Source organism: Mesoplodon densirostris, chromosome 1 (assembly GCF_025265405.1).
Source record: "Mesoplodon densirostris isolate mMesDen1 chromosome 1, mMesDen1 primary haplotype, whole genome shotgun sequence".
In the NCBI taxonomy this organism is placed as follows: Eukaryota; Metazoa; Chordata; class Mammalia; order Artiodactyla; family Ziphiidae; genus Mesoplodon; species Mesoplodon densirostris.
Window position 1 is genome coordinate 235,741,137 of NC_082661.1, and position 253,665 is coordinate 235,994,801.

General features: G+C 43.1%; 1 protein-coding gene and 1 pseudogene across 5 annotated transcripts; one reads left to right on the forward strand and one right to left on the reverse strand.

Moving 5' to 3' along the window:
* Positions 1 to 120,344: 120,344 nt before the first annotated feature.
* Positions 120,345 to 241,712, forward strand: TRIM2 (tripartite motif containing 2). Of its 5 annotated transcripts, none has more exons than XM_060116524.1 (12): positions 120,345 to 120,442; positions 183,930 to 184,114; positions 188,595 to 188,832; positions 200,437 to 200,588; positions 201,979 to 202,159; positions 202,967 to 203,690; positions 217,437 to 217,540; positions 217,779 to 217,946; positions 225,353 to 225,521; positions 226,585 to 226,655; positions 231,323 to 231,463; positions 237,325 to 241,712. In XM_060116524.1, exons 2-12 carry the CDS (start codon positions 183,981 to 183,983, stop codon positions 237,475 to 237,477), a joined length of 2,235 nt encoding a protein of 744 aa, XP_059972507.1. In that variant the 5' UTR covers positions 120,345 to 120,442; positions 183,930 to 183,980; the 3' UTR covers positions 237,478 to 241,712. The 5 variants fall into 5 exon arrangements, with proteins under 5 accessions (XP_059972507.1, XP_059972503.1, XP_059972508.1 ...); XM_060116520.1 differs by lacking the exon at positions 120,345 to 120,442 and adding an exon at positions 138,216 to 138,725; XM_060116503.1 differs by lacking the exon at positions 120,345 to 120,442 and adding an exon at positions 147,407 to 147,424.
* Positions 181,197 to 181,295, reverse strand: LOC132501533 (U6 spliceosomal RNA; annotated as a pseudogene).
* Positions 241,713 to 253,665: the final 11,953 nt, after the last annotated feature.

Sequence of the window (253,665 nt, forward strand, 5' to 3'; positions counted from 1 at the left end):
GTTGTGGCCTCTCCCGCTGCGGAGCACAGGCTCCGGACACGCAGGCCCAGCGGCCATGGCTCACGGGCCCAGCCGCTCCGCGGCATATGGGATCCTCCCAGACCGGGGCACGAACCCGTATCCCCTGCATCGGCAGGCGGACTCTCAACCACTGCGCCACCAGGGAGGCCCATTTGTTCCTTTTTTTATTTTATTTTTTTATTTTATTTTATTTTATTTATTTTATTTATTTATTTATTTATTTTGCTGTACGCGGGCCTCTCACTGTTGTGGCCTCTCCCGTTGCGGAGCACAGGCTCCGGACACACAGGCTCCGCGGCCATGGCTCGCGGGCCCAGCCGCTCCGCGGCATGTGGGATCTTCCGGGATAGGGGCACGAACCCATGTCCCCTGCATCGGCAGGCGGACTCTCAACCACTGCGCCACCAGGGAAGCCCTGTTCCTTTTTTTAAAATGAACATTTTTCTTTTTCAGTTGTAAAAGCTCTTTATGTCTTAGAAATATAAGTCCTTTGCTGTCACATATTTTTAGAATATATAATTTTTCTTTCTGTTTTGGTAGTTATAGAAGCTGTTTAATGAGGTAAAATTTACTAGTATTTTGGGGAACTAATTTAAAATGTTATAACCATGATATGATTATTATTATAGTATATTATGGTTCCTAATAAAAATGTAAATCTTTGTTCTACCAGAATTTCTTCTTTTGTGTAAGGCATATAGTAGGGCTCTAGCTCCTTGACACACAGATAAGTTGTCAGTTGCTTCTGTATCATTTATAGATAATTCATCTTCTCCCCTTTTGATTCGAAATGCCTCCTTGATCACATATTAAATTTTCATTTATTATATGGGGCTGTTTTTAGACTTTATTTTCTTCCACTGATTTGATTGTCTACTTCTGTGCCAGTAATCACACTCTTCTAATAGTTTTATAATATATTTTGATATTAGGTAGGTAATCACTCATTATCCATCTGCCTTCCCCACCAAATCCTTCACTATTCTTATATGTTCTACTTTGACTTAATTTTAAAATAAATTTTGTTTTTGGTTTGCTTGAAGCATGTAGAAAGGTACACAAGTCAAAGTATATAATTTGATTGATTCTCAAGACTAAAAACACTCATGTTCTTACTACCCAGATCAGAAAACAGATCATCCTCATAACCCCCAAACTTTCCTTGTGACTTCCAGTCACTAGTACCTCACCAAAGGTAACTGATGTTCTGATTTCAATCATCACATTCATTTTATGTTTATTTTTTAATAAAAAATTTTAATTGTGGTAAAATACACATAGTATAAAATGTACCATGTTAGCCATTTTTAAGTGTACAGTTAACTAACATTAAGTACAATCATATTATTGTGCAACCAATCTCCAGAACCCTTTTCATCTTGCAAAATTAAAGCTCTATACCCATTAAACAATAACTCTCCATTTCCTGGCCTCCATAGCCCCTGGCAACCAACCATTCTACTTCCTGTCTCTATGAATTTGACTACCCTAGGTACCTCACATAAGTGGAATCATACCATATCTGTGTTTTTGTGACTGGCTTATTTCACTTAGCATAATGTCCTCAAGATTTATCCATGGTGTGGCATGTGTCAGAATTTCCTTCTTTTATACTGCTGAATAATATTCCATTCTATGTACATGCAGCACTTTGCTTACCATTCTTCTGTTAATGGGCACTTGGGTTGCCTCCACTTTTTGATTATTGTAAATAATGCTGCTATGAACATGGGTGTACAAATATTTCTTTGACACCTTGCTTTAAATTCTTCTGGGTGTATACCCAGAAGTGGGATTGCTACATCATACGGTAATACTATTTTTAATTTTTTGAGGAACCGCCACACCACTTTCCATAGTGGCTGCATTATCTTTCATTCCCACCAACAGTGAACAAGAGGTCTAAATTTCTTCACATCTTCTCCAACACTTGTATTTTTCTGTTTTCTTTTTTTAAATACAGTAGTCACGTTAATGAGTGTGAGGTGGTTGCCTTTGTTTTGAACTTTATAGAAATTGAACCATTCAGTATGTATCATTTGTGTCTGACTTCTTGTTATATATTATATATGTAATATTAATTTTTGTATCGTCCATGTTGTTGCATAGAACAATATTTAATTAATTTCCAATGCTTTATAACATTCCATAAGTAACTTTTTAATAATTTATTTATCCACTCTAATGTTGAGGGACTTTGGGTTGTTTTCAGTTTTTTACTACTCTACTACTACTACCATGAACATTTTTAATATCTTTCTGGGTACAAATATATGCACGTCTGTTGACTATATACCCAGGAGTGGAATTGCTGGGTCATAATGTATTCATGTATTCAGCTTTAGTACATACCGCCAAACAGTTTTCCAAAGTTGTTGTAACAATTTGCACATCCGCTAATGGTATAGGAGTTCTCTAGTTGTTTTACTATTAGTCATTCTGGTGTGTAAAAAGTGGTATCTAGTTATGGCTTAAATTAGCATTTCCTTAATGAATAATGAGGTTGACCACGTTTTCAGATGTGTATTAGCCATTTGGATATTCTCTTGTGATGTACATGCTAAAATCCTTTGCTCACTTTTCTGTAGCATTTTTTTCCTGTTTTTTTTTCTTAGTAACTTAAAGGACTTCTTCATTCATTCTGAATGAGGCTTTTGTTAGAAATATATATTGCATTTCTCTTTTTTCAGTCTGTGGCTTGCCTTTTCACTCCTTCAAATGGTATCTTTTGATGAACAGAAGCTCTTTATCTTCATGTAGTCTCATTTATCTATGGCTAGTGTCTTTCATGTCCTGTTTAAGAAATTTTAGCATATCTTAATAGCACAAAAATATTTTCCTGTGTTATCTTCTAAGAGTATAATTGTTTTACTTTTCACATTTAGATCTACAATCCAGCTGGGCTTTTGTTTTGTTTTGTTTAGTGGGCTTTTTTTTTTTTATCATGTGAGGTAGAGATTAAGCTGAGGTTTTCTCCATATGGATATCTGTTGACCCAGAATCACTTATTAAGAATACTATCCTTCCCCCCACTGTACTACAGTATCATCTTTGTTATAAATCAAGTGTTGGTTTGTTTCTAGTTTCTCAATTCTGCCCACAGATCTATTTTTTTTCTCATGCCAATACCACATTGTCTTAATTACCTAGCATTATAATGTTGTCTTAATTACCTAGCATTATAACTTGTGATATCCAGTGTGAGTTTTTCAGCTTTGTTCTTCTTCAAGATTGTCCTGGCTATTCTTGGTCCTTGGCCCTTTGTAGTTCCACATATAATTTAAATTCTTGTCAAGTTCCACGTTTAAAAAAAACCTGCCAGGATATTTTTGAGGTTTACATTAAATCTATGGATTTGGGGGAAATTGATGTCTTTACAATATTACATGTTCCAATTCACAAACATGGCATATCCCTCCATTTATTTAGATTTTATTTACTGTCTCTAAATAATGTTTATAGTTTCTGTATAGATATCTTGCACACCTTTTGTTAGAATTATTCCTAAATATTTGATTTTTTATCCTGTCGTAAACGACATCAAGTTTTGAATTTAATTTTCTAATTACTTGTAGTGGATATTTAGAAAGACAATTGATTTTTGTGTATTAACCTTGTTTCCAACAGATTTGCTTAATTTGCGTATTTTTTTTTTTTTTTTTTTTTTGCCGTAAGCGGGCCTCTCACTGTTGTGGCCTCTCCCGTTGCGGAGCACAGGCTCCGGATGCGCAGGCTCAGCGGCCATGGCTCACGGGCCCAGCCGCTCCGCGGCATATGGGATCCTCCCAGACCGGGGCACGAACCCGTATCCCCTGCATCGGCAGGCGGACTCTCAACCACTGCGCCACCAGGGAGGCCCAATGGGTATTACTTCTAAGCAGTCAGAATGGCAAACTGTTCAAAAAGCAATCTGTCTGAACTTTCTCAGCACAAATCCAGTCCTTGCAATTTAATTTCTATCCCCATTACTCTATATAAACTCTTTTCTTTTTCTTTTCCCCCCACCAAAAATCAAACCCACACCCCGTGCAGTGGAAGTGCGGAATCTTAACCATTAGACCACCAGGGAAGTCAAAGAAACTCTTTTCAATAGCCTCCTTTGACGTAAATCCTAAATCCAATGGCCTCTCCCCAGTGTTCATTTTCTTTGACTTCTCTGTAGCGTGGTCGAATGCTTCTTGACTCTCCCTCCCCTGGGCCTCTCTGACGTTTTTACTTGGGTTTCCTACTTCTCTAACAGATCCATCCAGCTCCCTTTCTACATCATCTTTCTTCTTCCATTCTCTGTAGATGTTCTCCTCATCTCTGTTCTAAGCTGTCTCCCTCTTTCCTTCTCTCCCTGCTCTTTCCCCCTTTCACTGCCGCATTCACATTCACAACTTCTTTAAGGTAGATGACTTTCCCCAAACTATTTCCAGTTCCATTTTTACTCTTGATTTTTAATTACAGCTACCTACTCAATGTTTGTCGCTGCATGTCCTACCAACCCCTCAAATTCAACATTTCCAAAATGAGCTCATTTCTCCCCAGATCTTCTTCCTGACTATCCTCTCTCTGTTAAAGGTACCAAGAAGCTCCCGGTAACTCAAGCCTAAAATTCTATAGTCATCATTGGCTCCTTCATCTTCTTGTTCCACCCTCCAACAAATCAGACACTATGTTCTCTTACTCTCCAAAAAGTCTTTCGCATGGATTCCTTTCTTCCTTCATCACCACTCTAGGTTATTATTTTGCAATAATCTAATGTACTTTGGTTCTTGTTTCTACATCTTCTAGTCTAGCTGGCTTGCTGCCACTAGACTAATGTTGCTTAAAATATGCTGAATCAATAAATGAATAACTGAAGCACAGTTTTAATTATGCTTCCTGACGGTTATTGTTGACTAAATGAAATTCAGACATCTTAACCTGAATTCCAAGCTCTCTGAATCTGGTCTAGAATCTATCTCTGTTTTTCCAGCTTTAAATCTTTCATATACTCTGTGTTTCAGTCAAATATACCATCATTTTTCAAGCTGTGTCCTGCAATACAATAATACCCTTCAGGAGGTTAATACTTGCTTGTTGCTTTTTTTTTTTAAAGTTCTTTGATAATTAAATTTAACCAATGTCAAATAGTTTTCCTGAACAATCTCTCAAAGCCTTTAGTATCCTAATATACACTGTGAATTTCCAATTGAGGGGAAAAGTATGTGGTATTTCTCAGTTCTATTTGACCATGAACCCTATTTAAGGGACCATCAACTATCTCACTAGACACTAGTGTTCCCAGGAACACATTCTGAAACAGACTGATACAGATGCTCCTTTATTCCCCAAACATACCCCCTTTCTAACATCATTCTCTTAGATTAGAACAGTGGTTCTCACCAGGGTTGATTTTGCCCTCCAGCAATGTCTAGAGAACAATTGGGAGGGGTATCCAGTGGGTAGAAACCAGGGATGCTGCTAAACCTCCTGCAATGATATGACACCCCCCACAGCAAAGAATCACCCAGGCTCAAATGTGAATAGTGCCAAGGTTGAGACACCCTGATCTGGAATAGCCTCCCCTCACTTCCCTTGGCCAGGGAAAGCTGTATCCATTTCTTAAAGTCCAGATCAAATATATTCTCTTCAATGAATATTTGATTTTACTGCCTAGATTTTCTCCCATCTAACTATTTACAGCCCTTTGTCTATTGTGCTCTTGTAGTATTTATCTAACTCTTTCCCATATTATACATATTTATTCACATTTATAACATCTTATACTAGACCTTAATGTTTTTACATGTAGGGACAATATTATAATCATTTTTTTCCTTTCTTCAAATAGCTAGCACAGTAGTAACTGTAAGTTCTCACTTGAAAAACAAAATGAAGCTTGATTTAACTTCCATTTCAGTCACCTCCTAAACTTAATTGTTCACCCAGGCTTGTCAGTATTTCCTTCACATTTCCCCCACATCTTTCTTTTTCCTTCCATGTCCATTGCCACTGCACTGGTTCAGGCTTTATGGCTCCATGCCCTACTTCAAAGACAGGGAGGGGAACGGTTGTCACGGAGAGGGCTCCACGGATTTCCCTGGAGGTCCAGTGGTTAAGACTCCGAGCTTCCACTGCAGGGGGCACGGGTCGATCCCTGGTTGGGGCACTAAGATCCTACATGCTGCATGGCACGGCCAAAAAAAAAAGAGAGGGCTCCTTGGGCTCCACCCTGAAGTCTCACAGGCCTTGAGTTGACCCCTGGCCCTGCCGCTTCCCACCTGCATGACCCCAGGCAGAGTACTTGCCCTTCCCAGAAACAGGCTCTTCCTGCCAGTGTGGAGGTGATTCTGTCTGCCTCGCAGTGTTTCTGTGAGGCTCACAGTATAGGAAGTACCTGAACCACAGTGGGTGTTCAGTAAGTGAACTCTGAGAGTCAATAGCTTCTGAAGGCAGCTTCTGACTCCCAGGCTTTGCTCCAAAGTCTTTTCTTTGATTCTCCATCACCCACAAAAGCCTACACTGCTGGAATTCAGAGCTCTGAACATTCATTACCAATTTACTCAAAAAAACTTTCCTCTAATTCTGCTTCACAAACCTTCAACCTCTGACAAACTGGTTCATTCACTGTGCTTCAAAAAGGCCTGAGCATTCTCACCTCCACATGCTGGTTTGTGGGGCTCTCCCTCTTGGAAAATGCTCTTGTCCTTTATACAAATCCTACCTATCCTTCCATCTCAGCCTTACCTCTTTGTTCCATAAAGTCTCCTTGACCCTCTCCACCAACAGGGATCCTTTTCTTTTCTGAATATTCGGAGTCCTTACAGTCTTCCCTTAATGAATCAATTAATTTCCAATTGCCTGGTGGTTTCTCATGTGGGGAACTATTACAGTCAACTTCTATGATTACCTAGCTTTTTGTGTGTTCTCTTGCTTTCTTTTCTTTCTTCTTTTTTTAAAAATAAATTTATTTATTTATTTTTGGCTGCATTGGGTCTTCGTTGTTGCGCGCGGGCTTTCTCTAGTTGCGGCAAGCAGGGAGCTACTCTTTGTTGTGGCGCACGGGTTCTAGGTGCACAGGCTTCAGTAGTTGTGGCACGTGGAATCAGTAGCTGTGGTGCATGGACTTAGTTGCTCCGTGGCATGTGGGATCTTCCCGGACCAGAGCTCGAACCTGTGTCCGCTGCATTGGCAGGTAGATTCTTAACCACTGCACCACCAGGGAAGTCCCTTGCTTTCTTATTTTAGATTGTAAGTTGTTTGAGGACAATAGCCATACCCTACCAAGTTGCCTTGCACACACTAGAGGTTCCAAAAATATTCAGTCCAAAATATTTGGTGTCCTCGTAACTTTGAGCATGTCTTAAAATGTTTCTTCTCTTAAACCTTGTGCCCACTTTTAGAGGGTTCCTCTGGTATAGGCAGAAATGGAGAGTGATTTAACATGGATTCAGCAGGTGAGCCAGGAGAGGGAGGTCAATGCACCCAGGCTCTGAGAAAATTCTTATAAACAAGTACAAAGGCAATCAGACACTAACATTTTAATTAATAATTTTTATGGCTTATCCAAAATAATCCTCCTGATTTGGAAGGATTAAGTTCCACTTGACAAAACTACCAATCCATGTGGAAAAATGTCTCACGTGCTGCTCTTATAGTCACAGCAGGGTCTGGTGGGCCAGGAGGGGTCATCCAGCAAAGTGATCCAGCAAAGTGCACGGCTGGTGGGAGCCTTGTCCCCAGGTGAGTGAGGGTGTCCCTAGCCCTGCACCAGATGCCAGCATCCTGAAACCAACAAAAATCTGGAAATAACTCCAAACCTACAGAGAAGTTATGAGAATAGGAATAGTACATGGTACACCTCCATATACCCTTTAATTAGATTTACCTTTTTTGCCCATTCTATTATCTGTGCTCACTCTCTCTCTATTTTTTTTTCCTGAACTATTTGGAGAGTAAGTGACATATATTAAGCCCTTTACTCAATACTTCAACATGTATTTCCTAAGAATAATGCTGTTTTTGTGCATAAAACTCAACAGAAGAGTTATCAACTTCACTAAATTAAACATTGATATGATTCTTTTACCTAATCAACTATCTGTTCTCCAGTCTTGTTAATTGGCCCAATAATGTTGTTTATAGCATTTTCCCTCCATTATAAGATGCAATATAGGGATTGTTTTTAGTTCTCATGTTGCTTTAGTCTCCTTTATTCTGAACTACGTCCACAATTTTTCTTTCTTTTATAAAATCAACAGTTAAAAGGAATTCAGTCCTTGTTTAAAAAATAAAATGTTTGCAAGATGAAAACCCTAAATAGTCCACAAAAAACTTATAACCAATGAATGAATTCAGTAAAGTCAGGATACAAAGTCAACACACAAAAATCAGTTATGTTTCTATACACTAACAATGAATAATATGAAAAGGAAATTAAGAAAACAATTCCATTTACAATAGCATCAAAAAGAATAAAACACTTAGAAGTAAACTTAACCAAGGAGGTTTCACCAAGGAGGTGAAAGACACTGAAAACTACAAAACATTGTTTAGAGAAATTAAAGACACAAATAAATGGAAAAACACTCAAAATTCATGGATAGGAAGACTTAATATTGTTAAAGTGTCTATACTAGCCAAAGCAATCTACAGATTCAGTGAAATCTCTATCAAAATTTCAATGGTATTTTTTTGCAGAAATAGAAAAAAAATTAAAATTTATATGGAATCTCAAAGGACCCCAAATAGCAAAAGAATCTTAAGAAAGAAAAACACAGCTGGAGGCCTCACACATCCTAATTTCTAAAAACATATTACAAAATACAGTAATCAAAACAGTATAGTGCTGGCATAAAACCAGACATAAAGACTAATGGAATAGAATAGAAAACCCAGAGATGACATATATAGGGTCAACCGATCTTCCACAAGTGTACTACGGCTACACAATGGAGAAAGGATAGTCTCTTCAACAAATGGTGTTAGGAAAACTGGATATTCACATGCAAAACTATGAAGCTGGACCCTTACCTTACACCATGTACAAAAATTAACTGTGCCCTGGTGGCACAGTGGTTAAGAGTCTGCCTGCCAATTCAGGGGACACAGGTTCGAGTCCTGGTCTGGGAAGATCCCATATGCTGCAGAGCAACTAAGCCCATGGCCACAACTACTGAGCCTGCACTCTAGAGCCCACGAGCTGCAACTACTGAGCCCATGTGTCACAAGTACTGAAGCCCGCGTGCTGCAACTACTAAAGCTTGTGCCTAGAACCCGTGCTCTGCAGCAAGAGAAGCCACCACAATGAGAAGCCTGCACACTGCAATGAAGAGTAACACCCACTCTCCACAACTAGAGAAAGCCCGCATGCAGCAATGAAGACCCCCACAACCAAAAACAAATAAATAAATTTATTTTAAAATATTAACTCAAAATGGATTAAAAACCTATATGTAATACCTGAAACCATGAAACTCTTAGAAGAAAACATAGAGGAAAGCTTCATGACATTGGATTTGGCAATGACTTCTTGGATATGACACCAAAAGTAGAGGCAACAAAGATAGACAAAGGGGACTACATCAAACTTAAAAACTTTTGCATTGCAAAGGAAACCAAACAATCAACAGCATGAAGAGACCACCTACTGAAAGGGAGAAAATATTTGCAAACCATATACCTGGTAAGTGGTTAATATCCAGAATATATAAAGAACTCATAAAACTCAACAATAAAAAAATCCAATTAATATATGAACAAAAGACTTGAATAGACATTTCTACAAAGAAGATATAGAAATGCTCAACAAGCATATGAAAAGGTGCCCAACAATACTAATCATAAGGGAAATGCAAATCAAAACCACAATGAGATATCACCTCATACCATGAAGATGGCCACTATGAAAAAAACAAAAACAAAACAAAACAAAAAACAAATGAAAACCCCCCCGACACAGCCCAGAAAAATAGCAAATGTTGGAGAGGATGTGGAGAAAAGGAAATTCTTGTGCAGTGTTGGTGGGAATGTAAAATGGTTCAGCCACTCTGAAAAACACATGGAGTTTCCTCAAAAAATTAAAAAGAGAACTACCATGTGATCCAGCAATCCCTCTTCTGAGAATATAGCCCAAAAAATTGCAAGCAGGATCCTGAAGCAATATTTGCACACCCATTTCCATAGCAGCATCATTCACAATAGCCAAGAGGTTGAACCAACTTAAATGTCATTAATAACCATGAATGCATAAAGAAAATGAAGTATATATGTACAATGGAATATTATTCAGCCATTAAAAAACAGGAAATTCTGACACATACTACAACATGGATGAGCTTTCAGGACGTTACGCTAAGTGAAATAAGCCAGTCATAAAAAGACAAACACGGCACAATTCCATTCATACGAAGTATGTAAAGGAGCAAAACTCTTAGAAACAGCCAGTAGAATGGTGGTTGCCAGAGGCTTTGGGGATGGGAAGCAGGGAAGTTGTTCAATGATGAGCACATATGGAAAGTTCTAGAAATCTGTTGCACCACAATGTGTGTGTAGTTAACACTACTGTACTGTGCACTTGAAAATGGTTAAGAGGGTACATTTTACGTTATTTGTTTTTTACCACAATAACTAAGCTATTAAAACGGTCTCTGTTTGGGGTTTGTCAGATGACTGCTCATTATTAGATTCTGTTTATGGGGGTGGCTGGGAGGGGGAACTCTCTAAGTCGTGTCCTCCTCAGGGCGTCCCACCTGGAGGCACGTGGTGTCCACCTGGCCCTCCCTGCTGTTGTTAGTTTTAATGAAGACGTGGTCATATTCCTCCCCTGATAGTTACTCTGACGCCCTTGGCAACTGATGGGCAATCTGTGGGGAGATACTTTAAAGAGACTATAAAAACATCCTGCTTCTTATCAAAACTTCCCCTGAAATTAGCATCCACTGATCCATTCTTTACTACATAAGTCTTTATTATGATGGCTCAAAAATGATGCTTTTTCAACATGAAAAATCTTCAAACATTTTCACCCATGGTTTCCTTCACATTTATTGACCAGCACTTGACATTCTGCTGCAGAAAAGCTCTTCCTTCTCCTTCATTCACTCATTCATTCTTTGATCTATTTATTATTGGTGTGGACTCATAGTTTCCTCTTTTCTAATGGTCTGTAATTCACTACTGCCCTCCATTATTTTAGTGCTCTAATTGTCCCAGAATTGGCCAGTGAGAGCCCCTGCCAGCTGCTCCTCCATCTTTGGGCCCCATCATTGCTGGAGCTCTCGTTTACTTTCTGGCAACACAAAATATTTGGCATCTTTTAAAATCCTGGGTAAAATCAAGAGAGAGGGAGGAGAAAAAGAAAGAAGAGAAAGAAAGCAGAATACCAGGGGAAGAGAGAGATGAGCAGGAGCATTGTAGCAGAGACTCAGACCCACTGGCCCCTCTGTGAGGGGTGGCCCGACCCCTGGCTCTTCCCAGAGAACAGAGCTGGGCCTCTGGGAGACCAGGTGGACTCCGTGCGCTGGGCCTGTGGCGGCAACAGGCTTTGCGTATTGCTCGTGACTCTGTCAGGTGCAAATGACAGAAACCCAACCCAAAACGGGAGGAGAGACAAAGATTGAGAATTTACTGTCTTATATGCCTGAAAGTAATGGGGTTTCAACGCAACCCCATTCAGTTTGAAACAAAGCTGGGTCTGGATGCTTGAACGGGCGCCAGGGATCAGTCTCTCTCTCCGTCTCCCACCTCCCTCCATCTCTCTGTTCCGCTTAGCTTCAGCCTGTGTTGCCCTTATTCTTGGTCAGCCTCTCCTCCCAGGTTGGCAGAGATGCCCCTGGCCATGCTCGATGAACCCTACTTGCTTAGCAACTCCAGCAGAAAGAAAGCACCTGTCTCCCGATGACAGTGACCGCAGCGTCAGCGGGAGTGTCCCTGACTGGCGGGCGCCTGTGCTGGGAGGGGCAGTGCTCTCATTGGCCAGCCCTGGGCTACACGCTCCCCTCTGGGGCCAGAAGGGTGGATGAAGTCCCCCAAACACGTGGGCTGAGAATGGAGGGAGGGGGGTTCCTCAAAGAGACCGTGGTTGGACTTTTACCCACAGGGAGGAGAGGGGTGCTGGGAAGAGTGACGCGAAGATTCACTGTGTGTGGAACAGGGGCTCTTGGTCCCGAATTCTGCCTTTGAGATGCACGGATACACCGCAGCCCAGGCTCTTTGCTGTGACAACCTCTCTCCCCTCACACGAGGCCCCTGACTAGAAAGACAACCTTGAACTCTCCCCCTGAAGACTGAGGCCTCTGTCCACCCGACTTGCCCCTGGTGGCCATTGCTCACCAACAGGGATGAGGGCACAGCCTCTGCCCGAGGAGCGCAAAGGAGGGGACGGGCCCCAGCACCCCGCGGGGTCCTCTCCCCACCTGGACCAGCCTTGTTTCATCATTTCTCCCTGGGCTCCAGGGGCCCCAAGGGGCAGTGTCAGTCAGGGTGGTGGGTTACGTCACATCAGATGGCAATCAAGTGCGCAGTGCACATAAGCTGACAGGACGGCTCTAGCAATCTGCTCATCTGGATGCCACCCTTGCTGAGTAAAGGGTCATTATCAGAATTATTCACGCAGCATTACAGCAGTGGGAAGTCTGCAGAGGCTTCACTGCATCGCCCTCATCTTAGTCACTCAGCACAGGCTGAACCTCAAAGAAGCCTGCCCTTCCCCCTCCCCCCCCTCCTCCCTCCTTCCCCCTTCTTCCGGGTACCTCAGAGGCTTCTCCCTTCCCCCACCCACTAACCAGGAGGGAGAAATTACATCAGGTCCCCCTCAGGCTTGGTCTTTCCTGCTGCCTGGCATCTGTTTTCTGAGCAGAGTTACGCACCTGGAGGCCTCTGCCAGGGGAGGGCTTGGGATGCTTTGCAATTAAACCCATTCCCAGAATGGTCCCACCACCGACTTTGGTATCAAAATGTGAAAACAAGAGCTTCCCTGGTGGCGCAGTGGTTGAGAGTCCGCCTGCTAATGCAGGGGACAAGGGTTCGTGCCCCGGTCCGGGAAGATCCCACATGCCGCGGAGCGGCTGGGCCCGTGAGCCATGGCTGCTGAGCCTGCGCGTCCGGAGCCTGTGCTCCGCAACGGGAGAGGCCACAGCAGTGAGAGGACCGCGTACCGCAAAAAAAAAAAAAAAAAAAAAAAAGAAAGTGAAAACGAGCGATTTCTTTGACCTGTTACATTTCAGGTCTGGTTCCCACAGCTGCTGCCTGCTTAGTACCTGTCTTGTAAAGAAAAAAAGACACAAGCACTGAGAGGGGGAGGCACCTCCAAGAACACGTAGACCCACCAAAATGTTCCCCAGCTTGCTCAAGCGCACCGGCCTGGGTCCCCACCCATGCCACACCCACCCCTCCTGCATCTCTTCACCCAGCAAGCCTGCACTTGCAACCCAAACACACGCAAAGCCCGCCCGGCACACACAGATCCCCGTGCAAAACCCAAGCAGACCATGAAGGAGCTGTGGGAAAGAGGCGGGAACAGCTAGTGTGGCCAACGAACGAGGTGGGTTCAGAGGCACGGGCGTCTTCATCACCGTCGTCCAGTGAAGACACCTAAGAACCACGGGCCCTGAACCTCAAGGCAAGCATGGCGAGCGGAAGATGAAGATTTACACTTCAAATGCTTCAAATGCCCAGCTGGGTAGACGCTCCTTTAAACAATGCTTTAGAGCCGAGCCCCACTGCCCGACCCCACCCCCATCTCTGAACAGAGCTGCAGCAGCTAGCAGCATCTCAGGAACGTGGCGATCATGACCTGTTGCCCCAAAGCAGGGTCTTGGTTCAGTAATTTCTTTAGGTTCCAAGTGGACCAGATGCCCCCCTTGTTCTCAGGGGCCCGGAGGCCAGAGCGTCAGAGTGATGGGCCAGTGAGGGGATTCTGGACTGTGTCCGGCCACCTTCTAGTTACCCAGAGGAATGGAGGGACCCACCCAAGGACACCCAGGGGTCCATCCTGTGTATTCACTTCCCAGGGCTGTAGTAACAAGGTACCGCAGGCTGGTGGCTTACACAACAGAAATGTATTGTCTCCCGGTTCTGGAGGCTGGAAGTCCAAAATTAAGGTGTCCACAGGCTTGGTTCTTACTGAGGGCCGTGAGGGAGGCATTGCTTCTGGCCTCTCTCCTTGGCTGGTAGACGGATATCTTCATCTTCCCCCGGCATTCTTCTCTTGTGGGCTGTGTCCAAGCTTCCCCTCTGTACAAGGACATCAGTCATTATTGGATTAGGGCCACCCTACTGACCTCGTTTTAATTTGATTACCTCTATAAAGACCTGTCTCCAAATAGGGTCACATTCTGAGGTACGTAGTGGGTAGGAAGCCTATATTTTGGCAGGGGGAACCCGTAACGCCCTGGCTCCCTTGGCCTCTCATCCAGTTCTGCCTCTGCTCTCAGGGTGGTGCCTTGGCACTGACACCTCGTAATTTTTCCGTCAAACCTTTCAGTGGCTGAGTACTTCTGGCAAATTCTCACATCCATGGCTAATGGGGAGTTCTTAAAATCTGACAAGTTGTGAGATCAGAAACCTGGGCTTTCTTTCCCTCAAGATCTCAGGGTCACTGGCTACCCAAGGCTGGCAGGGGTCTGGAACCGCCCCTGTACTGGGGACCCCAGGCTGCGGCGTCTTCCTCCTCGGGTTCCCCTCAGCCTGACTCCAAGCCGCTCTGTGGCCACGGCCTCGGTGTCCCGGGGGGAGCTCTAGACCAGCAGGTGGCTGTGAGCGTGTCTGTGCTTGGGGGCTTAGGGGTATCTGGTTAAAAGGCACAAAGTCATCGTGCGGGACCCTGTCCGCTACTCCTCTCTTCACCCCCAGTTACCCGACATCCAGGGGCTCCTGGCAGGTTGTCCCAGCTTTTGGCCTTTGCAGATGGGGATGCACTGGGGACTGCCGTTAGCTCTAACTACCGTCCGAGCCAGCGAGTGCTGAGACAGTTGTCCTCCTTTGTCCCTTTGCTAGTCCCCGACCAGGACAGGCAAACCGACCTGAGCTTGAGAACGCTGACCAGGTCAGGTGCAGGCCATTTCCCCACCCCTCCCCCAATCCCTCCTCCTGCTCTTTGAGGTGAATGGCTCCTTCTGAGCTGGGTTCTGTTTCGTCTTCTTCCTGTTAATTGAAGTGAAGTTCCTGTTTCTGAGCAGTGCCCAAATATTTATTTCAGAACAGGCAAGTCTGAACACGGGCCTCCCAGCCACAGGGTGGGAGAGGTGGTAAAGGCACTGGGCTCCTTTGGACGGGAGCCGTGGGTGCTGGGTTCCGGCAGCAGGGAGGGGGGGGTTCATTCTTAGAACACCAAGTTCAGGGTCTTAGAGATCCACTTGCCACACGCAAGGCAGGGGCTCGCTAGGGGTGGAGGGGCCGCTGCCTGCGGTCACACTTACAACATTGGAAATGACTCAGAGCAGGGGAAGGACCTACCCAAAGACATGGCCCATCCAGAGAGTACCCAGGGGGTGACCCTGTTGTTTGTTGCCCAGGGCTGCCTTAACACTGGTAAGTAGTAAAATTACACTGTTAGAAATTCTTTCCTTTGGCTCATGCAGGTTTTGTGAAACCTCTTTAAAAATAAAAATACTCTCTGAGAGTTTTTTACCTTAGCAAGCAAGACTCTTCAAGATTGGGACACAAAGCTCCCACACTGGTCAGGATGGGCTATCGTGGGCAGTTAGGGAGAGAAGTGGTCCTAGGACGGGATGAGCCGCCTGCTGAGTGGGTGTGAGGAGTGCTGGGGAGGGATTCTGCTCAGGGAGAGCCTGTGGTTACCCATCAATAAATGTCAAATTCAGGGCACTTTAGTCACTGCCGTCTACAAAAGAGGACAAAGGCCAGCTTGTGGTCAGGGGGCCCACGGAAGGAGGCGGACTTGGGGAAGTTTCAGTCTGTAATTCGCTCGTCTTGAAAAAATGGTCTTTAGTCAGTGAAGGAAGTTTTCAATGAGAAGGAGAACCTGATAGGCTCTTTTTTTTCTATTTTACTGCAGAACATTCATGGGAAAAAAATCAGCATTTCACAGGCATGTTTCTCCCTTCAAGAACTCTCACAACCGACAGGGTAAAACATCACAACCCAAGTGACACTTTCTTTTTCTCACTGTGTGAAAGTCTTCAAAGGGGAGTTTGCCTCTTGTGCTGCGGGGTTAAGATGTTATTATAAAACTTGGGGCCAAGTACTTAATTTTTTTATTGAAGTAGAGTTGATTTACAATGTTGTGTTAGTTTCAAGTGTACAGCAAAGTGATTCAGATATATATATATATATATATATTCTTTTTCAGATTCTTTTCCATTATGGGTTATTACAAGATATTGAGTATAGTTCCCTGTGTTTTACAGTTGAGTATTTTGAATTGGGAAAAAAACTGAAAAGAGGGCTGCCCACTTTGGAAGTTTGGGTGTTCCCAGGTAATAGAGACTTCCTGCAGCCTACAGATAACAAGACCGGGCTCCTTTGTGTGAGGAATTTGCATTCGAGGCAAAGATTTATAGTGAACGGCCACCAGATGGCGTCTTAGTTCTCCTCCAGCTCATACTCTGGCTTCCTTTGTTCTCTTCGCTCATGAGAGCTGACATTTCATGGGAAGAACAGTCCATGCCAGGGAGAAAAGTGGGACCGAAGGAGTCACAAGTATGATTCTATTGATTCAGCCTGACAAAACTTCCAGCTCGTAATGTGGGGAGGCCACAGCCAGTGACCAAGAGCAAAGATGAGTGCATGTTTCTTCACACAGGGTGTGCAACGATGAAAAGTGTGTCAACTCCCAACATGTACTTGGCCCTGACTCAGTGCTAATTGCTCCCCCCAGAGTGTTGACGCTGGATGTGTAGCTGATTTCTCGCTCCTGGGGTGTTTGGGGGACGCAGCTTGGGGGAGAGGGAAATGCTGTCCTTGTAGAACCGTCTTTACAGACCACACTGACATTCTAAATAAATCAAATCGGTTTAATTTTTTAAAATGATCTCTTTGGAGACTGAAATGACTTTTTTTCTTTTCCACCAGGAAGAGAAAACAGGAATCCAAGTTGGTAAACTCAGTTCTAAATGAGCATAGTGACCTTTATAATTTTCTTCTCTTTAGCAGACATTTTTATGCTTTTCCCAAAAACACTTCACAGTCTGTCAGGATAACTGGTTTAACTTTTCTGAGTTACTAGATCTGCTACAGATGCTTCCAGAATCTGGAGAGGGGATGTGCAGCAACTATGACTTTGGGACTTGGGATCCTGTACTCTCATGAAGTAACTCTGTCCACCTCCTTGGAAACACCTCCATGCTCTCTCCTTGGAAATGTTTGCTGTCTGGCTGTCACTGCCAGTTTTATAACTTAGCACACAGGCACACCCATGAACCTCAGGCAGAGCATTAAGAAGGAAGAATCCTTGTCTCCATCTTTTTCCTTTCATTTCCCAAGTCCGTAGGCATTCATGCCCCATTTCTATTCTCCAGGGTTTATCTCAGAGCGTGGAGACAAAGCAGGCCAAGGTTGGGCCAGCCAGGCCACCAGCAAGGAAGAGCTGACATATGGAGGACAATTCCTGTAACTTCTCAGTGCCTGAGGTTGTTAGAGCAGAACGTGGTCTTCTGTAACTTAGAAGATGCCATTTGCAGACTTGAAATCCATTTCCATGGGTAGCAATTTCCGGGCTGTGCTTGTGCCACAAACCACGTCTCCATTTTTGCCAGCCACGTTCAGCCTATTTTATGTTCATGCATGCATATGGGGGTACTGGCCAGAGGCCTCACAGAGATTTCTGAGAGTGGGTTTGGGTGTGCTATAAGCAGCAATCCTCTCCTTCATTGACTGAGAACATCCACTTTGGTATGGCATGCATCTACTTCTTAACCTTTATTCATTTTGAAAGTTGAGTCTACCATGCCATTTGCAGGAAAGTTAAAGGTGCTTCAAAAGAGCTAAGAGGGGCTTCCCTGGTGGTGCAGTCGTTGGGAGTCCGCCTGCCGATGTGGGGGATGCGGGTTCGTGCCCCGGTCCGGGAAGATCCCACATGCCGCGGAGCAGCTGGGCCCGTGAGCCATGGCTGCTGGGCGTGCACGTCCGGAGCCTGTTTTCCGCAACGGGAGAGGCCACAACAGTGAGAGGTCCGCGTACCGCAAAAAAAAAAAAAAAAAAAAAAAAAAAAAAAGAGCTAAGGGGTCTTCGTCTTACCTGTCCCCTTGAGAGTAGCAGCAGTGCAGCTGATGGACATGTGCCCAGAGGAGTCAGACCAGTTGGTTAAACTCTTGGCTCTGCCATGTGGACGCTGTGTGGCTTTGCAGCGATCACTGCTGGGAACAAGTTTGCGCTTTATTCCCACACCGTGGTCAGAGACCGTTCAGGGGGCAAGCAGCTCTTGGCCCTGGAGCCCTGACAGCGAGGTCGTACGGTTAGCTCTGCACCCCCTGGTGGCTGGTAGAGGTAAAGCAGCCTCCTCCGAAGAGCCCCGCGTTTGGGAGCGAGAGGCACTTTTTTTTTTTTTTTTCTGGAATTCAACTTTATTACTTATAAAGGGGAAGAGTAACCAAGATAAGTTTGAATCAAAATACATAAATGTCGGGCTTCCCTGGTGGCGCAGTGGTTGAGAGTCCGCCTGCCGATGCAGGGGACGCGGGTTCGTGCCCCGGTCCGGGAAGATCCCACATGCCGTGGAGCGGCTGGGCCCGTGAGCCATGGCCGCTGAGCCTGTGCGTCCGAAGCCTGTGCTCCGCAACGGGAGAGGCCACAACAGTGAGAGGCCTGCGTACCGCCAAAAAAAAAAAAAAAAAAATGTGTAGGTCAGTTCCTCCAAATCAATCAATGAGGGCTAGGGAAGACACTGATCAATTTGCATGACACAGAGAACCACTCAGTGACTCAAATGCCACAGAAGATTGTTAACCTGAAAGATCTTGGTTGATCCTTCCCATACCTAGCCTCATGAAAAAATAGTTCAGTTTCCTATTTTATTTTATTATTATTTTTTTGCGGTACGTGGGCCTCTCACTGTTGTGGCCTCTCCCGTCGCGGAGCACAGGCTCCGGACACACAGGCTCAGCGGCCATGGCTCATGGGCCCAGCCGCTCTGCGGCATGTGGGATCTTCCCGGGCCGGGGCACGAACCCGTGTCCCCTGAATCGGCAGGCGGACTCTCAACCACTGGGCCACCAGGGAAGCCCCAGTTTCCAATTTTAAATGATTTAATCTTGCCTCTTTACCCTCAGTGGAGGAAATGCAGGCTTAGGGAGGATGACGGGCTTGTCGGAGTTCTCACAGTAGTAGACTGTGGTGGTTAAGAACAAGCGTTCTGGCGTCTCTGTGTCTGAATCCGGCCTTGGCAGTTGGGAGCTAGTGTAACCTTGGGCAAGTTTTGTGACTTCTCAGTAGTCAGTTTTCTTATCTGTGAAATGAGGGAAGTAATGTTCACCACCTAACAGGTTTTAAGATGACATTAGCCAGTGCATGTGGAAGTGCTTAGCCCTGCCCCTGACCTCAGCGAGGGAGATGTCTCCAGAGCATTCTCCCTTACAGCGATTCATCTGTGGTTATAATTTTCCCTACGATCGATAACACTCATTTGACCTGAAAGTAGGAAAATGAAGGCTCTCAAAGACCACAGAAGGAAGCAGCCACAGATATTTGGCTTTCAGACAGAACATCTGACTCTGGTCGCTGAGCAGAAGGAGAGCGCTACCATGGCTCAAATTCATTACCAAGGATGAAAGGTCCTGGGTCCTCTAGAAATATTTGTTAGATGAGTGAAGGGAAAGGGGCCTGAGCACAGAGCTTGTGAGCAGGGGTGGCCCTTCTCTCAGAAGAGAGAGGTAGGAACTCAGAGAAAGTCTCAGTTTGCACTATCCACCGTGGCCCAAAGTCCAGCTGGGACCACTGAAGTCGCCATTTCTCTGGCTTCCTCCGTTCCTGTAGCAGTGACATTTACAAAGCCCACTCACTTAATGCTGCAGAGACCACGTCCTTAAAATAATTGCAGAAGCCTTCTTCCCTTCCGGGACTGGTCTGGCAGTTCTGTTGAAAATAGGACAAGTGAACTTTGCCAGAAGCCAGGCAGTAGAAGGGAGAAAGGAAATGAATACCTCACCCTCTTTCTCCTCCTTCTCTCTGATCTACTAATGATGGCTCCCATGGGCCTGTCCCAAGTCAGGAAGCCCGGTGGATGCAGTCTGGACACATCAGCCTCCCAGGACAAGCAGCAGGGCAGAAAATGGAGCTGAGGGCGCAATGAACACACCCGGCCAATGGCGTCTACGTGCACAGGAAGTTTACATTTTTCTGATATTTATATATTCAGCAATACCTCTCTCAGTTTGAAGTGGTTCTTTATAATTCATCTTATGGGACTGTATTTCCACTGCTACTACCCAAAAGTAGAGGTTCTTTTCCCCCCTCTCCTTTCCCAATCCATTCCCCTCTCTGCTCTAGCTCTTGTTGTGGCTCATACCCATACCTAATGTGATGGGGGATGTTAGGCGCTTAGTTGGAAATGGATAGTGAAACTGACCAGTGCACCTTTCTAGAACGTTCCTCCCCTTGCGCCACCTTCAGTGTGTTCTCAGGGGCCTGCCCACGAGGCTGGTGCCTATGGAGAGTCAGGGAGGGAGAGGTGGAAACAGAGGGCGAAGTGGGAGACTCTCCTGAAAGGAAAAGGGGAGGGCTCCACCATGTCTTGGTTTGCAGTAGACAGCACAGCTACTGTTCCTGCACTCTGTTTCTATAAGACCATGGATCCATTCACTTAATCAACTAATATTTATTGAATATATAATTTGTGCCAGACACTGTGCTGAATACTGTTGAATGGTGGACAGCCCTGCCTACAGGGATCTCATTGTCTGTATCCTACTGGTCCTTATGAGATACAGGACCCCCCCACCTTTGATAACACAATGAGATAAACTTCCTGAAAGAGACATGCCTGGGACACGGAGGGAGCCCAGGGGAGGGTGCTGAGAAGTGAGGGAAGGCTTCTTGCTGACTTCTAGGAACTGAGTGTGAGGCCAAGAGATTAACAGATGCGGGGAGAGGAGGGAGGGAGGCCACACCTGGCAGGAGGAGAGCTTGTGCAAAGGCATAAAAAACAGCAAGATGGGTTTGGGGCAGATTCTGGAAGACTGGACCCAGGAGCATGTAGGAAGCCCTGGAGAGGAGGCTCAGAGGAGAGGCAGGTCCCAGAGCAGGGGAGCTCTGAAAAAGATGGAAATTTTATTCTGAAGGGCATCAGAGCGTTCCTGTGAGGGAATCACCTGGAGAGCACCATTCACAAACAACCGTGCTGGCCGTGGTGCGGAGGCTGAGAAACAGTAGTAGAAGGTTCCTAAGGTAAACTGAGCACCTGATGGCAGCAGCTGACCGTCGCCAGGGGCAGTGAGGAGCGGGGAGAAGGGGTTCCTGGACTCGAGAGCCAGGCAAAGGGAGACGGCTTCCAGGAACGTCCGCTTCCGCTCCTGCCTCAGGTCATCTGGGCCTTCTGTCTACACAAAAGTGCTCTGTGAATTTTACTACCTATTTCAGTTAAATTCAACATGGCAGGGAACGAAAACCCTTCTAGACGAATATCTCTTCCTTGGGGCATGGGATCTCTACTGTCTGCCTTGGACACAAATTTCTGCTTGATATCAGAATGATGACACGCACCTCTGAGGCCTTGTTCTTGGCAACAGTAAGTCCTGGGACAACTTTTGCTGGAACGAAATGTAGAAGCAGCCCTGAGGGGCCTCCGCCCCCCGACCTCAGCTCTGGGGGCTATGGATGACTCTGCCCAGGCGCTTTTTAATGTGGGCACCAATGCAGAATTCATTAAGTAGGCGAAGGGTATCCTGGCTGCTTTGTCTTAACCCCCTTCCATCTTTTTTGTTTGTTTGTTTGTTGTACACGGGCCTCTCACTGTTGTGGCCTCTCCCGTTGCGGAGCACAGGCTCCGGACGCGCAGGCTCAGCGGCCATGGCTCACGGGCCCAGCCGCTCCGCGGCACGTGAGATCCTCCCGGACCGGGGCATGAACCCGTGTCCCCTACATCGGCAGGTGGACTCTCAACCACTGCGCCACCAGGGAAGCCCCCCCTTCCATCTTTAATTAGATGACTTTTTAAAAAAATCCTCCTGCTTGTTGATGTGGAGCAGCTAAAATTAAAACATGTTCCACAGACTGGCTCAGCAAGCTTACCTGGTTTGTCAGTGACTGGCTATGCATCAATCCCTGAAGTTTATCCCTATGCCCTAGAGGGTGGACATGGCCTCCATTTGTTGTAAGAAGTAGTTTGGAATCCGTGTTCCTGATCACCACTGTCTTGGGAGCTTCCTCCAAGCATCATGAGACTTCTCAGGTGGGCCGGCCCCATTCAGGAGGGCTTCCCACATCTGTAAACTGTGAGACTCAGTTCAGACGAGCTGACCTTTGAAGCTGGAAGGTTTGTTTTGGAAGCACCGATTTCATTTCTGTTCTGGTTATAAATAGTAAGGCTAAAGCATGTAGCTGAGGATTCGGACAAGACATCTTCGAAAACCTAACTCACAATGAAATAGCATAATACAATAGTAAATTTCTTTGCAGGAAGTATAAGAAATGTAAAATCATTAAAGAAAAACTGCAAGATAGCATATAAATACAGTATGCATTTGTTAAAGTGTGTTTATGCTGGCAGATGGCTATTTTAATGCAATTCCAACAAATTTTGTATAATATAATCATTGTAAAAGGCAATTACAATACAGGTGCTTTCAAAATGAGAAATTTTGGGCCTCCCTGGTGGCGCAAGTGGTTGGGAGTCCGCCTGCCGATGCAGGGGATACGGGTTCGTGCCCCGGTCTGGGAGGATCCCATATGCCGCGGAGCGGCTGGGCCCGTGAGCCATGGCCGCTGAGCCTGCGCGTCCGGAGCCTGTGCTCCGCAACGGGGGAGGCCACAACAGTGAGAGGCCCGCATACCGCAAAAAAAAAAAAAAAAAAAAAAAAAAAAGAGAAATTTTGCATTTTTAAAGAATGGAGTTATTCTTCTTTAGGGGTCTTCAGAGAGACAGGCAAAGGAACATAGGTGCCTCTGCTTGAAGCAGTCAGCTGCTGAGTTAGAATTTGCAAGTCAAAAACTTGCGGGCTTCCCTGGTGGCGCAGTGGTAGAGCGTCGCCTGCCGATGCAGGGGACATGGGTTCGTGCCCCGGTCTGGGAAGATCCCACATGCTGCGGAGCGGCTGGGCCCGTGAGCCATGACCGCTGAGACCGTGCGTCCAGAGCCTGTGCTTCACAACGGGAGAGGCCACCACAGTGAGAGGTCCGCATACTGCAAAAAAAAACCCCAAAACAAAAAACAAACTTACTTGTGTCTAATTCTCAGACCAGAGAAGAAAGTCATGAAAGATTGCTTAGAGAAGAAATTTTTAAGATTATTAGACATTTCTTTGAGTAAACCAGCAGAAGGGAAACAAAGTGAGACGTATGTAAATGTGCAGACATATCTAGAGCAGTTCTGATAAAGGTGTACACGAGTCATCCCAGTGAGCACGTTTATAGGAGGCAGTCCGTGTGCTGGGTACTACGATGGAGACAAAACACGCATTAGATGCGGTGCCTGCTCAGTTACCATGTAGCTGGGGATCTAAGACGCTGCGACACAAGACAGGCATACACACAAGGGCAGACACATAATTACCACCCCAGAGCAGCCATTGCACGTGCTTGAATACATCCTTTTCCTCTTTCAGAACTGAAACAGCCCAATAAGGCAGCTCAACTAACTCAGCAAATGGGCGACCGAGGCGTCACAGGCATGGCTTTAACGTTATCTAAAAATAGCTTTTGTATTTCAGCTTCATTTTAATTTAAGCAGAACCAGAACTCCTCCCTCCCCCCGCCCCTGACATATGTCTTCTCTTTGCTTTCTCTAAGTGGGGGAAACAAAGTTGGCTGCCTTAGGTGCATTTGGAGGCAAAGAATCTCTGTGATGATTCAGATTCAAACAAGAGTGATTACGACTGTGGAGAGAAGGGTCTCTCAGTTGAGGCTAAAATCCTGAATGGCAGTGGTCTCAGGTAAGGAAGACCAAAGGTAAGCAATCTGTGCCGAGCAGAAGGCTTCAGGGATCCAGTCTCTCTTGCACCTCCACCACCCTCTACAGGAGGCTTCCACCTCACTGCTTCAAGATGGCTGCATGGGCTCCAGCCATTATGTTGGGATTTTCACCAGCTGGAAAGAAGAGAGAGAGAAGGGCACGTCCCACACTTTAAGTTTGTGTCTTAAAAGTCTCACACATTTCCACCTACATCTCATTGGCCAGAACTTAGTTTTATGGCCCCACCTAGTTGGAAGAGAGGTGAGGAAACATGGTCTTTCTTCTGGGCAGCCTTTTGCCCAGCTACAACCAGGGCCTCTACTGGGAGGCAAGAAGAGGGGAACAGATACTGGGAGTCTCTGCTGTAAGGAATTAGCCAAAGGGACAAATGCGTGAAGGAGGCTGGGCAGCACTTTTCTTCGAGTGGCACACTTTCCCCTGCTTGTCTTGAGCTTGTGTCTGCAGAGCCCACACCAGTGTAGAACACTAGCTCCCCCTTTAGCCTCCTACCTGGTCCCAATAGGTTTGTATTCATAGCTTTATAAAGGAAGAGCCAAATTCTGACATCTGTTCTCATTTCTTCTTCCCAGGATCATATATAAATCTAATTCTCATGACATTTCAGCCCAGACCAGAACCCACCAGAAACCTCCAGGTGCTGCAACTGGGGAGTTGCACCCACTCTCCGGGGGTGCTGTCGCTTCTACCAGAGTGCTGGTCTCTAGAGGACGTGGACCTCGAGGGATGACTGCCAGCGGGCAGGGTGACCTTCTGCAGCACACCAGGTCTGTACGGACCACGGAGACACCAGTGCCAGGGGATGGTGGCTAAACTGTGGGGAACACGTGGCCAAGGTGGCACTGAAGGACCCCCTACTGCCCCTGGGGCAAAGCTGCTCACATTAGGCACAAAAGCAGGGTCCTGGCAACCATTGGGTACCGTGTCCTCTCAGCAGTAGGCAGAGGCGTTCAGAGCCCAGAGACACCTGATCTGGGTCCAGATCAGGCTATGCTACTCACCATCTGGGAGGCCCAAGCAGGTCACCTAATCTCTTTGTGTCTCTGTTTCCTTATCTGTAGAATGGGGATATACTAGTTTCCTGTGGCCGCTGCAACAGATTTCCAGTTTGTATAACAAATTACCACATACAGGATGGCTTAAAACAACAGAAATTTACTCTTCCACAATTCTGGAAACAAAAAGTCTGAAATCAGTATCCCTCCAGAGCCTCTAGATAAGAATCCTTTCCTTACCTCTTCCAGCTTCTGGTAGCTGCCAGCATTTCTTGGTTTACGGCTCCATCACCCCAATCCGGGCTCCATGGGTCATGTTGCATTCTCGTCCTCTGTGTGTCTATAATTTCCCACTGCCTTTCTTTTATAAGAACACGTGATGGCATTTAGGGCTCACCAGATAACTCAGGATAGTCTCCCCACCTCAAAACCCTTAACCCAATCACATCTGCAAAGACTCTTTTTCCATATAAGGTGATATTTACTGATTCCAGGGATTAGGACCTGATAGCTTTGGGGCTGTTATTCAGTCTAGGCAAGGAGTAATAATAGTACTAACGTGGAAGGGCTGTTGTAACATCAAATGGTTCAACATGCACAAGGTGCTTAGAACACGGACAGGCACGTTGAAACTGCTGTGAAGGTGTGGGATTTTACTATCCTTTTACACAGGTAAAGCGACAGGTACGACGGTAAAGAAAGAATGGAGGGCTTCCCTGGTGGCGCAGTGGTTGAGAGTCCGCCTGCCGATGCAGGGGACACGGGTTCGTGCCCCGGTCCGGGAAGATCCCACATGTCGCGGAGCGGCTAGGCCCATGAGCCATGGCTGCTGAGCCTGTGCGTCCAGAGCCTGTGCTCTGCAATGGGAGAGGCCGCAACAATCAGAGGCCTGTGTACTGCACAAAAAAAAGGAAGAATGGAGCCTGGGAACTTGGGTCTGAACCTGGTTCAGAGATTCTCCACTAAACCCAGCTCCTCTGTAAAGCCTTTTTTTGAGCTCTGGGTTTCAATGAAGACCTCAAAATCAGGACTGTAATACTTCCAAATCAAAATGCCTGCTCTTCTGCTGTGCTTTCTTTTCACCTCCAGCCTGCTCTCGCCACATCTTTACCTCAGTCTGTGTTATTTCTTTTTTCCTCACAAAGAGCTAGATCTATTCATTGCAAAAAAGACAGTATCATGAGAAAGTGATGACAGGACCCAAGATGTACTTTGTTTTTTTTAATTTGGGAAGTGTAGTCCATTGTGCATACAATCTTATATATTTATTGGTAGGTATGGTCGTCCCTCTATATCTGTGGGTTCTGCAACCACAGATTCAACAAACCTCAGATTGAAAGTATTTGGAAAAAATATTCCAGAAAGTTCCAAGAAACAAAACTTGAATTTGCACCTGTAACTATTTATATAGCATTTACTTTGTATTAGGTATTATAAGTAATCTAGAGAGGAATTAAAGTATACAGGAGAATGTGTGTAGGTTGCATGCAAATGCTATGCCATTTTGTATAGGGGATTTGAGCATCCTCAGATTTTGTTATCCGTGGGGGTCCTGGGATCAATCACTCATGGATACTGAGGGTCGACTGTGTAACTTTCTGCCTTCATCAGAATGGGCTAAGTTATGCCTACTTCTCATTGTATCCTCACATGGTGGAGAGCAGAGAAGGAAGCAGGCTCTCTCCTGACTCTCACAAGGGCACTGATCCCATTCATGAGGGCTCCACCCTCACGACCCCGTCTACTCCTAATCACCTCCCAAGGACTCCACCTCCTGACACCATCACCTGAGGGGTAGTGTTTCCACATATGAACACCGGCGGGGTGGCGGGGGGGAGGGCACGAACGTTCAGTCCAGAGCATACAAAAAATTTAAATGTGCTCCTTTTCTATTCTCAAATGGCTTCACATGGGAACCAAGGTCTGGGCTGTAGGGATTCAGAATAGCAGAAACTTGACTGAATTGGCTTTCAGTTCGATTTTTGTGTCCATTCACTAAATGTAAAAAATATCATTAGACTTGCATTGCCTTTTACGTTTCTCCCTTAACTACTTTTCTTCCACCTATATTCTGATAGTTTTTTAAAAAAAAAGAAAGAAAGCACTTTTTCTCTTTAATTTCTTCATGAAACAGTAAGCAGTTACCGGCGCTGCAGGCTTTATCCACATCAGGGCAAACAAAACGTGAAAGTTAAACAGCTCCCCTCAGCCCGCTGGTCCACCCCATCCCGCCCCCTGGCAGCCCATTAGTGCGTATTCAGTCCTGAGCAGAAATCTGATAACTGGGTTTGCAGTTCTTTCTTTGAAAGAAAGGTACAAAAAAACACTAAACCTGAAACTTGAAAGTAAAAGAGACTTGAGTACGTCTGCCACCTCAAGCTGCTTGCAAATCATGTCCCAATATCCTCCTTTACCTCCAATTTATACAAAGTCCCAGTTAAAGCAACTCTCATGTGAGCATTGAGGGCTTGGTAAAGTGACTCCCAGAGGTAGTGGAGAAAGCTCTGCTCTGCATCTAATTTGGGCCAAAGGAGAAAAGTTTTGGTGACTCTGGCAGGGTGGGGGAGTGGTGCCTTGATTCCGCAAGGACCCCAGACATAGTCCTGGAATAAATAACAGAGCAGCCCTCACACGGGGGTCTGCAGGAGGTCTGACATTTTGGTTAGAGATTACTGACTTTAGAATGGCAGATTTTAAGATCTGAAATTCTGAAAAAGAAAATAGTCAAGAAAAAAGGGAGCTTCTCAGAAGTAAAATTCCAAGCAGAGAAGTATGAAGGAACCTATTGTTAGAGAAAGAGGCCGTGTCTCTAGAAGCCCGTTGGCCTCCTCGCAGACCCAGGCTGCTTCCCCCTGCTGTCAGAGAGCCTGGGATTTGGTCGGTTTCCCTTCCTTGTCAGCTATCAAAGCTGCAGCCACCAACCCTCTCCCCAAATCACCTCTGAGTAGACAGTCTTAAGGCTCAGCTTTTGTCTTGTTGCTTCCACAGATCTGCATTTATTCCCGTTGGGTTAAGGCTTATTATTGGCAAATCACCGAGAAAAACAGATGAGGGTCAGACATATGCGATTATGGAGAAACTCCAGAGGCTCCAAACATCTCAGGGGCCTTTGGGGCTGCCATCCTCACAGGGTGCGCTGAGCCACTGCCCTCCTGCATAGCCCCCTCTGTCCTCCACGCCCCTCAAAGCCTCCCCCTCCTCTGGGCACCCAGGCAGGGGATCTGGGATTCTTTAGTAGTGGCTCTTCAGGCTCTGGAGGCAGAAGTGATGACACAGGTACCATAGAAGTGCCAGCCTATACCCATCACAGATTTCACGTTTCCAGGGAATTTCAGATGAATGCTTTAAGGTCAATGAAATATTTTCTCCACAAAGGAGTCACCTTCGGTTGCTTTCTCACAGGACCTCAAAGGGTAGATACACTTCACAGGGGGATCACATTTTAAAGATGAGCAGAAGGACTCAGAACAGAATGGTCCCATGAGGGGGACATGGGATCTCCAGTCTAAGGGACACTCGCCAACTCAACTGCCCAGGGCAACCCAGGGGACTGAGCAGGGCCGCCTCAAGCCCATATGGCATCTTTGTCATTCAGGAAACGGGGACCTGTCTTCTGGGGGGTGCACCCTCACTTCAGGACCACAGCCTGCTGGGCAGAGCCTGGGTACATTTCAGTGGCCCTCGCGCCCTGGTCAGGCCCGCTGGCACGGGGCACACCTGTCCTCTGTGGGTGGCACCCTGGTAAGGCAGTCGGGAGAGATGTGGAGCTCGCTGGGGCTGGCTCTCTGCCCAAATCCTGGTTGCCACACGGAGATGTGGGCCCAGTGTTTCCAGATGGTACAGTTTTTCAACAGCAGCTAAGGATCCAGACTCTAATGGGAACTCTCCTAATTTATACATGTAGGCAACTGTTTCAAATATTTTAAAACACCACGTGGACCCAACAAAATATCGATAATTAATGCTCTCTGAAGCAGAAGGTCAGGGAGGTAGGCCCAGATGGTCCTCACGCTTGAGAAGACAGCTAAAGGGGACAACAGTGGGATTTCAGAGCAAGAAGGTAAAAGGGGGAGGAACAGGTCTTCACTTGGGAAGGACCACGAAGAAAACAGAATGTGGGAATGCTGCGCTTTTATTTTGTTCTCTTTTTGTTTTGCCTTCTGCTAAGAGGAGGGCTGGAAAGAGTGGACCAGCACAATGAGAGTGAAGTGAAGGTTAGCAGACCTCTGGCCCGGCGAGTCCAGCAGAACTAGCGCATGTGGTGCAGGCCAATTGTCAGGCACGACGTCTTAGCTCAGTTAATCTACCAATAACCCTGTTAGATGGGTGTTGTTATAATCTCCAGTTTTTAGATGAGTAAACTGAGGCACAGAGAGGTTCAATCACTTGCCCAAGGTCACACAGCCAGCAAATGGAAGAGCTGGGATTTGAGCCCAGGCAGTCTGGCTCCAGAGTTCTCACCACTACCTCCCTTTGGCAGGAGAAAAACAGGCAGACAGAACTCTCGGCTTCTGGGGTCACCTGTGAGAATCCTGGAGAAAGGGAGGGAACCAGAAAACTGGAGACAGACAGAATGTATCCTGATTTTTTCATAAAAAGTTTTCAATAAAACATTTTACTTACACAAAAATATAAATACTAGTATAATACTAGACCTGTGTGCTCATCACCTAGCATAAGAAATGAAAGGTTACAGGTGTGTGGTTTCCTGTGCCCCTCTAAACCTGTTCCCTGAGGCTCTGCACCCTGACGCATATTTGTTTGCTTTTGCCACCTCTGTGTGTATCCGTAAACAACTTACCCAATTGTTTGGCAAGTTTTTAGACCTTATACTTTATGTCACCTTCAGCGATATCTGTTTCTTTAACCCTGGGTTTTTTAGATCAATCTATACAGATGCGTGTAGTTCACGTTCATTCATACTTGGTACACTTTTTTATTGAAGCGTAACAGCCATTCAATAAGATTCACAAATCTTAAAGGTACAGCTCAAGGAATTTTTTACAAAGTGATAGCATTTGTATAACCATCACTTAGCTTGAAAAATATATGCAGAACATTACTAGGGTTTAGATGCCTTCCTTATATGCCCTCTCTTGTTCATTCATTTTCATTGCAGTATAGAATTCCACTGTATTGATATACCACAGTTTTTAAATCTATTTTCTCTTTGATGAACATTTAAGTTGTCTGCACTTTTTCTCCTAATAAACAATGCTGCTGTGAACATTTTGGTCCATGTCTCCTTGGGCGCGTGGGCAAGAACTGACCTCGAGTCTACACTGAGGTTCTGTCTTGCTGGGCAGGAGGTGAGGGTGGGGGGATGGGAAGCCTGCATGCCTCCAGCTTAACTAGATGTCACCAGTTGCTCTCCAGAGCCACCCAATCCCCACCCACTGCAGTGTGAGAAGTTCCCATCCTCCATGTCCCCACAGCACTTGGAATCGTCAGACTTTCATATTTCCTGATCTAAAGGGTGAGAAATGGTTTTTCAACATGATTTGAATTTGCATTTTCCTGCTTGCAAATGCGGTGGAGCATCTTTGGTATTCGGGTTTCCTCTCCTGTCAATTGCTTATCCGTGACCTTGTCAGTTTTTCTATTGGGCTGTTTAACTTTTTCTTACTGGTTCATTGGAGTTCTCTACATAGTCTGGAAACTACTACCATGTCAGTGACACATTGGGGTATGCAAGTTTACTTCAACTTTCAAAGGGGGAAAAGGATTCCTTTTATGAGCTATAGATCATTGAGTTTGATTTTTTAAAAATTGCTAGCAATAGTCTACAATAGATTATTCAATGGATGATTTGTGAGCATTTAGAAATCAAGATCACTGGGAGGGGCACAGATCACCAAAAACAAGTCACACCGGCCTCTCAGCCTTGTCTCGGTAGGGTTTCAACTGTCAACTACCACCATTTGGGTGACACTCATAAATTGGGAGCCACTAAGTGCTTTCACATATGCGCTCTCACTATGGCCTGAGACCAGTATTACCACTCTCCTCACTGTACAGACTGGAAGGGTGAGGCTCTAAGTCCATCAGCAGCAGAGGGATTGAGGAAGAACTATGGCAGAACTATGGATTTCGGCAAGGCCCTTGACCTTGGACTTGTCAAAATGTAGAGGAATGAGGGCCAGACCATCGATGTTAGACGGGTTCAATTACTGGGTCCTATGGGAATTTTCTAGAGACCTGCCCCTGGGCTCTGTCCTGAGCGCATTCAACAAACGCGTCAATGTCTTTTAAGAGGGCAGAGACAGGGACTTCCCTGGTGGTGCAGTGGTTAAGAAGCTGCCTACCAATGCAAGGGACAAGGGTTCGAGCCCTGGTCCAGGAAGATCCCACATGCAGCGGAGCAACTAAGCCAATGAGCCACAACTACTGAGCCCGTGCGCCTAGAGCCCGTGCTCTGCAACAAGAGAAGCCACCACAGTGAGAAGCCCGGGCACAGCAACGAAGACCCAATGCAGCCAAAAATAAATAAATAGATTAATTAATTTAAAACAAGAGGGCAGAGACAACATGCAGATCATATTTGTAAAGGGCTTGAAACTGAATTAAATTAAAAATTCTGAACAGATGGGCCAATATGAACCAAATGCAAATTACTAGAGACACATAGCAAGAGGTCCATCCAAATCTTCTTCCCTCCTCCTCTCCCTGATTTCACAGACCCAACTAGAGAGGGGGTGAGAGAGATTGTCCAAAGGGGTCCAAGAGAGGTGGGAGCATCTTGTTGGGGCCGAGTGGAGCAGAAAGAGCCAGAGGCTAAGTCCAAACCCAAGAAGAGTTAATACTGGCTGAGTCCCAAAGGCAGGAGCAGTGCCAGAAAGGGCATCTGAGGCCAAGGGCCGGGATGGGGGAGCTGGAGAGGAGTGGGAGCCGGGGTGGGGGCAGGGGAGGGCCCTGGGAGGGTCACCGCCACAACTCAGAAGCAGCCAGGGTTACCGTCAGAGGAATGAAGGTTAATAGCCTTAGCCTTCACTCTTAAACTTAAGGGAGTTAAGGGTCCTGAACTCCCTTAAAGGTACCAGATGAGGGCGGGCAGGTCTCAGAAGAAAAAAAATTGGCTGCACATGTGGCAGGTGTCATATCCAAATGGGAACAGCTCCTGTCCAGGAGGCCACTCACCTGGGACACTGTAGAAACGGCCCACAGATCCAGAACACTGTGGCCATTCCAACTCCAGGTCCTTTGATCCCGTGTTGGAGGGATAGCTCAAGATCAAGTTCAAGGAGCACCTGATTTGGGCGTCAGGTACGAGGGGTAGCTGTGATAGGAAGAAGTCTCACGTTCATTGTGAACCAAAGGAACCTTGAAAATTTCTTTTTGTCTTTTTTTTGAAAATTTCTTTAAATATTCCTCTCAGAGAGAGAGAGGAGAATACATTTGAACATGCTATTAGGACAAATTTTCTTCCTTTTTCCCTCAGATCACAAAAGTGATAAACATTCATTGTCAGTTTTGGAAAATACAATAATGTAGGAAGAAAATTAAGATTCTCATACTCCTCTCCACAGAGAACTATTTCTGCTGTTTCTGTGTATAGTCTACTTCCAGGCCTACGTATGCTCGTAGGTAAACTTCTGTTTGTTTGTTTTGCCAAACTGGGATCATATTGTATGTTTTGTAACCCAATTTTTGCACTTAACTATTTATTGTATTTTCCCATATTCTTAACCACATTGTAATGGTTGCAGAAGTTTCCATCGTGTGAAAGTACCATGATTATTTAACAGACCTCTCACTGTTAGGCATACATTAATATAAATCTTGAGATACAATCTGGGCATTCATCTAGACAAGCGAGCCTGAATGCTTCAGCTCTGTGCTTGGGAAATGATGGTGAGAAGCTAAGGAGCCAGCTTGCGTGCTGGAGAGCCCCCAAGGTCCAGAGTCACGTGCTCAGAAGCACGGCCCCCGACCCACAGCCCGGCGCCCTCTCAAGGCCCAGGACTCCATGCTGCCGGCCTCCGGGCACTGGTCCCCGACTTGCCCCTGTTCCCCCTCCATCTCCCCTCAGTGGACCCATCGCCCCCTCACCTCACCCCTGCTCTGCTGTGATTGGCAGATCCCACACTTCCAGCCCCTCCTCTCAGTGTTCCTGCCATCTCTGTGTTGACTGAAACCAGACTGTGTCCCCCCGGACCCTGCTTCCCTTGGAGGCCTCCCCCATTGCTATTTCCAAGTTATTTCTCTCTCTCTCTTTTTTTTTTTTCCATTAAGAACGCCAGCTTGTGTGAAGCTGTGTCATGCAGCGGCATCACGGCCCGCCTCTCCTCACCGCCGTCTTTACTGACCTGTGGCCGTGCACACATCCCTTCCCCCTCCTCCTCCTCATGCATAACTCCGGCTCCGATGCGCTAACTGCCCCTCAACTACCACCCCGTCATCAGCCTCAGTGGCTTTTATACCCACCTGGAGGGCAAGCAGCACCATAGCTGCTAAGTCCTGTATCAGTTTCCTGGGGCTGTTGGAACCACAGACAGGACAGCTTAAAAGGACACAGACTGATTCTCTCACAGTTCTAGAGGCCAGAAGTCCCAAATCAAGCTATGGACAGGGCCAGAGTCCCCCCGAGGGCCCTAGGAGGGACCCTTCCTTGCCCCTTCCCACCTCCGGTGGCTTCTGCTGTTCCTTGACTGTGGCTGTGCCCCCATCCCTTCATATGGCCTCCTCTTGTGGGTCTGTCTCCTGTTCTTTCTGGTATCAGGACACATCTTGGATTTAGGGCCCACTCGGATAATCCAGGATCCTTAACTTAATTACATCTGCAAAGACTTTCAAAATTCGGTCACGGCCACAGTTTCCAAGGCGTGAACATGTCTTTTGGGGGTTACCATTCAACCCCTCGTGTGTCACGGGCACACCGTAGACCTGGCATAAGGAGCATCCCCCCGCCTCCAAGACATCAGTCTCAAACGTCCTCCTCCCCGGCCGCTATCTCCCATCTTCCTGGCTCTCCTCTGTGCCCTCGGACCTCACCCCGAGGACTCTTTCAGTGAAGACCCCACCTTCCCTCCCTGTGTCTTATCCGTCTCCCTCCCTCATCAGTGTCCTGCTTACCTGCTCAGATGACAAGGTCCATCCTTCCAGCCTCTCCCTGGGAGGCCTCTTCCACTCCCATGCCCCTCTGTTCTCTCAGCCATACTCCTGTGGCAAAAGCCCAACCCTGAGTGGTTCAAACATGGACCTTCTACCAGCCTGCCCTTGAGCAGCTGACCCTGACAGAAAAAAAACCACACAATCAACCAGGCTGACTGGTTTCACTGTACATCCAGGACCACACACCTCCCATGGGCACTACGTGGCTGCCCCACTGGTTTTCACTGAGTTTACTTTCCCCAGGTGGTGGTGGCACATTTCTCCTCGCTCCTCACAGCTCTCATGTGACCTCCTCCCCCACCTTTAATGTCAGCTCATGACCTGCCTTATCCTTAGCTGTCAGACGGGAGCTCAGTTCTCTTCCCATCCCTACCCTGCAAACGTACCCACATCTACACCTGTCTCACACCTGTCCAAAGCCATCCCTTCACCTGAACTCACCCCAGAATGGAAGCTCATGGGAGTGGCAGCCCTGTGGGGGTCATTCAGTGCTCTGTGACCTGCACACAGAACAGCACCTGACATGTGTGAACACTGAATGCTTGTTGAATGAAGGGAACTTCCTTCCTCTGTTCTCTCTCTTTCTTGTACCATCAATCTCCAATGATCTACTGGATCATTCCCACTAACATACAAATATGGGCTGGAATCACCCATTATTCAAGAAAAGTGGTCTTTCCTTGACTCCACAGGCCCTCAGCTTTCCTCGCCTTTCTCTGTTCTGCTTCAGAGCAAACTTCTCCACTAAGTTGTCTACAACACACTGTTACCTCTACGTTGTCACCTACAATTAACTCTCCAATACGCTCCAGTCTGGATTCAGGCTCCATCACTCCCCTGAAACGCCTCTCATCAAGGTCATCAATGACTTCCGTGTTGTCAGTTCCAACGTCCATGTAGTATAACCATCCTGGAAGGTGCAATATACACAGCTGCCCACCTCCTTTCCTTGAATCACTCTCCTCTCTTGTTTTCCCCTGATCCAATAGCCTTCAGCATTTGCTCCTATCCCACCAGACACTTGTTACCAGTCTCCTTCATCGGGTCACCCTCTCCCTGATCTCTGCATAAGCCCTGTCATTCTTCTCTATCAATTTCTTTTTCCTAGGTGTTTTCATCTATGGCTTGGAACCTCATCCATTTACTGATGACTTCCAAATTTATTCCTTCATTTGAATACCTCTAACGTCCAGACTCTTACACTCATCCAAGTACCAGCTTGGTACCTCCTTCAGATACTTCAGGGGCAACTCAAATGACATTTCCTAAATGGCACCCTCGATTGCCACCCCCTCCACCTACCCTATTTCCTCCATCAGGCTCCAGAAAATGCTACCACCATCATGCTTGTGTAGGTCAAGCCCAAAAGCTAGCACCGTCTTTGTGGGAATGTTTCTGGAGATAAAGTCTTAGAACAGGAGTCAAAGGCTTTATACCACTTCCTAAATGTGTAGAGATCTTTGACATGTATTCATCATGAATAACAAACGAGGCTTTGAAGCTCCTGACTTTATCATCTCTGGGGTCAGTTATGGTGATTGTTTTTTAAGTAGGTGGTTTCCTTTACTTGGAACTCTTCTCATCTCTGAAGCATTGGTTGAATTCACCAGGGTTCTTAGATGTGACCAATGGACACCAACACCAGCTGATTCACGTAGAAAAACAAAATGTACCGAAAGGACTCTGGGTAGCTCACGGAGAGCCACGTGGAGGAATGAAACCTGTGGGAACATGGGCACCCCAACGCAGAACTCAGCCACAGTCGTGCCCTAGAAACTGCCTGCGAAGATTCCGCCCACACCACACTCTGGACATGGTCACAGCTCTGCCGGCATCATGGTCATGGCCTGGAAAACGGTCTCCTCATCCCTGACTCTTTGCTTCACTAACTCAAGTTTCAAGGCCCCAGGCAGATGGATCTGCCTGGCTGAGCCTGGGTTGGTGCCTGTGCCCTGGCTTCCCAGCTGCTGGGTTTCCCATGTGGGTCATTTCAACGGCCTCCCCCAAAGTTCATCAGTCTCCAAGGTGACAGATGCCACCAGCCATGGCAGCTAGTTACAGACCCTGTCTGAGACTTTGGAAAAGGAACGTGGCTTGGAGGGTGGAGGGTGTGTCACATAAGGCTTAGTTTATATCATTCTGGAGTTCTGGCCACCAGTCTGTCCTTCTGTCTGTCTATCCTGCTAGCGAGTTCTGCCTTTGGGGTGTCAGTGGCCATCTTCATCTTCATGCTGGGCCTCTCCTACAATGTAATAATAATGAACATGTTGCCGATATTTTGTCCCTTTTTTTATCAGAGAGTCTGAGAGCAGTTTGCAAACATGAATTAGTGATAAGACAGCAGTACCCAGCTGTGAATAAATCAGCAGGAACTTTCTCAGCTGGTTTCTTCCTCATGTTCTCCCTCCGCCCATCAAGAAGGTGGGGGGGGGAGACCAGACTCCCCTTTCTTTCAAGCATTAACTTACCACCCTACCGCCACCCTGGCACCTACAGTGGAAACTTGCTGCTTCCATTTCTAACTAGATATATAATCTACTTTCATTTTGGCGACTAGTCTGTATTTTTTTTTTCCATGAGGTTGGGTGATGAGCCTTGCCCTGGTTTCTGAGGTCTCATGTTCACCAGCAGTAAGCCAGGCCTCCTTTTAGCCCCTGTTTTTTTTTTTTTTTTTTTTTCAAAGAAGAGGAAACCAAGGCAGGTACTTGGCAAATGTGGCCAAAAGGCTGGAGCTGTTGTTCTGCAGGCTGCCGCCCCATCGACGTGGTGCACGTTAAAAATAACCCATCACCAGCCCCCACCAGCCCTGCCCCCCCCCCACCCCATCAGTGTCTTTGGCAGCAAAGCCAAGGGAACTGCATGTTTAGTAATTTGGAGATGACAGTTGACCACTCTAATTTGTAAAGCACACCCGGACTAGCCGTGGGAAACACGGCAGGGACAGGATTGGAAGTCTCAGGCCTCAGTCCATACACGTTCCTGGGAACTAATGATAAAACAATGCGCAGCAAAGGAACCTTCATTGAGGGCATTTCCCATTTATTTCACAGTATCTCGTAGTCACCCCTAATGGGCAAAATCCGTGCCAGAAAATATTCAGATAGTTCAGTTTCAACACTGTATTAGCCCCACAGTTTTTTCTGTCTTCGAAAATAAGGGAGCCAGGGCTTCCCTGGTGGCGCAGTGGTTGAGAGTCCGCCTGCCAATGCAGGGGACGCGGGTTCGTGCCCCGGTTCGGGAAGATCCCACATGCCGCGGAGCGGCTGGGCCCGTGAGCCACGGCCGCTGAGCCTGCGCGTCCGGAGCCTGTGCTCCGCAACGGGAGAGGCCACAGCAGTGAGAGGCCCGCATACCGCAAAAAAAAAATAAAAAAATAAATGAAAAATAAATAAAATAAAATAAAATAAGGGAGCCAAATAGATGGAGACGGAGGGTCTTCTATTCCAATTTCCTACAATTTATCAAGTGGATGGATTTAGCCATGACTGCTTCCTAGACACTGTTCAAAAAAGTTTTCAAACTCACACAAAAAAGGCACAAAAAATAATTGAACAGATACCCACATGCCAAACATTAGTACTGAACACATTTTAACATTTTGCAATATTTCCTTCACGCATTTTTGGAGAGAAAGAAATTTTTATAAATACAACTGGAGCCCTCACTGCCATCCCACTTATCTCCTTCACTTCCTTCCTCCCCAGAAGTAATGACCTTGAAACTGGTATGCGTCCCTCACCCACGGTTTTATAACTTCAATATATATATTGTTGTTTAGTGTGTTTATTTATATACCATACTCTATGGTATTTCGGTTCCTTTTTAGGTACAAAAAGCCCCTTGCACATTTTATTTGTTTGTTTCACATTAAGTATTTCCAAATATATCTATATTAATACATCGATTTGGTTCATCTTATCTGATACGTGGTATTCCAGTGTATGAATATTGCCACAATTTACTTAGCCACCCCAACGGATGGACGTTTTCCGTTTTCCACTCCCTCTGTTTGGATAACAAATTGCTCTCCCCTGTGGTGGTGACTTGTACATCCCCACCGGTGCTGGCTGAGGCTTCTGACCTTCCCACAACCCTGCCAATATTTGGTTTTAGCATCTTTAACATTTGGTCAATTTGATAGGTATGAAATGCTAGGCCCTTGTTATGTAAATTTGTATTTCTTTGATTACCAATGAGGTAGAGTTTTCCCCCCCATTATTTAATGGTCATACATACTTCCTCTTCCGCAAATTGTTAATTCCATACTCTGCTCATTTTTCCATTGGATTGTTTGTCTTTTTCTTATTGAGTTGTAGGAGTCTTTATTTTTCTGGGCATTCTCCCAATCTGTGACTTGGAACCTGGAACCTGTTTGTCAGAGAAAAAATGTTAGCCTCTGCCCGGGGCCTAGGACTTCACTGGTCCAGGAACAATTTTTATAGTAATTTTTGACTTGTAATCCCCTCAACCTGCACATAGTATGAGTTTGGACCTCACATCCACACTGGACACAAGCTTGGGATTTTGATTTCTCATAAGAGACCAAAAAAATTCTGCCCATATCTCTGGAAAAAAACATAATCCAAAAAGATACATGCACCACAATGTTCACTGCAGCACTATTTATTATACAATAGCCAGGAGATGGAAGCAACCTAAATGTCCATCGACAGAGGAATGGATAAAGAAGATGTGGTGTATATATACAATGGAATGTTACTCAGCCATAAAAAAGAATGAAATGATGCTATTTGCAGCAACATGGGTGGACCTAGAAAATACCATACTAAGTAAAGTCAGACACAGAAAGACAAATATCATATGCTATCACTCACATGTGGAATCTAATTTTAAAAAATGATACAGGGCTTCCCTGGTGGCGCAGTGGTTGAGAGTCCACCTGCCGATGCAGGGGACACGGGTTCGTGCCCAGTCCAGGAAGATCCCACATGCCGTGGAGAGGCTGGGCCCGTGAGCCATGGCCGCTGAGCCTGCGCGTCCGGAGCCTGTGCTCCACAATGGGAGAGGCCACAGCAGTGAGAGGCCCGCATACCACAAAAAAAAAAAAAAAAAAAAAAAGATACAAATGAACTTATTTACAAAACAGAAACAGACTTACAGACATAGAAAACAAACTTATGGTTACCAAAGGAGAAACGTGTCGGGGGTGGGAGGGAGCAATAAATTAGGAGCTTGGGATGAACATACACACACTACTATATATAAGATAGATAACCAACAAGGATCTACTGTATAGCACAGGGAACTCTAGTCGGTATTCTCTGATAACCTGTATGAGAAAGAATCTGAAAAAGAATGAATACATGTATATGTATAATTGAATCACTTTGCTTTTCACTGGAAACTAACACAACATTGTAAATCAACTATACTCTAATAAGATTAAGATTAAAAAAAATCTGCCCAGGCCTGAGGCATGCTTCCTTGCCATTACTTGGGCTGCTGGGTCGTTTTCTAATCTCTTTACAGAAAGGGGCTGCCCTCCACGGCCCCTGTTTAACACTGGGTCTCAGTTATCTTGCACACGCCCAGACATGGCTGCCGTCCCCGTTTGGGCATTAGGTCCTGCAACCCTGAGGGTTTGACGTCCCCTGGCCCTTTGGCCCACTCTCCTATTTCTAGCTCACTCACCACTCCAGCTCCGGCTCCAAGTTCCCTTTTTGTTTCTAGCGCCTGTTATAGTTGATATGTTCTAGTTTAACCAGCATTCCCATGAGTTTTAGTTTAGGGCAGTGGCAGTGGTGTACTGGAGTTGGTCTGTATCAGTTCATAAGAACCGATTATTAAATGTTTAGGAATTTTATGAGCCAGTCGCTAAACACAGCCATTATTAAAAATTAAATTATGGAAACTCACAATTAAATATATTATAATAAAAACACAGGTAATAAAAACTCAACACTTGTCATTTGCAAAGTATTGGACAACATTTTACTGTTCTCTATGGTCTTGAGGCCATTTACGTCTACTGTATCTGTATGGTTGGATTTCTGTGTGATGGTTTCTACTCAGCAATTCTTCCCAGCTCTGCATTCAGTGACGTCTCGTTGGTAGCTTGAAACTGACTGCGGTGGGAGTACCTACATCATGGAAGCCTGTTAATACCACAAATCAGGGCTTGATTTATCATTTGTTGATCCTCTAGATCAAGGGTTGACAGAATTGTTCTCTAAAGGTCCAGATAGTATTTTCAGCTTTGTGATTCACACGGTTTCTGTTGTAACTACTCATCTCTGCCCCTGCAGTGCAAAAGCAGCTACAGATACTATGGAGACAAATGGGTGTGGCTATTTTTTAATAAAACTTTATTTACAAAATGGGCTTCGAGCCAGATTTGGCCCATTGGCCATAGTCTGTCAATCTCTGGTCTAGAATTAAGAAGGTGATGAGAAAATGTTAATAATGCAGATTAAACTTAAAAGTATGTCATATCTAGTGCTGAGGCTGAAAGAGGTTTCAACTTAATGAATATAATCTGTTTAAGCATGAGAAATAGTTTAACTGTGAGTCACGTACCAGATTTTATAACAATAAATCTATTAGGAAATGAGTTAGCAGGTTACAATGCAACTCCAGTTGTCAAATCATGACTGGACTGCCAACAGAGATTGGCTACAGATATACGTGGCCTGCAAAACTCAACAAACGCATTCTGTGAGAGGAGTCAAGTGGTGATATGAAATCTACTGTAAGGAGTCTATTTAATTATTATTTGTAAATTGTATGTTATACACACCCTTTAAATCAAGAAAATGTGTGATAAGCTTATATACACACACAGCATTTCGGAAGAGCTGGTTGTGAAACATTTACCAGCACATCACTGGGGAGAGGTCACCTCAGCCCAGGCTGTGGTGTTTTCAACACTGCTCTCCAGATTCTACTGACTTAAAATTCCACATCAGTCTAACTCCTACAGCTAAAATGCAAGTCTTTAGACGTGAAATAGCTGGATGTTTTAAATATTGTACTTTATTTGGAAAATGTCTCAAATCTAGTTTCATTGCTTTGTGATGCACACTGCTAGGACTTCATGAGCTGTGCCCTCCTGAGCCAGACATGGGAATGAAATGCTCACCTCCCACGCTTCATCAGCACGCAGACAGCAAAAGAGAGAGTTCTCAGGGGTGACATTGTACAGGTGGGCAAGATGCAACTGAAGGATATTTTGTACTTTGAGACATATTGGTTTTTTTTTTTTTAATAAATTTATTTATTTATTTATTTTTGGCTGCATCGGGTCTTCGTTGCTGTGCACGGGCTTTCTCTAGTTGCCTCGAGCGGGGGCTGCTCCTCGTTGCAGTGCACAGGCTTCTCATTGCGCTGGCTTCTCTTGTTGTGGAGCATGGGTTCTAGGGCGTGCAGGCTTCAGTAGTTGTGGTTTGCAGGCTCTAGAGTGCAGGCTCAGCAGTTGTGGTGCACGGGCTTAGTTGCTCCGCGGCATGTGGGATCTTCCCGGACCAGGGATCGAAACCATGTTCCCTGCATTCGCAGGCGGATTCTCAACCACTGCGCCACCAGGAAAGTCCCCATATTGGGTTTTATAAAGCATCCCTCTGGACAAATTTCCTTTTCTAATTTGTAATCTAAAATTCCACAATGTGCTAATCTTATGATAATTACAAAGGAAACTTTCTCTCCTCCCCCCCCCACCCCGGTTTTCCAAGTTCAATTTGGAAGCACTGGCCAGAGAAAGGGGGAGAGCAGGGAGTTTCCTTCCCTGACTTTGGGTTTTTCCAAGTTTGCTGTGGTTAAAGTGTCAGAATTTATAGCCTGATATGGGACACTCATATCTCACATTTTGCTAGAGAAGAAATGGCACAAATTTGAAGTGGCCCAGTGCCTCACCATGCCCAAAGCACTGACTTGGTGTCAAGTTTAAAGGTGAAGTCATTGAAAAAGCATACATTTTGACCCAATATTCACTATATTTCCTTATGGCAAAATATCAAGTGAATCTGGCATTTCTTTATGAAGGTATAAGGGAACTCTTGAGCCTTAGGCCATACATTCCTTGAGGACTGGGATTATGTTCCTGGGCCAGTCAGCATCCAAGAAATGCTTTTAGGGTACAGGAAGGAATGAACAAGAGACAAGCCCAGAGAACTGAGTCTGGAAACTTCCGCATCAGGATCCTTAGTTTGAACTCCCACTCCTGAGGAAGGGACTCACAGCTGCTGTCTGATGGTGAATAAGACAAATATGCATTTCTGTTAGCACGTTACATAGAAGAGTCGTGTTCATCACGTGACATGACATGGGCTTGGGTAAGTTCAAGGTTTAACACAAATACACAGGCTCCTGCCTCCGTGGGTGCTGGGCTCTCTGGGCATCAAGGTCTGCCAGGGAACTTGAATTCCTCTCTTCCCCAGTCTTGTAGGCTCAGGCAGAATTCCAGAAGCAGAAACTTGATCACTGAATAAACATTTGTTGAGCGCTTGCTGTGCGCAGTAGGTGGAGTGAAGCTAAGCCCTTGGGGGTCCAAGGATGAAACACAGGGTCGGGAGAATAAACATGGTTACAACCCAGAGCTGACGGGGTCATGGGGCAGGCAGAGGGCACCGGCTCCACAGGGGACACTGGCTCCACAGAAGGACACTGACTCCACAGGGGACACTGGCTCCACAGAGGGCACCGGCTCCACAGGGGACACTGGCTCCACAGAAGGACACTGACTCCACAGGGGACATTGGCTCCAGAGGGGACTCTGGCTCCACAGAAGTTCACTGATTCCACAGGGGACACTGGCTCCACAGAGGGCACTAGCTCCACAGGGGACACTGGCTCCACAGGGGACACGGGCTCCACAGAGGGCACTAGCTCCACAGGGGACATTGACTCCACAGGGGACACTGGTTCCACAGGGGACACGGGCTCCACAGAGAGCACGAGCTCCACAGGGGACATTGGCTCCACAGGGGACACGGGCTCCACAGGGGACCGGGACATACTCTTGGCACAGGACCAGGAGCATCTTTGCAGAGGAGGCGACAAGGTCACCGAGAGTTGGAAGAAAAGGTTCAGATTTGCTAGGATTTTAGACTTAAAAGGCTCTCCTTCCCTCTGCCTTCACGTGGGCTTACAGCCTTTGGTGAGTGTTGGCGTCAGAGGGTGTGATGGTTCACTTTGTGTCAAGTCGGCGAGGCTGTAGGACCAACGGCGCCCAGTTGTGTGGTCAAACTCCAGTCCGGATGTTGCTGTGAAGATAGTTTCTAGATGTGATAAACATTGAAATCAGTCGACCTGGGGAAAAGCAGATTATCTTCCCCAACATGGTTGGGCCTCGTCTAATCAGTCAAAGGCCTTAAGAAAAAAAACAAAAACAAAAACTGAGGTCTCCCGAAGAGAGACCAGGTGGCAGCAAAGAAACTCTGCCTGAGTTTCCAGCCCTTGGACTCACGACTGTATCCCCAACTCCCATCTGAGTGTCCAGCCTGCTGGCCTGCTCTGCAAATTTCAGACTTGCCAGCATCCACAGTGGGATGGCCAATTTCTTAAAATAAATCTCTTTCTGTATATACACGTCCTATTGGTTCTATTTCTCAGGAGAACCCCAACTAATACAGAGGGCTTTATACTTAACCCAGAGGGTTGGTAGGCTTGGGGTCCTGGCCACATGCCTTCAAAAAGGATCACAGAATACACAGCCACCATGGAGGAAGTCAGCCCAGCTCTGCTTGTCTTTGTCTTTGCACCTGTTGGCCATCAGCTCTGGGCTGTAAGTAGATCCCAGGATGTTCTGGCAGCTGGTGCAGCATCTGGTCCTCACGCCCGGGTTCTCCCCAGCCCATGGCCCTCACCCCCAAATTTGCTGCTTCATCCAATCCCAAACTGCCACCCAGAGCTCCTGTCAGCCCTGCCCCTGATGTTTGCATTGGTATATGGTGTTCCCTCATCACTCCAGGATCCCTTGGTAGGTAGATCCACAGAGCAGACTGTGGTTTACCTGTGTAGGTTTGCATTTCGAGTCTCAGGAAAAATGTAAGACATTAGGTGTTGGTGCCCCTCCCAGTTACCAAGGGCATAGGGCCAACCACTATCGAGGAGGCTCTTGTCACAATGCATTTTAATTAACCGTGGTTCCCCCACAATCCACCCCTGACTGAAGGGAATAAATTGTGTCTTTGTCTTGATTAGTATCGTTAGTATCTCTTATGATGCTTCGAATATAATAGGTGCTCAATAACAGAGGAGGATGAGACCAAGTGCTTGACACGTGTCAGATCCTTTTCTGTATACATGGGATATATGCTCATTTAACCCTCACAGCAGAATCTTATATGGTGCGTGCTACTATTATTCCCACGTCGCAGGCACGTCGAGTGAGATAATTTTCCTAACATCACATAGAGGAGGCAGGGTTAAGACTCACACCCATACTCCAGAGGCCACGCTCCCAACAACATGCTGCTTATGTAAACCCTGTAAAGTCGGAACGGACCTTGATGATGTGGGAGGCCATCTTTCTCCTGCCACGTCTCCCCACAACTTCCAGGATCACAACTAGAGGAACTTGATCATCCTGAGTGGTATTATGGAAGGAGCTCCCCAGGTGAGAGTTAGGGACCCAGGTATTGGCCTAGGTCCACCCTGGGTGACTTTGAGACTCAGTTTCCTTATTTATGAAATCAACGACTTGGATGGGATGACTTCTGAGGTCCCTTGGTCTCCTAGGCATCGTGGGATGGGAGGCTCTGTCAGCTCTTTGGGGCTCTTCTGCCTGTCAAGTCCCTGAGTCAATGCGGCTTCTCCAACCTCTGTTCCCCCACAGTCCCTCTGGGGTGATTTCCATAGCCCTTCAGGAGCTATAAATCCCTTTGAGAAGCCAATGAAAGTTTAAGCTCATCCTCTAAGGAAAACAATGCACATTTTTATGTTTTAATTTATTTTATTTAAGTATAGCTGATTTACAATGTTGTGTTAATTTCTGCTGTACAGCAAAGTGATTCAGTTATACATATGTATATTCTTTTTCATATTTTCCATTATGGTTTATCAGAGGATATTGAATATAGTTCCCTGTGCTATACAGTAGGACCTTGTTGTTTATCCATCCTATATACAATAGCCTGCATCTGCTCACCCCCAACTCCCAATCCATCCCTCCTCCAACCCCCTCCCCCTTGGCAGCCACAAGTCTGTTCTCTATGTTTGTGAGTCTGTTTCTGCTTCATAGATAGCTTCATTTGTGTCATAGTTTAGATTCCACGTGTAAGTGATAGCATATGGTACTTGTCTTCCTCTGTCTGACTTCACTTAGTATGATAAGCTCTAGGTCTATCCATGTTGCTGTGAATGGCATTGTTTCGTTCTTTTTATGGCTGAGTGGTATTTCCATTGTTTATATGTATACCACATCTTCTTTACCCATTAATGTCAATGGACATGCCCATGTCTTGGCTATTGTGAATAGACAATGTACAGCTTTATAACCACCCCTCTCACATATGACTCCAAGGCATTCCAGACCCTGAAATCATCCATCCTTAAGGCCCCAAGATAAAACCTCCTGTACTAGAAAAAGAGCGGGAAGTCACAGAAGTTGAAAACGTCACTGATGGAGGATGTGACCTGAGGGCAGGGCGAGCTCTGGCTGAACGGGCTTCGGGTCTGCAGGTGGTCGTCGCGGGGTGCCTGGGCGCATCCAGAGAGGAAAGCAAGAAGGACGGGGAAGGAAGGCGGCAGCGGGCTCCCCTATGTGCCGTCTAGTTCTTTTCCTAGAGACCATCCTGGAAGGGGATGAGCCCTTTATCCAGTCTGCACATAATCAACAAGGACCTACTGGAGAGCACAGGGAACTCTACTCAGTACTCTGTAATAACCTATATGGGAAAAGAATCTGAAAAAGAATGGATTATATATATATATACATCAATTTATCGCTTGAGGGAAAATGACTGCTGACAGCAAACACTCTCACCTCCTCCCCAGAGCACCTGGCCTTCTTCAGATGTGTTCCAGCTTGTGAGCTGCAAGTGTAGCTGATGTCTTTCTATATAGAAGCTCTTGCTTTTTAAGAGGAAACTCACTTAATTCAATACCTTAAGGTCCCTTAGGCCAAGAGATAGCCGTATAGATAAAACTCCAAGGAGCTCAAAGCTTTTAACATAATTGCTTCTAAAAATACCTTTTGGAGAGGCATGCTGAAGTTCAAGGTAATACTTTCACACAGACCCTAAGAAAAAGCTGTAGCTGAATCCTTCTCAGACGCTGTAATCTTCCGATTGTCCGTCTCTTGTTCTGGGTCATTATCCTGCATTCTGTAATGCATCGCTATAGCTTATGCAAAGGAGCTTATTTTGCTAATCGAGACTTCTTGCCCGTTGCTCCCAATAACTCAGCCTGTCAGCTCTTCCGAACTGTTTACTTGTCTTTTGTCCTTGGGGGGACAAATAACGCATCTTTCTGGAGCAGCAAAACCTGCCTCTTTATAGATTCAAGCACTCTTGTTTGCTATAGAAAAGAACATGCACAGGAGACCTCAGGAACTAATGTCAATATTAGGAGCTTAAAGACCTGTAAGTAAACAAGGGACTGGGTTTCCATTTGTTTGCTTTGAGTTGCTTACTCTGAAATATTCCTCTCTTTGTGTTTGCTGAGGAATGCTTACTGCTTTCTTAAAAACGGACCATGAAATTTGCTCTAAGTTTTTAAAAGCATAATTATTTGAGGAAAGCTCTTCATGTGGACGGGACGTGTTTTCAGTAGTAAACCAGAAGGAAGCCAGGGACACCACGGGGCCTGATTCGGGGGAGGCTGAGTGTCTGACCACTATCTTACCAAACAGAGCACCTATATTTTGTCCCACCAAATGCATGATTCATGTTTAAGTCTATTGGTTTTGGATTCAGCAATGTCTGAGTGCATCTCATTCTGGGAAAACACAAGTCAGGCAACACCGGCTGTTGAATACATAGGTGTTACTAGGATGGAATTTATTACACTAAGCAAACAATATCATTAAAAAAACCAGGTCTTTTCTAGTTTATTTTTATAACTCAGAATTCAGCCTGTCTGTGACAAGCTGTGGCCTAGTTCTGGGCTGTTTGTGGAGATTACAGGAGGCAGCATTAGATATTGAGTTTCTTTTGCTTTTAAAAAATGTTCCCTTTTGTTCTCAGTCCTCTGGGTGGATCCTGTCTGTTTTGTTCTTAGCCGTTCTGCTTCACCCCGTCAAGCGTCCTTTGAGTCGCCTGGGGAACGAGTGCCCCCTTCTGGACAATCCACTAGTTGCAAATTCAGGAAGCCGTGGCCTGGTTATCAAACAGGCCCTGTGTCTGAATTTTCTTGGTAGAGAACACAAAAGAAATTTAATAAGTCCTGTGCATTTAAAGGGTCTGCTTTTATCTTAGAAGATAAAACATTTTGCTTTGTAATTTTCAAAGGGATTTGGAGAGACAAGAAGACACCTTATTTTAATAGTTTTTCTTTAAAAGGTATGGCCTCAACAGGCACATGAAAAGATGCTCAACATCACTAATTATTAGAGAAATGCAAATCAAAACTGCAATGAGGTATCACCTCACACTGGTCAGAATGGCCATCATTAAACGTCTACAAATAATAAATGCTGGAGAGGGTGTGGAGAAGAGAGAACCCGCCTACACTGTTGGTGAGAATATAAATTGGTACAACTATGGAGAACAGTATGGAGGTTCCTAAAAAAACTAAAATAGAGTTACCATAGGATCCTGCAATCCCACTCCTGAGTATATATCCGGAAAAGACAAAAACTCCAATTGGAAAAGATACATGCACCCCAATATTCATAGCAGCACTATTTACAATAGCCAAGACGTGGAAGCAACTTAGATGTCCATCAACAGGTGAACGGATAAAGATGTGGTACATATATACAGTGAAATATTACTCAGCCATAAAAAAGAATGAAATAATGCTATTTGCAACAACATGGATGGACCTAGAGAATATCATGCTAAGTGAAGTAAGACAGAGAAAGACAAATATCATATATCACATATGTGGAATCTAAAAAAAAAATGATACAAATGAACTTATTTACAAAACAGAAACAGACTCACAGACATAGAAAACAAACTTATGGTTACCAAAGGGGAAAGGGGGATAAAGTAGGAATCTGGGATTAACTGATACACACGACTATATATAAAATAGATAAACAACAAGGCCCCACTGTATAGCACAGGGAACTGTATTTTGTAATAACAAAACTCTTGTTTTGTTATTACAAAAATATTTTGTAATAACCTATAATGGAAAATAATCTGAAAAAGTATATATATATGTATTACTGAATTGCTTTGCTATACACTAGAAACTAATACAACATTGTAAATCGATTATACTTCAATAAATAAAAATTTACATTTAAATTTAAAAAATAAAACAAAATTTTTAAAAAACCTGACGTCCAAGCCACACCCTAGAATAATGACATCAGTGTATCCAGGGAGGTACCCAGGCATTTGTAGTCACTTGGAGTCCCCAGTGATTGCAATGTGCAGCCAACTTTTTTTTTTTTTTTTTTTTGGCAGTACGCGGGCCTCTCACTGTTGTGGCCTCTCCCATTGTGGAGCATAGGCTCCGGACACACAGGATCAGCGGCCATGGCTCACGGGCCCAGCCACTCCGCGGCATGTGGGATCTTCCTGGACCAGGGTGAGAACCCGTGTCCCCTGCATTGGCAGGCGGACTCCCAACCACTGCACCACCAGGGAAGCCCTGCAGCCAAGTTTTATTCATTCACTTAATAAATATTCATTTTATTTTTTAAAAAAGTGTATTATTATACATCAACATGGATTACTGATTTAAAATTAAGCTGCTTGGGAAAATGGATACTGTATAATTTTCAAAGCTTGCTTTCACTTTTTTGATTCAGATACTGGCTTAAAAGTTGAGGTATTTCACTTAAATGAATTTCATTCTCACGAAGTATAATAAACCTGTGGCATTAGGTTTCTGGGATTTAGACTAAGTCAGGACCCAATGTCCCTTTTTTTAAAAAATTTATTTATTTAATTTATTTAATTTTGGCTGTGTTTTGTCTTCGTTGCTGCGTGTGGGCTTTCTCTAGTTGCGGCGAGCGGGGTCTACTCTTTGTTGTGGTGTGTGGGCTTCTCATTTCTGTGGCTTCTCTTGTTGTAGAGCAGGGGCTCTAGGTGCATGGGCTTCAATAGTTGTGGCACACAGGCTCAGTAGCTGTGGCTCACGGGCTCTAGAGCTCAAGCTCAGTAGTTGTGGCGCATGGGCTTAGTTGCTCTGCGGCATGTGGGATCTTTCCGGACCAAGACTCAAACCCATGTCCCCTGTATTGGCAGGCGGATTCTTAACTACTGTGCCACCAGGGAAGCCCCCAATGTCCCTTTTTTAAAAATGTCGTAATTTCTATAATCTCTTATGCATAATAAAAGATTAACAAACTTGGAAAATAAACAAACAAACAAACAAATAAATAAATAAATGGTATGGCTTCACTTTATAGCCAAAATTTTATTTTAAAAACCAAATCACTTATTTTCTTTCTCTATATAAATTTTTTAAGCATATGATTTAAAACTCCTTCCCTTTTAAAGATTAGAAACAGAATGAATAATAAGGGTGTGTAGGACGTTTGCTTTCAGTAAAGGTAGCTGGATATTTAAAACCATGATAAGAGTAAATTACTTTTTGTAAATCTCAAATCGAATTATTATCTTGTGTATCAGTAACTTATCACAAGTGCTTAGGACAGCTTTACTCCCCTAAAGTGCTATTTGCCAAAAATAAAGAGTACATTTTACAATCGCTCCCTAATGGATATCAAAGAGTAAATACTCTGTATTCCACTTTTTTTCACTCAGCAGAGGAGGGGAGAACAGAGCATGGGGATGGCCTTGCTCTTCCTTAACTTGTGAGAATATTCGGTTTGTGAGTCGTCACCAAATTTTAGGTGTACCACTCACTAACTTAAGGCCTTGTTGAGGTTACTTAACTCTTGTAAACCCTTAGTTTCACCATAGGAAAAATGGAGGTAATAGTGGTGATAATAGAATTAAATTAGATAATCCATTATCTAATTAGTAAGTGTGCAAGACATGTTAGCTGCCAGGACCAATACCACTACCACCACCATCAAAATCACTCTCTGTCTTCCTCTGTTCCCCTCTCTTTGCACTTTTTTATTGTAAAATCAAGCATATAGAACCCCCCCCCCCAAATAAACACAGAGCTTTAATGAGTCATCATAAGGTGAACACTCATGTGACCAAAAGTGCTGGCCTCCCAGACACCTTGTCCATGGCACAGTTCCAACCTCAGTTCTTTCCCTTCCCTGGAAAGTAACCACGATGCTGACTTTTGTTGTAATCACTTCCTTGTTTCTTCATGGTTTTATCAACCAAATGTGCATGCCTACCTAGACACGCTATAGTTTAGTCTGTGCGCCTCCCCCCTTATTTTTACATTTTACATCTTTTGTTTGTTTGTTTGTTTGTTTTTTGCGGTACGCGGGCCTCTCACTGCTGTGGCCTCTCCCATTACGGAGCACAGGCTCCGGACGCGCAGGCTCAGCGGCCATGGCTCACGGGGCCAGCCGCTCCGCGGCATGTGGGATCCTCCCGGACCGGGGCTCGAACCCGTGTCCCCTGCATCGGCAGGTGGACTCTCAACCACTACGCCACCAGGGAAGCTCTATTTTATATCTTTTGATATAAACTTTTGAGTTTACTTTAACCTACAGGCTCCGCTCTGTTCCTTTTGTTACTGACCAGGGTTCTTGGCCTCCTTAATCGATAGAAATCGATCAGAGGCCAGACAAGAAATTCAGGGAAGGCTCTACAGGGGCCCCTGCTACAGCAGTGGGGAGCGAGAACAAACACCAGGTTCCCTTGCTCACTTGCTCCCTAAAGCGGGGTGAACTGGTTCCTTATATGGGGTGAGGGTAGGGGCAGGTCCAGGGGTCAGGCCAGAGGCCTGGCTTAGGTAGTTTGCCCACCCCTTGGTGTTGGTGTGTGCAGGGGACATATGCAACACCCTGCTATTGCTCCTTCTGCTTCAGAAGTGGCAGCTGGGTTTTTTGGTCTTTTGGTATCTTGTTGTCCAGAATTCGCCCCAACTGCACATGCGTGCAGTTATTTTTAGTCCCTTATAGTTTCTTTGCATTTTGTTGCTCAAGGAGATGTTTGTCCAGGTGCAGGCACTGCAGCAAAGGGTCCCAGGTCCCAGGTCCCAGCTTGTCTCACTTTATTTCCTTTTCAATTGAGCTGTTCACCTAGGGTATTTGACCTACAGAACACCTCAGAGTCTGTATTTCCCCGACTGCAGATTTGTGGGTACAATCCAGCATCTCCCCCGTCCTCTGTATATCCTGCACATTTGTAGCTGGATCCGGAGGCTGGATCACACTCACGTTCAGTCTCTTCTGCAGGACTCCAGGTGGTGGTGTCTTCTTTCATCACAAGACAGGTTATCACTGCTTGTCTCTCTTTTTGTGAGGTTACCTGCTGTTGCTACTCAACATCTATCTCCATTAATTCACTGAGGTATGCAAAGTTGTGATATTCTTATTTAATCATTTATTTTTTATTCATTAGTTGGACATTTTCGTACAGGGTGGCTTCCCTTCTTTTGTATTTGCTCTCTCAGTGGCACCATTCACATAGAAATAGCTTAATTTTCTTTGCTTTAATTACCAGTTTCTGAGAAAATGAATTCGTCCCTGTGATGGTTTTAAAACGTGGCTGCGAATTCTCTGGCACTTCCGAGCTTAAGTGGTGGGGTCTGTGTCCCCTCCCATTGAATCTGAGAGGGCATGTGACTGCCTCAAACAATAGAGTACGTAGAAATGACCTACAAACCCCTGAATTGAAAAATATTTCATGATTTCAGTTGGTCGCCTTTATTATGCTTTTTGATTCTCAAATTGTCCCTTATTTGGTCAATGGTGCCCCTTCAAGTTGGTTTCTGAGTCCTTCTGACGTGACTCTAGTGGCCTTTGCTAGTTGAGTCCTATTTTGTATGACAAGAGGGTCCAGGCTAATACTGTACCGGATTCAAACATTGCTCCAGGAAGTCTTGGTTTCTTTGAGTGGAAAATGGTATTTCAAGCCACCATCCGGGTATTGGAAATGTTCACTGCAACTGGATTGGGTGATTGTTTCTAGGCCCCTTTCAATAGATAGGTAGATACATAGGTATCAATACATAGATTGATAGATAGAGATAAAATATCTCATGAATTCCTACTGATATTTCCAGTTCAATTCAGGACTTCAGGTTTTTTATAATCTCTTTTCTGTTATAGTTGTATCTCCTTGAAAATGACAATCCTGGTTCTCAAGGGACGATAGAATTCGTATATCCATAATACTCATTTGCTTTAGTCCACATTACATATATAACAGCCTCAGAATAACATTACTACCATCACCAATAAAATTATTGAGAATAGTCTAAAATTTTTGCATGCATTCTTTCTATTCTCCTCTATTATTTTTTATACTTGTTCTATAGTCACATTGTCTGCACTTTCAGCCATGACACACTATATACTCTCCTTTTTAACCCTCACTTAGTTTTAGTTCTATATGTCTAATGTTCCCCCCTCAGTCCATATATCAATGTATCTCTAATCATTCTGGCTTTTCGAGTCTTTCTCTAATCAACTCCTCAGGAAAAGCTCATGGAAACAATATTCTCTGATGTTGATAACAGTTTGTACCTTTTACCCAAAAGCCAGTTTTGCAGGATATAAAATCTTTGCTCACATTTTATTTTCTTGAGTATCTTAAACATATTATTCTGTTTTCTTCTGATGAAAATCTGATTTTCTTTCTCTTATAAGTCTCTCATCAGTTTTGCATGGACAACAAAAGGGTATTTTTCTTTTCTTTCTTCCTTTTTTTCTTTTTAACTCCAGTAATTTTACTAAAATAGATCTTGGCGTCGATTGTTCGGTCGATACTCAAGATGTGTGTTCTCTCTCAATACATAGTTTCAACTCTTTTTCATTTCAGGAAAGTTTTCTTGAATTATAGTTTTCAGTATTTCTTCTTTTCTCTTGCTTTGATATTTTTCTTTAGAAACTCCTACTATCTATGTGTTTGATCTTCTTCGTTTCCAATATTTGTCACTTTCTCTTGAATCCTTTTAATATCTTTCATTTCTTTTTGATTTTAAAAAAATGTCTTCCTTTTCACCTTCTATGTCTCTTAAAACATTATCTATTGTTTTTATTCAATCTGTTGTTTCTTGTAGTTTAGTCCTCATTTCTGAAAAGATTTTTTTCTTTTATTTCTAATTCTTTCTGAATTCTATCACCTCATTTCTGAGTTTTGAATTCTGGTTTATATTGTTCTTTTATGTCTTTTATAATTTTCTTCCCTTAAACAAGTGCTTTATGAAATAAAGTTCTCATACCATACAAGTCACTTATTTAAAGTGTACAGTTCATTGGGTTTTAGTTGTATTCATGTCATCGAACCCAAGTTCACGTGCCTGATGCACAGTGAGGCCAAACAAACCGAAACGTTGGAGTTTGGAGCAGAGAAAGGTTTATTGCAGGGCCATGCAAAGAAAACGGGTGCCTTGTGCTCAAAATACCCAAACTCCCCGATGGTTCCTGGGGAAGAGTTTTTAAGGCAAATTTGGGGGTGAGGGCCGCAGAGTGTGTGATTTTTTTCTAATTGGTCAGAAGTAAATTGGTGGTGAGGTAACAGGGTGGTGCTCCAGGAATCCTGTGCTCGGCCTGAAGTTACCATCCTCCACCTGAGTGGGGGCCTTAATTGCTACAGAAGAACACAAAGATATTGTTCTGTATATTCCTTGAGGAGGAATTAGGACTCTGCTTTACTGCTGCTCTATTGTTTGACTGCTTTTCCTTTGTTTCTGCATTCCCTCCCTTCCCTAAGCACTAACGCTTCGAATCTGCCCTTTGGAACTCAGGGAAGGTCTAAGAGGTTGAAGACTTTTTCCTATAAACAAGATATGAGGGACACATAAAGGATTTTGTGCTCAGGAGGGCCCCACAGTGTCCTGCTCAGTTTCAATCACCCCTTTTCTTTGATACTCCTCAATCTTCAGGGGAACATGTTTTGGACAAAGAGGGAATAACGTTTTGCATAGAGAGGTTAATTATAGACTCGGCAGAGGAACTCAGTTTTAGGGGAACTCTGTTTCATTCACAGAAAAGTGCAACCATCAGAGTTTTAGAACATTTCATTGCTCCAAAAAGAAACTCTATACCCATTATCACTCCCCATTTCCCCCCAACTCCTGAGGCAACCACTAAACTACTTTCTGTCTTTATTGATCTGCATATTTTGGGCATTTCATAGAAATGAAATTCAATATATGGTCTTTTGTGCCAGGCTTTTTCACTTAGCATATGTTCATCCATGTTGTAGCATGGATCAACACTTCATTCCTCTTTATGGCCAAATAACATTCCATTGTATGGATATACCACAATTTGTCCATCCATTCATCAATTGATTGTCATTTAGGTTGTTTCCGCTTTGGGGCTATTATCAACAATGCTGCTGTGAATATTCACGCACAAGTTTTTGTGTGGATGTATTTTTTCAATTCTCTTGGTTAAGTACCTAGAAGTAGAAATGCTGGGTCGTATGGTAATTCTGTGTAACTTTTTGAGGAGCTGCCAACTATGTTCCAAAGTGGCTGTACCACCACCAGCAGTGTATGAAGTTTCCAAGTTCTCCACATCCTTGGCAACACTTGCTATTGTCTGTCTTTTTGATTATAGCCATCCCAGTGGGTGTGAAGTGATTTTTTATTGTGTTTTTGGGTTTTTTGGGGGTTTTTTTGTTTTTTTTTGTGGTACGCGGGCCTCTCATTGTTGTGGCCCCTCCCGTTGTGGAGCACAGGCTCCAGACGCGCAGGCTTAGCAGCCATGGCTCATGGGCCCAGCCGCTCTGCGGCATGTGGGATCCTCCAGGACCGGGGCACAAACCTGTGTCCCCTGCATCGGCAGGCAGACTCTCAACCACTGCGCCACCAGGGAAGCCCTTTATTGTGGTTTTGATTTGCATTTCACTGGTGGCTAATGATGTGGAACATATTTTGATACACTTATTGGCCACTTCTATGTTTTCTTTGAAGGAATGTCTATTCAGTTGTATCGTTTTCTGAATGTATTTTAGCTCACTTTTAAAGAGAAAGTTATAACTGTGATCTTTCCTGTGAACTTTTTTTTCTGGTATACTTTCAATGTCTGTATATTGTTATTCGGCTCTTTTATTCCCCCTTAAGAACTTTATATGGAATTTGACTTTTTATATTGTTTGTTTATAGGAAAAATTAATTTTTCTCCACTTTTAGAAGGAGGTAGTGTAGCTTTTCTATCTTCACAGAACTCCCTCTTGGTTTTTGATTGTGTGTGTGCGTGTGTGTGCGTGTGTGTGTGCGTGTGTGTGACTTGTGTTCTGAGATTTCCTGGCTCTGTTTCCCTTCATTACCTTTATCTGGACTTTCTCTCTCCTGTCTTTCTTGTCCATGTCCTGCTCTATTTTGATGGCATAGTTTCTCCTCCACGTGGAGCTCTGTGCCTGAAGGGGGCTCTGGATGGATTGCTTCGGGGGTTCATAGGGATTAGGCTGAGCTTACCACAGACCTCTTGGATTCACCCGCTCTTGGACAGGATGGACCCCTTCTGTTCCATCTGCCCCTCTCAACCTGTTCCATCATGCTCTCCAGTGAATACTTGATGATACTTTGAGATTCTCCTGTGCAAAGGTCTGTCAGGGTCTCAGCTACTTGTAGTTTGGGGTTCGTGGGGATGGTTTAAATTCCAGTTTCCTTGTAAAGATTGTTCATGGGGTTTTGGTTTTGCTCCTTTGTTGCTTTTTATGAGGAAATTTGATGTGATTTAAAAAACTGTTCTTTCACCACTGCCATCTTTCCAGAATCTCTCTCAGACCATTTCACTGCCAGTGAAATTTAATTTGCCTTTCAATTTGCTATTTGCTTTGAACTTAATTCATCTGTATAGTGCAGATTCAGGTCGAGGTTGATCATCATAATGGGGATTGTGAGTTACTTCCAATGGTTTATGTTCATCACTATGGTTCATTCGAGCTGAATGCTATGTGAGTTCTGAGTTTTTCAAATCACATTCAGCCATCAGCAGCCCTCAAGGCCAATGATTCAGCAAGTCTACCTTAGGCCTCTGACCAAGAGCTGAGCTGCAACAACTCAAGTTGTGGCTCATCATTCCTCGTGCCTTTGCATGTCTACTGTGCATCTGGCAGATTACATCTTACTGAGAACTTACTATGGGCATGCTTTTTGAAAATTTCAGGATGCCCCCTCTAATCCCATGTACTAAATGTCTAGGATTCCATGGACTCTGGACTCTGTACAAACTCACAGCCCCCGGAGCAAGAATGACCTCAGTCTAGACTAACCTCCTCAGATTGCATTGTGCTTGTTATCAGTCCCTTAACAGGTACTTATCAGGTGCCAGCTGTGTACCAGGCACGCCATGCTGGATGCTATGAATGTAAAGATAAATGGGTCCCGCTCTCTCCCCTCTAGCGACAGGAAGGAATGATACACAGATATTAATTGTGGTTTAGGGAAATAATTGCTAGACTAGAAACGTGGATTACCTGATGTGCTCTGGGGGAGGTGCAAAGAAAGAAACCACTGTCGATAGGAATTCCTTTGTCACCAAATAAAACTGTATGTTTTCTGTGATCTAACATATAAGATGTATGTATTTGGCAAAGGTGGGAATGGAATGCACAACTACAAATATATTTTGTGTGTTAGTAGAAGAATAATGGGTGGAGTTTTGTTAAAATGCTTTTATAGTTTTACTGTTCAGTAATGATACATGTACACACACACACACACATGCACAATATGATCCCTTGCTATTTTCTTGATGCACGTTCACATGAGTCATAAGCAAAGTTCTTGGCACAGAGGGTAGACACCATGAGGGTTTTTATTCACTTTCCCTCCTCGTGTGTACTAGTGGGATTTCAAAGTGTCACCAGCATTATGATTTTCAAAAGAGAAAAGTAGAAAAAACTGACTAGGAAAGTGATCGTGACATAAAACCCTGACAGAATCGTTTTGAAGCAGAAACTAAAGCAGGGAAACGCCAAGCAGGTGTTTCCAGAATCATAATGAGACTTCCAGCAAGCACGGCAGGAGCATCTTTGCGGATTGAGAGACGCCCAGGGAACAGCCCACGGTGGGGGCGGGGCAGCAGCGGGGTATTCACAGGCCCTTCGTGGGGGGTGGGGGCGGTGCAAGAATGACAGATGTAACGGCCCCAGAAGTTCACCAAGGACGAGGTGTGCCACACGTGGTAGAGCGTGGGATTTTAACACGGGTGGAAGTAAAGTTGTGATTTCAAGAAAATGGGGGGCTTCCTGGGGGCGCAGTGGTTAAGAATCCGCCTGCCAATGCAGAGGACACGGGTTTGAGCCCTGGTCTGGGAAGATCCCACATGCCGCGGAGCAACTAAGCCCGTGCGTCACAGCTACTGAGCCTGCGCTCTAGAGCCCACAAGCCACAACTACTGAGCCCGCGCGCCACAACTACTGAAGCCTGCGCACCTAGAGCTCGTGCTCCACAAACAAGAGAAGCCACCGCAATGAGAAGCCTGCGCATTGCAACGAAGAGTAGCCCCCGCTCGCCTCAACTAGAGCAAGCCCGTGCACAGCAACAAAGACCCAACACAGCCAAAAATAAATAAATAAAATAAATAAATTTATATAAAAAAGAAAAAGAATATGGGCCATTTGCACTCTTCATTCAGACAGAATAAGAGAGTGCGAGCTATGTAAGAAAGGGAGAGACATTCACTTGATCTTGGACTTAATCTTGGATGACTGTCAGCCAGGGCGCCAGCAGATACATCTGCTTCTGGTTGTTGTAGCATCACCAAAAGTGCCCTAGAGCCCGGCTCCTAACTTCCAGCACCTGCTCCCCTATCCAGCCCGTGTTGAGACACACAGTCTGAGCAGTGCCAGGAGCTGCAGGTAATTTCCTCCCTACCCAGCTGGACTATATCCAAAAACCATAAATGAAAGTCTGGAAGCTTCCTGAGTCTGAGACTCTCCAAACCCTGCTCTCCTGGCTTACGTCCCCAGCCCCTCCCTAAACTCCAAGGATGAAGAATCACAGATGAGTCACAGGATTCTCCAGCGACTGCCAGACAGAGCATGGTGTCTACTCGGCTTCAAACCTGCCAGATGACAGACACAACATTTCTATGTGTCTGAAAAACTGAATTTTCCTCAGTCAGATTCTATTTAGTATGTCTTGGGGGAGTTCTCTATTTTTTGTAAAAATGGTTTCAACAGGAGAAAGCAGGAAGGGAAGGTTTCAAAGGGGGTGGTTTCCTCCCTTTACTTTATTGAACTTTTTAAAAGGTATTCCCCTTCCCCCCATGGATTCAGTAGCAGACGCATGGCAGGTGCTTAACATCAAAGATCCTTCAGTCTGAGTTGTTGGGAAGGAGCATCTCAGGAGTGAGGGTGGAAGAATGCTGGGGTAGGGGGTGGGGTTGAGGATGAGAGTGAGCCCTGAACCCACAGCGTTAGGGACGGCCAGAGCCTCCTGAGGGCAGAAGCTGCTCCCCAGGTGCCGGCTCCAGCCCTGGACTCCACAGACCGGCAGCATCACCTCTAGAACAGCCCACGACCCAGTTCCAGACAAGAATCACTGACTGCAAACATCATGGGATCAAGTGTTCCCAGGAACCTGCAAAAGCTGGTGTTGGTTGCAAGGGAGAAAGTACCAAACAATCTCATCAGCATCAGCATCTTTCTCATCACCCTCAGAACTGCATTTCGGGTTTTATTTTATTTCCTACTCTGGTCATGTGCAGCCTTTATCTGAACAAGGACGCCCGCCCCAGGCCCGTGGGTTCTGGTTGGTCAGTGGCTGGCAGCTTATCTAAAATGACAGAAGGCTTCTATGACTCAGAGAGCTAAGTGCCTCTTTTCTTCTTTTCAACAAAAGGCTTTGGTAGCAGAAATGTTCATTTCTCTCTGATTTTCTACAGACTGTGTTATATAGGCTCCTCTTCCAAGTTCTAAGGATTACCATATTTGGATTGTTGCCTTGACAATGAAATGTTAAATGTGCCACAAAACATCTTAGGTGAACTGTGTGAAAGTATGTTACACTTAAAATCTGATAAATGAAAGTCTGAATGTACAGAATGGAAAGAACTATGGTCCAATCATCTTCAGGGCGGAATCTTTCTCTTCTCCCTGAAAGGGTTTATCAAAAGCTCTTTTATAGGTTTTTACAAGGTTCCTTTGTACTTTGGTGATAAGAAAGAGCTCTAACATTAGGTAGGGCTCTGATCTTAGGCCACCTGAGCTCAAGTCTGGCTTTGCCATGTATGCCCACTGGGATCTGGGGTGAGCTAAGGAATTGCTTTGTGCCAAACTTCCTCATTTGTGCCCTGAGCATAGGGCTGCCTAGATGATTCCATGAGACAAAGCATGGGGGGAAAGTTAGCCCCGTGCCTGGTGCAGGGAAACACTCAGGAAAAGTTAGCTGTCATTGTCACGCGCAACAATTGATGTCCCCCCACTCTTTGGGAGTATATCTGTAACACAGAATCACATCTATAGCACTTGAGTACTCTGGCCTCTTTTGAGTCCATTTCTGAATTTTACAAACCAGTGAATGCAGATTTAGGAAATATGAATGGGGATCTTTCTCATGCCTGATGAATTAAAAGAAGAAACTAGATGCTATAAAACACGGAATCTGAAAGGTGGCCTCTGTCTTCACCCTGAGGGTTGTTTCCTACCACGCGCTGGTAGAACACAGGAAATTCTTTGCTTCCAGCACCTGCAGGGAAAGGGATTTCGTGCCCAGTATCTGCCTCAGAGATGCCCCTTCTGACAGGAGCTCAGTCTATGCGCGGTGCATTCGTAGGCCAGGGACTGCTGAGCCTTGACGTACGTTGTTTCTAAAATCGCAGACACAGGCAACAAGGCTTCACCAGGAGGCACGAGAGAGACCCACACCTAACTATCTCCGCCTGTGCCTGCCCCCTCGGACTGACGGGGCTTGCAGGGTAGGACGGGGGTGGAAGGGACTGATGCTGGGTGGAGGGCAGGCAGGGAACACTTGGAGGAGGGAGGGCACAATTAATAGCTCAGGCTCCGGACGATTTGGGCGTGACCATAAAGCCACAGGGCCTAAACAGAAGTTGGTGAAGAGTTTTGGTAAGCACTTGGTAATCACATTTTAAAAACTGTGATAAAATAGACATAACATAAAATTTACCATTTTAGCCATTTTTAAGTGCAGATCCACGACACTAAGTGCATTCACTTTGGTGCGCAACCATCACCACCCCCCACCTCCAGAAAGGCACATTTTTTGTTGAGGTTGTTGAAGGCAGGGAATTGAGGATGAAGTTTTATTAAACAAAATGTCATAAATCCCTGTAATGAGTGTCCGTGCAATCAGGAGAGACTGAGGTTCAACAGGAATTTGGAGGAAGGTCCTGCTTCGTAGGAAGCAAACTGCTCAGTCAAGTTCCAAGAACCCATGAGACTGATTTTCGTCCTCTGTAGCAGTTAGCTCCTGCTGACTTTATTCCCAGTTAGGGCTGTGGTCACTTTGGGCAGAATGGAGGGAAAATGAGTTTGCCTTTGCTTCTGGCCCTTTGCCACATCCCTGGTCTCCCACCGCCTTCCCTCTTGTTTCTCACTCTAGGACGTGGTCCCCTCAGCCTTCCATTAGGTGTCATGTGGGGGCTTGACTCCCGCTCCAGGGTGAATCCCAGCAGCTTTTGGTACCCACGGTCCAGCATCTTCTCGCACTCTCGGTCGCCCCCTGGCTGCAGCGCTGGCTTTTCCCTGGGTGTTACAGGCCAAGCCCCATCTGTTTCCCCCTCCATAAAGTGGGAACAGGTCCCGCCTCCCAGAGTGCGGCTGGCTGCAATACAGGACCTGCATCCAGCGCCTGGAGTAGGTGCTCCAAACATGCCCACGCCCCTTGTTGACCCATTAGCTGTGGTGCAGCATGCTGCCGTCCACATTTTTTCTTTCTCTTTCTTTTTTTCTATTAAAAAATGACTGACTCAATACATTGGGCCGATGCTATGCACTCTGAGTTACAACAGTGAGAAAAGGCAATATTTTCATGGAAAGAATGGGACAAGTACACAAAGAGTGGTGCACACAGTAGGTGTGCAGTCACACAGTAGGTGTGTATTCTCAGTTCTGGAGGACAAATGGAAGGGAGGTGAAGGGCTCTGAGCCTCCCCAGAGGGAGCTGTTTCCTTCGGTCTGAGGAGGGTGGTCTCTGGCGAAGGGTGCGTAGGATTTTGATGGATGGGGTGGGAGAGCTAAGTGTGATCTTCAGAACCCACAGCTTTCCCACCTCTGCAAGGTGTTTGTTTACTCCTCCCCTCCTGTGTGTCCCAGCCCTGAGAGAGGACTAGTGGAGGAGGATGGTTCACGCATAGATAAGAGAATGCTTTCATGATAGAGTGCAGCAGGGAAAGGTGATAAAGACTGGCTGTTATTTGGATGAAATGCTGGAACGATCTGAACTGAGGTGGACAGGCTGAACTGGAGACAAATATGGAGAACTGGTTAAAACAGAGACTTTGGTTTCAGACCTGGATTTGGGCCCCCGCTCCGTCACACATGTGCTGTGTGGTCTCTTACTTAGCCACTCTGAACCTCAGTCTCCTCATCTGTAAAATGAAGCTGCAACTTTATAAGATTATCTGAGGATCAAATGAGGTGAAGCATATCACGGTGTCTGACATACAGTCAGCAGTGATAAATGTCAACTACTTTCATTTGAGAGCCATAAGATGGAAAAAATAAACTTATGTTTGCTCAGTAAAAGAAGTTTTCTTCATATCAAATCACTAATGAAACTTTTAAAATAAAGGTGGTACATCAGACCCTGAGGATCTGTCTTTGATCACAAGTACCATACATTTTTCATGCTACTGATGTTCTTCAGAATTACTGTTCGCATTTTGAGGATCCAATCTTCTCAGGTGGATCAGACAAAGTAGCAACGATGCCTCTGTTCCTTTGTGCCTCTAGTTTTTCTCCTTGGCCTTTTCTAGGCTTTTGCTTCAAGAACTAGCACATACATTCTATGTTGCATCGCAGTAGAAAAGCCTTACAAAGATCAGGGAATTACTGAGTGTCAGGACGTTGGGCAGCAGTCAACCTGGTGTCTGCGTGTTAGAATTCTGAAAGTTTGAAAAACAGTTGTGAAACTTTTGTGAAAGATTTATGAAAAATCTAGGCAAAATAGAACTTTCAGGCAATGTCTAAATGACACTGTAGTTTTAATATGAGCATCCTCAAACTAAATGTCACATCTTAAAATTGTAAATGACAGAAAACTGAAATCAGTTTGCCTTATAAGACAAAGGGAGTTTATTGATTCAGTGGTAACTGGAAATCTAGAGGTGCTGACTTCAGGTGAGGTTTGATCCAGCAGCTCAACAGACGCCACCTGGGGCCAGATTTTTCTCCTCCCCACTCTGCCTTCTATGGTGTTGGTTTTATCCTCAGCCTCCATAAGGTGGCCACAAAGGCAGCTCCAAGGTCTCCCTTAATGGAAAAATTGCTACAGCAGCTCCAAAGTCACATTCTTTTTTTTTTTTTAATTTATTTATTTGTTTTTATTTTTGGCTGTGTTGGGTCTTCGCTGCTGTTCGTGGGCTTTAGTTGCGGCGAGTGGGGTCCACCCTTCGCCGCGGTGCACGGGCCTCCCACCGCCATGACCTCCCCCGCTGCAGAGCAAGGGCTCCAGGCGCACGGGCTTCAGTAGTTGTGGCTAGTGGGCTCTAGAGCACGGACTCAGCAGCTATGGTGCACGGGCTTAATCGCTCCGTGGCATGTGGGATGTTCCCGGGCCAGGGCTCGAACCCGTGTCCCCCGCATCGGCAGGAGGACTCCCAACCACTGCGCCACCAGGGAAGCCCCAAAGTCACATTCTTATACCATACTATCCAGAGTAAAAAGGATAGTCTGTTCTCCCAGAATCGCTACAAGAAAAAGAAGGTTTATTTTCCCCCAAAGTCTCAGCAAATATCTTCTTGTGGCTCACTGGCTCTGATTGGGTTAGTGCCAATCCAGGTGACTTGGGGGCACAAGTGGGTGTGCCACTGGTTTAAGATTATGGGGCCCACTCCTGGAACTTAGTTTCAATCTGACCCAAGCCAAACTTTCTCTGGAAATTCAAGCATCTGTTGCCAGGCTGGGATGATAAATGCTGGGTAGCAAATAGCCAATGTGCACTATATTGCATCTTCAAAAGGGAGCGCGAAATTTGTGCTTACAGATTTGTATACTAAAAGCAAAGGCAAGGGAAATACCTGTTTCTCACCTGACTTTCCCTGTTGATAGATCACAATAACCAGGAAGCATTTGAGCACTTGGCAGTTTTGTACCTTGGCTCTGTCCTGGAAGCGGGTGGTGGGGGGCAGTGGCGGGGTGTGACATTTACAAATAAGTAACCAAAGACCAAGGTCAAGTGAATGGAGGCCCTAATTAGTTCCTAAACAAAGAAATATGTCTGGTGCCTTCCTGGGCCCTGTTCTCCTCTGAGGGCGCTGTAGGCTCCAGCCCAGAGGGCTCTGCATTCTTTGGTTTCTGTTCATGTTACTGAGATCACCTGATCTTAAATAACATTGCCCTCTGACTAATGCTAATATACATATATTTTTAAAGTTTAGATGAATCATGTGTACCTTAAAGAGAAAACGGAATTTAAGCCTTGGAGTGAAATAGGGTGCTTAGTCTGCCGTGACCAAAGAGGACTGGAAATGACAGGAAATCGGGAGGGGGTGGGGGTGAGGGGGGGGTCCAGCCAGAGCAGCCCACAGACTCAGCCTCAGCTGCTGTACTTCTCCCCTCTCAGCCCATGTGGTGACACTTGGAGTGCACCCTGGGCTTCCAGCCCAGAAAACAGAAGCCGGGATAAGTGGTTTCTATAACGTAATGGGGCTAAATGAATGGTTTCTAACTCCAACTTTCAATTACAGTTTAGAAAATGTTTTAGTAATAGATTTGAAGGTAACAAGAGATCAGCTGGAAGAAAGATGTGGAATCAGATTTTCCAGTGTTCCAAATAGCTCTGGGGGAGGGGCTATTCATTTAATTAACAAATATTTTTGTAATCCAGCAAATATTTATCCAAGGGCCACTCTGGGCAGGTCCTGGGTTACAGTGGTGAACATGACCCTGTCCACATGGGGTTTATGGTCTAGCCCAGAGGAGATAAACAATAACCAAGTGACTGTGCAATTCCACTGAGGGTAAGGGCTAGGCATGAAACATACAGGCACATTTATACACAGTTAAGAAAGTCTTAGATGAATTTTGTGGATTAAATGGATAGAGAAACTCCCAGTATGGAACACCTTAAAATGCTGGATAAAATATAAAAACCTTAGTCTTTTTTGTCCATTCTGTTCAGGTATTATTTACATACAATGAAATTCACTGATTTTAACTGTACCATTCAGTGAATATCGACAAATGTATAGAGTCACGTAACCAGCACCATAACCACGATACAGTACATTTCCATCACCCCACAAAGTCCCCTGTGCCCCCTTATTGTCAGTCCTTTCCCCTCCCCCTCACCCCTGGCAACCACTGATCTATTTCCAATTACTATAGTTTTGCCTATTCTAGAACTTCATATAAATTAAGTCATACAGCATGTAGTTTCTGTGTTTGTTGGAGGAGGTCATCAAGAGGACATGACCAGGACTTCCCTGGTGGCGCAGTGGTTGAGAGTCCGCCTGCCGATGCAGGGGACACGGGTTCATGCCCTGGTCCAGGAAGATCCCACATGCCGTGGAGCGGCTGGGCCCGTGAGCCATGGCCGCTGAGCCTGCGCATCCAGGAGCCTGTGCTCCGCGACGGGAGAGGCCACAACAGTGAGAGGCCCGCGTACGGCAAAAAAAAAAAAAAAAAAAAGAGGACATGACCAATAGCTGACCCAAGAGCTGGGCAATTGAAGGCTCTTTACCTCCTCCCCGTCCTTGGAATGTGAGCTTTGCCTGCCTTCCCTGTGCTAGAAACCACCCAAAGACACAGCCTGGAGATGGTGATGTGGTGCTGAGGCCATGGGGACAGTATACAGGACTAAACTAAGTTAAGGCCTCTACATAAACTTTTAAGATTCTGGCAGGCAGGTGTGACGATCGACCCATCTTGCAGCTGCCCCAGACAAGCCTCGTAAGTAAGCTCCCTTGGTGATTAAACCTGCCACCTTCCAATACGAAGCGGGTTGCCTCTTTCTTCTGTCTCTCCCTGCCCTCTGTGTATGGGAGCCAGTTTCAGGTTTCAGAATAAAGTAGACCAACAGTAGTCACATTCTTCCACTGACCGCCATGATTTGGCGATTTCTCCATGCTGTTGTGCATGGCAGGAGCCTGCTCCTTTCCTATTGATGAGTGGTGTTCCACTGAATGGATATACCACAATCTGTTTTATTAAGTCACCAGTTGATGGATATTTGAGTTCTTTCTGGCTTTTTGCTACAATGAATAAGTGGATATAAATATTTACCTTTAAGTCTTTGGGTAGACACATATTTTCACTTCTCTTGGGTAAGTACCTAGGAATGGAATGGCTGGCTCATATGGTATGGTAAGCAGAATTCTGAGAAAGACTCCCAGTGATACTCACCCTTGCCTAATTCCCTCCCCTTTGAGTGTCAGTGGGACACGTGAATATGATGCGCTATCGCCCCCATGATTATGTTACCTTACACGGCAAAGGGAGATTAGCTGGGTGGGCCTAATCTAATCATGTGAGCCTTTTAAAAACTTTCAGACAAAATAGAAAGTCAGAGAGATGTGAAGCACAGGGGAGATGCAATGTGTCCTCACTGACTTGAAGACGGAGGGGACCCCTAAGAAGGAATATGGACAGCCTTAAGAGAGAAGACCTCACCTGACAGCCAGCAGGAAATGGGGACCTCAGTCTTGCAACCACAAGGAACTGCATTCTGCCAACACCCTCACTGAGCTTGGAAGTGGATTTCATACTAGAGCTTCCAGAAGAGGACTCAGTCTGGCTAACACCCTGACTTCAGTCTTGTGACACCATGAGCAGACAACCCAGCCACACTGTCCCAGACTTCTGAACTTCACAGCTATGAGATAAAAACCAAATGTAGTTTTAAGCCACTAAATTTGTGGTTTTGTTATAGCAATAGAAAACAAATACAGGGCTTCCCTGGTGGTGCAGTGGTTGGGAGTCCGCCTGCCGATGCAGGGGACACGAGTTCGTGCCCCAGTCTGGGAGGATCCCACATGCCGCGGAGCGGCTGGGCCGGTGAGCCATGGCCACTGAGCCTGTGCATGTGGAGCCTGTGTTCCACAACAGTGAGAGGCCCGCATATCGCAAAAAAAAAAAAAAAGAAAGAAAACGAATACATATATGTATGTTTAACTTCATAAGAAACTGCTAAGTTGATTCCCAAAGTGGTTATACCATTTTAAATGCCCATCAGCAACGTCTGAGGTTTGCAGTAGCTCCATGTTCTTGGCAATACTTGATATTGTCAGTCTTTCTCATCTTTTAGCCATTCTTGTGTAGTGGTATTTCATAATTTGCATTTCCCTGATGTTCTTATTTGTTATCTATATATCTTCATCAGTGAAATGTCTGTCTAAATCTTTTGCCTATTTAATAAAATTGAATCGTTTGTCTTACTCTTTCAAAGCACTGCGGAGCTGGTGGTAAAGTAAAGGGAAGGCAGAACTATGAAAAAGCTTGATTGTAGAGGGGAAAGCAGGCCGTTGCTGAGAGGGATGAAGGAGATGGGGCACTGACCAACCCCAGAGTCTCAGTTTGAATGAGCCACATCCAGGAGGCAGGAGATGAAAATCAGTGGGCTTGAGCAGGGTGGGAGGCCAGAACCCCTGGAAGACAGCACAATGGCTATACCAGAGCACCACCTGCCTGCATAAAGAAATGTTACCTACCTCAGTCCTGGCACTGGGAAGAAAACTCTGCCAAAAGTACTTCCGATTTTAGGCTTCCACTCACAAGTGTTTTGAGCCTGAAATTTACATCTCCTACATGGACCTGAAAACTTTAAACATAAAATTTATTTTAAAGTGGTCCCATGTTGGTAGTGCTCCCACCTCTCCAGTCCATCTACCTGGGCATTTCACTTTAACACAGGACTCAATGAGGTCCCACTGATAAAGTTCAAAGGTATGTGAATTCACAATAAATAAAAATCACTAAATAAATAAGGAAATGAGAGTCTTGTGAGCCAATAAACTGTAAAGGCTATGAATACTGGATGATTGGGCATAGAATACTAAATAAGTGTGTTTAATATTTTTAAAGAGATAAGATAATGGAATAAGAGCATAACAAAGAACAAAACATTCAAAGTTGACGGATATCCTAGAAAAAAGTGAAAATTACACGACAGCTATTCTTCATTAGCAACAGTGAAGCCAGGAGACAGTGGAATATCTTCAAAGTGCTGACTGAAAATAACCATGAACCTAGAATTATATGTCAAGTGAAACCATATTTCAAGAACAAAATCAAAAGAAAGACATTATCAAACCCAAACTGGGAGATTTCAATAACAAATATCCTCACTATGAATGTTCTTAGGGATGTACTTTAAGGAAAAGGAGATTAATCCCAGAGGAAGTTCTGAGATGCAAAAAGGAATGATGAGAAATATAGGTAAAAACTGTGGACAAATGTAAACAACATTGCATATATGAAACAATAATTTCTAAATGAAGTTTCAAAACTATTCAGTGTAGAATTAAAATCCTGGGAAAAATAGCCTAAAAACTGGGATTCATGTATTTGCTATAATGAACACAGTGCCAGGCCCTGTGCTGAGGCCTCATATTACTTAATCCTCCCAGCCACCTTAGGAGGAAGGTGCTATTCTTAGCCAAGTTTTTCAAATGAGAAAACACACATAGCCAGGAAGTGTCAGCTGGAACTTAAGCCAAGGCTATTTGATTCTGAGCCTCCTCTCTCAAGCAGCCTACCGCACTGCCCTCACTGGTAATATTTGCTGTGGAAATCATAGGCAAGTGTAGAGAAAATATAGGCAAGTGATATAGGCAAGTGTAAAGCCAAGAATTCCCCTGCATCATCACTGTCGTATGTACAGGTACACACACACATAACTTTGAAAAAAATTGGGATCATAACTATCTACTGTTTTGAATCTCAGTTAATCTTACCTATGAATACGTTATTTTAAATATAATCATCTTCCTCTTAATTATTTTTTGGAGCAATATTTTTAAATGGTTCATTGCTTAGTATTTTTTAACTCCTTTACCCCTATTCTTCTGTCTTCTACAGTATTCACTGTTAAATTTTGTTAGACGTGAAGATAATCTGCTTGATACTTTTATTTTCTCAGACTTGAAATGTAATAAGAGAGAGAAGTGGATGACTATTCTATTGCTGGCTGTACTTTTTTGTTTTAGAGATCTTCATTCGCAAATAAACATCACGTCACATGATTCCAAAATTATGTGCTTCAAAGCAGATTCAGGATACAGCATGTGGATTTTCAAAACATGTAAATTAGATGGTTCTTCTTGATGAAAGTCTTTGCTTTATGACAAAAATTTCCTATATGTTTTCTTTCACATAAACTGTTTTCTTAAAATATAGAAATATCACTTCCTTTATGAAAATTAGGTGCATGTGGAACTTAACAGAAATGCATTTATGACTTTTAAAGAGATGAGTTTGTGTATACACACACACACACATACATACAAATATATGTATTTCAGTCTCAACCCAGAGGTTAATTAAAATCATCATATTATTATAATGTGTATAGTAAAATCTTCTCAATTCAAATATGCCATTGATTTTAAACTTTCAATAACTCAGATACGAAACATACAATTTAGAGTAAGGAGAAACCAATATGGGGTATGTGTGTATTTGTCTGCAGTCCTATTATGCCTTGCACAAAGCACATTAAGTTGTTTCATTTTACTTGTGAATACCGACTTGTTTGACGAGTATAAAATGCCCGTATCCAAAAGTAACAAGATAGCATATGAACGTTGAACCTTTTAACAAATATGGATAGTCTCATCCACCCTTCTCCTTTTCCCCACCCAAACCAGCACATGAGTTTAATTTTGTAGCCATGTGTTTTCCGTGGCCTGATAGTGCAGAGAGTGCACAGTCAAATATTATTCACACGAGGTCTCCCCTCGGCTTCACACATCTTTGTGGGCCTCTCCTCACTTCTCCCGGGAACTAGCTAGTGCTCCGTCTGTGCAAAATAAGTTTTATATAGTATCTTAAGCAGAATAGAGAAAAGTAAATATGCTGAAGAGAATGAGGGAATTTGTTCTAAAACCAAGTGTAAACTCGCTTAGTGGGGCGGTAAGGGGCCCCGGGCCTGCGATGTCCACTATCCCCACCCACAAGCAGGCTCCCGCGGCTCCGCCTCCATTCCCAAATATCACTCACTGCCCTCCTGTTTCTGCCCTCCCAGCATCGAGAATCTCTCTGAACCTGTGATTTAAAGCAGGCATCCATTGCCATCCTTCCTGGGCCGCCTGATGCTAGGTCGCAGTTGTCGGGGTAACAGCGTGTCCGAAGGGAGGACTGGCTCTCCGGAGTTTCCACGGAAACCACTCCCCGCAGAAGCAGGTGCGGCGGGCGCAGCGGGTGGCGCTGGGAGGAACCCTCGGGGCGGGGCGGGGCCCCTAGCGCCCTGTACGGGTTATATATGTACTATATTTTATCAAGTACTACCTTCGATGTGGTATTTCACATGCAAAACAGAACCACTAATTCCTTCCGGCTTGATAAAAACCCAGTGGCTCTCGAGGCGCTGCCCGCGCTTTGGAGATGGTCCAGGTCGAGGAGGAGCTGCAAAGGAGCCCCCCACCCCCCAAACAGTAAGGCTCTGCTGTCCAGTGTCCTCTGGAGAGGCTGGAGCATTCGTGTGCGCGACAAAACGTGAGCGAAACCCAGTTTGATGAGCTTCTTGCGCTTTGCATAGTGCCAGGATATTCCACCAGGGCCCAGAAAATCAAGTATTAATAGGTTTGAGGCTGGCTGCGTTCCTCTAAGTCCCCTTTACATGTGAGACGCAGGTTGGGTTAACTGGAAAGGCACTCGCCCTCTTGCTTTGTTTCACGAGTATGGAAGAGTATCAGTTTTATGCTCAGAGCGACTAGGAAAGAACTGAGGTTTCTGGAGAATTCCTGGGTCAAGGCTGGAGTCTGAACCTTTTCCCGGTCCGTGCCTGCGCAGTCATTCCAGCTGCGGCATCGCTAGGGATGAGGCAGGGTGACTGCGGTCGAACATGCTCTCCTTGGTCCCCAGCCTGTCATCTTTGTGTCTCTTTTTTGGGGGAGGGGCTGTCTGACACAGTTATTAAACCTGGCAGCTGCGTTGGCGGCACCGAGGCGCATTTTGAGGGAGCTTTTGCAGAAAACCAGGGGCTTTCAGCGGGGCGCCAGCTGGTCACTTCTCGCGGCCTGAAAGGCGGCTCTCAGAGCGCTTTCTCTGGCTTCTATTAGTGGCCGCGGGGAGTGCGCGCGCTTCACGAAAACAATTGGAAACGTGAGTATCTGTGGCTCCGCACTGCTTGCAGGCGGCTCGGCTCCTAGGGCTTCCAGCCTAGTGGCGGGGACGCAAAGGCAGCGGGAGGAGAGGCCGGCCCGCCGGGGATCGGGCTGCGGGAGGGCCTCGCGACGCGCGTCGCCACGCCTTGTCTGTAGGTGGTGCGCGCTGGCGCGACAAGGAGGCGACAGCCGAGCTGGCTGCGAGAGGAGGCTGGATCTGGTCTTGTGCTTTGGGGACGGATGCACAAAGAAAAGACCTCGGGCCTAGGCAGCCGGGGTAGACAGTCCTGTTCAGCCCCCAGTACCTCGGGTCCTTTTTGAGAAAGGGGAGAAGCTGCATTTTACGGTTGGCTCGAAACAATGAGATTAGGCCTCCCGCCCGGGAGGACCCTTGTGCAATGGCAGTGACCACCGCGGCCAGGCCTGCGGGGACCCGGGAGTGGCGGGGCCTCCGGGAGCATCGAGCCTCCCGACGGCGGCCCGTCCGGATTCTTTTGCGATTTAAGAGCCTCTTGGGCCTCAGGTCCCAAACCCGGAGCTCGCTCCTTCCCTTCGCCTCCTCTCACACTGTGTTCTAACAGGGCAGATATTTTATGAACACCATGCGTAAATAATTCCCTTTTCTCCCCGAAGTATGAGGGTGAAGGGGTGTGCTTTTTCTTACTGTTGGTTGCTAGAGGGAATCTTGAAGTTAAACTTCGGTTTTATATGTATTTCTGGACAAGACTTCCAACATTCCAGAGCTGGCATCATGCCAGGGTGGCTCCGTGGTTTATGTATTTCTTAAAGAACCTTGGCCTTCCCCTAGGGGTTCCAAGGAGCGTTCAACAGCGTCAGCTGGCTCCGGAATATCATGTTCAATATTTCGTGTGCGTTTCCATGTCAATCTGGTTCAGGCCCGGATGTGCAATACCCAGACATTGTATCGAAAGCCTCACTCTTGTCATCTCTGAGGCTGGATTTCTTGCTGTGCTGTCTGATATCCAGCGTCAGGTAAGGTTCAGGGGGCCTGCCAGAGCCAGGACTCCTCCGATGTTGGGTGTGTGGGCAGTCAGCTGTGGGGTGGGGGAGCCTTTCCAGGCCTCAGTTTCCTCATCTATAAAATGAGCACAACAAAATGTTAGAGAGATGCTGGTGTTCCAATCCCGTCTCCCACTAAGCAACTTTTCTGTTATAACCTGATAGTTGAGGATTATGTTAACGAAAACAAAAAGGAAAGAAAGGAGAAGCCTACAAAATGGAAAAAAAAATTAAATAACCCTAAGAAAAGCAGTTATCAAGTTAGCTTGGAAATTCCCTAAAAACAGACTAGCCTGTTGGGAGGAAATTAATGTATAGGTAAAGAAGTAAAACTGTCGTGGACACGAATATGGCCTATTTATTTATTTATTTTTGGCCCCACCATGCCTTGAGGGATCTCAGTTCCCTAACCAGGGACTGAACCCCAGCCATAGCAGTGAAAGCCCGGAATCCTAACCAGTAGGCCACCCGGAAGCTCCCCATATGGCCTCTTTAATTTTACATGATCAGTTTGTGGCCCTTGAGGAAGTTTGATGTCCCTCTAGCAGGGAAATGAGGATTGATATTCGGTGCTTTATTTGCCCCCAAACTTGGTTTTCCATCCTGGAGTGTGGTGTCTCAGGTTTTTGCAAACGAGTTCCTTGTTAACAAAAATCATATGATAATGAAGTTAAAAAAAAAAAAAAAGGCATTGTGAAAAGAAATTAATGTGGTTCTGAGGCGTTAAGTATGATATGATAGAACCAGGAATAAATGCCCCTACTGAATTCCACTCTAGTAAAATAATGGTTAGGGTATTGTTTCTAACTTTGTCCATTGTACTTTAAAAAGAATGTGGAGAAACTGGAGGAGGGGTTCAGAATGGAGCAACCAAAATAACAATGTAGCAGAAAGAGGTGAAGCTTTCAAAAAAAAAATTTTTTTTTTAAATCCTGAGGCTGGGTGAGGTTCTGAAAAGAATGGAATAAGAGAAAAGCAGGTTCACTAGAACAGAATGAACTTCTAAAATGGTGAAAGAATAAAATGAGGCACTGAGGAGCTTCAGAAAGAGAGTAATTTACCACCTGCCCTTCGTGGTCTAGCCCCAGCCCTGCATAAACCTGGCTGCCTGTTCGCGTCATGTAGGGACTTTAAAACTCTTCTAAGCCCCAGGTCCCTCCCTAGGCCCAGATTCTGCCTTCACTCGTCTCCGCGTGGGTGTGGATATTTTGTCAGAGCTTCCTAGGCGAAACATTAGGTAGGGAAACATTGGGCATGCCTAAGAGGGCAAAGTCCATGGCTGCAGGGGCCAGCAGGGAGCATAAATGCCGGAGGAGGACCAGGGGCCGCCGGGGCTTAAGGAGGGAAGTCAGCTGTGATGCACACGGGGGTGTCAGCCAGCTTCGCCAGATCTTCCGCTTTATCAAGCATTTCTGGAAATCCAGTTATCTATTTATTAATATGAAATCTTCAGATCTTTAAGGGTTGCAACTAATTAAGAGTAAAACATTTAAAAGTAAGCTGTGCTTGCCAAACAAAACACATCCCACAGGCCAGATTAGGCAACCTCAGCCACAGACTTGTGCCTTCTCTTCAGGGGAGGAGCAGGGGCTGGACTAGGGCCTATCCCAAGGCCTCTTCTAGTTTGAGTTCTGTTGTTTTGCTTTGTTTTGTTATTTGTTTTAGTAAATTTATTTTATCTGTTTATTCTTTTTTAAGTTGAGATATAGTTGATTTACAATGATGTGTTAGTTTCAGGTGTACAGCAAAGTGATTCAGTTATACATATATGTGTATATATGTATCTATTTCAGAGTCTTTTCCCTTATAGGCTATTATAAGGTATTGAGTAGAGTTCCCTGTGCTGTACAGTAGGGCCTTGCTGGTTCTCTATTTTATATACAGTCGTGTGTGTATGTTAATCCCAAGCTCCTAATTTAACCTTCCTCCCCTTTCCCCTTTGATAACCATAAGTTTGTTTTCTGTGTCTGTGGATCTATTTCTGCTTTGCACATAAGTTCATTTGTATCATTTTTTAGATTCCACATATAAGTGATATCATGTGATATTTGTCTTTGTCTGACTTAATATGATAATCTCTATGTCTATCCATGTTGCTGCAAATGGCATTATTTCATTCTTTTTTATGGCTGAGTAATATTCCGTTGTATATATGTACCACATCTTCCTTATCCATTCATCTGTTGATGGATACTTAGGTTGCTTCCACATCTTGGCTATTGTAAATAGTGCTGCTATGAACATTGGGGTGCATGTATCTTTTAGAATTATAGTTTTCTCCAGGTATATGTCCAGGAGTGGGATTGCTGGATCATATGGTAGCTCTATTTGTAGTTTTTTAAGTAACTTCCACGCTGTTCTCCATAGTCCTGCACCAATTTACATTCCCACCGACAGTATAGGAGGGTTTTCTTTTTCTCCACACCCTCTCCAGCATTTATTATTTGTAGACTTTGATAGATCTCTCTAGATTATTTGAATGAAGAAACATTCTCTGTTCCCTAAGCTTCCCCTGACTGTAAGTTAAAGGGGCTGGCCCTGGGGATTGGGATAGTGCCCACAGGCCCCTGAGGTAAGAAGTAACCAGCATGCCCCCTGCCCAACGCCTACCACTCAGAGTTTCTGGCTGCCTCTGCTGATCACGGAGATAAGGCGAGTGAGGATTGAGAAGCTTGATCCGTTCTATGGGAGGCCTGGGAACTGTCCTGAAGCTGCCTTCTGCTGTCACTGGGTTAGGGGGAGGGCATGGGTACCATAAATTGTCCATGCATATAAGCAGCACTGATGTTGAAATGTGATTTCAAAAGTTCCCAGTTCACACATCTTTTAAATTTCCCTCAAGCCTTCCCTAAGCTGCACGCACAAGCAACGGAAGAAGGTGTGTCTCCACGAGCAAAGAGGAGGCATTCAACACCACTTTCCACAGATAAGAACTTAGCCAGAAGTAGAAAAACTCAGAAGACCCTAAAATGCGACTTGGCTGGATTCTCCCTGCCTTTTCCCTCTGGTTTAGGGCTGCTGTTATTTTGTTCGGATGTGGGGTCAGGTGAAGTAGCAGGAAGGCGGAACACCTGCCTCTCTCTCGCTGTTCCTCCCACTGTAATGCTGAGACCAGGGTGGTACCTCCCTCCCCAGACACAAGGCAGCCTTGCAGGCTGACACAGAGACCTGGGTGTGCACAGTGGCAGGGATTCAGCACAGAGGAGATGACCACTTACCCCAGGGCAACGAGCAGATGCCAGCTTTGTTCAAAACAGCTTTGTCAAGTAAGGCGGCACAGTACGTAAATGAAAAAAGCACTCTTTAGCAGCTGCCATTTTCGCTTCCCATAGGCTCTGGGTAGGCAGGCAAAACCAGAGTAATTGAACAGATGCCTGGTTTCCCTCTACAGGCTGTGAAAAGCCTCCCAAAGCCATGGCCATGTTGTCTTCAGTCCTTTTGCCAGCTCCCCGGTTCTCCAGTCAAAAAAGCAGTACCCGTAATCAAAGATTTCACTATCAAGGAGAAAGGAAGGAGAGTTTTGCAGCTAGAATGTGGAAACAGCCCTGAGAAAGGGAAGGAAATAGGATCCAGGTGTTTGGTTGGATTCGGGATGCCAAAACCCAGAAATTAGTTTCTTGCAGGGGGCAGAAATCACATCAGCCCTAATGTTGAGCTGCCAAGGCCTTAGGCTGCGGCAGAGATGCTCTCCTCTGGTGTAATCTTCGTCTCTCCTAATGGCTGCCTGAAAAACAGTGGTTGGTTCCCCCATGGGAATCCTAGATGACCACATTCTACCCCATCAGCCTTTGCCACTAGCCGGGGACCAGCTTCGGAGGACCAGGGTGTAAGGTGCGGTGCTGTGAGGACCCTTTGAGGGTCTGACTCCCTTCGCAGCACCGTGCAGCCTCAGGACTGTGGCTCAGGACTGGGCCGCATACAAGACTCCTCCCACTGGTGCCCCTTTTAGTCCTGGGACCAACCTTCAGGGTGTTCTTTGGAATCGGCTTCCCTTCATGTCTGTCCTTCTTCCGGCCATAGCCCAGGCTGATGGTTAAATATACTAATTGCCTGCCCTCCAATGCCTGGAACAGCAAGTTCCGTCCATTTCTGGCTTGATAATGACAGGTTGCCTATGGAGCATCCTGGCCCGTGAGCTGTCTACCAGGGTTACGCAAGCAGCTTCTAGTTTCTCTTGAGGTAGTTTATCCAGTTGCCTTTCCATTCTATAAACTTCCGGTTGGCTCTTTTTAGTAAATTACTCTTAACAGAAGATCTCTTTATGTGTGTCCAGGGACAGAGAGAAAAGGTAAAACTCCATTCCACTTTTTTGAATTTCTTCATGATGGTGGTAGAAAAATTGATTAAGGGGAAATTTGATACTGTTGGCTAAAATGCAACTATATATTCATGACTCTTCAATTCATCTCTGTCCTGCATGATCAAATATTCTTGTTATATGAGATTAATAAGAATATTAGTAAAGTTCAATTATGCAGTGATATGAACTATGAAGGGTTTAAAAAAACAACAATTCCACTGAAAATTTTATTTTAAAGTAGATTATTCTCATCACCATATAGTGGTAAGCCAAAAAGTAAATTATCCTAATGTGTAGTTATATATAGTGGGTAACCAAAGTGCAGAAAATTTTATTTTTTAAGTTTTATTGAAGTATAGTTGATTTACAATGTTGTGTTAATTTCTGCTGTACAGCAAAGTGATTCAGTTACACATATATATTCTTTTTCATACTCTTTTCCATTATGGTTTATCACAGGATATTGAATATAGTTCCCTGTGCTATACAATAGGATCTTGTTGTTTATCCATCCTACATATACTAGTTTGCATCTGCTCACCCCAAACTCCCAATCCTTCCCTCCCCGGCCCCCCTGCCTTGGCAACCGCAGGTCTGTTCTCTGTGTCTGTGAGTCTGTTTCTGTTTCAGAGATAAGTTCATTTGTGTCCTATTTTAGATCCACATGTAAGTGATATCATATGGTATTTGTCTTTCTGTTTCTGACTTACTTAGTATGATAATCTCTAGGTACCTCCATGTTGCCAAAATGCAGAAAATTTTAAATTAAATCTATGAAATAGTTACCCTGTTTCTCCCACTAAGTATGAGAAAAGAAGGAAGCATATGACCATTTTAAAAACTAGCTGTTGCCATCATGTTTAGAAGAAAGATTTACACACACAAAAACAGATAAAGAGTATAACAAAGAAAGTGTTAGGTGGAGAGCTAGACTGACTAATCAAATGTGGGAGCAAGTGACACAGACAGTCTGTTCTATGCCAAAGCCAGAAAGGGGGACACTGATGCTTGCGGGTATAATCAGGTACTCTGTGGTGGCTCCAGGGCTTTGAGGAATGGTCTAGAACTGGAAAGGTAAGCAGAGAAGGTGGAGGTATTTTTCACCTAAAGGCAGACAGCTTAAGCAGTGGCTCAAAAGTCAGGGATTTAGGAACTTAACTTTTTTTTAAAAATTGAAGTATAGTTGCTGTACAATACTATATAAGTTACAGGTATACAATATAGTGATTCACAATTTTTAAGGGTTATACTCCATTTATAATTATTATAAAATATTGGCTAGGGCTTCCCTGGTGGCGCAGTGGTTGAGAGTCCGCCTGCCGATGCAGGGGACACGGGTTCGTGCCCCGATCCCGGAAGATCCCACATGCCGCGGAGCGGCTGGGCCCGCGAGCCATGGCCGCGGAGCCTGTGTGTCCGGAGCCTGTGCTCCGCAACGGGAGGGGCCGCAGCAGTGAGAGGCCCGCGTACAGCAAAAAAAAAAAAAAAAAATATTGGCTATATTCCCCACATTGTACAGTATATCCTTGTAGCTTATTTGACACATGATAGTTTATGCCTCTTAATCCCCTACCTCTGTCTTGCCCCTCCCTTCTTCCCTCTCCCCACTGGTAACCACTAGTTTGTTCTCTATTTCTGTGTGTTTCCTTTTTGTTATATTCACTAGTTTGTTGTATTTTTTAGATTCCACATATAAGTGATATCATACACTATTTGTCTTTCTCTATCTGACTTATTTCACTCAGCATAATGTCCTCCAAGTCCATCCATGTTGCTGCAGGTGGCAAAATTTCGTTCTTTTTTATGATGGAGTAGTATTCCATTGTATATAAATACCACATCTTCTTTATCCATTCCTCTGTTGATGGACACTTAGACTGCTTTCATGTCTTGACTATTGTAAATAGTGCTGCTATGAACCTTGGGGTGAGTGTATCTTTTCGAGTTAGTGTTTTTGTTTTTGCTAGATATATACCCAGGAGTGGAATTGCTGGGTTATATGTAATTCTATTTTTAGTTTTTTGAGAAACCTCCATACTGTTTTCCACAGTGGTTGCACCAATCTACATTCCCACCAACAGTGTATGAAGGTTCCCTTTTCTCCACATCCTCACCAACATTTGTTGTGTGTGTTCCTTTTTTTTTTTTTTTAAGGAAAATAGTTTATAATCATTGGAAGGAGGAGAGTTCTTTCTTTCTTTTGATGAAGGCCATTCTGACAGGTATGAGGTGATATCTCATTGTGGTTTTGATTTGCATTTCCCTGATGACTAGCGATGTTGAGCATCTTTTCATGTTGGCAACTCACTTTTGATGGTTAACAGAGAGAAAGAAAACAGACCTTCTCTCTGGAGGCAGATGATAGGTGTTTGTATCCCAAAGGTGTGTGACCTTGAGCAATTTGCATAACACATATAGATGAGTTTCCTTATCAGTGAGTGGGGATGACCATTTCATTATTTTAAGGAATAAAGGGAATTGATGTAAAGGGTTCAGCATGGTTCATGGCACCCAGATTATTAACCTATCATGAGTATTGTTAACAAGAAAGACATACGGTAAGACTCTACCCAACTTCAATATTCTCAAAGAATGAGGAATTTGAACTTGTTCTTAAGACAATATGGCACCATCGTAGAATCTTTAGGAAAAGGAAAATGTCTTGTACCACTTATAAAAAAGCTCATTAAATTTTCACAAATTTCTATATGACCATTTGAATCTCTGCTTGGATTTGTTTTCTCTTCTTTTTTGTGTTTGTAATTCAAACTTTAATACTTGGACAAATTAACCAGAATTTAAATACACTCCTCTTAATCTGTGAGAAGATTGCCACTCAAGGTGGTTTGTCAGGAAACTGTGATCTGTGGTCAGTATTGTATTGGCCTCCAGCCTGTCTGGAGAACTAACAGTAGCTCTGGGTTTAATGATGTGTTGAACTCTAACTGCCAGTTCCTTTTTTGACAGATGAACCTTGTGAAAATTCACTACTCAAAAATTTTTATTAAATATATAGGATTGCCTCATTTCCACTAGCATATTATTCTTCTTGGACTTTTCCCCACAACCCTTTATTTTTAGCTCTTTTAAGTAAAAGTTACAACTTTACTATGCTTTTGGTTTGGCAATGAGCAATGTGTTTCCATTGTTATATCTCTATTTTACAACTTTCCAGAATTGTTTGGTGTTATTTTTAGAAGATGAGTGCATTGCAGTCTTCACACTGTGGTTTTGAGAGTGTTTTTATAACCCTTCTGAGCGAGATGTTTCTCTGAAATTTTTCTCCCTACTCCTCCCCTCCCTCCTGTCCTTAATTCCTTTGAGTTTGTCTTTATTAAACATAATCTTGAAGTGGAGTAAACTATATCTGACTCTCGCCCCCCACCAAGTTCCTAAGAAAAAGCATTTCTGAGATAATCCAGCAAAAATCACTGATCTCATTAGTTTCCCCAAAGGAAAAGAAATCAGTCTTGTGAGGTAGTGTCAGGATTTTTAGAAGATGATTATTTTCCAGGCTTAATTTTTAATGGGGGTGAGGAGGGCTGGGGGCCAGCTCTGTGCCTCACAAACAGTAAAGCCTTCCATATTCTGTTCTTTCATTCACATTTATGTTTCCCTAGGAGGGAGAGGGAGACCAGGCAGGGTCTTCTTGCCAATGTGAATTAACTCTTCATTGGCCAGATTCTTTGGACATCCACTTACCACCCATCCTCTAGTTTTCTGAGTAACAAAGATCTTGTTTTACTTGGAACTAGCATAGGTCCTTTGTTCAAAAAGCTGAACACAAAATTTTGAAATGAGAACTGTAATCCTTCCTTTATAAAGAAATGCTTTGCAAGCTAATGTTTATAACCAACCCTACTGCTTTTACAAGCACAGAGATGGATCAAAGATACACCAACTCTCCATGGATTAGCATGTGTGCTATAGAGCAGACACCGTCCTTGTCACCGTGCAGCTGGGATCCCATTGAGTCCTAACAGGAATCCTGTGAGAAGGTACCGTTGTCCTCATTTTAGAAGGTCCGAGAGGCTGGATCAGTTGTCCAAGGTCACCAGCTACTAAGAAGCAGGCCCAGGAGTCTGCCTCAGACCTGTCTGACTTTAAAGCCATAGTTCTTTCCAGTACACTCTATTCTGCTGTCATACAGTATGAGACACAGCAGAATCCTTTGGACTAGTCTGTTCCCCAGTTTGGGTCTCATTAGAGTTCTCTAATGAGTGAATGGTTCACACTCAAACAATTCTCACAGACAAGACCAGTACTAGTTTTCCTTGAATCATCTAGTTCTCATAAACCAACCAGTACAAGGCAGGTCCAGCAAATTTCCTGGATGATCGACTATTGGCCAGTAGTTCAAGGTGGAAAACTGTGTCTAAGACCACTCAGAAGTGTAGTAAGGGTAGCTGCATGGACCACCAGCAGGTAAATGCACTGTGTCCTCAGCAGCTGGCCTATTAGGGTGTGGGAAGTTGTAGCTTTTCACTAGAACCTTCCATCCACTGGAAAAAAACAGATAAGGCAAGACTGGAAAAGCCAAGTACTTAAGCAAATTTGATCAGGCTTTAATCATGAATAAGCCTGATGAAGCCTCAAGCTCCTAAATGAAATTCATGTGTCAATTCTCTCTTGCCAACTTACTCTTAGGAGAAACTATTTGTTGTCATCATTATTGTCAAATTTCTAAGTTTCCAAAGGTAAAGACTGTCGTTTTAACTCTTTATCCTGGCACTTAGCTTGTTGCTTGGCACACAGTATATGTTAAATAAACATTTGTTTGAATGAGTGTATTAGTCAGGGTTCTCCAGAGCAACACAGCCAATAGGATATTGATTGATTGACTGATTGGAATTGGCTCATGTGATTTTGGAGGTTGGTAAGTCCAATCTGTAGGGAGGACAGCAGGCTGGAGATGCAGGGAGAGCCAATGTTCTGGGTAAAAGCCATCAGGCAGGAAGAGTCAATGTTGCAGATGAAGTCCAAAGGCATTCTGCTGGTTATTTTGCTCTTACTCGAGAGAAGGTCCGTCTTTTTGCTCTATTTAGTCCTTTTTTTTTAAAATTTCTTATTGAAGTATAATGGATGTACAGCATTATATGTTACAGGTGTACAATATTGTAATTCACAATATACTTCATTCATAGTTATTATAAAATATATGCTATATTCCTTGTGTTGTACAATATACCCTTGTAGCTTATTTTATACATAATAGTTTGTACATCTTAATCCCCTACCCCTGTATGGCCCCTCCCCCTTTCCTCTCCCCAGCGGTGACCACTAGTTTGTTCTCTATATCTATGAGTCTGCTTCTGTTTTGTTATATTCACTAGTTTGTTGTGTTTTATTTATTTTATTTATTTTTTTAACATCTTTATTGGAGCATAATTGCTTTACAATGGTGTGTTTGTTTCTGCTTTATAACAAAGTGAATCAGATGAGGCCCACCCACATTATGGAGGGCAATCTGCTTTACTCTACCAATTAAAATGTTAATCTCATCCAAAAACACAGTTGCAGAAACACCCAGAATAATGTTTGACTAGATATCTGGGCACCCCGTGGCCCAACCAAGTTGACACATAAAATTAACCATCACAATGAGAAGCAGCAGTTTCTGGACTGCAGCAGAGCAAGTGAGATGTCAGGGGTTGGTCTCTTATTGCAGGCTTCAGTTAAAATGACATCTTACTAATAAAAAGGACTCTTCTTCCTCGTGGGGCAGCTCCGAGAGACTACAGAGTTTGAAACCATGATGCTCAAGCTTCTGGGAGAATCTTCCTTTGGCCACTTGTGCCCAAGTGATCAGTAATCACTGGATCAAGTGAATTAAAGGGGTTGACACACGTATCATGCTCTCTGGAATTCAGGGGTAAGATTTTTTTTGGCATCAGAATCCTAACAACATGAAAGAACCTAGCTTTTCCAAGATGTAACGGAAAAATTAACCTTTATGTTACCCGAGTATACATAGCCATATTCAAGACTACTTTCTTTAGTTGCTTTTTTTTTTTTTTTTTTTTTGCGGTACTCGGGCCTCTCACTGTTGCGGCCTCTCCCGTTGCGGAGCACAGGCTCTGGACGCGCAGGCTCAGCGGCCATGGCTCACGGGCCCAGCCGCTCCGTGGCATGTGGGATCCTCCTGGACCGGGGCACAAACCCATGTCCCCTGCATTGGCAGGCCAACTCTCAACCACTGCACCACCAGGGAAGCCCTCTTTAGTTGCTTTTTAATGCAGTTAGGTGGTGACTGAAGATTTCTGAAATTAGTAGATTATTGATTCTCTAAAATCATAACTCATGTCATGTACTCTGGGATCAGTTTTCTAGATTTACATGTTAAAAATGTGCTCTGATGTAAAGAAACTTAGGAAACATGTCCCTTCTTTGAGATTTAAGTAGTATTTATTTTTGTTATTCTCATACAAATTTATTTTCTACTGTACCTTTTTAGACAAAAGTTGTTTGGGGGTGGGGAAAAGGTGTTATTAAAGACATTAACATTTTGCTCACTCAGGGTTGACATCTGCATAAATTCCTGCTGTAACCAGTTTTCTTTCACCTCACCTAGTTTACCTTTACAATTGTTCTCATAGTCTAACTTTGTCTGACTTTTTATTTATATAAATACATGCACTTCATTTTAAAAATAAAATGGTATTGTTAAAAGCTTATACCTAAATACAGCAGGCTCTTATCTGTTACCCCATCCCCCAGTTCTCCTTCCTAAAAATAACCCCTTTGAACAGTCTTAACCATTTTTCATTAGTTGTTTCATGTTTCTAAAAATTATCCTCTTTCTGCTATTTCTTTTTAATTATTTATTTTCTTTATTCAAAAGGTAGTATATCAACACAGTTCAAAATTCAAAAGAAAAAAGGGTAAAAATAATGAAAAGTCTCCTTTTAACCCTGGTCCCCAGACTCTCTAATTCCCTCTCTGGAGGCAACCAATATCACCCACCCCTCATATATTTTTCCTGAGATTTCCTTACATATACATACACTACTGTTTACTGATCAATTTTGGGTATTATCTGTTGACTCAGTCACAGAAGATGAGAATTTAGGTTTCTCTCTTATACTGTGTTTCCTCACTTCCTTCCCCACAACTTAGTTATAGTACAAGTCTTGATTAAATCATTATTTACATTATGACTATATAAATGTTGTCACTGCTGAGCAATGTAGTTTATATACTGCATTTTATTTTACCCAGAGCTAATAAACACTTCATTTTTTCATTAGATTTTCTATGGGCCAATTGTTAACATTTTTTCCAACTGTCCTAGCAGATGTGTCACATGGCCTCTGTTTTCCAGTTTGGACTGTTTTTTTGTTTTGTTTTTTCCTCTACTCCCAGTGAGCTGTTGTTTGGAGACATGCTTTTGTCAATTCTTCTGTGTTGGATTCTCTTTTCTTGGACCCCAGTGTCTTTTTCTTTCTTGATTTAATTCTGTTTTTCTGAAATACATCCTCCAGTAGCTTTTTAAAGAAAGGGTACATACAAGGTAAATTTTGAGTCCTTGTATATCTGAAAATGTCTTTATTCGACCCACACACTTCATAGTTTGGCTGGGTATAGAATCTCTAGATGAAAATAGTTTTTCCTAGAATTTTAAAGGCTCATGTACTCGCCTCTGGTCTCCATTATTGCTACTGGCAAGTCCTTTGCCATTCATTCCCTTTCTCCATCTCCTTCAGTGTTTTTTCTCCCTATATATTCTGCTATTTCACAGCTATTTGCCATGATTTGAGTGTTTTTTCATTAATTATTCTGATCACTTGGCCCTTTTTAATACAGAAACTCATGCTTTTCATTTCTGGGAAAATGTACTTTATTTTCACTTTACCGATTCCTTCCCTTTTATTTCCTCCTGTTTTCTCTCCTGGAACTCTGGTTAGCTGAACAACACACCACTTGAACTGATCTTCTAATTTTCTTATCTTTCATGCTATTGAGATCTTTTGTTTTCAAATTTTTAATTTCTAAGGTGTCATTCTTGTTTTTTAATTTTTAAAAAATATCTCGTCATTTCATGGTTGCAGTATCTTCTTTTTTGGCTCCAAAGATATTAAACACAGTGGATTTTTAAAAACCTTTTTCCTACTCCCTGTATTGTTTCTATGGCCTCTGAGTTCCATTATTTTTATTTGTTTGTTTGTTTGAGACTCACGTGTCCGGAGATCTTTGTCCACACACAGTTAAGAGTGAGGCTCTAAAGCGTTTGATTGCAGTCTTTGTGTAATTGGTTGGTTTGGTAATTGGTGGACCTCCTTTGAAGAAAGATCTGGCAGTGAGCCACGTTTTTCTCTGGGCGACCCCAGAAGGCAGTGTTGTAAGGATTTTTCTTTAATGGGAACATTTAGTTTCTTCTAAGACTAAGAAGTCTCCTAAGAATACTTCTGCTTTGGATGGATGAAATTGATTTCCACCATTCTGGGAGCATGAAAGAGAACAGAATCTGGAATGCTTATCATTCGTTATGCAGACTTCATTTTAATCTTTAGCTTTTAGCTTGAGATGCTTTGACCTCCCAGGAGTCCATCTGGTGAGCTCAGATTAAATTCTCCTCTTGAATAATTTTTAAACTTTTTACCTAACCACAAAACTGGGTGTGTGTGGTGGAATCAGCCATATAGTATATAATATCAAGAATTTGGACTCTGCAGCCAGAATGTTTGGGTTCATATCTTAGTTGTGACCTTGGTCAAGTTCCCTAAGCCCTGTAGTTCATGACTCCATGCTAAAGGTGAACATCGCAATGCCCAGGGAAGAAAAGAGCACATTTCTTTTTCAAGTTAAAGAGAATTTATTTCTCTTTAATCTGAACTATTGATTTTGTATTTTTAAAATGATTTCTCTTGTACAACCAAACCAATGAAAGCACAAAGGAGTACAATTGCACACATGATCTTTCTGCAAAGATGGTATGGAGTTTCCCACTGAAGTAATTCATTGTTCACAGAACTTGGCAAAAAGAAAAGAAAAAGTCTCTAAACAAATAGCCCATTGAGAAATATACCATGACAGGAGGATGATGCAATGGCAAATTGCAGCATAGAAAGAAGTCCTGAATGAAAATTTTGTGTTACAAAAGGATCAAAAGCAGTCCAACAAAATGGCAAGGAAACAACATTTATTTTGAAATCTTATTTGGTTTTCATGTTTGGAATCTTTAACAAGTTATTTGTTTCCAGTTCACCACCACACGCCATACCTAGAGTTAGCATGGGCTAGACCTCAGCTCCTGAATTCCCTTTGCCTCTGGGAAAAGTATGACTATGGGATGCAGAGAACCTGACACCTCCCACAGTGAGAATGGGAGCAGAACAACTGCCCCAAGTGCAGGAGAGGAGAGATGCAGACAGACTTTGGTCAAAACCTCACTAACAGCACAATTCAGGTAGAAGGAGACAGGCCTGAGGTTTTGTCCCCCAAGGGCCTATGCTTGTCGTTGAAAGCGTCCCTAAATCCCTCCACCTAGAATTTCTCTTCTTCAGATTTTCTGGCTCAAAACCATAGAAAATGACAAAATATGAAGGGTTTGAGTAACATAAAATATAAAAACATGTACTTTCCAAGGCTCATTTGCCCATTTCCTTGTCACTTAATTCTTGATTTATCTATGGTGATTTAAAGAAAATAATAAAACAGGGGAAATATAACCAGCTACTTATATGTCAAGAGAACATTTTTTTTCTTTTTTGGCCGCACCATGGGGTATGTGGGATCTAAGTTCCCTAACCAGGCATCAAACCTGCTCCCCCTGCATTGGAAGTGCAGAGTCTTAACCACTGGGCCACCAGGGAAGTCCCAAGAAAACATTTTAAATAGGAGAAATTTGCAAAGGTGTATGTACAAGAATTTTTTTTTGCATTTGTTTATGATATTGATTTATCCACATAGGGGATTGGTTAAATAAATTATGCTACATCCATAAAACAGCATACTATGCAGCTACACACCAAAAAATAGGCTTATAGACCCAAACATTTCCATAAGGGAAATTATCCATGATATGTTATTGGTAGGAAGGTAAAAGAAATGATAAATTACTGTGAATTATTTTGTTTTAATAAGCACTGTTTTACTAATATGTTTGCCTAGAAAACCATCTGACATGATGCTGAATTGTTAAGTAATCATTTCTGTGTGGTAGGATAATAGATGATAGTTGAACTTTTGCAAAGAGCATTTATTGCTTTTGAAACTAGAAAAAAAATGTATATAGCTATAAAGTGACCAAAGGCAGACAATGGGAAGCATGGAGTTAGCAAAAGACCTTAATATACACATAGTGGATAATCAGGATTGATTGAGATTAAAACTATAGAGACCTTCTTTGAAATAACTCAAAATGTTAATGCTCCATTTTCTCAAATGAAACCAGTTTAATAGGCTTAAACATATAAAAAGAATGTTTCTTAAATTAGAAAGCATAGTGATATACAGTGGTTGATTTAATTGCATTGTTAAAAGATCTTTAAAACACATTCCCAAAGTGTTGACTTTTCCAGCTCTAATCTAGCACTTACTCAAATTTCTTTAAAAGAGTTTCATGTGATATAAATTCTGTGGTACTGGAGGCACCTTGTTCTCTTCAAGAAGTCAATCCACATTGAAGGGTGGAGAGGTTGTTACTCATGACATACAGCCAATTATTTCAAGCAGATTCTTGGAAGAAGTGTATCATTGTGACTGGCATGCCTTAGAAAATGTAGACTCACACACCATGCTTTAATATAGATTTAATGTTTCTTGTCTGCTTTTAAAAATTATCCCTACACTTGTTATCTGGAAGGCAGTAGTCTTAGTTATCGGACCAGTCAAAGAAAAACTGTGTAATATGCTGTGCTATTGCAATCTACCTTGGTATATGAATTGGGATTTAATTTACCTTGACTATTTGAGGCGGCATTTTTTAAAAAATAAATTTATTTATTTATTTTTATTTTTAGCTGCACTGGATCTTTTTTGCTGCGCACGGGCTTTCTCTAGTTGCGTCGAGCGGGGGCTACTGTTCGTTGAGGTGCGCAGGCTTCTCATTGCGGTGGCTTCTCTTGTTGTGGAGCACCAGCTCTAGGCACGCGGGTTTCAGTAGTTGCAGCACTCAGGCTCAGTAGTTGTGGTGCACAGGCTTAGTTGCTACGCAGCATGTGGGATCTTCCCAGACCAGGGCTCGGACCCGTGTCCCCTGCACTGGCAGGCGGATTCTTAACCACTGCGTCACCAGGGAAGCCCTTGAGGCAACATTTTTTATCTGTCATTTTTCTGGTGTAATTCAAAATTTATAAATGTGTACAAATGTATATGTAATTAAAGGGCATTTTACTAGAAAAGATAGTCCTAAGCCGTAGTATTTGTAAAGATGTTAATATTGATGAAGGCTCCCTGTGATCCTTGGCCATAACAATGACAGAAGCGCCAACCTTGTGAAATATTTCTCCAGCCTTCCAGATAGTCTGGAATGGATTTGAATATATTTGCATTTTTGATTTCTGAATGTCTACGTGTAGCATCTGGCCATGCCTGAATGTCCTGAATGTGGTACACGTGAACCATGCACATTTCCCCCTACAGCCCAGTGCTTTGCATGAGTGAGGCACGTGTCCCTTCACAATGGCATCCACGCAGTCAGGCACATTCTAGCTTCATCTGCATCTACAAAACAGATGTGCACTTGTGTGACTGTCCATGGAAGCATTAATGGTGCCTGCAGCTGGGATGTGGATGGTACATTTCAATCCACCACATAGCAAAATACTTGCTGAAGTGAATGGCCTGATTGTTGGCCATAACAGTGTTTGCCTTTTTTTTTTTTTCTTTTTTTTTTTCGGTACACGGGCCTCTCACTGTTGTGGCCTCTCCCGTTGCGGAGCACAGGCTCCGGACGCGCAGGCTCAGCGGCCATGGCTCACGGGCCTAGCCGCTCCGCGGCATGTGGGATCTTCCCGGACCGGGGCACAAACCCGTGTCCCCTGCATTGGCAGGCGGACTCTCAACCACTGTGCCACCAGGGAAGCCCCCAGTGTTTGCCTTTTAATTAAAGCAGGGGGGTGGGGAGGAGGAGGAGGAGAAAGAGGAGACAAAACAAAATAACGGATAATCAAGACTAGTGATAAAGTAAATTTCATTCCCAGTAAAACAAGCAATTAATCTACATTAATACATTAGTCACCATTCCTATTACCATCATTTAGGAGAAATGAAAATACAATTTTAAAATCCATCCATAGGATTGAGCGCAAGGAATGGCATGTTTAACACGACCCCAGCCGTGTGAGGTTAAGCCTGGTGGTGGAGGGGCAGAGTGGGCCTGGGGGGAGTTGGTTGTACAGCGTCTGCTCTATAGGTGGCTGTTTTTTCTTAACCTGGCAATCCTGCCACAATAACCCCCAAACACAAGTTGGTCAGCGCCAAGCACCAGTGTGCTTTTTGAATGCTAAGCACGTTCATCCACATGCTCAATTGTAGTCAAGCACTGGAGCTTTCCTTCCTTCTGGGAAATTTGAGGGGGATCAGGGTGGGCCTGGGAAACGTATTCAGAGGCCCCACATATGATATACAGATTGAGCCCTACACAGGGGAGCCCAGCCAGGCCCTTCACCCTTGTTCCTGGCCGTGCAAGCCCTGAGGAAAGGGCACTTTTTTCTAATGGCACAAAGGGCTACTGCTAGGCTGCTCTAACCAGACCATGACGTTGGTCATTGTCATTGGCTCTGTATCAAGAGCCTAAGCAGGTACTAGGCTAAGCCTGTTATTATCTTAATACTCATAACCAGCTCACGAAGTGGGTCCTACCATTAGCTGCTTTTTATAAACGAGGAAACAGAGGCTTAGGAAAGGTAAGTGGCTTGTCCAAGACAGCCTGGTTAGTAAGGGGTGTGGCCAGCTTTAGAATGGAGGCTGCTGACTACTGCTGAGCATACCCAGCTTCCAGGAAGAGTCAGGGTTTTCCATACCCAGGCAACCAAATATAAACCACCAGAGATATTTATCCTGTACATATTTGATATTTGATCATGTCTTATGTAGCTCTGTACCCCTCACAGTTCCTACCTCAATGCTTTTCACATAGCAGGGTTTCAGTAAATATGCATTGAATTAACTAATGGAAAAAAGATGATACAGCCTGGTTCAGGGGTTGGAGACTGTGGATTCCACTTGTAAAATATTTTTCTTTTGAAAGGTTTCAAAATTACACAGAAAGTAGAAAAAATGGTATAATGAACCTCCACGAATCCAAACCCAGTGTCAACAATTAACATTTTGCCAGCCTTGTCCCTTCCGTGCCAACTTTTTGTTGTTTTGTTTTTTGCTGTTATAATTAAAGCGAATCCCAGACAGGTCATTTCAACTATAAATACTCAGTATGGATAACAGACTAAGACTTAAAAAAAAACCCAACAACATAACTACCATGCAATTGCCATACCTAATGACATTAACAGTAACATTTTAATATCATGTAATACCTCATTCATATTCATATTGGTTGTCACAAAAACATTTTTTTATACTCTGTGGAATCAGAATGGAAATTATCTGCACATTGCATTTGGTGGTCTCTTGTATTTTTTCTCTTATAGTCCCTCCCATGCCTCTGTTTTTGGTGACTGACTTTTTCTTTTTCCCTTCCTCCCTCCCTCCCTCCTCCCTCCTTCCCTCCTTCCCTCCTTCCCTCCTTCCCTCCTTCCCTCCCTCCCTTTCCCTTTCTTTTCTTTTCTTTCTAGAAACCAGGGCATTTGTCCATTACAGTGATTTTTAGCTGACTCAGGAAACCCTTCCTGGGGGGCGTTGATGGTGCCCAGTTTTCAGGAGTTCTTCACTCCCAGTATCCTCTGGAACAGTGTCTATGTTGATGGGATTCTGGGTTAGACCGAAATCCTTCCTTCAGCGCACAAATGTGTATTGAAGGCCTGCTGTGTGCCTGCCCTGTATCCACTGTGGGAGATACAGCAGCATCCCAGTGGGGCTCCAGCTGGATGGAGACAGAAGTTAGAGCACTGATGTCTCTGTCTTTAGGTTCAAAGTTCTAAAAAAGAAAGGCAGGTGACACCTTCTCATAGTGGCCTCAGGAGGGACAGCCCCAGAGGTGCCAGGTCACAGGTGGGAGCGGCCCGCCACACCTCTTCTCTCTGCCATCTGGCCTGGAGCCCCGCTTCCCTCTAAGCCGGCCCACCCTCGGCCATCACAGCACGCGCAAGGGCAAGGGCGCCCGTCTGACAGCCACAGAAGGAAGTACTTTAACGACGGCTTCCTTCTCAGGGGAAACGTTTGCACTGACCATGGTTTTCTTCTCATCCATCCGGTGATTCCGAATCAATGCAACTGCAGTTTGAAGATGTGGTAGCAATTATGCAGACAGTGGTCTTCCCTGAAAGTGCAGTCAATGACCCTCCCACCCCATCCCTATTCTTTCCAGCTGGCTGGAGCCTCCAGGCTTCAGCCTGAGACCCCAGTTCAATGGACAGAAACAGCACGTAAGTGTCTCCTAGGCCAGTGGGGTTATCGTTAGGTGTGGGGCTTCCCTGGCTCATCAGCAGGATCCCCAAGGGTGTCCGAAGGAGGGGTCCTTGTCAACTCACTTATCAGGCCGCCTGCCCTCCCCACAGAGCGGCAGCCAACCCGCCCCCGATGATTCCTCGGTAACTCTTTCTTGGGAGCAGAGAGACGACTTTAGTAATATACCCATCTATGACTATTAGTAAATTTCATTCATCAAAAAAATCCTATCTCTTTTCTTATAAAATGGAAAGAATTGACTGGTGCCCAAAGAATAAGCTCAGTGAAGATGCGGAGAGCTCTGCTGTACATCAGCGATGGGTTGTCAGCAAGCCTGGTTCTTGCCGTAGACAGATATGGTGGAAATAAACCCTCAAGGATGAATAAATCATACCTCCTAAGTCACCTTATCAAATGCATTCAAGATATTGATTGCTGCTACATCTGAACAAAACTCAGACAGCTGTTTAGTGGCTGGTTACATCCAGGAGGCTTAAACGATCACTGTTCCCCCCTCTTTGTCAAGTGCCTGTGCAATTTTTTCCAGTATTGAGTCCATCAGGCAGTTATTGGAAATGGTGTGCACTATGGGGTGATCTCCACTCCTGACTACCCCGTAGGTGAGAACTGCTAACACTGAAGTTACCGTGGCCTCGCTGTCACTGGGACGCTCAGAACTCCTGGAAGTAGCATGGGGAATAATGGGAGAAGGGGGTGTGGGGAGATCTAGAAAGACACAGTGGGGCGGGGGTGCTGCTGCATTCAGGGGCCTAAAATTGAGCTTGACAGCAGGACAATGGCGGATTGTGAATCACTAAAGAGGTAGAAGTGGCGGGGAGCTGGATATGCAAATAATCTGATTTCTTTTTAATTTGGATTCTTCTTTCTTTTTCTTTTTTTTTTAAAGAAATACTCCATTAAAAATGGTTATCTGAGATACAACAAATAAATATATGATTCTAATTGGATCCTGAAATTTTTCTTATGGTTAACAACTTTTAATGAGACTGTCCTTTTTTTTTTAAAGCTTTTATTGAAATATAGTTGACTTACAATGTTGTGTTAGTTTCAAGTGTAGAGCAAAGTGATTCAGTTATATATAAATAGGTATACACACACACACACACACACACACACACACACAAATATTCTTTTACAAGATATTGAGTAGAGTTCCCTGTGCTATACAGTAGGTCCTTGTTGGTTATCTGTTTTATATATAGCAGTGTGTATATTCTAATCCCAAACTCTGAATTTATCCCTCCCTCCCTTTTGGTAACCATGTTTGTTTTCTATGTCTCTGTTCTATTTCTGTTTTGTATATAAATTCAGTTGTATCATTTTTTTAGATTCCATATATAAGCAATGTCATATGATATTTGTGTTTATCTGTCTGACGTCACTTAGTATGGTAATCTCTAGGTCCATCCATGTTGCTGCAAATGGCATTGTTTCATTGTCTTTTTATGGCTGAGTAATATTCCATTATATATATACACCACATCTTTATCCATTCATCTGTCAATGGACACTTAGATTGTTTCCATGTCCTGGCTATTGTAAATGGTGTTGCTGTGAACGTTGGGGTGCACATACATTTTCAAATTATAGCTTTCTCCAGATATATGCCCAGGAATGGGATTGCTGGATCATATGGTAACTCTATTTTTAGTTTTTCAGGGAACCTCCGTACTGTTCTTCATAGTGGCTGCACCAATTTACATTCCTACCAATTTACATTCCTACCAATAGTGTAGAAGGGTTACTTTTTGTCCACACCCTCTCCAGCATTTATTATTCATAGACTTTTTGATGATGGCCATCCTGATCAGTGTGAGGTGATACCTCATTATGTTTTTTTTTTTTTTTGCGGTACGCGGGCCTATCACTGTTGTGGCCCCTCCCGTTGCAGAGCACAGGCTCCGGACGCGCAGGCTCAGCGGCCATGGCTCACAGGCCCAGCCTCTCCGTGGCATGTGGGATCTTCCCGGACTGGGGCACGAACCCGCATCCCCTGCATTGGAAGGCAGACTCTCAACCACTGCACCACCAGGGAAGCCCCCCTCATTATAGTTTTGATTTGCATTTCTCTACTAATTAGTGATGTTGAGCACTTTTTCACGTGACTTTTGGCCATCTGTATGTCTTCTTTGGAGAAATGTCTATTTAGATCTTCTGCCCAATTTTTGATTGGGTTGTTTGTTTTTGAGCTGTGTGAACTGCTTGTATATTTTGGAAATAAATCCCTTGTCGGTTGCATTGTTTGCAAATATTTTCTCCCATTCCGTAGGTTGTCTTTTCGTTTTGTTTATGGTTTCCTTTGCTGTGCAAGAGCTTTTAAGTTTAATTAGGTCCCATTTGTTTTTGTTTTTTTTTTATTTCCATCACTCTAGGAGGTGGATCCAAAAATATATTGCTATGATTTACGTCAAAGAGTGTTCTGCCTATATCTTCCTCTAGGTGTTTTATAGTATCTGGTCTTAAATTTTGGTCTTTAATCTGTTTTGAGTTTATTTTTGTATATGGTGTTAGAGAATGTTTTAATTTCATTCTTTTACATGTAGCTGTCCAGGAAAAGACATTATTCAGGCAACTGGCAAAATTGGATTATGAACTATAGATTCGGTAATAGTATTGTATCAATGCTAAAGTTCCTGAATTTGGTGACTATGGTTATGTGGGAGCTCTTGTCCTTGTTCACAGTGAAGTACTTAAGAGTAAAGGAGCATGATGTACACAGTTCCTTCTCAAGTGGTTAAAAATTGTGTGTGTATGAAGGGAAAGTGAAACAGAGAGGTTAAGAATGATAAAGCAAACGTGGCAAAATATTAACAAATTGGCAAATCTGGATAAAGAGTATACCAGAATTCTCTGTAACATGCATTCAACTTTTCCGTAAGTTTAAATTTATTTCCCAATAAGAAAATGTTTAGGCGCTATCTGTTGCATTAGTTAAGACTTAATTGAGCTGTGACAGAAAACCCACAATAGATTAATCAAGAGGAAAATGTATTTCTCTCTCAGGTAAAAGGGATCCAGAGGTGAGTAGCCCAGTTCATAAAGTTGTCAGGGTCTAGGGCTCCAGTGCTCACGTTTTTTTGGGTACCCTCTTTAACTGGCTTCTACCTCATGGACTAAGAGGGCTGCTTAAGTACCAGCCATTTCCCTCAATCTAGTCAGCAGGAAGGAAGGGTTTGAAGAAAAGGGTGAGGGAGAACAAAAGGGCCCAGGTCAGCTGTCCTAAAACAAGGTCTCCTGGAAGCTGTCACTCAGTGTTTCCACGCACATCTCACTGGTCAAAACGTAGTCTCTGGCCACAGCTCGTTGGAAGAGAACCTATGAAATGAATCCTTTATAGGTGTTCCTGGGTCCATTTAAAAATCAGGGCTTCTAGCAACCCCACTCTTGGGTATATATCCAGAGAAAAACATGGTTTGAAAGGATGCATGTACCCCAATGTTCATAGCAGCACTATTTACAATGGCCAAGATAGGGAAGCAACCTAAATGTCCATTGACAAATGAATGGATAAAGAAAATGTGGTGTATATATATACAATGGGATATTACTCAGCCATAAAAAAGAATGAAATAATGCCATTTGCAGCAACACGGATGGACCTGGAGATTATCATACTAAGTGAAGTAAGTCAGACAGAGAAAGTCAAATATCATACGATAACACTTATATGTGGAATCTTTTTAAAAAAATGATACAAGTGAACTTATTTACAAAACTTAAAAAGACTCAGAAAACGAACTTATGGTTACCAGAGAGGAAGGGTCAGGGGGAGAGATAGGTTGGGAATTTGGGATTGACATGTACACACTGCTGTATTTAACATAAAATGGCTTTCCATGCAAAAAATTTTTTTTAAAATCAGGGCTTCTGGTATATGGAACAAAGGGAGAATGGACAGCGAGCAAACAATTAGCAGCCTCTACCAAATGAGGTCACCTGACAGAGACAGCTTCTGCCCAGCAGCCTCCATGAACTTGTGGCCTAAGGGCCCAGCTGGGCCGTCAGGCTGGCCCCCTTGAATACAATTCAGGTAATGCAGTGGGTGAGGCTTGCAGGCTGTTGGTGCCATAATACTCTGCCATTTCAAACAGCGCTCCACCACCACCCCAACCCCACTCAGCCAAACTGGATTTGTAGGAGACTCACTTGCCAGTGACCAATTATTCTACTTGTTGAAGATTATTCCCTCAGAAGGTTTTGGTCTAAGAGGACAGACTATTAAAAATAACAACAAACTGAAGAGGATATCTTGAGTCGGAATAAAGACTCTAGTGCCTTCTGGCTGCCTCCCGTACTTATGGGCAGACGAGTAATATTCCTCTGGGGCTTCCCTGGTGGCGCCGTGGGTAAGACTCTGTGCTCCCAATGCGGGGGGCCCAGGTTCGATCCCTGGTCAGGGAACTAGATCCCACATGCATGCTGCAACTAAGAGTTTGCATGCCACAACTAAGGAGCCCACATGCCACAGCTAAGGAGTGGGTGAGCCGCATCTCAGGAGCCTGCCTGCAGCAACTAAGACCCAGAACAACAAAATAAAAAAATAAAAGAGTAATATTCTTCTGGCTGCTTACAGAGACACAAGAGTCATATTTATTTTGCAGTTGGTAGAGGATAAAAAGGCCTATTTTGTGGAAAAGTTTGCTATGCTAATAAGCAGTTTTTATAGTCCCTTGAGATATTGGCTTTGAGGCAAGGGGAATGAAAAATGATTTCTGGTCAAACCAATTTGAGGATCACGTATACTATAATCTTGTTTGAGGATCATGTATACTATAATGTTCACAATACATAATAATACACTAAAAACTCTGAGAAGTTCTGCAGTGAGGAAGGCTGTTTAATTCACAGTCCCCAGCCTTCTTGTTGCCAACTTTTAATTTTTCCTGCTGTTCCCTACTTGCTTCTCTCCCATGGAGCCCTTGGAAAATGGTATATCAAGGATGCTTTTGCGTCATGAAGCTCTTATTAAACTGCCTTCAGCTTCATACTGATATAGCAACTCTGGATTCTGATGGTACATATTGTGCAAACAATGGGGCATAAGTCACTATTAAAGATAATGACAGGTTTTTTTCAGATGGCTGAATCTGGAAGCAAATGGCAGCTGCAGCCCTGTGGGGAAAGGTGGATTGGCACCTGAGTGGTTTCTAAGGAATGTATCAACACCTTGTTTGTGGCAGCAAGCCTGCCGGGGCTCAGAATGGAGATGGCCACGGCTCTGCGTGCGCTTAGGGTGCCTCGTCAGGGGGACGACAGCCTTAGCTGTGAGACTTCCATCACCCGGTCTATAATGGTTAACCGGACAAGGAATGAAGACCTGGAGTTCTCTTCCAAACCGTGTCCAGTGTTCAGAATTCATACTAAGTGAAGTTTTATTTAAGCTGGTGAGGAGATGAGGCTGGATAGTTTCACTTTGCATTTGAAAGCTGCAGTGAATAAATGGATTTGCTTTATCTTCAGAGAGCGGATAACACCGTACCCTTGCCTCTGGGAAGGGAACTAAACAAGAGGAATTGGTCTTCAGTAAATGAACAGCCCCATTAACTCAATGTGTTTTGGGTACATTTTTAATACGGTTGCTTTATAGGAATAAATAGTAAGGTTTGCTTTTGCAAATTTCATGGCACATTTCCCATGCCATCTCATGAATTTTGACCATACCCCTAGGATTGGGGGGTGGTATTCTTATCAGAAAACAGAGGCTTTAGACAGCCTCAGGTGTTGCAGCGAATTGGGACATGGCTGGAAGCAGAAGCAAGGCTCCTGGTCCCAAGTCTTAGCTGTGTGAGCACAAAGCCTTTGAAAGGCAAGTTGGGGGGGTTGCAATCTTGCCCAGAAATTAAAAAAAAAATACTCCTTGGGAAAAATACTAACTAACCAATCTCGCTAGCTCCTAGGCATCCTACAGAGTACTGCGTTCATTCATTCATTCAGTAAATACGTGTGAAGTACCTACTGTGCTAGGCCCTCAGAGGTGTGCCTGCCATTTGTCCCAAGTGTCACATAGAGCCCTCTGGGTGTGTAGAAAGTGACAAGGGCTGAGGAAGAAGACCACAGGAGAGTGAACGTTTATAATTGTAATAATAGTGAGAACAAGAGCTAACTCTCACATAAAGAGCCTTGCACTGTTCTAAGTACTTACTTACGTATTCTTATCATGATGCCGAAACTCAGCCTTTCTGCACCAGTTGCCAGATTGAATCTCGGACACAGTTTTGGGTGAAGCAGAAAAGAACAGCTTTATGGCTTTGCCAGGCAAAGGGGGTCACAGCAGGTTAATGCCCTCAAAAACTGTGTGTCCCAACCTGGGAAGGTTTGGTGAGGAGTTTTATAGCAGTGGTTCAAGGGTGGGGTTGCTGATAAGGATCAGGGTGTGTGCAGGGCCTGCATTCCTTTAGTCTGGTCTCAGGTGATCTCCTGATGAGCTCCTGTGGTTATCAAACTGTGACCTTCTCTGGAATGAAGAACGCTTCATCAGGTAGTGAACATCTTCCATTTGTTGGGGGTTTTAGTTCTGTAAAGAGCTCAAAGCTAGTGTTCTGTGTGTCCCTTGAGGGGGAACCAGGACCCTGCCCCAAGGCTGCACTGTTGTTCCTTGGCTGCTCCTCCCTTGTCGCCACATCCCCTCCCTTCCCTGATTAGCAACTGTTTGAACCTGCCCTTTGGAACTCAGGGAAGGTCATGGAGGCTGGAGGCTGTTCTCTACAAACAAGGAACAGAGACACAGAAAGGCTTCCATGTCCAGGAGCCCCGCAGGGTCCTGCTCGGTTTCCATCACAACGCTTTGAAGTGGATACCATGATTAAATCCACTTTACAGATGAGGAAATAGAGGCCCACAGTGGTGCAGTGACCTGCCCAGATCTCACAGAAGAGGTGGAATCCCATCCAGGCAGTTTGCAGTAACCACTGAGCCATCCTGCATCTCTAGAAAGCCCTTAAGAGGCAGGCTAGGGAAAGGAGGCCGTTCTGAAGGTCCCATGAGCTCTGATCACAAGTGTCAGGCCAGGGGAGTGGCTCTAGCACACGAGGCGAGGACCATGTGACGGCCGAGGGCTGAGTCAGTTTGGGATAGCCGTTGAACAGAATGAAGGTTCACTGCCTTCCCAGCCCCCAGCAGACACACCGGAAAGACTTACGCCAAACAAGCACCTTCCGGACTGTGAGAGGCTGTGCAGACTGTGGTCCTGCACCCCACCACCTCCTGGTCTGAAGGCTTTCAGCCTTTCCTCATCCATCAAGGATAAGGGTATGAGGCCAGAACGCAGGATACAGGGATGTAGCAGTAATGAGGCCTGGCACCCTTCCCCTCTTGTTGGGACTCGATCCCAGCATTCCTGGAGACCGGGGCTGCAGGTAGCACGCACAGGGCCTCCTGCTTACTTGGGGCCGTCAGGTGCTTGTTGGCTGCCCTGCCCCTTTCATGGCCCAGCTCATGACTCCCTTTCCTGTCCCCAGATGACACTTGGCTCCCTGTGCTGAGGAGGGTGCCGGACAGGAGTCAGAAGATGTGGGTTTCCACCCTCCAGACAACTGTCTGGCAATGGAGTACTTTGCTTTTAGAAATGGGCGTGCTCTAGAAAATGGTGGGACTGAGTCCTAATGAACAGGTTTGCTTCATCCGGGCCTCTGACTCCTTCCGGTATTTGAGGGGAAAGCTAGGAAAGGGCTGAGAAGGCTCCCTACCCACTTTAGTCCATTGAGGACTCACAGCAGCCCATTTTACAGGTGACAAAATTGAAGCCCTTGGACAGATAATACGTGATAGGAGGTGAGGAAGAAATCCTTTGGTTCAGAACCAGAAGTGAAGCCAGAGTGGCGAGGGCGCTGGGGTGGTGAGCCTCCCGAGGCCGCAGCCTGAAACACTGTACTTGCAGACACTGAGTGTTTTTTGAGATCATAGAACTTGGGAATAGTAAAGAGACTGGAGTCCAAGTCAGGCTTCTTGATGGAGCAGCCCTTCTCCAAGGGCCTTAGAGAAAAGATGTCAGAGGTGGTGGTATGACGGAGCCCAGGCCTGGAGCCCGAGTGCGTGGGTTCGAGCCTCCATCTGCTACTTCTCAGCCATGTGTCTTTGGGTAACGTGTGCCTGTGACTCAGTTTTCTCATCTGTAAGTAGGGCATGCACCATAGGGCTGTTATTAGGATTGAGTGAGCTACTAAATGAAAATAAAAGCAGTGAGCACAGCGCCTGCCATGCAGTAGACGCCCACCCAGTGTTGGCGTCATGGAACAAGAGTTCATTTTCAGAATAATGCCATTTGCGGCAACATGGATGGACCTAGAGATGATCGTACTGAGTGAATTAAGTCAGACAGAGAAAGACAAATATATGATAACACTTATATGTGGAATCTAAAATATGACTCAAATGAACTTATCCATGAAACAGAAACAGACTCACAGACACAGAGAACAGACTTGTGGTTGCCAAAGGGGAGGAGAAGTGAGAGAGGGATAGAGTGGGAGTTCAGTTATATGTATAACAGAATCACTTCGCTGTACACCAGAAACTAACACAACATTGTAAAGCAACTATACTTCAGTAAAATTTTAAAAAGCGTTCATTTTCAGTATTTGGAGTGCATACAATATAGAATTGTTCATTTTACGATTTTGTGGATTTCTTCCCGAAACCATCAGGTGTTTCAGAATAATTTAATTCTTGAGTTAAGTTAGTGAAACTGTTACTGTCTTCCAGCCCCATTGGCCTCTTTGTGTTCCTCCTTCTCAAAAAAGTGCTTCCCTACCTGAGGGCTGCTCCTTCCTCTGCCTAGCGTGCTCTCTCCACTTCCTCAAGATGCACTTCCTGTCCCTTGAACCCTCTATCACATGACCCTGGATAGTCCTTTAGAGCTGTTGTCCCAGCCTGTGATCCATTATTGTCTGATTTCCCCAGAGAGCATGTTCACTGCTGTATCTCCAACACCCATCATAGGACTTGGAACACCATAAAGATATGATGAATGAATGAATGAATGAATGGGCATCTGGCCCCAAAGCCTGAGCCCACCACACAACGCTGCGTCGGATGCCGCTTGCTCCGGGGTCTTTCCTGCCTGTGCTGGTGTACAGCCACCTCTGTCTCTGCAGATGTAGCCTTTGTGTCTGTGCCATCCCTGGGAGACGAGGCATGGGCTGCTTCTCACCCCTCAGACTCGTCTTTATGATTTCACAATTGCAGTGTTTCCCATTCCCATGACGAAGCCCTGTGGCCTCAGCGGGATGATGAATGTTCCTGCCTTGTGTGAAGGAAAAGAAAAAGACATCTGCTAGGTAGTGGAGGGCTGTATTGAGAAGGTGACAAAGCTTGGAACAGGGATGGGGACCATGCCTCCAGCCGCAGCTCTGCACACAGGTGCTGAGAACCTGAGCTACACCCAAGGGGTAAGACAGGATGGTCCAGAGTGCTATAGAGGAAGGGAGAAGATGATGTGAGATCAGGGCCAGATCAGTACATCGGAATCTGTAGGAAGCTTATCCAGGAGAGAGGATGTGGAATGCAGGGGCCTGGCCTGTGGGTGAGAAAGAGCCTAGGGTGCCCCATGAAGGAATAAGCAAGGTCAGAGATTTGCAATGAGAAAAATGCCCAAGCAGAAGTTAGCAGCCCTTTCAGGTGTGGGTCAAATGACAAGGAGCTTTCAGAGCTGTGTTCTATATAATTCCAGCTCCACAACACAGGTCAGTCTTTTCTTGGGCAAGTTTCTTAACTGTTCTAAACTTCACATTCCTCATCTGTAAAGTGAGGATGACAATTGCCAACCTCATAGAGATTCAGTGGGAGCATCAGGGTAAAGCATGTACACTCAATAGTGTAAAAGCCATGCTGCATGGTGATGAGCTTCCAGAATGGACTGGGTGAACCAAGGGCCTTTTACCTTGGGCAGGGCATTTGCTTGGGCTGCCATAACAAAATACCACAGCCTGGGTTGCTTAAGCAACAGAAATTTATTTTCTCATACTTCTAGAAGCTAGGTGTCTGAGATCAGGGTGCCAGCATGGCTGGGTTCTGGAGAGGGCTCTCTTTCTGGCTTGCAGATGGCCACCTGCTTGCTGTGTGCTCACACGGCCTTTCCTCAGTGTGTGTACATGGAGAGAGAGAGCAGAGCTTTTTGTTGTCTCTTCTTGTGAGGACACTAATCCTGTCAGATCAGGGCCCCACCCTTATGACCTCTTTTAACCTTAATTACTTCCTTGAGGGTCCATCTCTAAATACAGCCATGTGGGGATTAGGGCTTCAACATATGAATCTGGGCGGGGGTACAAATATTCAGTCCATACATGGGAGGATAAGGAGTAGCTTGAGGGACAGGAAGTCCTCTGGGCACTTTGAAGAGGGCCTGTTCTCCCCAGCTGTAGCCTGGGCGGGCTTTGGATCCCAGGTGCAAGGATGGATGGGTTCAGCACTGCTCTCCTGTGACTGGCCTCACAGTGATATTCCCGTGTGCATGGCAAAGATCGGCCCTCTGGAATTCAGGACGTTACCATCAGTACTGCTGCTTTTTTCCTGTCCTCGGGAAGTGGCATGGGCATCCTCAGATACTAGAACCCTCACCAGAAGTACAGGCCCACCCTTCACACCTGGCGATGCCACCCAGAGCACACATCTGCCTCATCATCTTCTCTGTGGTGGGGATGCCATGCCTAGTTTGGGGAGTCAAATACAGTCCTCTTTCAAATACCACTTTCTAGGACAAATTCCCTAGTAGGGCGTTCTGATGTTCCCTCAGCAGCATTGTTCCATAATGATTCATCCTTTCTTACACATACATTCTTCCCAAGTATTTATTGAATGAATTACAAAATGAATGGGTGAATGGATGAATGAATGAATGAATGAGTCTCTTTCATTTTGACTGTAGTTTCCTGAGAGCTGAGTTCCACAAAAGCTTTCTGGCTGAAAGAGCACCTAATATGGTTAGTTCCTTAAGTGACAGACTCATCATACAGCTATTTACTTAGTATATACATTTGGAAATCTCAGGAATATTTTCATTTTTGCCGTGTTGGCCTTTTTACCTCAAGTGAGTTCCAGCCTCACTTACATAAAGTGAGAAAGAACGTCGATCTTCAAAACTTTACCTCCGTGTGCTCACAGCCTGTGCGTTCTCCAGATGACTCCGTGGGTCTTGAGCCCTAGAGCGACTGTCCTTGAGTCAGTTTCCAAGGGACGTTCCTTTCACCTTTGCTCTGATGTTTACACATGTGATCTGAGCAGCTGTGCCTTTGTGTTTGAACAGAGCCTTCCTGAAGAGTTGGTTAGCCAGTGGCTAACACTTCAGGCAGTAGGGGCCGCCATGGGTTGAGTTACACCAATCAAGGAGGATACACCTCCACCCTCAGGAGCTCAGAAAGGAGTCGGGGAGGCTGTACATAGACAGGAAATCACGTGAGAACTGATTTCTGAGGGCCTGTTAACCCAACTGGGGCTCATCTCTCACTGAGGAGGAGTTTGATGAGAAAGGTTGAGTTCGATTAGCAGCTGGTTAGGGGAAGGGAACTAAGGAAGGGGGGCTTGTGCAGACAACCTTGTTATTAAAACTGGGTATCCCTTAGCCCACCGTGGGAAGGGGGCCGAGGAAATTGCTAGACCAGTGGTTCTCAACCAGGGCTGATTCGCCACTGCCCCACCCCGCCTGCCCCCCTGCCACCGGACCTTTGGCAATGTCTGCAGACATTTTGGGCTGTCACCACGGAGGAGGGAGAAGAGGTACTCTGGCTTCTGGTGGGTAGAGGCCAGGGATGCTGCTAAACATCCTGCAGTGCACAGGACAGGCCCACAACACAGAATTCTGCAGCCCAGATAGCAAGAGGGCCGAGGCTGAGAGCCCCCGTGATAGGCTGGCGGAGAGGCTGGAGTCCGGTCAGAGTGGTGGGAACTGGGCCACTTCGCCTCCCTGGGTCACGGTCTCCTTATCTATGACGTAAAGGCCTCTTAGGTTACATTTGGCTCTAACATTCTGTGATGCAGTGAAGTTGACTCAACCTGAAGATTAAAGACGGGATGTGAATATCTTCAGAATTTCATGCTTTTAAAGAAGCAGAAGAAATGTGGAGGGTTTTTAAGAGACTTACTAAGAAATAGTGCTTAAACGTCAGGCGAATCTTTAAAAATTTGAACCATTTCATCCTCATAAAATCCATAAAAGGAACTGCAAGGCCCTCATTCTCATGCTTTGTCACTAAGGAAGGAATTCTTGCTGGGACTCAAGGGGCAGCCTGGAACAGAATCTTCTAGAGTTACACAGAATCTAAGATGCTACCTGGCTGCACCTGAGGGCAGCTTTTCAAGTATTGTCCCAGTTGCCAAGTCCCTGAAAGGGAGGCACAGCTCTCTTAAGCCTGGGCCTTTCTTTCCTGTGCTCTGAATGAATTAGAGCCGCTCCCTGTCTGCCACCCGTCTCTCTTGTTATCAGAAGGAGCCTGCTCTTCTAGACCTTAAGAAAGACCAGAAGGGAAAGAATGAGAAAGTAAGCTTTGCCTGCATGGGGAAGCTGGTCTATGGAAAACACAAACTGTTGGAGCTGCCCAATAGATTGATGATAGTACATTTATTGGTACTTTCCAGAAAAAGAAATCAGTTCTCATAAATTCCCTTGCCACAAAATAGCAAAGGCTGTTTTTGTACTGCAATTTTTTTTCCACTATTAAAAATTCAAATCATATTTGTAAAGCACACTGTTTACAAAGAGAAAATTCTATATAACTCTAATTAAGGATCTATTACCATATCACAAATACGATAAATTCGAGTTTCAGAAAGTTTGAGCAATATTTTCATGGAAATATCAGAATTTATTTGTAGGTATTTACAGTCACCAATCATATATATGTAATTAGAATGCTAACACAGAATGCTTTCTGTATCGGTGAAATCAAAGGCTCCAAAGGTCAAGAAAAAATTAATAGATGCCGCCTACGCTCAGGAGCAAAAGCAAGATAAGTTCTCTGTGAAGGGCTTACCAAGGCGGGGACCAGTACCTGTTCTGGGGCCCTGAGCCCATCACCCACTTTGAGGCTTTCTTTGGATCTTTGGAAAGGTTGTCATTGTGTGCGTTTCCCTGTCCCACCCCCGCCCATGGCCGAGGGAGGGCGTGCTTCTTGCTCACCTTAAACCACGTGACAACGGGAAATTCAAGAGGATTGTTCAGAGTTTGACACTCACCCCAAAGGCTGTAAGAGTGTAAGGACTAGTATGAGACAGAGGGAGAGGAAGAAGGTGACATTGAGAGTCACTGCTGACCCCGAGTGGTGGGGACATGTTCCCCTCTCCTGAGGGCCCAGTGGGAGCCACTTCAAGAGGCCCTTGCCCAAGAGAGCTGTGTGGAGGAATGCCTGGGCCTTGACAAAGGGAGAGTCTGTGTGAGGTCAACCCTGAATGATGAGGCACTGACCCTCAGTGTCAGCCACATCATGGGAATTCCGACTGGGGTTCACAACCCAGCAAGCTCCAAGGCCCCCAAAAGCCTTCCAGGAGACAAGTGACAGCTTCAGACGTCTGCCAAGTCCCAAGGGTACCATTGTCCTATTATATCTGTACCCAAAGACTGTGACCATCTTTCCTCAATTCTCCCTCCTTAGGGTAACTCTAGAAGGTCAGAAACCTCACAGCATTGGGAGAAGGAAGTAAAATCTAGCAGAAAGAAAACAACCCAATTTTTCCCCATATCTCCACTCGGGTTTCCAGGATGAAAGCGTAAAGGAACTGGGGAAGGAGAAGCCCTAAATAAACCAAGGGGTCGAAGTTGTCATCGCTACACTGGAAGGGGTAAAATTCCCTTTGTTAAGAGGTCTAACTTACATACAATAAACTGCACACATTTTGGGTGCACAATTCAGTGAGTTTTGACAACTGTGTGTCAACTGAAAATAAAAAAGCACAACCTAAAAGCTGAGAATTACGTTTTATTTAGCAGACTAGCTGAGGACTTAAGCCTCAGAAACAGCCTCTCAGAGGGCTCTGAGGGACGGTTCCAAATAGATAAGGAGGATCCGGGATGTACAGGAGTTGGTTTTGTTGTTGTTGTTGTTGTTGTTTGTTTTGCAGTACGCGGGCCTCTCACTTTGGTGGCCTCTCCTGTTGCGGAGCACAGGCTCCGGACGCGCAGGCTCAGCGGCCATGGCTCACGGGCCCAGCCGCTCCGCGGCATGTGGGATCTTCCTGGACCGGGGCACGAACCCGTGTCCCCTGCATCGGCAGGTGGACTCTCAACCATTGCGCCACCAGGGAAGCCCTGTACAGGAGTTTTTGCAACAAAGACCAGGCAGTCGGAACATCAAAAGATTACCGTTAATTAAAGAAAAACAGACATCTCAAGTTAATGAACTTAGTGCTTTTCTGTGTATGGGAAGATGCAAGAGTCTGGGCTTAATTGACCTCGTTCCTTTGATAGGTGCCTTAGCTATCTAGGGCCAGTATCATGTTTTTCTCCATCCTGAATCCCCTCAGGCTGCAGTGGCTGATGGCTAGATGGCCACAGCATCCTTTGTTTACTAATATAGCCAGTGACGTTCTTTGTCCACCTGTCTATACCGGTATACCCACCACACCGTCAAGACACACAGTATTTCCACCATCCCCAAAAGTTCCCTGTGCCCCTTGACAGCCACTCCCTATCCTCCTCCAGCCCCAGCTAACCGCTGATCTTCTCCCTTCTGCCACTGCAGATTAATTTGCATTTTATAGAATTTCATATAAATGGAGTCATACCAGTACGTACTCTTTCTTGTCTGGCTTCATTCACTCAGTGTAATATATTTGAGATTTATCCATGTTGTGTGTATCAGCAGTTTGTTCCTCTGTATTGCTGAGTAGTGCTCTATTGAATGGATAGACTATAGTCTATTTTCCATTCACTTATGGATATACATTTGGGTTTTCTCCAGATATGGGCTAATATTAATAAAACTATGCACATTCTTTTACAAGTCTTCATTGTACATGATTTCATTTTTTCTGGGTAATTACCTAGGAGTGGAAATTGTTGGGTTGTTTGATAGATGTGTGTTTACCTGTAGAACGAATTGTCAGAATGTTTTCCCTTACTGGTTGTTCCATTTTCTACTCCTCCAAACAACGTATGAGAATTCCAGTTGCTCCACATCTTTGACAACTTTTGGTCATGTCAGACTTTTTTTAAAAAATTAATTAATAATTTATTTATTTATTTTTGGCTGCATTGGGTCTTCGTTGCTGCATGTAGGCTTTCTTTAGTTGCGTCGAGCAGGGGCTATTCTTCGTTGCGGTGCATGGGCTTCTCATTGTGGTGGCTTCTCTTGTTGTGGAGCACGGGCTCTAGGCACACGGGTTTCAGTAGTTGTGGCACGCAGGCTCAGTAGTTGTGGCTCACGGGCTCTAGATTGCTGGATCAGTAGTTGTGGCGCATGGGCTTAGTTGTTCCATGGCATGTGGGATCTTCCCAGACCAGGGCTCGAACCTGTGTCCCCTGAGTTGGCAGGCGGATTCTTAACCACCACACCACCAGGGAAGCCCAGACTTTTAAATTTTAGCTATTCTAGTGGTTTTGTAGTGCCATCTCATTGTAGTTTTAATTTTCATCTTCTGGGTGACTAATGATGTTGAGCATCTTATTATGCGCTTATTGGCCATTCATAGATTTTTGGTTGTCAATACCTGTTCAAATGTTTTGTCCTATTTTTATTGTTATTTGTTTTCTGATTATTGGGTTGTATGAGTCTTCATATGGTCTGGACACAAGTCCTTTGTCAGATATAGATGCTAATATTTTCTTTCAGTCTGTGATTTGCCTTTTCATTTTCTTAATGGTATCTTTTGGAGACCAGGGTTTTTTTTTTTTTTTTTTTTGCCCTGCTGCATGGCCTGTGGGATCTTAGTTCCCCAACCAGGGATTGCACCTGTACCACTACAGTGAAAACACCTAGTTCTAACCACTGGACCACCAGGGAATTCCCCAGGAGACCAGATGTTTTTAAATTTTGATAAAGTTCTATTTATCAAATTTTCCTTGTTATTGTTTGTGCTTTTTGCTTTATAAGGCATTCAAATTACTGAAATGAGATTTCCCTGGTACTGAAAGTGCTCAGCAGACCTTTACTTATTTATTTTTTATATTTGTATTTTAAATTTTTTGGTAAAATCCATATCTATATATATTTTAAAGTTTCACATATACAACATTACATTTCTAACAACACTTCATGAAGTTGTGAGACTGAAGGAAATGATACTTAGTGCTCTTAGAACTGTGTGCCACATGATAGGGTCTCTATAAATACAGACTCTTGTCAGAGCTTTTAATTACCTGCATGTGACTGAAAAAGCTATTGGGGACCTGCCAGCAATTCCATCCAAAGGGCGGAGAAAGACCAGCTCCCTTGGGGGCCACCTCTGTGTCATGGGCCATCCCAGAGAAGGAGAAATCACTATAAATTGGACAGCTACCATCAAGTGGATGTATAGAACACAATAATGAGGAACATGGGTACCTTTAAGCTTAAAAATGTTTAAATCAGAATGCATAGTTGTACAACTGATTCAGTGTACCACAGGGTTCAGTGGAACTCAAGTAAGCTGTGCTTGGGGAAATGTACTCAGGCAGAATTCTAGGGAGATGTTAGCTAAGCTTCCTGTTTATTGTAGGAATATATATATATATATATATATATATATATATATATATATATATATATATATATATATATATATATATATATATATTCCCCTTCCTTTCAATAATGTCAGAGACTGGGGGTGAAACAGTCTGCAGTGTTTTTGTTTGTTCGTTTATTTACAAATGTCCTTAAAGTCATCATGCTGCAAGTCAAGTCAGTTTTCTTCCAGTTTGTTCTCAGAGGAAATGGGTAAGAACACATAAGCATCTCTTCTTCATACTAAGTAATTGCATGCTCAGACCCTAAAATGTCCCTTCTGGATTTATTTTCCAATTCTTTTATTATGTTAGTTACTCTCTGCTACAAGCCCCTCAACTATCTCCGAATTCTCTGTCGGAGGCTAAGCCCAAATTTAAGTGGTCAGTCATCTAGTGAAGCCCTGAGGACAATGGGGTCGTTCCTAGCGCCCACTGCTCCGAGCATCGTGGTGATTGTGTAACCACAGTGCCACGCAGCCCACTCATTTCATTTCTATTCCACCATAACCAGCACTGTATCCATATGCTAAAAAGTGTTGAGGCTCTAAATTCACAATCAAAGTCTCAATCTCTAAACATTTTGGAGAAAAAAAAATGTCAAGATATTTTAAAAATTTAAACGTCAGGGTCTGCAGGTAAAACGCATGAACTTAATGAAAGTTCAACAAATTGTGCCCATCCACAGTCAGCCAATCCACAATAGCCCCTGAACAACTAGGTGCCAGGGCTTCTGGGCCTTTGTACCTGTTATTTACACTGCCAAGGATGGTCTTTCCCCAGGCAGCCCCATGGCAGTCTCCGTGGGCCCATTCAGGTCTTCCCTCAGAGATCATCTTCCAGGCAAGGCCTTTCCTGGTCATCCTCACCACAGCTCTCTTGTTCAGCCCAGCCCACTCCAACCCACCCTTGGAAATTCCCAATCGTCCTTTTAGGCTATTTTATATTTCCTCACGGCATTTAACAGACATGGTCTATACTTTTAGTTGTCAATTCATGTGTTGTCTGTCTCCCCTAGTAGAAAGTAATTTGTGTATGTTATGTTCACTGCTTTATTCCCCAGCTCTTAGAAGAGTTCCTGGCACAAAGACCTCCTCAATAAATAATTTTTGGGTGAATAAATCAATGAATGCAAGTAGAATTCTTTGTGATGAGAAAGAGCACTTGAACATTTATTTTTATCTCTTTGTTTTATGGAAAACGTATATAATGTTTACTACGTGCTAAACACTGTTCTAAATTATCCACAAATGTATCTCATCTAATCCTCATGACAGTCGTATGAAGTACGACTATTACTGTCCCCAGTTTGTGGATGAGGAAACAGAGGCACCTGCAGCCTGTTCCAGAGTCTGTGCTCTCAAACACTACCATGCTGCCTCCCCTACCTAACTGAAATATATTTGGCAGAAACCCCAAACGGCACAGATTTGGGCTGGGGCCAACCATAGGATGCTTTCTGGGTAAGGTGATTGAGCACAGATGTTGGAGATGAGGCAGTGGATCACATCCAAGTGTAGAAGAGTTGAAGTTGGCAACTCGGAAGAGGCAAAAGAAATAAGGAGGCCTATGCAAGTGAGAGCAGGGGTGGGGGGACCCAGGTAGACATGGGGAGAGGAGCGGGCCTCGGGAGAGGCTGATGAGAAGCAGCTAAATTAGGCTTCAGCGGCTGCCTTACTAGGACCCTACTCTCCAGCGTGGAATTCAGGAGCCAATGGCAATATTGGGCCAATGGTTGATGCAATGAGGGCCGGAGAAAGAAGTGTGGACATGGGCCTGAGCATGTGAGAATAATTTGGAGGTGAGGCAGGGAGAGAGAAGGAGGAAAGAAAGAGGAAAACCCAGATTCTTCATGTTCTCTCATCTCTCCCCCAATCTTGGAATATCAAATTAATTCACTGATTAAAGCACTCCTTTAAGAAGTGAGAAGATAAACAAATTGTGCTATGTTCATATAGTAGAACAACATTCAGCAATAAAAATGTATGAACTACTGATACACCCAACAACCTGGATGAATCTCAAAAAAAGGTGGAATAAAAGAAGTTTCTGTGGTCTGCATGTTCATGTCCCCCTCAAATTCATATGTTGAAATCTTAATGCCCAGTGTGATGATAGTATTAGGGGTTGAGGCCTTTGGGAGGTGATTAGAGCATGAGGGTGGAGCCCTCATGAGTGGGATTAACGCCTGTATAAAAGAAACCCCACAGACCTTCCTACTCCCTTCCACCACATAAGGATACAAACAGACGTTTGCGTCCAGGAAGAGGGCCCTTACCATGCTGGCACCCTGATCGTGGACTTCTAGCTTCCAGAGCTGTGAGAAATGTCTACAAGCTAATCAGTCCATGGTATTTTGTTCTAGCATCCTGAATGGACTATATTCTGTATGATTCCATTTTAAAATAAAATACTAGATAAGCAAATTAATCGATAGTAGCAGAAAGCAGATCCATGGTTGCCTGGGGCTGGGGCTGGGGTACAAGAAGGGGCAGGAGAGAGGGATTATAAAGGGCTACAAGGAAGCTTTTGGAGGGGATGGATATATTCCTGTCTTGATTGCGTTAATGATTTCGTAGGTGCACAAAAATAGTCACAAAAAATTGGGGATGATCAGATCCATAAATCTGTTCTTTGGGGTTGTTTCCCCAAGGCTTTTAAGTTGAGAACTTTCACCTTTTCTTAAGATTTTATAAATAATTTCTCTTCTTCTTAGTTTTTTCTTTAAGTTGGGGATGAGGGGTGGTAGTAGAAACACCTTTGCTCAGCAGATTTTCCCTGTATAGGGTTAACTACACTTGCCCCTCTCTTCCTTTCTGATATGAGGAACCCTCCCTGGCCCTGGAGGTTTCTCAGGGTTCATAGTGGATTGAAATGTGACCCACAAAAGATATTCCACTTGGAACCTCAAAAGTGACCTTATTTGGAATAAGGGTCTTTGTAGCTGTAATTAAGGTAAGGATCTCAAAATGAGATCACCCTGGATTAGGGCCCACCCTAAGTCCAATGACGAGTGGTCTTAAAGCAACATCAAAGGAGAAGACACAGACATGCTGAGGGGAAGACCATGTGAAGACAGAGGCAGAGATTGGAGTGATGCAGCTGTAAGCCAAGAGCTGCTGGCACCCACCACAAGGTACAAGAGAGGCATGGAACAGTCTCACCAAAGCTCCAGAAGGAACCAACCCTGCCAACACCTTGATTTTGGACTTCTGGCCTCCAGAACTGTAAAACAATAAATTTTTGTTGTTTAACACTTATAGTAATATGTTATGGCAGCCTTAGCAAACTAATGCAGGGCCCCTAGGTATTTTTATTCTTTACTATCCTTAGCTGGTTATAACTCTATATCTTCTTTCTTTTTTTTTTTTTTTGGCTGGTGCCATGTGGCTTGTGGGATCTTAGTTCCCCAACCAGGGATTGAACCTGGGGCCATGGCATGAAGTCCTAACCACTGGATCACCAGGGAACTCCCCTTATATCTTATTTCTGCTATTTGTTTTTCCTTCTTGGAACTAGTCCTGTTAGAATTTTATTTTCTTGGTATTTGGCTACTTCTACCTAGATGGCTATTCATTAACTTCTCTAACCTTCAGTTTCCTTGTCTGTAAAGTGAGTGTGAGTACCTACTGCCTAGGGTTGGTTGGGAGGATTAAACGAGTTAATATATGTATATGCTCTTATAACAGCACCTGGCATATTGCAGATGCTGTATACATATTTTTACCTCTATTATTAAGTTCTGCTCCCACTTCTGAAGGGGTGGCTCAACTTGTAGCTTCCTCAAAATTGATGGTACCTTTTCTTCCATCATATGGGTTATTGATGAAAACACTGCATTATTCTTGGAAGGACCTTTTCTTATGGGTCCTGGGCTTAATTCTGAACTAGGTTTTCAGCAAACCCCCTCATGATCTTTACAAACTAATTGAAAGCCTTTGTGGTGTCAAAGCTTGTCATGCTTTAGCTCAATGGGCTGGGTGAGCAGATGGGCTCAAGGTCATTGCGTGGTCCACCATATAAGTCAATTTACCTTTCTCTTCCACGCTACAGCCTAACTTTAAGCATTATTTTGCAAATGTGGGCCATTGCTCATTTAGGGACAGAGCAAAAGACTATAGGAGGGCTTCCCTGGTGGCACAGTGGTTGAGAGTCCACCAGCCGATGCAGGGGACACAGGTTCGTGCCCCGGTCTGGGAGGATCCCACATGCCACGGAGCGGCTGAGCCTGTGAGCCATGGCTGCTGAGCCTGCGTGTCCGGAGCCTGTGCTCTGCAACGGGAGAGGCCACAACAGTGAGAGGGCCGTGTACCGCAAAAAAAAAAAAAAAAAAAAAAGACTATAGGAGGCTTGTAAAAATCCACCAGCATGGTTGGAAAAATAAAAGTACGTTCATGTTGATGTGTTGTTAGCAGAGTCCTCTTCATGGCCCATCTTCATATGAACCTGACTTTAAGCATTACCATTGCTGTCTTCCTCAGAGAATAGAATAATAATATTGGAACATCCACATAATTAGTTATAAATGCCTCATCTGCAAAGAACAAGTGAGTTTGAGGATGATGAAAACTTAGTGGAATGTGTTTAGAACTTGTCATCTCTTTAACAAGTTGTGGGCAGACCAAGAATGAATGAGTTTTATCCATAATTGACAATGCATTAGGGAGCAGCTACGCAGAACAAAATCAAAAGCTTTGTCAAGTTAAGAAAATATTGTAACTCTCATTCCTTCTATCTACAAAGTCCTTCAATGTCACTGATGGTTAAATTTCAGCTTCTCCTCTTTATTAAGACATGTTGCCTATTGATCACTTATATTTCCCTAAAAAGAAAGTAAAGGATTTAGCTTTAGAAGTTTATAATTTCCAGAATCTTCTGAGAAGACTTAAGGCATCTGACCTTTCATCCATATTTTACCCAAAGGACCTCTATTTTGACTACACAATTCCATTAACTGTATGCTCTGCTAACATGAGAATCTAGTATTTGTGCATCACTTTAAAAAATACATCAGTAGACCATTTAATAGTTTTCCTTCAGTATAGTGTGTTGTATGTTGGCAACTCATGGGCTTGATAACAAGAGCACTGTGGGATATTGAACTAAGTCATTTAATTGAGGCTTCAGCTCTTAGGAGGGTTGGGTGAAGCTCTGCTCATGGGTAATTGAAGCTTCAGGTTGCCAAGAACTGGGTGACTAAGAGGTAGCTGTTTCAGATCAAGGGTAAAATTTTAATTGGATGATGAGCGTTCTCAAAGAGGGTATAGCAATTTTCTGAATTGCATAATCTAATGGTTTGAAATTTAGAAAGTAATGATGTCACCTCTCCATCTTTTAAAAGAACATACATGTCCCTCTGTAATTATTTTGTGTATTACGTTTAATAACAGCAATAGGCCAATGCCAAAGGATACAGGGGTCAGTAAAGACCAGGCCTCAGGGTTGTGTGGGACAGCATGCTCAGAGAGTTTCAGTCCTACATGGTTGTGTTTTCTTGATGAAAGTCCTGGCAAAGTCTCCTTTCTGTGTTTTCAGAGCCTCCTCCTTCTCCTTGTTCTCAGTTCATTTACTGTTCCAGCTTTCCAAGAGGCTTACCTGTGTTAAAAACAACTGGGTCCAAAGATAATCCTTCCCAAATTACAACTTGTGAATCTCTCTCTTCTTTATTGGTGTTTAACAAACTACATGAAGAAAGAAATCGTAAACTCTCAGAGAACATCAAATATATGCTGTAGGTCATTACACTTGGAGTTTATAATAGAGAGTCAAATTATGTCTGCTAATTCTATGGACAGGTAGAGAATTTGAGATCTACTCAGTAAAAGATTAATCTGGGATTGGTTTCTTAATTTTGTGTGTGTGACATAGAAGTTAACAGACTTGAATCCGAGCTTTGGTTTTGCTGCTATTTTGCTGTATAATTCTGGACATGTCACTTAATTCTGCAGGGAATTGGATTTCCCATCAGAAAAATGAGGGTATCTGGTCAGATTACTTAGAAAATTCCTCTGCGTCAAAGTTCTGTGGTTGTTTTCTGAAAATGAAACTTTCTGAGTAAGGCTTTGACAAGTTTATGTTTCCCCCTGGTTTTGTGTCTTTATCCCATTAGAAAGAGAGCCACACAGCTTTTTTTGACATCTAAAATGCTTCTTAGTAAATTTAAGTCTATGTATTTTTTCTTTCTGCCTTGGGAATGGATCCTATTTCTCACACATCTCTGCTCTGGGAGCAGCTGGTGGAAGAGAAAGAACATGCCCCATTGCCTATGGGCTGGGTGACTTTGGGAAGGTAATTAAACTCTCTGATTCTCAGTTTCTGCCTTGATAAAAATGGGAACAATAATTCTAACCACCTCCACTCCCAGTGGTTTTGAGTACTAAATGAGATCAAACATGAGATGACCTAGCAGGTAGCAGCCATTTATCAAACATTAATTCTCTCAACCTGCCTGCCATGTTCCTTTCCCGGTTGGATGGTCCTGTTCTTTCTCACCTTTGAGAGAGAGGGTGCAAGTGGGTCTCCTGGCACCCACTGCCCCACAGTATCTGATGCATAACAGATGCTGAACAATACACAAATAATGAATGAATGAATAAATTGAATTGAATAAATCTTCTTTTAAAAAATTTTCATGCATATCGTTAATTACCTTAAATGTGAATGGATTAAATGCTCCAACCAAAAGACACAGGCTTGCTGAATGGATACAAAAATAAGACCCATATATATGCTGTCTACAAGAGACCCACTTCAGACCTAGGGACACATACAGACTGAAAGTGAGGGGATGGAAAAAGATATTCCATGCAAATGGAAATCAAAAGAAAGCTGGAGTAGCAATTCTCATATCAGATAAAATAGACTTTAAAATAAAGAATGTTACAAGAGACAAGGAAGGACACTACATAATGATCAAGGGATTAATCCAAGAAGAAGATATAACAATTATAAATATATATGCACCCAACATAGGAGCACCTCAATACATAAGGCAACTGCTAACAGCTATAAAAGAGGAAATTGACAGTAACACAATAATAGTGGGGGACTTTAACACCTCACTTACACCAAGGGACAGATCATCCTGACAGAAAATTAATAAGGAAACACAAGCTTTAAATGACACAATAAACCAGATAGATTTAATTGATATTTATAGGACATTCCATCCAAAAGCAACAGATTACACTTTCTTCTCAAGTGCACATGGAACATTCTCCAGGATAGATCACATCTTGGGTGACAAATCAAGCCTCAGTAAATTTAAGAAAATTGAAATCATATCAAGCATCTTTTCCGACCACAATGCCATGAGATTAGAAATGAATTACAGGGAAAAAAACGTAAAAATCACAAACACATGGAGGCTAAACATTACGTTACTAAATAACTAAGAGATCACTGAAGAAATCAAAGAGGAAATCAAAAAATACCTAGAGACAAATGACAAGGAAAACACGACAATCCAAAACCTATAGAATGCAGCAAAAGCAGTTCTAAGAGGGAAGTTTGTAGCAATACAAGCTTACCTCAAGAAACAAGAAAAATCTCAAATAAACAGTGTAACCTTACACCTAAAGGAACTAGAGAAAGAAGAACAAACAAAGCCCAAAGTTAGTAGAAGGAAATAAATCATAAGGATCAGAGCAGAAATAAATGAAATAGAAACAAAGAAAACAATAGCAAAGATCAATAAAACTAAAAGCTGGTTCTTTGAGAAGATAAACAAAATTAATAAACCATTAGACAGACTCATCAAGAAAAAGAGGGAGAGGACTCAAATCAATAAAATTAGAAATGAAAAAGAAGTTACAACAGACACCACAGAAATATAAAGCATCCTAAGAGACTACTGCAAGCAACTCTATGCCAATAAAATGGACAACCTGGAAGAAATGGACAAATTCTGAGAAAGGTATAACTTTCCAAGACTGAACCAGGAAGAAACAGAAAATATGAACCCACCAATCACAAGTAATGAAATTGAAACTGTGATTAAAAATCTTCCAACAAACAAAAGTCCAGGACCAGATGGCTTCACAGATGAATTCTATCAAACATTTAGAGAAGAGCTAACACCCATCCTTCTCAAATGCTCCCAAAAAATTGCAGAGGAAGGAACACTCCCAAACTCCTTTGAGGCTACCATCACCCTGAGACCAAAACCAGACAAAGATACTACAAAAAAAGAAAATTACAGACCAATATCACTGATGAATATAGGTGCAAAAATCCTCAACAAAATACTAGCAAACAGAATCCAACAACACATTAAAAGGATCATACACCATGATCAAGTGGGATTTATCCCAGGGTTGCTGCATTCTTCAATATATGCAAATCAATCAATGTGATACACCATATTAACAAATCGAAGAATAAAAACCATATGATCACCTCAGTAGATGCAGAAAAAGCTTTTGACAAAATTCAACACCCATTTGTGATAAAAACTCTCTGGCAAGTGGGCATAGAGGGAACCTACCTCAACATAATAAAGGCCATATATGACACATCCACAGCAAACATCATTCTCAACAGTGCAAAACTGAAAGCATTTCCTCTAAGATCAGGAACAAGACAGGGATGTCCACTCTCGCCACTATTATTCAACATAGTTTTGGAAGTCCTAGCCATGGAAATCAGAGAAGAAAAAGAACTAAAAGGAATACAAATTGAAAAAGAAGAAATAAAACTGTCACTGTTTGCAGATGACATGGTACTATACATAGAGAATCCTAAAGATGCCACCAGAAAACTACTAGAGGTAATCAATGAATTTGGTAAAGTTGCAGGATACAAAAGTAATGCACAGAAATCTCTTGCATTCCTATACACTAATGACTAAAGATCTGGAAAAAAAATTAAGGAAACACTCCCATTTATCATTACAACAGAAAGAATAAAATACCTAGGAATAAACCTACCCAGGGAGACAAAAGACCTGTATGCAGAAAACTATCAGACACTCATGAAAGAAATTAAAGATGATACAAACAGATGGAGAGATATACCATGTTCTTGGATTGGAAAAATCAACATTGTGAAAATGACTATACTACCCAAAGCAATCTACAGATTCAATGCAATCCCTGTCCAATTACCAATGGCATTTTTTACAGAACTAGAAAAAAAATCTTAAAATTTGTATGGAGACACAAAAGACCCCGAAAAGCCAAAGCAGTCTTGAAGGAAAAAAAACAGAGCTGGAGGAATCAGATTCCCTGACTTCAGACTATATTACAAAGCTACAGTAATCAAGACAGTATGGTACTGGCACAAAAACAGAAATATAGATCAATGGAACAGGATAGAAAGCCCAGAGATAAACCCACACACCTATGGTCAACTAATCTATGACAAAGGAGGCAAGGATATACAATGGAGAAAAGACAGCCTCTTCAATAAGTGGTGCTGGGAAAACTGCACAGCTACATGTAAAAGAATGAAATTAGAACACACCCTAACGCTATACACAAAAATAAACTCAAAATGGATTACAGACCTAAATGTAAGACCGGACACTATAAAACTCTTAGAGGAAAACAGAAGAAGAACACTCTTTGACGTAAATTATAGCAAGATCTTTTTTGATCAACCTCCTAGAGTAATAGAAATAAAAAAAAAAACAAATGGGACCTAATGAAACTTAAAACCTTTTGCAATGCAAAGGAAACTACAAACAAGATGAAAAGACAACCCTCAGAAAGGGAGAAAATATCTGCAAACGAATCAGTGGACATAGGACTAATCTCCAAAATATAGCTCATGCAGCTCAATATTAAAAAAACAAACAACCCAATAAAAAAATGGGTAGAAGACCTAAATAGATATTTCAGCAAAGAAGACATACAGATGGCCAAGAAGCACATGAAAAGCTGCTCAATGTCACTAATTATTAGAGAAATGCAAATCAAAACTACAATGAGGTATCACCTCATACCAGTCAGAATGGGCATCATCAGAAAATCTACAAACAACAAATGCTGGAGAGGGTGTGGAGAAAAGGGAACCCTCTTGCACTGTTGGTGGGAATGTAAATTGATACAGTCACTATGGAGAACAGTATGGAGGTTCCTTAGAAAACTAAAAATAGAATTACCATATGACCCAGCAATCCCACTACTGGGCATATACCCAGAAAAAACCATAATTCAAAAAAATACATGCACCCCAATGTTCACTGCAGCACTATTTACAATAGCCAGGACATGGAAGCAACCTAAATGCCCACTGACAGATGAATGGATAAAGAAGATGTGGTACATATATACAATGGAATATTACTCAGCCATAAAAAGGAATGAAATTGGGTCATTTGTAGAGACGTGGGTGGATCTAGAGACTGTCATACAGAGTGAAGTAAGTCAGAAAGAGAAAAACAAATATCGTATATTAACACATATATGTGGAACCTAGAAAAATGGTACAGATGAACTGGTTTGCAGGGCAGAAGTTGAGACACAGATGTAGAGAACAAACGTATGGACACCAAGGGGGGATAGTAGCAAGGGTGGGTGGTGGTGTGATGAATTGGGAGATTGGGTTTGACATGTATACTCTAATATGTATAAAATGGAGAACTAATAAGAACCTGCTGTACAAAAAAGTAAATAAAATTCTAAAATTAAAAAAAAATTTTTTTCAGTATACTCGTGGGATGACCTTTCAAGGAAGGCTCCTGTTGAATCCAGAAGATAGTGAAGCTATAAAAAGTAAGATAAAGCATAAAATTAACCATTTTAAAGTGAACAACTTGATGGCATATAGTACATGTGCAGTTATGCTACCACCGCCTCTATCGAGTTCTAAAATAAACTCTGCATCCATTAAGCAGTTTCTCTCCCTTCCCTGCTCCCTCTAGTCCCTGGCAACCACCAGTCTGCATTCTGTCCCTATGGACTTACCTGTTCTGGATATTTCACATAAATGGAGTCGTACAATATGTGACCTTTTGTGTCTGGCTTCCTTCATTTACTATAATGTTTTTGAGGGTCATCCATATTGTAGTCCTTTTGATGGTTGAACACTATTCCGTTGTATGTATATACCACAGTTTGTCCATTAATCTGTTGATGGGCCTTTAGAATATTTCTATCTTTTGGCTATCTGTGAATAATGCTGCTATGAACACGAGTATACATGTATTTGTTTGAGTACCTGTTTTCAGTTCTTTTGGCTACACACCCAGGAGTGGAATTGCTGGGTCACATGGTAGTTCTATGTTTGACTTTTTGAAGGAATGTTTTCCACAGTAGCTGCACCATTTTACATTCCCACTAGCAATGTACTGTACAAAGATTCCAGTTTCTCCTTATCCTCCTCAACACTTTTTTTTAAATAGCCATCCTAATAGTTGTGAAGTGCTACTTCATTGCTTTGATCTGAATTTCCCTAACGACTAAGGATGTTGAGCATCTTTTCATGTGCTTGTTGGCCATTTGTATATCATTTTTGGAGACATTTCTCTACAAGAACTTTGCCCATTTTTAAATTGGGTTATTTGTCTTTCTGTTGTTGAATTGTAAGTGTTCATTGTGTATTCTGCATACTAGACCCATATGAGATATATGATTTGCACATGCTTCTCCTGTTCTGTAGGTTGTCTTTTCACTTTCTTGACAATGGACTTTGATACACAAAAGCTTTTAATTTTGATGAACTCCAATTTATCTGTTTTTTTCTTTTGTTCATGCTTTTGGTGTCCTGAAGCTTTTTTTATGACAGGGACTTAATGCTTTAGAGGAAAACTAGACCTTTTCCAGAAGGTAACCTTTACTTTAAAATCCAGAGCCTTGCAAGTACAGATGTAACAGCTCCTTTGGAATCAATGGAAGAATAGAAGAGCCAGAAGCCACCTCAAGCACTGTTTAGAGAAGCGACTGGAGGAATCTCACTTCAATACAAATTAAACATCAGTGGCAGAATCATAAGTATTTTAAACTTATCACAGATCAGAAAGGACAGTGTCTTTGAATTATTATGTTTAAAATCAAAGTCAGAAGGTTTGATACAAAATTTATGGAAATGATGATACTGGGTTGGCCAAAACGTTCATTCAGGTTTCTCCATAACATCTTCTGGAAAAACCAAAATGAACTTTTTGGCCAACCCAGTATTTCAACATTTTTCTGTTTCTATGCTAGTTAATTTTGGTAGCTACTGTGCTTCCCTTTATAAATAAGGAGACTATTCCAAATTACAATGACTGTATTTTTCTCACAGTTTGTTTGCCTATAATTTACCTGATACCGCAAAGCAGCCAAATGGATCTTAACTTTATTTTTACCTCAGTGTATTATTTAGAAATATATACAAGGAAAAAAAAGCCACAGTTTATTTTCTGGTTCTTGGTTATTGTCATAGGGTATTGAAAGGTTAAGCTGATCTAGTAGCTTTACAAGCAGAATTTAGTTAAGCTCAGAAGAGAGAAAACAGCCAGTGTATTTGCCTTCTCCCAAATACACGGAACTAACTTGTTTCGTGTGCATAAGTATGATCAGATTAAGTGAGCATTTTTTAAAAAAATGTGAGGCATTTATATTTGGGGAATAAAATAAGCCCACTTCTCTGGGTTCTGAAGACAAATGTATCGAATCAAGCATTTTCTCTGTAGATGTAGTGAGTACGTCTCATCGGATATTATATTCAACAAAATAAGTGGGTCATGAAAGCATTGTCCTTGGACTTTGTTCCTTTCCTTTGTTCTTTGATTGAAAAATTCCATTCTACCCCAATGAATACTACATTTTTTATCCCCAGGAGACCAGAGATGGCTAGTGCAACACAAATGTCTGAGTTCTAAAAATATATATTATTATGTGCGAGGCTTGCGAACTCCTCCTTGAAAATGCTCTGCAAGCGGTGATTAAACTTTTCAACTTGGACCCCTTTCATGCTGCTGGGCTGGGCCTTCCAGCGTTTGCTCTCGGTCTCCCCTTCTTCAAAATGAAACACAATATCTTAAGCTAACAGAACCCGAAGAGGCTGATCATTGGCTCCCATTGTCCACTGAGGCCGAAGCCCCGCCCCCTTGGCTTGTGCTGACAAGCTGTTTATATTTTTGTAAGGGCTACCCTTTAACTGGGCAGCCTGATGACTATAATGGGCCCGATTGTCTGTGGGCTGCAGAGAGCTGAGTCCCCACATCTGAGGAGGCTGGGGCCCGTCTCTGATGCACTGGAGTGGCTGATATGGAACACCGGTAAGGGCGCTTCTAAGTGTGTGGTGATGCTTTTTCTGGGCTGGCTGGTTGATCCTGAGCACTGTTTTGGAGAAACGAGTTGTGCTTGAATTGCTAGCTTTTTCCTGGTTTTAATTTTCTGCCTGCTAAAGACGGAAGGAAGAGATTGGTTCTCTGGATTTGCAGGCGAAGCTCATAGGGATCCCTGTCAACGCTGACAAGAAAGGAGCAGGGAAGGAAAAAAATTGGGGAGAGATGCAAGCAAGCGGGTTTGACACTAAAGCAACACGGAAGAGGCAAAGCGTAGGGCTACTTTGGTGATGCTGTGAGACTCAAAGCCTGTTTTATTTTCTAACTTAGCTGTTCACAGACGGGAGTTTAGCTTTGCCACTGTGGGGTTTCTGTAAGCCAGCTGTTAGCCCGTGTAACTCAGCTAACCCGCTTTGAAAAGGTCTAAGCTCTGCTGGTGTTTTCAGAGGGCAAACTGTAGTAGTCTTGTTTGCCATAAATAGTTCTATTCAGAAATTTGGGAACGGTTTAGAGCTGCAGGCTGTAAAGTTTTATTGCCCCATAAAAGTGCTCAGAAGGTACTAAAGCCAGCTGCAGTGGGGCTCAGGAATGACGGGAAGCCCCCGGGCGATTAGAGCATTTGTCCTTGACTAGCCAAGAGAGAAGCCCGCGGAGCCAGAGGACATCACGTGAGAGGTGGCGCTGAGCCCTGAAATGGGTTTCGCTAGCGCTGCTGGGGCTCTGTCTGGTTTCCGGCATGTCGGTGAGCGAGGGCAGAGGGCTGTTCATCGTGCCTGGCTCCATCACCCTGGATGCCCCCTGGGGCGGAGTAGACACCTCTCCTAGGGCAGAGGGCCCCACTAGGCAAGCGAGGAGGTGTGCTGCTGCTGCGCGGTCAGCAGGGGCGAGCGGATGGACCGTCATTTTCTTTCTTATTCTCTCTGCCCACCAGCTGGCTGTTTTAAGACCCACACTGCGTCCTGCAATGGAGGCAACTCTTGTGCCAAACGCTTATCAAAAAGGTGCCAGGGGCTCCTCACCTCCCAAGACCGGCAGGGTTGGGAACCAGGGTGGCTTCACATTCTCTCCTTTTCTCTCCTGCCGCTCTCTTCCTCTTCCTCCCTTCCTCGCTCAGACATTTACGGATCCCTAGTCACTATGTGCAAGTCCCTGGGGACATAGAGCTCAGAAGCATGGTGTCGGCCCTGGAAGAATTCACAGGCTGTCAGAGAACCACCAGGGCAGAGTTATGATAGAAATATGTACGAGGCGCGGTGGGAGGGTGGGAGGGAGCACCCTTAGCCAGATTGGGGATATCAGTGAAGGCTTTGTGGAGAAAGGGAGGATTCCAGAAGGGAGTCTTGAAGACGCAGGAGGAGTGGGTCAAATGGACATGGAGGGAAGGGTGACGTGCTAGAAGTCTCTGGTGTGGTCGGTCAGTGGTGGGTCTTGTGAACACCTGTGTACCAGGGCTGGAAACCACTGAGCCGAAGGGTCCAGAGGCAGGAGGCAGTATTCAGGGAACAACTAAACTGCTCGTTTAGTGTGGTTGGAACCTAGTATGTGAGTGAATAAGTGATCCTGGCTGAGATGAAACTGACAGAAAATGAAGCCAAAGAAAATTGTTCCATAAGGCTGAAGCAAAGTGGCAAGACCTTGACACCTGTTTTATCAGGGTAGTAGATATTTAGGGATCCGTCATCTATTTTTAAAAATATATAAATTTATTTATTTATTTGTTTATTTATTAATTTATTTATCTTTGGCTGCATTGGGTCTTTGTTGCTGCGCGCAGTCTTTCTCTAGTTACGGCAAGCGGGGACTACTCTTCGTTGCAGTGCACGGGCTTCTCATGGCGGTGGCTTCTCTTGTTGCAGAGCACAGGCTCTAGGCACGTGGGCTTCGGTAGTTGTGGCATGTGGGCTCCAGAGCACAGGCTCAGTAGTTGTGGCGCACAGGCTTAGTTGCTCCGCGGTGTGTGGGATCTTCCCAGACCAGGGCTTGAACCCGTGTCCCCTGCATTGGCAGGCGGATTCTTAACCACTGCACCACCAGGGAAGTCCTCCGTCATCTACTTTTGTATTTGTTTAAATTTTTCATAATAAATTTTGTAAAAAGTAGGATGCACCAAGACCAGAACATAGCTCAAACAGAGCGGAACTTGAATCCCAGGTCTTCTGGTTTCTAGTGACTACAGGAGACCTTGTCAAGTTACTGAACCCCGCCAGTTCTCATTTTCCTCATCTGAAAATGGGAGTAATAATATCCACCTCACTGGGCTGTTATGAGGATTGAGATGATAGAACATGCAGACATCCCTCCATAGTGTTTGGCATGGAATCATACCTTTTCCCTCTCAGATGAACCATCTCATCCATTCTGACTGAGGTTTCCAGATGCTGTAGAGGGTTCCAAGCAGGGAACCTTGAAATGTTCTGTAAGCTACACGAGCAAGAACCTGCAAAGCAAAGTATTGAGCTGGAAGCAAATCTGGGGCTAGACAAGTGGCCTGAAAAACATCCACACCACAGACTGACACGTGTGAGTTTACCAAGGTTAGCCCTGCAGATGGCTAAGGGACAGAGAGCCCAGTGACCTTGGCTCTCCCAAGGCCTCCCTACCTAGAGCAATGGAACCCCAATTTGATTTACATTTATAATCCCTTGCATTTCACGTATTCTCTGTCTACTTAAATTGTCAAGTGAGACACACTCACACCACCACTCACATGCAATTAATGATAATTAATAAGCATGCAATTTGGTCATCCTGGGGGTTAAAAGGACCCATCAAGAAAGATGGAAAGCAGATCAGAACCATAGACAGGGATTTCATCCCCTGGGGAGCCCCTGGGAGCCATTTAGATAAGCATCATCTCACCTCAAGCCAAACCTGCTGGGAACAGGATCCCTTATCACACCCGCAGTCCTGTTCAGCCTTTCAAGGAGAGCATTTCCTGGTATGTAGGTCTTTAACTACCAGGTGTGTTTGCCCACTCTTGGCCCTTGCTTTCTAGTACCATACCTGAGGAGTCAACACTGAGGGAACGGCACACTTCACATTTTGCAGCTGTTGTGCAAAATAGGACTTCAGTGAAATTCCTCAACCGGTTGCCTGTACAGAAGCCGCAAGGAGCCAAAGGGCCAACCTCTGACTTTACAAGCGCCAGATATGCTTCTTGACACCGGTCTCTGCAACTAACTTGGCAAATGCTGTCCATCCTTAATGGTTGTGTAGGAGGGAGGTATTTAAGTCTATAGCATCCTCAAAGCCTCGGTACAGACCTGGTCAGGGCAGGCCGTGTCCAATGTGTGTTCTTCAGTGCGTTACGGAGCTGAGCCTATCTTCACTGAGATCCCACCAGGGACGCTCCAAGGACAGAGTTCTCACTGGGTGCGTTTTTCCCCCCTCCGACTTCTCCCACTCTGCCCACAAGGGTAAAACAGAGTTCACGCTGAACTTTGAAGCTGTAACCTGGCCTCAGAACTATGTACCATAAAGGGCACTCACGTGTTTTCCAAGGTAGTTTCAAGTCCGTATAGTTTCCTAGTTGCAACACTGGGTGATTTCACTTTAACTGCAGGAGCTTTAAGCAGAATCTTTCTGAGGAGCCTCTTTGTGAAAAAGCCCTGTGAAATCTGCGAGGCCAACTCCTTCCATGGTCCTCAAGTGCTCCGCGGGCGCCTGGGCCATCACTGCATTTCCACGACTGCCCAGGAGAGCCGAGTCTCTTTGCTATGTCACTAACACACAGGTTCTCGCACTGGGAACCAAGCGACAAGAACCAGGACTCTTAGGATACAGGATTCTTGTCCTGTGCTCCTCACTGGATGATTCTATTATCTTAAGAGCATTTTTAATGAGAAAACGGCAGCCAGCGGTGATTTCTCAGAAATGTGGCCCATTTCAGTATACCCTCAGGGAGGCTAGCTCTTGTGTCTTCTGGATACTCTCTGTGATCTGGGCACACTGGCGGGGGCAACATAAATATTAATTAATGCCAGTCCATTAGGAAAAGAAAATGGAAAGACCCCTAGAGCAGTGACCCTACAAGCCCCAGAGGCCTTGCTGGAACTGTGACAAGGAAAGGCAGTGACACGGCCTGAGAAAAGCAGCTTTCTTCCCACACTCAACTCAGGCACTGAAGCAGGGGTGGCATTGTATGCGCTGTCGCTGGCGGGCGGGAGGGGTCCCTGGCAGCCCTGGCAGCCGCCCAGCATCCCCCATCGCTGTCCGGGGTATTCAGGGACCACGGGCCTCCTCGCCGACCGGGGCTCCGCAGCTGCCGTCTGCACACAGACCTGGGGCTCATTACGAGGGGCAGGGTCCTCGGGGGAGGGGACCTGGGCTCAGGGCGGAATAGGGCCGGTGGAGGGAGGGCTTGGCGACCGCCGATCCTTGTCCTTTCCGGGAATTGGAGTCACTGGGTCAGAGAAACGTCTCAATACCTTCCGGGTTTCCAAGGCTGGTTGTAAACCTGCTCCTTTAGGGTGGAAACCACGTCCTTGTATCCTCACCCTTATGAGGGCTTTAGGATCCGGGTGGGGAAGGGAGTCCCATCAGAGCAGCTCCCAGTTCTTTCTGTGGAAGCTGATACTGCAGATCCCTTCCCCCGAGTGGTTTTAAATCTCCCTTCTCCTCCATTTTTGTTCTTTAGTCTCTGAAAAGCCTGAGAAGGGGATGGGGGCGGCAGGCAGGGAGAAGAAAAGAGGCGGAGGGGGGCGGGGCTGGAGAGGAGGAAAAGCTTCCAGCTCCTTCCTCTCGCCAAGGCTTGTTTGTTACTGCGGTGGGAGGTTTTGTTTGGGGACCTTTCGTTTTTTTCCTTTGAATCGACGCAGCCCGTTCTGGTGCAGCCCGTGGAACAGCTCTTTCCAGCTCGTAGCCCCCAGGCCGAGGCTTGTGTCTCTAATGCCTTCTATTAACGCCGGGGGAGCTTCGGTTTGGTTCTGATCTCCTCCAGTTCCCAGGCATGCACTTTCCCAGCCCTGGACTGGGGAGTTTTGTGGGTGTGGTAGAGCACAGAGCCGTCAGGCTCCAGCCCTTAAAATGGAGGGAATAACACTGATTAAGCACCAACTGTATGCCAGGGACTGTTCTAAGTGCTTTGTGTATACGAACCAGTTACCCCTCCAAGGTAGGTATTATCATTCCCTGTTTTCAGGTGAGGAAACCAAGCTTGGAGAGTTAAGAAAATTGTCCAGGGTTGCACAGCTGGTCAGGGGCAGGCTGGCATTCTGGCTCCGGAAGCTGCATTTTTAACCAATATGCGATACCCCCAGGGATGCATGGTATTCTTTCATATGTATACAGAAGAGTGTATGTATTCAGGCCCCTATTTCTGGTTATTTAACTTCGTTCAAAATTTTTTCCTATTACTGATAATATAATGATGAATGTTTCTGTAATAATAGCTAATAATTCTTAACATTTATTGAACTGCTAACGGTGACAGGCACTGTTTCAAGTTCTTTATGCATCGTAACTAACTTAATCTTTGTGACTACTATGAGTACTGTTTCACCAATGAGGAAAGCGAGGCCAGAGCAGTTGGTTAAATATTTTGTCCCAGGTTGCACAATTAGGAGGTGGCAGACTTATCTCAAAGCTGTTGGTCTTATGATGCTGTCTAGACATAGGTCTGTGACCACACCTCTGATATTGCTTCAGGAAAGATTCTGAAGCTGGAATTACTAGGGCAGAAGATAGAAATATTTTTAAGGATCTGGATATATATCACAAAATTATTTTCCCGGAACGATGGATACTTATGCTAATTTGTATTCCCATGAGTGCTATGCAGTTGATTAAGGAATCTAAACAGTTGGATGAGTCCCTGGGCGATGTGTCCATAAGCATTTTGGATGTTGTCAGTTAATCTGGGCATTTACTATCATTAATGATATTATTTTTATGAAAATAAAATATATGTCTGCTTCAAAACTACATTTTGGTGGGAGCATCTGAGGTGCTGGTAATGTTCTATTTCTTGATCTGGATGGTGTTTACCCTGTTATCACAAGGATGAATTATCCTTGTGATAATTCATGAAGCTATTGCCTTAGAACTTATGCACTTTTCTGTTTGTAATTTATACTTAATATAAGTTTATTTACACACTACTATGTGTAAAATAGGTAAACAACAAGGACCTATTGTATAGCACAGGGAACTATATTCAATCTCTTTTAATAACCTATAATGGAAGAGAATCTGAAAAAGAATATATATATGTATAACTGTATCACTTCGCTGTACACCTGAAACTAACACAACTTTGTAAATCAATTGTACTGCAATTCTAAAAATTTAAAAATTAAAATTTATTTAAAAAAACACTATCAGGGACTTCCCTGGTGGTCCAGTGGTTAAGAATCTGCCTGCCAATGCAGGGGACACAGGTTTGATCCCTGGTCAGGGAACTAAGATCACACATGCCATGGGGCAACTAAGCCTGTGCGCTACAACTACTGAGCCTGTGCTCTAGAGCCCGTGAGCCACAACTACTGAAGCCTATGCGCCACAACTACGGAGCCTGTGCGCTCTAGAGCCCGTGCACCACAACTAGAGAGAAGCCCGAGCACCGCAACGAACGATTCTGCATGCCACAATTAAGACCCGTCGCAGCCAAATAAATAAATTAATTTTTAAAAAAACTTTAAATATAACCTTTTGGAAGTTAGGGATAGAATACATTGGAATCCATTGTAAAGAATAAGAAAATGACTCAGTCATCACCATGTTTTCTCCACATGTTGGATAAAAGGAGATTTTACAGGAAACAGTTTCTTGATTCCTTTTTTTCTCATCTCTAATACGAGAATTGAATAGACGTTAAACCACAATATTCCTAAGAAATACAGTTCTAAAAAAGTCCTTTGCCTGTTTCTATTGTTTTGGTTTTGTCCAAGAAAGGTTTTTTCTTTGAAACTCTAAAAGTATGACACAAATTTAAAATAGTCAGGGCTTCCCTGGTGGCGCTGTGGTTGAGAGTCTGCCTGCCGATGCAGGGGACACTGGTTCGTGCCCCGGTCTGGGAGGATGCCACATGCCGTGGAGCGGCTGGGCCTGTGAGCCATGGCCGCTGAGCCTGCGCGTCCGGAGCCTGTGCTCCGTGGCGGGAGAGGCCACAGCAGTGAGAGGCCCGCGTACCACAAAAAAAAAAAAAAAAAGTCAGAGTTATGATGAATGAGTTTTTGGCAAGGACTTGAGAATAATGATTATGACCCCAGAGAGAGTTGTTCTCTTTCTGTCTTCGCTTTCTAATGTGTTCTTCCTTAATATTTGGTTTTGAGATACTGGGTTCTGTGATATGGCCTGATGCCTCTATTCAGCAATGTCCCTAAAGACTCAGGTACATCTTTCCATGGCTAATGGATCAGCCCAAGAAGATCAATATATCATCATTTCAAGAAAACATTATAAGAAAGTATGCTCTTACTCTAATGGAAGCCAGTTGCAATTTCCTTATCAATGGTTGTAAAATATTATTTTAGTGCTTATTTCCCTCTGCTGACTTTATATTCGATCTAAAATGAATTATTTAGCCCCATTCAATTTCTTAGTTCCTGGACTCCAGTTGTAATTGTTATCAGTTTTTATTCCTCTGCCACAGAGGACTGACGTGGCTGCAGGATGAGGACCTTTCATGACAAGACAGAAGGAGCCATGTTTCCCAATTCTTCCTTTCGTTTCTACACCCCCCCACCTGCCAAAGTCTCAGTGTGAGATTCTGTGAGTTCTTTTATTGAGTTATTAATATTCCTTTATTTAGACTGACTTTCTTCCATTTCTACCAAATATCTCACCACTGTGTTAGTCTGCTCAGGGTGACATCACAGAACACCGTAGGCTGGGTAGCTTAAACAACAGGAATGTATTTTCTCACAGTTCTGGTGGCTGGAAGTTCAAGATCAAGGTGCCCACATGGGTGGGTTCTGATGCGAGCCCTCTTCCTGGTTAGCAGATAGCAGGCTTCTCACTGTGTCCTCACATGGTCTTTTCGCTCTGCATGTGGAGAGAGAGAAATCTCTGGTGTCCCTTCCTCTTCTTATAAGGCCACGAATCCTATTGGATTAGGGCCATACCTTATGACCTCATTTAACCTTAATTACTTCCCTAAAGGCCCCGTCTCCAAATATCCCTGAAATAAATGGGGGTAAGGGCTTCAACATATGAATTTGAGGGAGGGCACAACTCAGTCCATAACATTACCAGAGTAACTACAATTAAAATTAAGCTTTGTTGGGACTTCCCTGGCAGTCCAGTGGTTAAGACTGCACACTTCCAATGCAGGGGGTGTGGGTTGGATCCCTGGTTGGGGACCTAAAACCCCACGTGCTGCGCGGCCTAAAAAGAAAAAGAAAAATTAAGCTTTGTTTTCCCTTTCAAAGTAGGTCTTTTTTTCCCCCTAGTGTTTCTGTTAAATGACATTTAATTTTTTAATATGTAAAACATTTTTGGATTTCTGCTATCTGTACTATGGGAATCTAGACATAAAGAAGACATAGACCTACTCAAGTAGATGCCTGAAGGGGTTTATATAAAGTAATGAAGGAGATGATTGCATGTACAAAGAACCAGAATACCTAGAAGACTGGAGATTCTTTAAAAGACACCGTGCTATGCTATGGGATTCAGAGGAAAAGATTATCCTCCTCCAAGGGCCACCATTTGAGCATCATAATCAGGGACAGGCAGGCTGTGGACTGGGGAAGATGTAGACAAGGCCACACCAGGCTCAGCAGGAGCAGGCACCAGGAAGCAGGAAAGTGCAGTGCAGTTGGAACTGAGGGAGTCAGGAGGGAGCACTGTGGAGGCTAATCTTAGGGCATAAGAGCGGGTTGGTCATGCTCTGAAATCAGCACTTAAAAAGAGTCACTGTGACTAAATGGCCCTTGACAATCTGGATATTTTGTCTCAGTAATTCTGATGCCATCAATTTTTTCTCCAGGGTTGCAACGGACCAGTTTCTTTGTGCACCAGATGAAGTATGTAGCTGGCTGTGCGGTGTGTGGGAGAGGGAAGGGGAGAGAGAGGAAAATGAAGGAATGAGACTGTCTCTTTAAAAAATAAGGTCACACTTACCTGCCGTGGCAGGATGCTCACACAACGAAAGCCATGAGGACACCAAGACTAGCTGAGAGAACAGCAGAGTCTTTCCAAGTCCCCCCACCAAAATATTTCACTTACAGCACTTGATGTAAACATATAAACTGGCAACATAAAGAAAATAGTCATGGAAGGGAGCATATTCAAAATGTTCCACATCACTAGTGATCAAATAAATACAAAATTTAAAAACAATGAGTTACTATTTTCTCCTTATCAGATTAGCAAATATTTTAAAATGATACTGCTGGCGAGGGTGTGTGTCTCATGGCGCACATTGCTAATGGGAATGTAAACTGTTACAACCTTTCTAGAAAGTAATTGTGCAATGTTTTACTCTCTTGAGAGCCCCAGAAATATTAATACACTTTGATGGGATAATTCCACTTATAGGAATCCATGCTGAGAATACCGAGGTGTGGACAAAGGTGTGTGTTTAACAATTTCGCTGAAGTTTAATTTATAATAATTGGAAATTTAGAAACAATCTAAATGTGAACTCTTGGAAAACTGGCTGCATAAATGATGTATCAATTAATGGAATATTCTTCAGCTGTTTAAAAATGTGTTTTCAAATAATTTTACCGATATAAATTTGCATATTATAAATATGTTTTTAAAAAGCATTTTCCAAAATTATGTATGTAATAAAAATATGCATGAGGAAAAATATAGAGATAATAACTTGTAATGATATTTATTCATATTGCAAATATTTATTAAGCATATTGTATGTCTGGCAATGTATTTGTCTGTAGGTAGTGGGTCTATAGATGATCTATTCTATTCTTTATACTTTGCTGGGTTTTCCAAATTTTCTAGAGCATTTAATTGCTTTTTGTCCAAAATATGCATTTTAATAAAACCTTTCTTAATAAAACCTTTCTATCTTTTAGGGCCCAAGTCCACCCTTCCATAAAGTATTTCGTGGTTACACTAATAGGAAATAACCTCTAGCTTTTCTATGACTCTTTCATACTGATCTTAACATATATGGTCTTGAATTGGAGCCACTCTATGTATGATGTTCATCCCAACTGGTTTGGGAGCTACTGGAGAACAGGGATTATGATTTAGAGGTCCTGAGTACCTAAGCAAAAGCCTAGCTCTCCTTCCCCACCTTCCATAAAGCCTTTCCTGCTACTTGAAAAAGTGGGTGATTTTTTCTTCCCTTGAATCCTCAAAACAGCTTTTATGCCTCTTTTATTGGAGGTCCATTCTGCTTTGGATGATAGTTAATTGTGCTTGTCTTGACCCCCTATTCGTCACCCAACTCCTGATTATAGGAAATGAATCTTGTTCCTCTCTGTGCCCAGAGTGGTGCCTTGTATAAGGTGTGTGTTTAATAGACAGTTAGACCTATGACTGAATGTGTATTGTGTTAGAGAGTGTTCTAATTACATTCTTTTTTTTTTGCGGTAGGCGGGCCTCTCACTGTTGTGGCCTCTCCCCCTGCGGAGCACAGGCTCTGGACGCGCAGGCTCAGCGGCCATGGCTCACGGGCCCAGCCGCTCCGCGGCATGTGGGATCCTCCCAGACCGGGGCACAAACCCGTGTCCCCTGCATCGGCAGGCGGACTCTCAACCACTGCGCCACCAGGGAAGCCCTCTAATTTCATTCTTTTACATGTAGCTGTCCAGTTTTCCAAGCACCCACTTAATGAAGAGACTGTCTTTTCTCCATTGTATATTCTTGCCCTCTTTGTCATAGATTAATTGACCACAGGTGCGTGGATTTATTTCTGGGCTTTCTATCCTGCTCCATTGATCTATAAGTCTGTTTTTGTGTCAATACCATACTGTTTTGATTACTGTAGCTTTATAGTATAGTCTGAAGTCAGGAAGCCTTATTCCTCCAGCTCTGATTTTCTTTCGCAAGATTGCTTTGGCTCTTTGGGGTCTTTTGTGTCTTCATACAAATTTTGAAATTTTTTGTTTTAGTTCTGTGAAAAATGCCATTGGTAATTTGATAAGAATTGCATTGAATCTGTAGATTGCCTTGGGTAGTATAGTCATTTTGACAATATTGATTCTTCCAACCCAAGAACATGATGCATCTTTCCATCTCTTGTGTCACCTTCAGTTTCTTTCATCAGCATCCTAAATTTTCACAGTACAGATCTTTTGCCTCCTTAGGTAGGTTTATTCCTAGCTATTTTATTCTTTTTGATGTGACGGTAAAGGGATGGTTTCCTTAATTTCTCTTTCTGATCTTTCATTGTTGGTGTATAGAAGTGTGACAGATTTCTGTGTATGGACCTATGACTGAATGAACATGGGCTCTTTCCAGCTATTTCCAACAGGTGCCCTGCAGTTAGCACCTGCTCAGAAGAGTTGAAGACTGCTGTACAGGTCCAGGAGCAGAAGGTGAGATCAGAGATGCCTACAAAGACTGAGTATCCCCAAAGCACTGAGCAATGGTAGTCATGAAGCCCAACCCCCCAGAAGAATCTGCCAGGAAATAACTTCACCTTAGACCTGTGATGCCCCCAATACTACTCTTTAGCTCCTCTCTGGGTCCTGAGAACTTCATCTGTAAAGCTTTGCCTTCTTTCACCATATCACAAACTCATAGAGATGAATTCCCCAAAGAATTCCACTCCTCCAGTCATAAATTGAACATCATAGATTTGCCCTGCTGCCCATTTCAGGCCCTAATCCCCCAAAGGTGGTCATTAAGAGAAAAGTTTAAAATCAAGGACTGCATAAATATAATTTTAGAATTAAAAAACACAAGGAAATAGGCACAAGATTCGGTTCCATGGAACTTGCGTTTATTGTGCTCCAAATTTTTGCAAAGCCTTGTCCTGGGCACTGAAAATAATCCAAAGATTAAATAGGACATTGATCTCATTCATTAGATCTCCTGTGAATATACGGCACTGTAACAGGAAAGGGGGGAGTGGAGGGGAGGGGGGGGTCGCTGCACAGGGCTGCAGGGGTCTGCAGTGGGACTGGATAGAGGTGGGAAATAAATGGAAGAGCTGTTGGAAGTTATGCTCGTAATCGTGGACATTGATACTTTGGGTCTGTGCCCAGGAAATGTAAGATGTGGGTGTAAAAGAGTTCTGAGCACAATTTTCAATGTTTGTATAGGGGCTGGGTCCTCCGACACCACCAAGCAATTCTCTGCAACACCAGCAGGGTGTCCTACAGTTCAGCTCAACACTGACACTGCTACCTAGAGAGAGCATCAGACTCCACAGGTTAAAGGTTTGGTCGCACAAGACTACACCCCCACACACATTCCCACCCCCTTCCACCCCCTTCCGAGGCCAGTCACAAGTCCAGGTTGTCACCTATGCTTCTGATCCACCGGCTACAGACAAGAGGTTTCAACGACCCCTTCCTTCGGCTCGATTAATTGGCTAGAGCAGCTCACAGAACTCAGAGAAACATTTTTCTTGCTAGATCACCAGTTTATTACGAAAGGATATAACTCAGGAACAGACAGATGGAAGAGATGCACAGGGCAAGGTGTGGGGAAAGGGTGAGGAGTTTCTATGCTCTCTCCAGGTGCACCACTCTCCCCAGATCTCCATGTGTTCCCCAACCTGGCTCTCAGAACTGTGTCCTTTCGAGTTCTTATGGAGGCTTTATTACATAGGCATAACTGATTAAATCATTAGCCATCGGCGATTGATTCAACCTCCAGTCCCTCCCCCTCCCCAGAGGTCAGGGTGTGGACTGAACATTCCAACCTGCAAATGACAATGTTGGTTCTCCTGGCAACCAGCCCCCATCCTTAGGTGTATAAAAAGACATTTAACATAAAAAAAAACATTCTTATGGGTCTCATCACTTAGGAAATTCCAAGAATTTTAGGAGCTCTGTGCCAGAAATGGAACGAAGACCAAATATATATTTATTATAAATCACAATATCATGGGGTGGGATTCAGATAGAATAGGAAAGGCTTTAGGAAAAAATCCAGAAACTAAAATTCTAAGGCAGTATTGGATAGAATGTGTGATATGAGACAGGTTGTCATAGAAAAAAAAAAAAGATAGAAAGGGCTTCCCTGGTGGCGCAGTGGTTGAGAGTCCGCCTGCCAATTCAGGGGACACGGGTTCGTGCCCCGGTCCGGGAAGATCCCACATGCAGCGGAGCGGCTGGGCCCGTGAGCCATGGCCACTGAGCCTGCGCGTCCGGAGCCTGTGCTCCACAACGGGAGAGGCCACAGTAGTGAGAGGCCCGCGTACTGCAAAAAAGAAAAAAAAAAAAAGATAGAAAAAGATGGTATTTAACAGAACCCAGCGCATCTGTCCATGTTCTTAGCTACTGTCAACACTAGTTAGTTTAAGCATAAAAGGAATTTGTTAAAGAATATTAAAACACCATCAAGAAAGTGAAAGACAACTTACAGAATTTAAGAAAATTTTCTCAAGTCATATTTCAATAAGGGACTTGTTTGCAGAATATAAAAATTAAAAAATAAATTTAAAAAGGCAATTAAAGGGACTTCCCTGGTGGCACAGTGGTTAAGAATCCGCCTTCCAATGCCGGGGACATGGGTTTGAGCCCTGGTCTGTGAAGATCCCACATGCTGCGGAGCAACTAAGCCCGGGCGCCACAACTACTGAGCCTGCGCTCTACAGCCTGTGAGCCACAACTACTGAAGCCCGCACGCCTAGAGCCTGTGCTCTGCAACAAGAGAAGCCACCGCAATGAGAAGCCCGTGCACCGCAACAGAGAGTAGCCCCCCGCTCGCCGCAACTAGAGAAAGCCCTCGTGCAGCAATGAAGACCCAACGCAGCCAAAAATAAATAAATAAATAACAAGACAAAAATGGGCAAAGAATGATGATTGCACAACAATGTGAATGAATGTGCTTAATGTCACTGAACTGCACACTTCGAAATGGCTAAAGTGGTAAATTTTATATATTTTTAACCACAAATAAAAAAAATTTTTTAATGGGTAAAGGATTTTAATAGACATTTTTTCAATGAAGATACACAAATGGTCAAAAAGCACATGAAAAGATATTCAACATTATTAGCCTTAGGGAAATACCAGTAAAAACCACAATGAGATACCACTTTATACCCACTGGGAAATTGGAACCCTAATATAATATTGCTAGTGGTAATGTAAAATGATGTAACTGCTTTGGAGAACAGTCTGGCAGTTCCTCACATTTTTAAACATAGAACTACCACATGACCCAGTAATTCTCCTCCTAGATATATACCCAAGACAAATGAAAATATATTTCAGACAAAAACTTGTACACAAATGTTCATAGCAGCATTATTCATACTAGCCAAAAAGTGAAAACAATCCACTGATGAACAGGTAAATAAAATGTAGTACATCCAGACAATGAAATCTATTTGGCAATACAAGGGATGCTGTACTGCTATGTGCTACAACATGGATCAATCTTAAAAAAATTTTGCTCAGTGAAAGAAGCCAGACACAAAAGGCCACATGGTGTATGATTCCATTTATATGAAATGTCCAGAATAGGCAAATTCATAGAGACACAAAGTAGATTAGTGGTTGCCAGGGGCTGGGAGGAGGGGGAAATGGGGAGTGACAAGCTAGTGTGTGTGAAGTTTCTCTTCAGGGTGATGAGAATGTTCTGGAATTAGATAGTGGTGATGGTTGCACTACCTTGTGAACATACTAAAAGCCACTGGAGTGTACACTTTGGTTTTTTTTGAAGATTCTTTTTTTTAATTGAAGTATGATTTATAATGTGTTAATTTCAGGTTTACAACAAAGAGATTCAGTTATACATATATATATCTTTTTGTTAAAGATTCGTTTCTCTTATAGGTTATTACAAGACATTGAGTATAGTTGCCCTTGCTATACAGTAGGTCCTTGTTGGTTATCTATTTTATATATATGGGTTGTCCACTTTAAATGGATGAATTTTATACTATGTGAATTATATCTCAATAAAAGCAGTTGTGGGCTTGGGTTTTTTTTTGTTTTGTTTTTTGGTTTTTTTAAAAGACTATTACATGACTCAGAGAATCTTCAAGAAATACAGAGACTTGCATTTCTTGAAGGCTTGGAGGCTACCCCACTGAGAACAATGCCTGAATGGTATCACAGGATGGCTCCAGGATGAGCCCCAGTACCGCTCCTCTGGGCACAGGCACCTAGGACCTTCGCCCCTGCTGCTTCTGGGCCTCCATACCCTTCCACCAGACTCCATCACCTCACAGAAAGCAGCTTCCTTAGAGTCTGATTTCCCATATTGCTTTCATCCAGACCGAAGCCTAGCATCTATCCGCCTGACTGCCAGAGCCTAGGCCGCAGTTTCAAGCCCTAACTGCAAAGGAGGCTGAGAAAGCAGGCTGGTTGTAGGAGACGTGTCAAACAAATGTCCACCGCCCCCCCCCACTTCCCTCAGGGAGTTTGCCAGACAATGACTTTATTTTATTGTTTTATTTTAATTTTTATTTTTTTTGGCCATGCCGAGAGGCATGCAAGATCTTAGTTCCCCGACCAGGGATCGAACCCACGCCCCCTGCGTTGGAAGTGTGGAGTCTTAACCACTGGACCGCCAGGGAAGTCCCTGGACAGCGATTTTAAAGTCACAAAATATTGGAGCTAAACAACCCCTTTGAAGTTCATGTGTTCTGACAGTTCTCCAATGACTACCACACTGCCAAAGGCAATGGCGATTTCTAGCTCTGTTTTGCCTGACTTTGTAAGCATCTGGCAATGTTAATCATTCCTCTCTTAAACATTTCTCTTCATGGTTTGTGGGTCACCCCTCTTGTACCTTTCTAATCATTTTTCTCTCACTTTCCACCCAGAGCTGCTCTCTTTGTCCACTTAAAACTGGTGTTTCTCCACATCTCCAAACTCAATCCTGCTCTTTTTTTAGTCTTTATTGAATTTGTTACAATATTGCTTCTGTTTTATGTTTTGGTTTTTTGGCCAGGAGGCATGTGGGATCTTAGCTCCCCGATCAGGGATCAAACCTGCACCCCCTGCATCGGAAAGTGAAGCCTTAACCCCTGGACCCCTGGGGAAGTCCCTTCAATCCTGCTGTGAATTCACACTGTGAATGTTAGGGGTTAAACTGTGTCCCCCTAAAATCCGTATGTTGACATCGTAACAGCCAGTACCTCAGAATGTGACTTTATATGCAAATAGGGTAATTTCCAAACAGGAAATAGAGATAAGGGCAGACGTAATTAGTTAAAATGAGATCATACTGGAGTGGGGTGGCCTCTAATCCGGTTATCACTGGTGTTCTTATAGAAAGGGGACATTTGGACCCAGACGCTCACACAGGGAGAAAGCCATGTGATTGAAGTAGTGCTGCTACGAGCCAAGAAACTACTAGAAGCCAGGAGAGAGTCCTGGCACAGATCCTTCCCTGGCGCCCTCGGGGAAGCATAGCCCCACTTACACACTGATCTTGGATATCTAGCCGCTAGAACTGTGAGACAATACATTTCTGTTGTAGGAGCCACCCAGTTTGTGGTACTTTGTTATGGCAGTCCTAGGAAATGTGAATATCCTTTACCCCCGTATTGATCTTCTATTACAGGTGGGCAACTGCTTTATTTGTGTTTTTAGCCCGTAACGCCCCCAAATACCGTATAGATCCCTGCGGCAGTGTTGTCTGCTAGGACATTTGCATTTGGATAGCCCACAGAAACTAGAACCTCTTAAAGCACACTCGCCATTTCTCAGATGCCACTTGTTCCCCCTTCGTCATTTGTCTCTTGCTGTATCTACCCCATTGCCCACTGTCAGAAACCTGAGTGACAGCCTACAACTCTGCTCACCCCTTGTGACGGGTCATCAAATACTAAAGGTCACACCTCTGGCCCATCTTTGGAGTCTTTTCTGTGCACCCCAGACCCACCTCCACTCCCTTCCAGATGCCTTCCACAGCGATCTTTCTGAAACACAAATCTAATCAACACAAATCTAAGCAACTTATCTGCTTTAAAATTCTTCGGAGGGGCCTCATAGCTTCCAAACAAAGGTCTCATCCTGGAGTTTAGCTGATAAGATCTTTATGGTCTGACTGCTTGCCACCCTGGATAACCCCATCTCTCACCTTTGCACCTCTCGCCTGCTTTCTGCTGACATACAGACGTTCAGATCTCCTCCTACCTGTCTTCATTCTACCTAATGCTTGCCCAGTCTTCTAAACTCAAACGCAGCCTCTTCTGGGAAGCCTTCTCCTTGATTTCCAACATGATTCAAAACCTGCTTCTGGATGCCAGTAACCCTCTGAGCGTAGACTATTAACAGCAGTTTCACGATGCACTGCATTGTTGGTTTCCACCCCCTTTCTCTCCCCCCGCCCCGCTACTAGTAAGGCACTTGAGAGTAGAGACCTAAGGCTTTTTCCAACTTTCTTTTCTCAGCCTAGTGCCTGGGACACGCAAACGTTTCCAGGCGGAAGGAAGGGGAGGGGAGGGCGCGGGGAGACTTCCTACGCTGACCTGTTTTACAGAGGAAAATATAAGACCTTGAGACGCAGTCATTTCTCCTCATGTTCGGGGCCAATTGGGTCCTCGTTGACTCATGGTCAGAATTCACTGAAAGTAAACGCAGCGATTGTTTTCCTCTCTCACTTTCAGGAGTTGTGATTGCTCTGAGTAATGAGCCATTCTGTCCTGGAGACTGGCCCTTTGCAGCCACGGCAAACTGAAGTCATTCCCCCGAAGGGTCAGACTTTGCAGCGTGTTTACAGGGCTGGGGGGAGGACGCGTGTTCAGGAGTAGCCCTGAGAACCGCGCCCACCTTTCTTCTGCCCGGGGACTGCGATTGGTCCTCCCCCGCGGCGGGCCGCGGGAGCCCGCAGTCAGCGCGCGCGAAAAGCAGTCGGGAACCGGGCGCCGCGTTGCGTGTGCTCTGCCTGCTGCGTGTGCGGAGATTAGCGGCCGCCCGGGGGCCGGAAACGCGGCGGGCGCCGGGCAGTGCGTAATCCAGGATTTGCCGCGGTCGCGCGGTTGATGGAAAACAGATGGCTCAGCCCTGGGCCTGAGCACAGGATGGAAGTGACCGATCCGAGCTCATCTTGGAAGCGAGGACACCGAGTTGAGGCTCTTCGGGATCCAGCCGGGAGGCGGCTCTCCCTCGGCTCGTGGGTTTCCGCGGCTTCAGCATAGAGCCCTAGAGCGCCGGGCGGTGCAGCGGCTTCACCCGCCGCGGGCTGTGCGCGCCTCTTCTGTCGCCGAGCGGGTCGCCGTCGCTCAGTAAGTTGGTTGTTGCTGTGCCGCGGCCCGGGCTGTGCGTACGCGGCTGCGCCGGTGGGCCCGACCCGGCCCCCTGGAGCCTCCCCTCTGGGCAAGGTTTGCGGGGACCGAGGTGTGCGGAGCCGGCGGAGGCTCCGCTTCCGGGTCCTAGTCGGTGGGGCGGGGGTGTGCATGGCGGGGGAGCCAGGGACCGGCCGCCAGCCGCGCGCCTGCCTCGCTCTCCTGGGGCGGGGACTCTCCGCCAGTCCCGAAAGGTGTGTGCCGAGCTTCGGAAGAAACGCTTTTCTCGTCATTTTGCAACTGAGGGGAAAAGAAAAGAAAAGATATTCTGCAACCTTAAAGCAGTAGATGTAATAATTGTTGAAAAGATGGGTTTCCTTCTCTCTGTCTCTTTACATTTCGGTCGTTTCTCTACAACCAACTACTGAAACCGATTTCCTTCCTAATTAGCCTCTACTCAGATCCTCTGCCCAAGTTCTTGAGGAGAGAGATGTTGATTTTTGAGGGTTTTCAGGGCTTTTTGGATTGATACATTATGAAAAGACATGCCCCATGTTGAAAACTGCATGCTGCTTACAAATTAGGTAAGAGGCTGGGAGTGGAGAGGAACGTTTGTCGCGTGAAGTGCCTGTCAGGTCCCAAGCTTTCTATGAACTCTAAATTGGTTCCCACCTCTAATCCAACCCCACAGGCAACTGGGTCTTCACCCCTCCCCTTCCCCCAGAATTCAGGAACCTTAATTTATGAACAGAGACACCTTTAGATTCAACCGCTTTTGAAATGGTTGATTTTAAAGCACCTGGAATTCCAGACATCCAAAGAGTGGCTGAGCCCCTAGGGTGGTAGGGTATGCTCACCAATGCCTTTTTTCCCCCACGAGACAGTTTCTAGCCTATTTTCTTCTAAAAATGGATAGTAACTTTTCCATCAGTCATTTTAGAATACAGTTATGGACTTGTTGCGCGGCTCCTTGTATTTCCGAGTCCTTTACGGGGGGCGGAAGAGGTAATGTGCTTGTTTCACTACCACCCTGCTCTCTTGACCTCCAGTCTCAGTTTGCCACGTGATTTCAACCCTGCAGACCTAGTACCTGCCTATGGCGGAAAGAAACAAAAGAGCAGGAATGACTCAGAATCCTTGGGATACCACAACCTTGACCAAAGTTGCCAGGGATTTGATTGAATTCTTTACGACGCACATTACTTTGTTACTTCCTCTTCAAACCTAAGTATATCTAGCAATTAAGGATCAATTATAAAAAAACAAGCAAAAACTCTACCTCCCTCCACCCTTAGGATAAACACAGATTTGGTTGAGTCGGGCATGGCCACCTACACTAATGAAATGTCTTCATGGTGAGATAATTCATCTTCTGGACTGGGTACAAGAGGATAGCACCAGATCACCCCCATATTTGCACATTCTTTTCCCTGGACCCTCCCTTTTTCCCCCTACCATTTTCTATACTGTCTTATTTAGGTACATACCATGCCATTCTTTTGGATCATGGAATCTAGGATATAATTACCTTTTAGAGTCAACTTTGTTTAGATGACAGTGTCCCCTTATCAGTATTCTCAGAACATTCTTCCAAATCCTGCCTTTGTTTCCCTGGAAAATTCTTTGTCTATTAAATCCTCCATTGGAAATTCCGTTGTATCTTTCAAAAGCAAATATGGCACCTACATCTTGAATTCTTTCTCTTGCATCATCATTTTAATGTTGACTTGCATGGTTTCGTGATTGTCTGGTCAGCTCATTTCTGCTTCATATGGAAACACAAATGGAAAGAACTTCGCGGGCTTCCCTGGTGGTGCAGTGGTTAAGAATCCGCCTGCCAATGCAGGGGACACGGGTTCCAGCCCTGGGCTGGGAAGATCCCACGTGCCACGGAGCAGCTAAGCCCGTTCGCCACAACTACTGAAGCCCACGTGCTTAGAGCCCATGCTCCGCAACAAGAGAAGCCACTACAATGAGAAGCCTGCGCACCGCAAAGAAGAGTAGCCCACGCTCGCCGCAACTAGAGAAAGCCCGCGCGCAGCAACGAAGACACAGTGCAGCCAAAATAAATAAATAAATTAATTAATTAAAAAAGAGGAAAAAAAAGAAAGAACTTCGCATATAAGACACTGAGTATAAGTGGGTTAAGGAGTCTCCCTGAGAATTAAGAGCACACACTCTGACCTTTTCTTTGGTCTGTCCTAGGGTTGAATTCTGCCACTGGAGTTTCTGTCCACTGCTTCCTCTAGAAAGAGGCTGGATATTTACCTTGGGGCTCATGCGTGATCTGTTTATTTGGCCTTTTCTGAGCAGCAGTAACTCACCACCTCTCCAGCCACTGCTTGGTGAGAATTTGGCCTGCTCAACAGAGAAAACCCAATCTGGTAATACAGCAATGCTGAACAAACCTTTCAAAGTGCCATACTGAAATTCTAAAATCTGGGAAGATAACATGTTCTTCTTCTCTCATTACTCCACTAAAAATGACACTGCTTGGTTTACACCAAAATCCATCTTGGATTATAAATCCCCAAAAGACAATCTTAGCTTGATTTATACAGGCTCTAAAGGTTTATGCGGGCAGGTGCTGGCAGTACGCTTCTGCTGCTGCTGCTAATGATGCAGATAGGAACGGTGACGGTTTTCCTTTGGGGTTTCATAAGAAAAATATAATACTTTCCCGAATATCTGTTTGAGAGGCTTCTCTGAGACTGTTATCTTAAAAACCTTGAGTCAAGGCTGAGGCACTGGCATACTCCGTCTCCAGCATTATTTCTTATGCTGTTAGATATCAGACCTTAAGACTGACCTGCCAGTTGGCAGGTCTGAAAAAGTCACTGCAAGTTATCTGAGTTTAGTTTATTTTCTCTGGAAGAGAATGGTAGGTCTTTGATATGGCTAGTATTTGTTCTTAGAAGAATTGGTAAATGCAGCCTTTGAGATAAGTAGCTAGAGGGGAAATGAAGAGGAATAAACCTAGTGAGACTAAGCCAACTGTTTACCAGCCACTCAGCTTTTATGTATTTTTTAAGAGTTTAGTGGAGGGCTTCCCTGGTGGTGCAGTGGTTAAGAATTCACCTGCCAGTGCAGGGGACACGGGTTCGAGCCCTGGTCTGGGAAGATCCCCTGTGTTGTGGAGCAACTAAGCCTGTGCGCCACAACTACTGAGCCTGCGCTCTAGAGCCCGAGAGCCACAACTACTGAGCCCAGTGCTACAACTACTGAAGCCTGCGTGCCTAGAGCCCATGCTCTGCAACAAGAGAAGCCACCGCAATGAGAAGCACGCGCACCGCAACGAAGAGTAGCCCCTGCTCGCCGCAACTAGAGAAAGCCCGCGTGCAGCAACGAAGACACAGTGTAGCCAAAAATAAATAAAAGAAAGAAACTTATAGAAAAGAAAGAGTTTAGTGGAAATTCAACCTCAGAATTTGAGCTCTTGTTGGCAAATATTTTGCCTTAATGAATACTGATTCCTTCCTATGTAAAACTATTATTTTTGCATATCCTGCCTTTGAATCTCATCTTAATCCTTGAACAGAAATATCCTCTCCCTAGAATTTACAATACCTTCTTCTTTTTCATAACATAGTGGATGTCTAGATGAAATTTATTTAGGCAGAAGGGCTGGCCAGGAAGCTTAGGATGTGTCCTTGAGTCACAAAAACACTGTATAGGTCAGCATCTTTATTAATTTGTGACAGTTTAGAAGGTCCCAAATAGAAGTTGTGAAACTGGTTCTCTTCCAACCCGACTGCAGTAAAATGAATCAACATGCAGACTTCTGGAACCAGAGCAGTGTGTACAAATATGCTGGAGGCAATTGGAGTTCTGGGAGTTGATTAGCTTTCTAAATCACGGTCTCCTTATTAGAAATGTTTTTCAGGTTTCAGAATGTCTGCTGTTGGAGGGATGTCTTTCTTAGTTTAAATATTAATTGATTTAAACCAAAGTATGGAGAGAGGCATACAGTCTGGCTGAGCTGCTTCTTTCCTATTAGGATCAGAGCTAGCATTTTAGGACTCTCATTGCTGACCTTCAGGGATGCCGATTGTGAGGACCAGGAAGCAAACAACATGGAAAGGTTCTCAGATTAAGACTCCTGAAAAGAGAGATCTGACTGAAGACCCAAAATGTGCAAGATTAGACCCAGTTTTGTTTTAGAGTGTCCTGTCCAATCAGGTAGAAGAAAGGAAAGCTGTGTTTCCAGCCCAGTCTTCCGTCAAGACGATTTATTGAACAAATAATATGTTTCAAACCCCCTGCTTTATGATCTGAAAAGTACAGTAGTGTAAAAGGCAGAGCATAAACCTTGAAGGGATTTTCAAGCCTTGGTGGTACCTTTAGACATTAGCGAGCATCTTTCTCCCACCTGTTCTCTGATTTCCTCACCTAGGGAACCAGGTCTAGGGCTGTGGTAGGAGCCCCCTCTGTAGTTCAGCTCAGATTCCTGAGGGAATCATGATGGCCCCTTGACCTGAGAGTTGATTCCTTTGGCAGCGAAAGGTGTGTTCTTGGCTCTTCAACACGACCCAGACAAAGTGACACTTTCTACCTATCCCGAAGACTCCTATTCGGTACAAGGCTCTATTCCTATAATATTCCTTCCACAGCCACCAAGCAGTTTGACAGTGACCAGGCTAGCATCAGAATTACCCACAATGGGGGCATAGCTATCCTTGAGATTTGCCTTAATTAAGAGGGCGAGATCAGGTCTCTTTAATCATTAAAATAACCTCTCAGATTAAACAAAGACAGAACTGTCTCTTTTGCTGAACACATGCAATTTATTTAAATTAGTGTTGCACATTTGACAATGATGTCAAAGCTATATTATAAAACCACCTAAAAGAATGAATTTTCTGGGCCTTTGCATAGGGATAAAAAAGGCATTAGCCACATTGCAGGGGATTTGCATCTTGTTAGCTTGTCTGGATATCCTCACTGTTGGACACAGTGGGAGGGTGCACAGCTGTCTTTGTAGCCGGGCAGGCTGCCTTAGTTATAATTCTGCTGGGAGTGAAGATAGTGGACTGGAGGCGCAGGATGGGGAAGGGAAAGCGCAGGAACCTGCAGGACTCAAAAGAGGGGAAGCTTGGGGTCAGTTCTGACCCCTCCCCTTTTTGTGTAGTTCAAGGTTAACAGCACGCTTTGCTTTAGTTTTAATATTTTTTTAATTGAAGTATAGTTGATGTACAGTGTTGTGTTAATTTCTGTTGTATAGCAAAGTGATTCAGTTATACATATATATACATTCTTTTTCTAATATTCTTTTCCATTATGGTGTATCATAGGATACTGAATATAGTTCCCTGTGCTATACAGTACGACCTTGTTGTTTATCCATCCTATATATAAAAGCTTACATCTGCTAACCTCACCCTCCCACTCCATCCCTCCCCCAACCCTGTCCCCCTTGGCAACCACCAGTCTGTTCTCTATGTCCATGATTCTGTTTCTGTTTCATAGATAGGTTCATTTGTGTCATATGTTAGATTCCACATATAAGTGATAGCATATGAAATTTGTCTTTCTGACTTACTTCACTTAGTATGGTAACTAGCTGTATCTATGTTGCTGCACATGGCATTATTTCATTCCTTTTTATGGCTGTGCAGTATTCCATTGTCTATATGTACCACATCTTCTTTATCCATTTATCTATTGATGGGCATTTAGGTTGTTTCCATGTCTTGGCTATTGTGAATAGTGCTGCCATGAACATGGGGGTGCATGTATCTTTTTTTAAAAATAAATTTATTTTATTTATTTTATTTTTGGCTGCGTTGGGTCCTCATTGCTGCACATGGGACTCCTCTAGTGTGGCGAGCGGCGCTACTCTTTGTTTCATTGCACGGGCTTCTCGTTGCGGTGGCTTCTACTGTTGCTGAGCATGGGCTCTAGGTGTGTGGGCTTCAGTAGATGTGGCACGTGGGCTTCAGTAGATGTGGCACGTGGGCTTCAGTAGTTGTGGCACATGGACTTAGTTGCTCCGCGGCATGTGGGATCTTCCCAGACCAGGGTTGGAACCCGTGTCCCCTGCATTGGCAGGTGGATTCTTAACCACTGTGCCACCAGGGAAGCCCTGCATGTATCTTTTTGAATTATAGTTTTGTCTGGATATATGCCCAGGAGTGGGATTTCTGGATCATATGGTAATTCTATTTTTCGTTTTCTGTGGAACCGCCACATTGTTTTCTATTGTGGCTGCACCAACCTACATTCCCACCAACAGTGTAGGAGGGTTCCTTTTCTCCACACCTTCTCCAGCATTTGTTATTTGTAGACTTTTTTGTTGTTGTTACGTTACACAGGCCTCTCACTCTTGTGGCCTCTCCCGTTGCGGAGCACGGGCTCCGGACGCGCAGGCTCAGCGGCCATGGCTCACGGGCCCAGCCACTCCGCGGCATGTGGGATCTTCCCAGACCGGGGCACGAACCCGTGTCCCCTGCATCGGCAGGCGGACCCTCAACCACTGCACCACCAGGGAAGCCCTGTAGACTTTTTAAAATTTATTTTTTAATTAAAAAAATTTTTTTGGCCATGCCACACGGCTTATGGGATCTTAGTTCACCGACCAGGGATCAAACCTGGCCCCTCAGCAGTGAAAGCGTGGAGTCTTAACCACTGGGCTGCCAGGCAATTCCCTGTAGACTTTTTAATGATGGCCATTCTGACTGGTGTGAGGTGGTACCTCATTGTAGTTTTGATTTGCATTTTTCTAATAATTAATGATGTTGAGCATCTTTTCACGTGGCACAGTTTGCTTTAGTGGCAACGCAGGCTGTATCTCAGTGCAAAGTCATCTCCTCAGTATTGGTGAGTGAATCATCTCCTTGCAGATTCGGGGCAGCTGGCTCTCCAGTTTTGTTCAGCGTATGTCCAGGGCTCCCTCTGCTTGCCTCCTGCATTGGGTTTTTTTTTGTTTGTTTGTTTTTTATATTGGAGTATACTTCATTTACAATATTTTGTCAGTTTCAGGTGTACAGCAAAGTGATTCAGTTATACATACATATATATCCATTCTTTTTCAGATTCTTTTCCCTTCTAGGTTATTACAGAATACTGAGTAGAGTTCCCTGTACTATACAGCAGGTCCTTGTTGTTTATCTATATAGTAGTATCTATATAGTAGTGTGTATATGTTAATCCCAAACTCCTAATGTATCCCTCCCCCCACTTTTTCCCTTTGGTAATCATAAGTTTGTTTTCTAAGTCTGAGTCTGTTTCTGCTTTGTAAATAAATTCATTTGTATCATTTTGTTTTCAGATTCCACAAGTAAGTGATATCATATGATACTTGTCTTTCTCTGTCTGACTTCACTTAGTATGATAATCTCTAGGTCCATCCATGTTGCTGCAAATTGCATTATTTCATTCTTTTTTATGGCTGAGTAATATTCCATTTTATACATGCACCACATCTTCTTTATTCATTCCTCTGTTGATGGACATTTAGGTTGCTTCCATGTCTTGGCTATTGTGAATAGTGCTGAAATGAACATTGGGGTGCATGTATCTTTTCATGTTATAGTTTTATCTGGATATATGTCCAGGAGTGGGATTGCTGGATCATATGGTAGCTCTATTTTTAGTTTTTTACAGAACCTCCATACTATGCTCCATAGTAGTTATACTAATTTACATTCCCACCAGCATTGTAGGAGGGTTCCCTTTTCTCCATACTCTCTCCAGCATTTATTGTTTGTAGACTTTTTTGATGACGGCCATTCTAACTGGTGTGAGGTGATATCTCATTGTAGTTTTGACTTGCATTTCACTAATAATTAGTGATGTTGAGCAGCTTTTCATGTGCTTTTTGGCCATCTGTACGTCTTCTTTGGAGAAATGTCTATTTAGATCTTCTTGCATTGGATTCTGCTTATGAAAGGCAAAATAATTGCCCGATTAGTCAGGGAAGGAGATTGTAAAGGTGAACCTCTTATGAAACATGAGCACATATCCTGGATACCCTTCTTCTTTTAGTGTGACCAATCAGAAGTCACCCAAGGGAAGACGATAAAAAGGTACTCGAAAGGGCTGAATGTTTGCATCTTGATAGCTGCAGAACAGAAATGGCAAAAATTAGGTGCCTTTCTCTTCTAAATCTTAGCCAATAGTGAGGACACTGATCAGAGCCAAACTTAACAAATAGCTACAGAACGTGGTCTCCAGATACCTGGTACCATGGAAAAGAAGTCTTGTTTTACAAAGCTATTTCCATTTTAGGGAAGCAACGCCCGTAAATCTGTTGTGCTACCTACTCTACAACAAAAGAGCCTTAGGTGACAAATGCTGTCTTTTGCCCCAGGTCACTTGGAAGTCACACAGTCATGTTGTACAAGGAAGTAATGTGACGGGGTGCCATTTGCTTAGAGGAAGGATGAGCAGAGGCTAACTGGGGTCTTCGTGCTGTTTTTGTCTGCTTTCAGCCATCAAGTAGCAATTACCTTTCGACTGTCTTTCATCCCCTCCCTCCCCAAACGTCTCAATCCAGAAACCTGAAGTACAAAGTAATTGATGCCTGAAGGCTCAATAACCCACTCAAAGCTGCAATCCACCCACCAAAACTACATGGAAAGATCTAGGAGCCTGAAATGGGAAGAGGCGGGAGTGTGAGGGGGTGTCTGTGCAAAGTGTTCCTTTTTCCTGTGACATTTATTCTAATGTCTCTGCTTCAGCTACAGACCCCACAGAAGAAGGTATGTTTAATTCATTTTTAACACAATGTCATTAAAAGAAAAAAAACAATAGGATCTCTCTGGGATTTCCTCTATAAGGCTTTTACTTGAGGAAATGATTAAACAAAGCTTCTGAATTTTTAATAAGCATCTATCACAGATCAAATTCATACTGCTTTCTAAAAAAGCCTTTACATGTCAAGAATAATTAAGAATTTGCTTTGAATAGTTAAAAGCAGTTTCTGTAGTGGGAGGGAGCCAGATTTGTTGAGTTATAAAATTCTGAATTCCACCTGCATGGGAGCTGGTTTTCAATTTGTAAGGGAGGGCAAGATATTCTTAACATGTTCGGGGCTTATTCCACACAGGATGCTCCATGCTAGAACTAAATCTAAATAGAACTGAATAGATTTCTTTTCTTAGATATTTTTCCCAAACCATTTCCTCTTCATCAAGTCCCTTGGGTAAAGGCATTCACCGAAGTGCCGCCAGGTCTCTCTACAAGTCCTTTGGTCTTCAGTCTGCATTATTCACCTGTTGAGCTAGAATCTGTCGATGGGTGGTCCGTGGGGACAGGAGGTCACCAGCAGACCAGAGGGAGGGAGTCACTCCCAGTGGAGACACTCAGACCTCCTGCTTGTCTCCTAGATGTATCTTCCAGGCCGTAGAGACCCAAGGCTCAGCTTTCTGAATTCTACACATAAAAACTGCTACAACACTTACATTCTTAACATGCAGGCTGTATTTGGCATCCACAACTTAAGATGGATCACTTAATTCGCTCAGAATCATTGGCCAGGCTTTAAAGTTTTTGGAACAAGTACCAAAGTGAAGTAAAAGAAAAAAAGTTAATTTAACCCCTTTCAAAAAAGCAACATTTAAATTGAGAAAAACAACAAGTCTAAATTCATATGGCTGGGGAAAGTTTGGTGGTTTGGGGATGTGAATACTTACCAAACACATCAACTCTATATACCACTAAAGCTTGTCTTCTTTGGAAATTGGAGAGAGCTTGGCTCTTCTTTGATTCAATATGCTCATGGAATGAACCCTATTGAGATTCTAAATTGACAGAGGTTGACTTGCTTTTTGTATTTCAGGCATATTTAGCAGTTCTTGTTTAGCTTTCGGTCATAAAACCAGTAGAGTTAAATCACCAAATAAAAACAGAACAAAACATTAAACCTGTTGACTTCAGCATAATATATTACCTGCAGATTTATTGCACCAGAGCTGATGGTGTCAGGGACTGTCAGTTACGTCTTCCGAGAGCCTGGGGTACCGCATGCCTTCAGGTAGATGGAGGTGACCGCGCGCTGTCTATCTTTTATTTATGAAGGTATAACCCTGCTGACCCGCTGGACGTGCTTCGCGGTTTGCTCCATCCTTCTTCCCACGCTATTAGTCGTGAAATTTATTGGCCCAGGTGGCACGAACCTAGAAGAACCAGCTCACTTGACTCAAACCCATAATTTCAGCAAGGCAGCTAACTTGCCACTGAGATGATAATAATGATTTAATCTCACATTTTTGCAAATCTTTACCTTTTAAAAATCACTTTCACATAAATGGTTCCATCTTATCTTTACAATGACTCTGAGAAGTAACATTTTAGAGGTGAGGAACGTAAGGCTCCAGGAAGTCCAGTGACTTTTCCAGGAAAGGGAGAGTTAGGAATCACAGCTAGGATGTCCTTCTCACCAACCCAAATGATGCTCAGTAGTATTTGATCGGATGTTATGTGATAAAATAATACAAGAATTGTGGGAAGCTCTGGACGAAAGGATGTTTTACTGAGAAAACAAATTGGAAACCACTTTTCCAAGGGTGTTTGGAAAAGTGGTTTCCAATGGGGACTTAAAATTTAACTCAAGACCCGAGACTATTACACAAGAAACCGTTAAGGAACTATGTGAATGAGACACGATCAGGTGTCAATTCATAGGATACAGACGATTAGTCCATTGACAGTTCAGAGAAGGGAGAGAAAACAATAGTGACAGTGTAATGGAGGAAGAGGGACTGAAGTTAGAGCTTAAAGAACATGCTAGGTTTAGATGGGAGAAAGAAGTGGGTAGGGTATAACAGGCTGTTGGGGACATCCCAAGTAAAGGCGGAGAGCCATTTCCAGATGTAGATTAGAGGGAGATGCATCTGATTGGAAGAGGGACTGACCAGAAGGTCTAAGTAGGGAAGTCGTGGGAATTAAGTTTGAATGGGGAAGATGGGGCCAGATCAAAGATCTCTAGGGCCAAACGGAGAAACATTGGCTGATGTTTTCGTCCATAACATGTGTGGGCAGAGTTGGCTCCTTTTGAGGGCTGGGAGGAAGTTGTTCTATGCCTCTCTCCTAGCTTCCGGTGGCTTCAGGCATTCCTTGGCTTGTAGATGGTCTTTTTCCTGTTTCTTCATGTCATCTTCCTTCTCTGTGTCCAAATTTCCTTTTTTTTTTTTTTATAAGGACACCAGTCATATTGCATTAGGGTTCACCCTAATGACCTCATTTTCACTTGATCACTTCTGTGAAGACCTATTTCTAAGTAAGGTCTTTCTGAGGCACTGGGGGACTTCAACACATCTTTGTTTTTCCGGAGGTGGGGGGGACACAATTCAGCCCATGACAGGAGGTTTTAAAGAGTCCTGAGCTGCGGAGTAAGAGGGGGAAAGGTTGTTTCAGTAAAGATAGACAAACAACAGAATACAGAGTACACTGGACGGAAGGGAGGGAGCTGTAGGCTGGCAGCAGAGGATGGTGAAAAAATAGGTGAAATCTGCAGACATTTCAACGGAGTAGTTGAAAAGATTTCAGGAGTAGAAATGATAATCAGTCTAGAACATGACAGTTCACAAGAGCATTTCCGCTGTGCTACCTGCTTTGATCTTGATGGCTGTGTCTGGAATCCCAGGGTTTCTGGCCTGGGAGAAAGACCAACGGTGAAGTCATCCACACCAGTGAGGGCAGCTGGCAAAGGCAGCTGCACGTGCTGAATTTGAGGCGGTGACAGAGTGGAGATGGCCACTGGGTCACTGGGAACCCGAGCTAGCTGTCCTCTCTGTAGACATAGGTTTGGGAGTCAGATGCACTCAAGCTGTCCTCTAATCCACAAGAGTGGGCGAGATCTCTGAGGGAGAGAATACAGAAGGAGAAGGCAGCGGGCTTGGAATTTTGGCAAATTCCCAGAGTCCGAGCATTGCTAAGAAGTCAAAGCAGCAGCGTTTAAAGAGGTAGAGGAGGGATAGCGAAGTTCTGAATTAAAAGAGTTTCTAGTAGCAGTTTCAGGAGCTGTAGAGGGTGGGAAGGGAATAGGAGGAGAACTGGGGGGCGGAAGCAGTTGGGGTGGTGACCTGGGGAAAGACTTGGGTTTTAGCTCAAATGAAGACCACGGGGAGAGCAAGTGTGGGGAAAGGGAGGAAGGAAAAAAGAGGACGTAACCCCAGGGCGGCAGGATTCGGAAAGGGGGGGGGGTTATTCTGAAGTCATGTTCTTTTAAAGATACAGTTTACAAATCGTAAAATTCACCCTTTCTGGTGTTCAGTTCTCTGAGTTTTGACCGTGCACACAGTCGCGTCACCACCACCGCTACCAACGTGGAGGGCAGTTGCAGCTCCCCCAACATTCCTGCGTGCTGAGGGGCTTTTGGAGAGGAAACAAGCGTGTATTTGAAGTCAGAAGGGAGGGAAGTTATGTAGGAGAAAATGGGGGCGCTAAAGGGGAAGGAAGGGTTAACTGAGGGAGTGAGACCCTGGAGGCCACTCAGAACAGGTCAATTCTAGGGAAAAGGAACATCTCCCCTCTTCCTATGCGGCGGCAGGGAGAGTGCATACATTCAGGGTCTATGATCTATTTTGGCGGTGGATTCCTAAAGTCCCGCCAGCAAAGTCATTTCCTGCTGAGCAAGATGTTGACTGCCATAGTCCACAACTTCCGCCTTGGAGGTATTGTTTCCTATTGCAGTTACTGTCTGCAGGAATTTGGTTTGCTTTGGGCTGTGTGCCCACATTCCGCTGCCACGGAATACTGTAGCAATTTTAGAACTAACAACTTCAATATTCTCCAAAGTGCATCTGCATCTTTTCCTGAACCATACAGTGCAAACACTTGGCAGCAAAAATGCTTCCATCCCCATAAATGTGTGTGACAGGCAGTGAACGGCTCACTGTCGAAGGGCTAGCTTCCACAGACAGGTCCTCAGGGTGAAATTTGGCAAAAGAAATTCACTTCTCATCATGTTATACTTTTGGCTTAAATCACCCTGCAGTGAAGTTCCCTCCTGTGGTCTATGATGTCACTGACATCTCTCCTCACCTTTGAGGTCCCACCCCAGTCACCGAGTTCAGGTGAGGGAGGTAGGAGGAGTTGGACAGCCGTTCTTAAACTGTGGGTTCCACGAGCAGGTTGTGGATCAAGTTATGGGTTGCCAGTAGCCTATTTAAAAAATGAAATAGACTAGAAGGCAGCAGGGGGCTAAGTGTGGTCTCAGGCAACTTTTGTTTCAGTGAAATACACATTTCTGGACTGGACGGCAATGTAAAACGTGTTTCTATTGTGGATCACATTCACAAATGTGTGAGAAGTTGAGGTGTGGTGTATGGGTCCTTTACTAATAGTGTGGCCCTTGGCAGGTCATTTAATGTCCTCGTGGCTTAGTTGGAGTCATAGTCTGTAAAATGGGGGTAATAACAATATCTATTTCATATGGTTGTTGAAAGGATTACAGAGAAAATACATGGAAAGCATTATGGAGTGTACCTGGTTAATAGTCCATGCTTATTATGATGATTTCTTTTCCTGCCCAGATCTATAGCCCAAACCTTTGTTTCCTACCCAGACCTTTCTTCTGAGACCAGAACTGTGAACCCAACGGTCCAAACTTGAACTCAACTCATCAGCACCTCCTCTCTCCAATCCACCCCCTCCCACGACCCATCCCCCCTCCCAAGCGCACAGACCCCTCTGCTCTGGCGTCCACTTTTCTATGAGAGGGGCCATCACTTCCCTCCCACTGAGGCTGTCTGAGCATCATCTTACTAATTCTTCTAGGAAGAGAATTCTGAACGTGGTCACCATCGAGACTCGCTGGATTAGCGAGGTTCTGCCAGCACTCTTTCCCCGCTCACCACACCGCGGCGCGTACGTGTCCATCCCCTCCAGCCTTTCATGTATGTAAGTCTTCAATGGCTCTCACGGGTTCCAAGTTAAAGTTCACACCCTTCAGCCTACAAAGCGAGGTCCACCGTGGCCTGGCCTCTGACTCCCTCTCCACCCTCATCTCTCCCACCCAAGCCTTGTGCCTCCCTCTCTGATCATTCCAAACTGCTTGGTGGCCCGCACATGCATGCCTTGAGGTTTCCTCTGCCTGGAATGCTTGCTCCATCTTTCCGTTGTATAGCTCTTACTTGTTTTTTCAGGGCTCAAGGTTGATTTTCAAGTGAGAAAGACTTAGGTTTGAATCCCCTGATCAATAGTTAATAGCTGTGTGATTCTTTTCTTTTTTTTTAAGTACTAAAAAGAATTTTTATTTTAGTCCTGGTTGCTTTATGTTTTTTTTAATTTCTATTGGAGTATAATTGAGTTACAATGTTGTGTTAGTTTCAGGTGTACAGTAAAGTGATTCAGTTATACATACACATATATCTATTCCTTTTCAGATTCTTTTCCCATATAGGCCATTACAGAGTGTTGAGTAGAGTTCCCTGTGCTATACAGTAGGTCCTTGGTGATTATATGTTTTACATATAGTAGTGTGTATATGTTAATCCCAATAGCTGTGTGATTCTGAGAAGCAAATTTCTGAGGCACTTGAAGTCAGTTTGTGCATCTGTAAAATGGGAATAGAAATGTCTACCTCATAGAGTTGTGAGGATTAAATTAACAGTGTAAAGAATAGTGCCTGGCACATACTAAGTACCTAATGAATAAATGGCTGTGATTGTTAGTTTATTTAATATAATTATTTTAAATAAATAATAAAAGTTTCAGTTCACATCCTTCTGGACCAGAGCCTCTCACAGACCGGAATGTGTCAGGTTGTCCAAGATCAGTGTTTTTGTACCAGCTGTTCCTTCTGACCAGTTACCCTTCCCACTCTTCTTCCCTTGACCAACCCCTACCTAACCCTTAAGATTCAACCCAAGGGTCACCTTCCAGGGCACCCTGTGCTCAGCTCCATCAGAGTTCTTGCCTCCTGAACTGTGGTACCTTTTTTCTCCCTGGATTCTAAGTCCTGAGGGCTCTGTGCCTCAGTCTCCCTCAGTGCGTGCAGATGCCCGAAAATATATTACATGATCAATAAATGTATCCTCGATGAATGAATGGATAGATGAGCAAACTGCTGTAACTACTTCCTGACTGGTGTTCCTGCCTTCTCTCTTTTGGGAAATTCATTCTGTTAATTGCAAGCAGATTAGTTCTCTTAGAGTTCTGTCATTCCCCTGTGCTTCTCAAACTGCTCTGGTCACTGCACTCTTGCAGTTAACACTGGCAATTAGGACTACCCATAGATGGCTTCTATTTAGTGTTCCAGACTTTTCTATTTTTCTCTACCGTAACCATGGAAAACCAGGCTGTTTTCCCTCCCTGTGGAGTGGGCCCCACAAACCCTGTGAAGCCCTCTTCAATGCTACTATATGACAATTCCAGGACCTTTCTGATCCATTTGTTAATGAACAAAAGTAACTTTCCTCCATCCCCCTCTGCACCGTCTGCAATCTGCTACGGTCTTCTCTCCTGGAGAAGATTGTCCTCTATCCAGCAACTTATTTACATATTTGATTTTGACGGCAAGTGTTTTGAGTCCTAGAATTGTGTCTTAAACGTCTACGTGAACTTTCCAGCGTCTGGAACATCATGTTACTTGTTGTTTCTCATAAGTAAGGAAACGAACAGAACTGAAAATCAGCCAGATCTGGCTCTCCTTTATGCTTGCTGCTTTAACTTTGGGGGGTTGGGGTAGGAGAGATTAGAGTTTAACCCTTGCCCTTTGATTCTTAAATATAATTCATTTAACTGTACATTGGCACCATGTTGTAACCACATTGTACCAGGTATCAATAAGCATGTTTGATGAATTAATGATTAATTAGTGGTTTGGTTTCTTTTAGAATGAATATACCTTCAAGTCCAGTGTTTATGGTTCTTAGTGACTTAGGAGTGTACATACTAACAAAACAAAGAGTCACAGTATGTGAAATGTGAAGATGTAAATACACATACACATTGGTGGGTGGTCGTTGTATATGCATATATATACGTATATACTCTACATTATCAAGCAAAAAACTGGAGGATCAGGACAGGCTATGAATGGGCTTACAAACATTGAATCCTAATTTTATTTCTTTTTTCAAAGACGAGAAGGTCCATTGGTAGTTTGTTCTCCAACTCCATCCCTCTGTGGTCAGCAGCTTCCCTGGTCGTGCGAAGCTTGAGGTGTGTGATGGGCCATCTGCCATGGTGGTGCGGGGGCCGTGGAATGACCTTCAGAGCTGGTCCTGGGTCCAGAGAGTCTAAAGCTCAGTTTCTTTATACATGAAACTGAACTGCCTTCCTCTAAGCAGAGGCCCAGGCGGCTGGACCTTCTGACCTTTATTTGTGCTTGTGCCCCTCTTTTCATCTGACCCCTGAGTAACTGTGAGCCTTAAGGGGGTGGTGGCTGTAGCTTTTGTGTGTCTGAGTCCAAACCGTACTCAGGAACAAGTTGACAAACCCAATTAACACAGCAGTTTTTAGGGAAAGTTTGCCAGTTCTCAGTTGTGTATGTGTTTTGACGGCTCCTAACTTCCAAAATTATTAAGGCATGCCATGTGGCATAACACATTTCACAATTTACACCTAAGCAGATTCCCTGGAGGTAAAGGTAATGAGTTCGCTGTTGTGAAATATCACATCTGCCCTTTCTGACAGGAGAGACATGTGGAGTATATTGGTGATGACCAAAACATGACTTCTGTGCGCTTTTGATGTTAGTCCTAGGAAACCACAAAATCAGAACAATAAAAGGTCATTTATCTTGGCATCTGAACACCAGAAGTATCCAAACAGTGGCATTATTTTTAAAGAATTTTTTCATCCAGTTTTTAAAATCATGCCAGTGTGATAATTGAAGAACATTTGTGCCGAGGAACCATGTGAGTGGGGATGCTGTCATCCACCAGCTTCAGAGGACTAGTGGGTGGTGTTGCAACAGCAACATGGTCCATGGTGGACCGCTCCACTAACATCAAGGTGTTCTTACTGTCAGTGCCAAGTTGGGTGGTTCTTGGTCATTTACATGTTTTGGTAGGTCCAGGCTATGCTAAATGTTAAATTTCAATCATTCATATAACACATGGTACTTGTTAAAGCACTGTTTAAAAAATTTTATTGAAGTATAGTTGACTTACAATATTGTGTTAACTTCTGCTGTACAGCGAAGTGATTCAGTTACACATATGTGTACATTCTTGTTACTATTCTTTTCCATTATGGCTTATCACAGGATATTGAATATAGTTAGTTCCCTGTGCTATATACTAGGACCTTGTCGTTTATCCATCCTGTATATAACAGTTTGTATCTGCTAATCCCGAATTCCCAAACCTTCCCTCTCCCACCTGACCCCTTCACAACCACAAGTCTGTTCTCTGTATCTGTGAGTCTGTTTCTGTTTCATAGATATGCTGTTTGCGTCATATTTTAGAGTTCACATATAAGTGATATCATATAGTATTTGCCTTTCTCTTTCTGACTTACTTCACTTAGTATGATAATCTCTAGGTTCATCCATGTTGCTGCAGATGGAGTTATTTCATTCTTTTTAATGGCTGAGTAATATTACATTATGTATATATACCATATCTTCTTTATCCATTTATCTGTCAATGGACATTTAGGTTGTTTCTGTGTCTTGGCTATTGTAAATAGTGCTGCAGTGAACATAGGGGTGCATGTATATTTTCGAATTATAGTTTTGTCTGGATACATGCCTAGGAGTGGGATTGTAAAGCCCCATTTTCAATCACTGCTCTTTTAGAGTTAAGGTAACTAAGCTCCAGAAATATTATTAATCCAAAGTAGATTAGGTAGGTCCCTAGACGTTTTGAATAAATACTCTTCTCTTATTTCTAATAAGATGGTTCTTTGGTCTCCATTTTATTCAAACCAATGATTCCTATCTTACGAATTTGTCTTAAGAATAAAATGGGGTATTTAACATAGAACCTGGTACATAGTAGGTGCTAAATAAATGTGAGTTCCCTTGCCATTCACATACCATGAACCAAAATGTGTGTAAGGGAAAAGTAATATTCATAGAATAAGTGACTGTTATTTACTGAGCACTTACTTACATCTAGACCCTGCTATATCCAGGGATAAAAAGACAGGTAAGGCCCGGGCCCGGAGCTCACTCTCTAGTAGGAGAGGCAGACATTTAAAACAATTAATTGCTGCAGAGGGTGATAAGTACAGCAATAGTAGTACATACAAGGAGGGATGAATACCTTGCCTGAGTGAAAGGGCTATTGGGACAGTTTTCAGAATAGAGGTGATGTATCAATTGAATCTCTAGCAAGAGAAGAAAAGGATTGGATTCCAGGCAGAGGGAAAGCATGTATAAAAGACACAGGGAGAGGAATAACTCAGGACTCTCTGGAGGCCTAGAATGGGTGCAGTTAAAATCCTTCATAGCAGACTTGTTGGAGGGCAAGCCTGGAGCCAATAAGTGCAGTAATTCCAGCCCCAAGTACGTGCATTGCAGCGGCTGGGCTTAAGTGTCCCATGGTCAGTCGTGGGATCTTAGTGTGTACAGTGACCTGGAGTGGTTTCAGTGCTCTAGTCACCGCAGGGGCGACCAGGATATGAGGTCACAGAGGCCAAAGAGGTCCAGACCCTCTTGTACCAAAACCTAAAGACTCCTGTAATGGACTGAATGTTTGATTGCCCCAAAGTTCAGATACTGAAGCTGTGACCTTCCAATATGATGGTATTCATTTGTAGATGGGGCCTTTGGGAGGTAATTGGGGTAGATGAGGTCATGAAGGTGGCGTCCTCATAGTGAGATTAGTGCTCAATCTCCCAGTTAGAAAATAACTGTGGCTTTTTTATTTTATTTTTTTAATTTATTTTGGCTGCACCAGGTCTTAGTTGTGGGATCTTTTAGTTGTGGTGTGCAGACTCCTCACTTGCAGTATGCATGCGGGATCAAGTTCCCCGACCAGGGATGGATCCCAAGCCTCCTGCATTGGGAGTGTGGAGTCTTACCCAGTGGACCACCAGGGAAGTCCCAGAAAGTAACTCTGGCTTTGATTGAATTGTTCTGGAGATTTTTATCATATAGGCAGCTCTCTTTTTCTTTTGCCTTTCTGTTTTCTTATTCTCTTTCTAGTCCCTTCTGATCTAGAGAAAAAGTTATCGCCTTATTTGTAATCGTCAAAGAATCACCATCATACTGCTTTGACTTCCCCTTCTGTGCAGAAGTGCTGCCGGGTAAAGCAGTAACATCATTGTTGAGTGAAAGTGGAGGGCAGGAAGGGATAATGCATGTCGTGAATCAGTGGCCTGCTCCTGGTCCTCTCTCCTTTTCTCCTCTCCACTTTCCTCTTTTCTCTTCAACAAATAACATGACTGTTAATCAGGTAGTATCTCCCTTGTTCATCTTTGGCTTAATCAGAAGCAGAATTTTAGAGAAGCATAAAATGCCCGTGCATGAGAACATCTGAACTTCCTGCAGTGACAGATAGGATCACTAAAAAAAAGCTGAATATCACATCCATAATTCCTTATTTGAATTAAATATAAAAGATTATTACTGCCAGACTGTGCATAAGGATTGCGAGGCTATTTTTGGAAAGGTTTCCCTTTAATGAGATGGCAGATACTTAAGGCCAAGCAATAAAAATAAAGAGACACATCTTATTTGGTAGTGTTTTCTTTCCAATATGGTTTTAGGCTCCCTATTTGAAGGAAGAGGTTTTACACTGTAGTTTGAACTACTCTTTCAAAACAACATATTTGCATAAGCAGTATTTTTCTCTTACTTAAAAAAAAAAGAATATCAAATAACTTTTAATAGGCTACCTTCACCCACTGTGAAAGGACTTAGTCTGGGAGTAAAAGGTATCCTTTTCTCTGTTGCTTCTAGGACTCTACATAGTGTGAGGTCTCACTAATTCAGAATACATGAAAAAGCAAGAGTGAGTTACAGAATATCGAAAAACCTGTTTATTTTTCTGACTTCCAAGATTTACACTTATCCAGCACCCATGTAAGTGTGTTATAAGGCATACCTTTACTGGATGAAAACATTTTCAGTAAGTGGTACGAACACCTTTACCTGGAATGTAACTCTTAAGCAGGTTACACTGTCCTGATCGTCTTGCTTACACCATTTTCCTAGCAGAGCCCTTCTACAAATAAAGCTCAAAGTTATCTTTAGTGGAGGTTCAATCATAACAAGTATTTCTGGAGGTGTTTTACAGGAGAATCTGGCCAGTGAGACTGTGTTCTCCTAGGCGTGCTGGTCCAGCCTGGGGAACATGCAGGCAGGCCGACTCTTGGTGGGTCTGCCTCGTGCGCTATTGGAAGCCGCGTGCCAGGACTTCATGTGCACTTGTGGCATCCTTGGGGTAGGACCCTGTCCCCATGGGGTTTACAGGTTGGTGGGGAAGACAGCTCTAACCAAGCGTGCAAAAAGATATGTCATTACAAGCGGTCCCAATTGTCATACAGGATTCCAACAGGGTAAAGTGCTAAAAAACAAAGGGGCGGACACCCACTTACAATGAGAGGGCCAGGGGAGGCCTCAAGGAGGAGGCATCATTTGGGCAGAGAGCCAGCCTTGCACCTGGGGTGGGGGGCTGGGAGCAGTGGGACGACGGTAGGCACAGAGAGTCCTCCCTCGTGCAGACACAGTCATTTTGCCACTTACTTACGAGAGGCAGCCTCTTTCTCTGGACTTGAGATCTCAGTGGACTTGAGGTAATGGGTTGACTGGTCCTTTTTTTTTTTTTTGTCTACACCACGCGGCTTGCAGAATCTTAGTTCCCTGACCGGGGATCGAACCCGGGCAGTGGAAGCACGGAGTCCTAATGACTGGACGGCCAGGGAATTCCCGGTTGACTGGGTTTTGTTTTGTTTTGCGGTACGCTGGCCTCTCACTGTTGTGGCCTCTCCCGTTGCACGGCACAGGCTCCGGACGCGCAAGCCCAGCGGCCATGGCTCACGGGCCCAGCCGCTCCACGGCATGTGGGATCTTCCCGGACCTGGGCACGAACCCGTGTCCCCTGCATCGGCAGGCGGACTCTCAACCACTGCGCCACCAGGGAAGCCCCCGGTTGGCTGGTTCTTGAAAAGCCAGAAATAGTGGACGGAAGAGCAGGAGCCTGAGGGCACAGGAAGGCTGGAGAAAGGTCCCAGAATGCTGCTAGGAGAGCCCTGACTGTTAGAATAAAAAGAAAAATAGAAATAAAACCTGTTTTTATCATGAATCAGCTTTATGGGCAAGTCTAAATTAAGACTGGGTTCTTCTGTTTCCATTTCCCGTGACAAACAAACACGTGTTAATAGCTTTTTAAAAATAGAATGGAAAGTCTACCGGGGCCCATCAGGGAACAGAAAAGAGACGGGCCAGAACACACTGGCCATCTGATGTCAACAGCGCGCTCTTCTGAGTAAACCTGTGTGCTTTTATCACTTTACCCTACTCTCAAATTTGACTGCTGAAAAGGCTTCATATGCGCTCTATACAACAGCTAATGATTTAACTTCCACTCTTCCGTGTTTATTTTAGTGTCAGATTTTTATTGTCAAGGTCATTCTGAAGGTATGCAGCTTCTTAACTGTGCAAAGTTGGTAAATATCCTCTATTATGTCTTGTATCTTTTCTTTTTTTTCCTTTCTATTCCCAGGTGCCTGCCTTCTCTATGAATCCCGCTCTAACAGGATGTCATGGTTTATTTTTTCCCTGCCCTTTGCTGAGTGGATGGCCGGCATTTTAACCTTTTAGTACTCTCATCCTCTGTGGCGGGTTCCTGTTTCTCTGCTATCTTGGGAACTCCTGCTGTTTGGCTGCAAGGTTTGCGTATTCATAAACTCTGAACCTTTAACTCTTCAAGCAGACCAGCTGTAGTATGAGAGCTGTTGGTTATTCCTCAATATAGTTTTCTGTTTTCACTTGACAAGACATACACCTGTGTTTGTATTTCCAGTCGTTTCTGTTGGGGAACAGTCTCCAGAGAACTAATGGAATCATAATGAAACCCAGGCAGCCTGCAAAGACGGCTCCCCAGGTCTGCCTGTACACAGAGGGCGGGGCCAAATGGAGAGAGGAGTGAGTGCACTCAGGGTCACGCTTTGCCACTAGCTAGTTGTACGGCATCAGGGGAGTTACGTCACCTCACCAGGCCTGTTTCATTGTCTATACACTGGTGATCTGGACTAGATTGGCCACAGAGGCCACAAGAGCTCCAGGTATTCTGAAGAGATGCGTCAGGCCCAGCAAAGTGAGAGGCAGGCAAGTTGGCAGGGCCCCCAGGATCAGGATCAGGTCTTTAGAGAAAGTATTTTGCGGCTCTAAAACCATGGGACTGTATCATCTCTCTGTCTTGTCCAACTTTAAATACTACTGAGTCTTTGAAAGGATGAGAGCCTTGTGCCTTCCTGCTTCCAGTCACCGGTGGAGAGGCTCTGCTGGGGCAAGATGGGATGTGGATCAGGATTCAGGCCAGGAGCTGGGGTGGTGCACTGGGCCCCCAGTGGGACTAGAAAGTGACGGAGTTTATGCCCTTGATCCATATGACAAGGTCTGAGACTGAAGATCCATATGACAGAGGGGTGGCTTGTATCCCTTTAGAGAGTACCAGTGCCACGCCACGTGGTAGGGGAAAGATAAAATGCCAGGTTCTTTGACCTCGGACTTGTGCTTCTGGATGGGCAGGGAGGGAGGATTGGGCGCTCCCTCCCTGCCAAGGTAAATCCTGGCCAAGGTTCCTTCCTAGATCCCAGCTCCTCACTTTTTCCTTTCTAAAGAAGCCTTGCTTTCTTTCCACATTAGGTAGCAGTTAAAACAGAGAGGCAGTTCAGCAGGGAGCCAGCAGGTTATTGATGACTTGAACTATATATATGTCCGTGACTGAGCTGTGCTTCTCCTGGGGAGAGTCCCCGCCAAGCTAGAGGACATTATTATGACGTCCGACCTTGAGGGCTACTCGACAGTTCAGTCAGGCAGGATTAGCAGGTTCTTCAGGCAATTAATGAGAGCAGGACATGGATAACACAGTTTTGTTTTGTTTAAATTTATTTTTTATTGAAGTATAGTTGATTTACAATGTTGTGTTAGTTTCAGGTGTACAGCAAAGTGATTCAGTTATACATACATATCTATCTATTTTTTTTTCAGATTCTTTTCCCTTACAGGTTATTACAAAATATTGAGTATAGTTCCCTGTGCTATACAGTAGGTCCTTGTTGGTTCTACTTTATATATATAGTAGTGTGTATAGTTTTTAAAAGATGTACAAGAACCGATTTGTTTCCTGGAATGGCTTTATAAGAAAGTCTTTGCATTTCCTCTGGGTCAAGGGAAACAAGTTTAGTTATTAATTGCAGTGTATCTAGAATATGGCCTTTTTATAGCATTAGAGAAAGAATGTCTGGCCTGAGAGGAATTTGATATGAATTAGAGAATGAAAACCTTCTTAGGTTGCAGTGGAAAGTGAAGCACAAAGTCCTGTTTCCATCTGCAGATACTGAGGAAGTTTGGGAGGAGGCAAGGAGAGGCGGGAATTAGAAATTACGTGGCATTACTTGGGGTCCCTAACTGTTGTATAAACAATCATCTTAGAAATTATGTGGCATTACTTGGGGTCCCTAACTGTTGTATAAACAATCATCTGCAATTTGATTTCCACGGGGGGTGGGACTTGGCCTGTTTTCTTGCAGGTGTCTCTTGCCCACCCTCATTTTCCCCAGGCTTCTTCACTCGCCACACATTCTGTTTTCTTTCACTCCCTTTGTATAAACCTTAGGGGTGTTGTGACTCTCTGTGACGTTTCCTACAGCTGGGTGTCTCTGTACACAGCCCTGAGAAGTGCAGTACACACATTGCTAATTCTTGCACCTGTGGAAACAGCTTGCCTTTGTCTACAAAACACAGGGCAATTGTACATCTATGGAACGGATTTTCTTTTCTATTTCTTATCTTGGACACATGTAAATTGTAGGTATTGTTTTTCTTTTATGAGATTTTTGCTGTCCTTGGGTTGGTCTGTACACTTGTTAAAGTTTGTCAGGCTTGAAGTAGACACTGAATTAGGGTATTATGGACCCACCAACTGGATTTCCCTTTGAGGCAAAATCCATGAAAGGCAGTGCCAGCCCTTGCATTAGGCTTGATCAGGGGTAGGCAAACTATAGCCTGTGGACCAAATCCAGCCCGCTGCCTGTTTTTGTACAGCCTGTGAGTTAAGAATGGTTTTTACATTTTTAAGTGTGTGGGGAAAAAGTCAAAAGAAAAATAATTTTCTGTGCCTATGAAATTTATATGAAATTTCACAACCAGTGTTTATAAATGGACTTTTGTTGGTGCACAGCTACACTCCTTAACGTATTGTCTATGGCTGATTTCACTCTGTGACAATAGGGTTGAGTAGTTCTAACAGGTACTGTGTTAACAGGCCCACAAAGTCTAAAATGTTTACCGATAAAGCTTGCTGACCCCCAGGCTTGAGTAATTAAAACCACCACCACAGTTGATGTCTTTTGAGTCTTACTGGGTGCCAGGCACTGTGCTCAGTGTCTTTCAGGCATTAGCTTATTTTATCCTCATAACAACCCTTTTATTGCCATTTTACAGAGGAGGAAAAGGAGGGTCAGAGAGGTTGTGTAATTTCCCCCAAATCACACTTCTGGTCAGCGTCAGGGCTGGATTTGCATGCACATCTCTCTGATTCCAGAGTCCGGGATATCATCCACCAGAGAACGCCATCCCAGTCGGCTGGAGTGACACCCGTGAGCATCCTCGCTGGGTCTGAGGTGGAGGCCACAGATAAAAATTGTCTGAGATCAAATTTATTTTTATTAGTTTAATTTATGTTTACTTGAGACTTTATGTTTGTCTCTCATGAGAGTGCACACGTCCCTTAAGGGTGGTGACTGAATGTGGACCCCCGCGCAGTGCCCAGCGCATAGTAGAAGGACATTAAAAGCTGGTTGAATGAAGGAAGTGGGTGGGGAGGAGGGAGAGGGCAGGAGAAGAGGGGAAGAGACACAGGAAGAGGAAAGCCATTATCAAGGAAGAGTCGGGACGCCGCCGGCACTGGCCCTCAGGCCACGGATGGCTCTGCCTGGCACCAAGGTGGCTCACCTGGTACCAGATCTCACAGGACGCCCTGGGCTGGGCAGGCCCGACGGGACTGGTGTGCACACCCCTCTGCTGCGGCCTAACTACTCCCATTCTCCTGCCCCTGATCCCCTCGCCTCTGGTGGCACCGTGGCTTCCTGGCATCCAGCCCAGACACATTGCCAACTGCTGAGGGAGAGAAGAGAGCTGGGCCCGTCGGTACCTAGAGCAAGTCCATTCAGAGGAGGACATGAAAGCGAGGCCTCCCGTTCTTACATTTAGAGAGGATGACTTTCATCAAAGGGAAAAACTTTGGAAAGGTGCCAGAAGGAATCCTCCCTCTTCTTATCTTTCCAAGAAGGCTGCTGACTCTCAAAGCGAGAAACTGGCTGATGAGGACTCATTTCCACTGGCTGCTGACCAGCAGAAAGTACCAGGGCTGTTTGTCACAAGAACGAGGGGCAGGGGAGCTGGAGCAGAGACCTCTTCCTTCCTGGGGCTGACCTGCGATTGGGAGTTAGTGTGAGAGCTCACCCAGGGCAACAAAGTAGCACCCCAGCCTCTTCCTCAACTGTGTCAAAGACAGCTGGGAGACAGCAAGCAGTGCTAAGGGGCCGAGGCCAAGGGAAGCCTGTCCTTCCGGGATGATAAAAGTAGATAGATACATTGTTTCTGATTTTGCATGATTCTGCCCACTCTCATTTCTTGATTTATTTTAGTTGGCATAAGAAAAGAATTTAATGGGGAGTAGTGTATTATTAGTCTATTCATTCATTCAAATAAATGTTATTTGAATCCCTACACAAGCCAGCCTCTAGGAATACAAAAGGGGCTCATTAGTCATTCCTAAAGGAACTCAAATCTGATAGAGGTGATACTGCTCGTACCACTGCTCTACTAACACATGAACTGACTGCTGCGTGTCAGGAGCTGGGGTAGGTTCTCTTCATAGACTAAACCATTTAATTCTCACAATAACCCAATGAACTAGGTTATTGTCCCCATTATGCGGAGGAGGAAATTGAGGCACAGAGAGAGGTTAAATTACTTGCTCAAAGTCATATTTGGCAGAGTCAGGACTCAAACCCACCCTGGCCCTAGGCCCATACTCTCCACCACTGCCCTGGTCATAGTTACTTGAGACTCGGCTGTGCATTGAGCAAGGTGCTAAGACCCTTGCACGCTATACCATTTAATCATCACGACAGCCTTATGAGGTGACAGCTCACAGATGAGCCTACAGAGGCAAGGAGCAGCCTGCTTGCAGAGCCAATGCAGATGTGTCTCCAGAGCCTGTGCCTGAATTACAGCTTCACGCTGACATTCGCAGTATGATGCTAATATAGGTGACCAGTGTGGCGTGTGCCGCATTCGCTGCTTAGGAAAATACTCTCTCCTGATTACAGGTATGGGGGAGGCAGCCTCCTGCGGGTGATTATTCCCCCTGCCAAGGTGCCCAGCCTCCTCCGGTAGTACCACCCTTCGCGTTAGAGCACAGAGCTCTAGAAACTCTCAGGCCTGTTAACGGGAGAAGGTCCCCCCTTGACTGCGTGGCACCTTGGTCACGTTAGCTCAGATGCGGAACCCAGCCGGGAGAAAGGTAGGAGCGCCGCAGTCCTGGGGAAGGCAGAGGGCCGCAGTTGGCGCGCCCACATTTCGGTAGGGGGCAGGCCTGGGCGATCCTTGGAACTCTGTCGCCGCAGTAAAAGGCCTGACTCCCCACCGCACCCCCCCACCCCCACCCCGGCGCCGCTGCCATCGCCACCACTTGAATCAGTTATTTTATAGAGTCGTCCTGTCTCCCGGGAAGAAATAAGGTTAGGAAAGGAAACCTCGGGGGGTGGGGGGGGCGGCGGAAGGAGATTTAAAATATACGCTGAGCCGCGGACGCCTCTATGCAGAAGGCCTCTTGGGGAGGAGCCTGTTGCCACAGAAACCACCACGCGGTGGTGTGGGGACCGGTGAATGTTGTCCGGGCTCCGCCTGGCCTGGGGAGCCCGGGCTGTGGGAGAGCGGCCGGTATCTGTGATTATTCCTTTAGAATAGAGTTCGAGAAGCGGAATTACTTGGTCAACAGACACGAACTTTTGTAAGGTTCTGTCTCAACTACATGTTGGTTAAAAAATAATCCCTTTTATGGGACAGAGAGGAAGGAACATGGGGAAGAGAGGAAGTCAGCGTCCAGTAAGGCATCATCAGCGGCGCACCCACATCAGCCACCCCCGGCTCCCGGCTCCCGGCCCCCGGCTCCCGGCGCCTGCCGGTCGGGGCTCTGCCGGCCCCGTCCAGCTCAGGTCTGGGCTTGGCCTCTGCGGCCTCAGCTTTGGCAGGGCATTTGGCAGGGCAGTCACCGAGGGAAATTTGCTACCTAGGATCCCTGACTCTAAATCTCAACCTGGTAGTCAGAGCCCCTGCAGTGATTAGTTTAAACAAGGTAAACCGCTGAGGCAAGCAGGAACTTGGCACTGACTTGAATTTAATTGTCCAAATGAAAAGTGTAATCACGAAACTGATGAAGAGAAAAACAACACTGGGTCCTGATGTGCTCATCAGTGTGGACATCGGTGTAACTAGGGATCCAGAGTTAGGACTGGGAGGTTATCTTCCAGGTATACTAAGGACAGTCAGCTTAAAATTAGCCAGGCCCAAAGAAGGCAAAACAAAAGAGCACTTAGTTTGCTTGCTTTTACTTGTTATTTTTGTCATAGTCAGACCAAGACAAAGAATAAGGGAGAGGAAGTATGCTGCTGGGGTGTCTGATGTATGTCGAATGGCAGAGCCTTGTGTTTTGCTTGAGTCTTCTGTGCATAGGACATCTTGAAGCTGAGAAGGGGCTTCAGGGGGCTACTAAGAAGGAACTCGGACCAGGAGAGGCCAGCAGTACAGCTGTGGGTTCAAGCTGCCAGTCAGACTCACAAGACACAAAGAGGCTTTAATTTAATAATATGGTTAGTAAGCACTGGCAAAGGAGGCAAAGCAGGAGATACAGCACCTTCATCTCATCGGGAGGCCCAGCAGCTTCTTTGCTTCTCACCCACTTGGGGTATGTACCAGGGATGAGAGCCAAGGTGTGTGGCACTCACCTTGACACACACAAGTCGTAGTCCCTTTTTCCCACCAAGCTTTTATGCCATCCTAGTTATGCAGCCACCTCACAGCTCCACTAATGCACATCAGAAACAAGGCAGATATAACATTCTCCATTTATCTCAACTCTATTTTTGAGAGAACAGTGCTGTGGGAAAGCCAGGTCATTTTCAGGTGGACCTGTGTCAGCCCAGGCCTCATGTTAGCCTTTTACCCACAGTAGGAGTTATGGGTTGAATTACGTCCCTCCAAAAGATATGTTAAAGTCCCAAACCCCAGTACCTATGAATGTGACCTTTTTTGGAAATAGGGTCTGTTCAGATATAATCAGGATGAGGTCGCACTCTATAACGGTGGGCCGTAATCCAATATGACAGACGTCCTTGTAAGAAGAAAAAACAGAGATACAGGTACGGGAGCTCCATGTGAAGACATAGATATGTACAGGGAGAAGATAGCCGTGTAACAGCAAAAGTAGATTGGAGTGATGTGCCTGCAAGCCAAGGAGTGCCTGGGGCCATCAGATGCTGAAAGAGACAGGAAAGGATCCTCACCTAGAGTCTTTGGAGGGAACTTGACCCTGCTGATACCTTGATTTTTATACTTCTAGCCTCCAGAAGTGTGAGAAAATAAATTTCTGCTGTTATAAGTCATGCCAGTCTGTGGTATTTTGTTACAGCAGGCCTAGGAAACAAATACAGTAGGTAAAAATAGAAAATTCAGTTGCCTTAAATAAATTTTAAATCCCCTGGCTTCAGTAAATGACATTCTAGGTGTTTTTAAATAATACATAGCCAAGATTGCCCAATCACAGCTCCTGATTTTTATGAGATCTTAGGGAAAAGGTGAGTTTCTTAAAGACTGGAGGTGGGCAAATATACTTTTTATTTACAAAGATCAAACCCACAAATTGTAGGCTAAGGAGCTCTATCAAGTGTAATTTTATAGGGGAGTGTTAATGGGATGGTTTACAAGCACGTAGAAAAGAAAGCATCCTACGTTCCGTATGAATAAATTATACCAGACCAATTTGGAGTTCCTTTTTTGATAGAGTTATTAGACATGATTTTTTTTAAAAAATATTTATTTATTTATTTTTGGCTGTGTTGGGTCTTCGTTTCTGTGCGAGGGCTTTCTCTAGTTGCGGCGAGCGGGGTGTCACTCCTCATCGCGGTGCGCGGGCCTCTCACTATCGCGGTCTCTCTTCTTGAGTAGCACAGGCTCCAGACGCGCAGGCTCAGTCGTTGTGGCTCACGGGCCTAGTTGCTCCGCAGCATGTGGGATCCTCCCAGACCAGGGCTCGAACCTGTGTCCCCTGCATTGGCAGGCAGATTCTCAACCACTGCGCCACCAGGGAAGCCCCTAGACGTGACTTTTAATTATCTGTTCAATATGATTCAAAATGACAAAAGTGCCAAGAAAGGTAAAATGAACTCAGAGGTTATAATAAAAGGATATGGCCTAGATCAAGGAAAATGATGGGTCTCCCTCTCTTCTGTGCTGGGCAGACCCTGCCTGGATTATGTCATCAGTATTAAGCAGCACCCCCTAGAAATGCACAGACATCTGGAGGGGATGCTAAGATACTGGGCAGGGAATCAGGGTGCTTGATCTGGGTCACCATTTCTGCAAACACTCTGCCTGTCTGGGAAGGCCTGTCCTCACTCCTGAGGCCTAGTCAACTTGCCTGTGACTTGGAGGCAGAACACTCTGTCCCCAGGAGTGATTTTGAGAGGTTCTGCTCATGTCTTACTTATTTTTGTGTTATCAGTGCCTAGTATACCACCTGGTACATAATTATTTGTGAAATATATAACATTAAATGGTAATCCCCACCCCCTCCCCCACATTGCATGGTAATCCCAAGACCAGTTCTGGTGTGAGTTCCTGGGCTGTAACTGGGTGAGCTGACTCTATTTCTATCCGCAGGACCCGGCTAAGTTAAGGCCAACTTGGACCATCTCTCTTCTTAAGGACATTTTTAAAGGGAAGATCCGTTCTGCTTCATCACCATTATTTTCAAACAGTCCTGTTTGGTCTAGGACCTCCCCATGGCCACTAAAGAATGGCCCCTAACTCCCAGTGTTGGGGGAGGGTCTCTGCAGCCTCTACCAATAGAGAGGAAGGAGCCTCTTGGGGTCCAAGCCAAACCACTCCCTCAAACTGGTTGCAAAGAGTCTGGACTGGCTGGAAGAGCCTGGTTCTGAGGGGTCCCGCGTGGGGTGCTGACCTGTGGAATCCATCCTAACAATATCTCTTCTCCACTCACTCAAGCCTGAACTGAAGGCAGGAAATAATTTTTCCTTACCATCTTCTTTCAGAAGACTATTTGGCAACAATTTTCATAAAAGCTTTTGCAAGCAAAGATTAAAAAAAAAAAAGAAAAAAACTAAACTAAATGATGATTGCATTGGGCAGACTTTATAGGCCCCTGATTTCAGGCTGCCTCCTCCTAGTTGACTGTATTTCTCTCTCACTGAAACACATCACCTCTCTAATCAGCTGGCTTTTTTCCACTGCGGAATTGCCTGATAACTGTCTCAGCTTTTGCCCATCCTTGTGCACACTGAAAGCAGAACTATACCAGTCACAGAGTCTGAACTCTAATTCACCTCTACTGCTTAATGGCTCTTCCACTCTGGGCTGGTCCTGTAAACTTTCTGAACTTCAGTTTCCACTAAAATAATAATAAGTCTGCTCTTGTTACCAAGTCCAAGCTTGTTCTGCTGGCCGCATGACAGGCCAGTAAATCGAGACGAGTTGTTGAGGCAAGGAATAGTGACTTTGTCTGGAAAGACAGCAGGCCAAGAAGATGGTGGACTAGTGTGCCAAAGAACCATCTTCCCCGAGTTAGAATTCAGTCATCTTTTATACTAAAAGGGGAGGGGGTGTGCTTGGTTGCAGCAAACCTCTTGATGCCAGAACCCTTTGTTCTTGCAGCTGTCCACGTAGGTCCAATCACAATGTTCCTGTAAACCTCCAACAAGACATTATGCTCTGTTCTGCAACTCTTTTTATCTCTATATGAATGGAAAAGTGTTATACCTTTAACGGTCAGAGCCTTGAGAATGCACTGTCCGGCATACTTCAGACTATAGGCAACATTCTTAACTTGTAGCAAAAGCGATAGAATACAGAGGTTAAAGTAAAAGAAAAAAGAGCTAATGTGGACTCAGATTTGTTCTTCCCTTTTACACTCGGTCTCTGGGTTTGCTTTGCTTTATATTATGAAGGGGGTTTCTAAATTCTAAACCAGCAATCAGATATGAAGAATTGCCTTTCCCTAATGGTCTCTGATCCAACTATTTTCTAATTCTGAGATGAGCGTTTACCTTTACATCATGTTATGTCACTCATCCATTTGTATCAATAGAAGGACTTCCATCATTCTGCATCTACTTATTGGGCACCTATTATGTGACAGGCACTGCATAGGGGCTGGGGAGTTAGAGGTAAAAGATGGAGCTGTCAGTAATTTTCAGCAAAGAATGCTATGGAGCACATGGGGTTGATACCCAATCCAGACGGGGGTGGGAGGGTCTGGGATTGGAGGAGTCGCAGAGAATCCTCCCTAGGGAGCAGGTGTCTTTGCTGAGTTCTGGAGGATTTGAAGGAGTTAACCAGGTGAAGGAGTCAGGAGAGGACGAGCATTCCTCTCAGAACAAGTGGCGTGTGAACCTAGAGAATAGTGTTCCTAAAAGGGGTGCTATCAGCAATTTGAGGGGACAAAGATACTTGTATGAGACCCTCCCATGCATTGGAGGATGGCAGGCATCCCTGCCCTCAGACACGAAATGTCACAGTACCTCCCCACCCCCCCACCCCCAAACACACAATCAGTATGACAGTCAAAAATGCTCCTTCCGGGGCTTCCCTGGTGGCGCAATGGTTGAGAGTCCGCCTGCCTATGCAGGGGACACGGGTTCGTGCCCCGGTCCGGGAAGATCCCACATGCCGCGGAGCAGCTGGGCCCGTGAGCCATGGCCACTGAGCCTGCGTGTGCGGAGCCTGTGCTCCGCAATGGGAGAGGCCACAACAGTGAGAGGCCCACGTACCGCAAAAAAAAAAAAAAATGCTCCTTCCCATTTACAAATGCATACGTCACCGCTGCATCAGGGAGACTGGTGCCCTTCCCTGGTTGAGAGCGACTGCTAAAAAATGAACAGTGGCATGACTTAGGAACCAGAGTATGATTGGGGAAGAAAAGAATGAGGAAAGTAGAGGCCAGATCATAAGTGGCCTTATATGCCATTCTAAGGAGTTTACTTTGTACGGGAAACGTCCTTGACTAGGGATAGATAGATGGTATATTAAAGGGCTTTGAATTGAACCTGGCACATAATACATGGTCAATAAATTTCAGGGCTCTGTATCTCTCAGGATCCTGCCAAACCCACTTCAGTTAGCACCTGTCCTGTTCTTACGCATATGCACTGTCTGTACACTTCCCGAGTGTACATCGCAGTCAAACTGGCTGATGACGGTTAGCTCTCTAATATCCATTCAACTGAAGGGAAACCCTGGGGAGGGGCAAGACGGCTCCAAGAAGTCAGTAAGGTGTGCAGCAGACTCAATCCCAAGGATCTTGGGCTCTTCTCTGCTCTTATGGCCTCGCACTCTGGCTGCATAAGGTCTCAATACAAACAGACTACAACTCAGAAAGCAACTGAGCCCTTCTATACCAACAGCCACGGCCACCAGTCAAGGCACCTACCACTCGCAGTTGCAGTTGCCTGATTACTAATCCGTCTCCCACACTAGACTGTGACCTTCCTGGGGGCTGAGAAACCATCTATCCTCTGTATCCTCAGTGGCTACTCAGCGCCTGGCACATGCTGGACGTTCAGTAAGTGTTCACTGCCATGAATGACTGAGAGAGTGAGTGAACCTTCTCTGACTACAAGCCCAGCAACAAGACCAAGGATTTCTCTACCATCTTGTGAGAACAGAGACTCAGTCCAGTTGTGTGCCCCAGAGTTTGGGTTGAGTGGAAGAAGAGAAGAAGAGAGGTCAGGGGAGAGGAACGTCCTAGGAGAGGATCCACTTTTGAAGAATTTGGCTACTGGATTCATCGTGGTCAGTAAATTTCATCAGAAACACACATGAGAAGAAGAGGGGACTCCGGTCTTAGCAAGTCAGGGACCATTGTGATGGCCTGTCTCAGGAAGAGGACATTGTAACATGCAGTGGGGTTTGCCTGCCTGTAGTTTCCAAAGTTGGTTCTAATTGAATTGTAAATTTCTAGAACAGAACACATGTCCACACAAACACAATAGCAGCATTATTAGTAATAGCCAAAAAGTAGAAACAACCCAAATGTCCATCAACTGACAGATGGATAAACAAAATGTGCTATATCTATACAAGGGAATATTTCTCAATCATATAAAGGAATGAAGTACTGACACATGCTACAATGTGGATGAACCTTGAAAATGTTACACTAAGTGGAATAGGCCAGATGCCTAGGACCACATATTATATGGTCCCATTCATGTTACAGGCCAGAATAGGGAAGTCTGTAGAGATAGAAAGTAGATTGGTGGTTGTTTAGGACTGTGGGGTATGGGAAGGTAGGAGTGATAGCTAAAGGGTGCAGCTTTTTTTTTTTTAATTGAAGTATAGTTGATTAACAATGTTGTGTTAGTTTCTGGTGTACAGCAAAGTGATTCAATTATATTCTTTTTCAGTTTTTTTATTACAAGATAATGAATATAGTTCCTGTACTATGCAGTAGGACCTTGTTGTTCACCTGTTTTATATATGGAAGTTTGTATCTGCTAATCTCACACTCCTAATTTATCCCTCCCCCTGCCTTCTCCCTTTGATAACCATAAGTTTGTTTTCTGTGTTTGTGAGTCTCTTTCTGTTTTGTAAATAAGTTCATTTGTATTATTTTTTTTAGATTCCACATATAAGTGATATCATATGATATTTGTCTTTCTCACTTCACTTAATATGATCATCTCTAGGTCCATCCATGTTGCTGCAGATGGCATTATTTCATTCTTTTTTATGGCTGAGTCATATTCCATTATATACATATGTACCACATCTTCTTTATCCATTCCTCTGTCCATGGACATTTAGGTTGCTTCCATGTCCTGGCTATTGTGAATAGTGCTGTAATGAACATTGGGGTGCACGTATCTTTTCAAATTAGAGTTTTCTCCAGATATATGCCCAGGAGAGGGATTGCTGGATCGTATGGTAGCTCTATTTTTAGTTTTTTAAGGAACCTCCATACTCTTCTCCATAGTGGCTTACACCAATTTACATTCCCACCAGCAGTGTAGGAGGGTTCCTTTTTCTCTTCTCCCTCTCCAGCATTTATTCTTTGTGACTTTTTAATGATGGAAATTGTACACTTTAAGTGGATGAATTGTACAGCCTGTGACTTATATTTAATAAAGCTGTTAAAAACAAAACAATACTTCTAAAGCAGGGTGTTAACGGGGGCTTTTGAGAACTATGTACCACCCGGAATAGTGTACCAGAATTGGCACATCTGCATTTCCCTGAATTCTCTGTGACCCCCCTCCCCTCTGCAGAGCTGGGCGCCCCTTCACAGGGCTCGCTGCAACGCCTGACTACATGGAAAGAGTGTGATGCATATTAATGTCATCAAATATGCAAATTCAGTCTTAATTATTTACAGAAAATGATTAGTGTCTACTTTTAAGCTAGTAACTAACCAAGGAATAGAATGCAATCGGTTTCCCTACCTCCATTGCTGTAGAAAAGGGAATGATTATGACTTCCATTCTGGTAGGTAAGATTTTTTAATTCTAAAGTTTTATTTGTAATATTCTTTCCGGTCATTTTTATGTTATTCAAAGCTTTTCAAAATCAGTTGAATGACCTTATAGGGGTTATGTCAATCTGTCAAGTTTGACAAGGTTCTCAACCTTTAAACTGAAAACTTTTGCATCATCAGGAAAACAAAAGGTTCTGTTCACTCCCTGAATCAAGTAAATGTTGATTTATATGATTTTTCTGTAAACGACTAGAACCACAAAAAGCGGAGAAATGTCATTTGCATTATCTGACTTTGAGGAACTGTATTTTATAGACCCTTTTCTGGGTAAATATCAAGAGTAGTAGAGGCTTGTTGAACTGGGCTGCTTTGCATTTTTAAAACTTCGCATTGGTGTTTCAAGCTACTTAAAAAGTCTAAGGAAATAGCTCCTTTTTTTTTCCTTACTAAAGAAAGTGAGTGTGTGCTCACACTCACCCAAAACACTCCTCTAAATTTGAAATTTTCATACTGAGGTCCCGTGTGCCTAGTTTTCTTTCTGGGATCTGGGATCCCACTGCATCCCCTTTTGCTTACTTAAGAGCACACCCTCTACGATTTGTAACCCAGCGCCTGTCCCGGCTGCGTGGCGCGGGAGATGTGCAGGGGCAGCCCTCCCCCTGGTAACCGTGCAGCCACATTCTGGTGATGGACCCCAGCGGCCCAGCACCAGAACGTGGAAACAGCTGACTGCTGACTCAGAGGGGAAAGCAAGCCACCCACGAATCTCATTGCAGCTAGCTGCTGCATGCCTATCCCATAATCCCTTGCTTGGTCTGCTGCAGTCTTTTCAACAGACGCTGAGTGAGAAAAAGATGTCCTGTAAGATAAAGATTGATTGGTTTGGATACCGAAAGGGGTCTCCTACTTGTTAACGACCCAGAAACATTCCTGCCGACTTTCCTGAGCCTCCTCTTATTTCCTCCATTTTTCTCTTCCTCTCTTCTGTTCATGAGCTGGCACATCACTCCATAGAGCAGAAGATATGCTGGGCTTCTGATGATGGCTGCACTGCATGGTAGGGAATTTTAACCAGTCTCTTTGCATGGTGTTTCCAAACTTGAGATGTTAGCAGAAACGTGCATTGATCTTGTGGATTGTCGCGGGGCTGCAACGCCAGGCCGGGGAGGATTGAATTCTTTGCCTCGTTAATCAGTCTGTCTGCAGAAATGGGTAGGTCCTCAATGTTCGGATTGCTGAGTCTTATGCCAGGCGAATAACTAATTTCTTCTGCTGTCTCTGTTCTGGCTCCCCGAGACCCCCACCCCTTCTCTCTCATGGTGATGCTGTATGCTGTGTAACTATAAGACAGAGGGAGACCCCCACTCTGCTTAAACAAAAGCATCAAATTAACAAGAATAGGGGGAAAGTCATGCAGGATTTTTCTTATCACTTTTCTAATGTGATCTGACTAGATCTTTATTTTTACTCATCTTTATTTTAATGTGTATGTCGGTCTATTTTAAATATAAGATTTGTTTTCCCCAGGCATCTCTCTGCTGGGTACAAAGATGGGGATGAAGTGTTTCATTTGCAGGATTCCTTCCTTGGTACCCCAGGGTGGAGGAGACTGTGATTCGACCCTTCCCCCACTGTGTCCTCTGTTAGAGAACCCTGGGGTTGAGTGCCACAGTTCCCAGTTACCATTGGAAACCCATTCATTCATAATGCATGCCTCGACCCTCTGAATTCTGAATGCCATTGATAATTGGAAAATATGCAGGAGATCATTTGGGGTCTTTTCTGGCATTTTTTTCCCTGCCTTTGAAATAGGCTCAAATCTGGGTGGAGTTCAATGGTAGCATTACACAGAAGGGAGATAAAAAAGAAAAAAAAAAAAAAACTTGGGTTGGACCTTAGGTTTGCTTCCTGAAACAGTGGGTCTCATTTTGTATCATCTTTGCAGAAACAATGATGCCCCACCCTGTCTGTCATTATTCCTTACTTGGTGGGGTGGGGGGCGGGATAGGAGAGCAAGCAGGAAGGCTATTTATTTTAAACTAAAACTTGAATGTTAATTAGTAGATTTCTGAACATCAAGGTAAAATGATATTTCTGTCTTAAACGATGGTTTCAGTGTCGCAGCTTTAAGGAACAGATCTCAATTCAGAATGAGGCATTTAAAAAATTATTCGGTTCTTTGGCTCAGATCATTTTACAGTAGTTTTATTCCTCGTGAATAAATTGTTAGAGGTTTTTTGTTCTTGGTTTTATTTTAATTAGAATATGTAAGGAGAGCCACTTGTTTGCCCAGTTGCTTGAATCGATCTCTTAAGTATTAGGATTCACTCCTGCCTACTGTGAACCTATTTTCTGGTGTCTTTCAGTATTTTCGAGCAGATGCTTTAGCAGCATCTTTCCCAAGCCACTGTGGTGTTAAATAATGCACGCCCCACCCATGCAAGCACACAATGAGAAGTTTCCTGTGTGCTGTGGTACAAGAAAGCAGTTTTCTGTTGCAGGGAATAGTGGCCTTTCCTAAACCTCTAAGTATTTCTTTCCAATTTTCTCCTAGAAAGACACAAGGGATTGGCATCGGACAGGTTAAAACACGGCTGAAGTAAAAATGTTCTCGGATAGAATGTGCTGCTTCAAGAAAGAGGAATGTAACGTAATATAACCCACACATTTTTAAAATGGAGAATAAAATCTATACATATTTTCACCATAGTTAATATTATAATCCTGAGATGACTTAATTTTTTATTTATATGATAACAAAAGCTGAGTGGATTTTGTTGCTTGAGAAATAAAGTAAAAAATACTCATTCTTTGTCTTACTCAGAAATAAAAATGTCCTTCACTTGGATACCATTAGACATTAATTTCTCCAAACTCATGACTTTCTTTTATCTATCCTTATTAAGTAGAAAAAAAATCCTAAATATGTGGCAATTTTTAAAAATTTAACTAAGCTTAATTTTTGACTCCCATGTGCCTTTTTTCATTACCTCTCAGATAAAACTAAGACTTTAACCAAACATTTGTGTGTGTTATTGATATGTATAGAAGAGAAGTACTTTAAACTTTAAAAACACTGCTACCAAATTATTTACTGTCAGTTTTTTTTCTTTTAAAAAAAGTGTCTGAATTACTTCTAATTGTGGCAAAATTCTCATCTGCACACACCTGTAATTGCTTTTTTAAAAAAAATCTCTGATGCCGTCTGTGGCCCTTTATTACTTATGTAAGAATTTTAGTGTAGATTTTACAGAATATGCTCTATAATGAGCTTGGCTATTAGGGTTCTTTGAATATTATTATTATGCAGATTGTTTGACTTTAACTGATCAGGTTTCCTTCTAGAATTTGAAGATATAGATTAGACCAAATACTGAAGAAAAAGAAGCCCAATATAATTATTCAAATAGCATCACTGGAGGAGACATTCATTCCTGCTTTTTGCATGCTAGTCTGTCTACCTTTTCCTACTTTGTCCTCTTCTGCCTTCGTATTCTCAATAGCTTCCATTTCCTCTGTTAAGTGCTTTTTATTATTATTCTTGAAAACTTAATAGTTTAAGTAAACATTTATTTTAATAAACAACAGATTTAAATAATATGCTTCCATCCACCAGGGCAAAGAGGGGGTTGCTGTTTTTGTAGGACTGTGTCTTTTGAAGTTCTGATGTAGAATGCATTTCTCTTCCCCCTTCTCACTAACCTCACCCAACTCCCAGAGCTTAGGGCCCTGGCTGCCCTCTGCCTTTCCCAGAATATTCAGCCTCTTTGTGTAGTCCCCAAGGAAAGCAAGGGAAGAGACTTGGCAAGGTGATGAATGTGGGGAGAGGAGACCCCACTCACCCTGACTGTCCCAGGGCACTGTAAAGTGAAGGTCAATTAGCCTGACCACTTAACACTTCATCACACAGAGCCGGCCTTCTGGAACTTAGAAAACCCAAAGTAAATCTTTTTTTTTTTTTTTTTTTTTATCTTTGGCTACTCTGGGTCTTCATTGCTGCGCATGGCTTTCTCTAGTTGCAGAGAGCGGGGGCCACTCTTCCTGTGGTGTGTGGGCTTCTCATTGCGGTGGCTTCTCTTGTTGTGGAGCACGGGCTCTAGGCACATGGGCTTCAGTAGTTGTGGCACGCGGGCTCAGTAGTTGTGGCTCACGGGCTCTAGAGCGCAGGCTCAGTAGTTGTGGCGCACGGGCTTAGTTGCTCCGCGGCATGTGGGATCTTCGCAGACCAGGGCTCAAACCCATGTCCCCTGCATTGGCAGGTGGATTCTTAAGAACTGCCCCACCAGGGAAGTCCTGAAAACCCAAAGCAAATCTTAAGAACTGACTACAAAAGGTGAGGACTTTTATGAAGAAGGTAATGACAAACAGTTATCTCTACTAAGGAAAGAGGTAGGGGCAATAGGCATAAACATTATAAAGACAAGTTGGGGCATGGCTTAAAAATCAACTTCCAGGGGCTTCCCTGGTGGCGCAGTGGTTGAGAGTCCGCCTGCCGATGCAGGGGACACGGGTTCGTGCCCCGGTCCGGGAAGATCCCACATGCCGCGGAGTGGCTGGGCCCGTGAGCCATGGCTGCTCTGGAGACTGTGCTCCGCAACAGGAGAGGCCACAGCAGTGAGAGACCCGCGTACAGCAAAAAAAAAAAAAAAAAAAAAATCAACTTCCATATGGTAAATCCCAGCAGTCTAGGGAAGCTGTCATACATCTGACCCTGGAGAGAAGGAGAGCCCTTGGAGAGCTTGGGCACATCCTTCTCTGGAAACAGAAGTTAAATTGGATGGCCTCCTCAGGTCCCCCTCTTCACCCCCCACACACTCACACACCTACTGTCAAGAAAGATATTGCATCTGGCTTTTCTAATTTACAAAATGGCCCATTTGGGATAGAGGCTTGATTTAACTGGAAATAGGTCACCCTGTTTTAATTTCACTGAAGATCGTCCTCTTTTCTTTCCTCTGGTTGAGTCCTCAGTAACGATGCAGATCCCATTGAAGGTGAATAATAATATGCTCCTAAAGTTGAAAAATTCAAAATACTTTGTTTTTAAAATTGTGTTTTAATCTGTGCCTTGAGCTCTAGGTACCACCTGCTCTGGCAGGGAAAAGGTAGCATACTGGGAGTTAGAGATAATCCTAGTGGTTGAAGATTTACTTTCCATAAATGTAAAAGGAGATTTTTAACTTCTTGGGAAGCTGATTTTAGCATGGCCACACCACTGTCGTTGACCCAACCACAATAAAAAAGGTAAATATATTAATAAATAAATTCAGCTAAGTGGCAACAAAGAGAAACCATAATCCAGGAATGCCATAAAATTAAACAATAGAAATGGAACCTAGTGCCTTTAAGATGATTTATAATCAAATATGCTCCTTCTTGCCCACAAATCACATGTTAAAATTTGATTTTCCTGAGGATTCTTGACCTGTTTCCCTACCATGTTTCCTAGCCCAGCCAGACAAGCTTTCACCAACTCCCTCTCCTTCTCCAGAAGATGCTTTCAGTCTGTCTTTTCTCTTCCATTCCTCTTTTCCTCCTCTTCCTCACTCTAGTGTCAGAAATAAAGGGTTTGGAAAGTTTTCTGATCTCAGTGGTATAATTTGGAATGGGAAATACGGTTTCAACTTTGGAATTGTGGACGCGGGCATTTTTCTTTCATTTCGTCTCCTCCTATCAAATTCTTCTTTTCCATTTGGTTGTAATTTCCACCAAGTTGTAGATTTGAGACAGCGAGCCGGGCAAAATACCAGAGATGACGTGAGGAAAAAAATGCTAGGACAGGGTTTTTCTATGCCCAAGGATTTTGTTTTGTGATGGTTGTGTTGTTTTTACCCACACAAGCTGTGTTTAGTTGGCAAATCCCCACTAATTAAGAACTTATATGCCAACCTCCTTAGATTTTTTTATTTCCATGCATATGTGTCTTCAATAGTTCTCAATTTCTTTTCCTGCATTTGTGAGTGTGTTGAAATACGTCACTAAATATTTACCCTCTGGATCACGGCTTATGTTGCTAAACATTAGACTATCACTTAGGAAGGCAGGTAATGTCTGATGTCAAGTGAAAATGTTCACATGAGATCAGCAAGTGCTGCTCTTTTCTGCTACTGGGACCGAGTCTGTTCCCATGTTATACCTCATTTGTTCAGTCCATTTGAAAAAAAAAAAATGTGTCTACTATGTACCAGGCATAGTTCTAGGTGCTGAGACTTCTGCAGAGCAATCAGATAAAAATCCCTGCCCTCATGAATTTTACATCCTAGTGGGCGGAGGGAGACAATATGCAAAATAAATACGTTGCACACTGAATTGGAGAGAGACCAGTGCTATGGAGAAAAACAGAGCAGTGATGGGGGTGGTAGCAAGTGCTAGGAGATAGGGGCAAGTTTCAGTTAGAAACAGAATGGTCAGATGAGAATGGTCAGGTGATGTTAAGCGCAGAGCTGGAGAGGGGAGTAAACCCCTCTGTAAGCAGTATTGTTGGTTTTCCGCTGACAAGGAACCTCAGCTGGTCTCCCCACACAAGAGCTCTCATAGCTGGTTCATGTCAGTATTACACTCATGTAGGCTATTTGTGTAGTTTTAAAATGGTTCTTCCTGCCTTCACTTCTGTATCATTTCCTTTCTATTGGCCTTTTGTCAACGTGTCTGGTACTACTTCCTGCATCCGAAAGCGTTTTGGCTCCTTCAGAGACAAAGTCCAGCCAGGTGTGTTTTCATGTGTTTCTCTCTAGAAATTAGTTTTGCAGATCTCTAGCAGAAGAGTAGTTCTATATTCTGATCTCTATTATCATACACTTATTTCTGCTGGTTATGTGAGTAAGAAGGATCTTTGACAGTTCAGAAACCAAGATGATGAAAGGAGAACAGCCGAGAGTATAGATAAGTATTTACAGCTTTTCTAATCAAAGGAGACCAGAAACTGTGGTGTGCCCAAGCACTTTGATGAAAGGCTGTCGGATATTTCGTGTATATTCCTTGCGGCATATTCCGTTGGATAGAAGGCTTCCCACAGTGCTTCGCAGCATGCCCCGTGCCTCCGTTTCCCCTTCAGGAGTAGTCAAATTCCTTTCTACTGTGGGTGTCCAGTTATATTCAGGGAACCATCCTTATCCTGGCAAAATCTTGGTTTGGGGCTCTTTGGGGGTTGGAAACCTTTTGTGTTGATTCTGGGAGTCCTGAAATCCAGATGTCTTCAACAGGTCACTTGTGACAGGTTGTAATATTGTCATAATTTTAAATTACTGCTAATGAGTAAACTTAATTTACCATATAAATTAACAATACTAACAAAGACTTACTCTCACCCACTACAATAATTATCATGAAATTAGAGTGAAAATTAGAATGAAATGTCTTTTATTTCCACTTTGGAGAATAAAAATGTCAGCTCAGGAAATTTCATTTAGTCAACATATATCACTTGATTAAAACAAATGTTTTTTCCTTGCCAAAAGTCCAAAATTTAAGGTTAAAAAAAAAGTAAAATCCAATATGATGTTTTCTCCCGGCTTGTTTCAATACTCCACATGACTGATTATTTTGAAGGGTTAAAGGAACATTTTCAAAAGCTATTCAAAATAAAATTCTTTTTAACTGATTTTAACTGAAAAGTTTAATATGATTTTTTTGAAAAAATATGGAACACTTCACAAATTGATGTGTCATCCTTGCTCAGGGACCAAACCAATCTTCTGTATCGTTCCAATATTAGTGCTGCTGAAGTGAGCACTCTACAATTTTTATGTCTCTCTCTCTCTCTCTCTCTCTCTCTCTCACACACACACACACACACACACACACACACACACACACACGCGCCAGGAAAGTGTTAAACTTGCTTCAGATTAGGTAACATCAACTTATCAGATAAGGCAGAAATCTTGAAATCCGAGCTTTCTGATTCACCGATTTTATTGGATGACCTTGAGCAAGTCATTTAAACCCTCAGCTTTGGTTTCCTTATCTTAAAGCCAGACAAATCCATTCCTTCCCTATGCTGATGTCTTAGGGATGCAGTTAAAGAAAAGCAGACAATGTGCCAACATTTTTAGCTCCTGAGAGAAGAGCTGCATTTAATCCAATCAATGGGTATCATTCTCTACTCTGGTTCTTTAGGAAGACAGTCTATGAAAGTCTAGCAGATAATGCTGGCTAATTAGGTATGTCACACCTACGCTGTTTAACTAATGCATGGACCTCCAATTGAAGGTGACACTCTTGTACAGCAGGTGCTTTTACAAGTTTGATCTGTTTATTAATCATGCTCTTTAGAGAACTTACCTAGAAGGCACAGAGTTGGAAAATGGGTGTGCCATGTTTGTAACTATACTCCAATATGTGTAAATAGTAGAATTTTCTGGAGAAAAGTTGACATACTTTTTTAGAAGTTGGTGATTTGGTGGGGGAGAAAGAAGACCATCATTTATATTTGGAAAAGAGTGTTTCCTTTAGAAAATGTGGAATTGTTGATTCTGTAAACAGGTCCCAGGCCAAGTTAAAATGTTATATGTAAACCAAGCTTCCATAGCACAGCTTTTTGAAAACCCAAGGTCAAGGGTTATGGTTGTTTAACTGGTGAAAAGGTCATGGGTTTTGCATTCTGGCAAACTTCCTACCTGAGCCTTGGTTTTTAAAAATCTATGGAATGGGAATAATACTACTTCCTGCCTAGGGTCATATTGAACCTTAACTACTTTTTTTTTGGAAAGAGCATTTCCATTGGGAATTAAGAGGATGTGAACACCTTACCAAATATTTAGAAAATTAGGTAGTGAGTTTTAGCTCAGCGTTGGTTCACCCCTTTGGGATACAAGCCAGAAATTCTTTAAGGTGATAAATGGAGCTATGTTTTATGTTGTAATTTTTCCCTCCCTTATTCTTTCATAAGCCCTCTGCTTTCTCTGTTACCCTCTTCCAATTCTCATTTTCTGGCCTGAACTTTCACATTTTGAAACCTCCTCTGAATTAATTCACTCACCAGGCCCTCAGACACCCACACGTGAATACCAACAGACATTTCTTAAAATAATAGAGACTACCTCTAGCTTTTTTCCCCATTCCATGGCAAACACATTTTAGTTCTGAAGAAAATACTCTGAACCCCATACAAAGTTTTTAATGAAAAATTCTAATTATTTCATTCCTGGATATTAACAGTATGTAGGGAAGGAAATACTTTTCTTCTATACACTTAAGTTCTGTAACTGAAGCCTGTGAATTAAACTGGCAAAAGACAGATATCAGGAGAAAAAGGTATACACATTTTATTGATATTTCATTTTTCCAAAATAAAATATATATTTTATTAAACTCCATTGATTTACTATTTTAAATTTTACATGCATAGGGACTTCACAGAAAAGAAGAGGCCATTAGACCCAAGACCACAGATTATGGAGAATTGACTAGACAAAGGAAAAGGGAGTTTGGACTCCAAGGGGCAGTAAATTGTGGGAAGGGGACCAGGATATGTATGGTAGATAAGGGTGGCTTAGTAAGGTTTGTTATGCAACAGGAGAGTGGGGCACCTTTACAAATGGGAAATGTGTGCCCTGCTTTCAGGCAGATGGCAGAGGGAGAGGGCTCTTCCTCATCTGCTGCTTCTCAATTGCCTTCAGCTCAAAATAATCCTTATATCAAAGTGGCTTATTTGGGGGTGGCATATTTTGACCCCCTTCAAGTATAATAGTTGGGAAAACACATTCTATCCTAGTAAGACTATTCTATTTAATATAGTCTATAATAAGACTATATATATATATATATATATATATATATATATATATATATTCAGATATAGTCATGGCTGAAGTCATGAATAGGCAGGACTATGTAAGTATTTATCCCTTCAGCTGCCCCCACTTTGAAACCCAGCAAGCTACCTCTTCTTTGTTTCTTGCAGTAATTTAATTTTTAATACAATTTTTAAAGGTTACTTTCCATTTAGTTATTTCAAAATATTGGCTCTATTCCCCATGTTGTACAACACATCCTTGAGCCTGTCTCACCCCTGGTAGTTTGTACCTCTCACTCCCCCACCTCTATCGCCCTCCTGCCCCCACTGGTAACCACTAGTTTGTTCTCTATATCTGTGAGTCTCCCAGCAAGCTACCTCTCTGTACAACATACCTTCTTCTAATTTGTTTTCTTTGCATGCTGAACCTGTGATTACTTTATTGATCTACAAATAGGCCCCTCACTGTACACCCTCTATAGCGATGAGGGTTGGTTATAGTCATGTCAAGGTCACTACATGGAATTCTACCCATATTCATAACACAATGCCTCTAGCGAATAAACCAATGATTGATTTGCATTTGCAGATTATTATATGTTTTTCCGTTTTGGTTTTTCTGTCTGACAGCGGCAGCGTGCAGGGTCAAAGACAGCCGGCCCCCCATGTCAGTGGTCTAGGATGGCAAGTGAAGCCACCAACATCCCAAGTCCTGTGGTGCGCCAGATTGACAAGCAGTTTCTGATTTGCAGTATATGCCTGGAAAGGTACAAGAATCCCAAGGTTCTCCCCTGTCTGCACACTTTCTGCGAGAGGTAAGCCTCCTCTGTGCTCAGAGAAGGGGGTTTCACAGACTGACCTCCTACAACCTGCCAAAGGGTTCTTTCCAGAATTCTACAGTTACCTCTGGGAGACAATAAATCTTTTGTGCTTCTGATAGACATCTAGAAACGCAATCATGAGTTGCCAAGAATGTACTTTATTTCAAAGAACTATTCTAAGCGGGAGAAAGCAATCCAATCGCTATGATTTATTTCCGCAGGAGATGAAGCTTAAATATTTTAAGATTCAAACATTTTTTAAATTTTCCCATTGTTCCTTATGAAACAGTTTTTGCCAACCATAGATCCCTCATGGCGGATCTTTGGTGAGGGCCAATGAAAAAGCTATCATTTTCAGGACTTCCCTGGCTGTCCATTGGTTAAGACTTTGTCTTCCAATGCAGGGGGTGCCGGTTCAATCCCTGGTTGGGGAGTTAAGATCCCACATGCCTCGTGGCCAAAAAACCAAACATAAAACAGAAGCAATATTGTAACAAATTCAATAAAGACTTTAAAAAATGGTCCATATCAAAAAAATCTTAAAAAAAAACCTATCATTTTCTCCCATATAACAAATCAGGTAAAATACCTACATATATGAGGAGTTAGTTGGAAGGAGGGAGCTTTCTTCCACAGAAGACACATACTAATGGCATATTTGAACATTATGATGTTTTGGATAAAGAAAAAAAACTATATATATTAAATGACTATAAATCACCTGAATATACAATTTGCTACATATGAAGACACACTTCTTGTTTTTTTGTAAACTAAAATGATTTATTATTATTTTTTATTTTTGAAAACACACTTCTTTTTAAAAAATTTCTTGAATATTTTTTTACATTGAATTAATCAGTTTTCAAAACATATTTTTACCCTCTCATTCAACTTACCCCATCAGCAATTAAGCATAAAAAAATGTTGTTGGTAATTAGTTTATCTGTGGTCTAATTTTAGTATTTCCCTAGTAAGTGTACATATTTTTCTTAAAGGCAAATATGTTAATTATGTTTTAGAGCAGTTTATTAAGTACATTTTCTTTTATTAATTAATACACATAGTTAAAACTTTTTACATCCTATCATAGAACAGTAAATTGGTATTTCCAATGACTTCAAATCAATGGTAATTACATTTACCATCCAGTTTAAGGTACGTTTGTTATCTCATTGAACGTGCTTTGAGTTGATTTACCTTGGAAGGTCTCAACTGCAACAGAATAACTACATCTTTGGTGGTGATGGATGGATGGAGAAGGTGGATTTGTTACTGGTGGTGGTGGTGTTTTGTTTGTTTTGCTTTCTTTGTTTTGGGTTGTTGTGGGGTTGTGTGTGTGTGTGTGTGTACAGTTTTTTGTTTGTTTTAAGTGGTGGTATATAGGGCACTGATACTTTGTACTTTATTCATAATTTTATACCTTGGCTTAAGTAATTTAAAATTCATATTCCAAAATGGCGACATGGAGAGTGATTTTTTTCCCCCTCACTCAATGGATGTAGCTAAAGCATGACCAGCAGCTTTAACTGTCCGTGGGTCCCTGGGCTCACATGGTAAGGGCATTACTTGAGAGGGGGCAGCCGACATAGCTGGGCACTCTTTATACCCGACACTGAGAGCCACTCAGCTTGAGCTTATCAGGGCGGCCCCATTCCCCAGTGTTCAGTGGCTCGTCAGGCTGTTTTTGGCTCCCGTTTCCTTGCTCTTGCGGGTGAGAAGCGGCACTTCCAGGCTGCCCGGGGTTGGCCTCCTGCCCTCTCAATTAGGTCTAGCCCACGCCACTTCCACTCCCCATCCAGTAGCTACTGCTGGCTATTTTCAGGATCCCACCATGGCAAGTCCCTAGGGAATGCTAATATGTTGAAATTGTTTTAGCATCGTGTGCATTGAACTGATTTCCTTTTGAAGGTGCTGGCAACTTTCCCTAAGATGGGAAAATTCGGTTTATGCAGAGACAAAACTTCACGGCTGGTCATGGAGAGACCCAGGACCCCGTATCTCTATCTCCTGCTGGGCACAAACACCGGCTGCTCAGTGGACAGCCGCTCTCTTACTCTCATTTGTCCTAAAATGCCATCAGTGGGGCTTGGAGGACACAGACACAGTCCCCGGCCTTATGAAGCTTCCAGCCAAGTGCAGGAGCCAGTTATTAAACACCTACTCACTCAGATTAATGTGAGATTAAGCCAGTGACAAGGGCCATATACCAGAAGTACACAGGCAACCACGTAATAGGGGAATTTGCTCTAATCGGGGAAGGCTTCCCTGCAGAAGTGATGAATAGGCAGAAATCCCAAGGACGAGGAAAAATTAATTTAGCAAAGGGGAGTGAGCAGAAGAAAAGAATTTCAGGTATGTGCAAAGGTGTAGAGTGAGAGGGCCTGTAACACTTTGGAAGAACTTAGATAGGCCCAAATGTGCAGCAAATGAGGGGGAAAGACAGAAAATAAATAGGTCCAGATCATATAGGTGGGTGATCCATATTACCATATATGGATTCTTGTCTTCACTGTAAGAACAGTGGAAGCCATGGAAGGGTTTCATCTTAGATGTGAGGGGGAGGAGATTTAAATGGTTGGCTTTGCATTTGGGAAAGGTCACTCTGGTTGCAGTATGGAGAAGGGTGAGGCGGGGTACAAGCTGGATGGCATTATACCAGGGGTAGGGCGACTGCAGATATCTAAGCAAGGGTGTCTTCATACAGATGAAGAGACCTGGGGAGGCTGGAACCATATTGAAGAATTTCCAGGCGTTGGTGATGGGTTGCATGTGGACAGTGAAGACCAGTGTGGGAATGACTGTTTTTAGAATGACTCATAGTTCTGGTTTGCTTAGATGAAGGGATGGAGGTGCAGTTCACTGACGGGTGGAGGACACAGCGTGCGGGAATATCATGGGTTTGGTTTTGAACATGTTGAGTTTTAGGACCTGTGAGACCTCTAAGAGGAGATGTCAAGAGAGCAGTTGGTGTACAGTTACGGGGCTCAGAGGAGGCATCCGTGGGAAGAAACATACATATGAGAGTGTTATGCTTATCGTGCATTATAATATAATATCATACCCAGGGAAAGAAGAGGGCTTACGATAAGCCTTGATTAACTCCAAACTCTATTGACTCAATAGAAAAGAGAGCAGGCAGACAGAGAAGCAGGTGAGTGTGGTATCGGAAACCAAGGAAAGAGAAAGTGTCATAAAAAGGCAGGGTGGGGAGGCAGTGCTCAAGCTTGATGAATGACACAATCAAAACATGTGTATTAGATTTAGATGTTGCCAGTGACCTTAGCAAAAGCTGTTTCATCTCTGGTATTGATTCAGTGCTATCTACTGTGTGACATAGGGAAGGTCACTTAACCTCCTTGATGTCCGTTTCCCCATCTGCAAAATAAGAGAAATGGGGCAAAATCAGAGGTTTTCAAATGTGTTGGAGAAACTGGGAGACGTTGTAGTGATGTCGAGCTTAGATTCTGGTGCCAAATTGCCTGGGTTTGAGCAACCACTCTGCCTCTGACGGCCTAAGTCCCTTGGGCAGGTAACTTACCCTCTCTCTGCCTGTCTTTCCTCATACATTTAAAAGTGATCACAGGATGACTGGAAGTAAAGTTGACCCCCAAACAACACGGGTTTGAACTGCATGGGTTTACTTACGTGCGGGTTCTTTTCAGGAGTCAGTATTACAGGATGAGAAGACCTGCGGTTGGTTGAACCTGCAGGTGTAGGACCCCGGATATGGAGGAGCTGGGTAATTGGAGGGCTGGCTCTGAGTTATACGTGGATTTTCGGATTTTCCACTGCACAAGGGTCGGCGCCCCTAACTCGCGCGTTGTTCAAGGGTCAACTGTATTAGCCATACATTTCGCTAATTAAATGAATTAAGTTGATGGCTCTTAAGGAGAGGCTCTTAAGAAGATATGGTGTTGGTGGGGCTCTGGGTGTCCCATCCCTGTTTCAAACAAACATTTCCACTTCGATGTGTTTTTAACATCTGAAATCTGCTTATGATTTTGTATGTAAAAAGAGTTTCAGCACTAACAGAAAACATGTGACATGTTTCTTCCAATTTGTGTAAAAGTCCACAAATTCATGAACGCCATACTAGGCATTCTAGGCCAGTGCTTCTCAATCTTAAATGTGCATACACATCGCCTGGGAATCTGATTCATGAGGCCTGGAGTGGGTCCTGAGAGTCTGCGTTTCTTCCAAGCTCCCCGTTGAGGCCAGTGATGCTCACCTGTGGACCACACTTTGCCTGTGTGGCAAACCTCGAGGAAACAGTACCAAAGTCAATGAGACTATCTGATCAGTTGACTGGTGCAATGTGAGGTGACCTGTTGACTTCAGAACTAATCTTTTCCTAGTGAAGGAGACCACAACGGAAGTTATGCAAAGTAGCACTGTAGTCACCGAGAACCTGTCTGGTAGCCCCTGCAGGAGCCCCACTGTGCTGACCGCCCCGCTTCTGTTTCTGCGACAGGTGCCTGCAGAACTACATTCCCGCCCACAGTCTAACCCTCTCCTGCCCCGTGTGCCGCCAAACCTCCATCCTGCCCGAGAAGGGGGTGGCCGCGCTCCAGAACAACTTCTTCATCACAAACCTGATGGACGTGCTGCAGCGAACTCCAGGCAGCAATGCTGAGGAGTCCTCCATCCTGGAGACAGTCACCGCTGTGGCTGCGGGGAAGCCTCTCTCTTGCCCAAACCACGATGGGAATGTAAGTGAGCGGATTGAAGGCACTGCCTGGCTGAGGGGCTGCTTGATTTGGGGAGGCTTTGGTCAATCAGAGGGTATATACACTGAAACAGAACTCCACCTGGAAGATGAGTGATTGAAAACACTTTTTACCTGTCCTCAGACTATTTTGCCTGCTTCCTTTCTCTGACCCAATTTATTTAAATAATAAGATCAATCTTCATTGTGCCGACTTAGCACAAATTGTTGGTTTCCCCAGGAGAGCAAACTGACAACTGTTTGCGAGCTGGGCATACTTTGACCCACAAACATCTGTGTAATAAATTATGGAGAAAGATTGAATAGTAGGTAAGTTCTGCAAATTGAGAATGATTATTAAAATGTTATTTACAGTGTTGTATTTTTCTTGTGAGGGAAATTTTTCTCATGCTCCATTAGACCCTATTCCTCAATCATAAATCCTCTGAAGTTATGTGAATCCCTGATCAGAGATTATAGCCTGTAGATTCCAGACATACTTCCTGCTGCCAGCAAACCCAGTAACCATTATAAACTCGGGAGGACCGGTGTGTACCATCAAACGATGGATTCACGGCAGCTATGTGGCCTTAGAGGCAGCATTGCATAGCAGCTCACGGCCAGCTTTGGAGTCAGACTGCCTGATTCCAATCCTGCTCTTCAAACTCATGTCCTGTGTCAGCTTGGGGACATTTACTAAACTGTCTCACTTCCTCATCTGCAGAAAGAAAGTAATAACAGTCTCCCATACAGGATTATTTGGAGAATTAAATATTTTAGTCATAGAATTAAATATTTGGAGAATTAAATATTTTAGTCCTTATTTGGAGAATTAAATAGTTTAGTCATAGAAAGCATACTGTAAGCTCTCTATAAATATTAGCTATTCAAATTATTTCTAATTAGTGGCTTATTTCATTTTTTTCTTTATGTAGTGGCCACTTCAAAAGTGTTTGAAACTGCTATAATCAAACCACTGAAGTCACATGAGGTTCTTAGGGCAAAGCAATAATTATTAGCCGTAACTAATGACTGTTGATCTACCTCTCATAGACCCACTGTGCTGCAGCCTGACTGGCCTCCTAGAACTTGCCAAGTGGTTTCCCACCTTGGGCCCTGGCTGCTGTCTGTTCCTCATGCCTGGAATGCTCTTCGTTCCCTCTTTATGTGGCTAGCTCATTCTCATCCTCCATGTCTCAGCTCACATTTCTACACCAGGCAGTCCTCTCTAGCTCACTCTCTAGGGCAGACCGCCTCTGACACCCGGTTTCCCGCCATCGTACCATGTCTTGATTTCCTTCATGACATTTGCCGTGTTCTGCCTGCCTCCAGCTGTGTATGTGCTGGCTTTCCTTGTAGAAAGTGAGCTCCGAGAGGGAGGGACCATGTTCATCATTATACCCCTAGCACTCAGCACAGCATCTTACACATGGAAGTGTACATATAAACAGAGACCAACCAAATGAGGAAAAGCAAAGGCTATTTACTCAGCACTTGCTGTAACAAGGAGTCAGACCATCACTTGTGTTTTGTCAGAGACTCAAAGTCAGGCAGAGGAGCGGGAAAGCTCTGTAGTGGAAAAAAGGGGAGGCCTCAGCTGTGCCCTGATTGGGAGTGGTTGGCATGGGGAAGCTGGGGGCCAACTAATTAGAAGGGGGACATCCTACGTGACTGCTTAGGGGTGCAGATTTGGCTTTCTATGGTTGGTCCTAAGTTGGAAGCAGGGACAAAAATTATAGAAGCTGTTAATTATCAAGACCTAGCCATTTGGGGTCAATTGGTACAGAAGTTATTATTTAGCTTTTTGGATTGTTAACAGGGATAGCAGTCTGACTTACAGCAGGCTGGCTTCCTGGTTTGTTTCATTGTGGATAAGGGGGTTGGTTTCTTGAGCAGGTTGTGGGTCACAGTTTTATTTTTGTATGGTCTGTGTGCAATTTTTTTTTTTTTTTTTTTTTTTTTGCGGTACGCGGGCCTCTCACTGTTGTGGCCTCTCCCGTCGCGGAGCACAGGCTCCGGACGTGCAGGCTCAGCGGCCGTGGCTCACGGGCCCAGCCGCTCCGCGGAATGTGGGATCTTCCCAGACTGGGGCACGAACCTGTGTCCCCTTCATCCGCAGGCGGACTCTCAACCACTGCACCACCAGGGAAGCCCCCGTGTGCATATTTATATTCAGTCTCTCAGAAGTCAGTAGTACATATTTTTAAACAAAATGGCCAGACACCATGCTAGGCTTCTCACACACCACTCTGTGTAAATTCGTACTGGTTACCTTCATTTTATAGATAAAGAAACTGAGACTTGAACAGTTTAAGTAACATAGCTAGTTGACACATCATAAAAGCTAGACCAGGAGGAAATAGCATCCTCAGCGTTTTGCTAGCCAAAACAAGAGAGACATCGTGGATTACATATCCTTAATTATTTAATCGAAAGCACACCAGGCTATCGATAACTGTAGATTTTCTGCGCACTGTACTCCCAGGGAGAGTTACCATGTAAGTTTTGCAAAAGGATCTTTAAAGGGTGCCCTCTTATGATGGCTTCTCACACTGGCTCTTAGTGATTGCTAAGACTGTCTCCCCCTGGGGCTCACATTCTGAATACTGGTCTGGGAAGGCATTTCCATCAGGTACCTGAGTCCCCTTCAAGAGTAGTCCAGGTGGAGCTCTCTGGAGATCTGACTTGATAGGGGAGTCAAGTTTTAGAAACTTTAGGAGATCTACTATAGACACTGGTCCAAATTTGGGGTGTAAAGGGCAGTCATGTGGGATGAGAAATAACGGCAACTGGAAAGATTACATCAATAAGTAAAGGCAGGAGCGTCGTGGAATTCAGGGATGAGCTGCAGCCCAGCACAGCTGGAGCACGGAGATGCCCAGTGGTGGTGGGAACAGAGGCGGGCTGGGGAATACAGGATGAGTCTAGAAAGATAGAAGGGAGAAATGGTGACGAGCTAAGAATGTCATCGAGGAAAGGTTTGACCTAAATTCCATAAGCAGTGGAGAAGCATTAAAACCTTTTAAACAGGAGATGGGTATGTTAATGGCATTGTGGGGGAAGAGCGTAGCAGAGACTGGAGGCTGCACCGCCAGTTGAGTTTAGTACTGAGTTGTCCAAATGCGAGATGATAAGGGGCAGAACAAGAAAAGCACCCGTGGACTTGGAGAGGGAAGGATGAACTTCAGAGAAGAGAGTATTCTTTCACTCGAGAATCTGCCTCCCACTAAGAAAAAGGCATATACGAAAATCTGTTCAACTAAGCTATGAAGACTGTGAGAATTGGAGCGATTCAAATTGATCATATAATAGGTCATTTTAAAAAAAATCACTGTATGTTTCCATTGTGTAGACCAAGTTCCTGCACCACAATGCAATAAAATTACACTAGTAACATATGTTACAGAAGAAACCCCAAATCTTTTTTAAAAGTTTGTAATTATTTAATCAAAGAAAAAATAGCAAAATTAGACTCTTTACAAAATATTGAAAGTGTAAGCTTTATCTATTAAATGTATAAGATAAAGTCATTATCTATACTCAGGAAATTTTATATGTTTAAGTATTTTATTTAAAAAGAGTTCATTTCAAGAAGTTAGGGAAAGAACATTAAAATAAATATATGGCACACGAAAAAAAGAAAACAGTAACGATAACCTTGGAGAGTTTGAAAATAATGAAACAGGGCTTCCCTGGTGGCGCAGTGGTTGAGAGTCCGGCTGCCGATGCAGGGGACACGGGTTCGTGCCCCAGTCCGGGAAGATCCCACATGCCGCAGAGCGGCTGGGCCCGTGAGCCATGGCCGCTGGGCCTACGCGTCCGGAGCCTGTGCTCCGCAACGGGAGAGGCCACAACAGCGAGAGGCCCGCATACCGCAAAAAAAAAAAAAAAAAAAAAAGAAAGAAAATAATGAAACAATTGTGTTGATGAATAAATCCAAGAGCTGAATTTTTTTAATTAATGAAATAATCTGACATCTGATAAAGCACCAAAGGGTAAATATAAATAAATCAAATTGGGACTAATAAAGAGATATCAGTATAGATAAAAAGAAGATTTTAAAATTAGTAGATCAATTCTCTGTGCTAAAGGCTAATATAGTGAAAGTTTGAATGAAGTGGATGATTATCTAGGAAACTACAAATGATCAAGAAAACCCAAATAGACCTATAATCTTGAAGAAAACTGGTGAAAGTTCATTTAAAACTGAATGCCTTCAAACCTGTATAAAACAGATATGATTCCTAGTATCTATACTTCTGGATCATAAGAAAAGATAGGAAGCTACCAAATTCACCTATGATATACTCATTAACTCTGACACCAAAATCTAGTGAAGACAGAACAAGAAGAAAACTATGAATCATTCCGTTTATGAAAGTAGCTGTAAAATTCTTATTTAAAATACCTGAGCAGGGACTTCCTTGGTGGTCCAGTGGGTGGGACTTCACTCTCCCAAGGTAGGGGACCCAGGTTCGATCCCTGATCCGGAAACTAGATCCCGCGTGAATACCAAAACTAAGAGTCCGCATTCCGCAAAGAAGATCCTGCGTGCTGCAAGAAAGACACGGCGCAGCCAAAATAAATAATTTTTTAAAAAATAAATAAATAAAATAAAATACCCCAGCAAACTTTTACCGTGTAAGAGCACTTACTTATTAATTAAGAAAAATATTGAATATCACAAAAGAAAATGAGCCTAGAACTTGAAAAATTCACAGATCTATAAACAGTTAATAATCATAGGAGAAAATAAATGTTAAGCTTCACAAAGAATTCCTAAAGATGTATTTCCTGAGCATGCCTGAGCAATAGAGACCCTTGGATGCCATAGGCTGCTAAGGAGAAACAGTCACAGAGATGCTAATTCCAGCAAAGGTAAAGAAGCCTTTAGGTTGAAACGTTCCCTGTTTCTCTATGAAACATATCACATCAAATCACATTAAAAATTAACTCTAAAGAAATGGATCCTCCTGGAGGTGAATGAAGCTATTTAAAGTGTGTTTTGAGCACTTTTTCTATGCTGGGTCATTATGAGTCTTTGGAATCATAAAACGTATAAACTAGCAAGAAGCCCTGGAAAATTTACTGTGTGTCTTGAATCATTCTATTGTTCCACCATAGATTGTAGGAGTTCTCTGCTGATGCTCCGAAACGGGGGTCCTCCCTGCATATTCAAGTCAAATGCATGCCATATTACAGATAAATGGCTGCAGTTAATTGCCATGGGTAAATCTTTAAAAACAATTCAAATGATTCATAAGATCGGGTAATTAACAATGAAGCAGGATGTTGCCCTCATAAACGGCCTGGTGCTGATCAGCACATGTGGATGAAAGCCTGTCATTTACTTTAAGTGCTGTGATACTATCTGTCTTCTAATTAAACTGCCATGGCTGCATTGTTCAAATACAAAGAAAAATGGGAATAATGGTCAGTGATTTAAGAGGTTCTTTGCACTTAAAGCAGACATTTGAGCTCATGCCTCAAAGTCCCAGAACACAAATGATCCTTAAGCCCTGTTGTTGCTGGCTTAGGTGCCTTCCTAACAAGCATGTTAAGAGGTGCAAAGGAGAGATCCTCATTAAGAATGCCCTGCTACTAATCAGCCCCCACTTCCAGAAGCCTGGCGGGGGGTGGGGGGGGTGGGGGGGGTGATGGCTGCAAGGCCCTGACCATCCTTTTCAGCACGTTATGATGCATATAGTCCTGCCATCTCCTCTTCTAAGGAACACAAATGGTGACTACTTGTCAACAACAACAAGCTCATCCTGGGCTCTGGCCCACCCACCCTTGGGAGCACCAGTGTCCTCTCACCCAAGGGGGATGAGTTCAACTGAGTTGCTCGCCTCCCACAATGAAGTCTCAGCTTGAGTCAAAGCTGTCAGAACCTGAGCACAAGCATTAGAGAATGACTAGTTGTAGACGCTTCAAAATGATTTCAGGGCCTTTACTTCCCAAGAAACATGCAAGATACAGAACCAGGGACAACTACCCAGGTCTGTTGTTATCTCTTCAAAGATGCAATCAGTTTCTTAAAATGGAGGTTAAAATCACTTAACATAAAGCTCAACATTTTAACCCCTTTAAAGTGTACAATTCAATGGCTTTTAGCATATTTAAAAGGTTGTCCAAACGTCACCACTATCTAATTCCAGAAGTTTTTCATTATCCCCCAAAGAAACTCCATACCTGTTAAGCAGCCATTCCTCATCCCCTCCCCGACACCCCAACCCCTGGCACCCACCAGCCTGCTTTCTGTCTCTAAGGATTTGTCCATTGTGGACATGTGATATAAATGGAATTCTACAATATGTGGCCTTTTGAGTCTGGCTTCTATCACTTAGCATAATGTTTTCAAGGTTCATCTATATTGCGGCGTATATCAGAACTTCATTCCTCTGGTATGGCTAAATATTATACCATAATTTGTTTATCCATTCATGAGTTGATGGATATTTGGGTGGTTTCCACTTTTTGACTATCATGAATAATGCTGCTATGAACATTCATGTACAGTTTTTGTGTGGACATACGTTTTCAGTTCTCTTGGGTAGATCCCTAGGAGAGTGGAATTGCTGGGTCATATGGTAATGTTTAACCTTTGAGGAACCGCCAACTGTTTTCATAGAATTACACCATTTTACATTCCCACCAGCAAAGTATGAGAGTTCTGATTTTTTCACATTCTCACCAACACTTGTTATCTGATTTTTTTGAGTCTAGCCCTCCTAGCTGGTGTGAAGTGGGGTCTCACTGTGGTTTTGATTTGCATTTTCCTAGTGACTAATGATGTTAGAGTATTTTCCTGTGAAAACTGTCCATTTGTTTACCCTTTTTGAAGAAATGTCTATTTAATTCCTTTGACAATTTTTGAATTGGGTTCTTGAGTTGCAGGGGTTCTTTGTATGTTCTGGATACTACATCCTTATCAGATATATAACTAGGAAATATTTTTCCCATTCTTTTTACTTTCCTGGTACTGCCCTTTGATACACGTTTTTAATTTGATGAAGTCCAATTTATCTACTTTTTCTTTTTTTGCTTGTGTTTTTGGTATCATATCTAGGAATCTATTGCCAAGTCCAAGGTCATGAAAATTTAACCCTATGTTTTTTTTCTAGGATTTTTATAGTTTTAGCTCTTACATTTAGGTTGTTAATCTATTTTGAGTTAATTTTTGTATATGGAGTGAGGTAAGGTTTCAACTTCATTCTTTTACACATAGATATCCAGTGGTCTTGACATCCCTGTTGAAAAGACTCTTTTCTCCCATTGAGTGGTCCTGGCACCCTTTTCAAGAATCAGTTGACCATAAATGTATGGTTTTATTTCTGGACTCTCAATTCTATTCCGCTGATCTATATGCCAATTTTTATTACTCTAGCTTGGTAGTAAGTTTTGAAATAGGGAAGTGTGAGGCTTCCAATTTTTTTCTTCTTTGGAAGGTTGTTTTGGCTATTCAGGGTACCAGTGTAATTTTATATAAATTTTAGGAACAGCTTGTTCACTTCTGTGAAAAAAGAAGTTGGAGTTTTGATAGATATTTCATTGAATCTGTAGATCATTTGGGGAATATTGCCCTCTTAACAATATTAAGTCTTCCAATTCATGAGCATGGGATATCTTTCCATTTATTTCCATTATTTAGGTATTCTTTAATTTCTTTCAACAATATTTTGTAGCTTTCAGTGTACAAGTCTTGTACCTTCTCTGTTAAATTTATTCTTTAAGTATTTTATATTCTTTTGGATGCTATTATAAATGGAATTTTCTTAATTTCATTTTTGGATTGTTCATTGCTAGTGTATAGAAATACAACTGATTTTTGTTTGTTCATGTTGTATCCTAAAACTTTGCTGAATTCATTTGTTAGTTCTAATAGTGTGTGTGTGTGCACGTGCACATGTGTACATTCTTTGGGATTTTCCATATATAAGTCATCTCTGAACAGAGAAATTCTTACTTCTTCTTTTCCAGTTTGGATGCATTTTATTTTTCTTGCCTATATGCTCTGGCTAAAACTTCCAGTACATTGTTGAATAGAAGTGGCAAAAGTGGACATCCTTGTCATATTCCTGATCTTAGGAGGGAGTCACCATTAAGTAAGCTGTGGGGTTTTTACAGATGCCGTTTTTCAAGTTGAGGAATTTTCCTTCTATTTCTAATTTGATGTTTTGTTTTTTTTTTTTATCATGAAAGGGTGTTGGGCATTGTCAAATCCTATTTCTGTATTTACTGATCTGATCATGTGGAATTCTTCTCCATCTTATTAGCGTGGTGTATTACAAATATTGATTATTGTATGTGGACCACCCTTGCATTCCTGGAATAAATCCCACATGGTCATGGTGTTTAATCTTTTTAATATGCAGCTGGGTTCAGTTTACTAGTATTTTGTTAAGGATTTTTGCACCTATATTCATAGGGATTATTAGTCTTTAATTTTCTTTTCTTGTGTGATGTCTTTGACTTTGGTGTCAGTATATTACTGGCCTAATGAATTAGGAAATGTTCCCTTCTCTTCTATTTTTTTTTTTTTTTTTTTTTTTGTGGCACGCGGGCCTCTCACTGCTGTGGCCTCTCCCGTTGTGGAGCACAGGCTCCGGACGCACAGGCTCAGCGGCCATGGCTCACGGGCCCAGCCGCTCCGCGGCATGTGGGATCTTCCCAGACCGGGGCACGAACCTGTGTCCCCTGCATCAGCAGGTGGACTCTCAACCACTGTGCCACCAGAGAAGCCCTTCTCTTCTATTTTTGAAGAGTTTGGGGATTGGTGTTAATTCTTCTTGAAATGTTTGGTAGAACTCACCAGTGAAGCCGTCTCGCCTTGGACTTTTCCTTGTTGGAGGTTTTTGAATATTGATTGATCTCTTTACTTATTGTAGGTCTATTCATATGTTCTATTTCTTCTCTGAGTTAGTTTTGGTAGTTTGTGTGTTTCTAGGAATTTATCCGTTTTATCTAGGTTATTTGATTTATTGACATACAACAGTCCATAGTATTCTGTTTGTCAATTTTGTTGATTCTTACAAAGAACCAACTTTTGGCTCATTGATTCTCTATATTGTTTTTCTATTCTCCATTTTATTGATCTCCACACTAATCTTTATTTCCTTTCTTCCGCTTGCTTTGGGTTTAGTTTGTTCTTCTTTTTCTAGTTCTCTAAGGTGGAAGCCTAGGTTATTGATTTGAGATCTTCTTTTTCATGTAGACATTTACAGCTATAAATTTTACTCTGAGCACTGTCATAAGTTTTGATATGTTGTGTTTTTATTCATCTCAAAATATTTTGTACTTTCCCTTATAATTTCTTCTTTGACTCATTATTTGTTTGTGTTATTTAATTTCCACATATTTGTTAATTTTCCAGATTTCCTTCTGTTATTGATTTCTAATTTCATTCTACTGTAGCCAGAGAAGATACTTTATATGACTTCAGTGTTTTTAAATTTATTGAGACTTTTGTGACCTAGTGTATGGTTTCTTCTGGAAGATGTTCCGTGTGTACTTGACAAAAATGTGTCTTCTGTTATTGAACAGAGTGTTCCACATGTGTGTGTTAGGCCTAGTTGATTTATAATGTTGTTCAAGTTCTCTATTTCTTTACTGATCTTCTAATAGTTATATCATTATTGAAAGTGGAATATTGAAATCTCCAACTATTATTATTGAACTCTCCATTTCTCCCTTCAATTCTGTCAGTTTTTGCTTCATATATATTGGGACTCTGTTGTTGGTTATATATTTATTGATAATTGTTATATCGTCTTGATGGATTTACCATTTTATTATTATATAATGTCCTTTTTTAATTGAAGTATAGTTGATAATGTCCTTTTCTGTCTGTTATAACAACTTTGGTCTTAAAACCTGTTTTGTCTAATATTAGAATAGCTACTCCAGCTCTCTTTTGGTTACTCTTTGCATGAATATCTTTTTCCATCCTTTTACTTTCAACCTAATGTGAGTCTCTTATAAACAGCATAGAGTTCACACATTCAGCAATGTTATTATAGACGTACTATGTGCAGGGAATTATCTAGGCTCTGGGTGAGAGAGTTTCAGTGCTCAGTAACTTAAAATCTTATAAATATTTCATAAAAGGGGTATGAATAAAATTGCTTTAGTGGGTGCATTCACTTTGTGAAAATCCATCAATCTGTGTTAGGATTTATGCCCTTTTTTTATGTGTGTTATACTTCAAGAAAAAGATTCCCCCCGCCCCAAGTGCTTTCGGAATTCAATATTGGAAGAAGTTATTTCCAGCTGAGAGAATAAGGGGAATGCCTTCACAAAGAAACTAACCTTCAGGCTTTATGTTATATTGATACCGTGAGTTCACCACAGTCAGGGTAAGGTGGTTTTATTTTCAGGTAAGCAAATGATATCATCAGCACCATCATCACTGCTACTACTTATTAAGAACTTACTACGTGCCAGTGCCAGGCATCATCTGAGTTCTTTGTGCATGTTAATCTACCAAATCCTCATAGCAGCCCTATGAAAGAGATTAGTACGTTACACGACCATCTCCATTTGCCAAAGCGAAAATTGAGACACGGTGAGGTCACGTAAGTGGTGGAGCTAGGATGCAAACTGTTGCATCCAGCTCATCTCTTATCCAAACAGTAGCCGTTCTCAAGGTGCAATCCAGGAACTCTCATGGGTCTCCAGACCCTTTTCAGGGGACCCACAAGGTCAAAACTATATTTGTGATAATACGAAAACATTATTTACCTTTTTTTTTTTTTTTTTTTGCACGGGCCTCTTACTGTTGTGGCCTCTCTCGTTGCGGAGCACAGGCTCCGGACGCACAGGCTCAGTGGCCATGGCTCACGAGCCCAGCCGCTCCGCGGCATGTGGGATCTTCCTGGACCGGGGCACCCACGTCCCCTGCATCGGCAGGCGGGCTCTCGACCACTGCGCCACCAGGGAAGCCCTATTTACCTTTTTTACTCTCAACCTCTCAAGAGTATTCAGTGGCATTTTCCAGAGACTCTACTATGTGTGCTAGCAAAACAGATTGAATGCAGAAGCAGATATGAGAATCCAGCTGTCTTCTATGAAGCCAGACACTGAAGAGATTTACAAATATGAAAAGCAATGCCATTCTCCTCACAAAATTTTTGTTTTTCAAAATATACTTTTCATAAATTATATTATTAAACATTTATTTTTGCTTTTGATAAATTAATCAATATTTTGAATGTTTCTCAGTTTCCATTTTTAACATAATAAATAGCTATAGATATAACTCATATAAACACAAAGCATTCGGAATCCTCAATCATGTATAAAGCGTGGAAAGGGTCCTGAGAGCAAAAAGTTTGAGCACCAAAGTCCTATACTGTTCTGCCTTAGGGGAGTGGCCAAGAAAAGCTGGTTTTGTGGCCATAGCAACAGCTTTGGAGTCCGATCCGCCTCTGTTAGGGACCTGGAACATAAAAGTTTATCTTTCCTTTTCTCCTGTGAAACTGGATATAATACTGCCCACATCCTGGGGAGGCTGTGAGAATTAACTGAGAGGGTGCAAGTGAAAGCTTAGTGCATGGTCAGCACTCAGTCACTGGCACCAAACCTGGAATTGCTCTTGTGTCACCCGCAGGTGATGGACTTTTACTGCCAGTCCTGCGAGACGGCCATGTGTCGGGAGTGCACGGAGGGGGAGCACGCGGAACACCCCACAGTCCCCCTCAAGGACGTGGTGGAGCAGCACAAGGCCTCACTCCAGGTCCAGCTGGACGCCGTCAACAAAAGGTGTGCATACCTCCGCCTGGCTCCTGACTGGCCGCCTGTGGCCTCAGGGTCTCGTGTCCCACTGGGATAGAAGATCCATGTCACCTAAATAAATTGTCCTTTGATCATAGGGCTGTAGTCATAAACTAGTGAGTGATGAGGGTCATCCCCTGACCCTTGGTAAAATTCCAGCCCCTTTTTGTTATGAGTGGTGGTTTTCCTTTTAGTACCTTAGTATGATTAAATGAACAAAATATACTCGAGGAAAATACACTCTCAGGAGATCTCTGAAATTTGTGCCTGAAACCAGGCTGTCTGAAGAGCCTTTCTTAGCTGCTGTTCTTGACACACTTAGAAGCCACTGTGCAGACCGTGACTGGCTCATCTCTGTCTGAGCAAAATGGTCCTGAGCAGCAAGTGCTCAATTTTCCTTCTCCTTCCCCGCTTCCAGGCTCTTTATTTGGAAATGAAGAAACAGAGTAGCTGTGTGATGCATGAGAAAGACCAAAGAGAGCAAATAAACAGCAAAATGAAAATAAATCTCTTTACCAAAAGTTGAAGTGAGAAAAGTGTGGCTATTCTATACTAATTAAAAGAACTTGGAAACTTGCAAGAAATTCCCAGGAAACTCTGAGTTTGGATAAGTTTTTCATGTGATTGGGTAAAAAGATACAGCTATATATTTAGACCAGTGGTCCTCAACCAAGGGCAATGATACCCCCCAAGGGACATTTGGCAATGCCTGGAGACAATTTGGTGTCACAACTGTGTGTGGGGGCGGGGTAGAGGAAAGGATGCTGTTAAACATCCTACAATTCACAGGACAGCCGCCTGCAACAAAGAATTATCTGGCCCAAAATATCAATATGTCAAGTTAGAGAATGCCTGATTTATTTATTTTTTCTTTTTCTTCTTATTTTTTTATTGAAGTATAGTTGATTTACAATGTTGTGTTAATTGTTGCTGTACAGCGAAGTGATTCAGTTATACATATATATATACATTCTTTTTAAAAAAATTCCTTTCCATTGTGGTTTATCACAGGATATTGAATATAGTTCTCTATGCTCTACAGTAGGACCTTGTTGTTTATCCATTGTAGAGAACAGCTGATTTAGAGTGTGAGAAAAAGCCATGGGGTTCTGAGAGCTTTGTACCATCAATTTTTAAAATTAAATGACTGAGGTAGATTGAAGTAGACATGGACCCTCAAAATCTCTTCTCTCAAAGGCAGTAATTATGTCATGTCTTATTCACTCTGTTCTTCAGTTATTACTTTTTAAAGATGATGAAAGGCACAGAAGATGTTTCTTGACAAAATATAGTGTTTGGATAGATTTTTTTTTTTTTTTTTTTTACTATTTCCGTGTGGATCTTATTATAATAACGACCTCTGATAACTGTCTTCCAGGCTCCCAGAAATAGATTCTGCTCTTCAGTTCATCTCAGAAATCATCCATCAGTTAACCGACCAAAAGGCCAGCATTGTGGATGACATCCATTCTACCTTTGATGAACTCCAGAAGACTTTAAATGTGCGCAAGAGCGTGCTGCTTATGGAGCTGGAAGTCAACTATGGTCTCAAACACAAAGTAAGACTCCACCCTTTCCTACAGACATCCTGGGAGAGGTGCACTATCCGGGGCCTCCCTGGCGCTAGCTTACTGTGTTCTACCAGCGGTAAAGGGGACTCTAATGGGTTAAGTGTCACTGTTGTTCAGTAAACAGTAGTTTTTATTTAGTGGCTTATCCAGCTATTTCTTCCTTCCTGTTTGCAGCAAAACTATGATTCTGTGGCCTTAAGTACCACGTGATAACTTGACACAAGGCGAAGTTGAATATAAAGTAATGCTTTCAGGATTTAGGGTTAAACTGAGTTGTTTTCCTTCCTTAATTATAATGTCTAATAGTCTCTTAATTGCTCTCTCACCCACACCAACCTGTTAGTCAACTTCAGAGTGAGCCCAGACTACAGCCTTTGTTTAACTCTGCACATCCCATCACAAAACCAGGGATGAAAGCTTCCGATATTCAGGTGTGGAGTTTTCATTTGTCTGGTTTCTGTTCCTTTAGGTGGTGACAGGGAAGCTTTGGACATTAGACAAAGATACTGAATAATGAATAAAATTTCAGATGTCAGGCATAGCAATCTGGCTGCCAAGCTGTCGGTGACGTTTCTGCTTGCGCCTATCCAAGACACATGACCCCATAAATATGTGTGTGGGAGAGACAGGCGAGGAGGAAGGGAAAGAGAAGGGACTGGTAAGGCGATTTAGGATTCAGCGTGAGAACGGGGCTCCCTGGGTTAAACTGAACCCCCCCTGCCGGGGGCCAAGAGCGCGGGCAGGTGCGGGCGCGGGCGCCCTGGGAAGAGCTCACCCGGCTTGGTTTCCCCGCAGGTCCTCCAGTCGCAGCTGGATACTCTGCTGGAGGGCCAGGAGAGTATCAAGAGCTGCAGCAGCTTCACGGCGCAGGCCCTCAACCATGGCACGGAGACGGAGGTGCTGCTTGTGAAGAAGCAAATGAGCGAGAAGCTGAACGAACTGGCGGACCAGGATTTTCCGCTGCACCCGCGAGAAAACGACCAGCTGGACTTCATCGTGGAGACCGAGGGGCTCAAGAAGTCCATCCACAACCTCGGGACGATTTTAACCACCAACGCCGTCGCCTCCGAGACGGTGGCCACGGGCGAGGGGCTGCGGCAGACCATCATCGGGCAGCCCATGTCCGTCACCATAACAACCAAGGACAAAGACGGCGAGCTGTGCAAAACGGGCAACGCCTACATCACGGCGGAGCTGAGCACGCCCGACGGCAGCGTGGCGGACGGGGAGATCCTGGACAACAAGAACGGCACGTACGAGTTCCTGTACACAGTACAGAAGGAGGGCGACTTCACCCTGTCCCTGCGGCTCTACGACCAGCACATCCGCGGCAGCCCGTTTAAGCTGAAGGTGATCCGGTCGGCGGACGTGTCCCCCACCACCGAGGGCGTGAAGAGGCGCGTGAAGTCCCCGGGGAGCGGCCACGTGAAGCAGAAGGCTGTGAAGAGACCCGCTAGCATGTACAGCACCGGGAAACGAAAAGAGAATCCCATCGAAGACGATCTGATCTTCCGCGTGGGTAAGGGGGAGGCGGCGCTGCACCTGAATTCTGAGCTTTGCTTTGGTTAAGGGGTGACTGGGAAGGTGTTGCAAATTGCAGCTTTGCAGGTCACAACTGAGGCTGACGGTGCTGGGAGACGTGGGTATTTGATTAGGTGAGCTCACGCAGTCTCCTTCTCCGGAGATTTTATGATTTATTTTCCCCTCCTCCTCCCTCCTCCCTCCCTCGTTCCTTCCCCCTCCCCCACCCCGCCTCTCACCCGTTCTTTCCTCCTCTTCCTCCTCCTCCTCCTCAACACACAGCGCTGCACATTCATTATGGAAAATTAGAAACTGAAAATAAGCAAAAAGAGAATTAGAAAAATCACAGCACTCATAATCTGGACCTTTTTTTTTGATAGCAGGTTTTTTTTAAAAAAATTTTTACTTTATATTGGAGCCTAGGCGATTAACAATGTTGTGTTAGTTTCAAGTGTACAGCAAAGTTATACATATACATGTATCTATTGTTTTTCAAATTCTTTTCGCATTTAGGGTTGTTACCTAATACTGAGTAGAGTTCCCTGTGCTATTTTAAATATAGCACCGTGTACATAATCTGGACATTTTAAAGGAACGGTTGGCAACCTTCCCCTCCGCCCCGCCGTGGGAATGTCTACAGTACTCCTGCCTAACCCCACGGCAGAGAGATACTTCTACCACATAAGTTCACGCATCTCTCTGGAATCTGCCAGCGTGGGCTATAACTGTGGGCAGAGGGTCTGATGTCTCCCTGTCACTGCCTCCTCATTGTAAGGGCTGGGGGTGAGGGACAGGGTGCATTGCACGTTGTCATGTCCAGTCGCCTGTAGCTGGAGAGCAGCCCCGAGGAGGAAGGGGTGGGTGGGAACCTGGAGAATGGAATGGGGTTGGGGCGGAAACAAGAAGGCTTAGGATGAGCCACGAGATTTGGGAAAGCAAATAGCCCTTCCCTTGTCAGATTGATTGCGTCAGATTTTTTCAAGCTGTTTATTTTCTCAATAGAAAGCAAACTAAACGTAAACAGCCAACAATTTGATAATTCTTTTTTAAAATTTATTTATTTTTTGGCTGTTCCACACGGCATGTGGGATCTTAGTTCCCTGACCAGGGATCGAACCCATGTCCCCTGCAGTGGAAGCATGGAGTCTTAACCACTGGACTGCCAGGGAAGTCCCCACAATTTGATCATTCTTAAGAAAAAAGTCTGCATGTTAGCTACCATATCCAAAAGTGGCTCCAGCCTGCTTGTCTTTCTGCTTCCTCAGTCCTACAATGCAGTATCTCTAAAAGGATGCTGCGAGGTATGCTCACTGACACATGTAGAAAAACAATTCTGTGGTTCAGAAAGATTGGGGAAAGCTTAGCTTAAGTGAAGGAATCAGATTTTTTTAAAATTTTTTTACTGTAGTACCTTTAGAATCTGTTGATGTACACAGTTTTTTGTTTGTTTTTTTACTGCCACACTGGCAGTCTCAAAGGCAGTGGAGGGATAACAGGCAGCACTTCCAAACTTGTCTGACCATAGAAGTTTTTCCATGGAACATCTTGGGAAAATAAGGCTCCTTGGAGCATTCTTGGGCAAAAGCTACTCCATTATTATTCATTTCTCTTTATTATTTAGTATTCTATATTATTTATTATTTTTTAGGTTGAATCTTGGTAAAGACCATGATATGGCAAGTAAACTCTCCATTCAGGGCATGGAGGCCCTCGTGCATTCACTGGCCATTTATGCAGTGTGGGTACAGAAGCCATTGAGATACCTGCCAAAGCAGAGTGGGTGGGCCGGGACAGGCGCAGGATTGGAGCCTCATAGGCCTACCACTCCAGTTCTACCGCTTATTTCAACCTTGGCCAGGTCTCTCAGCTTCCCTGACCTTCAGTTTCCATGTCCATAAAAAGAAAAGATAAAAATATCAGCTTCTCAGGACTCAGTTCCAAGCTTAATGCCTGGCATGTAGGAGGAGCTAAATAAAGAGAATGATTGTTTTTGCACATGCTATTAAGGCTGTTAGGTGTTCCCTGCTGCCTTTTCTTCTAAAACAATTGACCTTGCTGCTCCCCATTGATCTGCATTAAGAACAAATTCTGTCTCGCATTTAGAATCTCCCCTCCCCCAGCCAAGGGACCCCAGTCCACTTCCCAGGCAGTGTGCAGAGTGGAAAAAGGCCCAGATCTGTGTCTGATTCTGATTCTCCTTGCCAGCTGACAACTGGCTTGCCCCTTCTTAACCTGGTTTCTTCCTCTGTAAAATAAAGGGAATGAAATATTACCTAACTCTTAAGGTTGCTGTGGGGGTGAAATGATAAGGGATTCTTGTAATACGGCTGGTACTTGCCTATGTACAGTAATTGCTCAGTTAATGGTGGCAATCATTTTACTATTGTTATAATTATCAGTCATCACCCTTCCACCTGTGATTCTCACCTGAGAAAAGAGATATACCTCTTAGGGTGTTTTTCCCCCAACTATATTTATTCTGAATGCCCAGCTCCCACCCTAGAGGGAAAGGGATACACTCTTCTCCCCTCCTACCCATTGAGAAATGCAGCCGTAGTGATTCACTGGCACTGGTGGGAAGGTGTTTAAATGTTGAAGCATTTGTAAAATGCTTAGAACAGTACCTGGCATACGGCACTAGGTCCAGGTTTATTAATGCTGGAGGTGCCATAACAAAATACCACAGACTGGCTGACTTAAACAACAGAAATTTATTTTCTCACAGTTCTGGAGGCTGGAAGTCCAAGCTCAAGGTGGCGGCAAGGTTGGTTTCTTGGGAGGTCTCTCTTCTTGGCTTGCAGACGGCCGCCTTCTGGCTGCTTTGTCCCCCCATGGTTGTCCCTCTGTGCACGCACACCCCTGCTGTTTCTTCCTCTTCTTAGAAAAACACCAGTCATATTGGGTTAGGGCCTCATTTTAAGTTAATCACCTTTAAAGATCTTAACTCCAGGGCTTCCCTGGTGGTGCAGAGGTTGAGAGTCCGCCTGCCGATGCAGGGGACACGGGTTCGTGCCCCAGTCCGGGAAGATCCCACATGCCGTGAAGCGGCTGGGCCTGTGAGCCATGGCCACTGAGCCTGCGCGTCCAGAGCCTGTGCTCCGCAACGGGAGAGGCCACAGCAGTGAGAGGCCCGCGTACTGCAAAAAAAAAAAAAAAAAAAAAAAAAAAAAGTATCTTAACTCCAAATACAGTTACATTCTGAGGTACTGGAGGTTGGGACTGGACTTCAATGTATGAATTTTGTGGAGATACAGTTCAGCTTATAACAGATGCTATACACCTCAGGTATGTAAGGGCAGCAAGGGAGATGGGTCTTACTTATCCATTCCTCTTTAACTTTATGAATCTAATCCAGAGTCTAGCTAAAAGACACCACCATTATGCAGTAATATAGCTCATAAAACATTGCTGGGTGTTGGGAATACAGAGATGAAAGAAATGAGATCTTTTCCCTCTAGGAACTTAACAGAGGTTTGGGATGACAGATGTGTGATCTACTCATAGCATGGATTAGGAGAAGGAATTTAAACCAGACGTGAAGGGCCAATGCAACTTACCCAAGTTGAAATGGCATCCTGGGCAAGGGACCGGTGTGGAGGACAAAGGCAAGGGGAAGAGGAGTGAACGTGATTAACGTTTTAGGGGGGACACGTCCATGAGAAGATGCGGGGGAACAAAGGTCAGAGGGGTGGAAAGTGGGGTGGGGGGCACTGGGGAGAGGAGCTGGACAGGTGAGCGTTGGAGTCCGCAGCTCCTTGAACACCCTCTGTGCTTTCACACCTGGGCTCCTCCATCTGTGAATTCTGTCCCCAATCTTATCCTTCCCTCAAATCCCACCTTCTCTTTTAGAATCCACTGTGGTGGATTATTATTTCTGCTGAGGTCTTATTTCCTGATGATATTACGCATTACTTGAGGTCAAAGATGACATCTTTAATCATTTATAATCCCCAACCCACAAGAACACTTTGCCTAAGTACTTTGCCTATTTGAATCGAATCAAGTCATGACTCACCACATGATTTAACTTCCTGCTCACCACTGTCAGATTCCAGTTTTGAAGCCCAGGGACACACAGACCAGGCAACAAAGCACTAAGCTCAAGGGCAATCATCTCATGTATTCCCACACACAGAGCTGTGCTAGGCAGTATTAGACAAACAGTACTGGCCTTCTAAGAACCTGTCTTTTCAAAATCTATACTGTTGGCTACATAGGGGGAGAGTTTATATAAATAATTAGAACAGTTCAACTTTCTTTTACAGTTATAGCTTTGTTTTAGGACTCTAAGCTTGTCTGTACTGTACAGTCAGGTTGTTAGGTGGTTGTTCCATGATACTGGAACATTCATGATTAGAGCAGTTCCCCCTCTGCATGTATTGAAGTCAGAATTCATTCAAATCCAACTACACACATAAGCTGGCAACTGGGGTTCTGCTGTTCCCTCAACTGGTCCCACCTACTGAGCTTCTTGAGGCACTGATTTCTTGTCATAAGCTACACTGTTTTCATAAACATGTATTAGGATTCATTTAACAACCCTAAATAACGTGTGTTAATTTTGTGTATTTGTGAAAGGGAACCATCACTTTCTGGGCTATATAAAGGATTTTCAGGGGTAATTTTGACTCACATTTTCACCTTCCTCCCTGATTATCCAGCACCGTAGTTAGATGGGCCCCTGCTGTTTGAGCTCCTACTATGTGCCTCATACGTGGCTGGGTCCTGGTATAAAGGGAGGGGTGAGCTTCTGACCGTGACCTAGAGGAGACCATAGTCTGGAAGGGGACAGGTGTCTGACAAATGTGGTACCTTCAGAGGCTGGGGTGGGGTGGGGGAGGAGGCTGGCAAGCAGCAGGGAGCTAAGGAAGGATCTAGAGATGACATCTAAACCTCAGCTGGCTTTGAAAGAGAAAGAGTCTGTCAGATGAAAGGAGGAAAAGGGAGTTTTAGATGGAGGGAAAGAAGACGAGAAACTAAGTAGTTTCGAGGAACTGTAAATGATTCCATTACCTGGAGTGTTAAACGAAGTAAGATAGCAGAGAAGAGGTTCTGTTTCCTTGCAAAGGAGCTGAGACTTTGTTCTGTATACCTGTGTTTCCCAGAAAGCACTTGAATTCCTTGGGGTGCTTGGTAAAAATGAGAATTCCTGAATTCCATACTGCATTTACAGAATCAGCATCTCTGGGGGAGGGACCAGGAACCTGCATTCTACCAGCTCCGCGATGCTTCTGCACACTGAGATTTGAGAACCATGTGGGTGATGGGGAGGCACTAAACAGTGTAATGTAATGTAGTGACTTGCTGACACACTGATTTATAGAGAGGCTGGGGACATGATAAGGGATCTGCTGGCAATGTCCCCCGGGAAGCAGAGAGCTGCTTCCTGTTGCAGTAGTCCATGTGAGCTGCTACAAGTGCCAGAATTAAGAGTGTTGCGGTGGAGTAGAGAGGACGTGGCAGATTTATAACACGCTTAGGAGGGAGAGCGCAGGACTTGAGGACCAAATTGAACTTCCAGCTGTTTGACTTGAGTGATGTAGGGGCGTGAGGTAGAAGAGTGAATGGTTAAAGCTGTGGCCTCGGAGGCTACACAGCCTTGGGTTCCAGCCCCAACACTGCCCCTTTCCTACCCATGCAGTTGGGGAAGTTACTTCACCTCCAGTTGCCCCTCTCCAGCCCTCTGCCTCTGAACCCCAAGTCTGATCTCTTTTCTGAGTTTGGTTTTTTGGTTTTTGGTTTTTTTTAGACTCCACATATAAGTGAGATCATACAGTATTTGTCATTTTTTGTCTGACTTATTTCACTTAGCATAATACATTCAAGGTCCACCCATGTTGTTGCAAAGGATTTTTCTCCCTTTTATGGCTGAATAATGTTCATACACGCACACACACACACGGCCCACAACTTCTTTATCCATTCATCCATCGATGGACACTTAGGTTGTTTCCATGTCTTGGCTGTTGTAAATAGTGCTGCTGTGAACATGGGGGTGCATGTATCTTTTCGAGTTAGGGTTTTTGTTTCCTATGCAAAAATACCCAGAAGTGGAATAGCTGGATCATATGGTAGCTCTATTTTTAATTTTCAAAGGTCCTTTATACTGTTTTCCATAGCGGCTGTACCAATTTACCATCCCACCAACAGTGCACAAGGACCAACAGTCCACATCCATGCCAGCATTTTTTATCTCTTGTCTTTTTGTTGATGGCCATTCTCACAGGCATGAGGTGGTATCTTGTTGTGTTTTTAATTTGCATTTCCCTAATGACTAGTGACGTTGAGCATCTTTTCATGTGGACTTTGGTGAATCTTCTTTGGAAAAATGTCTATTCTGGTCCTTTTCCCATTTTGTAATTGAGTTATTTAGTTTTCTGCTACTGAATTGTATTACATTCTTTATGTATTTTAGATATTTACCCCTTATCAGATATATGGTGTGCAAATATCTTTGCCCATCCTGTAGGTTGTCTTTTCACATTATTTTTATAAATTTATTTTATTTTATTTTTGACTGAGTTGGGTCTTCGTTGCTGCGCGGGCTTTCTCTAGTTGTGGTGAGCCGGGACTACTCTTTGTTGCGGTGTGCAGGCTTCTCGTGCGGTAGCTTCTCTTGTTTGGAGCACAGGATCTAGGCACGTGGGCTTCAGTAGCTGCGGCTTGTGGGCTCTGGGGCGTGTGGGCTTCAGTGGTTGTGGCTCGTGGGCTCTAGTGCGCGGGCTCAGTAGTTGTGGTGCACGGGCTTAGTTCCTCCACGGCATGTGGGATCTTCCTGGACCAGGGATCGAACCCATGTCCCCTGCATTGGCAGGTGGATTCTTAACCACTGCACCACCAGGGAAGTCCTTTTCACATTATTGATGGTTTCTTTGCTCATTGACAGAAGTGTTTTAGTTTGGTATAGTTCCACTTGTTTATTTTTGCTTTCCTTGCTTGTGCTTTAGGTGTCATATCCAAAAAATCATTACTAAAGCTTGAGTCAGGGAACTCTATTCCTGTTTTCTTCTAGGAAGAAATTAGACCTGGTTTCAGGTCTTATATTTAATCCATTTCAAGTTAATTTTTGTCAATAGTGTAAGACAGGGGTCCAGTTTCGTTCTTTTTCTTTCTTTCTTTTTTTTTTTTTTTTTTGCAGTACGTGGGCCTCTTACTGTTGTGGCCTCTCCCATTGCAGAGCACAGGCTCCAGACGCTCAAGCTCAGCCGCCATGGCTCACGGGCCTAGCCACACCGTGGCATGTGGCATGTGGGATCTTCCCAGACCGGGGCACGAAGCCGTGTCCCCTGCATCAGCAGGCGGACTCTCAACCACTGCGCCACCAGGGAAGCCCCCAGTTTCGTTCTTTTATGTGAATATTCAATTATCCTAGCACGAAGTTTTTTCTCTCTTGAGTATTCTCGGCTCTCTTGTCAAAATATTAGTTGACTGTATATATTTAGGTAATTTTGATTGATTCTGTTCCATGGGTCTGTTTGTTTTTATGCCAGTACCATACTGTTTTGATAACTATAGCCTTATATTATAGCTTGAAATCAGGGAGTGTGATGCCTCCCTGCTTTGTTCTTTCTCAGAATTTCTTTGGCTATTCAGGGTCTTTTGTGGTTCCATATAAATTTTAGGAATGTTATTTCTACTTCTGTAAAGATTGCCATTGGAATATTGATAGGAATTTCATTGAATCTATAGATGGCTTTTGGTAGTATTAACATTTTAACAATATTAATTCTTCCAGTCCATGAACACAGAATACCTTTCCACTTATTTGTGTCTTTTTCAATTTCTTTCATCAGTATCTTGTAGTTTTCAGAGTAGAGATCTTTCACAAACTCCTTGGTTAAATTTATTCTTAAGTATTTTGTTATTTTTGATGCTATTATCAGGGAGATCAACATCTTTGTTTCTTTTTCAGAAAACTCGTTGTTAGTGTATAGAAACACTACTGAACTTTGTATGTTAATTTTGTATCTGCATCTTTACTGAATTCATTGAAGTCAGCCGTGATGGTAGTATTTACACAATAGAAACAGGCCAATGCTACAAATCAGAACTCCTCCCCCAGCCCTACAGCCCCTGCCCCTCAAGAGCCAAATTACCAGGACAACATATAATCATCCTTAGCTTTGAAGAAATGGAGGCTCAGGAGAGCCCAGGAAGGAACCCAAGCCACCTGTGACTCTGATGCCCCTGCCTTTTCAATTGCATGACGATTCCTCTTCATCTAAAATGTCCTTTAACTACTGTGGTTTTCCAAAGTTGAGATATATGACATCTCCCACACCTGAAAACATAATGCACGCCCACTGTGAATGAGTTATTGTCTTACTCTAATATTGAATTGCAAAACAGTCCTGAAGGAGTGTAGGGAAGTGGCTTAGAACATCTGTTGATTCCTTGAAACACGGGGATTATTTTTCCCTGCACTGTCAGAGCTTGCTGACTAGAAGCCATGAGCTGGTTTTGTCAGCTACTAAAAAAAATCACTGAACACAGGGGAAGCCTGAAGAGGTGGGAGGGAGTGAAAGAATTACAGATGAATTGTTTCAAATTATGCAATTCATCCACCATACCTTAATGAATCCTTGGGATGTGTTGAATGAACCGTTCATTTGTACTCTAGATCAGTGTGCTCTCTTGTCATATCAAATGGATGTGTAACATCACTTAGCATGAGTTCAGAGGCTTTACAGGAAGGCATGAGATTTTACGCCCCTCTTCTCTGCCTCACCTCTGCAAACCATCACCTTCCCTCCCTAAAAGGAAGGGAGAGCATGCTCATTTGGCATCTGAGGTCATTATAGGAACCCTGTCCCCACCCCTTGAGAATCTCATCCTTGGAAACTCCTCTTGGATTTCAAATGTAAAAAGATGCCACTGTTATTTACCGAGTGTCAGGCACTGCGCTGTGTTGTAGGATGCAACAGAGAACAGGACAGATGTTGCCTCGTCCCCCAGGGAGCTCATAGTTTAGTGAGGGAGACAGTGAGCCAGTTAAAATGGAGTTTTCTGAAAGATTTAATGGAGAAAGCATGACCCATGTGAACCCAAAGGGTAATTATCCTCACCTCAGAAACCTGATATCCTAATGTCCATTAGAAGCAACGTGTGTATTTAAAAACTATATAAAGGGTCGGGGGAACCAGCTTTTTTTTTTTTTTCTTTTTTTTTTTTTTTTTTTTTTTGCGGTATGCGGGCCTCTCACTGTTGTGGCCTCTCCCATTGCGGAGCACAGGCTCCGGATGCGCAGGCCCAGCGGCCATGGCTCACGGGCCCAGCCGCTCCGCGGCATATGGGATCCTCCCAGACCGGGGCACGAACCCGTATCCCCTGCATCGGCAGGCGGACTCTCAACCACTGCGCCACCAGGGAGGCCCGGGGAACCAGCTTTTATTCTTTGGTCTGTCTCTTCCCTACCTTTGTGATAAGCCTACCTCCAATTTCTCATCTATAAAGTGGAATGATAGTATTTATGCTGCTGACTCTTGGGGTTGTTACAGGGAGTGCACAAGAGAATGTATATGAAAGTGCTGTAAATATTACTGAGCACTTCCTTCTCCCATGATGTAATGTGGGTTGTAATTTACTCAGTCATTAATAATCCATTTAGGGACCCATTCATTCAGCAAACATACGTTAAACATGTACTTGGTTAAAGATCCTGTGTTAGACCCTATGTTTGGCTTAATTTCATCCTCTTGCATTATCCCATTCTAAGTATCTAGTTTCATTGAGCATTAATTTTCTTACTAAGTAGGAGTGCGGGTGAGAGGAAATGTACAGTTCTTGATCCCCTCCTTCAATCCAGGGACTTATTACCTTACTTCCGTCATCTTTCTGCAGGCAAGGGCAGGAGCACAGACGAGAAGCTGTTGGTTTGAAAATTCATTCTGTGCTTCATAGGCTAGTTTAAAATCTGGGAAGTCTGGGGAAAACAAGGGTAATTATCTTATGGAATTGTTGTCAAATGGTTCATAATTACTTTTAAAACTCACATTGCTCATTTTACTAGTCCAAATCTAACCATCAAGTGAAATCTTTTACATCAGAGTAGACAGGAAAAGATTTTATAACTACTGTATATGTTTTATGTTACATTTATATTTGTTATGAAAGAACTAGTTTTCATAATTTAGAGTACTTTGTGGAGGGTGGGGAAATTTTCTATAGACTAAATAGTATTTACTAAATATTTTGAAGAGGGACGCATGACCCCAAATTATTTCTAACTTCTGGAATTTCTGTTATTTTATTTTGGTCGCGAGACACTTTTATTTTGGTTCCAAGACACTTTACAAACACTTGGACTTTGGGCATTTCAGCGTAATGATACTATGCTGTAGTTCTGCATCATTACTCAACATTAAGATTTTTCTAGTTTAACTGCTAGTAAAAATAGTCAGCATTAATTGTCCCTCAAGAGTATGCTGGTGGATTTCCTTTAATCCTTGGGAGTAACACTATGTTCCTGCTGTACTTAAAAAAACACAAGTAGAGTTTTTTTGGGTTGTTTTTTGTTTGTTTGTTTTTGTTTTTTTTGTTTTTTGCGGTATGCGGGCCTCTCACTGTTGTGGCCTCTCCCGTTGCGGAGCACAGGCTCCGGACGCGCAGGCTCAGCAGCCATGGCTCACGGGCCCAGCCGCTCCGCGGCATGTGGGATCCTCCCGGACCAGGGCACGAACCCGTGTCCCCTGCATTGGCAGGTGGACTCTCAACCACTGCGCCACCAGGGAAGCCCCCACAAATAGAGTATTTTGTAAAAAAAAAAAGAAAAGTGATGATCAATAGCTCTGACAGGACAAAAGATGCTCGTAAGAATCAAGTGTTGTTACGAAAATGCCAATCCCAGCTATTTGGAAACCGAGCCCTGTGGCTTAAAGAGAAAGATTTTTTAAAACAAATAGAAAATTTAAATGGCAATGCCTGTTGCATCTAACTCTTTCAAAAGTATGTAAGCAATCTGGGACTAACAGATGTGCCTCCAACCCTGTGATTTTTTATTTACACGTGGGGCAGCAGACTCAAGCTCTAGTTAACTTGAGACCAAGAATAACAGGGGGGCCTACGCATCGGCCTGGAGCTTGGAGGGGGCTGGAGAACCTCCCGCCAGCAGTGTGGTCCTCTGCAATGTAGATGTGTTGCTCTCATGGCAGGTACTGAGCATCCTCACATTCATTTCAAACTGGGCAGAATCTTCCTTCTCCTTGGTCCAAATGGTACTGATACAGAGTCCAACTAAATGTCTTCCCAAGTTTTAAAATTATACCCCCAAGTACAATTCTTTCCCATTTATACTGACACTCAAAAATGTGTGTTTATTTCTGCAGAGAAAAAAAACATGCTAGTATTTTTTGCTCATATATTCTCCTTCAGCATCACCTCTATTTTTTCCAAAGGACAATTAAATCTTTTTGGCTAAGGCACCCCTGAACTTCTCCTAAAGCACGTGTCTCCATTTTTCCTTTCATTTCAAAACTCAACTGCTGCTGCCTGCAGAGCCTTCTCTGAATAGAATAGGCTTTGTCCTTAGCAGGACAGACCAAAGTTTAAATAGAAGAGGGCGGCAGGCAGGTTTAAGGACAGCAAACCAACGCTCGTGTACTCTGTGCAGGTGCTTCTTACTCCCCTCCCCGTTTTCAGTATTTCTTTCCCCGGCCTGTATGTCCTCTGAGCCATGGGTGCACTTCCAATTTTACAAAAGCAGGATCTAGAACAGCCTGGGCTTTTCTTTACAGTCAATTCTTCTCCAGTCTCACTGGTAGGACTCTTTTTTATTATGTTTCTTTATTTGATCCTCAGTTCTTCATCCTGCTAATAATTTCCATGCTTCTATTTATCAACTTTTTTTTTTTTTTTGGCTGTGTTGGGTCTTTGTTGCTGCATGCAGGCTTTTTCCAGTTGTAGTGGGCGGGGGCTACTCTTAGTTGTGGTACATGGGCTTCTCACTGTGGTGGCTTCTCTTGTTGCTGAACACGGGCTCTAGGCGTGCGGGCTTCAGTAATTGTGGCTCACGTGCTCTAGAGCACTGGCTCAGCAGCTGTGGCACATGGGCTTAGTTACTCCGCGGCATGTGGGATCTTCCCGGACCAGGGCTCGAACACATGTCCCCTGCATTGGCAGGTGGGTTCTTAACCACTGCGCCACCAGGGCAGCCCTTTATCAACGTTTCTGATGAATTAAGTTTTTATTCTTGAGAGACCGTGGCCTCGCCCCCACTACCTTTTAAAAAGTATTTATAAACTGAGCATTTTAGAAGAATTGTTTCTTTTCCTGGTCCTTCGGTTTTGCTGTACCTGTTAACCAGGTGTTACTCAGACATCAGAAGGAATGACCAACAGCTAATACAAAGTGGGCACATACCTCCTTCAGGGGCCAACCACCCCTTTCCCTGCCACCCACCAACAGATGCCAGCACACCATTTTTAGAGTGTTAGCTGATCCCATGGACTTGAATACTATAGGGATTCTGTGCAGATCAGGTACAAAGATCATCTCTGCTGAAACATCTGAAATAAAGTAGAATCGTTTGTCCTACAACCTAGAAGACATTCTTTTGAGGATCTGGATCTCAAAGTTTTGTTTCATGTTAGGAAGAGATAGAGAGGCGGTGAGTCATCTTGTTAGGGTCCAGGATCTCAATAAAGCAACTACCCTGTGGGTCTGGTGAGAACCAGGTGATAAGATACTTCACCCAGCAGTTCTGTTGTTGATTTTGTTCTGAGTTTAATTATATCGCAGTTTTACTTCCTAAATGCAAAAACCAGTTTCAGAAGAATCTACCTGTTCCTAAGCAGTCTAAACACGGGCTTGACATTGGCCATCGGCAGCATATCTTTTCTACTCTTTCCTGAGGCCCAGCATTGACGTCTAAAAACAAATATCAAGTTGCTCTTTTGAATATGAATGAAATGATAAAACTGAGGCATAGCGCTCTCTCTCCAACTATGAAAATTTAAACCTTCTTCCTGGTCGTCTCTGAACAAAGTTCCTTCTGTTAATATTTGCATGGTCTTATTAAAATAAGTTATAAACACTTCATTTGAAACAAAAACAAACATCTGTTAACTGTAGTCACCATAGCTTTATTTTTTCTCCTGCTTCATCTCTTCCATAAGAAGTTCTAGAAGGATGAGAGTATGACTTGGATTAATTAATTTTCTTTTGCCTTTCTTATTTATTTAATCTAGAAAACATGGTCAGGATATCTTTTACAGGAAAGATACACTTATGAGACACCAAGTCTTTGAAAATAAATCACTCCAGTGTATGAAAATCAGCCCGCTAGTTTTATAACATCTCTGACCTTATGGTTTGTTTAAAGTGCTGAAAGTCAAGTGTCCAGGTGTCTAAGAGCTGCTGAGTGAGAGGGTGGGATTTTGGCACAGCTCCCAAATAAGGCCCGCTCCTATAAAGTGTCCTCAATTGTAACATTAGTTTTTATAATTGTGTCTTTGTGAAATCTAAATATATTTTAATCATGTTAATATGCAGCTATAGTTTAATAAGAGAAGATTGGTATTTGCCCCCCAAAAGGTGATTTTGCAAAGACTTTACAGAATTGGTCTGGAAGAGAAGTTTAGTACAATATGGATTAAGTCAGGGGAGGGGTTCCTCTTTTTTTTTAAGTGTAATTAAAAAAAAATTGCATTCTCAGGCTACCTATAGAAGACTGAATGTTCTCTTGCCGCAACTGAGAAATCTAACTCTCTGTTGTTTAATTTTCTGTGGATTTATCGTTTATTTTTAGGAACCAAAGGAAGAAATAAAGGGGAATTTACAAATCTTCAAGGGGTAGCAGCCTCTACAAATGGGAAGATATTAATTGCAGACAGTAACAACCAGTGCGTGCAGGTATGGCCCCTAATTGTATACCTTTAACCACTTACACTGATAAATAGACCTGCAGAGTTTCCTACTTAAGACTTAAGATGCAAGGAAAGAAAGGGAAGCTTATGATGTGTATATAGGCTTTTCTTCAGATAGAGTTTGCATGTTCTGACCTGTAGTACTCATGGCAGATGTTCTTGCCTGTCTTTCCCACTCATTTCTATGCTAGTTCACATTCCAATGAATGTAATTTGTCTTCCAGATATTTTCCAACGATGGACAGTTCAAAAGTCGTTTTGGCATACGAGGACGCTCTCCCGGGCAGCTGCAGCGGCCCACAGGAGTAGCTGTGCATCCCAGTGGGGACATAATCATTGCAGATTATGATAATAAATGGGTTAGCATCTTCTCATCAGATGGGAAGTTTAAGGTAAGATTAACTACAACTGGCCAGTCGAGAGAAGGGATAGGAAATACAAGATGAAATTGTCTTTTTCTTTGGATCCAGATCCAATAAAATATTCAGTTGTTCATATGTAAAGACATCTTGACTTCGTTACATCTAAGTTTAATGAAGTGAGGGTCACAATGACATTGTCATAAATCTACTCATGTATGACCTAAATGTGGCTTCATTTTATAAAGCAATTAGTTTGCTCAGTTGCTTTCTTTTATACATTTTTTAAAATATTCTTTTCCATTATAGTTTATCCTAGGGGATTAGATATAGTTCCTTGTGCTATGCAGTACGACCTTGTTGTTTATCCATTCTAAATGTAATAGTTTGCATCTACTAACTCCAAACTCCCAGTACATCCCTCTCCCTCCCCCACTCCTTCTTGGCAACCGGAAGTCTGTTCTCTATGTCTGTGAGTCTGTTTCTGTTTCATAGATAGGTTCATTTGTGCCATATTTCAGATTCCATATATAAGTGATATCATATGGTATTTGTCTTTCTCTTTCTGAATAACCTCATTTAGTATGATAATCTCTAGTTACGTCCATGTTGCTGCAGATGGCATTATTTTGTTCTTTTTAATGGCTGAGTGGTATTTTATTGTATATATGTACCACATCTTCTTTATCCATTCATCTGTCGATGGACATTTAGTTTGTTTCCATGTCTTGGTTATTGTGAATAGTGCTGCTATGAACATAGGGGTGCATGTATCTTTTTGAATTATAGTTTTGTCCGAGTATATGCCCAGGAGTGGGATTGCAGGATCATATGGTAGTTCTATTTTTAGTTTTCTGAGGAACCTCCATACTGTTTTCCATAGTGGCTGCACCAATTTACATTTCCACCAACAGTGTAGGAGGGTTCCTTTTTCTCCACACCCTCTCCAGCATTTGTTATTTGTAGACTTTTTAATGATGGCCGTTCTGACCAGTGTGAGGTGGTACCTCATTGCAGTTTTGATTTGCATTTCTCTAATAATTAGTGACGTTAAGCGTCTTTTCATGTGCCTACTGGCCATGTGTGTGTCTTCTTTGGAGAAATGTCTATTAAGTTCTTCTGTGCATTTTTCAATTGGGTTGTTTGGTTTTTTGTTGTTGAGCTGTATGAGTTGTTTGTATATTTTGGAGATTAAGCCCTTGTCAGTCACATCATTTGCAAATATTGATATTTTCTCCCATTCTGTAGGTTGTCTTTTTGTTTTTTGTTTTTTTTTTATAGTTTCCTTTGCTCTGCAAACAGCTTGTAAGTTTGATTAGGTCCCATTTGTTTATTTCTGTTTTTATTTCTATTGCTTGGGAGACTGACCTAAGAAAACATTGGTACGATTTATGTCAGAGAATGTTTTGCCTGTGCTCTCTTCTAGGAGTTTTATGGTGTCATGTCTTACATTTAAATCTTAAAGCCATTTTGAGTTTATTTTTGTGTATGGTGTGAGGGTGTGTTCTAACTTCATTGACTTACATGTGACTGTCCAACTTTCCCAGCACCACTTGCTGAAGAGACTTTTTCCCATTTTATACTCTTGCCTCCTTGGTTGAAAATTAATTGACTGTAGGTGTGTGGGTTTATTTCTGGGCTCTCTATTCTGTTCCATTGATCCGTATGTCTATTTTTGTACCAATACCACACTGTCTTGATTACTGTAGCTTTGTAGTATTGTCTGAAGTCTGGGAGAGTTATGCATCCTGCTTTGTTTTTTTCCTCAGGATTGCTTTGGCAATTCTGGGTCTTTTATGGTTCCATATAAAGTTTTGGATTATTTGTTTTAGTTCTGTGGAAAATGTCATGGATAATGCTTTTTTTTAAAAAATACTGTCAGGTTTACCTCAATTCAATGAAAAACAACAATCTTTAGAAAAGGTTATTACGAGGCAATTTATATTTCCCAAATTAGCCTGCAAGTTGTCATTTATGAAGTTCCTTCTACTTTCTCAGTTCCTGTCTATCAGTACTTTCTGTGATAGATGATATGGGAGAAACAGAATTAATAAGACATGGTCCCTACCTTTTAAAAATGTAGAAGCCTTTTGAGGAAAAAAGACATACACAAGAGATAACAGAAAACAATTCAGTCAGCCTTTAAACAATCATAAATTGTTTGGTACAATCTAGAACCATAGTGTTATAGCATATGATATAGGAATTGGAGGGAAAAGAAAACAGGGGCCGGCTTCATGGAGGAAATGTGAGTGGGCTACACTTGGAGGGATCCCATCATTTGACGCACTTGCTGTTACTCCCAGCATCATCCTCTGTTTCTTCATCCAGTCAGTCACTGAAGAGTAGAGAGCCCTTTGATGATGACAACAGAAATCTCTCTTCTAAAGTGTCATCAAAGAATATTGTCATCCAGCCCATTTTCTACATTTGTTCACAAGAAGATTATGAAACACTTTGTCACAGGTGTTTTGAAGGCCATGTTCACTATGCCTTCCACATTCCCCCATCCAGGCTTCTCTTTCTGTTGACAACATGAGCTTTAAGTCAGTTCAAACCATTGGAATCCCAGCTCTACGGTTTATTAACTGTTTGGCCTTTGGCAAATTATATGACTCCCTTGAGCCTCAATAGCCTCATAGTTCAAATTTGGATTTAAAAAGTCTGTCTTACAGGATTTGGGTAAGGGTTACATGAGATTTTATTTCTGGATTGTATATGTGCCTTGTATGAAATAGGCACCGAAGAAGAGTTCTTTTCCAGTGCCTTTAATGACCCTGCCCAAAACATGACGTCTGTTTGATCAGCTGTGATTTTGGCTTCATGACCTCATACCACCTCCTGGTGGTCACTTCTTCTTTGTCCAACCTTACAGAGATGACGCTCTTTTTTTTTTTTTTTTTTTTTTTTCTTTTTGCGGTATGCGGGCCTCTCACTGTTGTGGCCTCTCCCGTTGCGGAGCACAGGCTCCGGATGCGCAGGCCCAGCGGCCATGGCTCACGGGCCCAGCCGCTCCGCGGCACACGGGATCCTCCCAGACCGGGGCACGAACCCGTATCCCCTGCATCGGCAGGCGGACTCTCAACCACTTGCGCCACCAGGGAGGCCCAGAGATGACGCTCTTCATAATCGATTCTGGAGTTCAGAAGATACACGAAGTTCACTCAGTAGTCTCTTATCGGAGGGATTTCTATTTTCCTTTTTAAAGTCATTGGATCACCACAATCACCTCCTCATCTGTATTAAAAGAAGTTACTTATGCAATTATTCACCCTCCAGTTGGAGCCTCTGTTTTGCATGGGGCAGCATGTTTTCAATCTAGGGGAATAAAAACTGTCATCTCTAATGCCACCGTATTGCACACGAATCTTCCATTGTCATTGATGTGTTCTGTTCCACGAGAGATGTGAGGACTCCATATGGTGGCCATAGACCCAGGAAGTGCTCTTCCCTTTCTGCATCTCTAACTTCCTCCCCTTCTTTTCTGTTTTCATAATCGTATTTGTGGTAAGACATACCCAAATATGACAGCTTTAACATCAATAGCATGAACACTGTTTAGCGACCTCTTGAAAATACCCTTTTCGTTTGGAGACAACCCATTTGTTCTGGTTTCATACCCTAGCAAAACTATGACCTGTCTTTTCAAATTTAGAAACTAACACTAAAATAGTTATTGAAACAGTTCTATATCTAGTTTATTGAAATATTTTATATCTAATATATTAAATTGAAACAAAGGTTTTATATTTAAGAGAGAAGTGTTTCCTAAATTAAGTATTTTTCACTCAGTGATTCAGTGTTCTAAATGTAATAGGCTTTCTTCTTGGAAGAACTGGATTCTGATCGTTGGAATACTGTTGGTAATAATTGGAATAAACACGAAAGAACACTCATGCCCCCTAGAGGATTGGGGGAATGGATATGGTGTAGTTTCATCATATTCCCTTTTTTTAGTAGATACTGATCAAAACCCAAAGGGTAAAAGGATAGCAAGTGAAAACACTTTTGTAGTTTAATGGGATCTCCTCCAAGTCTGATGGCCATGACCATAAACAGAGAGAGACTTATTTTCTTCTTCAGTGGAATTTAGTAAAATTAAACAGGTGCTCAGAAAGACAAACTTTTAACACAAATGTGGATTCTCTGTATTGATTCCTAGTAGTTCTAGGGATATAATTTCTTATCTCCTTTTCTTTCTTTTACTCACCAACTTCTTAGCCCTGATTTTCATTCCTCTCTGCTTCGAATTTTTTCCTTTCCATCTTCCCTCCATCTAGGAAACTTTTGTGACCCCAGAACAGATGCAGAGACCCCTGGCCACCACATATTCTAAAATATCTCATCTCTTCGCTCTTCAATTTAAGGACCTATTTGTTGAGTTAAATACTTTCATTTAACTTTTCCAAAGCCCGGGTCTAAAATATCCTTGCTTATTGTTCTGTTTAAGATGGCGGGCACATTGTCAGGACACATTGTCTTATTTCACTTGGTAGAATCTAGTGCAGCTAAATGAGGAGTGATGAAAGGAAATGGAAGGAAAGGAGGTTTTGGTTCAACATTTAAGTTTCTTCTTTTAGACGTGCACTAGTTCTCGTATAATAGAATGGCACTGGTCCCTTATTTTCTGTTTTTATGCTACATAGTTATCATCCACTTGGTATTTTATGGCTGAGTCATTCTAAGTAACAAACACTGTTCATAATATTAGGTAGTGTTAATATTCTTGTTAATACTCAAGAGTTTCCTCTTTTCCTTTTGATCTCTACTGACATATCTTCCATTCTGACATGAAAGAAAGTATATAATTTTTTTGCAAGCTATTATATTATAGTCTCTGATCTTTGGGCTAGATTGCAAAATCAGAATTAAATTAACCAACAGATTCCCTTGCAAGAATGCCAGTGTTTCCTTCCTAAGTAAATGTACCTCTTTATTTTAAAGAGATCAAATCTGAATCTCAGTCATTTATAAACTTACAAGATCCTACAAAGTCTGAACCTCCACTGTGGAAAGGTCCCCATCCTTCTCTCCATACTCTCTCTGCATGTATCTTCATGTGTTTGGGGGAAAGAAGATAATCCTGCCAGTCAAGTATAATGTCAGCTGGATAGGGTGGGAGAGAAGGAGATGGTGCTTGACAGTCTCATTTATCCTTCAGAATCTGCATGACCCAGGAGGTAAATAGCATAGCTGCCAGTTTATAGATGAGGAAACTGAGGTTCAAACTGGTGAAAGAAAGGATGAGTTTTACTCTGAAATTTTGATCCTGGTCGACTGGACTAACTGTGGTGTCATAAAAGTAATTAGGAAATCAGGAGGTGCTAGTTTGGGGTTTCTTTTTTATCGTTTTTTTGGTTTTTTGGTTTGACATTGGTTGAGTTTGAGGTGATAACCTGTAAAATAGGCCATGACTAAAGATATGGATTTGAGAATCTTACACATGGAGGTGAAAGTTGATGTCATAGCATAAATGAGATTTTAGAAGTGTGTAGAGTTGTGCTGTCCAATATGGTAGCCACAAGCCACATGTGGATACTGAGTTCTTGAAAGGGGGCTGGTCTGAATTGAGATGTGCCATGAGTGTAAAATACACACTGGATTTCAAAGACTTAGTCCCCTAAAAAGAATGTAAAATAGTTCATTAATAATTTTTATATTGACTACATATTGAAATGGTACCTTTTTGTTATATTGGGTTAAATAAATACATAACTAAAATGAATTTTCCCTGTTTCTTTTTCTGTTTTTTGATGTGGCTACTAGCAAACTTTAAGTTATATATGTAGCTTACATTACATTCCTATCAGACAGCATTAACAGAGAGAGGGAAAATAAGGGGACTAAAACAGAACCTTTGAGAATGTAATTTTTTTAAAGTTAAAAATTTTAAGTTAGAAAGTAACACATGCAAATAGGTTTTTCAAATAAGCCTACAGAGAAGTATAAAATAAGAGTTTTTCCTACCGTCACTAATATCACTTTGGAAGATATAAACACTATTTGGTTTCTTACTTTCTCTTCCAGGAATATGTACACATACAAAGACATATTTAATACAGATGGGCTCAGACTACTCACTGTTCTGTACCTTGCTTTGTTCAGTAATATGTCTGAAGGTCCTTCATAAAAGCACAGAGAGATCTGCTTCGCCCTGACCTTTTCCGTCCTGGTGCCGGGGAGGACTGCGGTCCTTGCCGTCCCTGTCACCTCCCAGTCCCTCTGGCCCACCGCTCCCTCGCCTTGGGTGCTCCTTCTCCTTCCTTGACCTGTCTCATCAGGTCGTTGTTCCACATGGCTTCTGAGATGGCCTATTGAATTCTCCCAAATCTACCAAATTGAACATTTGACACCAGTCACTTTAAAAACGGCACAGTAGACAGTGCAACTGAGATGTTGTTGAGGGTAGGCGCTGTGTCTAACTCATCTTTGTCTACCAGGTGCCATGTAGTGGGTGCTCTATCAGTGTTTGTAGAATTAGTGAATAAATGGGTGAATGAGTAAAGTACTACTTGATAAATACTCTAGAAAATGGAGGTAGAAAAGGAAAGGTATAAGACATGTAGCTTGCAACAAACAGACATCTATATGCATACTATAGTCTATTCAGAAAAATGAGTAAGATTTTAGGTGCATATGGTATATGTTTAATAGAAACCTAATGCTTTTTTGTCATTTTAAAATACTGTGAAAACTGGAATCATCATTATTACCCTGTAACAATGCTAGACTTTGGAAGTTAATATATTGAACAAATATTTGTTGAGTACCTGTTAGGCGCCAAGAAGTGTGCTAGGCTCTGAGTACACAGTGCTGGATAAAACAGACACGATTCCCACCCGTGTGGAACTTAATTGTAGTAAAGTTCAATGGCAGATGCCTCGCAATTTCGATATTAATTACGACATATAATAATGACAGTGACTGCTTCCCTTTAATGACTGCTTGACATGTGCTATTATGCTCTACACTAAACACTTTCCCTACTTTATTTTACTTAATACATATTCCAGAAATATCAATGGAAGTGACTGAAGTCATTTTTTGACATTTTTAATATATAAGGAGTCTGAATCTTAAGGAAATTAAATCCGTTTGTACTATATCAGGTGTGTCCGAAGCAAGTGACAGGTGTGGGACGGTCTTCCTACTCCTCACCCGGTGATCTCTTGCTATACCACACTGCCTCTTTACAAGGGAACTGTGGCCCTAGTTAAGGAGATTCTAGAACAATTTTGGTAGTGATTCCTTAAAAAAATGATTTCCTATAAATATCGGTAACAGATAATGGATGTGACAAAGACAGTTTTCCAAGACAGACGCTCATCGTGGCACTGTGCACCTCTGTTTGAACAGTCAAGTAAATGTTTGCTGACACCAGTGTCTGTCTTCATGTTCTGTAGTGCTTTCAACTTCATTTCTGCACTTGTTTCTAACAGACAAAAATCGGATCAGGAAAGTTGATGGGGCCCAAAGGAGTTTCTGTGGACCGCAACGGGCACATCATCGTGGTGGATAACAAGGCGTGCTGTGTGTTTATCTTCCAGCCAAACGGGAAAATAGTCACCAGGTTTGGTAGCCGAGGAAATGGGGACAGGCAGTTTGCAGGTACACTCGATGGTAATATGTAAACCCCCTTTTTTATGCCTCTTCTGCTCACATTTGCATGATGTTGGAGCATGTTGAAGACGCCTCATCCCCAGTGTTTTTGCTGGCTTTGGGAAAGACACTGGGGATGGAATCTAAGCGAAAGCATGGTTAGATGCTGCTCAGTGACTCCGCCCACAGTAAGTTCAACTGCAGCCCGTGTGTGGCTTTTATTGGTGGCAGTTTACAACTCAGAAGTCTAACCTTCGAATATTAACATTAAATAAAATATAAGCTTTAACAAAATATTTTTTAAATAAAAATGTTTGAGGAACCACGGAGAACCTCCGGGTTCCACCTAGCTATAGCTTTATTTGAAGAGCTTCTGAATGAGAATACTTTTCACCTGTCTAGGTGATTATAAGCGAGCAGGAGTTTAGAACATTTGCTAAGCACAGGAAGGGCGGTCTCTTTTCCTTCTTTTTCTGGTGTGCCACTTTGCAATCACTTCGTTTTTTACATCTGCAAGAAGAGGCTGAAAACAGTTGATTACTTTTCTTTTGGAAAGGATGCTTTTGGCCATTCGTGTTAATTTGCGCAACCTTTCTTTATGCTTTGTCTCCAGTTCTGCCAGGCTCTGAATGTCACCCAAAATTATAAAGTGGGGGTTTCTGCTCTACTTGAAAAAAATGTTACATATTGGTGCTAAGAGTTACCACGTCTCTCCTTGGTGAGAGCTGAGGGTCCTATGTGACTATCAGGGAAGCTGGCAGATGTGACTTTCAGACGGTGGTGCGGAGAATGAATCCTGATGCTTATTGCTCATTCCACTTCATGAGGGCTGCTGGAACTCTTAGCTTGATCTGGAAAAAGGCAGAGTAGACAGTCACAAGTGTAGAATGCTATCGAATTCGTGTTATCTAGAGCCAGAGGTCAGGCTGAATGACCTTTCAAGGGCTGAATTTACGATTCTTTGTTCTTTCTTAAATAACTAAGTTAATATATGAAGTTTCGTAACTACTGTGTTGTTGTAATCATTTTAGTTGTTATGGTCATCACATATTTTTTCCTATCTTTATTTCAGGTCCCCATTTCGCAGCTGTAAATAGCAATAATGAGATTATTGTTACAGATTTCCATAATCATTCTGTCAAGGTACCATAAACACATCAATTGTTGTTAACTTTTAACTGCTTTTATTGAGGACTCAGTCTGGGAGAAAACATAACACTCATATATACACACAGGACCTAGGGGAGGTAGCCGAAAAGAGTAGATTTTTGTTTCTCCTTAAAGATGCGGGTTTTAATTTGGACATACAGACTTTGGAGAGTCAGAAAAGTGAACAAAATATGGTGGCAATAAGTTTCTTAATTTGAAACGTGTAAATGGAGATAACTTGAAAATGAAATTCAAAAAAGCAATTGCTTGGGGGCTTCCCTGGTGGTGCAGTGGTTGAGAGTCCGCCTGCCGATGCAGGGGACACAGGTTCGTGCCCCGGTCCGGGAGGATCCCACATGCCGCGGAGCGGCTGGGCCCGTGAGCCATGGCCGCTGAGCCTGCGCATCCGGAGCCTGTGCTCCTCAACGGGAGAGGCCACAACAGTGAGAGGCCGACATACGGCAAAAAAAAAAAAAAAAAAAAAAGCAATTGCTTGAACTTAGAGAGGCAGAACTTTCTGAAGCTTAACATTTTGTGGCTATTCAGTAAATTAAAATGGATCACTTTCTTCAATTTTCTGCATTATAAGACCTTTCAAACAAAATTAGATATCAGAACTCTGCTACAGCAACAGATTTGGGGAGGGAAATAGCCCTGGCATGCATTCATGTAGTGTATTTCATACATCTTAGAATCTTTTCACACGCTTGGTGTTCCTGAGAAAACAATGCCCACCCCCTCTCCCAAATAGTGTAGTACATCTTTCTTACTAGGTAGAGGAGAGAAGAGAGATTTGACCTTTATTATGAACAGACCAGGAAATACTAAAGTGACTGGAAACCAATGTCTCACTTACCGAAAAGAGAAAATGTTTAATAACATTCTAGACCAAGCTTCTCAAAGTGTGATGTGTGTTCCATTGAAAGGGAGTCCAAGTGGTCCTGGGCAGTGCACTGGCAGACATTTTTTCTTTTAAGAGTTGTGTATATATTTTTAGAGTAACCTTCTGTTTACATCAAGTCATACTGGTTTGCACTTATAGAAGTGATACGAAGTTTTCCTTGTAAGGAAATTCATTTAAATTTTTTAAAGTGAGGCATTTCAAATGTGAGGGAGGATAAGACAACAGCACAGGTGGTAAAAGCCAATGACTAAAGTTTGCACTTAGAGACAACCATTGAGCAACCAAACTTTAAAAACAATTTGCCATTGTTGACGGCAAGAATAGCTAGATGGGGATAGGATTTTAACCCCCTAAGGGGTTCGTTTCCCCAGCTCTTCCTGGAAGAAGGTACTTTTAACCTGAGTAAAGGGGAAGGCCTTGAGCTTTTGAGATGGGTGTCAAGTCCCTGTGCAAAGAGGAGAGCACAGTGGGCCATGGTGACGGGCAGGACGAGGGGAGATGGTGCCCGCTGCTGCTTACTTGTAAGGCTGCTTCCTGCCATGTAGTCTCTCCAGAGTTGCTACCATAGTGGTGGGGCTCCATCGTCATCTCCCCCGCCTCCCTCAATGCCCAGCCTTGGTAAAAGGAAGAGGACAGTGGGAAAATCTTTGGAGGAGGAGAGGAGCAGAGAGCAAAGAGGCCGCAGGGCCTGGGCTTGTGAGGGTCCTCCCGGGGGGCTGTGACGGTCCTCCCAGGGGGCTGTGATGGTCCTGTGTGATGAACATAACTATAAAAGGATAACTTGGCTTCCCGCCCTTCACTCTCTTTATAGAGGAATCCTTCATTTAACTGTAGCGCATTCAACGAGAAGAAAATGCATATAGATCTTAACAGTGTCAAAGGCCAGCAAAGCCTGGCATAGGTGCTGCCCACCCCCACCAGAAGACAGTGATGTTAATCAGCTTGCTCTTTTCTACTAAGCACACCTGTGGCCCCAGAGCCTTCCCCGTCCCAATGCCCCAGGCAGCTCTCTGAACCACCTAGTGTTGGTATGTGGGAGGGCTCCTGTTTACCAGCCCTGACGGGTGCTGGAGGAGGAAATAAAACACGTGAGTGACCAGAATGCAAGGCAGGAGCAATGAATGACTTTTAAAAAATAGGTACATATAAAGTCCTATAGGTATCCAGAAGAAAATACATGTCCATTGCTAAGATCGTCAGGGAAGACTTCCAAGTGGAGGTGGTATTGAGGTGAGCAGAATTTTGAAATCAGAAAAGGATTATCGTCCAACTTATAAAAACTTGCTATAAAAATCTGTTATCCAAAAGCAAAGCTATAAAAACGATTTCAGCTCATACTTCTGCCTCTTAATATGTTTTCATCTGAATAATTCATAAATAATGGAATGACATTTTTAGATGGGAAAAATAGAAAATATGTGACATCATTATTAATATTATGAAAACACTTTAAGTTTTCAGTAGTGTAGAGGCAGTTTAGTTATTTAAACTCAATTTTCTTCTTATTTAGAGGGATAAAAAACCCAGTCATTTTGTTTTTTCTCTTCTCTTTGACAGTTGTTGCCATATAGCTTTTATGGAATAGTTGGGCTTTTGTTTCCTATATAACACAGGGCAGTTAACAAGAGTTCTAGTATTCAAGTCACTTCTCTGTTGGTAAATGTTAAAACCAGACCTATAGGTCAGGGCTAATGAGTGGGCTAGCTAGTTCTTCAGCTACCTTCACTTTAGACCTTTTTCTCATTGCAAAACAGTTAAGACTAAATTTGGCCTTCTCCATTATTTCAAAATGGAGCAGAAGCATGTAAGCTGTCTGAATTATGCCAAGGAAAACATACTAACTCAGAAAGATAAACACAAACAAACAAAAAATTATTTGTACATAATATTTTTCATATTTATTTTGTATTGGAGTACAGTTGATTTACAACGTCCTGTTAGTTTTCAGGTATACAACAAACTGATTTGGTTATACATGTATGTATATATCTATCTATTCTTTTTCGGATTCTTTTCCCACTTAGGTTATTACAGACTATTGAGTAGAGTTCCCTGTGCTATTGAGTAGGTCCTTCTCAATTGTCTATTTTATTTATAGTAGTGTGTATATATTAATTCCAAACTCCTAATTTATGCCTCCCCCGTACAACTTAATAAGGGAAAGATCAGAGAATAATCAGTCATGTCCTCGCCAGCGTACAAATACTCCTTTTGGTCTTTAAAAGTAGAATGTTTATGTGAAGGAGATAAAAAGAGTCAGGAAAGATTTTAAATGATATTTTAGGAAAAGCTATTCCTGTCTCTGTCCTTTCCAAAGAACCAAAGAGGCAGCTTACTTACTTGGCAGGTATGTAATTAATTCAGGAAGTGGTCATGACATTTTTTTACCTTAAAGAAAGTTTAGGCTTTAGAGATGGAAGTGTCCCCCTTTCCCATCATGAGAAACTAAAAGAGGGACTTCCTTGGTGGTCCAGTGGTTAAGACTCCATGCCTCTGCTGCAGGGCATGTGGGTTCGATCCCCAGTCAGGGAACTAAGATCCCACATGCTGTGTGGTGCGGCGGAAAAAAACCCAAAAACCAAAAACAAAAAGACAAAAAAAGAAACTAAAAGAAATAGCATCATTTTAATCTTTTAAAACCAAAGAGATGGCAATAGGAGAATCTCTAAAAGGTCCTGAGATCATCTTCAGATTAGATCTGTGCTCAGACATAGTGACCTCTCTCAGGTCCATATCTTAGGAACCTTACCCTCATGGGTGCCTTGTATGTAACATTTTCTGATTCGTTAATGAGTACTTCTACACATGTTGCGTGATAATGGAAGCTTAAAATAATTCCCGAAGACGTTTCAAAGTATCACCAGAATCATCGAGATAAAATCATGCTTACTATAGACTTATCATTAAACGCATATTAAAATTTTAATTCTCTCAAGATTAGTAATCTGCAGTTGATACAGATACAGTAACACTCTATTAATAAGAATATTTAATTAAGCACAACAGCCCAGTGCTTGACCATATCAGATATTAGAGACTTGGAGAGTTCTTAAGAGTTCTGTTTAGCCCCGACTTCTGTCAGCCTCCCTCTCTTGTAGGCTCTATTCAACAAAGCCTTAGGGTCGTGTAAACTCTCTATTCTAACTAAAATATATTCTGAGAAAGTCTATTTTAAAAAGTCCTTTTCTTATTCCTCACTGGCTGCCATCCCACACACATACACGCACATACGCACTCACTCATTCGATGAATTTTCCTTATTATAAATGTGTGGTCCAGCCTACCACCCTTTCTTGTTATGTTGACTTAGTAAAATGGTAGTAAATTCTGAGTATCTGGCTTAACAAAAAGCTCTTACTTTCCAATTCAACTTTGAGCGATCATCCATCCTGTTAGAAATACAATGCCTGTTCTTGAAATTAGCTGTTTATTTAAATGCAGAAAGAATAATGTTGGAAATTACAGCTCTACTTACTCGTATTAGCTTATGTTTGTATATATTTTATAATTTATAACAAAAGTCTTTTCACATAGTCATATAACCAGATATAAGCTCGAAAAAGAAGTGGTTAACAAAGGCTAAATCAGATTTAGACCGTAAATTGGGGAACCACAAGTGAATGGGAGTCTAGCTTATAGACTTCCCCCCTCTTTTTTAAGAATGTCTTAAATAACCTGCTCAGATATTTTTAAAAGCCATAATGTTTGCTTAACTATTTTAATTTAAAATAAAATAATCTTAAAATATTTCATACAGGTGTTCAATCAGGAAGGAGAATTCATGTTGAAGTTTGGCTCAAATGGAGAAGGAAATGGGCAGTTTAATGCCCCAACGGGTGTAGCAGTGGATTCAAATGGAAACATCATTGTAGCAGACTGGGGAAACAGCAGGATCCAGGTAGATTAAAATACAGATTCATTTGTTTAGAGTGATTGGTGTTTGTTGAAAGTGGAGAATCGTCTGTACCCCAGACTGGAATGTTTTCCATTTGTTCATTGATTAAGTAATTAGACTGTAAATAATCCAACTAAAGAAGGTGGAGTAGAAAAAAGTCAACATATTACCAGAGTGAAACCCTCTAAATCAGGGATTCTTAGCGTGTATCCCACACACCCCAAAAGCATTTGTAGCTAGAATTTAAGAGATCAACTGAACAAAAATATTACATCATTATTTTTACTAACTTCTAACTGAAAATTATAATTTCCTTTAATTATGAATATAGGCAATAATCACAGTACTTATAGTAATACCTATAACCTTGTCACCAAGAGAAATTACAGAAATTTTCGTATTACAATTGTAGACATCTCGAATTATCATTTATACTGATCACTACTTAAAAATTACAGTCATCATTAGACCTATCGTTGTTCCTTGTTATTTAATGTGTTAATTTAAAAAGCACCCATATTACTATATCACAGTTCTGTAGCACTTTGATAACTCTATTTTAGTGTAATTGTTTTCCTTTATAATCCCATGTATTTTGTCTTATGCATTTAAAAACATTATTTTGCTAAATAACCCATGAGTCAAAGAGGAGGTCTCAAGGAAAAGTTAAAAATATATTGGAGTGAATGAAAATGCAAATATTGCATATCAGAGTTTGTGGAATGCAGCTAAAACGTTGCCGAGAGGGAATTCTTTTCCCCCAGCTCTATTGAGATGTAATTGACATAGAACACTGTATAAGTTTAAGGTATACAGCATGTTGATTTGATACACTTCTATATTTCAAAATCACATCACATAATTACCATTTCTTTTTTTGTGGTAAGAACACTTAGATGTACTCTCTTAGCAACTTTCCAGTACATAACACAGTATTATAACTGTAATCAGCACCCTGCGCATTAGATCCCTAGGACTTGTTCATCTTCTAACTGGAAGTCTGTACACTTTGACCAATTTCTCCCCTATCCCTACCCTCTGGTAACCACCATTCTACCTGCAAGGGAAACTAATAACACTAAATGCTTCCATTAGAAAAGAGAATATGTCTCTAATGAAGAACCCAAGCTCCCACCTCAAGAAGCTAGAAGGAGAAGAGCAAAAACTGAAAGCAAGCTGAAGGAAGGAAAGAGTGAAGATAGTATCAGAAACCATTTACCTTCGGGGCTTCCCTGGTGGCGCAGTGGTTGAGAGTCTGCCTGCCGATGCAGGGGACATGGGTTCGTGCCCCGGTCTGGGAAGATCCCACGTGCCGCAGAGTGACTGGGCCCGTGAGCCAAAATTACTGAGCCTGCGCGTCTGGAGCCTGTGCTCCGCAACAAGAGACGCCGCGATAGTGAGAGGCCCGCGCACCGCGATGAAGAGTGGCCCCCGCTCTCCACAACTAGAGAAAGCCCTCGCACAGAAACGAAGACCCAACACAGCCAGAAATAAATAAATAAATAAAGCAAACTGTCAACAAGTAAAAATAAACACTATTATATAAAAAAAAAAAGAAATCATTTACCTTCAAGAGGAAATCAATGAAACAGTTATTCTTTGAAAAGATTAGTAAAGCTGACGAACCTCTAGCAAGACCGAAAAGAAAAAAAGACAGAAAATGCTAGTATCACTACAGACCCTGCAGACATCAAAAGAATAGTAAGGAATTCTGTGAACAACTCTACACGCATCCATTTAGCCACTTAGATGAAATGGACCAATTTCTCAAAAAGTACAAACACCTCAACTCACCCAATATAAAGTAAATAATTTGAATAGCTCTACAGCTATTAAGGAAATTTAGTTCATAATTGAAAAACTCCCCCAAATGAAACCTCCAGACTCAGAAAATTTCACTGGAGAATTCTACCAAATACTTAAAGAAGAGTTAGTACCAGTTCCGTTTCTTCTAGAAACTAGAAGACAGGGGAACACGTTACAGTTCACTTTCCAACTCAGCTTCTGATACCGTGGTACCAAAATCAGACTAAGACAGTACCAAAAAGAAAAGCACAGACCATATTCTCATGATTATAGATGAGGAATATTTTAATATTCCTTAAAATGTTAGGAAATAGAATTCAACAATATGTGAAAATCTTTCCACGGCCAAGTGTTTTTTTTCCCAAGAACGCAAGGCTGATTCATCGTTTAAAAATCAATGTAATAAAGGGAGAATTTTTTTAAAAAATCAATGTAATCCACCCCATTAAAAGGCCAAGGAATAAAAATAATATCATATCCGTTTATGCAGAAAAAAGCATTTGATAAGATTCAATACCTATTCATGATTTTAAAATCTCAGAAAACTAGGAATATACAGGAACTTTCTCAATTTGATAAAGAATGTCTATGAAAATCTACTGCTAACACCATACTTCATGGTGAAAGAATGAGAACTTTTCCTCTAAGATCAGGAACAAGGCAAGGATGTTTGCTCTCACCATTCTTGTTCAACATTAGTTGAACCAATACAATAAGGAAAGAAAGGGAAATAAGAAGATTACAAATTAGAAAGAAAGAAAGAAACTATCCCTATTTGTAGAGAGCATAACTGTTTACATAAAAAAATATCAAGGAATCTACAAAACAGTTCTTAGAACTAATAAGAGTTCAGCAAGGTCACAGGATACAAGATCAGCATACAAAACTCAATTGTATTTCTATATAGTAGCAACGAACATGTGGAAACCAAAATTCTAAATACAATACCACTTAAAATTGCTGAAAAAATGGAAATATCTAGATATAATAACAAAGCATGTCTAGTATGTGTATCTGAAAGCTCACATGCTAATGAAGAAAAGAAAAGAAGATCTAAATAAGTGGAGAGACATACTGTGTTCATGGATTGCAAGACTCAAGAAAAAAGTCTGGTCTCCCCAAACTGACATACAGGTTTAACACAGAATCCCAGCAGGAATTCTTGTAGATATAGACAAGATTATTTTAAAATGTATGTGGAAAAGTAAAGGGACTAGAATAGCTAAAACAATTTTGAAAAAGAAGAGAGAGGAATCCCTGTACCTGAGTTCATGACTTATTATATAGCTATTCTATAGCTGCAGTAATCAAGACTGTGTGGTATTAATGGAGGGATAGGCACATAGGTCAAGAGAACAGCATAGAGAATCCAGAAATAGACCCACATGTGTGCAGCCAACTGACTTTTTGACAAAGGTACAAAAGCAATTTAATGGAGGAATGGTAACCTTTTCAACAAAAGGTGCTAGAACAATTAAGATCTCCATAAAGGAAAGAAAATGAACCTCATCTTATGTAAAAGTTAACTCAAAAAAGATTATAGATTTAAATGAAAAGTGTAAAACTATAAAACTTTTAGAAGGTTCTAAGAGAAAATCTCTGGGACATGGCTTGCTAAAGAATTTTTAGACATGATACTGAGAGTATGATCCATAAAAAACCAAAATCAATAAACTGGACTTTATCAAAATTAAAAACTTTTGTTCAGTGAAAGACTCTGTTAAGAGGATCAAAAGATAAGCAACAAACGGGGAGAAAATATTTATAAACCACACTATCTGACAGAGGACTTATACCTGGAATATATAATGATTTTCAGAATTCGACATAAAAGAACCAAACAGTCCAATTAGAAAATGGGCAAAAGACATGAAGAGTTTCACTGAAGAGGTTATAAACATGAAAAGGTGTTCTATATCACTAGACATTAGGGAAGTGCAAATTAAGACCATGATGAGATACTACCACACACTTATTAGAACAGCTAAAATTAAAAATATTGATGATACCAAATGCTGGTGAGCATGCAGAAAAACTAGATTTCTCATACATTGCTAGTGTGAATGTAAAATGAGTCAGCCTTGAAAATAGCTTGGCAGGTTCTTAAAAAATTAAGCATACACCTACCATACAACTCAGTAATTGCACTCCTGGGTATTTATCCCAGAGAAATGAGAACTTATGTCCACAGAAAAACCTCTACATAGTTGTTCATAGAAACTTTATTTATTATAGCCCAAAATTGAAAATAACCAAGATGTCTTTCAGTAGGTTAATGGACAAACAAACTGGTATATCCACACTATGGAATAATACTCAGCCATTAAAAGGAACAGGGTGATGATACCCTCAACAACTTAGATGCATGTCAAGGGCATCATGTTGAGTGAAAAAAAGCCTCTTTCAAAAGATCACATGCTGTATGATTGCATTTAGGTAACATTCTCAAAATGACAATTACAGAGAAGGAAAACAGGTAGTGGCTGGCAAGAGTTAGAGATGTTGGGAGAAGGGGAGTGGGTGTGACTATAAAGAGGCAGCATGAGGCGGATCTTTGTGATGATGGAATAGTTCTGTATGTTGGTTGCAGTGACTACATTAATCTATACTTGTGATAAAGTGTACAACTATACACACACATTCCAATGTCAGTTTGCTGGGTTTAATATTGTACTACAGGTATAGAAGATGTAACCATTGGGAGAAACTGGATGGAGGGTACACAGAATCTCTCTGTACTATCTTTGCAACTTTCTTATGAATTTATAACTATTTCAAAATAAAAAGTGAACCAAAAAAGAGTAACTATAATTAATTCAAATATGTTTCCATGGTTTAGGAATAATGGTATCTTGAATGGCATTTGGCATTTTGATTCAATAGAAATAATAATAAAACTGGTTACATTCTGGAAAAAAAACTATTAAAACACTATTTTGAGATGGGCTCTATAGTCTTTGTCAGACTACCAGAGGGGACCGTGACACAAAATTTTGCTTTTCCTCTAAATTAAGAGCCAAGCTTTTCAGTCCTCACTGAAGAAAGACTTTTCTTTTCTCCCATGTCTCTTGTGTAGTCACCTGCATGTACCTAAACATGCATTTACAGACAGGGCAATTCATCCTCGCCTGTGTGGGTCTGTGCAGTGCACCTGGGACCACAGGGTGCTCTGGGTAAATCTAGGAGCATTCTGATGTTACTGTGAGGACAGCAGCTGAGCAGTTGAATCTGATATAGGTATCCACTTCTCAGGAAAAGGGTTGAGACTTTAAATGTAACACTGTATGCTTTAATTTCTCTGGTATATTTATCTTGCTTAATTATCCCAGTGGACCTCTACATTTGGAAGAGGTGTCTATATCTGATGGGAAGCCAGAAGCAGACAGGAAACGAAGTTTACAAAGCAGTTCTGTATAGGACCACAGATGTTAAGCTGTTTATATTGTGGCCCTCATCACACCTGCCTTTTGAAACACCCTACGGGCCAGCCAGAATGGTTGAAAGAAACCAGCCTGGGCCTGGGAAGGAGGAGTGTTCCTCTTATTTCCTCATAGCAGAAGCTTACAGACCAAAAAAGACCACTTTCTATCGAAACGTACATGTGGAACCCTTGACTTCGTATAACTTAGTCTTTTCTGAAAAGGAAAAAAGTAATTTCTATTTTCTCATTGCACATTGTGACTCAGAACATTCTTCTGTGGTCTACTTGCTGATTTTCTCTCTTATGATTGGGAATAAGCTTAGAGTGAGAAATAAGGATCTTTTATTCTTCAGGCAGCATCCAGGTCCATTCCCCTCACATGTGACCACTGCAAGAGTATAAGTGAGATCCTATGGCCAATGGCACATCCCTTGTCAGTGACTGTGGGGCATAGAGAGTGAGGGGAGGGAGAGCAAGGTAAGTGGAGGGAGGGGTTTTCTGTGATAGTGACCTGAACAAACCTGGGGGGTTGCACACATGCTTCTATACTAAAAGCATCAGCATTAAGGGTTTTCTAACCCCTATTTCATCCTATTACTGTAACTTTTCCTATTACACTCTGACTTTATATTTACAGGTTTTTGATGGAAGTGGATCGTTTCTATCCTACATTAACACATCTGCTGACCCACTCTATGGCCCCCAAGGCCTGGCCCTAACTTCAGACGGCCACGTGGTGGTTGCAGACTCTGGAAACCACTGTTTCAAGGTGTATCGGTACTTACAGTAACAGTGGGCAACTGGACACCCCCTTACAAAGATCTTACACATAAACTGGAATGGATTTCTCAACGCAGGACCAGATTATACTAGACTTTTCATGCTAGAAGGAACCATCGGTGAACTTTCCAAGGTTATTTCTGAATGTAACGATTTCCTTAAAAACTGCATATCTGATTTCCATAATCCACATTTAGGGTTGAAAAAAAAGAAATCTCTTCTACTGAATCTATAAAAACTGCAGAGTTTTACACCTGTGAACTATGGCTTATAGGACAGGGATTTATGTAGTTAAACTAATTTTGCAAATCAAATAAGCATTAAAAAGCAACTAGAATATGTAAAGGTATTTGTTAATCCTGTGAGTGGTAGCTTTTGCGCAGAGCTTCCAAAAACAAAACAAAAACAAAATCTGTTATAGTTATATACTTTATTTAACCTCGGTCACAAGACCCAGGGGATCTTCTAACCTCACTTTTACAGTAGGTATTACCCTTGAGACATTTTTTTGTTTATTAGTAGCTACATATAAATTACTTTGGGAAAAACGGAAACTGTCTTGCAAAATCCTTCCAGCTGGGATTAGCAAGCGTCTTGAGTTTAGCACTTAAAAAAATTAATGGAAATTTCACATCCTTTCTGAGTTAGAGCAAAGATGTTCTTCATGTGTTCTTTTCATCTCTCTCCTGCTCACCTTGTATCAAAAAACAAAGTTCATTTTCAGGGAATCCTGAAATTCCTAATACTTTGAAAAGCATATTACACCAGCCCCGTTAACTCCAGATTAATGCACTGGAATGTAATGAAGAAAAAGTCAGTCACATTTTCTGTGCCACATTCTCACATGTGTCTCTCCTTTTCCACTTCACGAATGCGAAAGCTTTATCTCCTGCAAAATGTCAGCACATGTAGTAGGACACCAGTATCCTAGGACAGAGAGCCATAAGCAGCCCTTTGGAGGACTGATGGTGTCAACCAAAGGCATGTGATTGATCAGTGGTTTCCTTTTAGAAACAAGTGTTACCAAAGTTGTGTTATCTCAAAAGCATTACAGGTAAGGGCATGTTATGGTTATTTATCATTGTCTAATGACTAGTAGAGGCATTAAAGGACTATATATACATGATTAGGGTAGGGTAGAATGTATCATATATAGATATATATAGCTGAATCTTTGGTGTATTGAAATAGGCAGCACTCTGAAAGACAGAAGCATCTTCAGCACATTCCTTAACTGCACAGTTTAAAGCCGTCCTAGTTGAGCAAGCCCTAAAGCAGATGTAATTTTTGCCATTTTCCAGGAATGCTTGTATCGGCTGACTTTTAGTCAGAAAATGGCCTCTGTGCTTTCAAAAACAAAACAAAAAACAGGTCAAAAGAAAAAGAAGTTCAACTTGAGTTACATTTAACTTTAAGTATAGATGCATTTTGAAAAATGTTAAGAATAATTTAGTCAATCTAATACTGTAAAATAAGATGTGGTCTATTTCCACTGTTTAATTTTCTACTCAGTTCTACCAAACAGGATGTCATGTTTGGCATTTTCAGTAAGGACTTTGGGACCTTTTTCACTGAAAGCACCTTAGAACTGTACTATAAGAAAACATTTCCCACATATATAACTATATGAATGTGATGTTTCTTGCTTATTAATTTATAATTCAGCCATTCTCTTATATAGGACTTTTTTAAATTTAGAAGGGAAATCTTCCAATTATCTATCAAATTTATTATGCCCAAATCAACCTCTGAAAAAAGTTTTTTTCAGCAAGATTTACATTTAGGTTTAGTATTTTTTTAGTTAGGTAGAATTTTCAAAATATTTGAGACTGTCTGTGGTAAAGTTAAATAAATCAATGACATTTTTAGAATGTTAAACTAAGACACTGTTTCCTAATGTCAGTGAAATAAGTCTTTGAATTTAAACATTCATATTTAATGAGCGCTTACTGGGTGCCAGAGGCTATTCTAGGCACTGGGGATAAAGTAATGGATAAAACAGACAAAAATCCCTGCCCCCTTGGAGCTTACACTCTAGTGAGGGAATTTCATTTTACCGTTTATTAACATTCTGCATAAAAGATAAGCTAGACCCTTGATAACTCCTGGAATGTTTAAAAGGAAACTTTTTAAATTGGTTAAATGAATTTCAGTTTATTTTCACAAGTAAAAATGGCTTCCTATGTAGATTCTGTCATAGGCCATTGATCTTAAGACTAGTTTACTTAAACAGGTTTTTTTGCACATTTAAATTATACTTGTGAATTTAGAAATTAACCAGCCATCATACCATATGAGACTGGATATCCCGATAGTAGATTGAATACAAAGCTAATTTCTTTACATGTCAATATTGGAATGAAACTGGAATGAAAGAAGAGATACTTTGATTCAGACCTGTTCCACTGTCTGTTACTAAAACACATGCTATGGGCACTCCAGGAAACACTATATATCCCCCAAATATGTGTAATCATATATGTTAAAGTATAGATAACATTTCAAATTTGGATACATATGTGCATTTACTGTATTAGTAAGCATATTTTAGGGGGAAAAGTGCTGCTGATAAGATAGGAATAGACCAGATTTAAATGAAACTTTGTCACATTCTTTGAAAAATGGTTTCTAGTAAACTGAGAAGGATAGTAAATAAGTGACTTTTTTTCTGGGCTACCATTATTGTTTGATTTCTCTTTGTCAAGTGTACAGAACCTGTCATACATTCACGATAAGTAGCACTGAAAAATTACCCATTCAGATTTCCCCTGGGCACTTATGGCAAAATGTTGCCAGTTAGAATGTAAAGGTAGGTGACAGTGCATTCCCTCCCCGCTTATAGATATTAGTAACTATATCTGTGACACAGACCTCCCCTGCTGGACACAGGGAGGTGGGTGGAGAGTCACTTCACCACCTAGAAACACATGAATAAAAAGCCTTTATGACTGTTAGCCATTTTTTAAAAAATGGTTCTTAGTATCTTGATCAAACTTTAATCTCTGGTAACTAAAGTCCCCAAGTTTCCTTCTTTTAATTTACTCTTTGACTAGATTTGAAGCAAATAAATACTAAGAGGTCCATGCAACTAGAACACACTTGATTCTACTACTAAATATACAGGGTATGTCCTAACGGAGTTAACTGGAAAAGCAGTACGCTAGCAAGTGTCTATGGATCCTTAACACTGAAGGGTTCACATAAATGCTTTGGTAATACCTATTGAGTTAATTGGAGAAAATAGCAAATAAGCATCAGGTAATCTGCAGATTACTTCAGATGGGAAAAATCTTTATGTACATTTGGACTGTATCTTATCCTCCCTATTCACCAGCTTCTGAAAAAGGAGGAATATTTTTAGTATAATTTAAAAATAAGACATTTCCAGGTAGGATAAAATTGAAGTTATTTGCTGCAAACGTTGTCTAATTTTGCTTAAAATCAAAAGTTGTAATACTGTTGCATTCTGTAAATGTTGCAGGGTTTTAAACTTTAAAATTATTTTAATATTTTTGATAACTAGGAATCTAGCATTGCCATAAAGGAAATGAAGTGCCCATCAAAAATTTGGTATAAATAAATAATTTTTTTTGTTTTAAATGACAGTAAGCCACAAATCATGATGTTAATCTTAAACTTTCTGAAGATGAATTGTGTGGCAGTGATTGTGTGGTCTGTTTGTGGAGAATATATGAAAGCTATTAATATTCTAAAACAGATGAATAAATTGGCTATGTTGTTCCAATGAATGTACAGCACTTCCAATAACTTTTGAAAGCAACACAGCCTTAAACTCAATGTTTTTGCTTTATGACATGGGAATGTTCTGTCATGAGCAGAGTGTATTCTTAGAATTCTTTATATCATTCTCAATTCTATAGCCTTTCAATCCTGTGTATGAGTATGAGGGGTTTTCACTTGCTTTTTTTTCTTTTTAAATTTTGTACATTCCACCTTTATAGGTCTGTTTCATATGTTTTGTGTATAGAACACTAAGTCTTGCGCTCTCTGACATTGATACTGATATATTCTCATCATTTGTTCTTTTACGAATAAAAATGCTGACTGCCTATTTGAAGAAAAGAATGAACACTGTGCATCAAAGTGTTTGTATGTTCATAGCTACCTATGTACCACAGTATTTTGGATGCTTTAGTCTACAATAAATCTTTAAATTAATTCTGTCTTGAAACATAGGAGAAACAAGATTCATGTGTATATCTTTACCATGCACAAAATCTCAAATCATCATAATAAAGTTTGTTTTCTCCATTTCCAGGGTGAATGTTTATTTATTTAAACATTTAAGCTATATATTGTCCTCTTTCTTAGCGAGGGAATAAATGAAGGTATGTTCTAGAATATGTGGAAGATATCAATACCTCAACCAAACTGTTTGTACTAGGGAGAAAAAGTTTAGTTAATGGGATTGTTTTCGTAATTTCTCTTTCTGATAATTTGTTGTTTATATACAGAAATGCAAGAAATTTCTATATATTAATTTTGTACCCTGAAAATTTACTGAATTAATTTATTAATTCTAATATTAATTAGTTCTAATAGATTTTGGTGGCATCTTGAGGATTTTCTATGTATAGTATCATGTCATCGGCAAACAGTGACAGTTTTAATTACTTCTTTCCAATTTGGATTCCTTTTATTCCTTTTTCTCCTCTGACTGCTGTGGCTAGGGCTTCCAATACTATGTTGAATAAAAGTGATTAGCGTGGGCATCCTTGTCTTGTTCCTGATCTTAGAAGAAATGCTTTCAGCTTTTCATCGAGGAGTATGTTGAGTATACTGTTAGCTGTGGGCTTATTATATATAGTCTTTAATATGTTGAGGTATATCCCCCATACCACTTTGTTGAGAGTTTTTATCATAAATGGACGCTGAATTTTGTCATTGAAACATCCTTGCATCCCTGGGATAAGTCCCACTTGATCATGGTATATGATCCATTTAATGTACTGTTCAGTTCAGTTTGAATTGGATATTTTGTTGAGTTTTTTTCCATCTGTGTTCATCAGTGATATTGATGTAATTTTCTTTTTTTGTGATATCTTTGTCAGCTTTTGGTATTAGGGTGCTGCTGGCCTTGTAAAATGAGTTCAGAAGTGTTCCTCCCTCTGCAATTTTTTGGAATAGTTTAAGAAAAATAGATGTTAACTCTTCTCTAAATGTCTGGTGGAAGTCTCCTGTGAAGCCATCTGGTCCTGGTCTTGTAATGCTATAAACTTCCCTCTTAGAACTGCTTTTGTTGCATCCCTTAGATTTTGGATTGTTGTGTTTTCATTTTCATTTGTCTCTAGGTATTTTTTAATTTCTTCTTTGATTTCTTCAGTGATCCGTTGGTCATTTAGTAGCATATTGTTTAGCCTCCACCTGTTTGTGTTTTTGCAGTCTTTTTCTTGTAGTTTCTAGTCTCATAGCATTGTGGTCAGAAAAGATGCTTGATATGATTTCAGTATTCTTCAATTTACAGAGGCTTGTTTTGTGGCCTAGCATGTCATCGGTCCTGGAGAATATTCCATGTGTATTTGAAAAGGAGATATATTCTGTTGCTTTTGAATGGAATGTTCTATGTTTATCTAGTAAGTCCATCTGGTCTAATGTGTTATTTAAGGCCATCTGCCCATTGATGTGAGATATTAAAAGTCCCCTACTCTTATTTACTGTCAGTTTCTCCCTAATGTCTGTATGCTTTATGTATTTAGGTGGTCCTACGTTGGGTACATATATATTTACAATTGTTATATCTTCTTCTTGGATTGATCTCTTGATCATTATGTAATCCTTCTTTGTCTCTTGTAACAGTCTTTGTTTTAAAGTCTATTTTATCTGGTACTAGTAATGCAACTCTGGCTTGCTTTTGATCTACATTTGCATGGAATACCTTTTTCCATGCCCTCACTTTCAATCTGTGTGTGTCTTTGATCTGAAGTGAGTCTCTTGTGCGCAGCATATATACAGGTCTTATTTTTGTATCCATTCAACCACTCTGTCTTTTTTTTTAATTTATTTATTTTGGTTGCACCATGTCTTAGTTGTGGCTCACAGGCTCCTTAGTTGCGGCACATGTGCTCCTTAGTTGCGGCTCACAGACTCCTTAGTTGTGGCATACGAACTCTTAGTTGTGGCATGCATGTGGGATCTAGTTCCCTGACCAGGGATTGAACCTGGGACCCCTGCATTGGAAGGCAGATTCTTAACCACTGTGCCACCAGGGAAGTCCCCACTCTATGTCTTTTGATTAGAGCATTTAGTGCATTTACACTTAAAGTAATTGTTGATATGTATGTAAATCCTTATTGCCATTTTGTTAATTGGTTTGGGGATGTTTTTGTAGTTCTTCTTTGTTCCTTTCTTCTTCTTTTGTTCTCTTCCCTTAAGATTTGATGACTATACTTAGAGTTTGGATTTCTTTCTCTTTTGTGTATGTATAATAGATTTTTGGTTTGTGGTTACCATGAGGTTTATATATAGCAATCTATAAATAGATAGATGATTATTTTAAGTTGCTGCTCTCTTAATTTCAAACACATTTTAACAGCTCTACACTTTTACTCTCCTCCCCTCATGATTACTGTTTTTGACATATTTTACATCTATTTGTTTCGTGTATCCCTTAACTGCGTAATGTGGATATAGATGATTTTACTGCTTTTGTCTTTTAACCCTGCTAGCTTTGTACATGGTTGATTTACTACCTTTACTGTATGTTTGTCTTTACCAATGAGCTTTTTCCTTTCATAATCTTCATATTTCTAGTTGTGACCTTTTTTGCTTAGAGAAGTCTCTTTAACATTTCTTGTAAAGCTCGTTTGGTGGTGCTGAACTCTTAGCTTTTGCTTGTGGGTAAAACTTTTGATTTCTCCATCAAATCTGAATTGAGAGCCTTGGCAGTTATTCTTGATAGTAGGTTTTTCCATTTCATCACTTTAAATATATTGTGCCGCTCCCTTCTGGCCTGCAGAGTTTCTGCTGAAAAGTCAGCTGATAGCCTTATGGGAGTTCCCTTGTATGTAGCTTGTTGCTTTTCCCTTGTTGCTTTTAATATTCTCTCTTTATCTTTTCTTTTTTTTTCTTTTTTTTTTTTTTGCGGTACGCGGGCCTCTCACCGTTGTGGCCTCTCCCGTTGTGGAGCACAGGCTCCAGATGCGCAGGCTCAGCGGCCATGGCTCACGGGCCCAGCCGCTCCGCGGCATGTGGGATCTTCCCGGACCGGGGCACGAACCCGTGTCCCCTGCATCGGCAGGCGGACTCTCAACCACTGCGCCACCAGGGAAGCCCTATCTTTTCTTTTTAATGACAAAGTGTCTTAGTGTGATCCTCTTTGGGACTTTCTGTGCTTCCTGGACTTGGACGTCTGTTTCTTGTCCCCAGTTAGGGCACTTGTCAGCTATTATGTCTTCAGATATGATCTCGGCCCCTTCCTCTCTTCCTCTGGGACCCCTATCATGTGGATGTTAGTACCCTTGATGTTGTCCCAGAAGTCTCTTAAACTGTCCTCGTTTCTTTCCATTCTTTTTTTCTATTCATCTTTAGTGATATCCACTAGTCTGTCTTCCATCTCACTGATCCATTCTTCTGTATCATTTGGTCTATTGTTAATTCCTTCTAATGCATTTTAAAATTTCAGTTACTGTATTCTTCATCTCTGTTTGGTTGTTCTGTATATTTTCTAATTCTTTGTTAAAAACTTCTAACTTCTCATTCTGTGCATCCATTCTTCCCTCCAGTTCTTTAATCAGTAGCTATCATTAGCTTGAACTCTTTCTAGGGTAGCTTGCCTATCTCCAGGGTTTTATCTTGTTCCTTCATTTGGAACATGGTCTTCTGTTGCCTCATTTTGCCTCGCTTCCTTTTTTATTTCTATCTATCTGGTAGGTTGGTTACGTTTCCACACCTTGGACAAGCGGCCTTTTCAAGAGGTCCTATGCATCCCAGCAGTGCACTCCCCTCTGATCACCAGAGCTATAAGCTCTAGGGGTGCCCCCTACATGGGCTGCGTGGGTCCTTCTGTTGTGGTGGGCTGACTATTGTGGGTGGTCTGGTAGGTGTAGCTGGCCCTGGGTCAGTTAGTTGCCAGGCCCTGTCTTGTGTGGAGGCTGCCAGCCACTGGTTGATGGGGCTGGGTCATGAGGTGGCTGGCTTTGGAACCTTGGGGGGCCCTGGGGATAGCACTGGTTCACTGTTGGACAGAGTCGTGACCCAGGAGACTCTGGGGCTGGTGCCTGACCACTGGTGAGTGAGCCAGGTCCTGGGGTCTGGCTGTAGGACCCAGGGGTCCTGGAGCTGGTGTTGGACCACTGGTGGGTGGGACCAGTTCTTGACACAACTGACTATGGGGTCTGGGGTATTCCAAAGCTTGTGTTGGCCTGCTGGTGGGCAGGGATGGGTCCTGTCATGGCAGACTGCATGGCTGTAGTTGTCCTAGGGCTGGTGTCCCTCCTCTGGTGGGTGTTGCTGGTCTGAAGGCTAGAGGAGGCTCACTGGTGGGTGGGTCCAGAGCCAGCAGATTCTGAGGGTGGTGTCTGCCTACTGGTGGGCAGGCTTGGTCCTAGGGTTCTCTGGCTGCAGGGCCCTGGGAATCCCAGGTCTAATGCCTATACTGGTGTGTGGTGCTGGGTCCTGGGACTTCTTGTGGGCAAGGCCATGTCCAGGGATGGCTCAGAGATTTTTTTTTTTTTAAGATACTCAGTATTTACTACTGCCTTTGGGAAATACATTGACTTTTTTTTTAAGTTATTTTATTTATTTATTTATTTTTGGCTGTGATGGGTCTTAGTTGCTGTGCGCTGGCTTTCTCTAGTTGCGGCTAGCAGGGGCTACTCTTTCTTGTGGTGCATAGGCTTCTCATTGCAGTGGCTTCTCTTGTGGAGCATGGGCTCTAGGCACGCGAGCTTCAGTAGTTGTGGCACTTGGGCTCAGTAGTTGTGGCACGTGGCTCAGTAGTTGTGGCACACGGGCTTAGCTGCTCCGTGGCATGTGGGATCTTCCTGGACCAGGGCTCGAACCCTTGTCCCCTGCGTTGGCCAGTGGATTCTTAACCACTGTGCCACCAGGGAAGTCCCGCTCAGGGATTCTTAAGATTGCCTGTCTGCTGGTGTGTGGGGCTGTGTCCCTGCCAGTTAGTTGCTTGGCCTTTGTTGTCCCAGTACTGGTGCCTCCAGGCTGGTGGGTGGTGGCGGGGCTGGGTGTTGAGACTAATAAGCTAGAGGGAGAATTCCAAAATGGCGCTTGCCAGCACCATTGTCCTTGTGGTAGAACAGGCTCCCCAAAATGGCTGCGCCCAGTGTCTGTGTCTCCAGGGTGAACTCCAGCTGCCTCCTGCCTCTCCAGGAGGCTCTCCAAGATCCGCAGGTGGGTCTGACCCAGGCTCCTTTCAAATTACTGCTTCTCATGGATCCTGGAGTGTGTGAGATTTTGTGTGCCCCCTTTGAGAGTGGATTTTCTATTTCCCTCAGCCCTCTGGGACCCTCAGAAGTAAACCCTGCTGGCCTTCAAGGCCAAATACTCTGGGGGTTTTTGCAGGACCTCTGGGCCGGTAAGCCCAACCTGGGGCTTGAACCTCTCACTCTTTTGGAAGAACCTCTGCAACTGTACCTATTCTCTCGTGTGTAGGTCACCCACCCAGGGGTAAGGGTCTTGACTGTATCGCAACTCTGGCCCTTCTACCTGTCTCACAGTTCCTTCTTTATATCTTTAGTTGTAGAAGAGCTTTTCTAGTAGGTTTCTGTCTTTTCATCGATAGTGGTTACTACTTACAGAGTTATAATTTTGGTGTGCCCTTGAGAAGAGGTGAACTTAGGGTCTTTCTACTCCTCGTTGGGGACTCCCTCCCATCCGATGGTACCCCATAGGTCTTGAGGATAAGTAAGCGCTCAATCTTGAGTGGTGTATGGACTTGATGATTATTTGTTCGTTTTCTTGTAAAGGACTCTTGTCCTCCTTAGTTGATTGTAAACAAGTCATTATAACACTTTTGAGTTTTTCATTAAATCTGTGATCTATATTTTGTGTGATGAAGTGAACACTAAAAGTTATCATAATTAGAATAGCCTTTGTTAAAAGTGGAGGGACACTACAGAAATTTCTTTGTTTTGTTTTTTGGAGGATTAAAATTCTATAACAGATTGAAAGTCTGAAAGAGGTGCAAGTCTTGGAAGGAGAGTTGAAACAAAAATGAGCAAAAGACCAAACATGACACTGCTAACTAGTTAATGCGAACATTAGTATTATTGGCACCTGATTCCATTCCTCACTTATTTGTTTCTTTTAACCAAGCAGGCACCACTGCCGTCATGGGTTCTTTGGAGGTTTTTAGAGTCAGATTGAGAGTGAGCCCTTTGTGCCAGGTGATAGCATATCTCAGATTGCTTTTTAGGAACTCGGTTCATGTAAAGCCGAAGGCACCCCTTTCCAGAGCAGACAAAGGGTTTAACTAAAGCTGCAGTCTGTTATCGCCTAGGTTAAGAGGCAGGTAGGGCAGGTGACATTCTGTGCTCAGCCCCACCTTGCTTCCTCTTTTTTTTCTTCCACAGTCTTTGAACAAATGTCTGAGCACCTGTGGTATATACCAGGCTTTGGGCTATGTGTAAGGGCTGTTAGGACGAATAATAAAGCCTGTAACCTCTAAGAGCTTACAGTATGGTTAATGAACCGGACCAGGTGATTACACCATGAGCTGCTTTTATATACCTTCATTTGCAAATATTTACTGAATCTAGCATCCTGCTCTAGCTACTAGGGAATAGCAGTAAACACCTTCCTCCCCCCCCAAAAAGTCCCTGTTCTCATGGAGCTTTATTCTAGTGGGATGAGACTTAAATGAATATATACAGGGCTGGCTACATAATTCATGATAAAAAGAATGAAAAAGGCTTTTTCCTTCCTTCTGTGGTCTCTCTTTCAACCTGTGGTGGTGTTTATTTGCTACTTAATGTCACACTCCCTTGGGCATAGGGATGTTTGCCCAGTGAGTGCAGACTCTCACATATACCTGAGGCCCCGCACCATGACTCAGACTCGCCCCATGCCTGTGCCCAGCCCCCCGCCAGGAGTGGAGCGTGGCAGGGGTTGCTGAGTGGGACCAGGGATGCTGGCAGCTGTTAACTCACCCGGGGAGAAGGCAAAGAGGTGGTGTTAAGGGGCATCGCCAAGGCTTGCTAAAAGAGGGCAAGAGAGCATGAGTCGTCCAGGAAAGAACAAATAGTTCAGTATCTCGAGGCCAGACAATGCTCAAGAAGAAATGATGAGAGATGGGGCAGGGTTACACCAAAGAGTTACTGTGCCTGTTCTCAAGGAGTTTACATCCCAGATGGAAAGATTAAAAAAGCATCAGTACCTATAATAGCAATTTAAGAGAAGAGCCATAAAAGAAGTGTCAATAAAGCATGATGGGGGTTTCCCCGGTGGCGCAGTGGTTGGAGAGTCCGCCTGCCGATGCAGGGGACACGGGTTCGTGCCCCGGTCCAGGAAGATCCCACAGGCCGCGGAGCGGCTGGGCCCGTGAGCCATGGCCGCTGAGCCTGCGCGTCCGGAGACTGTGCTCCGCAACGGGAGAGGCCACAGCAGTGAGAGGCCCGTGTACTGCAAAAAAAAAAAAAAAAAAAAAGCATGATGGAAAATCCAAGTTATCACATAATTGATGGGGACAGTCTGCTTTATGCATACTGTCCCAGCATAATTGTAAACAGCAGTCTTTCTTTCTTTCTCAGGAGCGTCCCAGTTTGGATGAGAAATTATATTCTCTCGCTACACCAGTGTTTCTCAGCCTTTTTCCCCATTATCATCCCCCTAAGGAGCTTTTTTAGACGTCTTTTCCCTAATCACCCCTTGCCCCCACCCCATGATGCTTTAATGCCGGAGGTATACTTTATATCTGTTTATGTGCTACAGCCCTTTGGCGGCCCATAAACCACTGTACCACAAACCATCCAAGATTTTTTCATCCCCCAGGAACCAGTTTTGATATTGCCCCCATTGAGACTGATGCTCTGCACAAATGACATGGTAGTATTGTCATTTCTAACTCAGGAGATGAGGTGTGACTGAGAGGTCAATAATGTTTACTATTTCTTCCTTGAAATTTTCTCCTCTTGGTTTTTCATTCTCCTACTCCTTTTTCTACCCTGTAGAATTTTCTCTGTCTCTTTCAAATGATGTTACTTTCTTTTCCTACTTCCTTAATAAAGAAGGTTCTCCTATAGGTCCTGCTTTTCAGAATTTCAAGTAAGGGCCATGAGAAGATTATCTTCAATCTGGGGTGCATTCCTGAAAATTCAAGGGAAACACAGGCCGTAGAACATGTCTCTTCTCCTTGGTGGTGGTCATTCTGAGTTTGATATTCCAAGACTGGGGTGCACACCAGAAATCTCAGAGAATGGTAATATTGGCTCAGTGACATTTGGGATACAGTTGCAACCGCACTGACCAACCCTCTCTAGGTGCGCTTAGCACTCATCATTCCCAAGAGAAGATCCAGTGGGGTCAATTTATCACTGCCCAGCACCATGTCAGACACCTCAGAGGCAAGTGGCCTGCCTTATGTTCATCCTACACATGTAGCCTTTGGCTTGGGCACCTAGCACTGGTCTAGACAGGCACGGCCCAGCTGGCAGAGAGTTCATTGGGTGGATGCGGCAAGAAGCACAGCTCTAAGCAGGAAGAATGCTGGGGGTTTAGAAACTCAGAAAGCAGCCAAGGGCCTGGGAGGCACCTGGAGCTTCAGCACATCCTGTCCAGTGAAGTTCTGTCCTCAGGTCTTGTCTCTCCTGTGTTCTCTCGAGACTTCCACAAACTTCCATTCTCTTGGGTGAAAGAAGATGGGTTTGTAAAGATGTTTAAATGCCCAAACTGAGAAGGGCACACATCTTCAGTGGCTTCTCCTCCCTCCTGTCTCATCCTCACTGCTCCCTCACTCCCACATAAACTATAGGCATTCATCACAGATATTGCAATAAAGTATGATATTGCAATAAAGTCACATGAATGTTTTGGTTTCCCAGTGCCTATAAAAGTTATGTTTACCCTATACTGTAGCCTATTAAGCGTACGATAGAATTATGTCTAAAAAAATGTACATAATTTAAAAGTACTTTATTGCTAAAAAATGCTAACCGTCATCTGAGCCTTCAGCAAGGTGTAATCTTGTTGGTGGCGGAGGGTCTTGCCTCCATGTTGGTGGCTGCTGACTGATCAGGGTGGTGGTCACTGAAGGCTGGGGCTGCTGTGACTATTTCTTAAAATAAGACAGCGAGGGCTTCCCTGGTGGCGCAGTGGTTGAGAGTCCGCCTGCCGATGCAGGGCACACGGGTTCGTGCCCCAGTCCGGGAAGATCCCACATGCCGCGGAGCGGCTGGGCCCGTGAGCCGTGGCCGCTGAGCCTGCGCGTCCGGAGCCTGTGCTCCGCAACGGGAGAGGCCACAACAGTGAGAGGCCCATGTACCGCAAAATAAATAAATAAATAAATAAGACAGCGAAGTCTGACGCATCGATTGACTCTTTCTTTCATGGACGATTTCTCTGCAGCATGTGGTGCTGTTTGATAGCATTTTACCCACATAGAACTTCTTTCAAAATTGGAGTCAGTCCTCTCACGCCCTTGCTGCTGCTTTATCAACTGAGTTTATGTAATATTCCAAATCCTTTGTTGTCATTTGAACAGTCTTCACAGCATCTTCACCAGGAGTAGACTCCATCTCAAAAACCAGTTTCTTTGCTCATCTATAAGAAGGAACTACTCATTTGTTCAAATTTTATCAGGAGATTGCAGCAATTTGGTCACATCTTCAGGCTCCACATCAAACTCTAGTTCTCTTGGTATTTCCACCACATCTGTAGTTACTTCCTCTGTTGAAGCCTTGACCCCCTCAAAGTCATACAAGACAGTTGGAATCAACTTCTCTCAAACTCCTGTTAATGTTGATATTTTGACCTCTCTTCCCATAAACCACAAATGCTCTTAGTGGCATCTAGAATGGCAAATCCTTTCCAGAAGGTTTTCAATTGACTTTGCCCAGATACATCAGAGAAATCACTATCTACGGCAACTAGAGCCTTACAAAATATATTTCTTAATAAGACTTAAAAGTAGAAATTACTCCGTGATCCATGGGCTGCAGAATGGATGTTGTGTTAGCAGGCATAAAAACATTAATCTCATTTTACATCTCCATCAGAGTTCTTGGGTGACCAGGTGCATTGTCAATGAGCAGTAATATCTTGAAAAGAATCTATTTTCTTAGCAGTAGGTCTCAACAGTGGCTTTAAAATATTCAGTAAACCATGCTGCAAACAGATGTGCTGTTATCCAGGCTTTGTTGTTCCATTTATACAGCAGAGTCAGAGTAGATTGAGCATAATTTTAAAGGGCCCTAGGATTTTCAGAATGTTAAATGAGCGTTGGCTTCGACTTAAGGTCACCAGCTGCATTAGCCCCAGTAAGAGAGTCAGCCTGTCCTCTGAAGTTTTGAAGCCAGGCATTGACTTCTCCTCTCTAGCTGTGAAAGTCCTACATGGCATCTTCCAATAGAAGGCTGTTTTGTCTACATTAAATATCTGTTTGTTTAGTGAAGCCACCTTCATTAATCATCTTAGTTAGATCTTCTGGATAACTTGCTGAAAATTCTACATCAGCACGTGCTGCTTCACCTTGCACTTTTATGGAGACAACTTCTTTCCTGAAACCTCATGAACCAACCTCTGCTACCTTCAAACTTTTCTTCTGCAGCTTCCTCACCTCTCTCAGCCTTCACAGAATTGAAGAGAGTCAGGGCCTTCTCTGGATTAGGCTTTGGCTTCAGGGAATGTTGTGGGTGCTTTGATCTTCTATCCAGACCACTCAGACTTCCTCCATATCAGCAATAAGGCTGTTTCGCTTTCTTATCATTCATGTGTTCACTGGAATAGCACTTTTAATTTCCTTCAAGAGCTTTCCTTTGCATTTACAACTTGGTTGTTCAGTGAAAGAGTTTAGCTTTCACCCTGTCTCTGCTCTCGACATGCCTTCCTCACTAAGCTTAATCATTTCTAGCTTTTGATTTAAAGTGAGAGATGTGTGACTCTTCCTTTCACTTGAACACTTAGAAGCCACTGTAGGGTTATTAACTGGCCTAGCTTCAACATTGTTTTGTCTGAGGGAATAGGGAGCCCCAAGGGGAGGTAGAGAGACAGGGAAATGGCCGGATGGTCGGTGGAGCAGTCAGAACACACACAACACATATCAATTCAGTTCTCTGTCTTACATGGGCCTGGTTCATGGTGCCCCAAAACAATTTCAATAGTAACATCAAAGATTACTGATCGCAGATCCCCATAACAGATATAATAATGATGAAAAAGTTTGAAATATTGTAAGAATTACCAGAATGTGACACAGAGACACAAAATGAGCAAATGCTGTTGGAAAAATAGCGCTGATCGACTTGCTCAACCCAAACCTTCCATTCGTACAAAACGCCATAGCTGCTAAGTGCAGTAAAGTGAAGCACGATAAAACGAGGTATGCCTGTACCAGCACATCTTTGCTTCAGGTTTTGTCATTCCACGAACTCAAACTAAGGCAGAGGATACCGGGTTCCCGGGTTCCTGGTCTAGACAGAAGGTAGTGGGTTACAGATGGGCATGTCCCTTTCGCCCTGCAGACTCCTTGGATATGGGGAGCGATGAGGCCGGAGCGGGGCCAACATAGCCCCAGAGCAAGGTCTAGGGCAAGGGCCCGTTGCCCAGATGGAGGGGCAGTACTGACTGGAATAGAAACTGCTGACGGGGGTGGCCTGTCTGCTTCATCCTCACATATTTGGCCAACAGCAGACATTCAAGTTTTTTTAAATGAAATTAATGTGTGCTTAGGTTTTTGTAAAACATGAATTTGTTCAATAAACAAATGCCATTTAGGTACTATGACAAATGCTATATTGCGGATTCATGATCCAAATGTATGATGCTACAAATATTTATTTGCTTTCATACTTAACTTATATACTACATCTGCCTGCCCCATAATATTGCAAAACTTGGAGCATCTCAAGACATCTGAATGGCATATCAGATAATTTCAGAATTCTATTGGTGAAAATAGTAAATGTGAAAGCACTACTTGATGCAAGTAAAGATTTTTCAAAGTAAAATATCCTTTGTTTTTCTCACCTGAAAACCATATCTAGATGTCCCTAAGTAAATGACGAGATGG

Bases quoted from the DNA above. Each gene is read 5' to 3' on its own strand.
- TRIM2 (XM_060116513.1), top strand. The intron at 184,115-188,594 runs GTAAGCCTCCTC...TTTCTGCGACAG, and splicing joins CTGCACACTTTCTGCGAGAG to GTGCCTGCAGAACTACATTC. The intron at 203,691-217,436 runs GTAAGGGGGAGG...GTTTATTTTTAG, and splicing joins CGATCTGATCTTCCGCGTGG to GAACCAAAGGAAGAAATAAA.